This window comes from Salvelinus fontinalis, chromosome 15, assembly GCF_029448725.1.
Source record: "Salvelinus fontinalis isolate EN_2023a chromosome 15, ASM2944872v1, whole genome shotgun sequence".
Lineage (NCBI taxonomy): Eukaryota > Metazoa > Chordata > Actinopteri > Salmoniformes > Salmonidae > Salvelinus > Salvelinus fontinalis.
Window position 1 is genome coordinate 23827479 of NC_074679.1, and position 249094 is coordinate 24076572.

The window sequence follows — 249094 nt, forward strand, 5'->3', positions numbered from 1 at the left end:
TAATTATAAAGTACAGCAGTGCTACTTTGACATTTTTTATACACACAAAAAAAAAGCTCCCTGAAGGCTGTTTTAGAGAAGAACAAAATGAATGTCTCCTCAACAGAGCAATATGCTATTATTTACAGAACAATTTGTGCATCAAATCAACCAGCCATGAAGAAAACAAACGATGAGTCACTCACTTTCTGTGTACACAAGGTGTCGCTACTAAACTTCAATCCCAAGTGTGCATTGATCATTCATCAAAGAAAGACTATTCCAACCTAGATACACAAGACAAGGCTATAAAATTAACTGACAAGCTATGAGACAAGTAAGTTTCAATCTGGTTTAATCACAGCATCCTCTCACCTGTTCCTGTGAAATCTACAAATATCACCATCAACGCACAACAGGAATCAACACCACCACATGTCGACTACCGCCTTGTCATCACTCAATGTGCAAAATGAGAAAACATGACAAACACAGAAATGTCCTTAACGCCAGCCTCCCCGCCATTGGTTCACAGGCTCTGAGAGATCCACCTAATCCAAAGCATAATGAATGAGGCATTTCGTACGCATCTTTTTTGCATGAGGCATTTAGTTTGAGGAAATGTCCTAGCCTTTTGAAAGTGGCAGTTTGCTTAACGAGAAAAGTCCATGGCTTTTTAGAATGAGGCTATTGATTTGTTAAGAGTCCACTAAATAGTTTGTTTCTATCCTAAGGATCGTTTGAGGGTGGCTAGCCTCTGGAGGAGCTGCTGCTGACGCGCTTTGAGGCGTTTCCTCTCCTGGGCCTGGTGCTTCTCTCTGCTGTGCAGCTGGAGAAGGTACTCTGTTGCCTGGGTCAGGATGGCCACCTTGGGGGTCTTGGCTGACTCTACCAGGCCCGGGATCTCATCCCGCAGGGCCAGGAAGCGGGAGCGAAGGTCGTTCCGCCTCTTCCGCTCCAGGAAGTTGTGGTTCTTCCGGCGGTCAGTGTCCTCAGCGTCAGAGCTCTGGGGGCTGTCTGCAGAGGACCCTTGTGGGGAGATGGAGGCTGGGGAGTCTGGCTGCTGGTGGTGGCTGGAGTCTGGACAGAACCGTTTACTCTGTGGTTCCTCATCCTCCAGGTCGCTTTCAGGGGAAGGGGCTGCATAGTTGTGCTGCTGCTGGTGGACAGACATGTGGAAACGCTGTGGGCAAGGGTCAGCGCGGACAGTGACGGTCACAGCCTTACGGCTTCCCAGCAGTCGGGCTCGGCTCTGCTTGCTTTCCACAGTCACCACATCAATCTCATCATCATCATCATCATCATCATCTGTTACATTAAAAGAAATAACCACACATCATTACACATGCACAGAGGAGTTCCCTCATTTCCATAAAGAGGAGTCTTAAAGCATCAGACTTCTGACAGGCTGTTAGTGGAGAGAACACTGGAAAATGATCTATTGAAGGATTTGGCAGTACATGTATTAAATAGTTTGGGCGAGGTGTTCTGGGGTTGATCAACTATTAAAGGACAATCTATATTCTCATGAGCAAAGCAGAAGACCTGCTTTTGTATGACACTTTGTCATACAATTCTAGGAGAGAAGCTTGGTGCGCAAAGCTTGTAGGGAGGTGTTTTTTTTTTACTGGGCCTCCTGTGTCTGTGACCTAAGCATTAGCAGCAACCGTTTACAAATCTTGGCTGAGGAAAAGAGACATTCTTTGAAAGTGAGAGAGATTATAGTTTGTGCTGGAGATAAGGGCTTAAGTAAAGCTGAATACTTTGACTCAGCAAATGTCAACGTCTAGCCTAGTGCGGGTGTTCCCCTGGTGGCCTCAGCTTGATGCATTGAGTGGCAACATCTAGCAGAGGTGAATCTATTTACTACATGGTCAGTTTCTTACCAGAGGAATCAGAGCGAGACTCAGAGCCCGATGATGCCGGTTTCCTACAGCTGATGGCTGGGAAGGTGAGCACAGACGCTGGGTCAACGCATTCTGCCACGGTGCTTGGCAGTGGCGCATCAGGTGGGATCAGCAGGGTGCACTGTGCTTTGCTCACAGTCTCAAAGTTCTGGGGTGCTGGTGGAGAGAGACGAGCCTGGGCTGCAGCTGACAGGCGCCCGTTGACTTTCTCCAAGTGCTGACTGGCTGAGAAACTACTCCACATGCAGTCCCGGATAATAATGGAACTCATGTTCCCAAAAAGCTCCTCAGTGTCAGGTCCCTCGTACTCCTCATCCTGACCCAGGACCTTGGACAGCCAGCCGAACTTGTCTCCCGGGGTAACGTGTATGTTACCACCTAATGTCCTGGTGGGAGACATGGGAGGGGTGGGCAATAGCTCAAACTTCTTCCATATGTCCTCACTTGGTGCGGTTGACTTGTAGAAGTCCTCCTCTTTGTCAAGGTCATCTAAGAAATAGTGCTGATAGCGGTCGTACTCCATCTCCCAACTGTCACAGCGTGATACTCTGGAGTTTATTCCAAGCATAGATGATCACAATCGACTCCGATATTGGAGAAAATCTTCACACAACCTAAAGAAGCAAAGTAGTGCATCAGTACTATTCTTTGAAGATTTCTGCTACATTAATACTAATCTACACAATAAATAATCTTTACACAAGGATAATCACTTTCCCATCCAATGCTGCGCCTTTAAACATGGTTATACAATCATCAGTATCATCCAGGTCCTTTAAACATTGTAACAGTGCATTCTAAGTTTAGCCTGATGCGTCCTACAAATTAGACTAAATTAATAATTGATTTCATCCTGTAGGCGGTGATAATCTGGTTTTGTCTGGACACATTCAGTCTATTACGTAATCTAGTTTTATGCCCCGGTTTAACCTTCGAAAACAATCGAGAAAAACAAGACTCCTTACAGGTAATTGCGTAAATTGGCCAATGCCCACTATCGGCAGCCTAGGTTAGCCAATGGGTAGAAACTTCAATGTTTTGTAGGTGTGCTGCTTCGTGCCATATTAATTGCCGAAAGCGCATTGACACAAAACAAAATAGGCAAGTCTACTTCACTGAAATCGGCTATATTCGCTTTGTCTGGATGTTAAAACGGAACGGAGTAGCAGCCACTGAGTTATTCAGATAGAAAGTTCCATCTTCTGAGATGTTTGTAGGCCATCGCTTCATGAGACTAGCTAGATTAGTTGTCTAAAACACTCACCGCTTTATCTAAGGATCACACTCTGCAATTCCTGGCACGGGAGTCTCTCCGTATCAGCTGGTATACTAGTAGTTGGAACTCCTCGGAGAAAATGTGTAAAAACCGTAAGAGATCACGCCGTACGAAAACAAAGTTTTAGTTCGGTAGCTATTTCTTTGAGCAGGGTGTGTGAAAAAGTGGTTCAATTGATGCCGCCCACAGTCTGATAAATAGTACCCACACAATGCGCTTTTTCGCGCCAGTGTGAAGACGATAAAGTAGGGAGTAGATATCTGCACTGGCGCTAGATCCGGGTAAACCCCGAGGTTCATTAGCATAAACGGGTACGCCCAGTTAAAGGTACACGCAAAGCCACTACAATTCGTAGGACTTGGAGATGCAAATTCCTATGGATGATGATGAGATGATGCCTTCTTGTCGATCAAGGAAATTATATTTAGGCCATTCTGTACTGTAATGGTCATTAACTTGCTTTTGAAAAGCCTACAATTTTTCTTTGCATCCATCATTTTTTGAGTGATTTATGTGTTCTAAATCATATCGTGGAACAGCTTGAGTCAGTGCCAGGTGGGGAGTTCTGAGTGAAGAGCGGTGTGTGTCTTTACTAAGCTCCCGGTGTCCCTCCTCTTGTTTTAGAATCCCCATGATCAATAACCACTATTGGTTATCCTGGGGTGAGGACGGGTGTGGGCTAACCCTGATACCAAATTTTAGTTGGTCCTGCACTCTACCCCACACCTCCTAATCTGCCATGCCAGTACGACCCCCACCGATCTACATTTACATTACATTTAAGTCATTTAGCAGACGCTCTGGAGCGACTTACAAGTACATACATACTTTTTTGTACTGGCCCCCCGTGGGAATCGAACCCACAACCCTGGCGTTGCAAGCACCATGCTCTACCAACTGAGCTACACGGGATCACCATCTACAAACTGCAGAGGTTTCTGGTATAGTATAGAAGTAAAAAAACGACACACTTGAAGTCCTGACTTTTTAAAAATGTTATCTGATGATGGTTGAATAAAAAAATACCTCTCTTAAAAAAGAAATCTGAATCTATCAAGACACAGTACTTCATGTGTCCATACCAAATGAAGGGATTATTCAGTTGATTGCCCAAAAATGTGTGAAAAGTGATAAGGTTTGAATGTGGTGTTGATCACCCTTTTTGCATTCTACAAGACAAGCAATGGAACGACATTGGGCAGATACCACTGCACACTGCATACCACTGCTGGCTTGCTTCTGAAGCTAAGCAGGGTTGGTCCTGGTCAGTCCCTGGATGGGAGACCAGATGCTGCTGGAAGTGGTGTTGGAGGGCTAGTAGGAGGCACTCTTTCCTCTGGTCTAAAAAAATATCCCAATGCCCCAGCGCAGTGATTGGGGACACTGCCCTGTGTAGGGTGCTGTCTTTCGGATGGGACGTTAAACGGGTGTCCTGACTCTCTGAGGTCATTAAAGATCCCATGGCACTTATCGTAAGAGTAGGGGTGTTAACCCCGGTGTCCTGGCTAAATTCCCAATCTGGCCCTCAAACCATCATGGTCACCTAATAATCCCCAGTTTACAATTGGCTCATTCATCCCCCTCCTCTCCCCTGTAACTATTCCCCAGGTTGTTGCTGCAAATGAGAACGTGGTCTCAGTCAACTTACCTGGTAAAATAAAAATAAATAAAAAGATCCATCACTTGACTAAAGACAATGTAAATAGTTGTGCAGTATATGCAAGGAACATCCATTTATTTGCAAACCATTCACGCAGTGGATATTGGAGATTTCAGATGGGGGGGGAGTTGCAAATTTGTGCTGCTGACATCTGTTTGTGATTTGAGACTGTTAAAAAGTGGGTCCTTGAAACTGGAGGATGAACAGGAGCTTAGGAACACAAAAGAACCAACCAGAACACAACCAAAAACAACAGAAAGATACAAAGAATGTTTAAATCCCTTTTCCTATTTTCACTTCACAGGAGTCCTCTGCTTGGATTTCAGATTGAAATGCTCGTTACCACAGTGAAGCGATGAGGGGAAGACACAGGAGGATGTTTCTAGTTCCCATGAATTGAAAATTATAATTTTTCTCTTCTAAAAGTGAAACTTCAGAAACCTTAGGGGTTTTGTTATTTATAGAAGATAATGTTTAACCACTTCTAAAACATAATCCTCTTTTTAAACCAATTATGAAGTCTTTGAAATATTTTGGTAAAATAGATGCTGCTCTGTGAGCTGCTATGGCTGTGGTAGCAACAGACTAGCCTGGGTTCATTTGGCTTCATTGCCCCAATTAAAACACAACATTCTGTAAAAAGGACAAACGTTTGAACACAGGGTAAAGCCACTACCAGGTAATGATGAAGTAGACAGACAAGCCCATTTTATTCCAAAACTGTGCTGATGCTGGTCTGATCTGGGGTGCAGTCAGTGAAGGGGAGATAAATGTTGAGTCGGATTCTGGCTTTTCACAGGGTTTGGGTCAAAGGTCACCAACGTCTGCCAAGGAGACAAGACAAGGTCACCATCACAAAATACTGTCTTCTTCCCTCCTCCACCCCTCTCTACCCGTCATATTGATCAGATCAGACCTTGGTGTACCTCATCGTCTCCTTAATGATATATCTCTGTATTAGAGGGGAGATCCCCATGGGCACTGTCCGTCCAGGACAAGTTAATGACATTGTTTAGTGATGGACATCTGTTGTGAGAGACGAGCCTGAGGTCAAACACACATCTACCCTGTGGTGTCACCACGCCAAGCCAGAGGGAACGATGTTCCCAGTGGGATCCTCAGGTCACTGTCACAGTGTGGCTCCTGTCCACTCCTGCTGTCCAAATTAAGATCCATGGGGACCTGAGCTTCTCCTGTCAGGTCATGTGGTTCACTAGGAGTCCGCTTGTGTCCCTGAATGTATCACATGTAACACCCTTGCCTTTATGCACTAATAGGCACACTTGTCTTTTCTTACTAGCACTGAGTTTGTTGATAGCTGCTTTAATAGAGGAAAAGTTGTACTTACTTATGCCTGTGATATGTGGTTGTCTCACCTAGCTATCTTAATATGAATGCACTAACTGTCAGTTGCTTTGGATAAGAGCGTCTGCTAAGTCACTAAAATGTAAGATGTAAATGTAGTTATGAAGTCTGCATGTTGAACTGATTGTGTGGACTAGCTAATCTCTTCTGCACTGGAGCCAGGACCACAGTCTAACACAAACCCTACTCAGGCTCATCACGCTATTCAAAGAGGACCACCCTCCAATCTGTTACTTCTGGAGAAATGCATCCCCACTACTAAGAACAAAAGCCTTACGGACCCATACAATTCCAATAAGGGCCTTTGCTCCTCCTCTTCCTTCATAAGGAATGTAAATGTAGAATTTTTCCTCAGCAGGGGTATTGTTGGCGTAACAATGCTTAACACTAACAATAGCCTCATGGGGGTAGCTCCCCAAGTCAATTCCAGCTTCACTCCAAGTGTCTCCCATTGTCCCGTATGGTCAGAGTAGCATATGTGTGTGAAGAGGAGGAAGACATGGGGAGGGGGTGCTGAAGGGGGTGGGGTTGGAAACTCACCTTTGGAGAGAAGTCAAGCAGTGCACATTTAACACCCACACTCAATCACCCATAAAGAGATGGAGGGCACATTGGCAGAGACATCAGAATGCAATTCAGTGTCCCTCCGTTCTGTATCCTCCCATTCCCCATGACCCATTTGACACCCTAACCCCCCATAATCTATCAAGATACAGTACTTCATGTGTCCATACCAGATGAAGGGATTATTCAGTTGATTGCCCAAAAATGTGTGAAAAGTGATAAGGTTTGAATGTGGTGTTGATCACCCTTTTTGCATTCTGCAAGACAAGCAATGGAAGGACATTGGGCAGATCCATCACTTGACTAAAGACAATGTAAATAGTTGTGCAGTGTATGCAAGGAACATCCATCTATTTGCAAACCATTCACGCAGTGGATATATCTCCTCCCACCCCAATAGATACCATCGAACACAGATTGAAAGGTACCCTTTCACCCTCTACATAGAGAAAACCCAATAAAAAAACTAGTATTGCTCCCAAGGGAGGTATTGCACCATTTTCTGCCACACCCTTTAAGTAGGGTGTGATCTTGATCATGAGAAAGGGAAAGGGGGATACCTAGTCAGTTGTACAACTGAATGCCTTCAACTGAAATGTGTCTTCTGCATTTAACCCCCTGAATCAGAGAGGTGCGGAGGGCTGCCTTAATCGACATCCACGTCTTATGGTGCAACAATTTCTAGTGCGGTATGAATAATGAATATAAAAATCTTGAAGATTTGATTGGAATCATATGTTTGGATAGATAAATAGGTAACATCGTTTATTTTATTTTAAATCTTTCTATCCAAACTGAAAACTATTCCCTGATCCTTCTGTTGTGTTAATAGAACACTAGGTTGATCATTCATAGAGTACTGCACAAGAACACAAACATCAGTTTACATTTCCACAAGAAGAATATAAGAGCTGTATGTAGTGGTCATTCCAAAGTGTCTATAAAACATATTTTTACAAAGTTAGAAAGGCACCTTTGGAAAATGTTGCACATTAGAGAGAGATTTGTAATTGAAGTCTCAGTCAGTCAGAAGTCATTGTTTGCAGCTTACACCATGTTATAGACAATTATTGTAACACAAATAACAGAAAAGGTTCATGTATAAAGGTAGAGATGTCTTCAACTTGATGTCTGCATTGGCTGAGTTTGACTGCCATCTGGTGTTGATTATTGGTAAACGCAATTTTTTTTTAATCGCTTTGGTACTCACAAGTCTTAGCACAACACTCAAAATAGAACATCAAAAAGGCTGTTTTTCAAAAATGTAAGCACATTTTCCATTGACTAAGTAGAACACACTAAATCACACAGTAACTTTTTCACCAAACCTAATCAGTGTTTCATCTAGAAATACCTTTCGTATAAAGTAATTGCCTTTCACAATTTAATGCTCACAGTACTTTTCATATGATTCTCTTCTCATTTGTTTAAAAACGTTTGACCATCACTTAATCCAACTGCGCTTAATGGTTAATCACTTAACCGTTTGTTTAACCTATAGATTTTAACTGGTTTATCTACTAAATCAAATCAAATGTTATTGGTAACATACACATGGTTAGAAGATGTTAATGCGAGTGTAGCGAAATTGTTGTGCTTCTAGTTCCGACAGTGCAGTAATATCTAACAAGTAATCTAACAAATTCACAACAACTACCTTATACACACAAATGTAAAGGGATGAATAAGAGTATGTACATATAAATACAGTTGAAGTCGGAAGTTTACATACACATCAGCCAAATACATTTAAACTCAGTTTTTCACAATTCCTGACATTTAATCCAAGTAAGAATTCCCTGTCTTAGGTCAGTTAGGATCACCACTTTATTTTATGAATGTGAAATGTCAGAATAATAGTAGAGAGAATGATTTATTTCAACTTTTATTTCTTTCCTCATATTCCCAGTGGGTCAGAAGTTGACATACACTCAATTAGTATTTGGTAGCATTGCCTTTAAATTGTTTAACTTGGGTCAAATGTTTCAGGTAGCCTTCCACAAGCTTCCCACAATAAGTTGAGTGAATTCTGGCCCATTCCTCCTGACAGAGCTGGTGTATCTGAGTCAGGTTTGTAGGCCTCCTTGCTCGCACACACTTTTTCAGTTCTGCCCACACATTTTCTATAGGCTTGAGGTCAGGGCTTTGTGATGGCCACTCCAATACCGTGACTTTGTTGTCCTAAAGCCATTTTGCCACAACTTTGGAAGTATGCTTGGGGTCGTTGTCATTTGGAAGACCCATTTGCGACCAAGCTTTAACTTCCTGACTGATGTCTTGAGATGTTACTTCAATATATCCACATCATTTTCCTGCCTCATGATTCCATCTATTTTGTGAAGTGCACCAGTCCCTTCTGCAGCAAAGCAACCCCACAACATGATGTTGCTTCACGGTTGGGATGGTGTTCTTCGGCTTGCAAGCATCCCCCTTTTTCCTCCAAACATAACGATGATCATTATGGCCAAACAGTTCTAATTTTTTTTCATCAGACCAGAGGACATTTCTCCAAAAAGTACGATCTTTGTCCCCATGTGCAGTTGCAAACCGTAGTCTGGCTTTTTTATGGCTGTTTTGGAGCAGTGGCTTCTTCCTTGCTGAGCAGCCTTTCAGGTTATGTCGATATAGGACTAGTTTTACTATGGATATAGATACTTTTGTACCTGTTTCCTCCAGCATCTTCACAAGGTCCTTTGCTGTTGTTCTGGGATTGATTTGCACTTTTCGCACCAAAGTACGTTCATCTCTAGGAGACAGAACGCGTCTCCTTCCTGAGCGGTATGATGCTGCGTGGTCCCATGGTGTTTATACTTGTGTACTATTGTTTGTACAGATGAACGTGGTACCTTCAGGCGTTTGGAAATTGCTCCCAAGGATGAACCAGACTTGTGGAGGTCTACAATTTTTTTTCTGAGGTCTTGGCTGATTTCTTTTGATGTTCCCATGATGTCAAACAAAGAGGCACTGAGTTTGAAGGTAGGCCTTGAAATACATCCACAGGTACACCTACAATTGACTCAAATGATGTCAGTTAGCCTTTTCTGGAATAATTTTCTGGAATTTTCCAAACAGTTTAAAGGCACAGTCAGCTTAGTGTATGTAAACTTCTGACCCACTGGAATTGTGATACAGTGAATTATAAGTGAAATAATCTGTCTGTAAACAATTGTTGGAAAAATTACTTGTGTCATGCACAAAGTAGATGTCCTAACTGACTTGCCAAAACTATAGTTTGATAACAAGACATTTGTGGAGTGGTTGAAAAACGAGTTTTAATGACTCCAACCTAAGTGTATGTAAACTTCCGACTTCAACTGTATATGGATGAGCAATGGCCGCGCGGCATAGGCAACATGCAGTAGATTGTATAGAATACAGTATATACATATGAGATGAGTAATGTAGGATATGTAGACATTATTAAAGTGGCGTTATTTAAAGTGACTGGTGATACCTTTATTAAATCCATTTGTTACATTTATTAAAGTGGAAAGAGATTTGAGTCTGTATGTTGGCAGCAGCCCCTCTATGTTAGTGATGGCTGTTTAACAGTCTGATGGCCTTGAGATGGAAGCTGTTTTTCAGTCTCTCAGTCCCAGCTATGATGCACCTGTACTGACCTCGCCTTCTGGATGATAGCAGGGTGAACATGGTGGTTGTTGTCCTTGGTGATCTTTTTGGCCTTCCTGTAACATCGGGTGCTGTAGGTGTCCTGGAGGGCAGGTAGTTTGCCCCCTATATATGGATTTTGAGAACTACAGAAATAAAATGTGTGTTTGTAAAGTATAAACATCTAAATTACATGTATGATACATGATAGCCATACATAATGACTACTGGTTATTGCTAATAGATTTCAACATGATTTCAACAGGATAGACAGCAAGGGAAAGGAAGAAATCAAAGAGCTCGTGGACAAGGGGCCCGTCCGACAGGTGGGCATGGGCCCCATCAAACAGGTCAAAGAGGTGGGCATGGGCCCTGTCAAAGACATCAGAGAGAGGGAGGCAGACAGCAGGGAACTGTTGTGTCTAATGAAGTCCAGGCCATCGTCGTTGACCATGTGGTAAACTGAGGCCTTACCATGGCAGAGGCTGCCAGATTAGTTCACCCAATCTGAAAAGATCAACTGTCAATTCGATCACGAGAACATTTTGCCAAGAAAACCAGTAAGTCTGCAGGATAAGCGCTATGCTTTATCATTACATTTACAGTAAATTACATATTGTAAGGCATGTAAATTCACAAAACATGTTACAGTATTCTTACAGTATGATCTATTGACAGTATACTCTGTTCTACCCTCAGAATTGACAGAAGACCCCAAGGTGGTTCTCGTGCTGGTATGCTGACCGACCAGCAGGAGTGGGCAGTGGTGGTTAGGGCCAGAAATGACATATGGCTGTCCGAAATAAAGCAAGCCATTGAGGAGAACGATTACACCTTTGCTAATGTGGCATCCATGAGCCTAACAACAAACACCTGCCTTTTGAAGAGGCTCCAGGTATCTATGAAACACATTTACCTGGTGCCTTTTGAGAGAAACAACGACTGGGTGAAACAACTGCGGGCCGAGTATGTTCAGGTACAGCACTATATACTGTATTACTTTTACTATTAATTCACATGCTACTTCACAATATCATATTGGAACTATACTGTAAAAACAACTAACCAAAATATATTTTTAGAGGGTGATGGTTCTTGATGCTGCTGTGAACCATCACAAGTATATCTTTGTTGAAAAAGCGGGCTTCAACCTGGCCAATACTCGACGCCGTGGGAGGAACCTCATCGGCCAAGGGGCAATCGTCCAAGTGCCTGGACAACGTGGGGAAACATATCCATGTGTGCAGCTATCTCTGAAAAAGGTGTTGTAGGACATAGGCCATTACTTGGATCCTACAACGGTGCACACCTCATTGTGTTTCTCAATGAAATTTTGCAGGCCTGTCAAGGTGAAGGGGTCACCTATGTCATTGTGTGGGCAATGTCAGGTTCCACCATTCAGAGGTGGTTCAGGCATGGTTTCAGGTACATCCCCAATTTGTGACTCTATACTCTTCTTTCCTCAACCCTAGTGAGTAATTTCTTTCCAGCATGGAGGTGGAAGGTGTACGATTGCCATCCCCATGAGTGTGCCATGGATTTTTTTTTTATTTAACCTTTATTTAACTAGGCAAGTCAGTTAAGAACAAATTCTTATTTACAATGACTACCTACCCCGGACAAACCCAGACGACGCTGGGCCAATTGTGCGCCGCCCTATGGGACTCCCAATCATGGCCGGACGTGATACAGCCTGGATTCGAACCAGGGACTGTAGTGACGCCTCTTGCATTGAGATGCAGTGTCTTAGACTGCTGCGCCACTCAGGATGAGGCATGCGACGACATCATTGCAGACCAATGTCAAACTTCGATTCACCATGCCAAAAGGTTTTTCCTGTGGTGCATGAACAATGGGGACATTCACTGTGATGTGGGTAAGAATTTATGTACAAATGCTCAAGACAGGCTTTAATGCGTGCTAAACGTTATGTTTTATTTTCATTAATTTAATTTGTTTCATATAATGTTTTACATTTGATTACAGACAGTACACCTATGTTGCAATTATATCTGATTTTCTTTTGGTTGCATGAATGATTGTAGAGGATGTCTTCATTGATCACACCTTTGATTACACATTAGATAGATATTATGGAAATTATAGATTTTCTGTCTAATTTGTTGGGCAATGTAAGTGTATTGCCTAATGTGTAAACTGTAATCTACTGTTATTTACAGTACTGTAGCATATACAGTAACTTTCAGCACTTCTAAGAGCGATTTGAAACACGTATATTGCATTGTTTGCTTTTGGATTAACTGGTAGTTAAATCGATTCAATTAAAAAGATACTGTATCATTATGTTGTGATTTGGTGATTAAACCAATGTTCTTATTACATTTCACAATAAACTTATATGTTGAATCAATGGTTATGTAGTGAGAGATGTTTACAATCCAAATTAATGCACAATGACAGGTTTTGAATGAAAAACTGTCTGCGTGTGACAAGTTTGAGTTTTGTACTAAGAGTATGTACCACATACTTGTGAAAATAGTCCAAAACGATAAAGAAAATATGAATGTATGAAGAGAAAATTACATGCATAGCATCTAATTCCCTTTGTGTAGACAAGTACACCTATTAAGATGAATTAGTTGTGTTCCCCATTATTTTCTGAGGCATATTGGATTGTGTAAAGTAAAACTGCAATCACTGTGAAACTGCCCACTCTCTCAGCCAGGATGTATTTTAGAAATGCCATCAATGTCCAACAGACATTAAGACATTTTCTTCTCTAAGACTGTGGGCGTTCTTAACAGTTATTCTCAGGGTTGATTTCAGTCTGACACACTAAAACACACACACGGAGGCACACATGCAAGCTCACACACACACACACACACACACACACACACACACACACACACGGACTGCATTAAAGTCTGTTGTGTGATAACAGTCCCTCTATAACCAAATTTCAGTCCCACTGTCCACTTCCCCTCTGTCCATGTGTGGTTACCCCTGATGCTTCCCTCTCTCCCTTCTGTCCTCTAGATCAGCTGATGTCAGAAATAGAAGTGTTGCGTCGGTGGTGTGACGGGAGACAGGGGGCCGGACCTCACTCCACAATAGCAGCATGCCTCCTATCTCCATACGGAAAGACTTATCATGTGGCACATAGATCATACAGCATGCCTATCACTCACTCACTCATTCACTCACTCCCATAGTTTCCATACAGCCTGAGTTTCCTAATAAAACATGATCACAGGAGGAGGAAGTAGCATATGTGTATAGTTGACATTGGTGCTCGGAAGTCATAGGCTTTGTGTTGACAAGCACCTTACAGACTAGGCCAATGTGCATTCTAGTGTAAAAACTATAATCCGTTTTGAATAGGAGTCTGAGTCTGAGCCAGTCCAAGAAATAAAAACAAGGAGCTTTCTGCAAATAATGTTACCACGAAAACCACAGGAGCTATAGGAACACAAGATGTTCCCCTACAATGAGCCATCCTTTTCATGAAATCATGATGTACTGGACAGTATGAGGCTTTTCAGCCTCCATGGTTACAGTGGGGGTTATACCATTATATAAATATTACGGTAACATGAGTCCCGGTTTTGCGGCGTAGGGTTGTTAGGGAAAGAGGGTATATGATTTCAGGTCCCCACCCCCACCATGTGCTCCTCAGTCTCCTTGCAGAGAAGGGTTGAACAGGATGGGCAGTAAATGCCAGACTCAGGAATAGAAAGCAAACTGAGATCTACTGACCAGATCCCCTCATTGAGGTCATCTATCTAGATGGTGTGTTTGGTATTGACCAATGAGGACTGTACTATTTATTACACCTTTGAGGATCCATTTCCAGCTGTCTTAGCTGAGTATCATCATGATTTTTTCTGTGTCACAGGCAATGGCCAACGGACCAATAAAAAAAGTGACACTCAACTTCATGATAAGCAGTGACCACATGCAGTGTTCTTCTTGACCTCATATAATGGTGTTTAGGATTGATTTCAGTGTAAATTCATGCTGGCAGTGATGCTGCACTATGTACCAGGTCTACTTTTATCACAGGTGTGAACAGCTATTCTCTAGATCCTTCATCAGTGGGTCCTGGGAACACTAAAGTGGAACTAGCTGAATGGTGCTGCCTGTCACTCAGTTCTATTTACAGACACAGTCATGTGGGACAATGGTATTACATCTTTCTGCTGACACATTGACTACTGTGGAGACTTGTAAGATATACTAACACGGAAGAGGGACATGCATTGGTGTGAAATCCTCTCAGCGTGTCAGTATGTATCAACATAGGCTATAAAACTCATCCCATTAGCCAAGCTCAAACCCTTACTCAGACTTTGTGTGTAGAGAGGCTTTAACCTAACAGTGCTTTTTGACCAAAACTGGTGCCTCCGCTTGACAACACTTTGCTCCAAAAGATTGTCTGTTTCGTGGTCATTGGCGTAGGCGTGAACCTATTCAAGTAAGTGACATACATTTTGAAAATGTAAAAAATGATTATGACTTTCGACCTGTGGCTCTCACACCCCTTCTGGCCAAATACATGGAAAGGGTTGTCAGTAAGACCTTACCCTGTCCATAGCAGATCAACTGGACCCATTACAGTTTGCCTATCAGGCACAGAAGGTGACTGAGGATGCTACCCTGACCAGGGGCGCCCCAGGGGTGTGTCCTTTCACCGTTGTTGTTCTCTATCTACACTAATCAGATGATGATCCACGGAAACAATGTGAGCCTTTTCAAGTGCGCGGATGACATGGCTCTGGTGGGACTCTTTCTTAAAGATGCAACATCAGATGGGGACAGCTATTTTAAACAGGCCAACAACCTTCAAGCATGGTGCCGATCAAGTGCCCTCCACATCAATGTGGAAAAGACAAAGGAGCTGATTACCAATGGCAACAACTTGCCAATGTCCCAACCACTCTCTCTGAACGACCAACCAGTGGAGATGGTTGAGTGTTTCAAATACCTACAAATTGATGACAAGCTGACTTTTACAGAGAATGTTGAACATATTTCTTTTAAACCAAGCCAGCCCCTGTTTTTAATCAGGAAATTGAAGATCACAATTTCTCAAAAAAGAGGGGTGACGGGGATCTGTTTCTAATTTGTCTTTGCTTCTGTGTTGCTTTCTCAAATGAACATTACTTTTTTGTCCAGTTGTGAGCTCTCCAATCTGTTTTATTTGATTGTCACTGTCTCATTATATCAGCCATGTTATCATTATATCAGCCAGCTATTTTTCAGTTTATCATAATGGCATGCATCACCAATGCAGCCATAGGCCTACAGTATGGCATTAGTGGCCTTATGGGCATGTGCAATGCGTCCTTGTCACACATTGTTCGCAGATTGTTGAGCAAGCTATATGTCCTCAATTTAAAATGATACCAGTAGATCAAATCAAATCAAGTTTATTTTATATAGCCCTTCGTACATCAGCTAATATCTCGAAGTGCTGTACAGAAACCCAGCCTAAAACCCCAAACAGCAAGCAATGCAGGTGTAGAAGATAATGTATATGAGGCTAACCATAAGCCAGATTTTCTACATTACTTTTTCTGACATATACAATTGTTTAGTGCATATCCAACCCTTGTATTCATGAAAATAACAATGATGACAATTTGTAGGGTAATTGAAATGTCAAAAAGTTAAATAATGGGCATAAACACAACATGAAACAATTTCTAAGATTTTACTGAGTTACAGTTCATACAAGGAAATAAATTAGGAGCCTATCCTATGGATTTCACATGACTGGGAATACAGATATGTGTCTATTGGTCACAGATATAGTATCTTTAAAAAAAAGTAGGGGTGTGGATCAGAAAACCAGTCAGTATCTGGTGTGACCACCATTTTCCTTATGCAGCGCGACACATCTTCTTCACATAGAGTTGGTAAGGCTATTGATTGTGACCTGTGGAATGCTGTCCCACTCCTCTTCAATGGCTGTGTAAAGTTGCTGGATATTGGCAGGAACATGGTGTCATACATGTCAATCCACAGCATCCCAAACATGCTCAATGGATGACATGTCTGGTGAGTAAGAAACCCATGGAAGAATTGGGCATGTTCAGCTTCCAGGAATAGTGTACAGATCCTTGCATAATCATGCTGAAACATGAGGTGATGGCAGCAGATGAATGGCACGACAATGAGCCTCAGGATCTCATCACAGGAATTGTGTCCGTAACTTATGCCTGCCCATACCATAATCCCCCGAGACACTCTGTTCACAACGTTGACATCAGCAAACCGCTGATTTTAGCAGACGCTCTTATCCAGCACGACTTACAGTTACATTTTCATACATTTTGTAACTTGTCCCCCATGGGAATCAAACCCACAACCCTGGCGTTGCAAGCACCATGCTCTACCAACTGAGATACACGGTGGGTGCCATCTGCCCCGTACAGCTGAAACCGGGATTTATCCGTGAAGAGCACAATTCTCCAGCGTGCTAGTGGCCATCGAATGTGAGCATTTGCCCACTGAAGTCGGTTACGAAGCCGAACTGCAGTCAGGTTAAGGCCCTGTTGAGGATGATGAGCACGCAGATGAACTTCCCTGAGACGGTTTCTGACAGTTTGTGCAGAAATTCTTCGGTCGTGCAAACCCACAGCTTCATCAGCTGTCAGGATGGCTGATCTCAGACTATCCCACAGTTGAAGAAACCAGATGTGGAGATCCTGGGCTGGCGTGGTTACACGTGGACTGCGGTTGTGAGGCCGGTTGGACCTACTGCCAAATTCTCTAAAATGAAGTTGGAGGCGTGCTATGGTAGAGAAATAAAAATTAAATTATCTGGCAACAACTCTGGTGGACATTCCTGCAGTCAGCATGCCAATTGCATGCTCCCTCAAAACTTGAGACATCTGTGGCATTGTGTTGTGTGATAAAACCGCACATTTTAGAGTGGCCTTGTATTGTCCCCAGCACAAGGTGTACTTGTGTAATGATCATGCTGTTTAATCATCTTCTTGATATGCCACACCTGTCAGATGGATGGATTATAATGGCAAAGGAGAAATGTTCACTAAAATGGATGTACATTGTGTGTGTATGGAACATTTCGGGGATCTTTTATTTCATTAATCATGGGACCAACACTTTACATGTTTTGTTTATATTTGTCTTCAGTATGCATATCATTCAAGGGTTCTTCTTTATTTTTACATTGTAGAATAATAGTGAAGACATCAAAACTATGAAATAACACATATGGAATCATGTAGTAACCAAAAAAGTGTTAAAAAAAAACTTTTATATTTGAGATACTTCAAAAGCCACCTTTTGCCTTGATGACAGCTTTGCACACTCCTGGCATTCGTTTATGTCTTCACTATTATTCTACAATGTAGAAAATAGTAAAAAATAAAAACCCTTGAATGAGTAGGTGTTCTAGAACTTTTGACCGGTAGTGTACATGTAGGCCTATGTATTTTACAGGACGTGAGCTATAATCAATGTCATGACACAGGTATAATGAAAGAGCCATGAGCTATAATATATGACAATCATAATGGATAATATAGCAGCATACTATATGGGAAATTCATTCTTAGGTGTTTCATTTGCAATGTTATAATGTGTGTTACTGTTGAATTCTATCCTTTGGTGTTCACAATTCACAATTTAATTTAGTCAACACATTCACAAATGTTGGCTTTGATAACAGTTTTGAAGTTTAGGTTTAGGTTGATTGAGGTTCATAGCTAGCTAGCAGCACAAGAAAACGTTGGGAAATATCTCTTCACCCACCATCTTCACCAACAATCTCTGCAATTCTTCTCCATGCCATTGACCTTCTGATTTTGTCTCTGTATTCTAGCAAAGAAACATCATCAAATAGAATTGGAAAACCAGACACAGCGATGATTGGCTTTGCGCCATGTCTTTTGGTTTTAGTTGCCTGGAACAAATTACAGGCAGAACTATTATCCCTTTCATACAAAGACCAAAAACACGCTAATTTATATGAATGCTGTACATACTGAAAATGTTTGCTCAGTTGGGAATTTTTGAGTTTTGAGTTTGTGACAGCAACTGTGTGTCACGATAGTGTGGAGGATTGATGGACCAAAACGCAGCAGTAGGAAAATAAGCCATATTCCTTTTAATGAATACGAAGGCAAAACGAAACAAAAACACGTATACACTAAACAAAAAAAGAAAACGATCGTGAAGCTAAGAACGAAGTGCACACACAGGCTACAAACGTATAACATAGACAATTACCCACAATCAAATGAAAGCCTATGGCTACCCTAAATATGGCTCCCAATCAGAGACAACAGAAATCAGCTGTCTCTAATTGGGAACTCATTCAGGCAACCATAGACTCTCCTAGACAACTAAACCAACATAGACACAGCTAGACACATGCACTCAACACAAACCCATACACTACACCCAACACCCCCTTTACCATATAATCACCCAAAACCGACAAAACACAAACAATCCCCATGTCACACCCTGACCTAACTAAAATAAAGAAAACAAAGAATACTAAGGCCAGGGCGTGACACTGTGAGCTTACAGCATTATAGACACAGTACCTTCTAATGACTCTTGTGTAGTTTGTTACATGTGCTTGTTCATGGGAGTCTCAGCTTTTCATAGATAGCTTTTAATAGTATTTGTAGCTCTAACCATTCAGACTCTACAGGCGTTTTGTAAAAAGATCCAGCTCTGGGCCACTTCAGGATTTGCCCTTGTCTCACAATCACCGCTCTGGCTCAGCCCCCATTATTCACACAGACTACTGGTTGGTATCTACAGATGTAGAATACATAGATAAATCAAATGTTGCAACCCAGAAATAGCTCAAACACACAAAGTTTAAAATGGGTTAGAAGTCCCAAACGTGCCTGTGTTACCAGTGCGACTCACTGAGTTAATATATCTTCGATGTAAGGTTCTAGTTCTGGTACCGGGTCTGACCAACATTTTCACTTATAAATCGATCTGCAGATACCATAGATCAAAATGGCATGCATTAAGCAATAGCCCTTGTTCCCACGGACATGGTAGTATATGTTTTGCACCTGTGCGAAGTGGGATGTGAAATCTGAACCACTTGAAGCTGGGATGGATCTCTTACCATTTAATTTACTCTTCCTCTGACCGTCCATATAAAGGCAGTCATTGTTGTTCTCCCCCTTAGACGAGGAGGAGCATGGATAGGACCAAGATGCGGATTGAGGGAAATAAGCCATCTTTTAATGGAAACAGCAAAACAATACAAAACTACAAAACAACAAATGAGACTAACCTTCAACTGTCCTGTGAGGACACAGGAACAAACACCCACAAAACACCAGTGAAACCCTGGCTGCCTTTGTATGACTCTCAATTAGAGACAAACAATACACACCTGTCTCTAATTGAGAATCATACCAGGCCGAACACAAAACCCCACATAGAAATACAAACATAGACAAACCCACCCAACTCACGCCCTGACCAACTAAAATGAATACAAAACAAAGGAAAACAGGTCAGGAACGTGACAGTCCATCAACTCCTGGCTGAACCCTACATCACAGCCACTGACAAAGCAGATGCCTGCAATTATTACATTGTAGCGCAACAGGTGAGAGTGGTTTCATCATAGTAGCACATTCAGAGATTAATCTAAAATAATTCATAGATTTTAAACAAAAAAGCACTTTCTGTTTGTCATAGGCTGACAAGATTAATATGAGATGAAAGGAGAGTTCCTAAGGAGTTCAGGAAGCCAATCTAGAGCTATGTGAGAAGTTCACAGCGATGGGGGCAGAAGTTTTAATCAAGAGAGACCTTTAGAAAATATGCACATTTTCTCTAACACCAAACATACAAATATGCCTTTTACAGTCATGAGAAAGGTGAAATCTTATATTTTATTATTTGATGATGCTATATTTAGAAAGCAATTAAGTAATTCCAAGCCTTATTCATACAGTTTTGTTGAATAGGAAATACATCATAAAAAAATATTCATATTTTCATATTTTATTATATTTGTACTGTGGACTTGAGCTTGTGTCCTCAAAAGTGACTACACCTCAGTCATTTATAACAATTTGTACCAGAAAGGTGAGATTAGAACCTTTCTTTGAGTATGCAGCATTCAAGTTATTGTTTCTGTCCCTCTCATGATTGTCACACCCTGATCTGTTTCACCTGTCTTTGTGATTGTCTCCACCCCCCTCCAGGTGTCACCCATCTTCCCCATTATCCCCTGTGTATTCATTTATACCCGTGTTCTCTGTTTGTCTGTTGCCGGTTCGTCTTGTTTGTCAAGTTAACCAGCGTTTTGTCTCAGCTCCTGCTTTTCCCCAGTCTCTCTTTTTCTCGACCTAATGGTTTTGACCCTTGCCTGTCCTGTCTCTGAGCCCGACTGCCTAACCATGAGCCCGCCTGCCTGACCACTCTGCCTGCCATCCTGTACCTTTTCCCCACCTCTGGATTACTGGCCTCTGCCTGACCTGAGCCTGCTTGCCATCCTGTACCTTTGCCCCACTACTCTAGATTATTGACCCCTGCCTGCCTTGACCTGTTGTAATTACTTTTAGGGATTACATAGATTACATTTAATGACATTTAGTTGCATTTAACTGTTTAAAAAATCCATTGAATATGCACCATCACAAAGAAATCCACTATTAGTTTGTTTTAGGCAGGTTCTAAAACATTACATAAGACTAATAAAATGTATTTTTTATTATCATATTTTAATTATGTTACTTGTCTGTGCAGCCTGCGCCATGCACATGAAATCAACAGTTATTTTGTTCATTAAACAGACAAGACACACTTAGGCTGAAAAGTATTTTCAGTCAGTCAGGAGAATAAAAATATTTGACATGGGTCCTCAGATCCTCAAAAAGTTCTACAGCTGCAACATCAAGAGCATCCTGACTGGTTGCATCACCGCCTGGTATGGCAACTGCTCTGCCTACGACCGCAAGGCACTACAGAGGGTAGTGCGTATGTCCCAGGACATCACTGGGGCCAAGCCTCTTGCCATCCAGGACCTCTATACCAGGCGGTGTCAGAGGAACAGCTAATGAATTGGCTACCCAGACTATTAGCATTGTCCCCACCCCACCCCCATTTTTACGCAGGCTGCTACTCGGTTTATTATCCATACATAGTCACTTTACCTCTACCTACATGTACATAGCTCAATTACCTCAACTAACCAGTTCCCCGGCACATTGACTCTGTACCGGTACCCCCTGTATATAGCCTCGCTACTGTTTAGTTGTTGTTGCTCCTTAATTATTTTCATTTTTTATTTATACATTTTTTACTTCAGTTTATTTTAGTAAATACTTTAACCCTTTTTTTCTTCTTAAAACTGCATTGTTGGTTAAGGGCTTGTAAGTAAGCATTTCACTGTAAGGTCTACTACACCTGTTGTATTCGGTGCATGTGACAAATAAAATTTGATTTGATTTGATCACAGTCAACACATATTTTAGAGTAGGCTAAGAATATAATGAAATATAACAGAACAAAATACAAATAAGATGTTTCCCACACAACTTGCATCAGGGCAACGTGTGGAACGGTCATACAAAAAAAGTTATTTTTAAAACTTGCTTTTTCTATGCTTCCCAAGTTAACTTTTTGCATCTTTTACTTTCGGTTTTGTACACCAGATTCAAACAACTGAAAATACAACATTTTGGGTTATGGAAAATATATTTCACAGCGGTTTAGATGTTACAATGATTCTCTACAGTACACCATACTTGTTGTCACATTGTAACGGCAGATTTCCTCCTCTTCATCTGAAGAGGAGGTGTAGCAGGGATCGGACCAAGACGCAGCGTAGTTAGTGTTCATCATGATTAATAACGACAAAACCGTGAACACTACAAAATACAAAATAACAAATGTGGCAAAGCCGAAACAGTCCTATCTGGTGCATAGAACACAAAGACAGAAGACAACCACCCACAAAACCCAACACATGCTACCTAAATATGGTTCCCAATCAGAGACAATGACCAACACCTGCCTCTGATTGAGAACCATATCAGGCCAAACACAGAAATAGAAAAACATAGAAATACAAACATAGACTGCCCACCCCAACTAAAGCCCTGACCATACTAAATAAAGACAAAACAAAGGAACTAAAGGTCAGAACGTGACAGTACCCCCCCCCCCCCCCCCCCGAGGTGCGGACTCCAGCCGCAAAACCTGAACCTGGGTGGGCACCTGTCCGCGGTGGCGCTGGACGTGGACACCACTCCACCATTGTCTTTGTCCACTTTCTTAGCGTCCTTTGAGCGGCAACCCTCGCCGCCGACCTTGGCCTGGGAACCCTAATATAGGGCCCCACTGGACTGAAGAGCGCCTCTGGACTGAGGGGCGCCTCTGGACTGAAGAAACTCCTCCGGACTGAGGGGCAGCTCCGGACTGAGGGGCAGCTCAGGACTGAGGGGTAGCTCAGGACTGAGGGGCCGCTCCGGACTGAGGACAGCTCCTGACTGGCGGGTGGCTTTGGTGGCTCCTGACTGGCGGGCGGCTCTGGCGGCTCCTGACTGGCGGGCGGCTCTGGCGGCTCAGGACAGACGGGCGGCTCTGGTGGCTCAGGACAGACGGGCGGCTCTGGCGGCTCAGGGCAGACGGGCGGCTCTGGCGGCTCAGGACAGACGGGCGGCTCAGGACAGACGGGCGCCTCTAGCGGCTCAGGACAGACGGGCGCCTCTAGCGGCTCAGGATAGACGGGCGCCTCTAGCGGCTCAGGACAGACGGGCGCCTCTAGCGGCTCAGGACAGACGGGCGCCTCTAGCGGCTCAGGACAGACGGGCGCCTCTAGCGGCTCAGGACAGACGGGCGCCTCTAGCGGCTCAGGACAGACGGGCGGCTCTAGCGGCTCAGGGCAGACGGGCGGCTCTAGCGGCTCAGGGCAGACGGGCGGCTCAGACGGCGCTGGGCAGACGGAAGACTCTGGCCTGCTGACGCGCACAGTAGGCCTGGTGCGTGGTGCCGGAACTGGTGGTACCGGGCTGGGAACACGCACCACTGGGCGAGTGCGGGGAGCATGAACAGGGCGTACAGGGCTCTGGAGACGCACAGGAGGCTTGGTGCGTGGTGTTGGAACTGGTGGTACCGGGTTGGGGACACGCACCACTGGGCGAGTGCGGGGAGCAGAAACAGGGCGTACATGGCTCTGGAGATGCACAGGAAGCCTGGTGCGTGGTTTTGGCACTGGTGGTACTGGGCTGATGACACACACCTCAAGGCGAGTGCGGGGTGCTGGAACTGGAGGCATGGTACGTGGGGCCGGCACCGGAGGGCTTGTGCGTGGGGCTGCCACAGGAGAGCTGGTACGTGGGGCTGCCACAGGAGAGCTGGTGCGTGGGGCTGCCACAGGAGAGCTGGTACGTGGGGCTGCCACAGGAGAGCTGGTACGTGGGGCTGCCACAGGAGAGCTGGTGCGCTGAGCTGGCACAGGACGTGCAGGGCTAGGGAGGCGCACAGGAGGCCTGGTGCGTGGGGCTGGCACAGTCTCCACCAGACGGCTAGCACGCAGCTCAGGACGAGTATGGAGAGCTGACTCAGGTGACATCAAATCCCCGACACGCTCCGTCGGGCGGATGTCGTGCCTCATGCACCAAACCAGCACCCCCCTCATAACTCTCTCCTCCAATCTCCCCATTAACTCTTTTACTGTCTCTGCTTCGCTCACCTCCAATACCGCCCTGACCGGCTCTGGTTCCATCCTTGGCTCCTTATGGTAAGCAGGGGGAGTTGGCTCAGGTCTGACTCCTGACTCTGCCACACTCCCCGTGTATCCCCCCCCAATACATTTTTGGGGCTGCCTCTCTGGCTTCCAGCCGCGCTTCCGTGCTGCCTCCTCATACCACCGCCTCTCGGCTTTAGCTGCCTCCAGCTCTTCACGAGGGCGGTGATATTCTCCAGCTTGAACCCAGGGTCCCTTACCGTCCAGAATTTCCTTCCATGTCCAGGAGTCCTGTGTACTTTGCCGTTGCTGCTGCTGTCCTTTACCACGCTGCTTGGTCCGGTTTTGGTGGGTGGTTCTGTAACGGCAGATTTCCTCCTCTTCATCTGAAGAGAAGGTGTAGCAGGGATCGGACCAAGACGCAGCGTAGTTAGTGTTCATCATGTTTAATAACGACAAAACCGTGAACACTACAAAATACAAAATAACAAATGTGGCAAAACCGAAACAGTCTTATCTGGTGCATAGAACACAAAGACAGAAGACAACCACCCACAAAACCCAACACAAAACAGGCTACCTAAATATGGTTCCCAATCAGAGACAATGACTAACACCTGCCTCTGATTGAGAACCATATCAGGCCAAACACAGAAATAGAAAAACATAGAAATACAAACATAGACTGCCCACCCCAACTCACACCCTGACCATACTAAATAAAGACAAAACAAAGGAACTAAAGGTCAGAAAGTGACACACATAAACTGAATTTAGGTGAACTATTAGAATTTTAGCAACCAGGAATCACAAAGTGATTTCTACATAATGCATCTTTAAGCTAGATAACATGCTGGCAAAATGTTCTGATTAATACTAATAAATGAGCCAAATAGACAAGATGATCATGAGCAGCACTCACCTCAATTTAGCTAACATTTCCACAGCCTCATTGTAGCCTAACCAATATCCAAATGGAGGTTCAGTGAAAAGAATAATCTGACATTGATTGATTTATCATATGGTAGCGAAATAGTTGATCACACGTGGGTAGGCTATTGCTTCGAACGTATTAGGCTATAACGATTGGATGACTTAGGGAGTTTCAGTAAACAACAATTTCATGCCCTCAATTGCATTATCATTATTTAACTAGGCAAGTCAGTTAAGAAGAAATTCTAACTTACAATGACAGCCTACCCCGGCGGGCCAATTGTGCACCGCTCTATAGGATTCCCAATCACAGCCAGATGTCATGAGGCCTGGATTCAAACCAGATATTGCAGTGACTCCTCTTACACTGACATGCAGTGTCTTAGACCACTGCCCCACTCATTAGCCTACTTTATTACAATCACTTCATCATAGGAGTGATATTTATTCCCACAGTAATTCTTTATGGATCCATCCAGTTGTGCTTAAGAAAACACTGCATGTGGTGAGCTATGCGAAGAGATGGGTGAAGTGACATGCCTCCAAAGTTTAGAACTGCCAGGAGAACAGTAGTAACAGGTGCTGCGGAGCAATCATCAAGAGCTTATGAGCGTAGTGAGTGCCAATGCCACCTCAGCATTACAGCTACATTTCATATTTGGCAGAACTTTTCCGCAATCATGACTAGGTCGGTTGGCGGAAATGAAAGTAGAGGCTTTGTTGCTGGCAATACCTTTAATATATAAAGAAAAGTCAGCAAAAAGTTGTCGGGATGCCAAAGTTGTCTGGAAAAAGTATTGGGTTGGAAGGTGTAGCCTACTAAAGACCTAGTCATGATTTCTGCATTTTCACAGGCCCTGTAACTAAAATCCAGGTATTGGGTCTGTGTGAATGGCTTTTTTGTAGGTAAATTCATTAACACTTCGTTTGTTTAACACGTCCTTAATTTGAACAGCAAACAGCCCCCATGGTTTAACAACACCGCCCACCCATCCCTATAGAGCCACGCAGTGGTGTCATAATACCCATACAACATTGCAGTCAAACAGGGAAATGGTTCCAATCGTTTTTCCAACACTCATTTTTCCCATAGAGGATTTTAGGAACACTTCAAATAAGGGCTGTGGGTCGTGCAGGCTTACCCTGGCGTGAAGTTTGACAACTATGTAAATCTCTCTTGGACAAGGTGACTTTTATCAATATATTCGGCTCTATTTACTCTCAGATTTGAAAATGCAAATTAGCATCAAAGTAGACATGATGCAAAACTACAAATCCCTGCAAGCTCCTGCATGCCATCTCTGGCTGACACATTTGCTTACAGGTATTGAGTCAATTTAAAACTTGCACAAGACAGTTTACAGAATTGTCAATTTAAGGAAATGTAGCCGATTTATTTATTACTACATTTAGCTAACATTAGATAGTTAATCCAGAGATTTTTACCTTTGCCTTGATTCGCCAGTCTCGTCCAGAGCATCATGGCATTTGTTCTTTATGAATGCCACATTAGCAGCTAATTAGCATTTCATTTTTTGTGGGTAAAACAGGCAAATATATTAATAAAAGTCAGCTTGTCCTAGAGTGATTTACAGGGTTATCAAATAGTCACACCAGGGCAATCCTACACAAAACACAGCCTTTATTTGAAGTGTTCCTAAAATACCCTATGCTATAGAGGAAACTAAATAGTGGGAAAATGAGTGGGACCATTTCCCTGTTTGACCGCTTGGTTTTATATAAAAGGTAGCCTATACCTGCAAATAAGTGGTCAATTAAGTCTATTTGAAAGGGGGGTCATCTAAATATTTCCTTACATTTGTTTTACAGGTAACATATCACATCTTCTGTTTTGAATGGGGTATGTTTCATGAAGATTATCAAGCAACATATGCTCCTCGCCTGATTGGTTAAAGTCAGCAGTGGCCGCATCACATTTTCATGAAATTGAGCAGTGAACTTTTAAAACTCGCTCTGCTAGCAGCGGTCTTGCCGCCCATGTTCCCAGAGCTCAAACGGCTACTTGTTCCCACAATCCTCCGCACATTTCACGCGTGCAATCATTGAAAATGAATGTATCAAACGTCAAACCAAGGACACCAGCGTACCAAATTGAGTGTGGAACTCAGAGCTCAAACGGCTACTTAAGGTACTCGCGCGGTTTCAAGGTTCAGTGAGGAGAATAGAAACATCAAAGGCTTTTAAAATTGTATCGATTTTAAACGATATGGCAAAAGGAGAGGGTGCGGAGCAATATGCCGCGGCAAGTCTATTACCAACAAAACCAATAAGTCAAGATGGAATCAAAATTGCCAAGGTAAGTACGATAATTTTAGGGCTATTTATTTGTAGCATAATAAATTGTCTTTATTTAGACTATAGATATCAGCAAATTATTATTTGACCAGCAATCTATTAATTTGCATCACATTGAGGGATATGGGTAGTCTATTGTAGGCGTTATTATAATGGAGTTTTCAACGCACACAAATTCACTAAAATATTTTAACAATGAAACGGTATACAATTGAGGCGGGTTTGATATAGCTACGCTATTAACAGCGAAACTAACGGTTTTCCCAATCAGACCGCTGTCCTAATTGGCAGAAAGGCATGCGATGCCATTATAGGCTATTGCAATTACTTATATTTCAGTCCCGTTTCAAGCCCCAAATAGCCTTCATGGGATAGACATTAACAATGAGTGGCTTATAATGGTCTACCTGTGGCTAAACCATATATTACATGATTGGACATCATCACACCAAATATTCTCGAGCTTCATCGATGGGGCTTGATTTTCACCACCGTAGACCAGCTGTCTTGGTGCAGCTGTTCAGAGAAAAAAACTTTACCGGTTTTAAAGGGACATGCATTCATTAAACCTGTATTTTAGCTAGAAATAGGATTTTGTCTGAAGAATAATGATTCCAATGTCGGCTGATGTAGACAAACTGTCATATCCCTCCATGTGGCTCAGTTGGTAGAGCATAGCGTTTGCAACGCCAGCGTTGTGGATTCGGTTCCCACGGGGACCTGTACGAGAATGTAAGCACTCACTACTGTAAATCTCTATGGGTAAAGCGTCTGCTAAATTACCTAAAATAAAAAAACAGAGACACAATGCATATAATAAGAACCAAATAAGTCTGTTTTACTGATGTTCACTGACATGACGTCAGTAATATACTGTATGTCTCTATGGGGCTAACTGATGTGCTGTCATACAAACAAGATGTCTGGATTTCCTTGTACCAGGTTTATTCCCAGGGTTTCTTTGTGGCCATAGTGCAGGACTTGCTTCTTCAGGTTTAACCTCCTGGTCAGTCCCAGGTCTGCCTGAGGAGCTCAAAGGCTATTCACCCTTCATTCTGCATTTCAGGGAGGTGCCATGTGTGTTACCTCAACACCATTTTAGATGTGTCAGTGTTATATCGTATTTTCCATACATTTTGTCCTACACATGATGTCTTTAGGCCACATTCTTGAAGGCAATATGGGACATAATTCCTGTTCTATGGGGGTATATTTCACCAGGGAAAGTACCATGAAGAGGTCAGAGAAGCATGTAAAAGCAGGTGTCTGCTCTCAATACTGACAGAACGCATGGTGTCAGACTTGCTAGATGCTCTTTACATTGATTGGCTGTTGGACTGGGTGTATTTACTCATTGACCAGCAGGATGTGTTTGTGATGGGAAGGATTGGGGGGGGGGGGGGGGGGGGGGGGGGGGGGGGGGGGGGGGTTTGGGGGGGGGGGGGGGGTTGCACTCCTGATTGTCTGCTGACTGTTGGTGGCCTCAGCTCAGGCCACTGATGGAGATCTCGGAATGCCTGATCATCCCATAGCCAGAGCCAATCGCTGCCTCCGGCACCAGGGAGAGTTGTACAGTGGCTGAACTACAGTGACCTCCCAGTCTCACACCACTTTCTAAACTCGTAGTGGCCCAGACTGCATAGTCAGAGGGATTTGGTACTAATCGGACATTCAGTGGTGGGGTGAGGAGCGTTGGCCAATCTTGGGCTCACAATGAGACATGCTGTTTTACAAGCCGCTGTTGGGCCAGAAGTCTCTGAAATAAACCGGACACTCAAAGGGCCAAGTGGGTGAGATTGGCCAGATGTGTATTTACCTCGACTGAGCAATCGAGACCCAGTTCAATGATCAAATCCACTTCCTGTACAGTTAGATCCTGCACAGAGAAATTCTACATGATCAAAGAAGTGATGCTCATATACCCAAGTGATGCCTGCAACATTTTGTCAGTTTTTAATACAAAGGCCGAGTTGGATATAGACCTACAAAGATCCTGTATCACAACAGCTAAACGGTGCATCATTAGCAACCCATAAAAATCCAATGCTTTCACAATATTCAGATTTTCTTTTTAAATCTGTTTAGTCTATAACAAAACATTGTGTACTATTGTCATACTATGTGCGTCTTCTCTCCCTATTTTCCAGCGGAGGGACAACAATGGCCATCTGTCAATGTGCAGTAAGTTGTGCTATGCCATCGGAGGGGCTCCCTACCAGATCACAGGAAGCGCGTTGGGCTTCTTTCTCCAGATCTACCTGCTGGATGTGGCCCAGGTGAGTGAGATGGGATTCAGATGGAACCAATGACATCACAAAGTCACCATCCGACCAACTCCTTGAATGCCATACTCCTTGAAATTTGCAGTTGTCTAAACATGCTTAAAACATACTTTGTTTTACCCTTAAGTGTGTGTACTTTACTGTATTTATACTTGAAAAGCTTCTCAACAGGAAAAGTTCAGAAGTCACTGGAAGATGACTTTAAGGGCAATGCCAAAGATCTGGTATCATTTTAACAGACTTTGGCATGACTCATCTAGTGAAGTAAATTGATTCTGACTCCCACTGCTTTGCTTTGTCACTCAATTAGCAAGTGATAGACTGTACACTGTGCTCACTGTAGTGCTCTCACTGAATACAACTCATTCAACCAGTGAGCTAATGAGCTCATTGGAATGGACTTAAACACCACATTGTTCAGATGGTAATGTTGCCAATGTGGCCTGGCCATGTATCATTTCTTAACATGACCATGGCAACTTTTCAAATATTGTCTTAGTCATCTTGTTGCTAAGATGCAATCCAACTGAGTTATGCCTCTGTTTTATTTCTGTTTCAATAGCCACTCTTTGTTCTGTTAGGAGAGGTGATGGCTGATGTCTGTGATTGTAGTGGTCTGACAGACAATGACTCAAATTATTTATATTCTACCCCCCCCCCCCCCCACACACACCTTATTTATCTCCCTTTATCTTTGTCTCTCCATAGCTGGACCCATTATATGCCTCTATCATCTTGTTTGTGGGCCGGGCCTGGGATGCAGTGACGGACCCAACGGTGGGCTTCCTGGTTAGTCGGAGCAGATGGACCAGGTGTGGCCGGATGATGCCCTGGTAGGTGCCTCTGCCTCGGTCACCCAGCGAACATATTACAGTAGGCAGGAATGAAAGAGGAGAGGAAAATAGAACAAAAGCAAAACCTCTCGTCACGACCAGAGGGAAAACAGTAGTTGTAATTGAAATATGGGCGGTAATCGTGACAACGACGCTGAGGTGGAACAGTTTGAATAGAGAGATCCGGCTGTCACTGAATCGCAGTGATATGCCTAATTTGCTCTCTATTTTACATCAGTCGCTATCAACTTTATTACTCTATCTTTATCTGCTGTTGGCCATTGTCCGTCTTAGGTTGTTGTAGCTTTTACCTTCTCATCTGGGTGCAAACCAGGACAGACTGGAACAAGGCTGTCTTATTTAGCTCCAGAGGACCTCATTTAGTTCTGGAATGCCCAGGTGCTTTTCACTTTGTTGTTCTGTGCTGGCACTGGAAGTTTCCACCAAAGGCTCTGAGTACTTTGAAGCCTGTGCCCATAGAAATTGATTTATAATTCTTTGCTTGTGCCCCAGATGCCTTAAGCGAGACTAAGCCTAGTGGTGGGTGACATACAGTACCAGTCAAAAGTTTGGACACACCTACTCATTCAAGGGTTTTTCTTTATTTTTACTATTTTCTACATTGTAGAATAATAATGAGACATCAAAACTATGAAATAGCACATATGGAATCATGTAGTAACCAAAAGGGTGTTCAACAAATCAAAATATATTTGATCTTTTAGATTCTTCAACCGTCTTGAAGGAGTTCCCACAGATGCTGAGCACTTGTTGGCTGCTTTTCTTTCACTCTGCGGTCCAACTCATCCCAAACCATCTCAATTGGGTTGAGGTTGGGTGATTGTGGAGGCCAGGTCATCTAATGCAGCACTCCATCACTCTCCTTCTTGGTCAAATAGCCCTTACACAGCCTGGAGGTGTGTTGGGTCATTGTCCTTTTGTAAAACAAATGATAGTCTCACTAAGCACAAACCAGATGGGATGGCGTATCGCTGCAGAATGCTGTGGTAGCCATGCTGGTTAAGTGTGCCTTGAATTCTAAATATATCACCGACAGTGTCACCAGCAAAGCACCCCCACACCATCACACCTACTCCTCCATGCTTCATGGTGGGAACCACACATGCAGAGATCATCCGTTCACCTATTCTGCTTGTCACAAAGACACGGCGGTTAGAACTAAAAATCTAAAATTTGGACTCATCAGACCAAGGGACAGATTTCCACCGGTCTAATGTCCATTGCTCGTGTTTCTTGGCCCAAGCAAGTCTCTTCTTCTTATTGGTGTCCTTTAGTAGTAGTTTTTTTTCAGCAATTTGACCAAGAAGACCTGATTCACGCAGTCTCCTCTGAACAATTGATTTTGAGATGTGTCTGTTACTTGAACTCTGAAGCATTTATTTGGGCTGCAATTTCTGAGGCTGGTAACTCTAATGAACTTATCGTCTGCAGCAGAGGTCATTCTGGGTCTTTCCTGTGGCGGTCCTCATTAGAACCTGTTTCATCATAGCGCTGGATGGTTTTAGCGACTGCACTTGAAGAAACTTTCAAAGTTCTTGAAATATTCCACATTGACTGACCTTCATCTCTTAAAGTAATGATGGGCTGTCGTTTCCCTTTGCTTATTTGAGCTGTTCTTGCCATAATATGGACTTGGTCTTTTACCAAATAGGGCTGTCTTCTGTATACCACCCCTACCTTGTCACAACACAACTGATTGTCTCAAACGCATTAAGATGGAAAGCAATTCCACAAATTGACTTTTAAGAAGGCCCACCTGTTAATTTCACATACTTTGATACAAGGAGATATTGACCTTTTGTGGTTGCAATTAATATTTGGCATAATACTGTGACTTGCTAGGAATGGCATCGATAAAGGAGGTTTATTCATGGTGGTAACAACTGGATTTACTTGATATCTTAAGACCCTGGGCATGTGACGTACAATAGGCTGCCTGGTGTGCCTGAGCTGCAAGTGTAGAGGGAGAAAACCGGCTTCACCCTCTCCTATTGGTCCAGCCCTCAACACACCACTCGATTTAGGCCAATGGGGGTGTATGTGTGTGTGAGATGGCAGTTGGGGAGCGGGCTGGCTGATTCAGAGAGAGGTTACCGCAGGTCAAGTAGAGGGGAGATTATTGGCTGAATGTCAATGAGGTCATTGTTAGGAGGTTTCTGGTCTGTGTAAACCATCACAAATCCCCCAGCGAATTCTTATCAGTGCCTGAACACAGACAAGGAGATGCATCACTTAACTAAACCTTGACTAAAGCTATTTTCCCTTCTGAATGCCCCTGCCTTTTTAATTAGAGCTATTAGTGGAATATGTTTTTTCCCAGAATTGTATTCCCGAGTCATAAACAGCCTGTGGAATTCTAGACCTCTCTAGAATGTGAATATTGATGTCATACACAGTGAAAATAGACAGCCTTCCTTTTACTTCCATGTAGCTGCCTGCCAGACAGACGGATAGCTGAGTAATTAATTTATCAGATTGGATGTCACAAAAATAACATAAAAAGGATCATTGTTGTAATAGAGAAAACACAGTGTTCTCTCAATGGACTCTGATAAGTACTTTAATAGTCTCTCTCTCCCTGAAGTATTAGGAGCTTGATAAGTCAATGTTGACCTAACTTGAAGAAGCACAGTAATGTTTCTCACAGACAGGTGGTGATCAAGTCTGTTTGCCAAATAAAACCTTGAGCCTTTTCCTCTTGTCCCGCCTACGTCGTTGTGTAGCTAGGGCATCACCTCAAGGTAATTGGTGTGGGGCTGCTGTCGTGCTCTTGCTGTGAGCTTTGTATATTCAACCATAGTGACAGTGTACAAAACACAGACAATCTAGGAGATATCTGACCTCTATTTCCAGTCAGATCAGCCTATTGACTCTTATTAACCCCATTCAGTCAGCCCATGTACGCGAAGGAAGCAGACAGAGGGTGCTTATATGGGGCTTCCCCAGTTCAGTGAATGTTGGCTACAGAGGATTGCCACTCCCATTGACTGGCCATGCGTGAGTGGGGTCGACATGTGTCGTGTAACATAAACAAACACGCATTTTCAGTTCAATGAGATGATAGTCCCCCTGGGGACTGTAGGCTCAAACACCGAGGACTGATGGAAAGAAACACGACTTATTAGAAAGAGATTGTTGTTCAGTATTAATGTTGTAGTAATTAAAACACTTGGCAGATGAGCATGTAATGTTAGTGACTGCTGTTCTCAACTGTTTATTTTGCTGAGACCAGTGAGGGGCTGAGACGAACACCCACTGCACTGCTGGCATAGAAATGTCTTAGTCAGTAGATACTTGTCTCTAAAATACCATTCCATCAATGCCCCCAACGTCTATTTTTTTAGTTGACTTGTCTTCTGGAAACCCAGTAGTGGATTCATAGTTCTCTATGGTTATTCTGCTACTCTAGCTGGAATGGATTGGTCTGCTGGTCAGGTGTATTGTGTGATTGTGGCTGTAGAGTGGGGTGAGGCAGGGTCAGTATGGCGCCACCATAAGTACAGCCCACCACAGTCTCCCAGCTGGCACAGTGAACGGCCACTCTGAGCCCATTCTCCACACACAGCCCCAAATAACGGATGATTAAGGGATTATTCACAAATACCTGCTTTCAATGGAGAGAGCATCTCAACCCTGTGCAGATGATGTAAGTTAGTGACCCAAACTCGGCTACCACTACTGCCATCGCTACCAAGTGTCACTAATTTACGTCATCTGGCAGGGACTCATGGAAATCATCATTGTGAGAAGAAATATTCACTTCTTCAATACTGTAGTAAATTGTGTTTGTATAATATTTCACTATAATTTTCCAGTCACAGAGATGAAATAGACCTACTCAAACACCCACACATTTTAAATGCTCATCCATCATTACATTGTATTGATACTCTCCTGTTTTTCCCTCAGGATCCTCATCTCTACTCCGTTTGCAGTGCTCACCTACTTTCTGATCTGGTATGTCCCTCCGGTGGAGCAGGGGAAGGTCCTGTGGTACCTGGTCTTCTACTGCCTCTTCCAGTCTCTGCAGACGGTCAGTCTCGCCTCTACACAGTCTCTTGTTTTATTGATAAGAAGGGACACATGTTACAATACATTGTTACTCAATCCCTATTGATTGTTACTGTAATGTGGTTTCATGGTTATTGTGCCAGCAATGCTGATGTTTTTTTTCTGTGTGCAGTGTTTCCATGTGCCGTACTCAGCGCTCACCATGTTCATCAGCATGGACCAGAAAGAGAGGGACTCTGCCACTGCCTACCGTATGTCAACCTGGACATCTTTACGGTTATGTAGCGTAATGTCAGGTCTTCATTCTGCTCTTTCTCACTCTCCCCATCCCACTCTCTTGTTCAGGTATGACAGTGGAGGTGCTGGGAACAGTGGTTGGCACAGCAATCCAGGGGCAGATTGTGGGCGGGGCGATCGCCCCCTGTCTCCCAGGTGACCTGGATGTCCTTGACAACGGTAACTCCACACTGCTGGGGTCAGACTTCAACATCACCCACATCTCCCTGGATGAAACGGTGAGGGTGGAACCCTAGGGATGTCATGTTGTATAACATGGCATAACACTGTTATAGTAACGTTAGAAGTGGAATGTGCCCCTACCCCTGCTCCTCCTGTCCCCCTAACAGAAACAAGCCTACCTCATCGCCTCAGCAGTCATCTGTACCATGTACGTTCTCTGTGCTGCAGTCCTGTTCCTGGGTGTCAGAGAGCAGGAAGGTGGGAATTGATTAACTGATTTTATTTTACATTTTTTCTCTTATCAGAATATCTTTACAATGACGTACTTCAAACATTGTTTTTTCTCATATTTGGAGTATGAAAGATTTCTGTTATCCACAGGCAAACTTTTCCACTTTCTCTCAACCCGCAAATGTTCCAATAATTATTTTGTTATAAGTAACTAGGAGAGGGTCATATTTTGGCAGTCTCTAAATGCCATGGATGAGGGATAAGAAAGAATATCAGATAAGTCTTCAGCTGATGTTTGGCACAGTGCACCTAATCAGTTAGATTTAATCGCCATCTTTGTTTTAGAGTGTGGGCGTCTGAAGACAGAACCCATGTCGTTCTTTGAGGGCGTGAGGATGGTGATGGGATATGGGCCGTATGTCAAACTGGTCATGGGATTCCTCTTCACCTCGCTGGCTTTCATGGTGAGTCACACTCATAGATGGGCTACAGTTAAACACACACATAAACAAACAAACAAACAAACAATTCTTTATGACTAGCTATAGGGTGTGTAACCTTGGTGTTTAGTTTTCTGTATGTATATTAGACCTACTTCCTGTTCATTCAGTGTTTGAGGTGTATTGTATTGTTCTCTTCCTGGCAGCTCCTGGAGGGGAACTTTGCCCTGTTCATCACCTACACCCTGGGCTTTAGAAATGACTTCCAGAACATTCTGCTGGTCATTATGGTGAGTGTAGTCTATTATTCTGAGAAAATCCCCCCCCCCCCCCACCCACTAAAGGCATAACACACATTCTGTACATAAAGACTGAAAGGTCACCTTGTGGGGGGGTAGAGTAATGTCTATGTGTCCATGGTGTTTTCGGAACCGTTTTTGTTTTTCCTTCACGCAAGGAGACGTGTTGCCATGGGGATGAAAGGGCACATTTTTGGGGTTAGAGGTGTTGTTGTTGTGGCCCCTGGGAACCTGTCCCCCTCTCACACACTCCATCGGCGAGAGAAAGGAGCACAGAGGGGCCTTTGTTGCCCAGGCGATCTGTCAGCACCACCATGGGAACCCTCGCTTTTCTATTCTGCACAGTCGCCTCTATCTGACTGAGTAGGATCTAGAGCTGCCCTGGCCTGGCTACTGGAGCAGGAGATGTCACCAGATCTGTTTGTGTTTTAGCCAAACCCTCAAACTGCCATACATGCAAGGCTAGGTCCTTAGATGCTGCTGGTTTTGGTCAGCACTGATGAATTGTTTGATATTTCCCATAGTGCTAGTTGCTCAGCCACTCGCTAATCCTTGTGTGATCATTTGACACACCGGTTGACCACACCTCTATAAGAGTTCAAGGGTCATGTACCCCCAGCAGGGTTAAATAAAGGGCACATTGTCCTTCTCCCATGATCTTTTAGCCCATCGGTCAGTCTGACCTATTCTGTTCCCACATTGTATCCCACAAGTATTTCTATTCATTTTTATGGAAATTGTTTAAAAGTTAGATATCTTAATGCTCTTCTTTGGTGTTTTATTTCTAGCTCTCTGGGACTTTGTCCATTCCATTCTGGCAGTGGTTCCTGATCCGATTCGGGAAGAAGACTGCCGTCTACATTGGCATCACGGTGAGCAGTGTGTGTTGGTGTGGAGTTTCATCTCAAAGGTGTTGTGTTATGGAACTCTCTCTCATGCCTCATTTCATGTCTATCCTATGCGTCTCTCTCTGCAGTGGGCAGTGCCATTCATGATCCTGATCGTCTGCATAGAAAGCAGTCTCATTGTGGCCTATGTGGTCTCTGTGGCTGCAGGAGTCAGTGTGGCTGCAGCTTTCCTCCTACCTTGGTAAGCAGACTACTGAATGTACCTCAGCACACCCACCTATAGATTATCTATCTCCAGTGTCTCTTTATTTATATCCAGTCTGTGGTGCGGCTTGCCTTTTGGTATCCATTCACATCTTTCCCTGTTTCTCAGGTCAATGCTTCCAGATGTGGTGGATGATTTCAAAGTGAAGAATCCAGACTCTAGTGGCCATGAGGCCATTTTCTACTCCTTCTATGTTTTCTTCACCAAGTTTGCCTCAGGAATCTCCCTCGGCATCTCGACCCTCAGTCTAGAGTGAGTTTGTTTTTCTCTCTTGCAGGTATTGTACATGATAAACTGATGTTGTAAAAACTTAGCATGTTGACAATTTAATGAGCTTAGTTTGAAATCGAACTGTATGTTGCAGTTCCTAAAAGTTTATTGAAACACACTACATCACCAAAAGTATGTGGACACCTTCTCCTCGAACTTCTCATTCCAAAATTATGGGCATTTAAAAAAATATACTACATACACCTCAGCCAAATACATTTAAACTCCGTTTCACAATTCCTGACGTTTAATCCTAGTAAAAATTCCCTGTCTTAGGTCAGTTAGGATTCCCACTTTGTTTTAAGAATGTGAAATGTCAGAATAATAGTAGAGAATTAGTTATTTCAGCTTTTATTTCTTTCATCACATTCCCAGTGGGTCAGAAGTTGACATACACTCAATTAGTATTTGGTAGCACTGCCTTTAAATTGTTTAACTTGTGTCAAACGTTTTAGGTAGCCTTCCACAAGCTTCCAACAATAAGTTGGGTGAATGCTGGCCCATTCCTCCTGACAGAGCTTGTGTAACTGAGTCAGGTTTGTAGGCCTCCTTGCTCGCACACACTTTTTCAGTCCTGACCACAAATGTTCTATAGGCTTGAGGTCAGGGCTTTGTGATGGCCACTCCAATACCTTGACTTTGTTGTCCTTAAGCCATTTTGCCACAACTTTGGAAGTATGCTTGGGATCATTGTCCATTTGGAAGACCCATTTGCGACCAAGCTTTAACTTCCCGACTGATGTCTTGAAATGTTGCTTCAATATATCCACATAATTTTCCTGCCTCATAATACCATCTATTTTGTGAAGTGCACCAGTCCCTCCTGCAGCAAAGCACCCCCACAACATGATGCTGCCACCCCTGTGCTTCACAGTTGGGATGATGTTCTTCGGCTTGCAAGCCTCCCCCTTTATCCTCCAAACATAACGATGGTCATTATGGCCAAACAGTTCTATTTTTGTTCCATCAGACCAGAGGACATTTCTCCAAAAAGTTTGAGTTTTGTCCCCATGTGCAGTTGCAAACTGTAGTCTTCCTTGCTGAACGGCCTTTCAGGTTATGTCGATATAGGACCCAAGGATGAACCAGACTTGTGGAGGTCCCTTTTCTGAGGTCTTGGATGACTTCTATTGATTTTCCCATGATGTCAAGAAAAGAGGCACTGAGTTTGAAGGTAGGCCTTGAAATACATCCACAGGAACATCTCCAATTGACTCAAATTATGTCAATTAGCCTATTAGAGGCTTCTAAAGCTATGATATAATTTTCTGGAATTTTCCAAACTGTTTAAAGGCACAGTCAGCTTTGTGTATGTAAACTTCTGACCCACTGGAATTGTGATAGATTATTACACTGTGTCTGTAAACAATTGTTGGAAAGATTACTTGTGTCATGCACAAAGTAGATATTCTAACCGACTTGCCAAAACTATAGTTTGTTTACATGAAATGTGTGGAGTGGTTGAAAAATGAGTTTTAATGACTCCAACCAAGTGTATGTAAACTTCTGACTTCAACTGTATCTTTCAACTATGCAGTGATGTTTAACGTACAATTTGAATCTATCTAATCAAATAGAATCCACAGATTGCAAGTTGAAGATAAATCCTTTTACAAAGAGTATTAGAATAGTAATAATTGACTTACCTGTAGTCTCTCCAGATCTCCTAACAGTACTATTTCTAGGGTCAATTTTAGATCAATGTTATGCATTTTCAACCATTCCTGAACCTGAGACCAGAAACAGGCTACCTGAGTGCAATACCAAAATAAATGGTCTATTGATTTTGTATCCTCACAACAAAATCTGTTTCGACGATTTTATGCCCCAAATATTCAACATGTCGGTGGAAAGAATTCTATATAATAATTTTAGCTGAAAAGGTATATTTTCCTATTTATGCTACTTTTATTCCCCTGCAAGTTTTGATCCGTTACATTGGGCAGACAGACCAGTTCCCTACCTCCTCCCGCTGCCACCTGCTCACTTCATTTTTGTGGTAATGCTGTAATCAATTGGTTGTACTCTTGGATTGAGCAGACCTTCCCATACAATTCTGATAACGCCATGAAATACACAACTCTACCATTCCAATTTACAATTTAATTTCAGAACAAAATACCCTTTTCAAAAATCTTTCCCATAAATACAGCTATTTTTATCAACCAGCACATTTGAGTTCAGCCATAATATTTGTTCTATCTTTTCAGGGGGATGAAATTGAAATTGTAGCCAGCTGTGCAATGCTTGTATGAAAAAGAGAGACACTTTGAAAAAAAGTATAATTTTCAATTAATCGAAAATGAGACATGGCAATCTGCACTAAGACAAAGAGGCCATTTTTAAACAATGGATGAGCTTTTCTTAGTAGTCAACTTGAGAACCATTTAGGTTTCAAGTAACTTTGAAATAAGTTAAACTTTTAGAGCGGTTTAGTGCTTTTATATTTAATAATCTCAATCCACCCAATTCATTATATAGATAGGCACGCTTTACAGTGGGGCAAAAAAGTATTTAGTCAGCCACCAATTGTGCAAGTTTTCCCACTTAAAAAGATGAGGCCTGTAATTTTCATCATAGGTACACTTCAACTATGACAGACAAAATGAGAAAAATTCTAGAAAATCACATTGTAGGATTTTTTATGAATTTATTTGCAAATTATGGTGGAAAATAAGTATTTGGTCAATAACAAAAGTTTCTCAATACTTTTATATACCCTTTGTTGGCAATGACAGAGGTCAAACGTTTTCTGTAAGTCTTCACAAGGTTTTCACACACTGTTGCTGGTATTTTGGCCCATTCCTCCATGCAGATCTCCTCTAGAGCAGTGATGTTTTGGGGCTGTTGCTGGGCAACACGGACTTTCAACTCCCTCCAAAGATTTTCTATGGGGTTGAGATCTGGAGACTGGCTAGGCCACTACAGGACCTTAAAATACTTCTTACGAAGCCACTCCTTCGTTGCCCGGGCGGTGTGTTTGGGAACATTGTCATGCTGAAAGACCCAGCCACGTTTCATCTTCAATGCCCTTGCTGATGGAAGGAGGTTTTCACTTTAAATCTCACGATACATGGCCCCATTCATTCTTTCCTTTACACGGATCAGTCGTCCTGGTCCCTTTGCAGAAAAACAGCCCCAAAGCATGATGTTTCCACCCCCATGCTTCACAGTAGGTATGGTGTTCTTTGGATGCAACTCAGCATTCTTTGTCCTCCAAACAAGACGTGTTGAGTTTTTACCAAAAAGTTCTATTTTGGTTTCATCTGACCATATGACATTCTCCCAATATTCTTCTGGATCATCCAAATGCTCTCTAGCAAACTTCAGACGGGCCTGGACATGTACTGGCTTAAGCAGGGGGACACGTCTGGCACTGCAGGATTTGAGTCCCTGGCGGTGTATTGTGTTACTGATGGTAGGCTTTGTTACTTTGGTCCCAGCTCTCTGCAGGTCATTCACTAGGTCCCCCCGTGTGGTTCTGGGATTTTTGCTCGTGATCATTTTGACCCCACGGGGTGAGATCTTGCGTGGAGCCCCGGATCGAGGGAGATTATCAGTGGTCTTGTATGTCTTCCATTTCCTAATAATTGCTCCCACAGTTGATTTCTTCAAACCAAGCTGCTTACCTATTGCAGATTCAGGCTTCCCAGCCTGGTGCAGGTCTACAATTATGTTTCTGGTGTCCTTTGACAGCTCTTTGGTCTTGGCCATAGTGGAGTTTGGAGTGTGACTGTTTGAGGTTGTGGACAGGTGTCTTTTATACTGATAACAAGTTCAAACAGGTGCCATTAATACAGGTAACGAGTGGAGGACAGAGGAGCCTCTTAAAGAAGAAGTTACAGGTCTGTGAGAGCCAGAAATCTTGCTTGTTTGTAGGTGACCAAATACATAATTTGCAAATAAATTCATTAAAAATCCTACAATGTGATTTTCTGGATTTTTTTTCTCATTTTGTCTCATAGTTGAAGTGTACCTATGATGAAAAAAAGATGAGAGGCCTGTAATTAAGTGGGAGAACTTGCACAATTGGTGGCTGACTAAATACTTTTTTGCCCCACTGTATTTTGTCTGGTTTAGCATCCCAGATAAAGCAAAATATTTTTTGCTCATATGATTTGAATAACTAATCATCAGGAGTAGGCAGCGCCATAAGTAAGTGAGTAAACTGAGATATGACTAAGGAGTTAATCGGGGCAATTTTTCCATATAAAGACAGGTATTTACTTCTCCATGGTTGCAGGATCTTGTCTATTTTTACAAGTTTTCTATTGAAATTCATTGTGGAGAGCTCATATCTTTTGTGATATGAATACCAAGTATGTCTACTTCACCGTCAGCCCATTCTTTAGGTAAACTGCAGGGTAATAAAAAAGTTGTATTTTTAAAAGATCCAATATGTAATATTGTACACTTATCATAATTAGGTTTTCGTCCAGAAAAGTTATCTAGGTCTTCAATGAGACATTACAGGGATCTAGCTTGCAGACTTAATAAAACATTTTTGTTATTGCCATACATGAACACCTTTGTTTTTAAGTCTTGGATTTCTAATCCTCTAATGTTGATATTGGATCTGATTTTAATAGCTAGCATTTCAATGGCCATAACGAATAGATATGGTGACAGCGGACACCGTTGTTTAACTCCTCTTGACAATTCAAAACTCTGAGAAGTTGTCACGCCCTGACCTTAGAGAGCCTTTTTTATGTCTATTTGGTTTGGTCAGGGTGTGATTTGGGGTGGGAATTCTATATGTTGATTTTGTATTACTATGTTTTGGCCGGGTATGGTTCTCAATCAGGGACAGCTGTCTATCGTTGTCTCTGATTGGGAACCAAACCATACCATACAATATGTTTTATTCCCTTGCCTGTGAGCCAATGCCACAGATGTTAGAACATTGAGCCAAGATATGTGTGTAGTAAATCTGAGTAAGTTGATGTGTATGATATTGGATGTGATTTAGTGAGAGTGTGTACGATGTCTGTATAAGAGTAAGACTATAATGTGTGATGTCCAAATAAATAACCCTGCCAATTTGCATGGTTGAATGTCTGTGTGTAACATGTAGTGTGTATAGCCTTATATTCATGATGATAATTGTAATCCATATTGTATCACCATCATAGTTGAATCATAATTACCTTTTAACATAATTGAAAAACACCTCCCAGCATTTCCATAGCAATTGACATTTCACATGATCATGAGAGAGACCTTGCATTACTATAGAGACGGCTTCACTACAGTACAAATGTATCCCGTACAATATGTTATTACCCATTCTGATATCTCCCCCTTGCTTGTTGTAAATACAGTATATCACAAAAGTGAGTACACCCCTCACATTTTTGTAAATATTTGAGTATATCTTTTCATGTGACAACACTGAAGAAATGACACTTTGTTATACAAGCTGTACACTCACTACTTTACATTGTAGCAAAGTATCATTTCTTCAGTGTTGTCACATGAAAAGATATACTCAAATATTTACAAAAATGTGAGGGGTGTACTCACTTTTGTTGCCAGAGGTTTAGACATTAATGGCTGTGTATTGAGTTATTGAGGGGACAGCAAATTAACACTTATACAAGCTGTACACTCACTACTTTACATTGTAGCAGTGTTAATTTGCTGTCCCCTCAAAATAACTCACACAGCCATTAATGTCTAAACCGCTGGCAACAAAAGTGAGTACACCCCTAAGTGAAAATGTCCAAATTGGGCCCAAAGTGTCAAGATTTTGTGTGGCCACCATCATTTTCCAGCACTGCCTTAACCCTCTTGGGCATGAAGTTCACCAGCGCTTCACAGGTTGCCACTGGAGTCCTCTTCCACTCCTCCATGACGACATCACGGAGCTGGTGGATGTTAGAGACCTTGCACTCCTCCATCTTCCATTTGAGGATGCCCCACAGATGCTCAATAGGGTTTAGGTCTGGAGACATGCTTGGCCAGTCCCTCAGCTTCTTTAGCAAGGCAGTGGTCGTCTTGGAGGTGTGTTTGGGGTCGTTATGATGTTGGAATACTGCCCTGCGGCCCAGTCTCCGAAGGGAGGGGATCATGCTCTGCTTCAGTATGTCACAGTACATGTTGGCATTCATGGTTCCCTCAAAGAACTGTAGCTCCCCAGTGCCGGCAGCACTCATGCAGCCCCAGACCATGACACTCCCACCACCATGCTTGACTGTAGGCAAGACACACTTGTCTTAGTACTTCTCACCTGGTTGCCGCCACACAGCTTAACACCATCTGAACCAAATAAGTTTATCTTGGTCTCATCAGACCACAGGACATGGTTCCAGTAATCCATGTCCTTAGTCTGCTTGTCTTCAGCAAACTGTTTGCGGGCTTTCTTGTGCATCATCTTTAGAAGAGGCTTCCTTCTGGGACGACAGCCATGCAGACCAATTTGATGCAGTATACGGCGTATGGTCTGAGCACTGACAGGCTAACCCCCCACCCCTTCAACCTCTGCAGCAATGCTGGTAGCACTCGTACGTCTACTTCCCAAAGACAACCTCTGGATATGACGCTGAGCACGTGCGCTCAAATTCTTTGGTCGACCATGGCGAGGCCTGTTCTGAGTGGAACCTGTCCAGTTAAACCGCTGTATGGTCTTGGCCACGGTGCTGCAGCTCAGTTTCAGGGTCATGGCAATCTTCTTATAGCCCAGCCCATCTTTATGTAGAGCAACAATTATTTTTTTCAGATCCTCAGAGTTCTTTGCCATGAGGTGCCATGTTGAACTTCCAGTGACCAGTCAGTATAAGGGAGTGTGAGAGCGATGACACCAAATTTAACACACCTGCTCCCCATTCACACCTGAGACCTTGTAACACTAACGAGTCACATGACACCGGGGAGGGAAAATGGCTAATTGGGCCCAATTTGGACATTTTCACTTAGGGGTGTACTCACTTTTGTTGCCAGCGGTTTAAACATTAATGGCTGTGTGTTGAGTTATTTTGAGGGTACAGCAAATTTACACTGTTATACAAGCTGTACACTCACTACTTTACATTGTAGCAAAGTGTCATTTCTTCAGTGTTGTCACATGAAAATATATTTACAAAAATGTGAGGGGTGTACTCACTTTTGTGATATACTGTATATGTATGTGTGTATGTTGTGTATGTATGTATGTATATAAGAGAAAAACATATTAAATTATAGAACAGTTCTCGACAATAGAGAGGGAGAGAAGAAAGCGGGATCAAGTGTGTAAGTGAACATGTAATTGAGTACGTGTGTGTTAATATCCACTTCATTGTGTTTAGATATTTTTACAGTTCCCATACTTTCTTTTTTTCGTAACCTGAAATCCCTGTAGAATTTAGTACAGCTATGGTGTTATGGAGCTGTCTCAGAATAGCTGTCCCTCTATAAAGAGTTTGTCCACAATGAGAAAGGCACCCGTACCCCTCTCCTTCTGTTGCCTCTGTACAGGATACAGTCTCTTGCGACGTTTGTTTATCTCCCGGGGGATATTAGTCATTGAGACCGAATTTGGTCCCTTTGAGCTCCCTTCACCTGCTTTTGATCAGTTCCTTTTGTTGGTAGTGTTCAAATTTTGTGATGATCGGTCAGGGACCCTTGGTCTTGTCGCTCCAAGTCTGTTTACACAGTGGAAAGCCACCTTGTTTAGTCTCTAGAGGAAGTTAAGGCGGATTGCATGAATTCTCTGATCACACCCTCTGGATTATTGGATGCGTCCTCAGGAATCCCAGAAAATATTAGATTTTCATGCATGCTATGACTTTTTTCACTCTGTTTTCCCTGAGTAGACAATCCATGTTGAAATCGTGGATTTTTACCTTGACTGTGAGTGCCTTGGTTTCTCCTTGGAGCATGATCATTTCATTCTGGTTAAACTCCAAACTCCCCCTCAGGCCTGCTACCTCCTCACACAACTTTTCCAGTGTTGCATGGATTCCAGCCAGAGCACTAGCCTCTACTTCAACAGTAAATCGTCCGTGTCTGGTTTGAGTTCTTTTGAGGTAGTCGGCTCTTTCCATGATGGAGTATGTTGTTCCTCCATAGCGTTAAGCTGTTGGTACTTCTCGATTTCCCTCCGGATCTCCTTAGTATCCAGATTGGCTCTTTAATGCAACCAGTTGTTTTTCCAAAATGTTTAACAATGCGTCTTTACGCATCTGTAGTACAGCCACCTAGCACTTGTTTGGTTAGCGGTGTTTCCTAGCTGTTAAAAGCTAAACATGTTGCGGAATCTACGCAAAAACAAGTTTGGTATTCTTATTTAATTAATAGCGGTTTTGTTATAATCAAAAATAACAAACTGGGTGTTTTACAGCATACGGTGTCCAGCTGCCCCTCTCTCTAATATGGAGTTGGCCCCCCCCTTTGCTGCCACAACAGCCTCCACTCTTCTGGGAAGGCTTTCCACTAGATGTTGGAACATTGCTGAGGGGACTTGCTTCCATTCAGCCACAAGAGCATAAGTGAGGTCAGGCACTGATGTTGGGCGATTAGGCCTGGCTTGCAGTCGGCGTTCCAATTCATCTCAAAAGTATTTGATGGGTCAGGGCTCTGTGCAGGCAAGTCAAGTTTTTCCACACCGATCTCGACAAACCATTTCTGTATGGACCTCGCTTTGCACACGGGGGCATTGTCATGCTGAAACATGAAAGAGCCTTCCCCAAACTGTTGCCACAAAGTTCGAAGCACAGAATTGTCTAGAATGTCATTGTATGCGGTAGCGTTAAGATTTCCCTTCACTGGAACTAAGGGGCCTAGCCCCGAACCAGCACCAGACCATTATTCCTCCTCCACCAAACTTTACAGTTAGTACAGCATTCGGGCAGGGAGCATTCTCCTGGCATCTGCCAAACCCAGATTCGGCCGCGGACTGCCAAATGGTGAAGATGGCGCCAACGGATTGGGCTGCTGTGCTTCTAGCTCTTAGGAAACTTTGCAGTATTTTGTTTTTTTAATGTGTTATTTCTTACATTATTAGCCCAGGAAATGTTGTGTTATTACAGCCGGGAAGAACTTTTGGATATTAGAGCAGCAGTAACTCACCAGCATTACAACTAGGAATACAAGTTTTCTGAAATCGGATCCTTTTCCGATATCGGTTCCAAAACAAAGCTGTCGCGAAAGAGTTACTCGGAGTGGACTTATCGTACGACTCAGGAGGCACGCACACCACCCACCGCTTCAGAGTATATTACTCGCTAATGTTCAGTCTCTGGATAATAAAGTTAACGAGCTCAGGGCAAGGATTTCCTTCCATAGAGACATCAGGGATTGTAACATACTCTGTTATACGGAAACATGGCACTCTCGGGATATACTGTCTGAGTCCGGTCAGCCAGCTGGGTTCTCATTTCATCACGCAGACAAGAATAAATATCTCTCTGGGAAGAATTAGGGCGAGGGTGTATGTTTCATGATTAACTACTCACGGTGTAATTGTAACAACATACAGGAACGCAAGTCCATTTGTTCACCCGACGTAGAATACCTCACAATCAAATGCCGACCGTATTATCTTCGGTTATAGTCACAGCCGTGTATATTCCCCCTCAAGCCAATACCACAACGGCCCTCAAGGAACTTTACTGGGTTTTATGCAAACTGGAAAATGCATATCCTGAGGTCGCATTTATTATACCTGGAGATTTTAACAAAGCAAATTTGAGGAAAACATTACCGAAGTTCTATCAACACATTGACTGTAGTACTCGTGCTGCTAAAACACTTGACCACTGCTACTCCAACTTTTGGGATGCCTACAAGGCCCTCCCCTGCATTCCCTTCGGGAAATCTGATCACAACCTCATTTTGCTCCTCCTGTGCTAAGGACTATTCAACGCTGGTCTGACCAATCGGAATCCACACTTCAAGATAGTTTTGATCACGTGGACTGGGATATGTTCTGGGTAGCCTCCGAGAACAACAGAGGAATACACTGATACAGTGACTGAGTTTATCAGGAAGTGTATAGAAGATGTTGTATCCACTGTGACTATTAAAACCTACCCTAACCAGAAACCGTGGATAGATGGCAGCATTCACGCAAAACTGAAAGCGGCAAGGTGACTGGGAATATGGCTGAATACAAACAGTGTAGTTATTCCTCTGTAAGGCAATCAAACAGGCAAAAGGTCAGTATAGAGACAAAATGGAGATGCAATTCAACGGCTCAGACACGAGACGTATGTGGCAAGGTCTGCAGACAATCACGGACTACAAAGGGAAAACCAGCCACGGACACTGACGTGCTTCCGGACAAGCTAAACACCTTCACCCGCTTTGAGGATAATACAGTGCCACTGACGTGGCCCGCTACCAAGGACTGTGGGCTCTCCTTCTCCGTGGCCAGCATGAATAAGACATTTAAGCATGTTAACCCTCGCAAGGCTGCTGGCCCAGAGGGTGGTGCAGTCTGCCCAACGCATCACTGGGGGCAAACAACTACCTGCCCTCCAGGGCACCTACAGCACCCGATGTCACAAAGGCCAAAAATATAATCAAGGACAACAACCACCTGAGCTACTGCCTGTTCACCCCGCAGAAGGCGAGGTCAGTACAGGTGCATTAAAGCTGGGACAGAGAGACTAGAAAAACAGCTTCTATCTCAAGCCATCGGATTGTTAAATCGCCATCACTAGCACATTAGAGACTGCTGCCCCATATACATAGACTTGAAATCACTGGCCACTTTAATAATTGGAACACTAGTCACATTAATAATGTTTACATATTTTGCATTACTCATCTCATATGTATATACTGTATTCTATCCTACTGTATCTTAGTCTATGCCGCTCTGACATTGCTCGTCCAAACATTTATGTATTCTTAATTCCATTCCTTTACTTTAGATTGTGTGTATTGTTAGGTATTACTGCACTGTTGGAGCTACATCCACAATAACATCTGCTAAACACGTGTATGTGACAAATGAAATTTGATTTGAAGTGTGATTCATCACTCCAGAGAACCCGTTTCCACTGCTCAAGAGTCTAATGGCGGCGCGCTTTACACCACTCCAGACAACGCTTGGCATTGTGCATGGTGATCTTAGGCTTGTGTGCGGCTGTTCGGACATGGAAACCCATTTCATGAAGCTCCCGACGAACAGTTCTTGTGCTGACGTTGCTTCCAGAGGCTGGTTGGAACTCTGTAGTGAGTGTTGCAACTGAGGACAGGCGATTTGTACGCGCTTCAGCACTCGGCGGTCTGTGAGCTTGTGTGGCCTACCACTTCGTGCCTGAGCCGTTGTTGATCCTAGATGTTTCCGCTTCACAATAACAGCACTTACAGTTGATCGGGGCAGCTCTAGCAGGGCAGAAATTTGACAAACTGTCTTGTTGGAAAGGTGGCATGACCTTTCCATGTTGAAAGTCACTGAGCTCTTCAGTAAGGCCATTCTACTGCCAATGTTTGTCTATGGGGATTGTATGGCTGTGTCCTCGATTTTATACACCAGTCAGCGAAGGGTGTGGCTGAAATAGCCGAATCCAATAATTTGAAGGGGTGTGCATATACATTTGTGTGTATTTTTTATGAAAGGGCCTAAATTCTACTGTATGATAACTGCGTTTTTAAAGATGACCTAGCTTAATTTTCTCGATTCACCAGCGCTGTCATGTGGTGAACAATAACACAATCCACATTCATAATCAAACCAAACTGCACATTTTTTATGTCATTTTTATTTTCTTCTCTCCCTGGAAATGTTTTTGCAGCTTTGCCGGCTATGTGACCAGAGGCTGCTCACAACCCGACGCAGTGAATTTAACCCTGAAGGTGCTGGTCTCTCCTGCTCCTGTTGTTCTGATATTCCTGGGGCTGTTTATATTCAAGACCTACCCAATCGACGAGGAGAGGAGGCAAGGCAACCAGAAACTACTGCAGGAGATGCGGTGAGTTAGACCAAACACACACACACGATTAGGGCTGATTGAGGCTATCTAAGCCAGACACTCATTGTAATAGAACAGGGTTCATGCAGGACCCAAGCTATTTCCTCCTAAATTAAGTAACCGAGTGCACTGGGGAGCTAAGAGATCCAGTGACCAATCTCTTCACAGGGGGACACTAAACTTAGTTCCGTTCTGGCATCTTTCTGTATACTTCAGCTAAATGCAAAGGACACACTTTAATCCTTAGCCACTCTGCAATGAATAAGGACCCTCTTGAACAAGCTAAGTCCTTTGTTTCTAACGCTTGGCTGTGTTCCCATTCTGAAACAGGGAGAATGATCATGATTCCGAGACAGAGTCCACAGAGCTTGGGAGCGTTGTATAGGAGCCCCGGGAGAGAAGGGCGAGCAACCAAAAGGCCACCGCTGTCCCGCGTGTTTGCATTGGCAGGCTGGAGTGATGAGGTCACTGGGGAGGCTGGACAGAGTTTGTGAGTGTTGGGTTTAGCTGGACTAACGGAGGAGAAAGCACAGACCACACTACTGCTACATGAACACAATGGCCCTAGTCTCCACAGGTTACAGAGACCCCTAGTGGACATGCTGAGTCATCGCTCTCTGTAGAGTACCTACTGTACTGTACTATGTATGTGATTTGTGGTACTGGTTTATCTGTTTTTGTTTGTTTACATGAGAAACATTAGTTGGGTAAATGCATGATTAACAATCCCAATCAAATTCAAGATTTCTTTGAGATGTTTGTCTACGTGAACCAAGGATATTAGGTCAAAGGGTGGGAAAGCTTTCTCTGCACTAAAACAAGACTTTCCAATCAGCAAGATGGTCCTCATAGAGGGAAGCATTAATTTTTGGGGGGCATATCAGTAACTGCACTGGATTTATATGGTTATTTGCAACAATAAAAAATTATTTCAAGAGGATAGTACTCCTCTTTAGGGATATGGAGAGCACATAACTGTTACAATCTTATTCACTGGAATTATATTTGTGTCTCATGGGGAAAAGAAAAGGAACCTTGTAAAAAAAACTAACCTTAATGAACTCATTAACATTGCCAATAATGTGTCTGGATTTCAGACTTACTATAGCTAGGCTAGCTGAATTCCACCTTATAATTGCTGGCTTAACAGCGCGGCTTGTAGAGTTGTACTTTGTAAACCTTGTTGTCGCAATGAGATTTTCTGTACAAGTTTTAACTCAATTCTATTTGGTCAAAGTTGTTTCTCCCCCATGATACTAAGACTTTCCTTAAAAAGCAGTCTTTCTTGGTGAGTCCAAAGGCTAATGGGGAGACTAACAACTTATCTCACGCCTAACTTAATGTTTGATGCCTTCAACTGTATGTACATCTTAGAGGCCATCTTGGCCCAAAGCACAGAATCTGCACTAACTATTTAAAACTAGTTATGTTTCGATGAAAGCACACAGTACTAATTTGGTAATAATCATGGCAGATAATCAAATTCTATATACACTCGTCTGAATATGGATGTGTACATTTTGTGTGTGCACATAGTATATGACTAAACCCCCACACACACGTTGTATGATCATCAGAATGATTAGTTGACTGTCAACACATGATAGGCTTAATTTGTTTCCCATATTATTTAGAAGTCTTTTCTAAAGATAATGTGTCAGTTGAGGCTGTGTCCTGATTTTATGCTGTGTGCAATGTGACCAACAATCAGTTTTTTAATGTCTGTACTCTTGTATGAATCTTTTTGATCAGACCAAAGCCAAGAATTCTATTTATCAGACAAATCAAAATTCAAAACTCAAATGTTTTTTTACTCTTGAATGTCACAAGTACTGTAATATTGAACAACCTTGACAAATCCTAAGCAGTATCTGGATATCTAAAAACATTATTTTCTTTGGGTGGGACACTAAACTAAGCCTACAATGGGTACATACCCTCTTAGATGTAAAATGCCCTATTTAGGTGACCTGCGTGGTTCTGGGACATTTTCGCTTGTAAATTGATCTGTTGACACCGTAGATCGAAATTACTTGCATTGTTGAGCGATGGCCCTTGTTCCCAGGGACACAGTAGCCTGTGCAACATAGGATGTCAAATCTGAAACCACTAGAAGCTGGGATGTCCCTCCTACCATTTCATTTGCTCTTCTGAGTGTCTAACTCCTGCCCGAACCCTACATCACAGCCACTGACAAAGCACATACCTGCCATCCTTACATCGTAGCGCAGCAGGAGACAGTGGTTTCATCACTATTGCACATTCAGAGATCGATTTATAGCCATTCATCTAAAATAATTCATAGATTTTAAACCAGTACACTGTCATAGATGGACAAGATTAATATGAGATGAAAGGTGCTTTCCTAATGAGTTCAGGAAGTCAAGCTAGAGCTCTGTGTGATCACAGCTGTGGGGGCAGAGAGACCTTTAGAAAATATGCAGTTTCTCACGCTATACATACAAATGTGTATTTTACAGTTAACCTCTACAGAGTACCTAACCCGGATCCGGGAGCACCCCCCCCCCCCCCCCACACACTGATTAGCATCGCTAGCATAGCGTCACAATTAAATAGTAGCATCTAAATATCATTAAATCACAAGTCCAAGACACCCAATGAAAGACACAGATCTTGTGAATAAAACCACCATTTCAGATTTTTTAAATGTTTTACAGGGAAGACAAAATATGTAAATCTATTAGCTAAACACGTTAGCAAAAGACACCATTTTCTTACTCCAACAGTTTCTTACTCCATCAGGTGCTATCACCAATTCGGCTAAACTAAGATATTGATAGCCACAAACCAACAAACAAATTCATAAGATGACAGTCTGATAACATATTTATGGTATAGCATAGTTTTTTTTTTTTAAATGTGCATTTTTCAGGTATAAATCACAGTTCTACATTGCAGCTGCAATCTGATATAGTGCTGATGCAGCTAGAACAATTACAGAGACCAACGTTATATAACTAATTACTTGTCTTAAAACATTTCAGAAAAAATACACAGCGTACAGACATTGAAAGCCCAACATCTGGTGAATCCAAACAATATTTCAGATTTTTTTAAATGTTTTATAGCGAAAACAAAATGTATCGCTAAATTAGCATAACCAGGCCAGCCAGAACCGGCTGGACGCGCCCGACCAGTTCACATGCACGACAGATATATGAAATAACATCGTAAATTGGGTCTTACTATTGCTGGTCTTTCATCAGAATGTTGATCAAGGTGTCCTTAGTCCTGATGAGTCGTTCAATCCATTCACAATGGCAACCTCCCCTCTTCATTTAGCCTGGGTACTGGTCGACTGGCACGGTCCATGTCCAAAGTTAAAAAACTCAAAGAACGGAACACGGCAAAACTCCCGAAAAAATTCTAATAATCTGATTAAACTATATTGAAAAAACATACATTACGGTGATATGGTCACATGTATCAAACAAACTTCGACACGGAGATAGTTTTCATCCGTAACGTCAGCATAACAAAAGACAATGGCACCTCTGAAAACGCGCATCTCAGAAACCGGAAGTTGTCGGTCACGCTAAAGAAATAGGTCTTATTTCACGTCAGTACAAGATAAACAAAAAATTTCTCCTCTGACGTCTTCCAGACACCGAGAGGAAGAAGAAGGAAGTGTGTTTCGGGTCATAGGTCGCGTGACCATATATAGGCAGAGCTTTGAAGCGAGCATACACATCTTGCAATCTTCTTCTGGCTCAGGGAAAGTGCTGTGAAATGACCTGTGTTTGACTCAGAGACAAAATTGGAACGGTTTTAGAAACCATAGCTTGTTTTCTATCCAATGGCATATGGTTATATGCATATAGTAACAGCAATAATTGAATAAGAGGCAGTTTAATCTGTAGAGGCAATTATGCTAATGCGAAACAGCACCCCCTGTATTCTCAAGAAGTTAAGGAAGGTAAAATCTTAGTTATTGGTTTTATAATTTGATTCTACTGTATAAAGCATATGTCATTTCAAGCTTTATTCATACGGTTTTGTTGAATAGTAAATGTCATAAATTTCATATTTTCAGCCAAAATGTACTTGCGCTTGTGTCCTCAAAAGTGACTACACCTCAGCATTTAAAAAATAATTTTTGTTGTAAATTTCCAGAAAGTTGAGATTTTAACATTTTCTTGGAGTATGCAGCATTACTAGTTTTTGTTTATGGTCCTTGAATGATGAATAATTACTTTTGGGGATTGTGTAGGTTACATTTTAGATTACATTAAGAGGTTTTTAAGAGCTTTCTCCAATGTGCTCCTCACTCCAGTATGGTGCTGTTTTGGTGTACATGTTTTGTGTATATATTGTATGTAAATTGTAAATATGTTTGAAACTGGATAAAGGTTACAGCACTGACAGCTGCTAAAACATATGTACATTAATAAAATGACATTGGTGTAACTCAATAATTTCTAACAGAGTATGAAATGTAAAGACTCAGTAATTCTTGGGAAAATATTGCTTTTCTGCAAAAGTTGAAAAGCATCCTCTTGTAGGATGGGGACAAGACATGCCAATATTTCAGACATTCCTTTCTTCTCAGCTAATTGCACTCAATTAACTCTAAAAGGGCTGACCCCACATCCAATACCTAAAAGATGCTTCCTTCCTTCCATCATTCATTCCAATAATCACTGACCTCACATGACTGGATTGGTTTAATGGAACTCATACTTTCAGGAAAAATCGTGTTAGATCAGTGATTGGGCATTTATCCAGGAAGGAAGGAAGGACTCAAGCAAGGGTGTATTTCTTACATATTAGAACATGGTCCCAGTTCAGCCTACCTAATGACAAATCACCTCAAGCTGTGTTCGGTATAGAGGACACGCGTGTCTACAGAAAGGTGGAAAACGAAACATCACATTTCTTGCGATGAAAATAAAGTGGTGGCTCTGTATTTTATGGAGAGTATTTTCACTTAGTATTGCAATATCTACATCGGGTATTTATGGGTCTCCATCTGTTTCACGTCCAGTTGGCAGGAGAAAAATCCTCAAACTGGGCACATCACAAGGCGTTGGTGACTTGCTTACAGCCCACCTATCATCCACAGCAAACAGAAAATCAAGCCCGAGGATACACTCTCACAGTATCTCATTCAGAACACCCCAACTCACACAAGAACTCAAACCAGCGCCTGCAAGGATATATTCCTCTCCACCACCCCAGATCCAGCGCCCTATGCTTCTCGATAAGCCTGTACCAAAGTCTCAACGTGACTTTACTCCGCTCCCGGACGTTTCGGTTACGTGTTCCAGTGGTGACTTCGTGGTCCGGGTCAAACGGAATTTTTATGGTTTTGATGCCGACACCGATGAGTTGACGCTGGGAAGCACCTGCAAGAGTAACGGTGTTCTCATGCCTTATGGTGACTTGCTCTTCTCTTATCCATTGGTGGAGTGTGATGGCAAACGGCAGGTAAGATTGTTTAAGGTGATTAAACTAATAGTCTTGTTGGAGTTAACTTTCTGGCTTGTATGAAATTATAACGTTTGAATCTCATCACTAACAGATGCCACCGGGTTATCTCATCTATACATTTGTGCTCCATTACACGCCTCTGACCCGGTTCCCACGCAGAGCGCATCGCTTTAACGTGCAGGTCGAGTGTCGGTTTCAAAGGTTAGTCGCCTCATAATTTAATGATGCAACTATATTGTGGATATCACTATAAACCGATAAACCATCTCCTTCTACACAGGTATCATCATGTCTATCAGCTGGTGGTGCGCCCTACATGGGAAACACCCACCGTGCTTAAAAAGTTAAAGGGGCGCGTTAACTTCCGAATCCAGCTGATGGACGGTGAGGATAATGTTATGGGTGGTTCAAGATTTAATTGATTTTTATAATCACTTTTAATGGAGACCAGTTGTGACATGTTTTACATATTCAGCAATATGTGTGTTTTGTTTCATGTCTTTTAGATACATGGGCCATGCCAGCCAAGTCCCAGGTGTACATGCTGGGACAGACCATTAATATCCAGGTTTCTGCACTTCACCTACCCCATGGAGGAAAGCTTTTCATCAACTACTGCTATGCCACAACATCTAAAGACTCCAAGACATACCTCAAGTTCACTGTCATTGACAACTTTGGGTATGTACGCATAAGAACAGAGATTCCTTTTGGGTTGCACCTGATAAGGACTTGGTTAGGAGGAATATAAACCTACACATTACGCTGACCTGAGTGCAAACTCATTGTTCTCTGATCCACAGCTGCATGCTGGAGAGCCAGAAGAACCCTGGTGGCTCTCAGTTTGTCTCCCCCAGGACTGATGACACCCTCCGGTTCTTCCTCAGTGCCTTCCAGTTCACCTCTGACCCAGACAAACCGGTGAGTATGGGAGACTTGTACCCTATCACTGAATCTCAATCACTGGACTTTTCTGTTGCATGTATGCATATTATTAGGGCTGTTTATTGTAAAGAAGCAAACAAATTGCGGCCTTTGAGCAATAAAATAATTGACATACATTTTTCAATTTCCTGTATCAGAGTTCATCTTTTCATCTCCTCTAGGTCTTCCTTCACTGTAAACTGCATGTGACATCAGAGGAAACCGGCCCCATGCACAAGTCTTGCACCTACCGAGAGAACAGGTATGCTGGTACGATTAAGATGTTGCACTGTGGGAAATGTAGTCTGCTCTTGGACTTCCTTCCTCCTTGCACTCAAGACCTTTACACCCTTAACACTTGCCTTTTTGTACTGACTTTGCTGATGGCTGCTTTGAGAAAAGTTTTACTTACTATGTCTGAGATGTGGTTGTCGTCGTACCAAGGAATCTTAAGATAAATACATTAACTGCAAATCACTCTGGATAAGAGCGTTTGCTAAATTACAAATATAAGTAGTCTCTTTGATTCCCCTTCTGTAGGTGGAAAGCTGTAATGGGAGAGGATTCCATCTGTGACTGCTGTGACTCCAAATGTGTGACACCGAAACCCAGAAGATCCATGGTGGAGGGTAAGTGACTCAACCTAATAACCCATAATCACTGGTTTGGGTATACAGCACTGACATCTCCCTTGTGCTCAAATAGGCCACGGTGATGAGGCCTCCAGTAGTGATGACACTTCTAACCCTGTTGATTTCCATATCCTGTAGGGTTTGCCAGCAGCGGGGCTCTACTGCTCTTAGATCAGCCATCCGCACCAAAGGGTGGTTTCCCACCAGTCAGTCCCTCACTAGTTGAAGACGTTGTCTGGTTTGAGACCAAAATGGATGAGTTTGACAACCCAGATGATCTACTGGAAACCATTGATGTGGAGAAGTATCGTGATAAGGAAGAGCAGAGTTATACTCGTTCCACGGAGAAGGAGAAGCAACATATAGAGGAGGATGAATCAGTGCCTTTGGAGGGTGAGGAGTCAGAGGTGGTTCAGACTGTGTTTAGAAAGGGGGAGATATTTGAGGGTACACAGGGGTTAGGTGTGAGGGATTCAGAGTTGATAAGGGGAGAGGGGTCAGGGTTTAGAGCTGAGGGGACAGGGTTGCGACTAGAGTTTCCATGGGAGAGGGCAGAGTTGAGAGAGAGGAATCCATGGGAAAGTAAGGGATCAGTGTTGACCGAGGAGGAGGGCTCCATTGAAAGGCAATGGATGCATCCACAGGAGGAGTCCTCCCTGGGATTAGGGATGGGGGGAAAGTCTATATCACAGGAAGAGGTGGTTTCACAGTCCATGAAGGAATGGGGATTTGGGGTGGGTGAGGAGCAGCCACTTGTGATTCCTGAGGATGAGGGGAAGGAAGGAAGAGTGGAGTCTGGGGAAACAGATGAGGATGACAAGAAGTTTCCACTCTTCTCTGAGACTGGTGAGGAGATCATTAGTGATTATGACGGGCTGGTAGAGTCCGGGATTGATGGTGGGAAAGACTTGCCCAGGGTTTGGCATTTCAAGTGGCGATGAGGTCAGTTACTGAGACCATACAGTGATTCATTCTAATCTTAACCATAGACTTCTACTACGGTACACCACTGACACAGTTGAAATAAAAACATTGAAATAAAAAGTCAATGCAACTCTTAATTTCTTAATCACCAGATGGAATGGGAAGTCTACCTACAAGATTTGTTTTACTTTGACTTAAACATTTGAGGAAGTAAGCTTTTCAGACAAAATTACAAATCCTTTCCTTGTCTTTATCTCAAAGCAGGAAATGCACATAACGGTAGGTGAAGAATACTGATAAGGTAATGACATCAATAGGCCCACTATTTTCCCAGTCAGACATTAAATGAATAAATTGGCCCCACAATGTTTGTACATACTACATTATTTAGTAAGTGCAACCTATTTTCTGAGTCATTTTAAAATGTAAACATGGGATAACAAACCAACCACTGGTATCTAAGCAGTCCCCACAATATCTCCACTAAGTGCGTCATAAGTGTTATAAAGGAAGTTCATGTTTGTTTCCCTGTCACACTGACTGAGAAGCTTTGGTTGAAAATGTTCCAGATCACACCCACTGCATTGCCTCACCTTGATTGAGCTAATAAACTGACTGGTACAGAAAGCTATGGGTGATCTTTTTTACATTCCATTAACATGACATGGAGACAGTCTGAAAAGTGAGTAATACATTTACTGTATTCTCAGTATATCATGACCTATGTAGTGTAAATCTATTGTTCATCCACTAAGGCAGATAAACTCATAACTTAACATGATTTTGATACTTTAATATATTTTTGTGATCTTTTTTGTGTGACTTTTAGCATGATCTCAATGGCACTGTTACTGCTCTACCAGCAGTTCCAGTACAACCACAATGCTCATTATAGTCAGTGAAACTTGGCTTTTTTTCATTGTTTCAACAGCATCCATTGTTTCATGGATTAGCTGTTTTTTGTCTCTGATTAATAAACAAAACAATAAATACTGTCACATTTCGGTATCTGAGAACTTAAGTACCACCCAAACGTACATGGTAAACTATAAAGTAATATGGCAGTAACTTCCTGGGAAAATAATCTGGGCAGCATTGCAAACAGTCTTTCAAAAATCATAGACTCCATTCATGATATATTCTTACATTTATATTTTCCACTGGCCCACAGCATGTTTTTCTCAGTGCTGATATTAATAGTACAAACAGCAATACAAATGTCACTATAGGAACAAGAATCTGCCATCTTTTTCTGTTGTCTTCAGAAATTCAGCTTTTTTCCACTGACACCTCATTTGCTGGGAAGAAAATGTTTGAACATTGTGGTTATACTGTATGTCTTAACTGAACTTTATTTCTCTCTGTCTCAACATTCGTGCAGTAGAGGCAATGTCAAGGGTTTTTCAAATCCCAGGATATTGTCTATTTACCTGAGTGAAGTGTGATCGCTCTTCTGATCTCCTGTCTCAGGTCCTTGTTCTTCAGGATGAAAGTGAAGGTCTTGTTGACTGGTCCCTGTAGGGTCAGTGTACTGAAGACAGAGTATAGTCCATGTGTGTCCTCTAAAAGATGTATGACTGTTTTATTAGTGACATCTTCACCGCTGTCTTCCAGCCACTGCACCGAGGGTCGGGGGTACCCTCCCTGTGAGGTCAAGACTAGCTCCACATCGCTTGGAGATGCTGTGAAGTCCAGGTGTGGCTCTGGGTAGTATGCTGAAATAGAGGGCATGGACACAGTTTAATGGCATGAAAGAATATAAAGTATCTCAGTAAGCATTTTACATCACAAGTAACCCACATTAGTGTGACAAAGACCAGTGGTTTTCTAGGACATCAGTCATTTTCAGTCCACAAAGTGGAAAATGTTTAATACGCTATCACACCTGCTAATTTCAGGGGAAAGGTCTTCTTCTGACTGCACAGCACTGTGCTCACAGAGCAGGTATAGTGTCCTTTGTCCCCCAGGTTGGTATGGTCCAGCCTGAGAGAGGCATTACCGCTCTTCATCTCTGAGTGGTACAGGCTTGTTCTGTTGGCATAATGTCTGCTCTGTCTGTCCAGTTGGTCCTCACCGTAGTAGAAGCTGTGGATCACCTCCAGCCCTCTCTGCCACATAATCACACTGCTGGCCAAGTCCCAGACCTTTCCCACAGGAAAACTGCAGTCTAGTACCACATGTTGCCCCACGATGGAAAGCTGGGGTTCACTGGGAACCTTGATCTCAAATTCAACTATAGACAGACAGGGACACAGACAGTCTCTCTACCCCATCTAAGATATCATGATTACAGTGACACTTTTGATCAGATACACATTACTCCTTACATTTAAGTAGTTACCATTGACAGTAAAAGAAGAGTACCATAGAAATGTGTCTAACCAGAATAAGATCCCTTGAAGAAAAGAATTGAAACAGAACATAATTGAGTGACCCAGGATTTCCAACTCATGGCAGAGTTTACTGTATTCAATCAGTATTTGTCAAATTCAAGTAAGTCCTTCAAATAATTAGCTGCAGTCCAGGCACTGGTGTCTTGCAATGTATTTTGAAAATGAAAGAACTACTGATCTTCTCAATTTACTGTACTTAATCTCACTGTGACTCTGCCCATGTCTGACACTGGCTCCATGACACTCAGGCACATAGCAGGCAGTAGTTTGTATGACTTGTCTATTAAGTTATCATTGTAAATCCAGATCCATTCTGTTTTGATCATATAAAGGAATTTTGTTTTTAGCCCCCAACAGAGATTCACATGAATCCATTCCAATCCCTTATTTCTCAAGGAAGCCCTTCTGCAGATGCTCATGTCTGAGCATGTTTCCTTTTTTACAGGCTCTGATAGGAGAGTTTCGTAACAATAAACCTCTGACCTTGTTACTCAACAGAGAGCTTTAGCCCACTAAATCAGGGATGGTCAATTGGCGACCCGTGGACCACACCCCTTTCGTAGGCCCACGGACCAATAAAAAAATACATCATAGTATATACACTACCGTGAAAATGTTTGGGGTCACTTAGAAATGTCCTTGTTTTTTTTAAGAAAAGCAAAAAAATGTGTCCATTAAAATAACTTCTAATTGATCAGGAATACAGTGTAGACATTTTTTATGTTGTAAATGACTATTGTAGCTGAAAATGGCAGATTTTGAATGGAATATCTACATTGGCTTACAGAGGCCCATTATCAGCAACCATCACTCCTGTGTTTCAATGGCACGTTGTGTTAGCTAATCCAAGTTTATCATTTTAAAAGGCTAATTGATGATTAGAAAACCCTTTTGCAATTATGTTAGCACAGCTGAAAACTGTTCTGATTTAAAGAAGCAATAAAACTGGCCTTTAGACTAGTTGAGTATCTGGAGGTTCGATTACAGGTTCAAAATGGCCAGAAACAAAGAACTTCTGAAAGTCGTCAGTCTATTCAAATAAACTGAGCAAAAAAAAGAAACGTCACTTTTTCAGGACCCTGTCTTTCAGACAATTCATAAAAATTCAAATAACTTCACAGATCTTCATTGTAAAGGGTTTAAACACTGTTTCCCATTCTTGTTCAATGAACCATGAACAATTAATGAACATGCACCTGTGGAACGGTCGTTAAGACACTAGCAGCTTGCAGACGGTAGGCAATTAAGGTCACAGTTATGAGAACTAAAGAGGCCTTTCTACTGACTCTGAAAGACACAAAAAGAAAGATGCCCAGGGTCCCTGCTCATCTGTGTGAACGTGCCTTAGGCATACTGCAAGGAGGCATGAGGACTGCAGATGTGACCAGGGCAATAAATTGATATGTCCGTACTGTGAGACGCCTAAGACGGCGCTACAGGGAGACAGGACGGACAGCTGATCGTCCTCGCAGTGGCAGACCACGTGTAACAACACCTGCACAGGATCGGTACATCTGAACTTCACACCTGCGGGACAGGTACAGGATGGCAACTGTCAGGATTTGGCCAGGATTGTTCCGGTTTTGGCCACTAGATGCCCCCATTCTGCTTTTTTGACCCTTTTGTTTTCCCTTGTTTCCAGTTATTATTTGCACCTGTGCCTCGTTTCCCTTGAATATATTTAAACCCTTAGTTTTCCTCAGTTCTTTGCTCTGTGTTTGAATGTTAGCACCCAGCCCTAGCGATGCTGTGAACATTTGTTGCTCCAGTTGGACTCTCTTGTGGTACTCTGTTTTTGTTCTCGTTTATTTATTTTTGATTATCTTTTGAGGCTTTTTCCTGCTGTTCCTACCACATTGTGGATTTAGCTTTTTACTTGGAGGATTAACTTTTTCTCTTGGAATTACTTTTGACGTTGTGGATTTATATTTTTGCCTGAAGAACTTTCCTTTTTACTTTATCAAAACACCGTCTCAAGTACTGCTGAGTCTGCCTCATCTTCTGGATTCTGCCGACTATTAGTGGCTCAGTTTGCTAAGTGACTGTTTCTCACACCGGAGACCCGAGTTCGTAACCGGGTCCTGACAGGCAACAACTGCCCGAGCTACACCAGGAACGTACAATCCCTCCATCAGTGCTCAGACTGTCTGCAATAGGCTGAGAGAGGCTGGACTGAGGGCTTGTAGGCCTGTTGTAAGGCAGGTCCTCACCAGACATCACCGGCAACAACATCACCTATGGGAACAAACCTACCGTTGCTGGACCAGACAGGACTGGCAAAAAGTGCTCTTCACTGACGAGACGCGGTTTTGTCTCACCAGGGGTGATGGTCGGATTCACGTTTATTGTCGAAGGAATGAGCGTTACACCGAGGCTTGTACTCTGGAGCGAGATCGATTTGGAGGTGGAGGGTCCATCATGGTCTGGGGCGGTATGTCACAGCATCATCGGACTGAGCTTGTCATTGCAGGCAATCTCAACGCTGTGCGTTACAGGGAACATCCTCCTCCCTCATGTGGTACCCTTCCTGCAGGCTCATCTTGACATGACCCTCCAGCATGACAATGCCACCAGTCATACTGCTCGTTCTGTGCGTGATTTCCTGCAAGACATGAATGTCAGTGTTCTGCCATGGCCAGCGAGGAGCCCGGATCTCAATCCCATTTAGCATGTCTGGGACCTGTTGGATCGGAGGGTGAGGGCTAGGGCCATTCTCCCAGAAATATCCAGGAACTTACAGGTGCCTTGATGGAAGAGTGGGGTAACATCTCACAGTAACAACTGGGAAATCTGGTGCAGTCCATGAGGACGAGATGCACTGCAGTACCTAATGCAGCTGGTGGCCACACCAGATACTGACTGTTACGTCTCAGTTGTTGAATCTTGTTATGTTCATACAAATATTTACACATGCAAAGTTTGCTGAAAGTAAACGCAGTTGACAGTGAGAGGACTTTTTTTTTTTTTGCTGAGTTTAGTACCCGTAAAACACCAGTCTCAACGTCAACAGTGAAGAGGCGACTCCGGGATGCTGGCCTTCTAGGCAAAGTTCCTCTGTCCAGTGTCTGTTCTTTTGCCCATCTTAATCTTTTCTTTTTATTGGCCAGTCTGAGATATGTCTTTTTCTTTGCAACTCTGCCTAGAAGGCCAGCATCCCGGAGTCGCCTCTTCACTGTTGATGTTGAGACTGGTGTTCACTAAAGTTAAGATATCGTTGTCACCGGCAAACTTCAGTAATAAGGATGTCTTCTGAGTGCCAGATACTGTGCCCACAAAGCAGGTGTAATTTCCTGCATCTTCTAGGGTGATACTATGTTTCATCCTGAGAGGTTATTCCCCTTTTCTTTCTTAGAAAGGTACAGGCTTGTTCTGTTTGTCTTGGCTGTGGTAGAAACTGTGGACAATCTTATCGTCTATTCTCCAGTCAGTCAGGGAAGCTGCAGTCTAGGACTACATCTTCACCATGGATGGCAAGCTTGGACACACTGGGAACAGAGATCTGAAACCAGTGGAGCCTGCTGAGGGGAGGACGGCTCATAATGGCTGGAAACCATGTGTTTGATACCATTCCACTAATTCCGCTCCAGCCATTACCACAAGCTCGTGCTCCCCAATTAAGGTATCACCAACCTCCTGCAGTAAACGTATCTACAGACACGGGAACACAAACAGTTTAACTAACCACTCTGGGTAGTGGTAAATTCAGCACACACTTAATGTTTGAGAAAGACTGTGGGTTTTAACTGGTAAACAATGTATTATTTATTACCTAAAGTCATATGGTAAATCATTGGCACTACTGATGTGTTAACCCATAAAGTAACATAATACTGTATATCTCAAATTCAACGATAGCGACAGAGACACAGACAGTCTTACTCTTACATCAATGTAGTTAGTCACCATTGATAGTAAAACCAGGAGTACCATAGAAGTGAGTCTTACCAGAAAAGGAAGTCTTAAATCAGTGGTTCCCAAACGGTTTTGCAGAATGATATTTTTTGTGCATTTTTACAATGTCATTATTATATAGTATTATCAATTTTTTTGTCTCTAGAACCCATACTCAAATCTACATTCAGTAATGTTTTGAGGGTTTTATTAATACATTTTCTATACTTATTCTATGGTCTGGGTATGTTTTCACAACTCAACCATTTATGCTGGGTCACGACTCAACAGACACTTAAATTGTTGGGTCACGAAGCAAAACATTTGAGAACTACTGTCTTAAATAACTGGAGAGAAACAAAAAAATCCTTTGAGTGATTCATGATGTCCAGGTCATGACAGAGTTGACTTTATTCAACCAGCAATGCTACACAATAAAACAAGTCCTTCAGTGAATCAGCAGCAGTCCAGGCACTGGTGTTTTACAGTTTGCTGAGGAATGAATGACCTACTGATACTCTATGCACTTACTGTAACTCTTTGTTACTGACTCCGCCTAGCCCTGGCTTCCCTCTCGATGAGGTGAAAGCCTGTGACAGAAGCTAGAGTCCGCCAAATGACACACAACGTCAGTGACACAAGGACGTTGCCAAATAAACTTTGAAGTTATTCTAGTATCTTCTATGACCTGCTTATTCATTTGTCATTGTAAATCAAGATCCACCCCAATTCATATTAAGGCATTTAGTTATGCCCCAACAGAGATCCATCCGCTCACATAAATTCAATCCCTTATTCCCCATGGATTCTCTCAGACATGCCTTTTAAGAGTTTATATAGCAGCTCAGCAACCATAATACAATAAACATCTGGTTTAAAATAACAGATTATTTTGTTACATTACACAGGAGACAGACTAAACAAACATTCAAATATAAACAATATATTATGTAAAATCTAAATAACAATATTAAAATATGCATTACATATACAGTCAATCTATTTTATAATTAGTCTAAATTATGACTGTCAACAACAGATGTCTAAGATGGACACTGGAAAACCAGACGTGTGTGAATGTGAAGTTTCAACATCCTGATAAGACGGAAAAGGTACAAACCTGTTGGAAACCTGAGAGCAGGAAGTGTGTGTGTGTGTGTGTGTCACATAAATGGATCTAACTTATTGATAAAATATTGACAGAACTTTTCTCAAAATGTTTCAGAAGCAGGGTAGAAATAATGATTTGGCTAAATTCATTCATTGTGAATAAATCAATTTATTCGGTTATATTGAAATAAGTGAAACTATACTTAATCATTTATCATTGAAATCACTTTGAACAGTATTTAGTACTTCCAAAGCAGATTTCATTCAGTTGAGGAATATCCCAATTTCTGGACAATTTAGCAACATAAATGCAATGTATAATATAGCTCCTACCTGGTTGAAAGGAAATGTATCTAAATCTGAGGAACAAGTAATACCTATTTGCCCCAATACTCCTAGTGAAAGACTGAGATTTGATTTACACACAAGGTGAGCTTCCAGTACAAGTCTATGAACATTCATATCAACAACAGAGAAACAAAACATGAACATGTGAATTGGGATTCTCAGCATGAATATGATTCTCATCCTCAGAACAATTGACATCATCCAGTTCTGATGACATCATTTTAGTTGCAAGGAAGATAAGGAAATATGATGACATCAGATGACTTCATAAAATATTGACATATATTGAAACGTAGAACAAAACAAAAAAACAAATTATTTATTTAATTTAATTTATTTAATAATTACCCCCCTAATTATTTTTTCTCCCAAAATGTAATGGAAGACGTCTACAGGAAAAGGATCTTAGGTAAATAATGTTTCATGCAAAAACATGAAGGATGAAATGGGAACTTAACACAATTTAATAGTGCATGATCTTATAATGAATGATATGAATATATAAAAATACAACATTCTGGTATATAATCCAGACAAGTGGATTATAAAACTCATTGTTTTGTGTACCAAACAGCAGTAGCTGTAACATTCCATAGTTGACACTAGAGGGCAACCTAGACTTGTACCTAGACCAGCATGCTGTCCATGGCTGTCTATTGTTAATCAGACGAGTAAGAAGTCCTTCTGGCAAAGAAAAATACTCTAAAATAGAAAAATAGTATTAGAGAAATTAAAGACCAACACCATTTTCATATAAACTCAAAGGATTGTTTTTGTTGTTGTTGAGAGGGCAACATTTAGCTATGTCCTGTTGCCTTGTCTTCAGAAAGCTCTGTAGTTCTCATCCACTCACCCCTTGATCCATCTCTCTCCCTCTTGCAGATTGTGATTGACATATGCTGTTTGACACATTGGGTCTTCTCAATTTACAGGTAAAAGTCAGTCTGTCTTTGTGAATGATTAGTCCTTGCCAAGTGGCAGTGTTGCTCATGTGGATGGTGGTGACACTTCAAAACTAACTGCTGTCCCGTTTGGAGCCTCTGGAGCACCTTTGACAGGAGAGAAAGATAAGTCAGATCAGATCAACATGAATGGACAATAGCTGTAACAAAGGAGGCAAGTATGGTTGTGTCAGAATCACAGATCCCTTACCCTCAGTGTTGTTTGCTGGCTGTGCTTCCTGTCCCGCAGTTTGCACATGCTCAGTCTCCACACTGGGCTCTGCATCTGTCACCTTAAGCCTGGGTTTCCTTGCCACAGGTGGCGGCACCTTGCCTGCCACCTCCTGTGTTTCTGTGGACTTGGCTGGATTGGACATAGATGAAAGCTCAGCCACCAGGTTCTTTGTGAGATTTGCCTGGGCCTCAGGGGTTGAGAGGGTCTCTATGACAACCTTCTTTGTGCTCTTGGCGAAGATGAAACTGGCGGTAGATGAGGGGATGAAACTGGCGGTAGATGAGGGGAACTTGAGACCTGTTGGTGAAGTTGGGGAGTGCAGGCTGAGATGAGAGGGAGGCCCCTCTTTACTTCTGGTCTCTGTCCTCAAGCGAATGGCCTCCTGCATCCTCATGGTGGCTGAGGCAGGAGGGGACTTACTTGTAGGAGAGGTGACAGTAGATGACTTTGAGGGTAAATTAACAATGCTGGGCTGGAACTTGGTTGTGGTTGGGGCTGAGGTTAGGGCTGCCTCTGGGACAGTGGCTGAGGTTAGGGCTGCCTCTGGGACAGTGGCTGTGGAAAGTTGTGAGACAACAGTAGTAGGTGGGGATGTGACAGTGGGAGGGGGAGCTGTCATGATCAGAGACCTTCGAATAGGCTTCTGGGGAGCCTCCCCGTTACTGGGTTGTTTGGCCCTCAAAGTGACCTCTGTATGGTTTTGTCCCTGACTCTGGTCCTTTTTCAGACCCTGGTTACCATTATTGACAGACCTCAGCTTGACCATCTGCAGAAGGGAGGGGGTGACCACAGGAGTGGGGGCCTCCTCTGGGGGAGTGGGAGAACTCTTGCTGAGGGACTTCTCTTGGTTCTGGCACTCTGTGATCCCTGGACTGGGTTGCGGTATTCCCTGGGGTACAGATGAAACTTCTTGAGGTGCAGGTCGGGCAGGGTTTGGAGCACCCACTGTCCCCTCTGAAACAGGGGGCACAGGTTCTGTCATAACCCCCTCCTCACAACCACTGGGTGGTGGGGGAAGAGGGAGGTCAAGCTCATCGCCAAGGGTGGCCAAGTCCATGGGAGGCGGGGGAGGAGGCCAGAAGGATTCCTCAGTGGGGTAGACTAGTGGGAGCTCTGGAGCGGGTGTAGAATCTGAGGGGACCCCAAGTATGGTCACTGGCGTGGTCTGTTTGGAAGGGGGAAGGGGAGGATAGTGTGCTGGGGGAGGAGAAGGAGATGGCGAGATGCGTGCTAGAGCAGGGCTAAGCATAGACAACGTGTCCATTTTAAGTTGAGATTCAGTCCTTTTCTCTGTAGCAGGAGTCTGTATTTCTGGCTTTACTTTTCCTAGGCCCCTTCCTGGAGCGACTGAGGCGTTCACTGACTTTTCATTTACCAACCGACTTGCCTGGACCTTCTCTAGTTTACCTATCATCTGACTAACCTTGACCTTCTCTGGTTCAACCACCAACTGACTTCCTTGTACCCTCTCTTGTTCAACTTTCTGTGCCACTTCACTATTCCTTTTCATACCTTCAGAAGGCTCTATTTGAGTCGGTCCTTTATCTCCCACTTCTATAACCACTGGACTCAACCCATCTTTTTCCTGGACCTTTGGACTCTCCTGACCCCTTCCTGACACAGATGTTAGTGCTGCTGGATTACCGGTCTGCTCTTTAGACAGAGGCTCAGTGACCCTCTCTAGCACACCTCCTGCCTCCTGCTCTGGTGCAGACTCCTCACCTCTCCTCTCAGGTGACACATTCTTAACAGAAGCCTCTCTTGATGTGGAAGGAGACTGCATCTGCTGTCGTCGATCCTTTGGGTTCTTTCGCACCACCGTATCCGTGTTGTTGGGGGCCGGGGGACCTAGCAGCAGTTCAAAAGTGCGCTTGTTGTGTGCCCATACCTCCGGGGGAGGAGGAGAGGGGGCACACACTTTGGGTGGGGGAGGGATGTTGAACAGCTCTCTGAGTGCCATGACTGAAGGTGAGGCAGTGTCGACTGAAGGTGAGGCAGTGTCGACTGGAGGGGATGGACGAGGCGTCTTACTGCTGTCAGAGGCCTGTGGCTGAATAACAGGTGATGGGGATGGTGCCTTGGGGAAAATGCTTGATAATTTGGCCAGGATGCCCCTCTTGTTTCCTGGGGATGAGTTATGGGTCTGTTCGGAGGTGAGGGTGGGCATGCCACCCGGGCTGGGGTAGCCGCTGGAGGGGGAAACAGTCTTCTTCAGGATGTTTTCCTGGGGGGTCTGTTTCTGGGGAGAGAAGCCTGTGGAGCCTGGCTGCTCATTTCTCTCCTCTTCCCTGGCTGCCTGCTGTCGGGTGTTAAAGGAGTTGGTGGTCACAGAGCCCGAGGACTCATCCAGAGAGCTGGTGTCTGCTGTGTATCCAGGGCTACTTTTGTTACTGGAGGGCATGGGAGAAGAGCCGGTCTCCCCAGCACTGACAGCCTTAGCCTCCCCACCACGGACTGGGCTGCTTTGGGGAAGGGCAGCCACCCTGATGTCAGTCAGGTCCCGCGAGCGCCGCTTCATCTTGTCCTTGTGTAAGGAGTAGGAGCGGCTGGGTGGGGCCGGTGCCCTCTTGGACTTCATCACAGATAGGCTCCGGATGAAGGGCCCCTCCTGTTTGCCATCACCCCCTCTCGCTTTCCCCTTGCCTTTGATGGTTGAGGTCCTGGAGGCCTTACTGACAGAGGAGTGGATACTCTCTCTGTCCAGGGCCATTTCCCTGGATGAGCCCTCCCCATCCCCCCCCTGTCTGGTGGTGCTGTTGGAGGAGACGGTGGAGGAGTCAGACACCAGGGTCTCGGAGGACTCAGAGTGGCTCCATCCAGAGCTGTCAGAGAAGTGTGGTGGGTTGTATCGGGAGGTGGAGGACATGGCAGAGGTGCGGGAGGAGGCTCTGGAGGAGGCAGGGCTGGCCAGCAGCAGTCTGCTCTTACTGACGGTACGGACACTGCTCCGGCTGCGGTTATGGCTAATCTCCACCACGTCGATGGAGGGTGGCAGCACGGCATTGGGGATGATCTTAGACATGTAGGTGGCCTGGGGGGACATGGACATGACGGGGCTGGGGGGATGGTGCAGCAGGCCGGACGCCGTGGTCATCCAGGGGACGGCCAGGGAATTGGGCCTCTTCAGGCCGCACAGCTGGGGGCCCATGCGCTGGAGGAGAGCCAGGTCATCCGTGTGACCGGCCTGGGAGGGGAACTTCTGAACCTGGTCCTCACTGACGGGCTGCAGGCCTTTTACAGACTGGAGATATATCCTCACCCCCTCCTGGGAATCAGCTAGGTGAGGCCCATCGATGGTGTGGATGTCCAGGCTCTCCCCGTTATGGAGCCCGTCCTCGTCTATAACCTGCCGAGCTGCCCATGATGCTCTATCCAGCCCTTTAGTGAGGGACAACAGGACAAATCAGAATAAACAGCTACACAAGCAAATACAAGCACAGAAGCTTTTATTAAGGGTGAAATTATCCACAGGTATCTTCACAATGGTCTATATTGACATTTCAATTAATTTAGAGCATAAATAATGAGTAGCGTACCCAGTTCCCTCTGGATGTGTTGTGGTATCCCCATAACTGTGGTTCTCCTGTGTCTCTTCCTGGCCTTGGCCTTCTCTGGCTTCTTCTCGGACTTCAAGGGCCTGAAGGTTGATGCTGGGGGAACGAGACAAAAAGCAGGAGAAATATTAGGTCAAAATTAACAAAAACCAACAACAGCCGCTTTCACTCCAGTGTTAACTCTAAAACACATTGAAGACAAAGAAAATCAAACAATCACTGGTCGGAAAAGGTTTTATAGTGGTTCCAGTATGAATTGTTTTCTGGTTATGGTCATGTCATGTTACCTTGGCGGGTCAGTCCTGACCGTGAGGACTGTGTGGAGACAGCAGAGCGCGTTGAGACCTGGGACATGGTGTCTAGTATAGTGCTGTCTGACAAAGAGCCTCTCCTCTCTCTGTAACTGTCACTCTCAGTCTCGTCAGGCTGCCGGGTCACTGTCGACTGTAGAAATCACAGAAAATTCCAAAGTAAATGATTAGTATACACTTAATTAAAGCAGCTGTGAATGGTGAATTTATGACGGGACAATGTTTAGTGATTTGATGTAGCACCGTGGATGAAATGTAGAATGGGAAACTTACAGCGATGCTTTGGTCATCCTGGTAATCCACCCCATTATTTGTTTCTGAAATAAAGGTCAAAATATTTCAAATACAGTACCACACAGCAACTTCACCTAAAGCATTAACCTTATCAGGGGTAGGTGTTGGAGTAAGTTTGAGTATTTGGAGGGATTTGGAGGGGGCTTTAGTACCTTCTTGCTGCTGAAGTTTGAGTCCCTCCTGGGCCTCAGTATGCAGGTCCTCCAGGTACTTGGGCCGGCTGCCCTCGATGAACACATTCTCCTGGATGTGTGAAGGGACGTGAGTCCCCTCATCCTCCTGCTTTGGGACTGCTGGGAGGAGAAAGAGATAGAATGTGAGTGGATATATAATCCAAAATAAAGAAATGTGTAAACAAATGCACAATATATTTGACAAAACTACATTGCACCAAGATAATTTGATATTATATCCACAAAAAGAGGAATGTGAACTGATATAAATCTCTTCTCATCAATCCGGTTCCAAAACAAGTCATCTAATATTTATATAGATCACTATAAAATGGCTGCTATGTGCAATAAAAATCAAGAGTTGATAAATTGGCCTCAACATTCAAATGGTGTTCATCAACTACATGAACCACAAGTCCCAGCAGGCTTCATTGACACCAGCCAGTATATTTCCCAAACAGTCCTACTTTCATATAATACAGAGTAGCAGTGTCATGGGGTTATCATGAGGACAGTAGCAGAATAGTGTCCCTTGAGGACAGCAGTCCTGAACAGATCTAGGATCAGTGAGGTGATAACCAGTTAAGTAATGCAGAGAGTGTGGGGCAGCCGTGGCCATGTGGTAAGCCTGCAATCTTTAGTTAATCAAAGCTGCTGTATATTTAGCCATGTTCTGTACATGTTCTGTGGGGCTAGGAAGACCATGCTGGAATTAGTCCTGTCGACCATGTGCTCCGAGCGATCCCTGCTATAAAGCACCATCTCTGGCTGTTCACCCTGGAAATACACCCTCTTTGACCACTTTTAATTTTATCCTCCTAACAATAACAAGTTCACACAAACTGTAAATTCAGTCAGAATGATTGATGACAAGCTCTCAGTGACAGAGTCACCAAAAAACATTTAGATAACATTTTAACATCATAAGGGGAGATAGTTTAGAATGGCTCTTCAGGGCTTGCCATGCCTCTGTATCACACCAATAGCCAACAGTTTGACACATATTATGACAACAGGTATTCACTAATGAATTCACTAACTCATATCAATTGAACCAGTTAACTAACTCACCCTGCCCGTATCTCCTAAAGAAGGAACATTCGCTTGACCATAAAACTTCAAGAAAATAATTCAAGGTATGTAGCATAAATGAAAACCCTGTCTGAGAATGTCCAGGACTCAACCCATGTACTTAGCCTATACTGTAACTCACCTTTCCTCTTGAAAAGCAAAGGCACTGGCAGACAAACATTCTGAGTCAAAAGCACCACTATGGCTACTGAGATACCATGGTAATATAATCCCCCTAAATTTAGAAAAACAGATCTTATCCTTAGAAAAATGACAGGAATTCAAAACTATCCCAGTGAGTAGAACTAAAAATGCAGGGTAGATCAACATCCAATACAGACAAAATAATTCAGTGAACTGGGTAGAAAAGATCTTGCTTGATGTTGTTATTATTCCCCAATTCTAGTAGTTCCACTTCCATCACTAGACAATGAGAGCTCAGACACTAATCCCAGCAGCCTAATTCTGCCCATCCCTCACGCAAACACCCCCCTCCTCATACCCCAGGATCCCACTGCTCCTTGTTTGTGAACATGCTGACCCTGGATTGGTCAGAACGTGATTATGACACCGACCATGCTGGGATCAGACACACACAAAGGGAAAGAGGAAAAGTGGTTAGACAGTTGAAGCTCTTATCTGCTTGAAGCAGCCATTTATCATACTGACTAGCTACTGTGCCATTTCTGAAAACTACTCTGGTCTAACTGACAGAAGAGATGAGGAGATCTAGTAATCCTTGAAGAACGAGTTCCTTTTGAAGTCTGACCACAAGGTGGAGAAAAGGAGCTAGAAACATGAAGGTTTTAGTTATCAATCAAGATCAATCCTGTTGGGAGAGAATACACAATAGAATAAATGTTACACAATGAAATGATGTACCTAATTACTTCTATCTATCAACACGGTCAATGGGATCTAACTGGACTGAATTAATAAACTGAATACATCATTCCCTGCGATTTACTGCTGGCAAGAATTATGTGGAGAGGCTAATATCTCTTACTACTTTACATCCTTTAGCAAATCTGCAACTGACGCTCCTTACTTCCCATGGGGCATGTCTGAAGATGTGTATTAATGTAATGTACAAACTTCAATCTCAACCTGGGAAAATGGTCTATTTACCTCCTTGTGCAGTGAGCAAACATGACAAGGAATGTATAACATCTGAGCAAACAGAAAACATTTCCATGTTATCATCATGCTGTATGACTCAGACCTTCACACAGTGCTCCAGGTATTTCACCAGGATGAATGGAACTTTCTTAGGCAACATGAATCACGTGGACCATCAGTGGCTGTCTGTGCTCTACCAGCATATTTTGCATAGATTGGTTGTTTGATTATGATTATAGCAACAAGACATTGTCATTCATGGATAAGCGAGAAATGAGCCCTCTGTAGACCGGGACAAAATAGGAACAAGGAGGAAATGGAAAAATGTAAGTACAGCCATGATCACTAATAGATTTACAATATAAATACACCAGTGAAACACAGATAGGAAATAGTAATACCATAAACACACAGACAGACACAGCATTTGGAGGGGGTCTGATGATGTTCCACAGCCTTTTGTTTGTTCCTATTGTAATTCAGGTCATATTCAATCACAGTAGGAACCCATCTATCACTGGAGTCTAATAGAACACCAGTAGGATTTAAGAGGACGGCTGATCCTGTGAGCCCCCAAACTGATGTTTACTCCAGGGATTTCAGTGCCAATACCCAATCTAATATGTATGATACCCAACAGCTTAATGCTCTGACATCAAACATCAGCGTACAGACTCAATGAAATACAAATAACATGTGAGATTGTGTGATATTATGAATGTACACTACATTTGACACATCATTTAATGTAGAGAACAAATGCTGAGCATTTAGCTATGTCCCTTTGCATTACAGCGCTAGTCCATAATGCAAACTAATGGTACAGTGCCTTCAAAAATAATTCACACCCCTGGACTTAATCCACATTTTGTTGTGTTACAGTCTGAATTTAAAATGGATTAAATGTAGATTTTGTGTCACTGGCCTACACATAATCCCCCATAATGTAAAAGTGGAATTATGTTTTTAGAAAGATTTTGAAATGAATTACAAATTGAAAGCTGAAATGTCTTGAGTCAATAAGTATTCAACCCCTTTGGTATGCTAAGCCTAAATAAGTTCAGGAGTAAAAGTGAGCTGAAGTCAGATAATAAGTTGCTTGGACTCACTCTGTGTGCAATAAGTGTTGAACATGATTTGTGAATGACTACCTCATCTCTGTACCCCACACATACAATTATCTGTAAGGTCCCTCAGTGGAACAGAGAATTTCAAAAGACAAATTCAACCAAAGACCAGCTAGGTGTTCCAATGTCTTGCAAAAGAAGGGCCCCTTATTGGTAAATGGTTCTACAAAGTATTGACTCAGTGGTGTGAATATTTATATAAATGAGATATTTCTGTATTTCATTATTAATACATTTGCTAACATTTCTAAAAACATGTTTTCACTCATTATGGGGTATGGTAAGTAAGTATGGGGTATGGTAAGTAGGTGTATTTCATCCATTTTGAATTCAGGCAGTAACACAACAAAATGTGGAATAAGTCAACTGGTACGAATACTTTCTGAAGGCTAGGTATTAGTCTTTCAGGAATTAAGTCAATGACATGATTATTCAACCAGTAACAGAGTCTATTTAATGAGTCAGATTAGGCGAGAGGGAAATCATCAGAATGAGTTCTCGCCTGTTACCCAGGATCTAGCAGTTATCAAAGTGGCGCTGATACATTCTGACACAGGTAGACTTCATATGGTGCACACAAACACAGCTGACTCTGCCCTAACATGCCTCTCTGTGTTTTGAGAAAGCAATGGACAGACAGACAGACATTCTTTGTTGCTGTGAGTGTTCCATCTGCTGCTTTCTGCCAGATCCTACAGACTTTTAACCTCTTAAATGTAATGTCCCCATATTTGGGGACCTTAGATTGTTTTATTCAATTCAGTCTGCTATGAGAACGGTAGCACCTATCTGCAAAAGCAGGGTGTCTGCGGAAAGCTGAGTATCTTGGCTATTGATGTATGCCTTAAAACCTTTGGTGTGACTTACTACCATATTTGGCCATACGAATATATAAGAGCAGGCCGAGCCGAGGACCTAATTTCAAGATGGCTACAACCTAAATTCCGGTTAGAGTTGTGGAGAGTAAACAAAATGAAGACGGAATACGTCGATTCACACCGAAAACCGAGACTCCACAGATCATGATGATGCATAACATGCTGACCAGACCGGACACGTCGCGTGCGTCGCAAAATAAATGTAGAAATCCGTGTTATTCAATTATTGCACCCACACTGCTCGCGCACGTCAACGAGTGTCTACGTTACCAAGGGCTAAAATAGAAGTCATTCCTATTTCTGACGCAGATCGCGGTGAAAGTCCTGCCTCTCCCATCTCCTCGTTGGTTTATAGAAGCAGGTACCCACGTGCCATCTCCTCATTGGTTATACCCACGTGGGTGATTGAAAGACGAACTGTTTTGCCGGTTGTCGTGGTAATACTCTGAAAGTTTAGATGCGATCACCATATAAGTTCAACGATGAAAAAGCCTGCGAGGAGAGATGACTAGAAACGATTCGGTTGGCCGTTTTATGTGTGGATTAATTTGTCGGAGTAGAGGACCTTGTGCAGTTCAGGTAAAATAACAACTCAATGTTTATATCCCAGCAACAGCAAGCTAGCTAAATAGGACAAATTAGCTAGCAAGTGCAAGCTAACTAGCTAAATTGCCATACATGTTTAATGCTTTTCGACCTGTCCCCAAATTAATGTCATTGGTTCAGAGTTTGTTTTGATATTTTAACCTGCGTGTCTTGATCGCGTTTGGTGTAGGGGGACAAAATAAATTTATGCACAATAGCGCACGCGCGCAGCCGGTTTGGGTTCCGTGTTATTTGTCTGCCTGTGACCTACTGTTATTGATCACCAGCCCCAAGAGTCAAAATGTTTATTTTACACGTTTTCACCAAACAGCAACAAAAAAAATATTACACCTTTATTTAACCAGGTAGGCGAGGTTGAGAACAAGTTCTCATTTACAACTGCGACCTGGCCAAGGAAAAGCAAAGCAGTGCGACACAGACAACAACACAGAGTTACACATGGAATAAACAAACGTACAGTCAATAACACAACAGAAAAAGTCTATATACAGTGTGTGCAAATGGCCTGAGGAGGTAAGGCAATAAATAGGCCATAGTAGCGAAGTAATTACAATTTAGCAAATTAACACTGGAGTGATAGATGTGCAGATGATGATGTGGAAGTAGAAATACTAGTGGCAAAACAGCGAAAAAGTAAATAAAAACAATATGGGGATGAGGTAAGTTGATAGGATGGGCTATTTACAGATGGGCTGTGTACAGATGCAGCGATTGGTAAGCTGCTCAGATAGCTGATGCTTAAAGTTAGTGAGAGAGATATAAGTCTCCAACTTCAGCGATTTTTGCAATTAGTTCCAGTCATTGGCAGCAGAGAACTGGAAGGAAAGGTGGCCAAAGGGGGTGTTGGCTTTGGGGATGACCAGTGAGATATACTTGCTGAAGCGCGTGCTACGGGTGGGTGTTGTTATGGTGACCAGTGAGCTGAGATAAGGCGGAGCTTTACCTAGCAAAGACTTATAGATGACCTGGAGCCAGTGGGTCTGGCGACGAATATGTAGCGAGGACCAGCCGACGAGAGCATACAGGTCGCAGTGGTGGGTGGTATATGGGGCTTTGATGACAAAACGGATGGCACTGTGATAGACTGCATCCCGTTTTCTGAGTAGAATGTTGGAGGCTATTTTGTAAATGACATCGCCGAAGTCGAGGATCGGTAGGATAGTCAGTTTTACAAGGGTATGGTGTGCAGCGTGAGTGAAGGAGGCTTTGTTGCGATATAGGAAGCCAATTCTGGATTTAATTTTGGATTGGAGATGTTTAATGTGAGTCTGGAAGGAGAGTTCACAGTCTAACCAGACACCTAGCTATTTGTAGTTGTCCACATATTCTAAGTCAGAACAGTCCAGAGTAGTGATGCTAGTCGGGCGGGCGGGTGCGGGCAGCGATCGGTTGAAAAGCATGCATTTAGTTTTACTAGCATTTAAGGGCAGTTGGAGATCTTACAAGGTAAGCTTCAATTTGGTCTGTGTTTGAGCTATAGCTACATGTTATGAAATGAATCCTTAGGTTGGTAGGAACAAATCTAGTCTATTACCAATGTTATTTGATGATGTATGACTTAATGGCAACATCGAACGTCCCAAGTGACTATATATCTTTGCACATTAAAAATATGACGATGCCCACTTACGCGCCGTAGGCATCAATTACACAGGGGATTGGCTAATATGGCACCTTAACAGTCTTGTAGCCAATGAGATAAGCTTTCCAGGGATATGCAGTTGACTTGGGTGGGACAAAGCAAGGCCTAGAAAATTGAATGCGTAATGCGAACTATTGCTACCTGATGAGACGCACCGAGCACGCTACATTGTAAACATATTTCATTGCTTTAGCATAAAAATTGCTTCTCAAGGGGGGAAAATATTCGTAAAACTAAGAATATTGAACAGGAAGCTAAAAAAAAGGCAGCTATGAATAAGTATACCGACATAGAAGCTTTGATTAAAATACTGGTCGGATTCGGATCAGGGCAGAAATTTGGGAAAACAAGTATTTGACACGGCCGATGAAGATTGCTTTCTAGAAGGTTTGGATCCACTTTTAGATCTGTAAGTAAATTATTTTCATGACTTTATATTAGCTAATTTACTATATTAAGTTGTCTGCTTTTTGTGCTTTGGATTTAGTTTACATAGAAATGACTTGTTACGTTAGCCTATGTTATATAATTCCAAAGTAGTTTTTAATTTAAATTTTTAATTTATTTCACCTTTATTTAACCAGGTAGGCTAGTTGAGAACAAGTTCTCATTTACAACTGCGACCTGGCCAGTTATTGTCTATGTTTCATTTAGTTCATTGTTTGCTGTTCTAAGTTTCACCCTTGTACCTTTGGAGAGGCCACTAAACTCTCCTAGCCATTGTTTATTTGTGGTTCTCACCTCTGCCTTTGTTTCCAAGGTGTTACTGTTTGCATTGTGTCTGTGCTTCACACCTACGTGAGTCACTGTACAGATAAAGTTTAGGCTTGGTGTTTTTACTTTACAGTAATGTTGTTTTGTAAATTTAGTCAAACGTAATTCTGTGTGTCTTACAACAATATGTCCCTTTATTTTATTCACCACAGAGTGGAGGACGTAGAGGATTTGGATGATGACATTTGGGAGCCACCCCTCTCCAGTAAGCGCCCCCGCCGATCAAGGTCTTCACCCCCCCGCTGCTATGTCAATCACCACGTCTGATGGTCTACATCCACTTTCATAGACCTCTTGAAAATAAAAATAGGGTCTGTGGCACCATTCGTCCTAACAGAATCTGCTTTTTGTGAAATGGAAAGACACTAGTGAAGTAACCATTCTCACCACACAGCATAAGGCATTCAATAACAACCATGTCTCAAGGACGGTAAAAAAGGAAGAATGTCCTCATTCCTGTTTCTGTGAAGGACTACAATGCCAGCATGGGGGGTGTCGACCTATCTGATGCTCTGATAGGCTACTACCAGGTCCCCTCCACTTTGCGGACAGTAAAATAGTTTCTTTCCCCACAAGCAAATGGCCAAAAGCAAAAGGTCAATCCTCTCTCTACCAGTTGGCCTTCCAAGTGCAGCTGGTGTTGGAAACGGCTGAATTGGGGGCCCAAAGCAACCTCACAACCATCACAAGACCCCCCACTCAAGGTGAGCGCCACTATCCAACACACATGCCAAAAGACAAAAGGAGGAACTGCAAGCATTGCACAAAACACAGGAGGGGTGGGTGAAATGCAACGGTGTAACTTAAATCTAACCTTCTACACCTGGGATGTAAAACGAACATCATTTGTACAAAGTTCTGCTTATTTCTATTTTTGCACCTTTTTTAGTGAAGGACACGTGTGTAACCAAGTTTGTGTATAAGACATTTTATATTCTAAAAATTATGTACAGTACCAGTCAAAGGTTTGGACACCTACTCATTCAAGGGTTTTTCTTATTTTTTTCCTACATTGTAATAATAGTAAATAATAGTGAAGACATCAAAACTACACTGCTCAAAAAAATAAAGGGAACACTTAAACAACACAATGTAACTCCAAGTCAATCACACTTCTGTGAAATCAAACTGTCCACTTAGGAAGCAACACTGATTGACAATAAATTTCACATGCTGTTGTGCAAATGGAATAGACAAAAGGTGGAAATTACAGGCAATTAGCAAGACACCCCCAATAAAGGAGTGGTTCTGCAGGTGGTGACCACAGACCACTTTTCAGTTCCTATGCTTCCTGACTGATGTTTGGTCACTTTTGAATGCTGGCTGTGCTTTCACTCTAGTGTTAGCATGAGACGGAGTCTACAACCCACACAAGTGGCTCAGGTAGTGCAGCTCATCCAGGATGGCACATCAATGCAAGCTGTGGTAAGAAGGTTTGCTGTGTCTGTCAGCGTAGTGTCCAGAGCATGGAGGCGCTACCAGGAGACAGGCCAGTACATCAGGAGACGTGGAGGCCGTAGGAGGGCAACAACCCAGCAGCAGGACCGCTACCTCCGCCTTTGTGCAAGGAGGAGCACTGCCAGAGCCCTGCAAAATGACCTCCAGCAGGCCACAAATGTACATGTGTCTGCTCAAACGGTCAGAAACAGACCCCATGAGGGTGGTATGAGGGTCCGACGTCCACAGGTGGGGGTTGTGCTTACAGCCCAACACCGTGCAGGACGTTTGGCATTTGCCAGAGAACACCAAGATTGGCAAATTCGCCACTGGCGCCCTGTGCTCTTCACAGATGAAAGCAGGTTCACACTGAGCACGTGACAGACGTGACAGAGTCTGGAGACGCCGTGGAGAACGTTCTGCTGCCTGCAACATCCTCCATCATGACCGGTTTGGCGGTGGGTCAGTCATGGTGTGGCATTTCTTTGGGGGGCCGCACAGCCCTCCATGTGCTCGCCAGAGGTAGCCTGACTGCCATGAGGTACCGAGATGAGATCCTCAGACCCCTTGTGAGACCATAGGCTGGTGCGGTTGGCCCTGGGTTCCTCCTAATGCAAGACAATGCTAGACCTCATGTGGCTGGAGTGTGTCAGCAGTTCCTGCAAGAGGAAGGCATTGATGCTATGGACTGGCCCGCCCGTTCCCCAGACCTGAATCCAATTGTGCACATCTGCAACATCATGTCTCGCTCCATCCACCAACCCCACATTGCACCACAGACTGTCCAGGAGTTGGTGTATGCTTTAGTCCAGGTCTGGGAGGAGATGCCTCAGGAGACCATCCGCCACCTCATCAGGAGCAAGCCCAGGCGTTGTAGGGAGGTCATACAGGCACGTGGAGGCCACACACACTACTGAGCCTCATTTTGACTTCTTTTAAGGACATTACATCAAAGTTGGACAGCCTGTTGTGTGGTTTTCCACTTTAATTTTGAGTGTGACTCCAAATCCAGACCTCCATGGGTTGATAAATTTGATTTCCATTGATAATTTTTGTGTGATTTTGTTGTCAGCACATTCAACTATGTAAAGACAAAAGTATTTAATAAGAATATTTCATTCATTCAGATCTAGGATGTGTTATTTTAGTGTTCCCTTTATTTGTTTGAGCAGTGTATAAAATAACATGTAGTAACCAAAAAAGTGTTAAAACCAAATATATTGTATATTTGAGAATCTTCAAAGTAGTCACCTTTGCCTTGATGATAGCTTTGCACACTCTTAGCATTCTCTCAACCAGCTTCACCTTGAATGTTTTTCCAACAGTCTTGAAGGAGTTCCCACATATGCTGAACCCATCTCAATTGGGTCAGGTCGGGTGATTGTGGAGGCCAGGTCATATGATGCAGAACTCCATCACTCTCCTTCTTGGTCAAATAGCCCTTACACAGCCTGGAGGTGTGTTGGGTCATTGTCCTGTTGAAAAACAAATGATAGTCCCACTAAGCGCAAATCAGATGGGATGGCGTATCGCTGCAGAATGCTGTGGTAGCCATACTGGTTACGTGTGCCTTGAATTCTAAATAAATCACTGACAGTGTCACCAGAAAAGCACCCTCACACCACCTCCTCCATGCTTCACGGAGGGAACCACACTTGTGGAGATAATCCGTTCACCAACTCTGCATCTCACAAAGACACGGCAGTTGGAACCAAAAATCTCAAATTTGGACTCATCAGACCAAAGGACAGATTTCCACCGGTCTAATGTCTGTTGCTCAAGTTTCTTTGCTCAAGTTTCTTTGCCCAAGTTTCTTTGTCTCTTTTTATTGGTGTTCTTTAGTAGTGGTTTATTTGCAGCAACTAAACAATGAAGGACTAATTCATGTAGTCTCCTCTGAACAGTTGATTTTGAGATGTGTCTGTTACTTCAACTCTGAAGCATTTATTTGGGCTGCAATTTCTGAGGCTGGTAACTCTAATGAACTTCTCCTCTGCAGCAGAGGTAACTCTGGGTCTTCCTTTCCTGTGACAGTACTCATGAGAGCCAGCTTCATCATAGCGCTTGATGCTTTTTGCAACTGCACTTGAAGAAACTTTCAAAGTTCTTGACATTTTCCGCATTGACTGACCTTCATGTCTTAAAGTAATGACGGACCGTCTTTTCTCTTTGCTTATTTGAGCTGTTCTTGCAATAATATGGACTTGGTCTTTTACCAAATAGCCCCATCTTCTGTATACCACCCCTACCTTGTCACAACACAACTGATTGGCTCAAAAGCATTAAAGAAAGAAATTCCACAAATTGACTTTTAACAATGCACACCTGTTAATTGAATACCAAGAGTGTGCAAAGCTGTCATCAAGGCAAAGGGTGGCTACTTTGAAGAATCTCAAATATATTTTGATATGTTTAACACTTTTTTGGTTACTACATGATTTCAGATGTGTTATTTCATAGTTGATGTCTTCACTATTATTCTACAATGTAGAAAATAGTCAAAATAAAGAAAACCCTGGAATGAGTAGGTGTGTCCAAACTTTTGACTGGTACTGTATATCTGTTGCTTTTGTATTGTTTTGTAAATAGTTAATGTGTATGTAGGACCAATACATTGGATATGCCTAGGCTAAACATTCAGGCACTTTGGAAAGGTTGAAATAACACTTGGATGTCCCCCGACACCACCACAAATGTTTGAGTGAGGTTGGTGTTGTAGAAATTTAGCTTTTATAGTGAACAATAACATTTAGGCACATCCAGTGTGCAAAAACAGTGCAATTACCACATTCTGACACTTTGGAGAGGTTGAAAGGACACTTGAATGTACACTGGATACCCCAAAACACCACCACAATGTTTGAGTGAGGTTGATATGGTAGAAATTGTGTTTTTATACTGAACAAATAGCATTTAGGGATTGCAAATATGTTATAGCACTGGAATTATATAATATACAGACATATGCCACTTTGGAGAGGTTTAGGGACACTTGGAAACGTCCCGTCACCACACACTAAAACATCTACCCATTTCTAGTTGTTAGGTCTATCAATCCCATTTTTTTCTGATATTGTTCACATGTTGTGGAAGCCATCTGATGTGTGTCCAGCTCTTGGAATCCATAATTCACTTATAGCTTGTCAATGAAAGATTACTTCCAAAATACATTTTAAAAAACTTACATTTTGTGTGGGCTTAATCTTGTGTATTCTGAACTATGTAACTCCTATATTTATTCTGATCATTTTGTCACGCCCTGACCTTAGAGAGCCTTTTTTATTCTCTATTTGGTTAGGTCAGTGTGTGACTTGGGTGGGCAAATCTATGCTTCTATTTCTTTGTTGGCCTAGTATGGTTCCCAATCAGAGGCAGCTGTTTATCGTTGTCTCTGATTGGGGATCATACTTAGGCAGCCCTTTTTCCCACCTTCAGTTGTGGGATCTTGTTTTTGTACAGTTACTGTGTAGCCTGCAGAACGTTATGTTCGTTTATCCTTTTTTTTTTTTTTTGGTGTTCATCAAATAAAGAAAGATGTACGCCTACCACGCTGCACCTTGGTCTCATTTCAACAACGGACATAACACATTTCCTCATAATATCCCAGATGTCTTCTTTCCAAATATACATGAATAGCAGTTACTTTCGAGTATGTCTATTTAGGCAGAAATCTACATTTTGCCATTATATTTAAGATGTTAAAGGAGAGGAGAACAAAGCGGTATGATGACACAGTGGGAGACGGTTGTGACCTCAGAGTGACTGTGTGATAGAGGTCGACCGATTAATCGGCATGGCCAATTTCAAGTTGTCATAACAATTGGTAATCGGCATTTTTGGACGCCGATTATGGACGATTGCACTCCACGAGGAGACTGCGTGGCAGGTTGACCACCTGTTACCTTGGCTCCTTGCTGCACTCGCGTAAGTTACTAGCTAGCATTAAACTTATCTTATGAAAAACAAATCAAACATAATCACTAGTTAACTACACATGGTGTTCTGTTATAATCTCCACCCGGCACAGCCAGAAGAGGACTGGCCACCCCTCATAGCCTGGTTCCTCTCTAGGTTTCTTCCTAGGTTTTGGCCTTTCTAGGGAGTTTTTCCTAGCCACCGTGCTTCTACACCTGCATTGCTTGCTGTTTGGGGTTTTAGGCTGGGTTTCTGTACAGCACTTCGAGATATTAGCTGATGTACAAAGGGCTATATAAAATAAACTTGATTTGACATGGTTAATGATATTACTAGTTTAACTAGCTTGTCCTGCGTTGCAAATAATCAATGCGGTGCCTGTTAATTTACCATCGAATCACAGCCTACTTCGCCAAAAGGTTGATGATTTAACAAGCGCATTCGCAAAAAAAGCAATGTCGTTGCACCAATGTGTACCTAACCATAAACATCAATGCCTTTCTTAAAATCAATACACAAGTATTTTTAAAGCTGCATATTTAGTTAAAAGAAATTCATTCATGTTAGCAGGTAATATTAACTAGGGAAATTGTCACTTCTCTTGCGTTCAGCGCAAGCAGAGTCAGGGTATATGCAGCAGTTTTGGCCGCCTGGCTCGTTGCGAACTGTGTGAAGACCATTTCTTCCTAACAAAGACTGTAATTAATTTGCCAGATTTTTACATAATTATGAAATAACATTGAAGGTTGTGCAATATTTAGACTTATGGATGCCACCCGTTCGATAAAATACAGAACGGTTCAGTATTTCACTGAAAGAATAAACGTTTTGTTTTCGAAATGATAGTTTCCGGATTTGACCATATTAATGACCGAAGGCTCGTATTTCTGTGTGTTTATTATATTATAATTAAGTATATGATTTCATATTTGATAGAGCAGTCTGACTGAGCGGTGGTAGGCAGCAGCAGGCTCGTAAGCATTCCTTCATACAGCACTTCAAGAATGCTTGAAGCACAGCGCTGTTTATGATTTCAAGCCTATCAACTCCCGAGATTAAGCTGGCAATAATATAGTGCCTATAAGAACATCCAATAGTCAAAGGTATAGGAAATACAAATGGTATAGAGAGAAACAGTCCTATAATAACTACAACCTAAAACTTCTTAACTGGGAATATTGAAGACTCATGTTAAAAAGCTTTCATATGTTCTCATGTTCTGAGCAAGGAACTTAAACGTTAGCATTTTTTATATGGCACATATTGCACTTTTACTTTCTTCTCCAACAATGTGTTAATGCATTATTTAAACCAAATTGAACATGTTTCATTATTTATTTGAGACTAAATTGATTTTATTTATGTATTATATTAAGTTAAAATAAAAGTGTTCATTCAGTATTGTTGTAATTGTCATTAATACAAATATATATATATAAAAATCGGTATCTGCTTTTTTTGGTCCTCCAACAATCGGTATCGGCGTTGAAAAATCATAATCGGTCGACCTCTACTGTGTGAGAATTTATGAGTCCAGGTCTAAGCTTGTGGCCCACTGAGTTTTACGCAACACTTGGCCTCTGGTGAAACTAGGAACAAACATTCAACAGTGCCCTCTTACGATGAAGAAGACTTCTCTTACGAGGTAGGCATGTAGATGAGCCTGTGTAACAGATATACCTGCAGATGTCTGGTCTGCCTCATTCCAGTCCATTTCATCTTCAGACACTACAGGCCATGACAATCCCTCAGGTTTTAACATGTCAGCACACATGCATGCCGTGAATAAACACATTCAACTACACACACACCCCTAATGACTTGAGCTCACGCAAATTTCAGAATTAGTAGCCAGACACAGTAAATGTGATAATCACAGTAATTACATCAATTAAAGCCAGAGATCCTGTGTACAGACCAGAGTACTTCCCTGTCGTTCTCTAATTAAAAACACTTAAAGGTCAGGAGTGTTCCCCACATCCCTGCCAGGCAGCACCACAGCAAAGAGCTTAGCTAGTGATAAGCACCAGATAAAAGCCCATTAAAAAGAATGGAGAACGAAGGAGAATGTGAAAAATTCAGTCAGACTTGCTAGGGCACGCACATTTCAGCAAGGCGCAGCTATACAGGTCACACAATCACTCAGGAGCTCAACATTTACATTACTAGACCAGCAGGGAGAACTTTCCAGACTGTCAGGAGACACTATGCCCTCAAGGACAAGTGTTAAGTTTCCATGCTTTACAGATATCCTATGGCAAGCTGTTTTAGAAAAACATTCAGAAAAAAAAATACTTCATTATTAGTAATATTAAAACAAACACTGCTTGATCATAATTTAATGTAAGTTTATTGTAGGTCTATGTGTAGTACAACACAGATATGTAATACACAGTGGTAGATACCCCTAGACCTCCGTTTTAGTGTATCTAAGACAAGCAGAATAAACTGATTTGGGACCATTGCTCCACCATGCACAATGCCTGCAGTAGCCAGTATTCTCAGTAACCTGCAACGGGTGTAGAAGCAGCAGCACAGTGGGAATGCTGGGTGGCGAGGTTCCACTGGGCAGGTCTCTCTCTGTGTGCACATGTACATGCTGCTTATCACACTACCTCATGCCTTGAGGGCATGAAAAGAACTGTGCGTTCTGGGATGGAAAAACAATTACCCCAGTAACCACCTTTACTTTAAGTGACCATTTTGTCAGAGTGGGATTGACATAAACTAAAGCTGCATTGCTCTTTTTCTCTAGCATGCCATGCATGAAGTCGTGCATAAAAATGTTTATATTTTTAGATTAAAGTACCACCACAATGTCCATTGAAGACTCACAACTTCCAATAATGCAATCATCATGAATCTCGTTTGTGGACTGGAGTTTTAAATACATTTCCTGCCGTGACAGTAGTGTGTGAGAAGAAAGTGTAACGTATCTGTGTTACATTACAATAAATGCTGTATGATTTCATAAATAATAACGGTTGTTGAACGCCACGAGGCGTGGCCAGGTAATGATTAAACTAAGCATTATATTCAATGATTGATGAAATCCAACCCCAACACATCATACAGATAGGACTAGAGGGCATGCATGCTGGCACTGTATAGACACAATCTGATCTCCTCAAAATCAGGGTGTGCTGACTAATATTCCCAAATATTAAAATGTAAATGTTATTACATGCTTCTCCATACTATATTATTAGGATTCCTATTAGCTACTGCTAAAGCAGAAACTATTCTTCTTGGGGTCCACAGTCCATACAAAACATAAAACACAACATAATACAGAACATTAATAGACAAGAACAGCTCAAGGACAGAACCTACATACATTTAAAATAAGAATTAAAGCTTTCATACACTTATGCCTTAACATTCCGTGCATCATGTACTCAATCACCATCAACATTAACGGCTATACTGCAGCCATTTTTTCCCCCCACACATTTTTCCTGTACATTCTCTACTGCTACAATTGCTTTCTCTAAACTGTCCCGGAAATTATTATATCACAATTCCAGTGTTCAGTAAGTCACACGGTACAATAACAGCAACAATCCTGGTTCTTGTACCTTCAACAGTCTGAAACCAATTCTATCAACAGACATGAACGTTGAGTCTAATACCGCGTTCAAAACAACTGGGAAGTTGGAAATCTCCTGCTTCGAGCTTCAGTGCATTCAAGAAAACTGGGAACCTTGAAAAAATAAAAATAAAAAAGCTTCGACTGAGGAAATTAATTTTGAATGGTCATCCAACTCGGAATTCTAAATCGAGAACTCAAGCCTCTTTCTAGAGCTCCGACTTTCCGATCTGAAGATCACGACGTCATGATTCAATCTCGTTTTTTTCCCTGAGTTCCCAGTTGTCTTGCCAGCACCATAACATTCAAGTCTAGGATCCTCAACTTCGCACAAACAGACACTGCCAGAATCATTTATTTACCATCCGTGTCCTTGGTCCTTCCATCTGATGTCAATACTATGCATAATCATGTGATGCATAGATGCTATTGAATGTAAACACATGAAAACAAAAACAGAAATGCAATAATCACGTGGAGTTCCAAAGTTGTTAATTCAACTTTTTCCCATTCGTATATATTGTTATATTGTATATCAGGCAGGCAGAAAAATCCTACAAGCCAACCTGAACTCAGGGGTAGACGTAACATAGTAAATATAAATACGGAACACTCCAATTAGTACGGTATGTTACGTATCATATGGTATGTATTCATTTATGGATGTCCACCATCCACTTCATATATGTTACGAATTGCAATTCGTACAATATGTTCTAAATTTTGCAAAACAAATATGTTGCAAATTCCAATATGTTGTGCGCACACCATCTTCTAAGCTGAAATTGAAGATGTGGCAAACAGGAGTCACAATTTATTCCGCTACCAACCTCAGTAATCCCCTCTTCCACACCAACTTTGTGTAACTCCAAACTACAATGCTTGTCTCAATATTTGGTCCATTATGCATGAATATGAAGGCTCAGCATTTGTTGTTTGCATGTCATACCTAAGTCTGCTAATCTAGTCAACAAAAAAATTATTATAGACGTTGGCAATATCAAAAGGTTATGTTATGAACAATCCATCTGCCTCGAAGGATGGAGCCAAGTTTTCATTTTTGCCTAGAATTTTATTTAAAGTACTTCAAAACTTTTTTACTACCATTCTTTAAATAATGTATCTTTGTTCCATAGTAGAATATAGTTTCTTCTTCTTTTTGTTTAGTTACGTGATTTCTCAATTTACTATACGTTTCCCAGTCCGCGGTGTTGTCAGACTTATTTGCTATTCCCTTTGCCTCCACCCTCTCAGCCATAGTTTTTCAATTAATAATTTATCCATGGGGATTTGGCAGTTCTAACAGTCCGTTTCTTGATGGGCGCGTGCCTATCAGTAACCGGAAGAAGCAACGTCAGACCAACAAATATTTTTCACATCTTCGACATAGGAATCATTGCAAAACCTCTTGTATTATTATCTATACACAATTTTAGGGGCAGTCTTTGGAACTTTGTTCTTTCTGGATATTGCTATTATATTATGATCACTACATCCGATGGGTTTGAATAGTGTTTTAGAGCTGATTTCGGCAACATTAGTAAAGATGTGATCAATAAACATGGATGATTTAGTTCCTTTTCTGTTTTTAAATACCCTTGTAAGTTGACTGATGACTTGAACCAGATTGTAGGAATTGGTTACAGTTTGAAGCATCTTTTTTTAGTGGGCAGCTTGATGACAACCAGTTAATATTTGCAGTAGGTCACCCAGAAAATATATCTCTCTGTTGATATCACATACATTATCCAACTTTTCACACATTGTCCTAATACTGACTTTTAGGACTTGGTGGTCTATAGCAATTTCCTACGACAACAGGCTTTAGGTGAGGCAGACGAACCTGTTGCCATATTACTTCCACATTATCTGACATGAGATCCTCTCTCAGGCTAAAAGGAATACGACTCTGGACATACATGGCAACACCTCCTCCATTTGCATTTCTATCTGTCCTATATATTCTACAACCATGTATAGCCACTATTGCATCATCAAAGGAATTATCTAAGTGTGTTTCAGAGATGGCCAGAACATGAATGTTTTTTGATGTTAATAAGTTATCAATTTCATGAACCTTATTTCTCAGGCTACATATGTTAATATGGGCTAATTTAAAAAATAAAGTGTTGGTTTCTCCCACAGCAAGTCAAAATTGTCACAAAAGGAGACATTTCTGTCTTTGCCGTTCCTCTTCAGGAACTCATTTAGGGCAGCGAGGCGGCTGTACCGTTATGAACCCCTTCTATAGCACAGCAGGGGGGCATAGATGACAGTTCTCTTCCCTGTGCAAACAAGGGTGTTCAAGAGAATGTTGTAGTCCTTCAGTTCCTAAGATTTTCAAAAGCGAATGTCGTTAAATCCAACATGAGTGACAATAGTGCCAATATTAGAGTATTTGGCTAGAACTGTGGGCAGGAGAGAGTTGATGTCTTGGACACGGGCGCCTGGGTGACAGTGGACCTTGGTCGGCCCACAGACCGCAGGCAGGCCAAAGTCTCTCACTATCGAGCTGTCCACGACGGTGGTTATGATGGAATCCAATGGGGATTTTCCTTGGGCAGGAGGAGTTGTGCTTTGAATGATGCCAGCCTGACTCACCGCACATGTACCAGTAGCAGCTGATGGCGTCGGAATCTTCGGGGAGATGGAGGGCCCAAGACCTTGATTCCTTTGGTCAGCAACCGGCTGAGCTGTGGATCGTGCCGCTGGACGGCTGTTGGTGTACTCCCAGGATCAGAGCTGACTCCCAGGGCCAGTACGTCCGCTTCCAGTGGGGAAAAGCTGTTTAATAGCTGGATCTGATCTTCTAGGATATATGGAGGCCGACCAGACTACCTCCCACCCGACTTCCTTTGCCTTGCCAGTGCCCAGTCTCCCTCTGGCAACGGAGTTGAGCTTACCATCTGTCCAGTGGATTGGAGCAGGTCAGTACTGCCTGACTCATTGACCCCTCGGCTGTAGGAGGCATTCAGAACGGACATTCTGTGTGCATGGGCTGCATCAAAGTACTTAGAAAGCACATCTTGTTTTTCCCGCAGCTGAGCTAGCAGCCGGAGAATCTCCTCCCTAAGCTGCTTGATGATGATACATTTGGAACAGACAAAGAATTTAAGTTAATTTATCAGTTTTACCTTATTTTCCTCCTCTTGCGCAGATATCATCTCGCATCTAGCCTATTTGAGCCCAGACATAGACACATAACACTGGTGTTTTGACTCTAGCACTGCTAGCGTTATCTTGCTCTGGTAGCATGATGGCTAACTGCCAACTATTGTGGTTTTTTAGCAGGAATCCGGGATACAAACTTTCGGTCCCAGCCGAACAAGCTAACTGCGTTGCGGAATCCTTAGCTATCAGAACTTCTAATGGTTAAAGATGTTGTTGTTGTTATGATTAAAAACTATTTAATGAAAACTATTTCATAAAAACAACAGACTGAGTGTAAACATTGAAAGTCATAAATGAAATACTGTACAGCATTCCTCTGTAAAATTATAATACTGCAGGGCATGGCCGTGGTGTGGCGAAATCTGTGCAATCTTTAGAAGGACAAATCGCTGAGAACATTTGACCTTCCCTCTTTTTCTTAAACAAACACACACCACAGTCACACACACGTACAAAGGGACACCATTCCCTGGGCTCTAAGGAAAAGTGTGTATAGTGCTGAGGAATGCATGGAATCTCTATAAAGTCTACAGATCAAAAGTCTACAGATCAAGAATCCAGGTGACCTTCTACAGGTGCCAGGTTAACAGCAGCACCATATAACTCTGGCATCTCCTCAGTCTCCTTATGCCCCTCTCACTCAGCTTAGTGTGAGCCTGCGGATGTCCCACTATAGAGAACACAGGATATGAGAGACTACAGCAGCATTAGGCCAGCTAATAACTTGGCTTGACTAGGTTACTTACAGGATCACCTGGACCAAAAGCAATGCAGGCAAATAACACACTGTAGAAGTGCTGAGACACGCAGGTGAAGCATGCAGGGCACACAGGTAAATCACACAGCCAGCAACCACCCAAAGGGTCAGTAGCCTATGTAATTGTGTGTCCCAGGCCCATGTGAGTCATTGTCCTGGTTATCACAGGTCATCACGGGAGGATGTGTCAACACAGTTACTGGGCCAGTGTGTTTCCCCACATCACTATGGAGGGTCCAGGAGCACACCGTTATCTCTGCTAGCTACTGTGCACTCAAACATGATGTCTGGGTCAAACTCCATGGTCCATTTTTACCAATACATTCCCACCAAGAGCAAAGGTGGGGTAAACACTCTTCTGAGGAGGTTGCACTGGACGAAGGATTTGTTTAACAAAAGACGTCCTCAATTTCTCACCGAAAGTTCTGAACAAGAGGCCATATGCCCGTGACAACCTAAAAAAAATTCTAAACCAACCACCATAGATCCCCTCTCATTCCCCATCCATTGAGGATATTGTTTCAAGACACACATCAACTGTCTGTCAGACTGAGGTTTATAATATTAGCATTGTTTGGATACACCAACACGCACAATCCCCAGCCAGACACTGATCTCTGATAGAAACCTATTTCATCTCATTCATAGTAGGGTGAGGAGAGAGGGATCTATGTGAAGGGAGGTTGGGTCATAAGAAACAGAACCCCTTGTTCCTACATACTGTAACTGTTTTGGCTGGGGCTTTAATTAACTGGGTGCATACCAACAGCAGCCCTCTGCCCAGGCCAGGCTGAGGTGGGGTGGGTGATGGGCCCCATCCTCTCTGGTATCACTGTGAATCACCATCAGAATGAGCTGGCATTAATTTTAATATGGTTTACCTGCAGGAATTTAAAATTCTGGGGGGGGGGGGATTGTGAGCTTTACCAGGAGCATTTCTGTATCTGATGCCTGGTACTATGTCTCTGGATGTTCTCATAGAATCGTCAGTTGCTTTCTTATTTGAGCCAGTTACAATGTAGGTAAAAGCAAACTGCCTTTTGGAGAGACTTGCCAGCGCAAAAACAGAACATACCACGTGTTCATGGCTGAGGGCTCAATGCCTTGGCTTGCAAAATAACATCTGGAATATAATGAATATAGAATAATGAATACTTCCTAGTTTATGATGATATATATAACCTGGAGGGAAGCTTTGTGGCCTACCTCTTCATTACGGCTGCATCAGTGGGTAATCCACTCACACAACAGCAACACCCAACCATACTGAATCAATTAAGTGTTTCAAAGGTGAGTAAATGTATCAAATTCACTTCTAATTCTCCTTCACCAGATAGGTAAACATTATATCACATTTCCAGGTGTTACAGTTGTACACCACTGGAGAGCAGAATAGGCGTTATAGGCGGGCCTTAGGGGGCCTGACCAGCCCTACCATACCTCCTTGCCAGTCTAAATAAAATATTGATAATTTATTTGGCCAAGACGCACGTGGACAGAAAGACGCATCAATCTCAGTTAGAGCATCCAAGCGAGCGAAACAGCGCCACTTTGTCTCAGTATGTGTAGACCATGTATCGGATGCTGTCTGGACCAAAAGAGTATGGCATGTCATACTATTTCTGTCCAGAAAGCATCAGATACATGGACTACATGTTGAGGGGCGCTGTTTTGCTCGCTTTGATGCTTTCTCCGGTGATATAATTTCAGCAGAGAGGAAGAGGTGAAGCTAGAGGGCTCACCCTCGCCAAAATCCAATGTAAGCCCAATGCTTTTCTATTAGAATAATATGCAGACCTAAGCTTGTCGCCTGCCTTCCCGCCTTTGGGACAAAGACTCCCATTGTTAGGGAGGAGATATGAGCATCTCGTCATTATATACAGATCTCTGGTTTCAGCCTCTTGCGAATTGGAAAGGACATTTGGCAGGTTCACAGGGTACTGTTAGGATGCTGGATTGCCCTAAAGTAAATTGATGTTTTGCCAAAATTATACAATTACTCCAGTCTCAACAAAATCATTTGAAATACTTCATCAGGGAGCATGACAGCCACAGAAGATCATTAGCTTCTTTAAAAAAAATAGCTATGGTTTGTTTAAGATCACAAGTGTGTGTTTGGGAAGCCCGAGTTGCGGTTGTCAGTGAAAAGCGTCTACAATATGTGAGAAAATAATGTGTCTTGAGTATATTTTTTAAATGTTGCGTCAAGAAGGGGGAGAGGGTGTGGCGAAGATATGGTGTGTCTCTCTCCAGAATGCATGCATATGTAGGAAAGTCCACCACAAATTTTTTCTTTGCCTCACAAGTCAACAAAGTCAGTTTTTTTTTTTCATCCATTTTGAATGATAGTTCCTTAGTATTTGAAAAATCTTTCCAACACTCCCGGCCTCGACAATCCCCAAGCCTCGGTCTGAAAGAGCAAAATATCATGATCTGACGATCCCATATATCCAGTGGAAACATCACAAAAAACAGCTTTCTGTCCCGAGCTCACTGGCGCAGGAAATTTTGAGGGCCCAGAATAGGCTACAATAGGCTAGTTGATACAATGTTACAAGTTTGTTAGTGACATGTTGGGACCCTGTGATTTGATACAATGTTGAACTTCACTAGCAATAGCTCAAGTCAAGACAGAAAGGGAGGCAGACAGGTGGAGAAGAGAGATGAATGTGATTGAAAGAACCAAAATTTATCAGGATATTTTCTACTGTTTTCATTTGTCGGCTTTAGGCCCATGTATTTTACGTATAGGCCTACTGCTGCATTGGCCCATAGTTCTATGCTCTCATTTCTTTAGCCACGAACGAAATGTTCGAAAACATTATTATTGAAATTAAACTGTTCCATGAAAATGTGCATATAAAAATAATCCTAACTGGCAGGCAGATCGGTAGAAATGGTAGGATAAATTGTAAGCTTCCCCAAGCTTGAAACTCACGAGCTGCCTACGGTCTTTACTATTACACCCATTAAAAAATTATGAACGTGCAACCGCGTGCTAATTATTAGAATCAGGTGCACTAGACTAGGGTTGGAGTAAAAACCTACAGGACCGTAGCTCTCCTGGTCCTGTATCCACAAAGCAACTCAGAGTACAATTTCAACGATTCAATGGAGTTACAGTTCATATAAGGAAATCAGTCAATTGATATAAATTAATTAGGCCCTAATCTATGGATTTCACATGACCAGACAGGGGCACAACCATGGATGGGCCTGGGAGAGCATAGGCCCACCCATTGGGGAGCCAGGCCCAGACAGTCAGAATGAGTTTTACCCCACAAAAGGGCTTAATCACAGACAGAAATACTCCTCAGTTTCATCAGCTGTCCGGGTGACTGGTCAGACAATGCCCCAGGTGAAGAAACCGGATGTGGAGGTCCTGGACTGGCATGGTTGCACGTACTGCCAAATTCTCAAAAACAATGTTGGAGGCAGCTTATGGTAGAGAAATTAACATTACATTATCTGGCAACAGCTCTGGTGAACATTCTTGCAATCAGAATGCCAACTGCACCTCCCGGGTGGCGCAGTGGTCTAGGGCACTGCATCGCAGTGCTAACTGCGCCACCAGAGTCTCTGGGTTCGCGCCCAGGCTCTGTCGCAGCCGGCCGCGACCGGGAGGTCCGTGGGGCGACGCACAATTGGGCTAGCGTCGTCCGGGTTAGGGTGGGTTTGGCCGGTAGGGATATCCTTGTCTCATCGCGCTCCAGCGACTCCTGTGGCGGGCCGGGCGCAGTGCGCGCTAACCAAGGGGGACAGGTACACGGTGTTTCCTCCGACACATTGGTGCGGCTGGCTTCCGGGTTGGAGGCGCGCTGTGTTAAAGAAGCAGTGCGGCTAGGTTGGGTTGTGCTTCGGAGGACGCATGGCTTTCGACCTTCGTCTCTCCCGAGCCCATACGGGAGTTGTAGCGATGAGACAAGATAGTAATTACTAGCGATTGGATACCACGAAAATTGGGGAGAAAAGGGGGTAAAATTTATAAAAAAATAAAATAAAATAAAAAGAATGCCAACTGCACACTCCCTCAAAAATGAAGGCATCTGTGGCATTGTGTTGGTTGACAAAACTGCACATTTTAGAGTTGCCTTTTATTGCCCCCAGCACAAGGAGCACCTGTGTAATGATCATGCTGTTAAAACAACTTGATATGCCACACCTGTCAGGTGGATGGATTATCTTGGCAAGGGAGAAATGCTCACTAACATGGATGTTAACAAACGTGCACAACATTTTAGAGAAATAAGCTTTTTGAGCGTATGGAACATTTTTGGAATCTTTTATTTCAGCTCATGAAACATGGGACCAAGACTTAATATGTTGCGTTTATTTTTATGTTCAGTATAGATAAATGCAGTGGTTCCTGTGCCATATGCAATTGCTTTGGAGTAATTCAAAGAATGTTTTGATATTTCTATATAATCAATCCATAAATAATATAGACCTACATGCAACAGTATCTTTTGTGCCTTTGACATTGATTTCACAAGGCCCATTTCACATGATATGCCTAAATACTTATGGCCACTAGGCTAATAAATACATTTAATTACCTACAATATGTTATTTCAAGTTATCCCTTTCGAGCACAATATCACATTGTTAAAAAAATGCCTAAATTGGGCATGCCTATATTGGACAACAGAAGGCATCTACGGCTTATGCTAACTTTGATTGTGTTCGGTGAAAATGATAGACCTTTCAAACATTGTATGCAACATTATCGACAAGTGACTTGATGCCTACTGGGCCAAAGAGATTTAGAGTTGTTAAACAGGAGTGACGAGTATGATATAATGGTAATATTGTCAAAACTCTGATTTTAAACAACCAGCAGAATTGGTTAAAAAAAAAAGAAGGTTATGTATGTCAATATATTAGGCGATAATTAAGAGAAGGCAAAGTGATCATGTCTGGCGAAAATTATATCAAACGTTTTACCATTGCAACATTTGATGTACAGTCACATTCACTGTGGTTGTCTGAAGCGTGTTAGAGTTCACAGCTGCCGATGCCTCCTTGCGATTGGTTATTACCCATCATTTGCAACGTTAATGAGCATCATCACTATCTTTCCTTTGTGGTACCTCAAACTGTCGTGATTACCAGCTCAGATAAACTTTTATGAGTTGATTTTACTTGAAAACCATTTCATTTTTTTGTGAGCTTAACGCGACGTTTCTCTAGAGAGAAATCAAATGATTCACAATACATTTTTGGTCAAGAACTATGTGGGATGCTGGGCTGATTGGAAGTTGTAGTTGTAGGCCAGGGTGGGTACACAGACCATTTGAGTTATTTTCGACCTAAAATATATGAGACCTCATGAGAGAGGAAATGTACACAACGACGAGAGGGATAGAGACAGCTCGTGAGGTAGCTCTACCCAATTGATAGTTGTAGTAGTTGGCAATAAGTTATCCTTTTCTCAATAGGGGGTGCTGTTGGCACTTTGTAATAATTTCGTTCCCAAATTAAACTGCCTCGTACTCAATTCTTGCTCGTACAATATGCATATTATTATTACTATTGGATAGAAAACACTCTCTAGTTTCTAAAACCGTTTGAATTATATCTGTGAGTAAAACAGAACTGGAGTTAGAGCAATTTTCCTATGAGGATGTGAGAATGCTGAAATCTGCAGGCTGTTCTGAGATCCGTTTATTAATTTGCCTGTCTTCTATTGGTTGAGATGCACTGCATATGCTTTCCCCTGGATGTCAGCGAATAGTGAGAATTGAAATGGTGTTGCTAGGCAGTTTTGAGAGCTTATAAATGGGCTAGCAACGTGGGGTCCGTCCTTTCTTCTCTTCGCCATGACGCAAAAAGGACCTCTGGATGTCGTTCTAGAAAGCTCCCGTTATAGCCCTTAGATATATCCGGCTCTGTTTTTATTCGATATAGGTGTTAAAGACATCATAATGTTGTTATTTTAAACCGAGTTATATCAGTTTATATCAGTATATTGCGATTTTCTGATATTTTTTAGTGCTGCGTTTTAGTGAGTTGAGCACGTCTTTGCCACATGGCTAATGTTTACTGCCAATTCGAACGTTGAAGACGACAATCTACAACCGAGCAACGATTCTTTTGGAAAAAGGACAACTTGCCCAAGATTCTGATGGAAGCTCATCAAATAGTAAGAACTATTTATGATGTTAATTCGTTGTTCTGTTGAAAAATGTTACTCATATTCCGCCATTAATCTCGGTGCGGTCTCGCTTTAACGCACGCTGTATGTCGTAGTAACGTTAATTTTAAAAATCTAACACAGTGATTGCATTAAGAACTAATGTATCTTTCATTTGCTGTCCAACCTGTATTTTTTAGTCAAGTTTAGGATTAGTTACTGATTAGATTAGGTGCCTCTCCCAAGATTTCTCCCGACATATTGTTGGCAGCTTGGCTACTTTTCTCATTGTATAACCACGATTTGTGCCGCTAAATATGCACATTTTCGAACAAACTCTATATGTATTGTGTAATATGATGTTATAGGACTGTCATCTGAAGAAGTTTGAGAAGGTTAGTGAAAAAATTTATATCTTTTGCTGGTTTATTCGTTATCGCTATTGTTGGCCTGAATCAATGCTGTTGTGTGGTTGGCTATTGTAGTAAGCTAATATAATGCTATATTGTGTTTTTGCTGTAAAACACTTAAAAAATCTGAAATATTGGCTGGATTCACAAGATCTTTGTCTTTCATTTGCTGTACGCTGTGTATTTTTCAGAAATGTTTTATGATGAGTATTTAGGTAATACACGATGGTCTCTGTAGTTATTCTAGTTGCTTTGGTGAGAGTTGTGATGGTGGCTGCAATGGTAAACTATGATTTATACCTGAAATATGCACATTTTTCTAACAAAACATATGCTATACAATAAATATGTTATCAGACTCCTCTGATTAAGTTGTTTCTTGGTTAGTGGCTATTTATATCTTTATTTGGTCGAAATTGTGATAGCTACCTATGCAGGAAAAAAATGGTGGAAAAGTTGTGTCTTTTGCGATCGTGGTTAGCTAATAGATTTACATATTGTGTCTTCCCTGTAAAACATTTTAAAAATCAGAAATGGCTGGATTCACAAGATGTGTATCTTTCATCTGGTGTCTTGGACTTGTGATTTAATGATATTTAGAAGCTAGTATTTACTTGTGACGCTATGCTAGGCTATGCTAGTCATCTTTTTTACTGATGGGGGTGCTCCCGGATCCGGGATTGTGATGAAGTAGAAGTTATCTTGAAAGTATGCCTCATCTACTTTGAAGAACTAGAAAAATAATTGTCAGCCAGCTAGCTACTAGCTTAGCTATATAGGATGACTTGTTCAATGGGGAGCATAGAAATAACATTACATGGTTGTCTGGCTGGCTGCTACTGCATGAGCAGGAGATGATGACTAAGGAATGGACAAATAATAAAGCCATCTAATAAAAAGTAATATACACAATATAAATATTTTCTTAAAGTAAACTAAGAAATGTGAATGAATTATGGTTAATATGTGATAAGCACAGTGGTAGAAAAAGTACTCAATTGATTTAAAGTAAAGATACCTTAATTGAAAGTTACTCAAGTAAAAGTCACCCAGTAAAATACTACTTGAGTAAAAGTCTAAAAGTATTTGGTTCTAAATATACTTAAGTATCAAAAGCAAATGTAATTGCTAAAATATACAGTGGCGCAAAAAAGTATTTAGTCAGCCACCAATTGTGCAAGTTCTCCCACTTAAAAAGATGAGGCCTGTAATTTTCATCATAGGTACACTTAAACTATGACAGACAAAATGAGAAAAAAAATACAGAAAATCACATTGTAGGATTTTTTATGAATTTATTTGCAAATTATGGTGGAAAATAAGTATTTGGTCAATAACAAAAGTTTCTCAATACTTTGTTATATACCATTTGTTGGCAATGAAAGAGGTCAAACGTTTTCTCTAAGTCTTCACAAGGTTTTCACACACTGTTGCTGGTATTTTGGCCCATTCCTCCATGCAGATCTCCTCTAGAGCAGTGATGTTTTGGGGCTGTTGCTGGGCAACACGGACTTTCAACTCCCTCCAAAGATTTTCTATGGGGTTGAGATCTGGAGACTGGCTAGGCCACTCCAGGACCTTGAAATGCTTCTTACGAAGCCACTCCTTCGTTGCCCAGGCGGTGTGTTTGGGATCATTGTCATGCTGAAAGACCCAGCCACATTTCATCTTCAATGCCCTTGCTGATGGAAGGAGGTTTTCACTCAAAATCTCACGATACATGGCCCCATTCATTCTTTCCTTTACACGGATCAGTCGTCCTGGTCCCTTTGCAGAAAAACAGCCCCAAAGCATGATGTTTCCACCCCCATGCTTCACAGTAGGTATGGTGTTCTTTGGATGCAACTCAGCATTCTTTGTCCTCCAAACACGACGTGTTGAGTTTTTACCAAAAAGTTTTATTTTGGTTTCATCGGACCATATGACATTCTCCCAATCTTCTTCTGGATCATCCAAATGCTCTCTAGCAAACTTCAGACGGGCCTGGACATGTACTGGCTTAAGCAGGGGGACACGTCTGGCACTGCAGGATTTGAGTCCCTGGCGGTGTATTGTGTTACTGATGGTAGGCTTTGTTACTTTGGACCCAGCTCTCTGCAGGTCATTCACTAGGTCCCCCCGTGTGGTTCTGGGATTTTTACTCACCGTTCTTGTGATCATTTTGACCCCACGGGGTGAGATCTTGCGTGGAGCCCCAGATCGAGGGAGATTATCAGTGGTCTTGTATGTCTTCCATTTCCTAATAATTGCTCCCACAGTTGATTTCTTCAAACCAAGCTCCTTACCTATTGCAGATTCAGTCTTCCCAACCTGGTGCAGGTCTACAATTTTGTTTCTGGTGTCCTTTGACAGCTCTTTGGTCTTGGCCATAGTGGAGTTTGGAGTGTGACTGTTTGAGGTTGTGGACAGGTGTCTTTTATACTGATAACAAGTTCAAACAGGTGCCATTAATACAGGTAACGAGTGGAGGGCAGAGGAGCCTCTTAAAGAAGAAGTTGCAGGTCTGTGAGAGCCAGAAATCTTGCTTGTTTGTAGGTGACCAAATACTTATTTTACACCATAAATTGTAAATAAATTCATTAAAAATCCTACAATGTGATTTTCTGGATTTTTTTTCTCATTTTGTCTGTCATAGTTGACGTGTACCTATGATGTAAATTACAGGCCTCTCTCATCTTTTTAAGTGGGATAACTTGCACAATTGGTGGCTGAGTAAATACTTTTTTGCCCCACTGTACTTAAGTATCAAAAGTAAAGTAGAAGTATAAATCATTTCAAATTCCTTCTATTAAGCAAAGCAGACGGCACCATTCTCTTATTTTTCTCATTTTCTTAAATGTATGGATAGCCAGGGTCACACTCCCACACTCATACATCATTTACAAAAGATGCATTTGTGTTTATTGAGTCCGCCAGATCAGAGACAGAAGGGATGACCATGTGCTGTATTGATAAGTGTGTGAAATGGTAAATTTTCCTGTCCTGCTAAGCATTCAAAATGTAACGAGTACTTTTGGGTGTCAGGTAAAATGTATGGAGTAAAAAGTACATTATTTTCTTTAGGAATGTAGTGAAGTAAAAGTAAAAGTTGTCAAATATAAATAGTAAATTATAGGCTGATGATGGCTGAGGAAAGCTCATAAAGGATTTCATAAAAATAAAAAACGTTTAAATAAACACGATTTTTTTTTTCATGATCTAACCGAAGCGACCTCAAAAAGCACTAAATCACTCAGCACTATTTTGGGGCAATTAGCCAAGACTACACTAGAACCGACAGATAAACACACATAAAACAGCTCTTACTAAACCGAGCAGTGCTATTGTGCTCTTGCAAGAGCGGAAATAAATGACAATTAACAAATGGGCTCCCAAAGAAAACAAAAATGTTGGCCTGTGTGTGTTTGTGTTTCTGTGTTGTGCTGCTTACATCATTTAGATTGTAGATGTGATTTTCCAAACATTACATTTAGCAGGAATGAAAGTCAAGCTGGTACTTACAGTGACTCTTAATCATTGAAAACACCTTACCCAAAAATGTGGCAATACCATGGGATACAGTACACTGATTAAACAAGGAATTACTGATATTGTTCAACATTCTCTCATATATAGTACATATAGCTATGTAAATTTAAATCTCATCGCGGTGCCTCTGAAGAGCGTTCTATGTGAATAAGCTATTCATTTCTCTATGTCTAAATGTGTGTATATTTCTTTATGTCTTAACTTGTGTAAGTTTGTCTTTCTAAACATACATTTCTGTATGTCTTAACGTATGTAAGTGAGCCATATTTCATCCCTTCTGTGAGTCTACTTCAATGTTTGACAGTTTGGAATCTGGACCTGTGCGCAACCTGAACAATGCTGGAGGTTGGTTGGGTATCACAGAACAGGACTGACAAGAGTTCTTCACGGCAAACAATGTCTGGGGAGGTCAAAGGGTAGCTGGCGAGTCAGAAACTGTCCTCCAGAGAGCAAACATGCTTTGGTGTGCAAGACCAAGATATTGAACTGTTTCTGAACACCCAACACCACAATCCAGAGACTAGACTATAGCTACCTAGCCCCACTTGAAATGATATCAATAAACAAACAACCTGGTTCACAAACAGCAAGCTACAGTCTGAGCCATATCCTCTGAACCACATACAGTCTAGAAAGAGAGGTACCAGTAAACATATTTTGATTGCTAAACAATGTTAAAACATAGTCAATCACATAGCGGAGAGTGAGGATCCACATAGGTGGGTTAACGTTTTTCATCATGAATCTTGTTCTGGAGTGGTTACTAGCTGGCACAGCCACAATGTCATAAAAGCAATTTTAAACCTAACCTTAACCACATTGCTAACCATAATCCCTAAATTAAGACCAAAAATCTAATTTTTGTTTTCATACATTTTTACAATATAGCCAATTTTAACTTTGCAGCTGGCCCATCTAGCGGAAATCGCTCAGTTCTCCCTCAAGAACAAGACTCATCCCAATAAACGTCAACCTGCTCCACATAGTGGATAACCTGTTAGGTTGTTCTTACCATGGCTGTGGCCCTGTGGGGAGATCTTACCAGTCTTTGGACCAACTGAATGAAAGTCCTGGATCTGTCCGTTAGCATTGACCTCCTTCTTCTTCTTTCCCTTGAACCAGCTGAAGGCCCGACCCAGGGAGCCCCCACGCTTCTTCCTACGGACCCCTTTGGTTTGCCTCTCATGGGCAAACACCTCCGCCACGTCCTGGGGGATCAGGTCTCCCACAGACTCACGGCCAGACATCCCACCTCACACTGGACCTACTCCCTAAGTGAGAGAGAAGGAGAAGAGAGGGAGTCAATTAGAAACATAACCATATTTATGTAACAAAATCCTAGCTCTTCCACTAATTTAAGGAAAACATTTGCATAAATACTTTTCCATTGTCCATTCCAATTGCTACATCAATAGTACACAAGCATTGCACCATTGGTTTAAATCGACTTCAACTCTTTTGATCATGCCCCTCTCTGTGTTAGGGTGTGGGGGAGCAGAGCCCAGACCACACAACCAGCGTACTCAGATCCATCTTGCCTGCTTCTCAACCAAACTTCACTGCCTCTGCAAAGAATTGGCACTGCTCCCTTCATTCCTGACCATGTAGTCATAATGCACAGTGCCCCACCCGAAGCCACACACACAAACATCCACACACACACACACACACACCAGCACAATACCAGAGAACTAACAGCACCGATCTACAACACTAGCTCACGCTGTCTCTTATTGTCTTCCTTTGGCTCCCTCAACACCCTGACACAATGAGCTCATCGCCCTCCCTCTCTTCCATCCCTCTTCCGCCCTGCCAAACTAGTTTCCTCTAAGGCAGGTATCTTAATACAGCAAGATATGACTCCATCTAAGCTACAGTACATGCAAAGCATATCAGCCAAGTGTCAGTTCTTCAGAGATAATCTGTGTGTTTGAGACATGCAACCAACACATAAAAATCCCCAAATTACTGAGTCTTGGCAAGATGCCCCTCTACTGCCATCCATCCCTAATGCCAAAATGTCCAGGAGGAGCCTTTGGCCTCTGCAATCCCTCTCTAAAATGGGTCTCAAAATGATCATAAATGGGCTCTTCTCTAACAGAGCTCCATTATCAAAAGATCCTTTTAAACTATTGAAGGATTTAGGATGAGATGTAGTGTAGTGTACTGTAACTAAGGCCCTGGTTTGGCTCTAAAACACTAGCTAAATGATTGCAGCAGATGCAGGCTGCCAGACACCCCTCACACTGGTCATAAATTAACCGTTAATCACTCCAATCTCCTAGAGGAATGTCAGCACTCAACCACTGGAATCTCCAAATGCTCTTAAATGGAGGAATATGGGGAACATCATCTCCACCCACCCAGACAGACAGTGACCATCACTGAACTAGCACCACAGTACTGCTTGGCTCTGCTATCCCAAGCAGAGCATTTCACAAGGAATGTCAGAGACAAGCTCATATCACATGAATGTCTTAATAGGAAATGGTGGACTTTCCCATGGATGTTCAGTGAAATAATCAAAAGGATGGCTGGAGAGGAGCTCAGGAGTGTATATTTTTCTAATTTGATTGATCCATGTTTGGTTCAGTCTGGTCACAAGGAACTGACTCACATCACATCATGGTTACCTGATAATAAACCAATGACTTCCTGCTTCTCAAAATGAAGTACACACATTTTCACTAGGGTTGGGGCGGTAGCCAATGTATCCCGGGGTATTTCGAAATACCCTCAGTATGATTTTCCAATACCATCTTTTAATACATTTTAAATATACTGAACAAAAATATAAACGCAACATGTAAAATGTTGGTCCCATGTTTCATGAGCTGAAATAAAACATTACAGAAATTTCCCATATGCACAAAAAGCTTATTTCTCTCAAGTTTCGGGCACAACTTTGTTTACATCCCTGTTAGTGAGAATTTCTCCTTTGCCAAGGTAATCCATCCACCTGACAGGTGTGGCATACCAAGAAGTTGTTTTAACAGTATGATCTTTACACAGGTGCACCTTGTGCTGGGGACAATAAATGGCCACTCTAAAATGTGCAGTTTAGTCACACAACGCAATGCCACAGATGTCTCAAGTTCAGGGAGCGTGCATTTGGCATGCTAACTGCAGGAATGTCCACCAGAGCTGTTGCCAGAGAACTGAATGTTAATTTCTCTACAATAAGCTGCCTCCAACACAATTTTAGAGAACTTGGCAGTAAATCCAACTGCCCTCACAACTGCAGACCACGTGTATGGCGTCGTGTGAGCGAGCGATTTGCTGATGTCAACATTGTGAACATTGCCCCATGGTGGCGGTATGGGCAGGCATAAGCTACGGGCAACGAACACAATTGCATTTTATCGATGGCAATTTGATTGCACAGAGACAGCGTGATGCAATCCTGAGGCCCATTGTCGTGCCATTCATCCGCCGCGATCACCTCATGTTTCAGCATGGTAATGCACGGCCAGATGTCGCAAGGATCTGTACCAGTTCCCGCCAATATCCAGCAACTTCGCACCGCCATTGAGGATCAGTCCACAGGCCACAATCAACAGCCTAATAAACTCTATGCAAAAGAGATGTCGCGCTGCATGAGGCAAATGGTGATCACACCAGATACCGACTGGTTTTCTGATCCACGCCCCCTACTTAAAAATAAAAAAAATACAGTATCTGTGACAAACAGCAGCATATCTGTATTCCCAGTCATGTGAAATCCATAGATTAGGTCCTAATGAATTTATTTAAATTTACTGATTTCATTATTCGCTGTAACTCAGTAAAGTACTTGAAATTGTTGCATGTTGCTTCTACTGGCACAAACAGCCAGTCACATGTGTTTGTTTACAAAGAAGCACAATGAGCAAAACGGAAGCTTCATGAGGTGAGTCACTCCTGCAGTGCAATTTAAGTGAGGTGATCAAGTTACACTTGTATGAAATTCACTACTAATGTTTGCCAGCTAAATCTCTTATAACTATTAAATTCACTAAAAGTGGGTTTTGCTAACTTGTTACCGTTGGTAAGAGCAGAAGAGGTAATCCCCTACTGGATTAAGATCCCTGCTGTGCTGTCTATACTGAACAAAATTAGAAACGCAACATGCAACGATTTCAAAGATTTTAATGAGTTACAGTTCATATATGGAAATCAGTCAATTTAAATAAATTCATTAGGCTGTTATCTATGGATTTTACATGACTGGGCAGGGGTGCAACCATGAGCCAGGCCAGGCCAATCAGAATTATTTTTTCCCCACAGAAGAGCTTTTATACAGAGAGAAATACTCCTCCGCAAAAAATACTGCCCCTTTTGTACACTGTCGGTAATACCTTATATTACGGGACGGCACAGGCATGGTATAAAGATATGGAAATCAGGAGACCGCCCAACCCTAATTTGCACATATTACACAATATTAAGTTAGGTCCAACAATGGATCATGCATTTCAAAATGAGAAGGTGCTACAAATCAGAGCAACAATCACAACATTCATGACAACATTGTATATTCCAGTGCATCTAGCACAATGCTGTACCTGTGATTGATTTGCTCGTATTTGATGCATGGCCTTCCATAGATAAATACACTGCTCAAAAAAATAAAGGGAACACTTAAACAACACAATGTAACTCCAAGTCAATCACACTTGTGTGAAATCAAACTGTCCACTTAGGAAGCAACACTGATTGACAATAAATTTCACATGCTGTTGTGCAAATGGAATAGACATAAGGTGGAAATTATAGGCAATTAGCAAGACAGCCCCAATAAAGGAGTGGTTCTGCAGGTGGTGACCACAGACCACTTCTCAGTTCCTATGCTTCCTGGCTGATGCTTTGGTCACTTTTGAATGCTGGCGGCGCTTTCACTTTAGTGGTAGCATGAGACGGAGTCTACAACACACACAAGTGGCTCAGGTAGTGCAGCTCATCTAGGATGGCACATCAATGCGAGATGTGGCAAGAGGGTTTGCTGTGTCTGTCAGCGTAGTGTCCAGAGCATGCAGGCGCTACCAGGAGACAGGCCAGTACATCAGGAGACGTGGATGAGGTCGTAGGAGGGCAACAACCCAGCAGCAGGACCGCTACCTCCACCTTTGTGCAAGGAGGAGCAGGAGGAGCACTGCCAGAGCCCTGCAAAATGACCTCCAGCAGGCCACAAATGTGCATGTGTCTGCTCAAACGGTCAGAAAGACTCCATGAGGGTGGTATGAGGGCCCGACGTCCACAGGTGGGGGTTGTGCTTACAGCCCAACACCGTGCAGGACGTTTGGCATTTGCCAGAGAACACCAAGATTGGCAAATTCGCCACTGGCGCCCTGTGCTCTTCACAGATGAAAGCAGGTTCACACGCACATGTGACAGACGTGACAGAGTCTGGAGACGCCGTGGAGAACGTTCTGCTGCCTGCAACATCCTCCAGCATGACCGGTTTGGCGGTGGGTCAGTCATGGTGTGGCATTTCTTTGGGGGGCCGCACAGCCCTCCATGTGCTCACCAGAGGTAGCCTGACTGCCATTAGGTACCGAGATGAGATCCTCAGACCCCTTGTGAGACCATATGCTGGTGCGGTTGGCCCTGGGTTCCTCCTAATGCAAGACAATGCTAGACCTCATGTGGCTGGAGTGTGTCAGCAGTTCCTGCAAGAGGAAGGCATTGATGCTTTTGACTGGCTCGCCCGTTCCCCAGACCTGAATCAAATTGAGCACATCTGGGACATCATGTCTCGCTCCATCCACCAACGCCACGTTGCACCACAGACTGTCCAGGAGTTGGCGGATGCTTTAGTCCAGGTCTGGGAGTAGATCCCTCAGGAGACCATCCGCCACCTCATCAGGAGCATGCCCAGGCGTTGTAGGGAGGTCATACAGGCACGTGGAGGCCACACACACACTACTGAGCCTCATTTTGACTTGTTTTAAGGACATTACATCAAAGTTGGATCAGCCTGTAGTGTGGTTTTCCACTTTAATTTTGTGTGACTCCAAATCCAGACCTCCATGGGTTGATAAATTTGATTTCCATTGATAATTTGTGTGTGATTTTGTTGTCAGCACATTCAACTATGTAAATAAAAAAGTATTTAATAAGAATATTTCATTCATTCAGATCTAGGATGTGTTATTTTAGTGTTCCCTTTATTTTTTTGAGCAGTTTATTTGCCTAAAAATACAACAGAGCACTTTGGTAACTTCCCAACTAAATTTTTCAGAATATGCCTAAGAGACCCTCTTTCTCACACACACACAAATTAAGGATCAGGACAACAAAATTATCACAAAGTTGCCCCTACCAAAATTACACAGTTGCTTCATTGGCACGGTAATTATAGGACTCCTAACCACACATCTCAATGGTGGCTGGGTGTTGAAACACAAACAATACACATAATAATACCAACAAAAATAGGTTTAAGGACAAAAGTTCCTTGAAGGTATAAACATTGAGACTATTTATTTAACTGCAGCCACACACACACCATTGGCTTCCGCTGTGGTTTTCCAGCCCAATGCTGCTGAAGCAGGCCTGTGCTCTGACATGCCGTTTACATTTCCCTCACAATAGATGTGGTGCTTTTACGTCGACCAAGAGAATCATCTCCTGAACAGTACTAAACAGCAGCAAAATAACTGAATGTACATACATAAATACAGTGCCTTGCAAAAGTATTCACCCCCCTTGGCGTTTTTCCTATTTTTTTGCATTACAACCTGTAATTTGAATTGATTTTTATTTGGATTTCATGTAATGGACATACACAAAAATAGTTCAAATTGTTGAAGTGAAAAGAATTACTTATAACTAAAAAATAAAAAACAGAAAAGTGGTGCATGCATATGTATTCACCCCCTTTGCTATGAAGCCCCTAAATAAGATCTGGTGCAACCAATTACCTTCAGAAGTCACATAATTAGTTAAATAAAGTCCACCTAAGTGGAATCTAAGTGTCTAAGTGTGTGCAATCTTAGTGTCACATGATCTGTCACATGATTCCCGTATATATACACCTGTTCTGAAAGGCCCCAGAGTCTGCAACATCACTAAGGAAGGGGCACCACCAAGTAAGTGGCACAATGAAGACCAAGGAGCTCTCCAAACAGGTCAGGGACAAAGTTGTGGAAAAGTACAGATCAGGGTTGGGTTATAAAAAAATATCCAAAACTTTGACATCCCACGGAGCACCATTAAATCCATTATTAAAAAATTGAAAGAATATTTCACCACAACAAACCTGCCAAGAGAGGGCCGCCCACCAAAACTCACGGACCAGGGAAGGAGGGCATTAATCAGAGAGGCAACAAAGAGACCAAAGATAACCCCGAAGAAGCTGCAAAGCGGAGATTGGAGTATCTTGTCCATAGGACCACTTTAAGCCGTACACTCCACAGAGCTGGGCTTTACAGAAGAGTGTCCAGAAAAAAATCATCAAACATGATTGACATTCGCCAAAAGGCATGTGGGAGACTCCCCAAACATATGGAAGAAGGTACTCTGGTAAGATGAGACAAAAATGTAGCTTTTTGGCCATCAAGGAAAACGCTATGTCTGGTGCAAACCCAACACCTCTCATCACCCTGAGAACACAATCCCCAAAGTGATGCATGGTGGTGGCAGCATCATGCTGTGGTGGTGTTTTTCAAATCGGCAGGGACTGGGAAACTGGTCAGAATTTAAGGAATGATGGATGACGCTAAATACAGGAAAATTCTTGAGGGAAACCTGTTTCCATCTTCCAGAGATTTGAGACTGGGACGGAGGTTCACCTTCCAGCAGGACAATGGCCCAAAGCATACTGCTAAAGCAACACTCAAGTGGTTTAAGGGGAAACATTTAAATGTCTTGGAAGGGCCTAGTCAAAGCCCAGACCTCAATCCAATTGAGAATCTGTGGTATGACTTAAAGATTGCTTGAAGGAGCTGGAGCAGTTTTGCCTTGAAGAATGGGGGAAAAAATCCCAGTGGCTAGATGTGCCAAGCTTATAGAGACATACCCCAAGAGACTTGCAGCTGTAATTGCTGCAAAAGGTGGCTCTACAAAGTATTAACTTTGGGGGGGCTGAATAGTTATGCACGCTCAAGTTTTCAGTTTTTTTGGTCTTATTTCTTGTTTGTTTCACAATAAAAAATATTTTGCATCTTTAAAGTGGTAGGCATGTTATGTAAATCAAATGATACAAACCCCCCCAAAAAATCTATTTTAATTCCAGGTTGTAATGTAACAAAATAGGAAAAATGCCAAGGGGGTGAATACTTTCGCAAGCCACTGTACATACACTACCGTTCAAAAGTTTGGGGTCACTTAGAAATGTTCTTGTTTTTGAAAGAAAAGCACATTCTGTCCATTAAAATAACATCAAATTGGTAAGAAATACAGTGTAGATATTGGTAATGTTGTAAATGACAATTGTAGCTGGAAACAGATGATTTTTTAGACTAGTTGCGTATCTGGAGCATCAGCATTTGTGCGCTCGATTACAGGCTCAAAATGTCCAGAAACAAAGAACTTTCTTCTGAAACTCGTTCTATTCTTGTTCTGAGAAAGGCCGGCTATTCCATGCGAGAAATTGCTAAGAAACTGAAGATCTCGTACAACGCTGTATACTACTCTCTTCATAGAACAGAGCAAACTGGCTCTAACCAGAATAGAAAGAGGAGTGGGAAGCCCCGGTGCAAAACTGAGCAAGAGGACAAGTACATTAGAGTGTCTAGTTTGAGAAACAGACGCCTCACAAGTCCTTAACAGGCAGCTTCATTAAATAGTACCCGCAAAACACCAGTCTCAACGTCAACAGTGAAGAGGTGACTCCGGGATGCTGGCCTTCTAGGCAGAGTTGCAAATAAAAAGCCATATCTCAGACTGGCCAATAAAAATAAAATATTAATATGACACTGGACAGAGGAACTCTGCCTAGAAGGCCAGCATCCCGGAGTCGCCTCTTCACTGTTGACATTAATACTGGAGTTTTGCGGGTACTATTTAATGAAGCTGCCAGGCCATAAATACCATGGGATATGTAGGTCTCCAGTTTTATATGAGTAAGCCTGGGGAGTTAAGACACTGGCACCTGCGTTGCCTGAAGTAAACATCAGACCCACACAGCACTTTGTACACTCCCCTATGTATTTATTTGGAAATTGACGCAAAAACTTTTAATTTGGTTCTATACTCCAGCGTTGGATTGAAGATCAAATGCTTTATGACGCGGTAGTACAGTGTCTCCTTTTGTATAAGGGTTTTTCATATCTCTTTAACAGTTTAGAAATTCAAGCACTTGATCTAGTCCCTTGTTGTGCCCAATATAAATTAATGGTAAATAATGTATTGTGTCATTTTAGAGTTCATTTTATTTAAATAAGAATAGAATATGTTTCTGAAAACTTCATTAATGTGGATGCTACTATGATAAAATATTTATTATGATTTAAATCATGAATATTGAGTGAGAATGATAGAGGCATAAATATCATACATGGCAGCCACATCCAGACCATTGTAATGCAGCACAATCTGTATATTAATTTTATAGTATTGTGCAAGTGAGGATTGGAATAAGTTTACACTACAGGAGTTGTTGCAAAAGTGACTCAGGGTGAGGAAGCAAACCTGGCTGGTACATGCGCCCGTGGGGACAAGTCAAAGACAGGAGGGTGTGGCAGTGAAACAGACACCTTTGTTTAAAGAGTGAGTATAGCTTAGTTTAAACAAGAGCACATTCGCATTTACCTCCAAGTCTGGACTCCGGGATTTAAAGTGGCAGAGCAGTGTTCAAGGTTCTAGTCAACATTCAGTCCACCTTCAGAAATCAGTATGGGCCATAGATCCCCCTCAAACCCAATGGCTTCTTAGGGTAGCATAATGTGGGCAATTCCATGATAAGGGAATTATACTTTTACTCAGATTTTTTCACTTGAAAATGTATGGCAAACAAAAACCATTAATTTCAAAGTTCAACTAACCAAACTCTATGCACAAGGACTACTTTTAACATTTTTTTTATAAAAAATAAAAACGAATTTAGTGAAAAAACTGCAGATGCAAACTTTGGTGACAGAATTACGGTAAAATCTCCCTCAGTGTTTTATGCGACCACATTCTCCAAAAATTCTTAAAATATTTGCTCCGAATTCAAATAAAAAAGATGGGTTGTCAGCTATGACATGGCATCTTGAGTTAAAAAATATATATATTTTGGTTATTGAACTACGTTAAATTTAGTGGATTTACACACTGTAACGGAATTACTGTAACGGGACCCACATCATGGGTCCCTGATCTCTAAGACACAGAAATGCATAATTAATCTCCTCATGTTTCACAAGTTTGGACATCACAGCACAGCTCAGTAGTTCAGTACAGTAGATATACTGTACTAGTGTATTGGACTACTGTGCTCAACTCACTGTACAGTACTGTATTCTACTCGATGTACTGTACTTGTGCTATGCAGACTTGTGAAACATGTCTATGATAGGTCCAGTCCGGTCTGTCTGTGGACGTTAACATCAAGGTCAGGGTGGACTGACCAAAGTTTTACACATTTTCAACGTCAATGGAGGTCTGGTGTTAGTTGGTGCTCAGTGGGTGAGGATGTTGGTTATAGTAAATGGAAAGAGGGGACTCATGGGTAGGTGTCAGTCAGTAAGAGCTGGGAGAGGTGAAATTAACTGGAGAGAGAGAGGGAGAAGTTGTCAAGACTCAGACTGTTTTAACACTCTTGGTTTGACCACCAGACAACAGAAAGACAAAGAAAATAGTTGTGAGCTGAACATAACAGTATTCCATGGAAGGGAGGATAGGAGCAAGTGACCCAACTGTGTTTGTGACCATTGTAGCCAATTCAGTTGCAGTAATTCCGTTACATGTTTGGGGTAATTCTGTTACCAATTTGGTAACGGATTCACATGTTTTTTTTTACTTCTGTGAACTTTCGTTATCCTCTCTCCAGAGGAGGAGGGAGAGAAATTAGAAAATATCTTAAAGGTGTGGGTTTTTGGTAACGGAATTACAAGGCAAGTTCTTAAACTTAAGAAGGTAAAGAAAATGTATCCAAAGCTAAATATAAGTGTTGATATTAGTTGACAGGGGTATATACGTCAACATTGTGAATTTCTGATCTGTTTATCCAGAAATCAAAGCCTTTAGTTATGCCAAATTTCTTAGATGGAAAATGGTTGAACATTTTATCTATGCCTTCATTTCCCCAAAATATAGACTCGCAGCTTTCATTTGACACCCAATATGATATGCTGCTATGAGCTTCACATGTTGGTGCTCATGGGCCGCTTTAGATAGAACTGCCCATGTACCGTTTTGAATAGAGTGAATGTTTGTGAAATAATGGCGCGTGTTGCAGTAATAACTGATTAAGTGTCAACATTTTACTAGTGTGAAAGGTAGCTTTATTGTACTGATCTTTCATAAATCAGGGTGTGCCTCTATTCTGTGGGCATTACCAAATAAAGAAGAGCAGAACCACTCAAGTGAAGGGCATTCTACAGTGAGGCAGGTGATTAGAACACATGCCCGTTCTGAACCAGAGGTGCGGTGTACAGTTGAAGTCGGAAGTTTACATACACCTTAGCCAAATACATTTAAACTCAGTTAACAATTCCTGACATTTAATCCTAGTAAAAATTCCCTGTCTTAGGTCAGTTAGGATCACCACTATTTTAAGAATGTAAAATGTCAAAATAATAGTTGAGAGAATGATTTATTTCAGCTTTAATCTCTTTCATCACATTCCCAATGGGTCAGAAGTTTACATACACTCAATTGGTATTTGGTAGCATTGCCTTTAAATTGTTTAACTTGTGGAAGGCTAACTGAAACGTTTGACCCAAGCTTCCCACAATAAGTTGGGCCCATTCCTCCTGACAGAGCTGGTGTAACAGGGTTAAGTTTGTTGGCTTCGTTGCTTGCACACGCCTTTTCAGTTCTGCCCACAAATTTGCTATAGGATTGAGGTCAGGGCTTTGTGATGGCCACTCCAATACCTTGACTTTGTTGTCCTTAAGCCATTTTGCCACAACTTTGGAAGTATGCTTGGGGTCATTGTCCATTTGGAAGACCCATTTGCAACCAAGCTTTAACTTCCTGACTGATGTCTTGAGATGTTGCTTCAATATATATCTACATAATTTTCCATCCTCATGATGCCATCTATTTTGTGAAGTGCACCAGTCCCTCCTGCAGCAAAGCACCCCCACAACATGATGCTGCCACCCCTGTGCTTCACAGTTGGGATGATGATCTTCGGCTTGCAAGCCTCCACCTTTATCCTCCAAACATAACGATGGTCATTATGGCCAAACAGTTCTATTTTTGTTTCATCAGACCAGAGCACATTTCCCCAAAAAGTACAATGTTTGTCCCCATGTGCAGTTACAAACCGTAGTCTGGCTTTTTTATGGCAGTTTTGGAGCAGTGGCTTCTTCCTTGCTGAGCGGCCTTTCAGGTTATGTCGATATAGGACTCGTTTTACTGTGGATATAGATACTTTTGAACCTGTTTCCTCCAGCATCTTCACAAGGTCCTTTGCTGTTTTTCTGGGATTGATTTGCACTTTTCGCACAAAAGTACGTTCATCTCTAGGAGATAGAACGTGTCTCCTTCCTGAGCGGTATGATGGCTGCGTGGTCCAATTGTGTTTATACTTGCACGCTATCTTTTGTACAGATGAACGTGGTACCTTCAGGCATTTGGAAATTGCTCCCAAGGATGAACCAGACTTGTGTGGAGGTCTACAATTTTTTGGTCTTGGCTGATTTCTTTTGATTTTCCCATGATGTCAAGCAAAGAGGCACTGAGTTTGAAGGTAGGCCTTGAAATACATCCACAGGTACACGTCCAATTGACTCAAATGATGTCAATTAGCCTATCAGAAGCTTCTAAAGCCATGACATAATTTTCTGGAATTTTCCAAGCAGGTTAAAAGGCACAGTCAGCTTTGTGTATGTAAACTTCTGACCCACTGGAATTTTAATACAGTGAATAAGTTAAATAATCTGTCTGTAAACAATTGTTGGAAAATGACTTATGTCATGCACAAAATAGATGTCCTAACCGACTTGCCAAAACTATAGTTTGTTAACAAGAAATTTGTGGAGTGTTTGGAAAAACGAGTTTTAATGACTCCAACCTAAGTGTATGTAAACTTCCGACTTCAACTGTATGTACATGATGTATGTGAGTCACCACTAGGGGAAAACTGGAACAACCCAATGAAATCCATCCCCTAAAAAGGATTGTCACATTAATAAGCAATGACAGCGGGTAAGACCAAAGGAATGTGCCTATTTTCAATGTGATGATTTCACTCAGAAGTTTAAAACAATTCTGAGCTCAAAACGCATAGAGGTACGTTGTAGAAGGCAAATGTCAGAACATTGCAGTAACAAATCATATTTTTTTTTAAACATTGTATGCACATGGCTCTGGACAATTCCTGGTCTTCCCATGGACTTTTGTGAAATTAGTGGAAAAGAGGAAACATTAAAAAAACATCCGGCAAGATACAAATGGCCTTTAAAAGAGACAGTGAGTTTGAATGCCAGTATTTCAAGAATATATAGATATGCATTTTTGAGACAATACCTTACCTAAGTTTCTGTTTACTATAATAAAGGATATGTGGATCAGGATATTGATAGAAATAAATTAAACACAACAATACATGCCAATACTAAACCAATACTAAATACATAGAGTTGGATGTTAACCAACTGAAATGAGGTAAGTCAACAGTGAATCAGGGTCATTGTTGCTGTAAGGGTGAATATGTGGAGCCGTGGACATATCTGTTCAAGTCGGAGTGCTGTTGGGCCACTGTAGCCATGCAGCAGCTTGTCTAAGAGTAGAGGCTGCATTCCTGAGAGATTGATAATTACTGAGGAACTCCTCTTTCCAAATATCCTTCACCCCCTCTCTCCCTCTTGTTCTCCCCCCCCCTCTCCCTCTTGTTCTCCCCCCCCCCCCCTCTCCCTCTTGTTCTCCCCCCCCCCCCCCTCCCTCTTTCTGCCTGACAGAGAACTTACACAGTAGCCTAGGAACCAGTCATAAAAACATAATGGCAAGGGCCATAAGAGAACACCATTGTAAGATAAAGTTTTAAAACTAATTATACACAGGCTAAGGTTACCGGTACCCCTCATTACTCTCTCATATTGTTCACATGTTTCAATAGTGAGAGACTCTTGAGTTTCTCAGACTGGGCTGTTGAATCTGCCCGTTTCTAGATCTCATATTAGTGTTGCCGTGGGCCTAAGCCTGGACCTCTGTATCTATGGAGATGAAGACCCTGGTCTGAGGGAACAAAACCAGAGGAGGTGAAGTCTTTTGACAGTAGTGACTTAGTGACTGCTGGGATAAACACAGCTGTGGCTTAAAAAACATCCTCTCCTGCCACTGGCATCTCTGAAGTCTCTGTTCTCTCCAGTCAAAACAAGCCCTCTGTGCCCCAACCACAATAACACACACTCACTCAGTCACAGACTGCCATACACTAAGCACTATGTAGGGTGAGAGGACTGGGAAATCTTATGGTAAGGACTAGATGGTTTAGGGTTAGCAGACATGCAGACAGAGCAGAGCAGACTAATCCAGCAGTGGACAGATGAAAATGTTCTCTATGTAAACTGTTTTGACATTTCATAGTGCCTAAATAGGCTACTAAAAGAAGGCCTGTCCCATTTGAATACTACTACTACTGAAACACAGTCCGCCGACCTATACTTGTGCACCGTCAAAGAATGTTGGCCTGAGAACATGAGACACACGCTCACACACACATTAGCGTGGCTAACGTTTTGACTGATTGGATTTCCCATTAGTGCTGATCAATGGTTCAATGATTACAGATGAGTAAGTAAACCAATCCCACTGATTAAACATATTGTCTACCACTCTGTCTACACAAAGGAGGCTCCTCACTACACTACAGACCTGAGTCACTGCTGATTTCACCACACTCACGGGACTGTCGCCCATTCCAGACTGAGGCTAGAATGTCTACAGCCCATCATAATACTGAGATGTTATCTGTCCACACTGCTGTGAACTAAGTTCTACTGACTAGCCCTCCTCCCCACTGGTCACTGTGGTCATTTTCCCCTGAGTTCTCCCAAACACTAACCACTGTCTAGACTGAGCTATCCTTCCTCTCTTAAGATCCTCTTGATCTGTCATGCCCTCTCTTCCTAGGGCCCTGAGTTTTGCTAGGTCAAGTCCCATGCTAGAAGAAAGGTCAGGGCCCTAGTTGTGCAGAGGAATCTCCTCCTGGAACTGTGGTTACATAAGGCACCTGTTATCTCCATGGGTACAAGCCCTGGCTTGGCAGGCGGCCGAGTGAGAAGGAAGAAACACCAGTGCAGGACACACCCTTCCTAAACAAAAGTATATTGTCTCCACTCCAGAAGTCATTGTGAAGTCATCAGGGGCAGAGTTTAGAGAGGGGTGTTCTGAAATGATGAGGACAATTTTGTCAAAATAAACTATAGGCCAATGTTTATTAGCAGACTGCACTGGTAATTACTGGTAATTATCAGGTTTTAGTTGTCCACAATCAAATTAATGAGACAAAACAAGCAACTGACATATCATGTGGCAACATCTAACACGACTGAAATCTGTCCAATTTGTCTCCAAAGGGACTTTATCCATAGAAAGATGTCAATAAATTGGAGTCCTGTTTACTTTCACAATTGATCTGCAGTCAAAACAACTTTGTTTGCAGCTTTCAGTTCTAAGTCCATGGACAGGCAATGTACAGTATGTCTACAAACAGAAGAAGTCCCCTCTTGAGAACTGAGACTGTCAGGTTATCTCCAGTCAGGTTAATAAATAATCTTCACTCAAGATAAAGGAAATAGGAAATACATGTATCAGACTGCCATGTGGCCATTGACTGGGAGAGATAGTGTTATGGTGAGGTAGGTTGGCGCTATATCAGTGTCGATGAGTCCTGCTCAGAATTAATAGAAAACTAATGTCTTTCATTGTAAATATCTCTTTCGTAAAACATGTTTAAGATTGTGCATTTTTACCTGTCTGTTTGACAGTTCCAATGCAATTCAACATTGGGTCTCCAGGCTATCCACCACCCTGACCCTGCATGCCAAGTTGGCTGTACCTGTACTGTCCCACCTATTGCCAATCATGTAGCCTATGTCAAATTAGGCCTACCTCACATAGTTCTAAAAGCATGATCTTGATTTGCCTGGAAACCCTATGTTGAATTGCATTGAATTCTACAAAGGGGAGAAATAAGCATTTGAATCAGGAACGTTTCCTCTCACGACCTCTACAAGCCAAAACGTGTAATAAAAGTATATTTTAATGTACTTTACCTTTTGGCGGTAGGAATGTGAGACAATATATCCACAGGAAAGTATAATTACATCAATTTTTCGAAGCGCTGGTAGTGCATTCCGATTTCTATCAACTGAAGCATGCCCACAACATAAAAATACAGGCAGGACTTGCTGAGCTCGTGCACGTGTTTCCATGGTTCAGCACATGCTTCAGGTGATAGAAATATGACTGCACTACTAGCCCTTTGAAAAGTTTGTGTAATTATACTTTCTTGTTGATATAGCCGATTGTGCGACATTCCTACCGCCAAAAGGACTATTCACAAGGCCAACCTGTAAAGTATGTTAAAATAGAATTGTATTCAACATTCTGGCTTGTAGAGGTCGTGAGAGGAAACGTTCCTGATTCAAACGCTCATTTCAGCCCGATGTAGAATTCAATGCAATTCAACGTTGGTTGTTCAGCCAAGATATTGATCTTATTTTCCTCATTGTTTAGTAGGAAAGTTAAACTTTAGGATGAAAGTTAAGAAATATATGACACTTATCATTATTGCCACGTTCATATGCTAGTCGGAACTAGGAAATGTCCGACTTACTGATTCGTTGAACGCGGCACACGTATAACTAGGCTACAACCATGTAGAACATTTCAGAGTTTCTTAGTTCCAACAAGTATTTGAACGCGGCATATGTCAGAGTTCCTAAAAAAGTTATGACATTATGATGACACGTGAGTTCACGTTCCCCTCATCACACAACTGCCAAATTCAGCATGCTACACTACACAACACACTGACTATAAAGTATTAGACACTTGCCGTACAGAAATGGCCCGCAGACGGCAAAAAATAATTCATTCGGAATATGTTTACCTTTGTATTAAATACTTTTAGATCACGATTTGATAGGTCAAATTCTGCCTCATCTGCTTTACATTTGAAGCGTTTCCACTGCGTTCTTCTCCAAAGTGTTTCACAGTCCGAACTGAAACACCAGGTAAAGCATTTCCGCTAAATGTGCCACAGGAGGAGACTACGGTGGTATTTTCTGCTGACCGAAACACTCCAAGAATTGTTTTCCACAAACTGGCTCAATCGGTTTTTCGCACGAACGCTCCAATGGTTTCCCCCAAATTACACAATAAATGCGTCTGTGCTGTGCTATCTGTGGCTGCAGTGCGCGCACAGGTGAAGAAATAATAGGGATTATCTATGATGTTGATGTCCGCGCGCTGTGACGGCCACCTGGTGGCGGGCAAAATATCATTCGTAGCTGAACATTACAAATGATTAATGCGCACTTCTTCTTCCTTGATATCATGGCGGCCCGCAAACAAACGTTAAGGTGCATGCCGCCAGCTACTGTGCTGGAGTGTGCGAGCAATCATGGTCTGTCTAATTCTGTACTACTAAAAAAATATATATAAAGATGTATTATAATAAATTCAACCTGGCATTTCTGCTTTCCACAATACAAGTCGTGTAGATAACCTTACTAATGAAAGCTATGAAGTTAACTTTATTCACAATCAAAGTATCCTTTGACACAGCACATTCATGAGCGCAAGATTTCTGAACATGTCTCAAAACCATACCAGGGCTAGCAGCAATACCAACCCTGAAGGTCCACTTAGTACAGGAGCAGCCATGGAAGCTCCATCATTATGTAAAGTCCATGGAGAATAAGAGCACCTCCTCCCAGCTGCCCACTGCACTGAGGCTAGGAAACACTGTCACCACCAATAAATCCATGATAATTGAGAATTTCAATGAGCATTTTTCTACGGCTGGCCATGCTTTCCATCTGGCTACCCCTACCCCCGTCAACAGCCCTGCACCCCCCACAGCAAGTTGCCCAAACCTCCCCATTTCTCTTTCACCCAAACCCAGATAGCTGATGTTCTGAAAGAGCGGCAAAATCTGGACCCCTAGGGCCTCCCGGGTGGCGCAGTGGTCCACCAGAGTCTCTGGGTTCGCGCCCAGGCTCTGTCGCAGCCGGCCGCGACCGGGAGGTCCGTGGGGCGAAGCACAATTGGCATAGCGTTCCGGGTTGGAGACGCGCTGTGTTAAGAAGCAGTGGGGCTTGGTTGGGTTGGGCTTCGGAGGACGCATGGCTTTCGACCTTCGTCTCTCCCGAGCCCGTATGGGAGTTGTAGCGATGAGACAAGATAGTACTTACTAGCGATTGGATACCACGAAAATTGGGGAGAAAATGGGATAAAAATTGTAATATATATTTTTTTTAAACTACAAATCAGCCGGGCTGACAATCTGGACCCTCTCTTCCTAAAATGATCTGCCAAAATTGTTGCAACCCCTATTACTAGCCTGTTCAACCTCTCTTTCGTATCGTCTGAGATCACCAAAGATTGGAAAGCTGCCACGGTGATCCCCCTCTTCAAAGGGAGAGACATTCTAGACCCAAACTGCTACAGACCTATATATATCCTACCCTGCCTGTCTTTGAACGCCAAGATAACAAACAGATCACTGATCATTTAGAATCCCACCGTACCTTCTCCGCTATGCAATCTGGTTTCCGAGCTGGTCATGGGGGCACCTCAGCCACGCTCAAGGTCCTAAACTATATCATAACCGCCATCGATAAAATACAATACTGTACAGCTGTATTCATCGACCTGGCCAAGGCTTTCGACTCTGTCAATCCCCACATTCTTATCAGCAGACTCAACAGCCTTGGTTTCTCAAATGACTGCCTCGCCTGGTTCACCAAATACTTCTCAGACAGAGTTCAGTGTGTCAAATCAAAGGGCCTGTTGTCCGGACCTCTGGCAGTCTACGGGGGTGCCACAGGGTTCAAGTCTCAGGCTGACTCTTTTCTCTGTATACATCAATGATGTCGCTCTTGCTGCTTGAGATTCTCTGATCCAGCTCTACACAGACGACACCATTCTGTATAACTCTGGCCCTTCTCTGGACACTGTGTTAACTAACGTCCAGTCGAGCTTCAATGCCTTACAATTCTCCTTGGATGCAAAGTGGATGCAGTCTATCAGAGCCATCCGTTTTGTCACCAAAGCCCCATATACTACCCACCACTGCGACCTGTATGCTCTCGTTGGCTGGCCCTCGCTTCATATTCGTTGCCAAACCCACTGGCTCCAGTTCTTTGCTAGGTAAAGCTCCGCCTTATCTCAGCTCACTGGTCACCATAGCAGCACCCACCTGTAGCACGCGCTCCAGCAGGTATGGTCACCCCCAAAGCCAATTTCTTCTTTGGCCGCCTTTCCTTTCAGTTCTCTGCTGCCAATGACTGGAACAAACTGCAAAAATCACTAAAGCTGAAGACTCATATCTCCCTCACTAACTTTAAGCACCAACTGTCAGAGCAGCTCACAGAACACTGCACCTGTACATAGCCCATCTGTAAATAGCCCATCCAACTACCTCATCCCCCATACTCTTATTTAATTTATTTATTTTGCTCCTTTGCACCCCAGTATCTCTACATGTACACTCATCTTCTGCACATCTATCACTCCAGTGTTTAATTGCTATATTGTAATTATTTCACAACTATGACCTATTTATTGCCTTACTTCCATTATTCTACCTCATTTGCACACACTGTATATAGACTTTTTTCTATTGTATTATTGACTGCATGTTTGTTTATTCTATGTGTAACTGTGTGTTGTTTGTGTCGCACTGCTTTGCTTTATCTTGGCCAGGTCGCAGTTGTAAATGAGAACTTGTTCTCAACTAGCCTACCTGGTTAAATAAAGGTGAAATAAATTAAAATGAATGCACTGTAGTTATATCAATCTGTCTTACAACCTCTGCATATGATACATCATGCGTCGAAAACCTTACCATGTAATGCTTACTTACAAGCCCTTAACGACCAATGTAGTTCAAGAAAGAGTTAAGAAAAGATTTACTAAATAAATAAAGTAATTTTTTTAGCAAGAAGTAACACAAGGAAATTACATGACAATACACAGTGTACCGGTACCGAATCAATGTGCGGGGGTACAGGTTAGTTGAGGTAATTTGTACATGTAGGTAGGGGTAAAGTGACTGCATAGATAATAAACAGCGAGTAGCAGCAGCACTGATTCTATATCTTTGAGCCTCTCTGCAACTGCCATCCACCAAATGATGCACTATGTTCCCCCCCACAACTACAACACTCCACTTTCACATTGCTCACACATTCACAGTAATCATGTTCCCCTCCACACTTGGCACATTTTCTTTCCTTTACACTGAACAGCTACATGTCTCATTCTTTCGCATTTAAAACACAGCAATGGGGATGGGACAAATTCTCTGACATTGAAACCAACAAATCTTATCTGCACTTTTCCAGGCAAAACCTTCTCAAATCTCAGCAGCTCTGATAACCTTTCACTGCTTTGACCCTCTTTCATACTGATCAACCTTTTGGCCTCAGTCACTTTGCCTTCCTTCACATTATCTTTAACATCATCTGTGAACATAGATATTGGGACCCCAGTGATGACTCCCCTCAATCTAGCATAAGCACCAGGGACATACATGGCTTTTAATGTCCTTCCCATTAAGCGTTTCCATTTGCAGAATCTTCCCTTGCTGAGCCTGGTTACCATAAAATATTAACAATCTACCATTTCCAATTAAACAAGCTAATTTTATTTTGCCTATCTCTTTCTCTACGGCATTGGTTAGTCGGATAGGGTGTAAATGAGGCCCTGTGGTCTCAAACACCATCACCACTCCCCCCCCCCCCCCCCGACATATTATTACTCTTGTTTCCTACCCTGGCTTTCAGTATCATGATCTCGCTTCTTCCTGTCTTTCCACTACAGACCATTCCGGTCCTTGACCCTCATTCTCCAGTTCCATATAATCAGAACTGATACCCATATTGTTTGCATTCCAGCAAAGCTGTTATTTCTCCAACCGTTAATCCATTCCATCCGCACTACTCTCCGCCATTTTGGCTGTCAGACTTCCAAACTTCTCACACGTCAACAACTCATTCACCAAGTCAGAGGTCCCAAAAACTGTCGCCAAACCAAAGATTATGGATATACTGACAAGATACATGTCTCTCCTCCCTAACAATGGGAAACGTTGTCCACAAAGCTGCACGGCGGGCTGCCTATCCTTCGATTATTCCCCACTGTTCTTGGTTTCCAGGATCCATGGGATGTCCCCATTTTTTCTTCTTCTTCTTCTGTGAGGTTTAACGACAGTTGGCATCCAGTATATGTTGGGTTACTGCCACCAACTGGACTGGGGTATACAGTATATCCATTATACATTGTGATACTAAATGGGAAAAGGAAAAACTACAGTGCCAACTAACCCTACACTCATTAAAAACCCACCACCTTATTTCACTATTTAACCCTATCTGATCCTACCCCAGGCCAACGACCTGGGAGGACAGGACACCCACACTCACACCCTGTAACTCTTCTGAAGTTAAATCTCGTACACCCAAGTACTTCTCTGCCGCTGCCACCACAACATCTATTGGCCTCTCCCTGTGTTTTGGCACTGATCTACTACTCACAAGTATCCTCTCAGGATCCCTCACCCTTGACCCATCCTCCTCTACTTTCTTCACTGTCTCAGCATACACTTTCTGTACTTCTCTGACCCTGGCCACCTCAACCTGCCTCTCTAAACGGACACTTCCGATCCTCAGCAACATGGGCACCCCTATAGTTGACACACACAACTTTTTCCATGACACTACACACTCCTCTGTCCCATGCCCTCTTGTACACTTCCCACATCTTAGAATATCCCTCCTACTCACTGCTGCAGCATGACCATAAACTTGGCACCTGAAACACTGCAGTGGGTTCAACAAAAAAGCTAACAGGATAACTGATCTATCCTAACATGACTTTGTCGGGTAAAGACTCTGACTCAAAACGACTGATAGTGACTCCTTTGTTTCACCACCAGGTCTGCGTTGCACACAAACGGCAGGCGTCACACACCGGGAATCTTCAACTTTAATTGCTCCACCTCCACACTTAACACTGCCCCAGAAATCACTCCTTTCACTTTCACCATTTTCCTGAGAGCAAAGCAAGAAACAGATCTTGACCAAAGGGATGTCCCATTTAAAATGGTTAAGGTTAGAGTTAGCTACGGGTAGGGTGATAATGCAAAGATTACATTATCATTTGTTGGTGTAGATAAGACTTTTAGATTGGCACGATATACTTCTGACAAAAAATGAATAAAGTGTAACTTCTTATTTTGCCAGCTATCAGATTGATTACAATTACATTTCTCAGAATATTGCATTATTTATTCTGGATGACATACTAGCAAATTCTTTAGAGACAATTACGTTATCTCATATCATTAACACCACATTAGTATATACGTACAATGACCAGATAATTCAGAACCATTACTCTTCATCTAATGTGTGGGAATGATCAAACAGCAGTACATCCTTTTGTCCCATTGGTGCCTGATTCTTTAAGACTGCTCTGCATGGAGTCCACCATGAGATCAAGACTCTATCTTAGTTGTTTATAAATGACAGGCCATAAAAAAACTAAATATAATCTAGCTCTGCACAGGCTGGCCCAGATATGTGTCAGCAATGGCATCAATTACGTCTATGCCTCTCTCACTGACACGGTGAGTGACCTCAGTTTACCATGTGGGAGAGGAGAAAGTCTACCTCGGGGGAAGGATAGTGTTTCTCCGCTCCCTCGTATCTTATTTATGAACACAAACAGAATATATGTTTATCTGGAGACAGGCAGCTCCACAGAAAAGGTGGTCTAAAGAGGAAACTGTTTGTCTGTGTTGCTATCTACACTTCTCTGCATCGTTGTCTAGAAAGTGAGTTGAAATGCTAATCGTTTCAGATGGTTGATTTTGCAGCACTGTAATTCTAAAAACTGAACATTTTATTATTATATCCTTGGTCTGAGTTTGGTGGTCTGTGTCGTGACTGGGCAATGTCTCAATGCCTTTTACAAAAAAAAAAATGTTGGTGAGTGACACTTTTACGACCCTTGTTCAGAATAATTTTGATCTCAAATGTACTTACTAAACTCTCATTGGGGACCCCCAGACGTTTCACCATTTTGTTGTAGCCCTGAACTAGTTCACTTGATTCACATATTGAAGGGCTTGATGATTAGTTGAGAAGTTGGATCAGGTGTGCTGTGGAATAGTTCAAATACATGGAATGACTGTGGGTCCATGAAAAGAGGTTTGAAAACCCTTGTACTAAATGAATTAAACGTGATTGTAGGGGATTATGTTTTCTTTGAAAATACATATGGGTAAAATTGTGACATGCAGCTGCATGTACAATTCATGAATATTACAATGTCTGAGAATGCCACTGTCATCATATCAAGAACAGATAGCGATAAGAATAGACAGATGGCACAATCAGGAATATTCAGTGATAAGGGAGGATTAGATATGTCTATATAGAGGCTCCAAATCAAAACACAAACAAAGAAAATCTCTAACATTGACTGGGTCATCTTGCTCTTCAGTCTATTTTTGTGCAATCTTATAAATGAAGGTCAGCCTTGATAGTGTTCCTATTCCCATTAATATGTCCTGCGATTTCACTGGGCTGTGTGGATCACAAAATTATCTGGCTTATCCATAGACTGTATCCATTGACTGTAAAAAGAATGAACAAAGCCATCAATGATGTCAGCCCAATGTTTCCTATGACTCATTTGAAGATCAGGATGTGTCGTTTTAGCGTGTTGCCATCTTGTTTCATGGGCAATTTGATTCCTTGCTATTCAGAATCATTGGGATGTCCCTAACCCATTGAAGTTGACATTTAAAATGATTACAGTAAGGGTTAAGGTTAGGTAAGGGTTAAGGTGAGGGTAGAGTTTAGGGTAGGGACATCCCAAGGATCCCGGATAGCAGAATATGTTTGAGCTACTCTAGGAAGTGACATTGCAGGTTAGCTTAGTGCTGCCCCATCTCATTGAGTATCTCAACTTGAAGACCGACTGAAAAAAGTAAAGGGGTCTGAATACTTTCTGAATGTACAGTGCCTTCAGAAAGTATTCACACCCCTAGATTATTTCCACATTTGAGATGTTTTTGTCACTGGCCTACACACAATACCCCATAATGTCAAAGTGGAATTATGTTTTTAGATATTTTTACAAATTAATAAAAAATGAAAATCTGAAATGTTTTGAGTCAATAAGCATTCAACCCCTTTGTTATGGCAAGACTAAATAAGGTCAGGAGTAAACATTTGCTTAAGAAGTCACGTCACATAATAAGTTGCATGGACTCACTCTGTGGGCAATAATAGTGTTCAACATTACTTTTATGACTACCTCACACATACAATTATCTGTAAGTTCCGTCAGTCGAGGCTTGAATTTCAAACACAGATCCAACCACAAAGACCAGGGATGTTTTTCTCGTAAAGAAGGGCACCTATTAGTAGATGGGTAAAAAAACATTGAATATCCCTTTGAGCTTGGTGAAGTTATTAATTACACTTTGGATGGTGTAGCAATACACCCAGTCACTACAAAGATACAAGCGTCCCTCCTAAATCAGTTGCCGGAGAGGAAGGAAACCGCTCAGGGAATTCACCATGAGGCCAATGGTGACTTTAAAACAGTTACAGTTGAATGGCTGTGATAGTAGAAAACTGAGGATGGATCAAAAACATTGTAGTTACTCCAAAATCAAAACCTAAATCACTAAGTGAAACGAAGGAAATCTGTACAAGCATGGTGGTGGCTGTATCATGTTGTGGGTATGCTTGTCATCAGCAAGAACTAGGGAGTTTTTCCGTATATAAAATTTTTTAAACTTGGTTCAGTCTGCTTTCCAACAGACACGGGGAGAGAAGTTCACCTTTTAGCAAGACAATAAACTAAAACACAAGGCCAAATATACACTGTAGTTGCTTACCAAGATTACATTTAATGTTCCTGAGTGGCCTAGTTACAGTGTTGACTTAAATCGACTTGAAAATGTCTGTCTAGCAATGATGAACAACCAACTTGACAGGGCTTGAAGAATAAAATAAAAACAAATGTGCAAAGCTCTTAGAGACTTAGCCAGAAACACTCACAGCTGTAATCACTGCCAAAGGTGATTCTAACATGTATTGACTCAGGAGTGTGAATACTTATTTAAATTAGATATTTCTGTATTTCATTTTCAATAAATTAGCAAACATTTATCTAAACATGTTTTCAATTTATCATTAGGGGTTATTGTGTGTAGATGTGTGAGAAAATAAAATCTATCTAATACATTTTGAATTCAGGCTTTAACACAACAAAATGTGGAGGGGTATGAATACTTTCTGAAGGCACTGTATAATTTATATGTATATATATATATTTATATTCCGGTCTCTGAAATTGCTCATTCTGATATTTATTATTTTCTATTTTTCTGGATTATGTGTGTATTTAAAAAAATGTATTGCTAGGTATACTGTTATAGCTAGAAACACAAGCATTTCACTGGACCTGCGATAACATCTGCAAATCTGTGTAGGTCATCAATAAACTTTGATTTGATTGAGGATGTAAAGTTCAAAGCCGACTGGGGTACTGGAGGTAATGTTTTCAAAAAGCAGGCAGAAAATTATCCTTAACTTCTGTGTGCAATTTTTAAATAATTAGTTCAAGGACATACAGTACTTGATTGTTGAGTGTTGATCCCACACAGGTGTTCCAAAGGGATATATGCCCTAATCTGGAGCAAACCCTATTAAATAACCTTATCTCAAAACCTGAATATGAATACCTTTGCTGCAAATGTCCCATAAATCCATGCCTGTACATTTTTCCCGAAATTACACAAACCTAAAACACAACAAGGCAATTATCCAGACCAGACAGACCAGTGGTTGCAGGAATAGGCTCAGTACTAGAGCCATTGTCGACCTTCGTAGACTCATTTATTAAATCTCATGGGCAAGCATTACCATCATATATGCAAGATTCTATAAACTTCATAAACAATATCTCACCTATAACAGGATTAACAGAATACTGCAATTTGGTCACATTAGATGTCGATAGTCTATATACTAGCATTCCCCATACGGGGGCTGGCAGCTCTAACTCACTATTTGCGAGACAGAGATACTAACGAATACCTACCAACAAACTTTATTCTAGAGCCGGGAACGGGAAAAGAGCTGTCAGACTTTATGGTGAAATAGAAGCAAGTATTCATACCTTGATTGTGTTCGGAAAAAAATTGTATACCCACAAATATTGACCACGAAGATCGCCATGATTTCCCCATGATGTCAAGCAAAGAGGCACTGAGTTTGAAGGTAGGCCTTGAAACACATCCACAGGTACACCTCCAATTGACTCAAATGATGTCAATGAGCTTATCAGAAGCTTCTAAAGCCATGACATAATTTTCTGGAATTTTCCAAGCTGTTTAAAGGCACAGTCAACTTAGTTTATGTAAACGTCTGACCCACTGGAATTGTAATACAGTGAATTATAAGTGAAATAATCTGTCTGTAAACAATTGTTGGAAAATGACTTGTGTCATGCACAAAGTAGATGTCCTAACCAACTTGCCAAAACTATAGTTTTGTTAACAAGAAATTTGTGGAGTGGTTGAAAAATGAGTTTTAATGACTCCAACCTAAGTGTATGTAAACTTCCGACTTCAACTGTATATAGGATGAGCCATGACTAGAATACAGTATATACATATAAAGTGAGTGAAACAGTATGTAAACATTATTAATGTGACGAGTGTTTAATGACTCAATACAGTGCGTTCGGGAAGTATTCAGACCCCTTGAATTCTTTACATTTTGTTATGTTACAGCCTTAATCAAAAAAAAAAAAAGGTTTTAATCCTCATCCTGAATACTTTCTGAATGCACTGTAGGTCAGCAGTCTCTAAGGTGCAGGGTAGACTACTGGATGGTAGCCGGCTCGAACAATGACTAAGGTTCAGGGCCGGGTACTGGGCCGAAGCCGGCGAGTGGTGATTGTTTAACAGTCCGATGGCCTGGAGATAGAAGCTGTTTCTCAGTTTCTCGATCCCAACTTTGATGCAACAGGTGAACAGGCCGTGGTTGAGGTCCTTGAGAGGGGGAAATCATTGGGAGCAGTCGTTCCTCCCTGGACTTATCAAACTTTACCACCCTTTTTTCTCCTACTTCAACTTTTCATGCAGGTGATGGAGACACCAATGGCTGTTGAGGATCTACAGAGAGGGAGGGAAGTTGAGTCTAGAGAGAACTTGCACTCTGAAGAGGACTATATGGAGGAGGCACATTCTGCGGAGAGCAGCCTAATGGCAGCACTAACCCACCATGAGAGAAGCTTGTACGGTAACGGATTTGCGGTTCAAGCACACATCACTGAGGTAGTACACCCCGTGGAGAGGTGTGTGGAATATACCTTTGTCCAGGTGCAGGGGAACATGGACAGTGTGGGGTTGCTCTTTGAGGAGTGCATCAAGAAGGTGGGCCATCTAGAAAGTCAAAGGGATGAATTGGTACTGGAGCTGTTGCAGCTAGAGCAGCCCATGCTGCAAGCTACTGTGGCCTTGAGAGGACAGTTGTTAGAGGCACGTAGAGTTCACACCAGTGTCCAGTTGGAGTTTATTCATCTGCAAATAGAGGTGGGACAGGTGAAGAGTAAGCTGTTTGTCACAGCCAGGGACTGTATCCAGAGCCAGCTAGCGCTGGCTGCACAGCAGTATGAGGTGGCCCAGGCTGCAGTCACACAGGTAAGGTACGGTGTGGAAATCCCACAGCATTGCATATAAGCTTTTGTGAGAATACAGTTAATGTACCATTAACATACTGAGTGAGGGGAAACAGTATGAGGGGTGTTGACATTTTCCTGTGATTTGTGCTCTTTTTTTAGTGTGTGTTCTTTGTCATCCCTTTGTTGTGATGTTTCAGTGTTGACATGTTATATTGTTGATGGGTGCTACCACAGAATTGTTCTTTCTGTGTTCATGGCTGTCTGTCATCCAGAGTTAATCACACATTCTTGTGTTAGTATGAGGGCCAACTTCGCTGTCATAGCTTTTTCTGCCCCTAGGAGGAGCTCCAGGCCCATGTCCAGAATCTTACCGAGGAGGTAGTCCAGCTTCAGGAAGCCCAGCACAACCAGCTGAACACCCTAAAGGACCAGGCCAGACAACCATCCCGCCCCCGGGCAATGAGCGATGTCACCCACTGCCGACGAGCATCCCTGGACCTGCAGCAGCGCCTCAGTGGCAGCATGAGGAATCTAGAAGGCTGGTACGAGCCACGCCTGCTAGCCCTCCTCCGGAGGAGGCAGGCTGGGGAGGAAACCTTGAGGAGGAGCAGGGATGTGGGCCAGGACCTTAAGGCCAGACTGGGGCCCCTGAAGGAGCAGACCCAGAGGCTGGAGCTGCAGAGAGCTTGTCTAGAGGAGAGGATTGCTCTGATAGAGAGGGAGAGGGTGGAGAGAGTGGCGCAGTATAAGGTACAGGGGGACTAGGAACATGTGCTGTTTTGTAGCCCGTAAAGGTGTGGTGTAATTGCTCTAATTTCTTCTCATCAGGAGACTGTGGACTCGCTTGAGGAGACCATGAGGAAGCTGAAGCTGGAGCTTTGCATTCAGAAAAAGGCAAACAGACAATTGGAAGAATTGAAGAAGGGACTTTTGAGTGAGCTGAACTATGACAGGTAGGGTGTGGTATGCTACTTACAGTGCATTCGGAAAGTATTCAGACCCCATACCCTTTTCCACATTTTGTTACATTACAGCCTTATTCTAAAATTGATAAGGTCCCACAGTTGACAGTGCATATCAGAGCAAAAACCAAGCCATGAGGTCGAAGGAGTTATCTGTAGAGCTCCAAGACAGGATTGTGTCAAGGCACAGATCTGAGGAAGGATACCAAAACATTTCTGCAGCATTGAAGGTCCCCAAGAACACAGTGGCCGCCATCATTCTTAGATGGAAGAAGTTTGGAACCACCAAGACTCTTCCTAGAGCTGGCCGCCAGGCCAACCTGAGCAATCAGGGGAGAAGGGCCTTGGTCAGGGAGGTGACCAAGAACCCGATGGTCACTCTGACAGAGGGAGAACCTTCCAGAAGGACAACCATCACTGCAGCACTCCACCAATCAGGCCTTTATGGTTGAGTGGCCAGATAGAAGCCACTCCTCAGTAAAAGGCACATGAAGACAGCCCACTTGGAGTTTGCCAAAAGGCACCTAAAGGACTCAGACCATGAGAAACAAAATGCTCTGGTCTGATGAAACCAAGATTTAACTCTTTGGCCTGAATGCAAAGCATCACGTCTAGAGGAAACCTGGCACCATCCCTACGGTGAAGCAAGGTGGTGGCAGCATCATGCTGTGATGTTTTTCAGCGTCAGGAACTGGGAGACTAGTCAGGATCGAGGGAAAGATGAACGGAGCAAAGTACAGAGATCCTTGATAAAAAACTGCTCCAGAGCGCTAGGGACCTCAGACTGGGATGAAGGTTCAACTTCCAACAGGACAAAGACCATAATCCCACAGCCAAGACAACACAGGAGTGGCTTTGGGACAAGTCTCTGAATGTCCTTGAGTGGCTCAACCAGAGCCTGGACTTGAACCCGATCGAACATCTCTGGAGAGACCGTGAAAATAGCTGTGCAGCAACGCTCCCCATCCAACCTGACAGAGCTTGAGGGGATCTGCAGAGAAGAATGGGAAAAACTCCCCAAATACAGGTGTGCCAAGCTTGTAGCGTCATACCCAAGAAGACGAGGCTGTAATCGCTACCAAAGGTGCTTCAACAAATGTACAGAGTAAAAGGTCTGAGTACTTAGATAAATTGTAGTCTTTCACCTTTTTTTCATACATTTCTAAAAACCTGTTTTTGCTTTGTCATTATGGGGTATTGTGTGTAGATTGGTGAGTCGGGGGGGACAATTCAATACATTTTAGATTAAAGCTGTAAAGTAACAAAACGTGGAAAAAATCAAGGGGTCTGAATACTTTCCGAATGCACTGTATCTGGCCATGAGAAGTAGAGACCATCCATTTTGACCCTAAGGAATCTGACAGTTTTCATTGAATACATTAAATTAATATTTTATGTCTGGACTACTTACAATTGCCATTAAACACTGAACAAAAATATATACGCCACATGTAAAGTATTGATCCCATGTTTCATAAACTGAAATAAAAAATCCCAGAAATGTTCCATATGCACAAAAAGCTTATTTCTCTAAAATGTGCCCAAATTTGTTTACATCCATTAGTGAGCATTTCTCTTCGCCGAGACATTCCAACCACCTGACAGGTGTGGCATATCAAGAACCTGATTAAACAGCATGATCATTACACAGGTGCCCCTTGTGCTGGGGACAATAAAAGGTCACTTTAATATTTGCAGTTTTGTCACACAATGCCACAGAAGTTGAGGGAGCGTCCGATTGGCATGCTGACCGCAGGAATGCCCACCAGAGCTGTTGCCAGAGAATTGAATGTTAATTTCTCTACTACAAGCTAACTCCAACATCATTTGAGAGAATTTGGCAGTACATCCAACCAACCTCACAACTGCAGACCACGTGTAACCATGCCAGCCCAGGACCTCCACATCCGGCTTCTTCACCTGCGGGACTGTCTGAAGGGAGGGTCAGTGGGTGGGCCTATGCCCTCCCAAGGCCCATCCATAGCTGCACACCTGCCTAGTCATGTGAAATCAATAATTAGGGCTGAATTTGTTTAAATTGACTGATTTCCTAATATTAACGCAGTAAAATGTGAAATTGTTGCATATTGCATTTATATTTTTGTTCAGTATAGACAAACATGTACAATAAATATTTGAGGGAGTCTCAACATGTTTTTCTTTTTACAGGGGCTGTATTGAAGTGAGTGAAACAACTGCTGAAAGGGAGTCCTAACTTTTCCATAGTTATCAATGGAAGTAGAAAAATATCCAGAACCCCTCAGACCTTGATGGTGCATTTAGCCAATGTCAGTTATTGGTATACTTAATCTGCTCTTAGTGCATCAACAATCGTGTTATGACAGTTGACCTTAACTATGAGAGCAACCTGTCTTAACTGTACATTTAAGGTCTACCGTAAATACATTTTTATTATGAATACACTTACAAAACATGGGAATCCAATGCAGCATACAAAGAAAACAGACACATAGGGATGATATACATACAGCTTGAAAGCTGATTGTGGAAATCTACGATTCAGATATCATGGGAATAAAATAAATCTATGTACAATTTCTTATAAAATGAAACTGTGGAAATTAGTTTAAATGACTCATGTTTCTAAGAATATGAGCATAATTTAACCTGAAAGAAAAAATAATTGGGTGCCTACTCAACTGTGGTGCTTGTCCCCCTGGTAAAAATTTGACCAAAGAATGGCATAGCTACCATTATCGCCATATCAAACAGTAGGATCCTTTCTTATATAAATATATGCAAAACCTTGATGCCATGATAGTGAAACAACAAGCACTTAATGTTTCCCTCTACAAAACTGCAAAAGAACAACTCTTGTGCATTTAAAAAAAAGACATATGGTTGTTTTGAGGATGTGATCAAGGGAGGGGTGTTGTGTGATTGACAGATGTCACTCATGCCTGGACCTCAGTGTCTGCTGCTCCCTCTGGGTCCTCGTCATTGTAGATGTTCTCAGCCTTAAAAGATGGAAAGACATTCTTAGTACTCCTCAGAAATAATTGTGATTCTACATATTACAGTAGAACACTTCTGCCAAGCTTTCAAAACTTACTTATGCCTCATGAAATAAATAAATATGAACAGAATACATTTAACTATTCTCTATAGCCTCCCACTGTATGACAGAGCCCCATCTGTCCCGGGGTCTCACCATCTGCCAAACTTGCATGATGTTGTCCTCGGACACAGAGCAGATGACCCAGGGTTCGTTGGGGTTCCATGAGAAGTCAGAGATCTTAGCCGTGTGACCGCCGTGAATGAACAGCAGTTCAGGTGGACCATCCTCAGCATCCTCTGGTGACTGCTCCTCTCCGATTTTACTGAGGTCCCACACGTTGAGTCGCCTGTCTGTGCCACTGGAGGCCAGGATGGTTTCATTATGAGGAGACCACTGGACCTAAAGGGAGGAAAGGAGGCGAGATGGGTTTGACGAGGCCTAGTAATAGATACAAAATGTGGTTCAAAACATACAGCTTTTGCAAAACAAACTTCATAGGGAATAATTGACCGCTTATTGACTTAACATACCTGGAAGATCTCATCTTTGTGAGACTCAAACGAATGCAGCTTCAGTTTCAGGTTCCTCAGGTCCCAAAGAGCCACAGTCTGAAATGGGAGAACCAATCAATTACAACCCCCACCACAACAACCATTTAGATCAACACTACATTATGAAAGATAATATTGGAAGAATTAAGAGCAGTAAGAGATCCAGACCACCTTGTCTGCTGAGCCCGAGGCCAGGATGAACTCGCTGTAGGGGTTGAAGGACAGACAGTTGACCTCGGCAGTGTGGGCGTCCACAGCATGGCTAGGTTTGGACGTGTTGTTGGATCGCGTGTCCCAACTGCACAGTAAACAATGTTATTGTTCAATAAGCAACACCAAACAATGCGGATGGTATAACTCATTTCAGTCATACGAGCTTAGCAAATAGTTTTTCTATTCAAATCCATTATCCATTGGGGGAGTTGCTCATCTCAGGGAGCCTTACATCATGAGTTTCTGGTCATCAGCTACAGATCCAAAGAGTGACTCATGCAGTAGATGCCAGGAGACGTCCTCCACTACAGCTGTGTGTCCAGTAAAGATAGTCTTTGCGTCTACAACCTTTCCCTCCTTAGGAACGGCACTGATATCCCACATACAGATAGTCTGCAGACAGATGGGAAACAAGGGAAGGTGAGAGGAAAGACATGGAGGGAAGAAGACTGTTCAAGCACATGCTTTGGGTCAAGTGACAAGTCACTGACATGGTCATCAGAAGCGCTGAGGAGGCAGCCACTCAGGTTGGGGTTCCAGGAGAGACCGTAGCCCTCTTTCTGGTGTCCCCTCAAACGCAGATCTGGGGTACACTCTCCAGATGGATCTGTAATACAGAGGTCATAGCATGTTATTTCAAAAGAAATGAGAAAGGAGGACTGGGACTTCCTGACCAACCTCTAAATACCCACCTGGTTTGGAGGGATGTTTGGTGTAGTCAAAGACAAGCACGTCGCTGGTTGGGGTTTTGGTGGCAATGATGCAGGGGTTCTGGGGCATGTGGCGGGCTCTGTTCACCTCTCCCTCATGGTTGATCTTGATTTCAATCTCTATCTTACCACTGACTGAGCCAAAGCCTCCAAACTCTGAAGGGAGGTAGAGAAATGAGCTACAGAGAAAAGGACCAACGTATATCACCAGTTACAATATTTTGAATGATCCAAAGACTGAAAACATGCAGAAAGGTTGTAATTGATGAAAAAACATTGTCCCTCACCACCTTTCTCACTGTCGTAGTGAGAGGCATCAAACTGAGCATCGTCATTAGGCAGTTGCACGCTGGCGATGACCAGGTGATTCTGTTCATCTGAGGTGTGTGTGCCAAGAACCAACCTGTGTACGCTGAAATCCTTCCCTTCAGGTCTAAAAGGATAGAAAGAAATATGTTACAAGACAAATAGGTATATTTAAATAACACTTTTGTCATATGTAGTAGGGGGCATTAGCTAGAAACTCAATGTGGTCCATACAAGGATTATTCTTTGCAACAACACATATGGAGACTGAAAACAATCTTCCTGAAGAAACCTTCCCACGCCCAGTAATGTTGCAAAGGCAGGCTCATCTTTGATCGGCACAAGTATCTGGTATTCTAGGGAATTATAGCTAGATATGCAGGGATGCCATAAAACATTTTGGACATGTGGTGTAAAAACTAAAACGCATATAATAGTGTAATGACAAAAAAATATATACATGTGTAATGACATTCAGCATTCGTCATTAGGCACACTTGCAGCCTGATTTGATTGATGCATCCACTCATCTGTGAGCGTCACGGTCTAGTCAACTCTGCCATGGCAAAATGTTAGTGCTCAGATTAGATGAGTTTATTAGTAAAACATTTAGTGTTCATGTCGAACCACACCCTATTTTGGAGCATATACCACCCATTTTTAAGTAAATCTGTTAATGTTTTGCATGCGGTTGATAGGCAGTAATGACACATTGTGGTGTAATAGCCTACAGTTTTCTTGCCAATTTTGTTTTAATTGTGATAGGCTCATGTTTTACCCCCACCATTTATTTTGCCAGTACTACAAACTAGCTTACTTTCAACCCCTAATTTAGATATTTTTCTGCTAATAATTTCCGACATTTGTTAGACTATTTGTTTGTCAACTTGTTAATAAGTAGATACATTCAGCTTCTCTTCTGTAATTACTTGTTGACCTAGAAGACTAAATAAAGCAGAAAGCCATTAATCGATAGAATGAATGCATCAACAATAATCTAGTAGTTGACATCAGTAAAGTTCTTTAATTTCTGCTCGCAGAGCGAGGATGTGTAGAGACCGGGGAGAAAATGCAATAGCCTAAAACAGCAGACATATTTCCCCTGCAAAATGTCCAATTAACATCAGTTTCAAAGGTTAAGCAAATAAAATCTGTGAAAACAATCCAACATGATTTCAGTTTGTCTTGAATACATATTTTTTTGTGGTTAAAATATCCTACCGCGCATTCCATTCTCTCAAGAGTCTGCAATAAATAATTACTCCATTCCTGTTCCCAAGACAGGTAGCCTAGTAACCAAAAGGTTGCTGGATCAAAGACCCGAGCTGACAAGGTAAAAAAAATATGTTGTTCTGTCCCTGAAAAAGGCAGTTAACCCACTGTTCCCTGGTAGGCCATCATTGTAAATAAGAATTTGTTCTTGACTGACTTGCCAAGTTAAATAAAGGTTAAATTTAAAATGTTTAAAAGATAATTCCATTGGGTGTATACTTTTACAGCAATAAATAAATAATTCTGCAGGAATTGATATTATATAAGACTACATGTGGGAGTTACAGTCAGTCTCTAGACTTCAGTTACTATTCAATTAAACTAATTTGACCATCAAAAGGTGCACAAACCAAGGGGTGCAGCCACACCTGCCCCACCCCTACTTCCACTGCTCCTGTAGCTTTGTATTCCTATAAAGGTGCCCAGACAGTGAACCCCACCTGTTGACATCAGGCAGCCACTGTGCAGTGAGGCTGGGCCACTCTAGGGCGTGGGTCATCACCAGGTCATAGAGGAAGGGTGTGTTCTTCTTCCATATCTTGTACTCCTCATTTATCACCCTCTCCTCCACAGCATCATCAAACGCTGCTATAAAATAGTATGAAAGTCACGTGAGACAGGAGGTTTAAATGTAAAGTATATTAGAAGCAACCCATTGTAATGAAATATAGGTGTGATTGAGAAGGGGAACCATATTAACATTGAGCAAGTGTTCGGTAAAGTTAGCTATGTAGCTACGTTCGTTAATAACACTGACAGGGTTTTGCAGTTGTTGTGTTAGCATTGATCAACCGAGCTAGCTAGCTCATTACTCCCGCAAAAAGGGGTTGTCTCTGACATAAAACAAAGCTAAAGTTAGTAGCTAGCTAGCTTACATTTTGCTTACTAGCTAACGTTAGTGTGCTAGTAATACTAGCGAGCTCATTTGTATAAACTAATGAATTAATTATCTTCACAATTGATAAGCCGGGAGAACCTGTCCTTCCACCCTGGCCTACCTTGGTAGCTAGCTAGTTTTCCCAAGTGGTCTGGGCGCTATTCTTGTTGAAGTAAATTGTGACGTAACGTTTCACCAAATTACCTTCTTTATCAGCCATGGTGTTGATAATATTACGAAAGTATGTTTTCAGAAGCAGGGTTTTGTTGAGAGCAAACAAGGCAGCTGGACTACCTTGGCGGGAACTCCGTAGTGCTCAAATAGCCAATCAGCGTCAACTAAGCCGGAAAACGTCGTGGATTCTGAAGCTTTTGTCAAATTCACGTAATTTTTTTGTTGTTGCATTTTAGCTAACCTTAACCCTAAGCCTTTTCAACACCTTAACGTAATTATCCTAACCTGCTACGAAAGGCAAATCCCTTCTAGCCATCCAAAATGTGCTATCTGGGATCCTTGGGACATCACTAACCTACACTAACCTTTAACATTGAAGTTTTTAAATTATTACGGTAAGGGTTATGTAAGTCCCAAGGATCCCGGGTTGCACTGACCACAGCATAAAGTCAAAATTGGCTATATCGTAAAAATTCTAACAAAAATTGCTTTTTGGTCTCAATTGAAGGTTAGGGTTAGGAACAAGGTTAGCAGTGTGGTTAAGATTGGGATGGAAGTTAGGGGTTGGTTGAAAATAATAAATGGTAGAAATGCGTGGGGTTGATGACTGTTGCTGTGGTAACTAGTGACTACCGCAAAACGTATTTATTTATTATTATTATTGTTGTATTACTTGTATTATTATGAACAATAAAACAGAAATATACAAACAAGAGTACTTAACCCTAATATACAGTGGTATTAAATGTCGAGATAAATTGCTTTTTTGTTTTTACACTTACTGAGAATTTCAAAATAATGTTTTAACAATGTAAAGAAGAATTTGTTCTCCACCCACTTCATTTTATGGATAAAGAATCTTCCATTAAAAATAAACAAATTAACAATAAAAGTTAAATCGGGGTCCATATCATTTGGATAAAAAAAAAAAAAACATAATATCAGAGTCGTTCAAATTAACATTAATAGCAGTTTATTTTAAAATAAATCTTCTAATTCACTCCCAAATATTCTGACATAAAAACAGTCCCAAAATAAATTGTCAAGAGTCTCTGGGTCACAACATTTTTTATCAATAGCAATTTTGAATCTGTGTACAATAAAGGTCTTTACAGGGTACAGTCTAAGAATGAGTTTGTGTGATACTTCTTTCATCTTATTAGATATACAATATTTGCCAGACAACGAAACTTTCTTCCATTTCACTTGTCCTAGGGCTGCATTCTTGTATATTCTAGCAGAGGGAATAGTAACATCTTGACAGAGTTTTCTTATATATATTGTTACATTAATAGTTTAAATTGTAAATTCCTTCTAGCTGATATTGGGGCTACAAAATCCTCAACAGTTGCACTTGGAGTACTGTTATTCTCCTCAAGGAAGAATAGCACCTTAATAAGAGACAGCTCTAACAACTATTTGAAACTCCTCAGGAGAGGATGTAACATCATGTGTTCTCATGAATTCTGGATAATCATATAGTTGTCCATCATTATTCAGTAATTGTTTAACCCAGATAATGCTGTTGTCAAACCAGATCTGGAAAAATAAAGACTTGTTTTTGTATTTTATGCCTTTATTATTCCAGATTGTATATCTATATATATCCGACGATCGCAAAACGCGAGATATCTTTGTTACTTCCTGAAACGGTCAATCTTGTTTCAACAGCAAGTACAGTGGTGATTTCAATACAACTGGAATCTCGGGAAAAACTAGGTCAAATCCTGACGTCGGTGATTTTCAGGTCGGAAAGTTGGAGCTCTATAAAGATACCCCAATTTCCGACATGAAATTTCGAGAGAGTTGGATGAATGTTTAAAAGATTTTTCCCAGTCGGAGCTGTTTTTTCCAAGTTCAGTGGTCTTGAATGCCTTGAAATCTGAGTTTTCCGAGTTCCCAGTTATTGTGAATGCGGCATACCTTTCAGTAGCCTGGCTGACGCGCGACCACGTGACTACACAGCGATGTGATGTTGCTGCATTCAAGTGCTAGTCTGAACTAGTAAACTCGGAATGTCCGACCTGCTAGTTAGTTGTAGTTATACACATGCCGCTCTCAACCACTTTTAGCGACTCGGGCATGTCGAGTTTCTTAGTTCCAACTAGCACACGAACGCGGCATACGACTCAAGCCCTGAGTCAAGACAAGCACGTAACGTTATAGTGTTGGCAAGTCTAACATTTCAGTATTTTAGGGATCAAATCAACTAAAGAAGTCGACAATGGATGATCGTGAGCTTGATCTCAGAGTCACAGAAAGCTACCAAGTCACAATACCCGGCGATCAACAAGAAGTATGAATGTGAGTTGTGTAGTTAGCTAATGTTATGAACATGCATGGTGGTTAATTGAACTATACTTTAGCTAGCTAACGTTAGTCTGATTTGTTCACCAACATAAATTAGTTTCTGTTGAAACGTACAATGGAAGATCATCTTTAGCGGAGGAGACACTGCTCGATCACCAGAAATTGCTTAATTGGTGCCTGTCTGTATAACTGCAGTGCAAAAACATGTTTTAGGTTTGAAACATAATTACAACTGGAAGGTAACATGTCATTACATTTACCACAAGTGTGCATTTATCTTGTATCCCTCCTCACAGCTAATTTAATTACCCACGAGCCAGTTTGTTTCAAATATCCCCTGCTTCAAATGTAATACGCTTTAAAAAAGACATCATGGCAACTATCAATTTAATTTAGCAGTTAAAATAATAAGGTATTGCCTAACATAAATTCTGTCTTCTAGGAAGTAAGAGTTTTGCACATTGACAGGATGCACTTTAAAATCCGCTCTATTGGGTAAGTTGATCTAAAGTTACACACGTCAGGATTTAGTTTTCATTTTTTGCTCACTGGGTGGTACTCATTTATATTTGCATGTGATTGGTCCTCTTTTGAGCCACTTACATTACTCCTAGGTTAAACTGTGTGAGGGGATATGGTGGGTTGGTTTTAGGTTATTTGACTTTCTTCTACCCCTGAGAAAGACATGGGTTGCATGTTATCATTAATCCCTCCCTTAGTTCCTATGCCTGGAGTTCTGTTTCATTCTCAGCTTCCCTCCATGCCTATCATTCAGTTTTCCTCTGCTGTTGTAGGTGGGGAGAAGAGTTCAGCTTGGTCAAGCATCCACAGGTAAGCAAATGGGAGATAATCCTGATATCTTTCAACTTCTCTAGCCTGAACTGACCACACAGAGGTCTGACTATCCTGACCATAAGACATAATTACTGTTTATGCCCTGATGAAAATGGGCATCCAAAACAGTTTTTGAGATTTGTGTTCTATTACTAAAACAAGATACATGATGACTGTTTTCATTAATTGAGACGAGTCATTTCTGAATACAAATGTTTGTATTTTAGTGTTTTTGAAAGTATCACTTAACCATCTGTTTGTCTCTCTAGAGGACAGAGGTGAAGGCCATCACTTACTCAGCCATGCAGGTCCATGACATCGACAAGCCAGAGATCTTTGCCATCGTCGATATCTGAGGATTTTCTACAGAGGAACTGTCTCTGAAGGGAACAGGACTATCAGAGCATGCCTGTGTGAATGGACATTGGATTAAGGGCAACAGCACAGGTTTTGATCATGAGCTTGTGAAGTGTGATGTTTTCCCCGTCAGGAAGCAAACCTGGTCCTAATACATGCTGTTTATAGCTGCTAAGAGTAATCTGGCTGTCTGACTAGAGTTTACTGAGGAATGTCACTAATTAAGATTTGTTATAATTTTTATGTATCCCAAATTAATCTCCGAATTTTCAAGACGAGACAGAATCATCACACAAAATCCAGTTTGCCTACTACTAGGGAACTTAAACATGAACATGAAACCCCTTCTTGTTGACTAATACATATTTTTGGTATTATGTACTGTGTTTTTTACAGGGTTATATTTATTTTAAGCATTTCAATTGCCACCTCAGTGATAGAGATACTTAAAGGATTCATGCTGGGCACTACTCATTGTAAATAGTCAAATCACAAGTGATCTTTGGATACTTTAGTTAAATAAGTGTATCTGTTTGCAATTAGTTTTGTAATAAAAATATTTTCCACACTACAAGGTGCATGATTTCAGTCTGCTGGTGCTTGGGATCACCACAGTGTGGTAAACAACATCGTAAAATACCCTCGAAAGAGGTTAGTAAAACATGGGTGTTGCTTATTTTGGCATTTAACAGGCTTCTTTATGAGTGCGTTATCCAATCAATGGTATTGTGTTGCTAGATATTGAATGAACTTAACATGTTTATTTATCTGTATCTAAGCATCAGAGACACAGTAACTGTATATTGTGAATGTTTTCAATGTGTGCTTGACTTTATGTTAATCATACAGACCATTGGAAGACGAGTACTTTACGGACATGTTCAACCCCATTGGACCATCATTGAATGCTATTTTATGTCACACAGGTTTTCTGAATTTTGTTTAATCTATGACACAATAATAATGGTTCAATGGGGTTTAACATAAATTAAACACAATGCAATGAATCCAATAGAAATAGAGTGCACACATAGTAAGTGCAATAACAGCTTCCGCATTTGTACCTTTGGCCATTTTTCCGAGTGGATGAACTGTCAAACACAAATCTAATGACAGAAAAATAAACATTTGATTTGGCTGTTCCATTTCAAAATGATGAAAAACTTGAAACATCTGATGCCACTTGCTAGACTGAAGTTTCTTTCCCTAAATCCTCCCCTAAGAGAAGAACAAAGGTAGACACTTCCCCATGCAGCTCCATCCCCAGTGATGAACTCTTATCTATGGAGGGAGTGTTATTTACATATTGTTATGGGAGTGTATCAGAACATTTTAGTGAATTTGTGAATCAAACACTGGATTAGAAGACCTGTGTCTTTCTACCAGGGGAAGAATTATAAGAATATGTACAGGAAATATTACTTTTGGCAAATAAGATCTGAAATTACTATTCCAAAAGGATTGCTATTTATTCTCATACCAATGTCCTAATTGAGGAGATAGCTGAATTAAGGTGAAGGAACTGGAATAACTATGGAGATGTACTGTGGATTATGTGCAAATCTCACACATAAATTGACAAGTATGAATGTATGTTTCGGTATTAAGTTCTTTAACTTCCCTTTTTTGCTGTATTTGAGATATTTACTATTCTTTACCTTCACAACCTTAATCTAACCTACAGTACAATGCCACACAGACATCGTTGAGGTCTACATTGCGGTAGACATTTCTGTCCACTACAGGGCAGAAGAAGAATATTTCAGAGAGCTTTATGGTAGCACAACACTACTTGGTGATTGATTGGCCCCATCAAAATGAAGATCATGTATCGATGTGAGGCTTTGCTTAAGGATATTCCACTCTTTAAACTCTTAAACAGAGGAAGCGGTGGTGTACTGTGCTGCCCAATTATTGTCTTGTCTCTCCCAGAGCCCAACAGTCTTTCATTAATTCATATTCTGGGAATTAGCCTCTCTGACCATTAGAGATAAGGAGAATCCTGCTAATCAAAGTCTTGCTCTGCTTCACAATAACACATAGACAGTACAGTAGGTGCATGGAGAATAAATTAGGCCTGCACATAGGTCTAGCCAGTTACATGTGGAGGAAGTAGATTGAAAGGAGCACACCAAAATGACATTGTCCTTGCACATCACTGTACTGATGATGTGCTGCTATTTGACTGTACCATTTACATACTGTAGGATCATCTGACATCCGAATCTGTGGAGAAGAATGGATATACAAAAACAAAGATAAACGAGTCCAAGATAAACTGACTCTGAATTTTTACAGCGCCCATTCTAATGAAACTCAAAATAGCACAAAGAACTTGTCTCTTCCCTGTAAATATTTTCCATGACATGTGCTGTCTTGATTGCACTGTTATTACTGTAGTCAGGCTGATATCAATGATGAATCAAAGAACAAAAGGAATGTTTGTTCTTCCCCTTTTTTACATAAATCAGTCTCGGAATGCTCTGTTCTCTGAGATGAACAATATGACTGTTTAGTGAGCATCGAGACATTTAGTTTTGTTTAGTCCTTAAAGCTTAGAGCTGGTGCGCTGTGATATTGATTGAGCTTCTATTCCCCATTTCAATGTGAATGCTCCCTCCCCCCGAGATTCAAGATACAGTATTCCCATAATCTGGAAGATGCAGATGCCTTTCCCAGTGTGTGTCTCTGTGTGTATGTGTGCATGTGCATGTGAAAGAGAGAGAAACGTAGAAACTTTGCTGAATCAAGGGTGCAGTCACTTTACCGTCAAAGAAAAAATAGTTACCTTGTACATTGCTGCATTATACAGTAATGCGAATCATTGATTATAGCATTGATTATGTAGCTCCCTCCAGTAACCACGAGCACAACCGTTCCTTGATTTTAACTGGCGGCTTTATTCTGTAGATTTAGTCAGAATTATCACCTTCCGTGAGAACTATAAAGTAAATGAAAAATACAGTTAAGCATACTCTTACAACCTTATCTTACGAGTGACTTATTAGCTTGGTATAACTCTGAAGTGCTTACATACATAAACAGTTTAGCCGGCGCTATAACAGTATTAGATTAAACACATGAATAAAGGAAAAATACCTCATTGGCTGCTTATTACAGAAGGGAGGAAATCAAACTTCACACTTATTATTCCTGGCATGAATTCACGCTTCATCCTTAATTATTATAACGTTACCATCCTAACATCTACGTTTCAAACCTTATGAACTACACCCAATGACATGAAAACTTAGCTAACACAGCGCAGGATTGCCTTCCCTCCAAAAGTGTGTTGCTACAATACGAATCCCCGTTACAACAGTTATTAGCTACGTAGTTCCGCTTGTCTTATCATTTCCCCGCACAGCGGACACGTAAACAATTCAAACACAAAACAACGACATAACCTGTAAGTCTAACTGTCAGTTACACAATTCAAACACAAAACAACGACATAACCTGATCCTGTAAATCTAACTGTCAGTTACAGATTATACAGACTATTCCATTAGCCTCTTGTGCCATTAATTATGTATAGCTCAATTATTTATATGCCAATGATATCCCAAGCATTGATGTCAATTCCTCAACAGATAATGCACTGCAATCAATATTTACATTGCATTACCTCAAAACGTAACTTGTGTGTGCATCTTTTTTTCCCAGGGCCTCGTATTTAAACCCTTTAAAATGTCCTAACATAGGCATGCACTCTAAAAGGGCATTAGTCAAATCAATATGGAGACCAGAGGAGCTTGTTCCTGCCTGTATTAGTGGAAGAAGGAGCAGAGCACAGTGTGACAGAAAGCTTTTAATCGCCCTCTCGGTCCCGTGTGGGCCCGTGGGTTTTTGTTCATTCAAATCGAGTGACAAGATCTTTTAATAATAATGGATTTTTCTTCTTTTTTTTCACCCAGCTTTTAACCAAAATCTAATGACATGGTTAACATTTCTTGATTTCATGTCGAATTCATGTTAGTTGACAACTCAATCAAATCTAAATCAAAATCAGACGTTGCACTGACGTCTGCGCACTGTGGGATGTGTAATACAATACTGCCAATTTCCTTAATATTTATATACACATTGTGTCACGTCTACTCCAGCTCCCCTACTCCGGCGCTCAACGTCGCTCAAAGACTGGCAACCAGTCTACTAACTACCTATTTTGGCAACCCATCATTATGCACACCTGGTAACCATCATTACGCACACCTGCGCCCCATTATTAGACACCTGGACTTGATCACTCCCCTGATTACTCCCCCTTTATTTAGCCTTCCGTTGTGATCAGTCCTTAGGTGTTATTGGTTTTCTTGCACGTTCAGTACGCTTCCCATGTTTGTGCTTTTGTATCTGTAACATATTAAACGCACCTGCTTTCTGACTCCCGGTGTATACATTACACAGAACCAGCATCCAACATGTAGCTTTTAGTGTCCTCTCAATACACTCCACCTTTGTGCTTCCAGCTCCCACACAGCCTATTTAATTACGTGTATTTAGGCTTTGTCTTGTCTGCTGTTCACTTTAGATGAACATGCCACAGCCTGGGAATAAAATTATAATCTCAAGCTGGTATCACTCTATGAATAGTTAATTCAATATCTACTGTAACAACTGTCAGAAATCATTGCTGAATATAATACTGAAACAGTGGAAACATTCTAGAGTAAACTTTCTCACCATTAGGCTTCTCCTTTCAGATCAACAGCACAAATCCCTCTGATCCTCTAGTGCCTGAATCTGTTTGCGTGCCATCAATAGTGTCATTTGTTGGTTCCCTGTGACACAACTCAATCAGTCTGTCCTCAGGGCTGATCTTAAGGGCTAAAACTGTAACCCTAAGGGGAAGGTCCATCCATAGACACCATTACGTCTCACAGGGCTGAGCTGTGGTGAGATATCACTGTTTAGCCAACCTTAGGGAGACCAGACACTTCCCTTGGCATTGTTTGGTGAGAGCCACAATAGCTCACCACCACTGGCACAGTCTGTCCAGATCACAACAATTTGAGGTCAAGTTACGGCCTCTTTGTTGATACTCCGAGCAGGCATTCATCGATGTGCCATTTTCGAGAATGAAAATTATACTTTCCATCTCTATTTTACTCTGACCATTGTTGGCCTTTATGTGCTGTTTTGGTTGAGTTTGGCTTTTGAGAAATCCATCCAGCTAAAGAGGCATTCCAGGTTATTACCAGAGCTGCTGTTGAGAACACTTCTATTTTCCCATTCACTTGGCAAAGTCAGAAACAAATAATTGGTTTCAGGTTCCTTTGTATAAATTGATTAGTCATCTCCAACATGATCCATTGTGTGTAATTCTTCCAGGGACAGACTATATTAGTACTGCCGGGAGGATAATGTGAGACAGCATCCTAATAATTTACAGGAGCTGCTTCTGCAGTGATCTGAATTATCCTGGGATATTTTTAGCACTCTTGCTCTCTACAATAAGTTTGCTCTTTACTGGTGTAACGGCAGTCTAAGTCGTCCTCCTCCTCAGACGAGGAGAGGCGAGAAGGATCGGAGGACCACTGGTGGTCCGTGTGGTGAGTTTCCATGATTTAACAACAAGAAAACTAGACAAAATACAAAACAACAAACATACTAACCGTCACAGTCCCGTGTGGCACAAACACTGACACAGGAAACAGACCAACTAGACACACAACATAGAATGCCCACCCAGCTCACGTCCTGACCAACACTAAAACAAGCACCACACATAAGAACTCTGGTCAGGACGTGACAGTACCCCCCTCCTGAGGTACGGACTCCGAACGCACCCCTAAAACTCAAGGGGAGGGTCTGGGTGGGCATCTGTCCGCGGTGGCGGCTCCGGCGCAGGACGAGGACACCACTCCACCACTGTCTTTGTCCCCCTCCTTAGCGTCCTTTGAGTGGCGACCCTCGCCCCCGACCTTGGCCTAGAAATCCTCCCCAAGGCCCCCACATGATTTAGGAGACAGCTCAGGACAGAGAGGTATCTCAGGACAGAGAGGTATCTCAGGACAGAGAGGTAGCTCAGGACAGAGAGGTAGCTCAGGACAGAGGGGCAACTCCGGACTGAAGGGCAGCTCCGGACAGAGAGCCAGCTCTGGACTGAAGGGCAGCTCCGGACAAATGGCAGCTCCGGACTGAGGGGCAGCTGCGGACTGAGGGGCAGCTCCGGGCTGAGGGGCAGCTCATGACTGGAGGGCAGCTCATGACTGGAGGGCAGCTCCTGACTGGCTGGCTGCTCTGGCAGCTCCTGACTGGCTGGCGGCTCTGGCAGCTCCTGACTGGCTGGCGCGTCTGGCAGCTCCTGACTGGCTGGCGGCTCTGGCAGCTCCTGACTGGCTGGCGGCTCTGGCAGCTCCTGACTGACGGACGGCTCTGGCAGCTCCTGACTGACGGACGGCTCTAGCGGCTCCTGACTGACGGACGGCTCTAGCGGCTCGGGACAGACGGGCGGCTCAGATGGCGCTGGGCAGACAGATGGCTCAGATGGCGCTGGGCAGACGGATGGCTCAGACGGCGCAGTGCAGGCAAGCAGCTTAGATGGCGCTGGGCAGACGACCGACTCTGACCTGCTGAGGCGCACAGTAGGCCTGGTGCGTGGTGCCGGAACTGGTGGTGTGCGGGGAGCAGGAACAGTGCGTACAGAGCTCTGGAGACGCACAGGAAGCTTAGTGCGTGGTGCCGGAACTGGAGGTACTGGGCTGGAGACACGCACCACAGGGAGAGTGCATGGAGGAGGAACAGGGCTCTGGAGACGCACTGGAAGCCTGGTGCGTGGTGTAAGCACTGATGGTACTGGGCTGGGGCGGGAAGGTGGCGCCGGATATACCGGACCGTGAAGGAGGACACGAGCTTGTGAGCACCGAGCCTGCCCAACCTTACCTGGTTGAATGGTCCCCGTAGCCCTGCCAGTGCGGCGAGGTGGAATAGCCCGCACTGGGCTATGCTGGCGAACCGGGGACACCATTTGTAAGGCTGGTGCCATGTACGCCGGCCCGAGGAGACGCACTGGAGACCAGATGCGTTGGGCCGGCTTCATGACACCCGGCTCGATGCCCACTCTAGCCCTACCAGTGCGGCGAGGTGGAATAGCCCGCACTGGGCTAAGCACGCGTACTGGGGACACCGTGCGCTCCACCGCATAACACGGTGTCTGACCAGTATGATGCCCTCTCACTCCACGGTAAGCACGGGGAGTTGGCGCAGGTCTCCTACCTGACTTCGCCACACTCCCCTTTAGCCCCCCCACCCCCCAAGAAGTTTTTGACTAGACACATAACATAGAATGCCCACCCAGCTCACGTCCTGACCAACACTAAAACAAGCACAACACATAAGAACTCTGGTCAGGACGTGACAACTGGATAAGGACTTTCTTTTGGGGATTCAACAAGGACTATTAAAACCAGTTGAGCTGATAGCCATCTTTTTTACATGTATTTTTATTTAGCCTTTATTTAACTAGGCAAGTCAGTTAAAACTTCTTGAGAATACAGGGGGTGCTGTTTTCACATTAGCATAATTGCCTCTACAGATAAAACTGCCTCTTATTCAATTATTGCTGTTACTATATGCATATAACCATATACCATTGGATAGAAAACAAGCTATGGTTTCTAAAACCGTTCCAATTTTGTCTGTGAGTGAAACACAGGCCATTTCACAGCACTTTCCCTGAGCCAGAAGAAGATTGCAAGATGTGTATGCTCGCTTCAACGCTCTGCCTATATATGGTCACGCGACCTATTTTTTTTTTTTTTTTTTTTTTTTTTTTTTTTTTTTACCGTTATTTTACCAGGTAAGTTGACTGAGAACACATTCTCATTTGCAGCAACGACCTGGGGAATAGTTACAGGGGAGAGGACGGGGATGAATGAGCCAATTGTAAACTGGGGATTATTAGGTGACCATGATGGTTTGAGGGCCAGATTGGGAATTTAGCCAGGACACCGGGGTTAACACCCCTACTCTTACGATAAGTGCCCTGGGATCTTTAATGACCTCAGAGAGTCAGGACACCCGTTTAACGTCCCATCCGAAAGACGGCACCCTACACAGGGCAGTGTCCCCAATCACTGCCCTGGGGCATTGGGATATTTTTTAGACCAGAGGAAAGAGTGCCTCCTACTGACCCTCCAACACCACTTCCAGCAGCATCTGGTCTCCCATCCAGGGACTGACCAGGACCAACCCTGCTTAGCTTCAGAAGCAAGCCAGCAGTGGTATGCAGGGTGGTATGACCCGAAACACACTTCCTTCTTCTTCCTCTGGGTGTCTGGAAGACGTCAGAGGAGAAATTTTTTGTTTATCTTGTACTGACGTGAAATAAGACCTATTTCTTTAGCGTGACCGACAACTTCCGGTTTCCTGAGATGCGCGTTTTAGAGAAGCCATTGACTTTTGTTATGCTGACGTTACGGATGAAAACTATCTCCGTGTCGAAGTTTGTTTGATACATGTGACCATATCACCGTAATGTATGTTTTTTCAATATAGTTTAATCAGATTATTAGAATTTTTTCGGGAGTTTTGCCGTGTTCCGTTCTTTGAGTTTTTTAACTTTGGACAGGGGCCGTGCCAGTCGACCAGTACCCAGGCTAAATGAAGAGGGGAAGTTGCCATTGTGAATGGATTGAACGACTCATCAGGACTAAGGACACCTTGATCAACATTCTGATGAAAGACCAGCAATAGTAAGACCCAATTTACGATGTTATTTCATATATCTGTCGTGCATGTGAACTGGTCGGGCGCGTCCAGCTGGTTTTGGCTGGCCTGGTTATGCTAATTAGCTAGTTATGCTAATTTCGCTATAAAACATTTAAAAAATCTGAAATATTGTTTGGATTCACCAGATGTTGGGCTTTCAATGTCTGTACGCTGTGTATTTTTTCTGAAATGTTTTAAGACAAGTAATTAGTTATATAACGTTGGTCTCTGTAATTGTTCTAGCTGCATCAGCACTATATCAGATTGCAGCTGCAATGTAGAACTGTGATTTATACCTGAAAAATGCACATTTAAAAAAAAAAAACTATGCTATACCATAAATATGTTATCAGACTGTCATGTTATGAATTTGTTTGTTAGTTAGTGGCTATCAATATCTTAGTTTAGCCGAATTGGTGATAGCACCTGATGGAGTAAGAAACTGTTGGAGTAAGAAAATGGTGTCATTTTGCTAACGTGTTTAGCTAATAGATTTACATATTGTGTCTTCCCTGTAAAACATTTAAAAAATCTGAAATGGTGGTTTTATTCACAAGATCTGTGTCTTTCATTGGGTGTCTTGGACTTGTGATTTAATGATATTTAGATGCTACTATTTAATTGTGACGCTATGCTAGCGATGCTAATCAGTGTGGGGGGTGTGGGGGGTGCTCCCGGATCCGGGTTAGGTACTCTGTAGAGGTTTTAAGAACAAATTCTTATTTACAATGACGGCCTACCAAAGGCCTCCTGCGGGGACGGGGCCTGGGATTTAAAAAATTAAAAAATAAATACAATATAAATATAGGACAAAACACATATCACAACAAGAGAGACACAACACTACATAAAGAGAGACCTAAGACAACATAACAAGGCAGCAAAACATGACAACGCAGCATGGTAGCAACACAACATGACAACAACATTGTAGCAGCACAAAAACATGGTACAAACATTATTGGACAAAGGTCAAGAAGGTAGAGAAAACAATACATCATACAAAGCAGCCCCAACTGTCAGTAAGAGTGCCCATGATTGAGTCTGAATGAAAAGATTGAGATAAAACTGTCCAGTTTGAGAGTTTGCTGCAGCTCGTTCTAGTCGCTAGGTTCAGTGAACTGAAAAGAGGAGCGACCCAGGGATGTGTGTGCTTTGGGGACCTTTAACAGAATGTGACTGGCAGAACGAGTGTTGTATGTGGAAGATGAGGGCTGCAGTAGGTATCTCAGATAGGGGGGAGTGAGGCCTAAGAGGGTTTTATGAATAAGCATCAACCAGTGGGTCTTGCGACAGGAATACAGGGATGACCAGTTTACAGAGGAGTATAGAGTAAAGTGATGTGTCCTATAAGGAGCATTGGTGGCAAATCTGATGGCCGTATGGTAAAGCACATTTAGCAGCTTGAGAGCACCCTTACCCGCCGATCTATAAATGATGTCTCCGTAATCTAGCATGGGTAGGATGGTCATCTTAATCAGGGTTAGTTTGGCAGCTGGGGTGAAAGAGGAGCGATTACGATAGAGGAAACTAAGTCTACATTTAACTTTAGCCTGCAGCTTTGATATGTGCTAAGAGCAGTGTTTCCAACTAATTTTCAGGGGATGTTGCTAGAGGCTGGTCGATTTGTTGCTAAAAGTAGCTCAATTACATTGTGATGTCATTGCATGATGACGTCATTACGTAATAACGTAAAACTGCGTCATTACGTAGAATTGACAATAACGTTACTCAAATTGACTGGCCATCTCAGCGAAAAATATGATTTGACATTTGTTAGTTTAGATTTGTTTGTTTATTATCACATATTTTTATTTGTAAAAGTAATACAAACACAACAGATTTTATATGATCAGATATTTACATTTTTAAACACAACACATTGAATTATTGAACATTTACACATTACACATTATTGAACAATTACATTTGATTTATTTTCTTTTTAACTAATAAACCTACACATTCTGAACAATTATAGTTTGAAGCAGTGTATTGGTAGTTAGTTAACATGCTACGTAACTGATCAACAATTGTAGGTACAAGCTAATAACAAGGTATATATGCTATCTTATTGAACAAGCAACTTAACTGAAATAATGAGGCATCTCTCTCCAGCTCTCTCAAGGTTGTTGTGCTGCTTGGCTGGCTAGCTGCTCAATGGCTTCCTCCAGATATTGCCACTGTTCTCACTGACACTGCAGTGCACACTGCCACCATCAGCTGTGTGTCTCCACCAGTTCCAGAAAGTCCACTCCTTGCATACGTACTGTAAATATGATGAATCACAGATTGGCAAGGAAATTCTCTTCATCTTCACTGTCCAACTGCATTGTCACGGAGCTGGAACCAGCAGAAGAGGATGGAGCGGCCTTAAAGCTGTATGCTGCTGTGGTGCCAAACTGCTGCAGAACTTCACTTGGTAGATTATGCTGGTGACAGGCATCACCAGCGAGCTTCAGTCCATACCACACCAGGAGAATGGAGTTGAGATTGTGCAGTGACATTCTATTTCTTAACTTTGACTTGACCACACTCATTTGGCTGAACAGCCGTTCAACCTCCGCATTTGAGTGTGGCAAGGAGAGGGCAGCGAGCGCAGCTTTGCACAGTTCTTCAAATGGATTTGACCCGGAAAATACTCGACTGTATTTTCAATTGAGTCCCACCTAAACAGATGGATGTTACTCCATCGGGAAACAATTTTATCAATTGTTTGGGGCTTATACCCCAGTAGCTCAGCTACTTTAATCATTTCAGTGGTGCCCTTATTGTGCTTTAACGTTTCCTTAACACCTGAACAGGGCCATGTTTCGCAAGGCTTCTAGGTTGTCTGGTAGCCTTGCTTGCAGCTCCTTGCTTAAAGCAACAATGTAGTTACACTGTCTATGAATGACCTTTTCGTCCTCTGGCGCAAGACTGAGTTGGTACACCATGCTCTCAAAAAGGTACCCAAGGTATGGTGATGGACTGAGATGTCCATCAATGGCATCCTTCAGGACATCAATTTTTGCCATAGGGTTGACTACTCTGCTGCAAATCAATGTTAAGAGGTGTACCAGATTGTCCAAAAGCTTGACAGGATCTGTTTGCTCTCCCTCAAATGACTTCACTGCAACTTGTAAGTCGGACAGGGTTGATTTCAAGAATGTCAGGTAGATATAGTTGGTCTTGTCCATGTACATGGCGTGGAGCACATCCGCCATGTATCCGTGCTCACTGTCCTTTGTCAACTCAAAGTGGAGCTTCAGTTCTTCCCACTGGCTCAAAATATGAGTTTGTGTGGCACACACTTTGGTGATCTGCAGGAGTTTCTGGCCACAATTAATGGTGGCATACACTGCTTTGCACGCCTCGCGCCGTTTTGGGGAAATCGAAAACCAGTTGTAGGTTTCCCTGATTAAGTACTCAACACTCCTAGGGATGGTTTCTTTGGATGCTGCACTGACAGCCAATTATAAAGAATGGCACACACAGCGGATGGGTACCAAATTGGGCAATGCACATTCTTCCTTTAAAATCTTGTGCACCGGTTGTGCACCCCAGTCATCACGAACGCATTATCAGTGCCAATGCCCTGAAGATTCTCTTTTTTAAGGTTACACTTCTCAAGAAACTCAACTACCGCCTTTGCTATTGATCTGGCATTGCCCCCCTCCAATTCAACCAGCCCGAGAAATGTGGACACAACGGTAATTGTTTTAGCACTGAAATACCGAATCACCACACCCAGGTATTTCGAGACACTGACATCAATGGCCTCATCCAAAAGGAGACTGAACTTCTCATCCCCCACATCTGATGTTACCCTTTTGAGAAAATAAGGAGCCAGTATTCCTCTAATCATTTCTGTGCACTTGGTGCGGTGCATTTGGAAGTTTGTTGCTGCCACAGAATCTGAAAAGGCAGCTTTGCAAGCCATACTTTAAATGGTTGCATGCTAGCAGCGAACAATGGTCAGCAATGGCCATTGCCATAGTAGCTTCTGCGCTTTTGCAGTTATCCACTTTCTTAACCAACTGTGGCAATGTAGACTGCGTTGAGGGGTTGTACGGTTTTGATATATTTATATGCTTTGCTGTAGCACAATGTTTTTTGATGTCATACATTTTTGCAAGCATGTCTGATTTGCAGTACACAATTTCAGCCACAATTTAAATTCAGGTACAGACTCCCACTCTTTTCTGTACATCTGACTGTACAATTTTGATTGAGACATGTTAATTGATGTTGTAAGTTCCGTTCAAGATCAAACATTCGGGACCAACTATATTCATTGGGTTTGTCACGTCGAACGCATACTACTGCTGCTGCAGTCAGCCAACAATGATTTGCAATTTGCTGAAATTGTTGCTGGCCTGCTGCCTCCTGCAGTGTTGCCAACTCCCCAGTAAGGGGGAAGTCGCTAAATGACGTCATCGCCTAATTTGCATAATTGCCCATGTGCATGTAATTGTGATGGACGCTGTAGGAGAGAGGAATAATGTCGTGGGAGAGACAAAAAGTAAGTCAAAAACACCCTAAATATGTTTTGAACTACAACTGAGCAAGCTGCAGAGAGTGTCACACACAGCGAGTAAGAACCAGATATTTGAGGCCATACTCCTCCTTCAGCACTTTATGGACCCCATCGTTAATCCGTCATAACAGAGGCATTGTCAGTCCCTATCCCCAGGAGTTTCTCTTTTTTAAGACAACACTTCTCGAGGAAAGCCACAACAGCATGGGCTATAGATTTGGCATCTCATCCCTCCAACTCAACAAGTCCCAGAAATGTTGATACAATTGTCTGCTTGGTGTCACTAAAGTACCTTATCACAACCCCCAGGTACTTAGAAACACTTACATCCGTGGACTCATCGAGGAGGAGGCTGAAACGCTGGTCATCCACATCTGCGACCCACTTTTTCAGAAAGTATGGTGCTAGAACACCATTAATAATTTCTGTGCACTCTGTCCTGTGCATTTTGAAGTGGGTAGCAGCAGTGGAGTCTGAGAAAGCAGCTCTACATGCTTCTCCAATATGATCACATGCCAGTATGGAACAGTGTTCAGCGATTGCTAATGCAATGGTGGCCGCAGATTTTTTTTTCTGTAAATTTTTTTGACCATAAATGGCAGCTTGTTTTAGATGGAACTGTTATAAGGCTTTGCCTTTTGAGTATGTTTTTGAGTTGTCATGTGTTTTTTTACATCACTAAGTTTGGCGTAGAAATCAGCCTTACAATACAGGCAGTATTTCCAGCCAGCAGCATACCACCCTGCATACCACTACTGGCTTGCTTCTGAAGCTAAGCAGGGTTGGTCCTGGTCAGGCCCTGGATGGGAGACCAGATGCTGCTGGAAGTGGTGTTGGAGGGCCAGTAGGAGGCACTCTTTCCTCTGGTCTAAAAAATATCCCAATGCCCCAGGGCAGTGATTGGGGACACTGCCCTGTGTAGGGTGCCGTCTTTCGGATGGGACGTTAAATGGGTGTCCTGACTCTCTGAGGTCATGAAAGATCCCATGGCACTTATCGTAAGAGTAGGGGTGTTAACCCTGGTGTCCTGGCTAAATTCCCAATCTGGCCCTCAAACCATTATGGTCACCTAATAATCCCCAGTTTACAATTGGCTCATTCATCCCCCTCCTCTCCCGTGTAACTATTCCCCAGGTCGTTGCTGCAAATGAGAACGTGTTCTCAGTCAACTTACCTGGTAAAATAACGGTAAAAAAAAAAAAAAAAAAAAAGTATGCCCGTGTATCATCTCCAATAAACGGCTTCAACCAGCCTTTGAATTCAGCGTTTGATTCCCACTCCTTTCTGTATTTTTGAGTGTACAGTTTAGACTGAGACATGATGAGCTAGCCATCTAGATGTGTAGCTTATGTCACAGAGAGGCACACACGCAGTGGACAAGGTGACTGAGGCTGTGTGAGTCAAATGCAGTGATTTATTTTTGTGCCGTGATTTATTTTAGACAAAGAACATTTTACATTTACATCAGCCAGCGGCGGCTTCCTGCATGCTCGATTCATTTGCAGTCTGGACGCGGAGGGGTGAACATCTCCTGATCTGACTGCAGCTGGGAGGGACTGCTGCGCGAGGACTTATTTCATTATTTTCGATTGAAAGAAGTGTGTAGGACGCGTTTTTTATCGTAGAGCTATGCTATTCCCCTTTTGGGGGAAAACTCCCATAGACGTAACGTTGCAGTGAAGCGTTGGAAAGGGACGTAATTATTCAGCCGACCACCAGAGGGAGGCAAATACCCGTTCATTCGACAGAGGACGTTGACAGAGTCATAGAAAAGTCTGGGTGGCTGTCTTTTGTCTTATAAAACGGTGGGAAATCTATACAATAAGTAATGTAAACATATACATATATTTTTAAGTAATTCTAGTGCCCATTTTCGGGGACTGTCAGTTTGAGGTTTTAACTAACTAATATTCTTCCTAAGAAGATCAGGTATCAGCTAATAAACTGTTTTTTCCCTGTACAGGCCAACCACAAATTAGGTCACAAACAACAAAATAAGTAGCTTCTATTCTTGCTTTCTTGACATAAATCCTCGGCAAAAGTTGAACGACTCACTGGCCATCAACTCAAAAACACTGCCTCTTTAAATCCACTAGGCAGCCTCGTTTCCGATTTATAAAATATGTGACGTAATTTTTTTGCACAAGAAGAACATCGTCGGTTCTATCAACCTCTTTTGTTCACAGCCCGCTCTCGGTTACGGCTAAAATACGGACAACGTGTATCTAGCTAGTTACCGGGGAATAACATTCGATAACACAAAGCTAGTAAACGTCATACAGTGCGTTGTTTTGGGGTACTGCATACCGCTTTGAAACTAAGTGAATGAAAGCTTTGCAGAACGTGAGCGACATGAGTTCCGACGCTAAACCCGAGCCTAAAAAAGGCAAAATGGAGAATGAAAGCAAATATCTCCCTGAGCTTCTGGCAGAAAAAGACAGCCTGGATTCGTCATTTACTCACGCAATGAAACTGATATCTGCAGGTAATATATCACAAATATTTTGATTGAAATGCACATTCGCAGTGACTCCCGAATTTGCTTGTTAGTTATAGTAGGCTATATCTAGGGTAACGTTAGTTGAAAGAATGACGATGGCTAGCTAACGTACTGTAGCTACGTTAGCTAAATTAGTAGTCAAACCAATCTGGTTTGTAACGTTAACCCATTGATTACTACAACAAATTATTTGTGAAACGTTGACCGCTCATTCATATGTCATAAATTAAGCGGTTTTGGCTAAACTTACACCACTCTGTACTATTAAAAAAAATATATTAAAAAATCCTTTGGACAATGGTTGCTGTGGAAAGGCAAGTTTACACGAGGTTCTAAGGTAGAGGCATGGCACCAAGTGGGGAGTGTAGTGATGTAATTACGTTAAAGGGATAATCCACCCAAAACCACTGATTCCTGTGATTTACTGTGTAATGTAACAATTGAACAACATATTTTCTATTTAAGTTTGGTTGCAGCATGTGAACATCTCTATGGCAGGGGTGGGCCATAATTTTGTCTAGAGGGCCACATGGGGATTAAACAAATATCCAGAGGGCTGCACCGATGTTTTTATTCTTCCGGAACAATGTGCATTTTTGTTTTTACTTAAACCTGCCGGCCAGATTGAATGTTGCCGAGGCAGCATATAGTTGGCGCTAGATCTGCACATCTAGGATTGTGCATTCCCGGTAATACACGTGTAGACCGGCTCATATATAAAGCATCCTTCATTCGGACTGCAAGGCATACTTTCCCTCAACCATATAATGGCGAATCGCAGGGGGAAAACGGGACACGTGTATCGCCTTCATTAAACACAATTGCCACCACCTTCAGCCAAGGGTGTGCAATATTATAAATTGTCAAAATAGTGGGGAAATTGTTTTACAGTACACATCCCCGCGGTTTTTTCCGACTGCTTGCAAATTGGGCTTCCGATGCACTGCTAGAGGTGGCACTACAGACACTGGTTCGTTTCCCGGCTGTATCACAACCGGCCGTGATTGGGAAACCCATAGGGTGGCGCCCAGTGTCGTTTGTCCGGTGTAGGCCGTCATTGTAAATAAGGATTTGTTCTTATTAATTGGCTTGCATATTATTATTATTATTTTTATATATTAAAAAATCATCCCTTTGACTAGAGGTTGCTTTATGTAGGAGTCGTTCACGTGGGACACTGGTGTATTACTGGGAATGCACGTCAGTCCTAGACAGTACAGATTTAGCGCCCCCTATTGGCTGCCTAGGCTGTTGCTAGCTACACACAATATCAGCGTGTAAAGTAGCCAGTTAGTGCTGTTCATATAGGCGATTTTACATCTATCATTTTCAACCTGCAGATCATGTGGCCTGGCAGTGGAGTTTTCCATTTGCAACTGCTCTTTGGCCACACGCATTGCGTGGTGGGATTTGAAGGAAAAACTGAGTTGAATAATTAGGTCCACTGATTACTTTAAGCACATCTAAGTGAAATATATACGTTGTCATGGCGATATAGACGAGCGGATGCTTTCTAGGCAAGTATGACTATGATTTCAGAAGAATCAATTAGAAGTTAAATCATGGTGACATTGTCAATAGTCCATGTTATGAGTGGATAAAATAACTATCTTCAAATTGATGTGAGTTTAATTTACAGGGGTGGATTAGCCCTTTAACATAACATGGATGTGATGGCCACTCATGAACTTCCCAGAAGACATAGGCTTGACATAGGCTTGTTGAAGGTTGCTTGTGGATTTTTTTATTTTTCTCCGCAAGGCATTTGCCAGTCAGTGAATGGGGGTTGGCTTGCAGTTTTTCTTTGGAACAGTAGCTAGTTGGCTAACATTATATGAAATGTGGCTGCTTATTTGTTAGTGCTGTAAAAATGTGTACTTAGTGTGCACATCTGCAATTTGATGTCTGCTGCAAAGTTACTGTACAATTGTAGGCAGGAAATTGTTACGTATGTTGGGACCTCAGCCATGACATTGCTGGCAAAGTGTCAGACAAGGTTATAAACGGCTTCATCCTGCTGCAGTGCCAGTTAACTTCTCTAGGGTACGTGAGACGGTAGCGTCCCACCTCTTCAACAGCCAGTGAAACTGCAGGGCGCCCCAAAAAATTACATAGGTTTAACCTCTCTGGGGCAGGTGGGACGCAATCGTCCCACCGGCCAATAGCCAGGGAAAATACAGCGCGCCAAATTCAAATAAAATGATATCAAAATCAAACTTTCATTAAATCACACATGTAAGATACCAAATTAAAGCTACATTCGTTGTGAATCCAGCCAACATGTCAGATTTTAAAAAGGCTTTTCGGGCGAAAGCATAAGATGCTATTATCTGATGATGGCACAACAGTAAACAAAGAGTAGCATAATTCAACACTGCAAGCACGACACAAAACACAGAAATAAAATCTAAATCATGCCTTTGACATTCTTTTGTTGGGACTCCAATATGTCCCATAAACATCACAAATGGTCCTTTTGTTCGATTAATTCCGTCGATAAATATCCAAAATGTCAATTTATTTGGACTGTTTCATCCAGAAAAACACAGCTTCCAACTTTCGCCATGTCACTAAAAAATATATCAAAAGTTACATGTAAACTTTACCAAAACATTTCAAACTACTTTTGTAATACAACGTTAGGTATTTTTAAACGTTAATAATCGATCAATTTGAAGACGGGATGATCTGTGTTCAATACAAAATGAAATAAACTGACGCAACTTTTTTCGTAACGTGCCTCTCTCAAAAAATTTACTTTGTGTGACCCTCATTTACGATAGCCCTACTTCATTACACAAAGGAATAATCTCAACCGATTTCCAAGGACTGGTGACATCCAATGGAAGCGGTAGGAACTGCAAGCAAGTCCATTAGAAATCTGGTGTCTAAGAGAACTCATTGAAAAGATAGTGACATCAACAAAAAAAAAAAATCTGAATGGTTTGTCCTTAGGGTTTTGCTGGCTACATAAATTCTGTTATTCTCACAGACATGATTCAAACAGTTTTAGAAACTTCAGGGTGTTTTCTATCCAAATCTAATAATAATATGCATATCTTATATTCTGGGGATGAGTAGCAGGCAGTTGAATTTTGGCATGCTATTTATCCTAAAGTGAAAATGCTGCCCCCTGCCCACAAGAAGTTAAAGATTAACTTCTTGTGAATCCAACCACGGTGTCAGATTTTTAAAATGCTTTACGGCGAAAGCATACCTTACGATTATTTGAGAACATAGCCCAGCAGACAAATCATTACAAACAGTAACCAACCAAGTAGAAGATTTACACAAGTCAGAAATAGAGATAAAATTAATCCCTTTGATCTTCATATGGTTGCAATCAGCAGACATTCATTTACTCAAATGTTCCTTTTGTTTGATAAAGTCTCTTTATATCCAAAAACCTCGATTTTGTTCGCTTTTTCTTCAGTAATCCACAGGCTCAAACGCAGTCAAAACAGGCAGACAAAATCCAAATTGTATCCGTAAAGTTCATAGAAACATGTCAAACGATGTTTATATTCAATCTTCATGTTGTTTTTAGCCTAAATAATCGATATTTCAACCGGACAATAACGGCGTCAAAATAAAAGGTAAACAAGAAAGGTGCTCGGTCGTGCGCATGAAAAAGCTCTGACACTCTGTGCTTCCTCATTTTTCAGAATACAATCCTGAAACAATTTCTAACTGTTGACATCTAGTGGAAGGCATAGGAACTGCAATTTGAGTCCTAACCTGTCTAGGATCAGCGTGCCGCTCGCGGCACCCCCCCCCCCCCCCCACTGAAAAACCAGTGCCGCGAAATTCAAAAAAAAATATATTTTTTAAAATATTTAACTTTCACACATTAAAGTCCAATACAGCTAATGAAAGACACAGATCTTGTGAATCCAGTCAACATGTCCGATTTTTAAAATGTTTTACAGGGAAGACACAATATGTAAAGATGTACATCTATTACCTAAAAACACATTAGCATAATCCGCCATCTTTTATTTGTCCGCCAACACCAGTAGCCATCACCAATTCGGCTAAACTAAGATATTTATAGCCCCTAACCAACAAAAAAACTCATTAGATGACAGTCTGATAACATATTTATGGTATGGGATAGGTTTTGTTAGAAAAAAGTGCATATTTCAGGTAGATGGCATAGGTTACAATTGCACCCACCGTCACAAATGGAATAGAAAAACTACTTAGAGCAACGTGTTTACCTACTTACTAATCATCAAACATTTCGTAAAAATACACAGCATACACGAATCGAAAGACACAGATCCTGTGAATACAGACAATATTTCAGATTTTCTAAGTGTCTTACAGCGAAAACACAATAAATCGTTATATTAGCATAGCACATAGCACATAGCAGCCCAGCATTGATTCTAGCCAAAGTGAGCGATAAAAGTCAACATCGCCAAAAGATATTAATTTTTTCACTAACCTTCTCAGAATTCTTCCGATGACACTCCTGTAACATCATATTACACAATCCATATAGAGTTTGATCGAAAATGTTTATTTAGCCACCAAAATCATGGTTAGACAATGTGAAATGTAGCTCAGCTGGTCAGAAAATGTCCTTGCGCCACTTAGACAGTGATCTACTCTTATACATAAATACTCATAAACGTGACTAAAAAATATAGGGTGGACAGGGATTGATAGACAATTTAATTCTTAATACAATTGCGGAATTACATTTTTTAATTTATCCTTACTTTTCAATACAGTTTGCGCCAAGCGAAGCTACGTCAAAAAACATGGCGTCCTAAGCCACTAAAATGTTTCGACAGAAACACGATTTATCATAATAAAAATGTCCTACTTTGAGCTGTTCTTCCATCAGTATCTTGGGCAAAGGATCCTTTCTTGGGAGTAATCGTCTTTTGGTGGAAAGCTGTCCTCTTGCCATGTGGAAATGCCAACTGCGTTCGGGATGAACTGAAAAGCGTGCCCAGCTATTCACATCGTTTCAAAAATAAATGTCCCAAAATCGCACTAAACGGATATAAATTGCTATAAAACGCTTTAAATTAACTACCTTATGATGTTTTTAACTCCTATAACGAGTGAAAAGATGACCGGAGAAATATAACAGGCTAAACTAACGCTTGGAACAGGAGAGGGTCGGTGTCCTCCACGCGCGTTACGCAGCAAGAAAAGACTTGCTAGCTACAGGGTTTTTTAATTTATAGGGCCTGTGAACGCGCAATCGACCCCATTGGAATCGTCATCACGTAAAGGCATCCAGGGGAAGACGTAAGAAGTGTCCGTATAGTCATAGCAATAACAGTGCCCTTTTAACTGACTTCAGAACAGTGGCCAACATTTCTGAAATCTGACTCCATGTCAGGGAAATTGCTGTAGAATGGGCTCTGTTCCACTTAGAGACAAAATTTCAACTCCTATAGAAACTATAGACTGTTTTCTATCCAATAATAATAATAATATGCATATTGTACGATCAAGGATTTTGTGGGAAGTCGTTTAAAAATTACCCAATTAGCATAAATAGTCTCAACAGCGCCCCATCCTCAACAGGCTAAGTCAATGGATACTGTAATGGTATTGAATAGAAAACTACAACCCCCCCCCCCCCCCCCCCCCCCCTCAAACGGCTTCCTGAATGGATTTTTCTCATGTTTTCGCCTGCCAAATCAGTTCTGTTATACTCACAGACACTATTTTAACAGTTTTGGAAACATAAGAGGGGTTTCTATCCAAATCTACCAGTTATATGCATATCATATCTTCTGGGCCCGAGTGGCAGGCAGTTTAATTTGGGCATGCTTTTCATCCAAAATTCAGAATGCTGCCCCTTACCCTAGAGAAGTTAAGTGCGTTATCACAGCTTGCCTCTCCCCCAGCACCAATTTCTACCAAACAGTTCCCCACTCCCTGTCTGTCTCTCAAACTTAACAGGAGCGTGCATTACAAGTTGGTATTCTACAATCTGATCAGCCATTTTTTGTTAATTATGTCAAATTAATGGTGTGTCTCTGATTCTTGAGACTCACCCTAACTTCCCTATTGCACCCAATCATAACAATTACGGCATCAGGGTTGAAGACTACAGGCCAACTTGTCATTTTCAGTAGGATTTTATCAGGTCTGTTTGCCAGTGCTGAGGCTTTCATAATTATAAGGGTGTCTATCTAGTGAGCGGAGCTCAGTTTCCCCATGTTTTGTGATGTTGGCGGTTGTGCAAAGTCTCTAATGCCTGCAGCATTTCACTGTTGGGGCATCTGTGTTGTAGAGGATTAGAGACCAATTGTCACAACTGTCTGTTTTATGCCAGTTGTCTTTGTGTGAGGAAATGTGGGTGCTAAAATGTCTAGATCAGTTGGCTTTTGTCTTGACTCCAGGATGTTCTCTAGTAGGGCAATGCTCAGATGTCGCTACTTTAATTATTTATACTTGGATTTGACCAAGCTCTGCTAATTGCTTGTGAATAATGAACATGACATGAAGCACTTGCAATATGTTCGATCTTTAACAATGGTACAGTAATGATTTACTCAAACTAAAAACCCATGTTTTCCTGTCTGTAGAGATCGAAAGGATTCAGAAAGGAGAGTCAAAGAAAGAGGCAGAAAGGGAAACGTACTTGGACCTGTTTACCACAAAGAACATCAAGGTCAAAGAACGTGTGCTAATTCCCGTCAAGCAGTACCCAAGGGTGAGTAAAGTTTTCTCTTGGTCTCCATCGAAAGTCCTTAACTTGTTTTTCTCCTTCTCCCCCCCCCCCCCCCCCCCAATCTTTAGCATAACTTCTATTTATGATAGAATCATGCAGTTTGGGCCATTGTGTTTAAAATGTGATTACTTCGGGGGGGGGGGCATAATTGCACACTTGTAGATTGCAAGAAGCTCAAATGGATATAATATTGAACAAGAACATAATCTCAAAGCTTGTTTGTATATGGTCACATGCACTCAGTGACCAGTTTATTAGGTTCACCCATCTAGTACCGGGTCGGATCGCACTTTGCCTCCTAAACAGCCTGAATTCTTCAGGGCATGGAAACGTTGCTCAGTTGTGAAGGGACCTAACGTGTACCAGGAAAACATTTCTTACACCACTGCCACCAGCCTGTACTGTTGACACCAGGCAGGATGGGGCCATAGACTCATGCTCGATTGTCCACTGTTGGTGATTGCGTGCCCACTGGAGCTGCTTCTTGTTTTTAGCTGATAGGAGTGGAACCCAGTGTGGTCGTCTGCTGCAAAAGCCCATCCGAGACAAGGACCGACGAGTTGTGCGTTCTGAGATGCCGTTCTGCACACCACTTTTGTACTGTGTTCTTTGTGGCCTGCCTGTTAGCTTGTGGGATTCTTGCCATTCTCCTTCAACCTCCCATCAACAAGCTGTCTTTGCCCACAGGACTGCCGCTGACTGGTTGTTGTTTTTTCTCCTCACCATTCTCGGTAAACCCTGGACACGGTTGTACGTGAAAATACCAGGAGGCCGGACTTTTCTGAGATGCTTGAACCAGCGCAGATGGCACCGACTATTATACGACACAGTTGCTTAGGTCACTCGCTTTGCCCATTCTAACATTCAATAGAACAGTAACTGGATGCAGGTCTGCCTGCTTTATATAGCAGGCCATGTGACTCACTGTCTGTAGGAGCGAACTGTTTTCATGAATTGGGTGGTGTACCTTAACTGGTGTATTTCTCTCTATGCATGGGAATAATTTAGAACAGATTTCCAAAATTAAAATCCTTTGGCGCTGGTTTTATGCCCCCCCGGGGTTGCTCAGAACTTGAAAGGCCAAATAAAATTGTCCGCCAGTGGGGCAACCCTGCCCTACTTCGTCTGGCTCTCCTTTACTGTCAAGGGACTCGTCACTGACATGGAATGAAAACAACTTCCACCCCTCAGGGTTTTCAGTGACCAACTTTAATTGATATGACTGCATGTAGTGGAATTATGCTTTTTAATTTCAGGGGAGTGAAGTTGAAATGGCATGTCACAGTGCTCATTCAGACATGCAGAGTAAAGACATCCGCATCATTCCATTCTGGAACTTCGTGCATATATTATGACTGACACGTCTCTTTGTTGGTGATTGGTCAACAATGTGGATTGTTCAATGAAGTGTTGTCATTTGTGCAAATTCACTTGAGAAATACTGCACCAAACATCTTAGTTGGATGTAAAATTGTCTGGCTTAGATCTCTTCTGTAAAAATGTCAATAAATGACTGATTTCTTGAGTTATGGTGAATTAATCTATTTTGAGGATGTGTTTACTGGCTATGGCGTTTCAAGATGGACAAGTGGTACTATTGTCATTTTGCAGGCTCACTCGTTCGCGTCACCTAGCAGAATTTGGCTAGGGGCCTACCAAGCTGACACATGCGCAAGGCTTAAGACACCCCCCCCTGTGGCGTCTAGATATGAATTAATACAAAATGGCCCACATAAATGGGCAATTGCAGAAAGAGTGACCTTGGTTTGACCATCTGATAATTGAAATTCATTCCTCTTAGTTTCGGTGTGCCGAAACAGCTCTCATATCTACCGCCATTAAACATGGGCCGATCTCAGTCTCTTGGGCAGGCTCTCGCCCTCTCTTCCATTTGAGTAAGGAAAAATGTTTAGGAGAAACCAAATGGCCCTAGCCGTCACGTTTGAGTGCCTGAGTGACAAATGTATGTATAAATGTTACCTGCTCTGGCCTGGTTTTCACCCTGTTGCAGCAGACTGACTGTCTTGGGCAGCAGACTGACTGTCTTGGGCAGCAGACTGACTGTCTTGGGCAGCAGACTGACTGTCTTGGGCAGCAGACTGACTGTCTTGGGCAGCAGACTGACTGTCTTGGGCAGCAGACTGACTGTCTTGGGCAGCAGACTGACTGTCTTGGGCAGCAGACTGACTGTCCCTGATCTCCCTTAGCCGGGATGGGAAAGGCATGCATCACACTATATGTTGGATAGGCTGTGCTACGATATCTTCCTCAGCATAGCAACATGTTATAATATGACCCTGATGAATTAAACAATCTGCACCAACAGAGGCTATTTGTGTAATCTCTTTTCAAATTCTTTCTTCAGTTCAACTTCGTTGGTAAGATTCTGGGACCCCAGGGGAACACGATCAAGCGACTCCAGGAGGAAACAGGAGCAAAGATATCGGTGTTGGGCAAAGGTTCCATGAGAGACAAGGCGAAGGTAAGAATGTCAGGAGGAGCTGACCAGTTACATGTGTGGAGTCCCTTTGAAACAAACCATTTAGCAATCAAATGTGTATTTGGGAAATTTACGGAGTAGCATTGGACTTAATTTAAGCAATGAGGCCCGAGGGGTTGTGATATATGACCAATATACCAAGGTTAAGGGCTGTTCTTATGCACGACGCAACGCGGTGTGCCTTGACAGTCATTAGCCGTGGTATATTGGCCATAAATCACAAACCCCTGAGGTGTCTTATTGCTATTATAAACTGATTACCAATGTGATTAGAGCAGTAAAAAGGTTTTGTCATACCCATGGTATACAGCATTCAGGGCTCAAACCACCTAGTTTATGTAATTTTCACGGTGTTAATTTCAGGAGGAAGAGCTGAGAAAGGGTGGTGAGCCCAAATATTATCATCTGGGCATGGAACTGCATGTCTTCATAGAGGTGTTTGCCCCCATACCTGAGGCATACCTGCGCATGGCTCATGCCATGGACGAAGTCAAAAAGTTCCTCATCCCTGTAAGTATCCCAGAGAGCATCCTGCTTCAGCCTCAGACATTTAAAGTTGTGATCTATGGGTTGATCTATGATGGCTTAGCAATGGCTGCTGCCATGTTCTAATCACGGACCTGCCATGTTAATGTAGCTACTACTTTCTTTACTTATAAGCAGGACACCATGGATGGTATCTGCCAGGATCAGTTCATGGAGATTGGCTACCTAAATGGAGGTCAGGACTCACAGTCCAGGGGAAGGGGGGGCCCCCCAGGCAGGGGCAGGGGAGCACCCCCACCCAACTCTGCAGGAGCCAGGTAGGATTTAGTGCCTTTGGCAACCCCTTATTTTTCCAAGACCACTATCTTTCCAACTTTAAATTTACAAAAATTAATTTTATTTTTCTTCAGGGGGCGAGGAATGCCACCTCGTGGAGGAGCCCCTCGTGGTGGGGCTTCCCGAGGGCCACCCAGGGGTGGGTCCACCAGAGGTGCTCCAGCTGGTCGGGGTGGACCCCCCTCCACACCCGCTAGAGGAGGCACAGCTCAACGTTCCAGACCCCCCGCACAAGGGACGCAAAGGATGCTCCCGTCCCCAGCCCACTCCCACCAGCAGCACCAACATCAGCACCAACATGCGCCACCACCCAAGGCTGAGGCCTATGATGAATATGTATGTCAAACCACTCAATTGTTAAGTCATTGTGTTGTGTACCTAGTTTCTTTCAGGACTTAAGAGGAGCTGTCTAAGGTCGTATTTATTATAGGTCTATTTATAACGGCTGACATGTCACCTCTTCATTCATGGTATTCTGCCATTGATTTATTTCTACACTAGATCACTGATGGGGGGTGCTGTGTTGAATCAACTGTGCCTCCATCTTGGCACTAATAGCCCAATGGAAACGTTCTAGTACACTTGAGTTGTTTGTTCTGACATTACTCTAGCATTGTATGTTGTACGTGCACCTTGTCATTCTGTGGTTAATTGCTTATGTTGTCTTTTCCCCAGCCTGCCTATGAAGAAAGCTATGCTGAGCCTGCATATGAAGGTTATGACAGTTATTACAGTCAACAACCTCCACAAGCGTAAGTTTCTATCTCATAGTATAATGGCTCATTGTGAGTTTTTAAACAATGAAGTGGCCAATCCTCAGGATAGTGTAGGGGCGCAGACATTTTGCCTCACAATATTCAATGTAGTCTCAAAATGGTGGAAGACTGTTTGACCTTCTCTTCTCAGGGATACAGAGTACTATGACTATGGACATGGAGAGGCTCAGGAGGCCTTTGAACCCTATGGTAAGATGATAGTAAATTAATGGTGGTGAAAGTTGGTATAAACAACATTCCTATTTTCACATACATTCTCAGATATTGAAATGGCATAATTGGGCCAAACCGGTCTTGTGTCAATGTTTTATACTGAATGAATTGGCCACCGCTCTTTATTGCCACACTGTATGTATCCAAACATTGACCTTTGTTTGTGACTTGTGTGCATTTTCTCTCGTAGCCCAGGACGATTGGGAGGGTTCGTGGCCCACCACTGGAGGCAAAGCCCCTCCTGCAAGGCAGGATAAGCGGGGGTCCTACAGAGAGCATCCATACGGAAGATACTGAACGGCTCCGGTAGAGGGTTGCCCTGGCAACTGTCTCCTGTTGTAAATCACTTTTAACTCTGAAGTAATTTCTCTCTTTTTCTTTAATTTTTTTAAATGGTTTGAGAGCAGGATAATTGGATGAATCGCATCGAGTGGGCATAGCAAGCAAGTGCAAGGATTTTGATAATACGTTTCATTCAATGTTTGTTTCCAATGCATCTTTGAGTTAAGATCTAATGTAATGGTTGCTTGAAGATTTAAAAAAACAAAACGAAAAAACTTGATACCTTGTGTAGTTTAATGTTCAAAAATGTTATTTCAGTTTGTCTGTCGTCATGAGAGGATTCAGTTGCAGACTCATTTAGGCTGCATTTCAAAAGTATTTTTAGCTAATAAACTTGATCAATGACATCAATGTAACATCGGCAACTTAGAATGAATGGGGAAGAACCTAAATAAATTTCTGGACAATTTTTTTTGTAGAATCTAAAATCCCATAGGTTCAATTTTTTAAATTTTATTATGAGTTTTGAAATCTAGCCTTATTAGACACTGTTGAGACGGTCTGTCCTAAAATATCTCAGTCATTTCAATTTGACTTGATTGTCTAGTACATTCTGCTATAGATATCTTTTGCGATTGGCTTACTTTGGTCTACATCTTATTGGGCTGACTGATGGAAATTCTGGTGAATTACTCTATTTGTTGGTGTCCTACCAAGATTTGGACATGGTCCTCACATGGTCTTTATGTAAGGGAAAACTGCAGCCAACTCAATATTATGTACATAAACTAAGAACAATTGTATTGCTATCTAAAGTTGTGCAGTCTCCAAAATGCATAGTGCTATATGTGTACTCTTGCCTAAATAGTATACTAAATATATCCACAAATGTTTTGCTGCAGTGCGTTGTATCAATAAAGCCTAATTTGTTTTTGTTTTTTTATCCAACTAAACCTGGTATCTTCATTTTGTTGTATAGTAATGCCTTCCACTAATAAAACTGATCCTCATTTTGAGGTTCTTCACAAAACTCAAACAATCACCAGATTATTGCATGTACATAGACCAAAGCAACCAAACTGAACGTCTGCTCTATTTTGATAAAGAGCACATCCTCTTCATCTCTCTCTTTAATAGAAGATCTAGAAGAGACCCATTATGTCACGTAAAATAACGATGGTTCCTTAAGGTAATGTATTTCCAAATACTTCGTCTGACAATGATAGTGCCTGGACTTGTATTATTTGAAGTCAATTGTTACGACAGCACATTTCCTCAAGCTTCCCAATGATCCATGTATTTTTAGTCATTTGAAATAACTGATTTTCAACAGTATTTCAAGTCAAGCTTGCAGGATTCTTACTTGACTTTAATAAAACCAGCCAGCATGACTTTGCATCAAAGAAAAATATCGCAGGGGAGAGGATGCTAAAAGCCTAAAGATCACGTCAAGAAGGTAAAACGAACCCCAACTGTCATTTGTTAGAGATTTTTTTTGTCTTATGCACAAAATGCTAGAACCTGCTAGTCATCCAAAACCAGTTGTCCAAAAATACATACCTGCATAATATGCTATGATGACCTGTTCCAAACAAAATAGCTGTACAAAATTATTAGAAATGATTGTAATGCAACTCTTGCTAAAATTGAAAACAGTTTATGGTCCAATTATTTCAACTGCCCTCCCTGGCTTTTTTGTTTGGTCTTTTTAGAATAATGTTAAAATAATCTAAGTCATGGTTATAAAGACTTACAACCTCCGCTTGAGTTGCATGACATTTGCATTGAAATATTAGTCTTGCATGGATGATTGTGTTCAAGTACATGTTAGTTGTCAACAGCACTTGCACAAGGGTCTCATTGTATTTCTGTCCCCAGGTATTCCGAGTAAGTCCCTCTCTGGGTTTGAGAAAGGCATCGGACTTGAGCTGAATAAAGTCCTCGGGGTAAGTCGTCCATTACTCTTCAGCAATGTCATGGAATTTGACTAGGCTAAAGCTGCTGTAGTATTTTGGGTTTTACTTTTACTTAAATTGAGCAAACGATGAGTGAACAAGGTCTGCCATCCACCTGAGTATTCCTCATTTTGCGTGTGCTTGTTGAAGTTGGCCAGAAAGCTCCTAGTCCTCTTCACAACTAACTGCAATGTTTTGGGAATGGACCCTCAGGCTGAATTTTGTCAGGGTCTTTACCAGCTGTAGTAGAAGATCAAACCAGTGTTGTGACAAAGTACTTACTGCTAGACTGGAAGGAGGAGGGTGGAAATGTTGGTCATCTCCAATTTTTGTTCTCAGGTTTTGGGAAGTGCTCCGTTTTAGTTGCTCAACAGGGTGACTTGTGAATTTTTATCGTTTCAACAGGTATAATCCAGTGAAAGGCCTTGAAGACTGCACAGGTAATTTAAGCCTGGCAGCCCCATGTTTTGTTGGGGGTTTAACTGTCAGGATTGCCACAATGCTTTTCTTACACAAGATATGCCCATCAGTTTGCTATAAATGAGGATATGTGTGTTTGCTCCAGCACTTATCGATAATGGCACTCCCTGGAATATGGCTGCTTAATGTCTGCAAGTCTCCAGAGAAAGAACATGAGGCTTACAGTGCATTCAACTTGAGAGGATGAAGTAAATGCACTGGTTCCTGACAGCAGCTTGGAGTAAGAGGAACTGAGTTGTATTCTGGAAAATGATGCAAACAATTACATTGATAGAAGGCACAATCTTTATGCAATATCAAAACTGATCTATCCCCTAAAATTATAATTGTTACATTTCATTGACTTTTTTTTAAACCTCGTTTTAGTTGTTTTTGTGATTGTTAATTTGTAGTTGCCTCAAGGTCTTGAATGATTTCTGTGCAGAATAACTTTGATTTCTTAAATAAATCCCAATATCCTGATTATGCTATTTTTGTCGGGAATTGTTTTACATTTTAGTAATTTAGCAGACGCTTATCCAGAGCAACTTACATGAGCAATTGGGGTTCAGTGATCTGTTCATTGACAGATTTTTTTGTCTGCTCAGATTCAAACCAGCAAACTTTAGCTCACTGGCCCAATGGGCTCAACCTGCTGCTTTGAGGCTCGTATATAATGTCAACCCTTCAGCTGCCTCCCTTATTTATACTGATAGAAAATATGAACACAACCCTTTTACTGAGTTACAGGAAATCAGTCAATTGAAATATTCATTAGGCCCTAATCTATGGATTTCACATGACTGGGTAGAGGCGTAGCCATGGGAGTGCGTTGTACCACCCACTTGGGAGCCAGGCCCAGCCAATCAGAATGAGTTTTTCCCCACAAAAGGGCTTTATTACTGACAGAAATCCTTCAATTTCATTAGCTGTCTGGGTGGTTGGTCTCAGACGATCCCATAGGTGATTAAACCGGATGTGGAGGTCCTGGGCTGCCGTGGTTACATGTGTTCTGGGGTTGAGGCCGGTTGGACATACTGCCAAATTCTTTAAAACAAAGGTGGAAGCGTCTTATGGTAGAGAAATTAACATCTGGCAACAGCTCTTTTGGACATTCCTGCATTCATCATGCCAATTGCACACTCCCTCAACTTGAGACATGTGGCATTGTGTCGTGACAACTGCACATTTTAGAGATGCCAGATGCCTTTTATTGTCCCCGGTGCAAGGTGTACCGGTGTAATGATCATGCTGTTAATCAGCTTCTTGATATGCCACACCTGTCAGGTGACTGGATTATTTTGTGGTCCTGTATTTCAAATCATGAAACCAACACTTTACATGTTGCATTTTTAGTTTTGTTCAGTATGAATATAAACTTGGTTACTCAACATTGACAACACATCTCTTATATCATGCTCCCTTGCCCCATCTATTTTCTCACTCTAAATAAATAAACAGCATCTTTCTGGGGATGAGGTATCTAATGGCAGTATTGTGTGAGAGCAGCTGCGCTGGTCTGGTTTCTCTTTCAAGCTCTCACTTCCCTCCACTGTCTTATGTTGGGAGATGTCTGGCCCCATTCTGTCAGGATGGTGAGTCTGAATATTGACAAAGGCAAAGCCGTGGGAAGTAGGGGTGCTCAGAAACACAAAATATTTTTCACAAAATTAGTGCACTGGGCATTTATTAGTATTATCGGAACAATATAAACGTCTGTAGAGCGGGCAAACATTTTTTTCAACATCTCCACTTTGGCAAGAAAGGTAGTTGTATAATTAAGAACAGTATCTTGCAGGATCCAATACTTGGAGTTGTTGCCCTCTGCGGTTGTCATTCAAATTGAATCGAGAAAGAACAAAATCCTGTGCCAAGTTATGGGCAAAGACGCAACATCCATATCAAATGTAATATTTTTCTTGGCGATATAACATGGAAAACAACCACTAATTTGCAGTATTAATGCATCCTTACAAACCACTTAATTTACATTACTGTATTGTACAGAGGCTGGTCATTAGGTTTGTACCTGTATACTTTATCATCAAGAAAAACAATGTACAATACAGTAATTGAGTACATTGAAATAAGTAGTTTGTGATATCTGGCTCAGTTGGTAGCGCATGGCGCTTACAATGTTAGGGTAATGGGTTCGATTCCCACGGCAGACCAGTATGAAAATGTATACACTCCCTTCTGTATGCGTAACACGAAGGGATAAAAGGAAGCGTATTCCTTTATCGTTGGATTTTCTACAGAAATGTTTGGTAATCGACTAGGAATGCATTGAAGATCGACCGGTTGGTGACCACTGAGGACATACGCTGTAGTTTACTGGAGGATTCAAACATCAAGCGGGCACGAAATGGCGCTTGAGTCGAGAAGAAATGTGGTCGAGCGAGCAGAGGACGGGTGCCGCGAGCGCTGGTCAGCGTGGTGTGCAAAAATTTAACGAGTTTGTGAGCGAGCACAACTGCATTAGTTTATACCTTCCTTGCCTTGGATGTTCCTGTCACTAACTAAAATGGTTGATACTAAATTATTTAACTTCAAATGGAGGAATTAAACCTCATTATTTAAGAAAAGCGGTGATATGTAGCACCCAAGGTGAGTGAGGGTTGAATGTTCTGGATTTTAAAACCTCTAATTATAATATTTACGATTAAATGGATGCAAAACTATTTAAGAAATAAGGATTGCATCTGGAATATAATCCCTAATTTAATATTCCAACAAATTGGTGGTCTAGAATTCTTACTCAAATGCAACTTTGATATGGGTAAAATCCCAATTAAGCTTGGAAACTTTCATAATCGAGTACTTCTAACTTGGAACCTCATGTACAAACACAATTTTTTCCCCTCATAGGCATACAATCTGGAATAGTAAAGACATAAAATACAAAAACAAGTCTTTGTTTATCCAGAACTGGTTTGACAACATTATTTGGGTTAAACAATTATTGAATGATGGACAACTATATGATTATCCAGAATTTATTAGAACACACAATTTTACATTCACTCCCGAGGAGTATGAAATTGTTAGAGCTGTCCCTAAAGGTGCTATTCTTCTTTTAGGATAATATAACAATACTCCAAGTGCAACTGTTTAGGTTTTTGTAGCCTCAATACAATTAGAAGGAACTGACATTTTAAACTAAATGTAATAACACGTATATAAGGTAACTCAATTTTACTATTCACTCTGCTAAAATGTACCGGAATGCAGCCCTAGGACAAGTGAACTGGAACAAAGTTACGTTATCTGGTAAATATTGTATATCTAATAAGGTGAAAGGAGTATCATACAAACTCATTCATAGAATCTGCCCTGAAAAGACCTTTCATTATACACAGATATAAAATAGCTGTTGTTAACATGTGTATTTTGTGATTGTGACCAAGAGACTCTTGACCATTTATTTTGGGACTGTTCTTATGTCAGAAGATTTTGGTGTGAGATCTTATTTTAAAAGAAACAACTATTAATGTTAATTTGAAAGACTATGTTTAATTTTGAACCAAATGATATGGACCTTGATTTAACTTTCATTGTTAATTTGTTTATCTTTCATGGAATATTCTTTGTCCATAAAATGAGGTAGGCAGAGAACAAACCCCTCTTCACATTATTTAAGAGAATAAAAATATTATTTTGACATGATCAGTAAATGTAAAAACAAAAAAGCAATATAAGAGTATTTAACAAATTGAAAATGAATCTTGATATGTAATACCCCTGTCTGTTAGGTTTATGTACTCTTGTTTGTATGTTTCTGTTTTTTTTGTATTTGTGTTCCCCAAAAAATAAATATGTAATGCATTTTCGCACGCAGTAGCCTTACATTAATGCGAGAGCAGAGATGTGTTTGCCTGAAGAAAGTCTTACTACATGTTAAGACTCAGAAATGATTGCACTCACAAATAAGGAGTGTCCCCACACGAATGCATTTTCTCCACCTCACACCAATTTTTCAGTTTGCTCTCAAATCTATTTTGCGCTCGCAACTGCTTACTATAACTTTATATCGGAGGAAATGCTAGCCAATGAACATAGCATGTGGCAGTCTACTGAAACGCGATTGGTCAGTTTTTTTGGACCAATCACGACTTGGCTGCTCTCTAACCGGATTTTGGACAATGGAGATGAAAGGGGACGGTGAAAGATGGCTGAGTTATTCCTACAACTATGAAGTGGTGCCTTTTTATGTTCCCAGGAAATATCACTTATTATTTAGTGTAAAATGTGGATTCCAAAAGGCCTTAGTAATTACATATTTAAAATCTTTCATTATTTTATAGTCCTAGTTAAATTCTCATCAAATATTGTATTTATTATTTAATTTAAGATTTTCAGTGTGTCCCTAATCACTTTCCACACTGTTAGTTTGCATAGTCTGTGGATGAATAGTGCAGAATGCAAAGTCCATGGAGGAGAGGATGGTCATGGACCAGGTGGACGGTTGGTGAGGGCCACGGCACAAGAAACTGTTCAGGTGGCGGGAGGTTTTGGTCATGATTGACCTGAACTGTTTGCCAAGGAAGGGGAGGTGAAAGGGGTCGGCGGTGATCTTCCTTGCCCTGCAGTCGTGCAGAACCTCGATGGAGGGCAGGTGGCAGCCAATGACCCTCTCAGCAGTCCGGACAATCCGTTGCAGTGATGGAAGATGTGAGGATGGACTCGATGGTAATTTAGAACTGAATCAGTACACAGAATTCAAAAGAGGACTGAGGACAAAACAACACCAAACGTTGCACTGAGGAACACAGATTTTTTTTAATAGTAATTGTCTGACTGGGAACTACCGTTGTCTATAAATTACAGAATCCTGAATAATTTATTTGGCATTGGAAGTTTTATTTAATACAGTCAGTAATCACATAGGGATTAAGTGATGACTTGGCGGGCTGAATATTCTTTAAATTAGGTTTTACTTTGTGTTCACTCCAGTGTGTTGGTAAGGGCACAGATGACAGACAGGTAAGATTCCAGTTGAGGTGGTTTAATAACATTGAAAATGCACAGGCACTGAACAGCACTGCACTGCATGTAGTATGGATGGGCTAAGGCACTTAGTGGTCTGGCATCTTGCTTCAACCAAAGTAAGTGTGTGTGCGGGGTCTGCAAGTAAAGAGAAAAAAAAAGAAAAAAATACAATAGTGAATGACAGAATACAATCTCCAATTCACATCTCTTATAAACAATGTGCATGGCTATACCATGAATATGATGACTTAATGCTATACTGGACCATACAGCGCAATAAAACGTGACTGTGACTGCACTAATTTGAGATCAAAGGGGTGCCGTAGCACGTGTACCACAAAGAATAGTACCATCGTCTTCAGTAAAGGGCTACAATTGCACAATGAACTTGAAAACCTCTAAACAGTGAAATACAGGGGTGATTTTAGCATGTAAATCTTGGTGAGGCTAAGAAAATTACAACAATAAGTGGGATGCATGCCAGCAGAGCCACTAAACAATGCATTAATTGCACTATAACAGTGACAAACAGTGCCCACAAACTGTTAAGGCCTACATAAAGCTGTCCCAACATCTTACCACTGCTACACCTCGTTATCAGCGGAGCCGTGTCTGGCAACGAAACAGTTCATTTAGCCTCATTTACTGCCTTTAAAAAAAACATAGCTGATATGGCTGACTTGCTTAAACAAATGTGGTTTCTAATGACAATTGAGATGTACAAACTATGGCATAAGGGGACAACAAGCGGATAAGAGACAATCCGTAATTTCGATTAAGACTAATGAGCGAGCTAGGACGGACATAGTCAATATAATTATTTGTTTAGCACTTTTGAAATGTACAGCAACAGAATTCAGAACATGGGCTGTTCTTAAAGTGCTCTCCCTGTACACCAAGTCAGAACCGTATGTTAAATAAAGGGGGCATATAAAGCAGACAATGAAAGCTCTACAAAATTAAATGATTACATTTCTCTAAAACAGGTTATAGGCTACATGTACACCAGGTCAGAACAGTAGGTGAAATTAAGAGAGGTAAATAGACCAAATTGTTAGGGTGAGGCACATGGGATACTAACAGCTTACTACACAACATACACTTAGTAATACTTTCTTAGCTACAGTATACATATCTCCCTGGCATATTACATAATTTATGCAGTAGCGTACAATACATTTTTGGACTCACCTTGTGCTGTGCTCACTTGAACAGGAAGGTGGCACGGCTGTCCTTCGTGGTCAAATTCTGTCATCAAAGTCTGTCATTCTCTGGATTTATGGTGCTTTCAAGACAAATGGTAACTCAGAAAAAACAAGGTTGAATAATGATTACATCATTGATCTTCAGGTCGTAGCTCCAGAAAGAAGCCTGAGTTCCCGATTTTACAATTTCGAGTTGGATGACCATTCAAAATGTATTTCTCAGTTGGAGCTTGTTTTTTTCAGAATTCTCAGTTAACTTGACTTCATTGAGTTCAAGACCTTGCAGTTCTGGGTTAACAGTTGTTTTGAGTGTGGAACAAATCATGCTTCATTGACAGCATGGCCAATGTTGAATGTTTATCATTTTAAATTTGGAAAGAGACACTTAATCCCAGATTTGGGACCACATAGCCACTCCACTGAATAGCAGGCTAGTGATTGCTTTGCAATGCTTGCAGTTAGCCACTGTCACTGATTCCTTCCACACCACTCATTGTTGAATTTGCGATTTCCAATTTGTTGTGTAATGTTTATGTCCAATGGCCGGTGAGCACCGATACGTTTTATCTATAATTTCTCTTCGGTATTTCTCTTCATATGACAAGGATAAAAAAGGGTTTGCCAATAGATTGTCGATTTCATTCATGATGATGACTGCTAGCTAACACTTTGAACAATGCTTAACATTTTGCGCAGCTAGGCAATTAACATTATACTGATGCAGGTATCTTTTGCAGATGGTCGCATGCAGTTAGACACATGGAGGAATCATTTTCGCAGTATCCTCAAAACCGTGTCTTTTTTGACACAACTGCTGACAGCTACAGGGACATAAAAACAAAAAAATGCTGTTTGGAGACAAGTGTCCACGATAGTAGGATTGCCAGGTCAGTTTAGTAGTGAGCTTGTGCTAGATGTGGCTAGTTAACTTAAGCTAGCTAGCTAACCTAGCAAGTGAGATGTGTGTGTGTGAAAGAAATAGTCATATAAATTATGCTAGTTACTACCCCTGATAACTTTCCCAAATAATCATGTTTGAAAGAGTGTGAGTGTGTATGTCAGATAAATAGTAATAGAAATGGTAGATACTACTGTACCCCTGATAATTTGGTCAGATAACCGTTTGGACAGTAGGTGACATGTCCATGATTACTATCTAACAACTATAGTTATGCTAGGTAATGGTTTGGCTTATCATGTTCATGTCTATGTAGAAGAAGACTGTAGGGGGAAGTGGAGAGGACTCAGGAACAGGTATCAGAGCGAGAGAAGGGCAGAGAAAGAGAAGAGGTCTGGGTCAGCAGCTTCAGGCCAGCAGCCATGGCGCTTCTGCCACATTCTTTATTTTCTGGATCCATTTATTGTGCCTAGGGCAACGAGTGGCAATTTTACAGCCAGACCCTCTACTACGTCATCCACAAGTGTTGTCGCCACCGGTGCATCCATGACGTCCAGGGGCCATTTGTTTGTTTAGCTGTGTTATGGCTACATATTATTTTCTTTTTTTCAGAGACAGAGACACACACACACACACACACACACACACTTCAATAGTAAAAAAAAATACAAAATTAAAAAAAACATTTTTACAACACACATACCTGTCATGTTCTTTCCTGTACTTAATATCCAATTTAGACGTAATCTGCTTATTTCTTCCCTACACCTTTAGAGATCTAAGACAAGATGAAAGTAAAAACACATTATCTTCCTAATTTTTTTTTTTTACCACCTGTATTTTGTCAGGCCAGTGAACATGGTGGTAAACTGTACTATTTGTATGGACCCTAGATCACCCTTTCCCTTTGTTATCATACTAACTGTATGTCGTATAACCTTAATTAGTGCTCCTGCTCATCTGATGTACCATGCCAGGTGTGTATAATACTGACGTTAATGGGAGAGGGAAGGGGTTTTAAGGTGTGGTCTTCACTCCCAAATGTCACTTAAATATAACTTCCAAATGGAGAGAGACAATGATACATAAAGTAATCTGGGGGAAAAATACAATTTTATGGACAACGGTGGATGGTTCTTAAAAGAGCAGTTTCACTCCACGGCATACTGCCATGGGACTTCACCTGCTGGCGATGAGAAGTAGGTGGTCAGCTTCTCCCTCACCTGGAGTGCCTGTCTGGGGGCGTTGTTGGCACCTGCCCTGGTGACATCAGGTAGGTGACAATTTGGCGTGCCCATCTGCATCTGGAGTGGCTCCTGGAATGACCTCCGCAGGTAGTTGTGGAGAACACATGTGGCCTTCACGCAGCCATCGACATTTGAGGGGCTGAGACCAAGCACTCTCCGATACATTCTCCACCGGGCTGCCAGAATCCCAAAGGCGCATTCAATAACTAACTGTGCCCTGGACAGTCATTTGTTAAAGATACTTATGTAACAGGGTTATATTGGTGATGCCCCTTGTTAAGCCAATGGGTTTTTGGTTTTAGTTTTGTCTTGCCTTCACCTACTCAACATAGCATCTTATTGGCTGGTTTGCGTAGCTTGCTTACGAGGGAGGATGTTTCAGTTAGAATCGATCCAGTGAACAAGCACCAAACCAGCGGTAAGTTGTTGGTTGCAAAGCACTGTATGTCAAAAGTGATTTTTATACTCTGAAGTGATGATTTAAATGTACAATTTATATCAATTTGTTTGTAAATGTTATTCGAACATCACACGTAAGATGCAGCGTTTTTTGGTGAATATTTGTTGTGCATTTTGTTGTAGAGAATTCCCGCTAATAATAGCTAGCAACTTACTGTGTCTGGTGGGGGGGTTCGTATATTTTGTACAGTGCGTGAGTGCAGAGTTGGATGGTGAGCCGTGCATTGCATGACGTGCAATTTTGTGCTGTTTCTATCAGGTACATTGTTCAAAATATTATATTGTATATTGTAATTGTTGTATTATTTTGGTAACTACATGCCCCAGTGAACAAGCACCAAACCAGCGTGCGTGAGTGCAGAGTTGGATGGTGAGCCGTGCATTGCATGACGTGCAATTTTGTGCTGTTTCTATCAGAATAAAGCTCCATGACTGGTGATACAAGTTGGAGTTCGTGTCGATGATTGATTGTACACAACGTAAAAAGAGTACTGTTACACTTACAGGCTTTGGCAATGGCAGCTGGCGTCCAGCGTAGGGCCTCATGAGGTTGGGTCTCAAAGGGAAGGCTTCGTCGCCGACGAAGACGTGGGGAACGGGTTCCAGGTCTTCAGCCACAGGGAGTGATGCAGATGGTGGACTCTCCAGGGTGCCATCCTGAAGTGCCTGGCCGAAGGCAGAGTCCCGGAGGGTCCCGCCATCACTTCCCTTGCCGTAAGCACCAACATCGACAACACGGAAACAGTAGATGGCATCTACTACAGCCAGGAGTACAACTGAGTATGTACCCTTGTAGATGTAGAATTGCAAACCCGAGCACGGTGGAGCCTGGATTACTACATGTTTCCCGTCAATGGAGCCAAGACAGTTGGGGAAATTTTACCTCTCCAGGAACTCGGCAGCAATGGCCCTCCAGTCTTCCTCCTTGGGGACAGGCATGTATTCACCAACCAGACAGTCCCAAATGGCTTGTGCCACAGAGGGGACAATGCCTGCCACCGTGGACCGTCCAACTCGGAAGCTGAATCCGATGGTTCCCTGTCGCCAAGAATCTGAAATATAATTATCAATATTGTGTGTAACTTGAATTCCACCCACATATTATATCTACTCATATAGCTACTTCATTACTGTTTATAATGCTCTACTAATTATATTGTAACCATCATTAACAATGCCTTGAAACAGTACAATTCAGTCTATGACTATATCATTAAACTGTAGCCCAGGCCAACTCTACGCTTAGAAAGAATGGTACTATCTACTTAAAAGGGTTCTCCGGCTGTCCCCATAGGAGAACCCTTTTTGGTTCCAAGTAGAACCCTATTGGGTTCCATGTATAACCTTTTCCCCAAAGGGTTATACCTGGAACCAAAAAGGGTTATCCAATGGGGAAAGCAGAAGGACACTTTTGGAACCTTTTTCTCTAAGAGTGTATGTGAGTCCAATAAGAATGTAATGAATGACTGTAACTGTCTTGAACAACAATGGGTCCTGGAGAAGACTAGCCTACCTTCAGTGCAGAAGGCACCTTTCTTTTCATTTGGTAACATTGCATAATTAAAAAAGGATTATAGACCAACTTTGGGAAAAGTTATAGTCCTAATGAACATTCTGTAAAAGTACATCTGATGTCAACTAGGGAATATTAACTAGAGAGCCCTTTAGCCAGTAACTTCGGAATTCCTCTCCAAACAGTTGAAGCTCTTGATTGAGACGGTGGAACTCCCCTGCCTGCTTTCGGGACTTTAACCATCTCTGGACCCACACAGACCTGCGCTTTCGGTGGGGCTGGTCCCGGCCCAACAGCGCGATCAAGACCCCCTTCCTCAACGTTGGTCTCAGTGTTGAAAGAGCCTACTCTGCTATCTTGACTATTGCATTTCGCACCAAAACTAGCTCACTATTTGAGAGACAGAGATACTAACGAATACCCACCAACAACTGTTATACTAGAGCTGGCTGAATATGTTTTGACATATAACTATTTCAGGTTTGATGATGAATACTACCTCAAAGCGAATGAAACATTCGCTCTGAGCTATGCTGACCTTTATGTGGGTATTTTTAAAGAACGTTTTGTTAACAATGAAAACGAAAATCTATTTTTGAATAAAATCCTGAAGTAATATCGATACATTGACGACATTTGTTTTGCATATGGGGAGGAACGGGAGAAGAGCTGTCAATCTTTATGGCATTACTCAATGACATTGACCCCAATCTCAAATTCACTATTGAATATGACACTAAACGTGTTCATTACCTCGATATGTGGATTGAGAAATCAAATGGAATCCTGTTTACAACTCTGTATAGAAAAAAAACGGACAGAAATACTATATTACAGGGGGACAGCTTCCACCCTGACCCATTAAAAAGAGGACTTTGAAGGAGCCAGTTTTTCAGTGCGCCGTATATGCCACTCGACAGAGGACTATCTAGAAAAGCAGCGGAGATACGCAATAGAGGCTACTCCACAACGTGTGGATGAAGCTCTTCGTTTGGCATTGTGGAAAACACGAGATGAACTACTACAAAAATACCCATTAGAGCTAAAGAACACTGTAATGTTCGCCACCACATATACTTCGAACTCGCGAAAAGTGGGAGATGCTGTCAAGAAACACTGGCATGTCTTAACTTCGGACCCAGCTTTGCCAGCAGAATTTAAGAATCCACCACTTGTATATAGGAGAGGTCGCAATTTACGCGATAAATTGGTCGAAGCGAACTGCCAGGCACAAAAGAAAATCAGCCAGGCTCTTTTACGCCCTCTTCCGACTGGTAGATATAAATGCAGAGGTTGCGCACAGTGCAATGTGATGAAGTGTGAATATTTCTGCCACCCACATACAGGAAAACGGTTCCAAATAAATGGCATTATTACGTGCTCCACCACCCATGTTATCTACATTATTAAATGTCCATGTGGGCTGTGTTATGTAGATAAAACCTCTCGTTCTCTCAAACAGAGAATGTGTTAACATAAAAGTTTAGGAGAGGGACCTTTTCATTATAATGTTGGAGGAAATATGTTAGTTACCTCATACAAGTACTTGGGAATATGGCTAGATGGTACACTGTCCTTCTCTCAGCACGTATCAAAGCTGCAGCCTAAGGTTAAATCTAGGCTTGGTTTCCTCAATAGTAATCGCTCCTCTTTCCCCCCAGCTGCCAAACTAACCCTGATTCAGATCACCATCCTAGCCATGCTAGATTATGGAGACATAATTTATAGATCGGCAAGTAACGGTGCTCTCGAGCGGCTAAATGTGCATTACCATTCAGCCTTCAGATTTGTCACCAATGCTCCTTGTAGGACACACCACTGCACTCTTTACTCCTCTGTAAACTAGTCATCTCTATATTCTCGTCGCAGAACCACTAATCCCAGTCCCCATCCCCGCAGGAAGCCTTTTGGTAGGCCGTCATTGTAAATTAGACTTTGTTTTTAACTGACTTTCCTTGTTAAATAAAGGTTTAATAAAAAACGTTTTATAAAGCTCCTGTTGTCTGGAGCTAAGCAGTTCCTCAGATGCCTGAACAGTCGTCACTAGTTACCACAGCCACGAAGTCATAAAACCCGTCTATTTCTACAATGCATCTTCTTAAAAGGTGATTTTGAACCTGACCTTAACCACACTGCTAACCCTCACCTTAAATTAAGACCAAAAAGCATATATTTGTTTTCATCGATGTTTACGGTTTGCCGTTCTGACTTTGTGGCTGTGGTAACTAATGGAAACCTTCCTCAACTGGAGGGCACTTCAGCTGGATGGAAATAAATCAGAGAGGAAGTGAGAGGCTTTACTCCGCCCAAATTCTGTCCGCGTGAGATAAGCCTTTTTTGTATGATTTGTGAGAGTCCCGAATTACGTGAGGTTTATCTTATCTAATACAAGTTTCGTAATGTGTAGTCTGTTACAAATGTACTGACATAAGTGGATGCATGTGGTATTCTGGAAACTTTCAGAAAAACGACTCATGCGACTATCTTGTAAATATAATAGATCATTTTTGAATACATATAGTGGGGAATCATCTGTGACCTTTGAAAGGAATAAAAAATATGTACATATATGTTCCTCTGAGCCCAACCTGCCTCCAAATGCATATCAACAATAATGCTATATCTCTCAAAGGTTCTTATAATTTCTCACACATTATTACACCTTGTACCCTTTCCCCCTGTGACATAATCAGCCATCAAAGAAACTGCAAGCATGCACGATATCTGTCTCAGAATGGATGAAGGCATTATCAGCCATTTGATCTTCTGAGGCTCATTGTCAGAAACAATATGCTGCTTTTTCCACAGTGATGACACACCCTTTTTTCTCATCAATATGTGCCCTATTAGAAAACTGCAGGCAGTTAACTCATTACCATACTTATTACCTGCAAAGAATTGCACGTGCATGGTGAAATGCTTATTATTTAAGTTAATCAATTTGACAACCTAAAATGTGAGGTATTAGTTGGAAGGGTTCAGTAAAAGTACAAATGGCTCTAGGGACATGCTGCTGATTAGGTTAGATCTTTCAAGATTACATTTGAGGAGTCGTTTATTATGCTTCGGATCAAAAGCATATGCATCTGGAGATTCATAAAATACATCATTCAAATAAAAAAAAATGATGCCTTTCACATTAGCAAAGAAATTCCTGTTATTCAGACATGTTCCTATATATAACTTTTCCCCAGAACACAGACCAACTAAATGCGGACACCTAGTGGTAAGAAAATAATTACAATAACATAGCTTTTCACATAGTGGGTTCTTGTCCAATCATATTGATAGACGTCAAAGAACTTGACAGGCGAAAACACATTTCCAGGAGCCATCCACCCCATTGCATTCACCTGTCCTGTCCTACCAGAAATAAATGAAAGGGGATGCAGGAACGCAATGAAGCATCTTTAGGTTGATGAGAATGGGATGCACAGTAAGGTCTATGCAAAAGTACGAATTCATGCATTGAACAATATAGACTACATATTATGTTGATCTAATCATAAAAGCAAAGCAGGGTTCATACTACACTGTAAAATGTATGGACTAAATTAATATACTCTGGTACCACTTGCAAAAACACAATAAGTTCTATAAAACATATTTAGATTAAAATATAAAAGCTTTTATATCATAGCATTGTGGCAAAATTGTTAACTCCTGCATCTCCAGATGTAAATTATCAGGATGTATTACGTAAATACAGTATTATCACCGATAGAACAATGAGCTATACAAATCTTTGGTATTACATGATCTCTTTAAAGTAAAGAAACACTCCCCTCCCTCGTGATGTCCTCAATCACGTCCGCGTCCCATCTCTATCACACAGCGGTAGTATCACGTCAACACAATGATCAACCTCGTTTATTATAATGGAAAACGCGCATTTTTTTCAACAAAGGCTCAGAAAATCTGTGTTGTGTAACTTGGTACTTCATATACTGCAACCGCATCTAAGATAAAATCGCTGTCCAAACTCCGGTAAGCCTAAATGGTGTATGATTTAGGTTGCTAGCTAGCTATAAGCTAGCCTGTTTATGTGGTTACGTTAGGCCGCAGTCTTTTGTATTTCGCCGAGCATGCATTTGCCGTCTTGGCGGAAAATACACGTTTTATCGGGTACACGCTACGATAAGATGCATTACATTTTTAAATATATTTATGACCTGTCACTTCATAATGATGCAACTATCTGTTTTGTATGTCAGCTTCCGCAAAAGGTGTTGGTCTTTCCACAGTAAATGTGTTTAGTTAGTTGATGCCAATACAATTCAGTAAACTTGTTTAACTAGTTAGTTAGCTGCATTGGGGAGGAGCACATGGAATCAACTAGCTGTTTACATACAAAACCCAAAACATGCATCGCAATAGCTACCAACTACAAAAATATTTGTTTAACTAGATGTAGTTTAGCTTGTCTTCTAGGAGATGCATGGGTTAGCAGATATTTCAAGATTTGTGTACTATTTTGGTCACATTGTACTCAGGCCACGTTATTATCAGGTCAGGTTGGAGTAAATAAATTGCTAATCTACATTTCAAATGGAGATATTGTTTCTGTCACTGTGCCATTCATTCATGATCTGTCACTGTACATGTTTTGCTTAATAGTGTCATATATAAACATGATCTGTTATTTGAGCATTATAAATGACTAATAACCTTTTATGATTGAAATGTAAAGCCCCAATCTGGATTGACTACTGTCCATGTCATCACCAGTTTGCAGTATATCATACATTTAGCTGACCACATAACTTTTGAGCAGTGGCGCCTATAGAACTAAGAAAATTAACCAACTTTTCAAATCATCAGGGTGGTTTCCTTCACTGTGATCAGAGAAAGAGGAGCGCTCAGACAAACTTAAACACACAAGACAAAGAAACATTGGAGTCTCTGCGATGGCAGGCGGACGAAGAGGGGCGAACCGCACTGCTTACTGCAGGTCTCCACTGAGCAGTGAGCCAGGCTCGGTCGGCAATGGCAACCACTCTACCAGCTCCCCAGTCACAGGGGTGCGGTCTCGGACAAGGTGAGAGGACAAGGGCATAGTATGGAGTGTCTGGGTTCTGTGTAGAGCACTGTGATATGTGGTTGTAATGATATGTTGTTGTAAGAGTGATTTGTTTATGTTGCATAGGGAAAGGATAAGGGGGATACCTCGTCAGTTCTACAACTGATTGCATTTAACTAAAATGTGTTTTCCGCATTTAACCCAATCCCACTGAGTCAGATTGATGCGGAGGGTGGCCTTAATCGGCATCAATGTCTTCGGCACCCGTGGAACCGTGGGTTAACTGCCTTACTCTGGGGCAGAATGACTGATTTTTACCTTGTCAGCTCAGGAATTCGATCCAGCAACCTTTCGGTTACTGGCCCAATGCTCCTACCCGCCAGGCTACCTGCTGCCCCAGTGTGTAGGCCTATACCACAGTCATGTTGTTATGGAGGGTGATAATAGTTAAAGCCTATTAAGTATTTAGATATGAACATGTAGTAACACAAAGTATTTCTGAAAGCCCCTGATCATGTGTATGTTCTAGGAATGGCTCAGGAACAGGCATCTCTAGCCCCCCCTTGGCAGCCCACACGGTGGTTCCTCTGAAGCACTGTAAGATCCCAGAGTTATCCATGGACAGGAATGTGCTGTTTGAGCTGCACTTGTTCTTCTGCCACCTCATCGCCCTCTTTGTCCACTATGTCAACATCTACAAGACTGTCTGGTGGTACCCCCCCTCACACCCCCCCTCACACACCTCGCTGGTGAGTCCCCCCACTCTGACTGTCACTGACTGATAATGTTATCTGACTGTGTTGCTGTTTGCTGTCTGTCTGTAATCTGTCTGTTAGGGTTTGTTTGTGGCTCACTTTGGGAGGTGATTGGATTTTGTGTGAGTTTGTTTGTTTGGTTGTGTGGTGACTTCATTACCATTGTGTCAGGGTTTGATTGTATTTGACCACATTGGGCTCCCGAGTGGCGCAGTGGTCTAAGGCACTGCATCTCGGTGCTAGAGGCGTCACTACAGACCCTGGTTCGATTCCAGACTGTATCACAACCGGCCGTGATTGGGAGTCCCATAGGGTGGCGCACAATTGGCTCAGCGTCTTCCGGGTTAGGGTTTGTGGCCGAGTTAGACAGTCATTGTAAATAAGAATTTGTTCTTAACTGACTTGCCTAGTTAAATAAAAACATAATGGAGATAGTATCAGGTTTGATAATGTTCCTGCAGATTTTATAAATGATTGACAATGTCCCGTTTAGGAGAAGGTCCAGGTGTGCATATTTGCCGTGTCCATTCTTTGTACTTCGACATCTGACAAATTACATCTGAAAAGGGATTCCTTTCCAAATGTTATCACTATACTGTTATAAATGATTTCACTTCTCATGGCATGCTAACTTCATTTCCAGTAAGTAATACAACATCATAATAAAATATTTTGTTTTGTCTAATGCAGAACTTCCACCTCATCGACTATAACATGCTGGTGTTCACAGTCATCATACTGGCTCGCAGGCTGATTGCAGCGATTGTAAAAGAGGTAGGAATTCACACCGCTTGGCAAGTTTGATATTATAGATTTGTTGTAAACAATTCCACCAATGAGCATCTCTTTAATAATGCAAGTGTTATTGTGTGATATTTGTCAATGTAGGTTTTTTTCCGGCACCTCTATCTCTATCTGTTTTTCTCAAACCGCTCAGGTCTGTTTCTGTCCCTCAGGTGAATAGTACCTTCTTGGCATAACAAACATCATGTCTGTCTGACTGCCTCTCTCTCCCGGCCTCTCCAGGCATCACAGAGTGGGAAGCTCTCGTTCCCTCACTCCATCTTCCTAGTGATGGCACGGTTTGCTGTGCTCACACTGACGGGCTGGAGTCTGTGTCGCTCCCTCATATACCTATTCAGGACCTACTCTGTCCTCAGCCTGCTTTTCCTCTGTTACCCGTGAGTATGGTCAGCCGTCAGACCTCAGTATCACAACCATTCAAGCCAGACTTCACAATGACACAGAGACAGTCATACATAGCGTACTACTTGCCAAACAACCACGTCACTAGTATCAACCTTCAGCATTTGTCAAGCTCTACAATTTTTTAATGCTGTCTCCAATGTCTCAGAGCCACAGTATGTGATGTTCCCTATACAGCTCAAAGTTAGTCATCACAGTACCGACTGATTCCAGATTAGATTCCTATGATCTGAATAAACTATTATATACCACCTGTCAGTTTGGAATAGATTGGGACCTGAAACTTCTGAAATCCCCTGTTTCCATAGGTTCGGTATGTACATTCCCTTTTTCCGGTTGAACTGCGACTTCCGCCGGGTGGGTCCGCTCTCACCCATCACCAGCATCGGGTCGAAGGAGGTGGGCAGCGTGGGGCGCGGACGGGACTACCTGGCGGTGCTGAAGGAGACGTGGAAGCAGCACACCAGCCAGCTGTACGGGGTCCAGGCCATGCCCACACACGCCTGCTGCCTCTCCCCAGACCTCATCCGCAAGGAGGTGGAGTACCTGAAGATGGACTTCAACTGGAGGATGAAGGAGGTGCTGGTCAGCTCCATGCTCAGTGCCTACTACGTGGCCTTCGTACCTGTATGGTTTGTTAAGGTGAGTAACTATAACTGACTTCCACTGTTATAACTGAGGAGCCTTATGTTATGTATGTTGCAGGATGCGCTAGTCCAATTCCCTATGAAGTAGTGTGCTCTGCTGACAGAGATTTGAGAAATTATGGTCTGTCGTCAGAGCTGTTTGTTTTGCACCATAGGGCAGCGTTGTTGTATATCGCCAACGAGATCTGTCAACATCATTAGATGGAATTGTTGCATTTCTTAATGCCTGCAGTTGTAATGGGCGGCGCACAATTGGCTCAGCGTCGTCCGGGTTAGGGGAGGGTTTGGCCGGGGTGGGCCGTCATTGTAATTAAGAATTTATTCTTAATGACTTTCCTAGTTTATTAAAGGTTAAATAAATAATAATGTAATGTATGTCTGAGGTGCTGTGTTTTTCTGTCTTTGGATTCTGGTTGTGTGCTGGTCCTCTGAAGAGCACACAGTACGTGGACAAGCGCTGGTCCTGTGAGCTCTTCATCCTGGTGTCTGTCAGTACCTCAGTCATCCTCATGAGACACCTGCTGCCCCCGCGCTATTGTGACCTGCTCCACAAGGCCGCAGCACACTTGGGCTGCTGGCACAAAGTAGACCCTTCTCTCTGCTCCAACGTCCTGCAGCACATGTAAGTACCACTAATGAGGTGGCATCACGGCCTGAGGAGCACTGATGATAGGCGTTCATCAGTGTTCTGTGAGCGATTATAACACTAATTACTCTAGTTATAACATGTTAATAATTGTTGTATATTACTACAGTTATGACAGTGCTATGACACCGGTATAACAACTGAATATAAATCATTAATCTGGTATTTGAACCCTTTCTCTCCTACAGATGGACGGAAGAGTACATGTGGCCCCAGGGTGTCCTGGTCAAACACAATAAGAATGTTTACAAGGCCATGGGGCACTACAATGTGGCTGTCCCCTCAGACGTCTCCCACTATCGCTTCTATGTAAGTAACACCAACTGCAAGACGGTTCTTGTTTGAGCCTCAGGCAGCCACAGCTAAAGGACTGGTTGTACTTCCAGACATTGTTTGTTCAATAACAACATGCCTCCTTTTTTTCCCCTTCTATTTTTATCCTTTAGTTTTTCTTCAACAAGCCCTTACGAATATTGAACATCCTCATCATCTTGGAAGGTGCTATGATATTCTACCAGCTCTACTCGTTGATATGCTCAGAAAAGTGGCATCAGACGATATCCTTGGCTTTAATTCTCTTCAGCAACTACTACGCCTTCTTCAAGCTTCTCAGAGACCGAATAGTCTTAGGCAAGGCATACTCATACTCAAACAGCTCATCTGACCAGAAGATAAGTTAAAGATAAGCTATTGTTGGTCATTTATTATGGAACAAGAAAAACACGCATGAAAGCTTTGTATTTTTTCTACAACTGCATTTTGTGTCACTGTTGTTTTTGTTCTGATCTGCCATAATAAAAATAAACATATTTTTGTATTCCTTTCAAGGTTGTGCCTGTGATTATTTTATAGTTGAACTCTTGAGTTAACCGTGCTCTCTGGTGTCTCCATTGTGTTTCCCACTAGAGGGCTCTTTACAGTACCACTCACTACAACTCTATACTTCTTTTCACCAACAGATGTCAATATAATTATTTTCTCAATATAGATATTAGCAATGCAGCATTTCAATATATTCAAAGAGTGAACAATTAACAAAGAAAGTGTCTATATATAGTTAGGCTGTGTTTCTTAATAAAAACTTTTTTTTTGCCTATTCGCAGAAGACATGGCTCCCTGAAACTGCTAATAACTTAAGCGAACAATTCAAACATTTTACAATTTCTTCAGGGGCCTCAACTCTACTACAGGCTGGTGACATTTATCTCAAGAGAGTTGTATTTTTCCAAGGGTATCTTGCAAAATAATCTTAAATTCACCCCTTTTTCTTGGCAAGCAGGTCTACCTGACTGAGCCACATTGAATGCACTTGAGCATCCTCCAACAACCATCCCATGGGACCTCAAGTACCTGGCATGCACTCCATCCATGGCTTGACCACTCAGATTTGTGAGACCCTTAGAATACTATGACAATGGGTGGATTTGATTATGCTGAGCCGCAGGGCACCAGTCTATGGCCCACGACATGAACGAGCAAAAGTGGTGAGGGAGAAGCACCCTTCTCAAACTGAACAGTAATGTACGTTGCCGGACATGTCAACAAGGCATCATGTTACATTGTCCAGAAACATTCAACATCTCTTTTCCATAAAATATATGTTTTTACATTTTCAAATTAGTTTTAATGAGGAAGCCAGATAAAGCGTTTTTATCAAAAGCAATCAGTTTTGCATGTGAAAATTTAGAATCCTACTCATTAGTCCATGTGCTTAATTACGTCACTTTTGTTTTGAGACAACTTAACCATGGGCTTTGAAAGGGGCATCTGGCTCATGCCGGGAAGCAGCCTGGTTCCAAATGCAATAAACTTTCAACCGTTGCAAAACATGCCTACCTGGGCACCCGGATCAAAATGAACAGAATCCCTCAATTATAATGTATGTTGCCACTCATTGGATCCTATTCCAATGGGGAAAAAGTGGGATCGATGCACAGATCTATATCTATTTGATTTCTTGAAATTATAAAGAACCTTGGTACCAGTGAAATGTAGGCCTACAAGATGTCACACATCACTTACAGGTAATATAAACTATTCAGACCCCTTGGATTTTCCCACCTTATGTTGTTACGGCCAAATTCAAAAATGTATTAAATTCAATTAACACACAATACCCCATAATGATAAAGTGAAAACAGGTTTTTAGAAATGTTAGCAAATGTATAAAAAAAAACATTTAAAAAAATAGCTTGTTTACATAAGTATTCAGAATTGAAGGTCCCCAAGAACACAGTGGCCTCATTCATTTTAAAATGTAAGAAGTTTGGAGCCACCAAGACTCTTCCTAGAGTTGGCTGCCCGGCCAAACTGAGCAATCAGGGTAGAAGGGAATTGGTCAGGGAGGTCACCAAGAACCTGATGGTCACTCTGACGATTTCTCCAGCACTCCACCAATCAGGTCTCTATGGTAGAGTGGCCAGACGGAAGCCACTTCTCAGTGAAAGGCACAAGACAGCCCGCTTGTAGTTTGCCAAAGGCACCTAAAGGACTCTCAGACCATGATAAACAATATTATCTGGTCTGATGAAACATAGATTGAACTCTTTGGCCTGAATGCCAAGTATCACGTCTGGCTGAAATCTGGCACCATCCCTACAGTGAAGCATGGTGGTGGCAGCATCATGCTGTGGGGATGTTTTTCAGTGGCAGGGACTGGGAGACTAGTCAGGATCGAGGGAAAGATGAACGGAGAAAAGTACAGAGATATCCTTGATGAAAACCTGCTCCAGAGCGCTCAGGACTTCAGATTGCGGTGAAGGTTCACTTTCCAACAGGACAACGACCCTAAGCACACAGCCAAGATAACGCAGGAGTGTCTTCGGGACAGGTCTCTGAATGTCCTTGAGTGGCCCAGTCAGAGCCCGGACTTGAACAAAATCTCTGGAGAGACCTGAAAATAGCTGTGCAACGATGCTCCCCATCCAACCTGACAGAGCTTGAGAGGATCTATAAAGAAGAATGGGATAAACTCCCCAAATACAGGTGTGCCAAGCTTGTAGTGTCATACCCAAGAATATTGTAATCACTGCTTCAACAAAGACTGAGTAAAGAGGCTGAATACTTATTTAAATGTGATATTTCTTTTTTTTCTTTTTTTAAATAAATGAGCTAAAATTCATGAAACCTGTTTTTGCGTTGTCATAATGGGGTATTGTGTGTAGATTGATGAGGGAAAAAACTGTTCAGTCAAATTTAGAATAAGGCTGTAAAGTAACAAAATGTGGAAAAAGTCAAGGGGTCTGAATACTTTCTGAATGCACTGTATGTAAAATCATTACACCTGCATGATTGTCCACAGGTTTCCAGCTACAGAAGTTGAAAGACTTGTTTGCAATGTGTTGTCACCCCAAGGAACAAGGAAATTATGCATTCTAAAAATACCTCTTAGTGGAACTGTTTGCACAAGCCTGTTGTACAGGGACAGGCATTCTAAAATGAATCCTCCCCATTGGACGTTTTCCACACAAGCCTATATTATTGCCTGGATGCGTGAGCTTGTTCACCTTGAAAATGTACAAAGCTAGTCAAAATTCTGAATATTTGAGAATATAGCTAAAGCTCAGGTGGGGGTAATAGGTCATGTACCTTCACCCTGGCAGCCATCCAGCCATGAACCTCCTGCAGTTAACCCCTTTGTTGTTTTCCAGAGGATTGTGTGTCAGTGATACAAGAGGCTACTTTAATGTAGAAGCCTACATTGACTGGCAGAATTCAAGATACAGCAAGTATTACCTTTTAAAATTAGATAATTACATCGATTTGACATTCAGCAGGTCTACCAAGTAAAATGTCTGTTTGCTCGCTGTTCACTCATTACTTTTGGCCTCTTAAGCCTGATTTTCCATTTTCCTAGCTTACAATCCATAGAGAAACTGTTATGATTGTACTTTACATGCATTTCCTTAGCTCACACCATGTTCATCCTAGAATCTCTCTCCAATCCTGTCAGGGATGGGAAGCGCTAGATCCTGACTTCCTACCTTTGTTGTTGTTACAGGACATCCTGAAGCTTAGGCAGGGGCCACTCATCTTACCCTGAGGGCTTCACACTGACAAGCCATGGAGGACAATCGCAACAAGTGGAGCCCCAAAGTGTTTCTCCCCCAGCCCCCTCCTCCCCCGGTAAACCCCCGCAAGCTCTGTCCTCCCCTCCAGCCACATTCTCCATTAGCCTCCCCCCAACCCCCTCTCCCCAAAAAACAGAGGCAAGCTCAAGAGGTCCTTCAGAGTAGCAGGACTGTCAAATATGTGGTCATAGCAGCTACACCAAAGACAACAAGATTTGGAACAGTCAAAATGTCTAATTTTACAGGTCAGTCAAATGGAGGTTGTATAAATGTATTAGGGTACAGGTTTGACCAGCTTAATGTTTGCTATACTCCTGTTTTCTGTTGATTCTAGTTGTCTGGCTTCTTTTCACCAGGCCCAATAAGGAGAAGGCCATGGCTCCCCAGCCAGCAGGGCCCAGTAAGTTGGCCCAGTACTCTACACTGCAGCACTCCTTCCTTACGGACGTCTCTGATGTGAGAGAGATGGAGGGAGGCCTCCTCAACCTGCTCAATGACTTCCACTCCATAAAATTGCAGGCTTTTGTAAGATGACCATGGACAACCCTGTGAATACTGAGACCCAGTTATTCAGTGGAAATGTGGCCATTTGTTTTAAATTATACCATAGTGCAATGGTTACATAGGACGTTCTGTATTTTATACAGGTATGTAAAGGTGTGAATAACCTTTGCTGTGTCCTCTCAGGGAAGGTGTGCTCCTTTGAGCAACTGGAGCACATGCGTGAAATGCAAGAGAAGCTTGCAAGGCTACATTTCAGTCTGGACAGCCATGTGCAGGAGATGTTAGAGGACCAGCAGAAGTGTGCCTCCGACCACAACCTGGAGCACCTGCTCTGCAACATAAGCACCACTGTAGTACACAGCTCACCACATTTCTGTCCTTATCCAGATCATAGTCATGTTGAATCACACTGTAGTCAAGGGGACTGCTAAAAGAGAGAGAGAGTGAATAGACACTGAGAGAATGGACTCCGGAGTTCTTCTTAAAAAATATAGAATTAGAGTTGAATAAATGTAGATAAACTAGATTTTTTTTGCAATGACTTATACAGGAAACTAACCTCAATATCAAAACCTTCATTTCAATTCACAATTCCGTATCTAAAACCTTGATTTTGGACAAAATTACCTGAATGGATTATTACTACCAAGAGCTATCAAGAAAAAAAACTTCTAACAAGCCAAAATTTGCAGAAACACAGCGGAACCTGGAAATACCATCCAACACAAAATTGAGTGAGTAATGTTCAGTCTGAACCTACTTACTGAAGCCAAAAAGAAAAAGACAATAATCTCTATAATTTTGTTATATAAAGCTTAATAAATAATGCTACTAAACTACCAAACTGCTAGGAAACAATCTGACTGAAATTAGCACTGAAGTGTAAAATGAGAGGTGTGAAAACTCTTGAGCCTAACAATGGCAGGAGAGTTTCACAGCCTCCTCCATCTGTGCAGAGAATATATCCTCCACAGAATCCCCAAAATACAACAGCCACAGGACAACTGTGTTTGGATACTGAAAAGATATAGCTAGCTAACAACCTCCCTTTCCATGTGGAAAAGACAGACAGAGACTTGCTAGCTACGTTAGCTTGCTAACTGGGATTTTCTACAAGGAATCTGCCTCCTGAAAAAAGCTTCTCCCAAGTGGGTGTGACACCTACACCTGTTGCCTGCTGCACTGCTGCTTGGATTCCACCTGGCGATCTGTTCACCATCTGCCCTGGCCTGTCTCCCCTGTCTGGTATAGGTACCCCCGTCACTCTCCCTCATCTCTTCCAAGCTTTCGCTCAACTACAGCACACACGCACTGTTGAGGCGAGTGACTCTGAACTTACAACGGCTAGCTCCAAGTTGTTATATTTTTCGGTTGTGCTTTATGCTATTTGCCTCATGACTACTGAGTGCTTTGTTGACTATGAACTTGCTTGTTTACCCGACCGTGGGACAGTCTATGTTTGTTCCCACACTCGGGACTCTGACTCTCTATTGGTTACACATACTCTTGGCCTCCCATCCTATTCTAACCACCTCTCGCCGGCTTTGTATTCATGTTAACTGATGAAATTGCTGTACAATATGATCTTGATGCCATCTGATGCACATTCAGATGTCATAAATCAACACTGCAGAGCTCTCCCTGTCCTCTGTCGTGCCCTAATTGTATTACTGCTGATTATAGCTGGAAATGTGCATATACACCCTGGCCCATCTACTGTATAGCCCCAATTCTGATTTGTGCTCTGATATCTGCTTCACTGACTTCTGCCCTCGTAAAAAGCCTTGGTTTTCTCCACGTTAACACTAGAAGCTTATTACCTAAATTGGATCAATGGAAAGTGTGGGTTCACAGCTTCAATCCAGATGTGTTGGTCATTACTGAGATGTGGTTAAGAAAGAGTGTTTTGAACACTGATGTTAACCTTTCTGGTTATAACCTTTTTCGGGCAAGACAGATCTTCCAAAGGTGGTGGAGTGGCAATCTTTACCAAGGAACACCTTCAGTGCTCGGTTATCTCCACCAAGTCTGTCCCCAAACAATTTGATTATCTGGTTTTACGCATTAAACTTTCAAATAACACTTTGTTGACTGTTGCTGGGTGTTATCGGCCACCATCAGCACCGGCCTATACCCTAAATGCCCTAAGCTCTCTCCTGGCCTCTTACACTAAGTCTGAATTTGTCCTGCTAGGTGACCTAAACTGGGACATGCTTAAACCACCTGACCAAGTCCTAAAGCAATGGGACTCCCTAAATATTTCTCCGATTATTACCAATCCCGCAAGGTATGACTCCAAACACCCAGGAAAGCTACTCTCCTTGATGTTATCCTCACAAATAATCCTGATAGGTATGGTGTTTTCTGTAATGACCTTAGTGATCACTGTTTTACAGCCTGTGTTCGTAATGGCTGCGACCTGTCCTGACTTGTCATAGACGCTTGCTAAAAAACTTTAATGAGCAAGCCTTCCTTCATAATCTGGCCTCTGTAAATTGGTATAGAATCAGCTTGATCCCCTCTGTTGCTTGGACCTTCTTTTTTTATATTTTCAGTGGTATTGTTAACAAATACGCGCACATAAAGAAAATGAGTATTAAAAACAGGTTCGGCCCCTGGTTCGACCGTGATCTGGCAGAGTTACTCCACCTCAAGAATTCCATTTGGCAAATCGCTCGGCACACGCATACTCAGGCTGACTGGCTCTCGTTCAGGCAAATTAGAAATAAGTGCACTCAGGCTATCCGGAAGGCCAAAGTTACTTTAAGGAGCAGTTCTCTCTCTGTGGGTCTAAGCCCAAGAAGTTCTGGAAAACGGTTAGCGACCTGGAGAATAAACCCTCCTCCTCACAGCTGCTTATGTCCCTTAATGTTGATGATGTGGTTGTTACTTACAAGGAGCACATGGCTGAGCTCTTTAATCACCACTTCATTAAGTCAGGATTCCTATTTGACTCTGACATGCCTCCTTGTCCGTCCAACATTTCCTCATCTCCCACCCCTTCTAATGCGTCTGTCCCCGATGCTCCTCCCTCTTTTTCCCCTGCCCCGCTACAAAGTTTCTCCCTGCAGGCAGTCACTGAGTCCAAGGTGCTAAAGGAGCTCCTTAAACTTGACTCCCAAATATTATCTGGTTCAGATGGTTTAGACCCTTTCTTCTTTAAGATTGCTGCCTCTATCATCGCCAAGCCTATCTCTAACCTTTTAACCTGTCTCTCCTCTCTTGGGAGGTTTCCATTGCTTAGAAGGCATCCACGGTGTGTCCTTTATTTAAAGGGAGAGATCAAGCTGAACCTAACTGTTATAGGCCAATTTCTATTTTGCCCTGTTTATCAAAAGTGTTGAAAAAGATTGTCAAAAATCAACTGACTGGCTTTCTTGATGTCTATAGTATTCTCTCGGGTATGCAATCTGGTTTCCGCTCAGGTTATGGATGTGTCACTGCAACCTTAAAGGTCCTAAATGATGTCACCATTGCCCCAATATTGTGCTGCTATTTTTATTGACTTGGCCAAAGCTTTTGATACGGTAGACCATTCCATTCTTGTGGGCCAGCTAAGGAGTATTGGTGTCTCTGAGGGGTCTTTGGCCTGGTTTGCTAACTACCTCTCTCAGTGTATAAAGTCAGAACATCTGCTTTCTCAGCTACTGCTTGTCATCAAGGGAGTACCTCGAGGTTCGATCCTAAGCCCCACGCTCTTCTCAATTTACATCAACATCATAGCTGAAAGCAGTAGGAAGCTCTCTCATCCATTTGTATGCAGATGATACAGTCTTATACTCAGCTGACCCCTCTCCAGATGTTGTGTTAAATGCTCTACAACAAAGCTTTCTTAGTGTCCAACAAGCTTTCTCTGCCCTTAACCTTGTTCTGAACAGCTTCAAAACAAAGGTAATGTGGTTTGGTAAGAAGAATTCCCCTCTCCCCACCGGTGTAATTACTACCTCTGAGGGTTTAGAGATTGAGGTAGTCACCTCATACAAGTACTTGGGAGTATGGCTAGATGGTACACTGTCCTTCTCTCAGCACATATCAAAGCTACAGGCTAAGGTTAAATCTAGACTTGGTTTCCTCTATCACAGTGGTTCACAAACGTTTTATAGTCCCGTACCCCTTCAAACATTCAACCTCCAGCTGCATACCCCCTCTAGCACCAGGGTCAGCGCACTCTCAAATGTTGTTTTTTGTCGTCATTGTAAGCCTGCCACACAGACACTATACGATACATTTATTAAACATAAGAATGAGTGGGAGTTTTTGTCACAACCCGGTCATGGGAAGTGACAAAGAGTTCTGATAGGACCAGGGCACAAATAATAATCTAATAATAATCAATCATTTTGCTCTTTATTTAACCATCTTACATATAAAACCTTATTTGTTCATCGAAAATTGTGAATAAAATGAGAAGGGTGTGCTTGAAAGGATGCACATAACTCTGCAATGTCATAAATAATTTTCCACACACAGTCTGTGCCTGTATTTAATTTTCATGCTAGTGAGGGCCGAGAATCCACTCTCACATAGGTACGTGGTTGCAAAGGGCATCAGTGTCCTAACAGCACGATTTGCCAAGGCAGGATACTCTGACCGCAGCCCAATCCAGAAATCTGGCAGTGGGTTCTGATTAAATAAAATTTTCACAGAACCGTTTGTTGCAATTTCGATGAGAATCTCTTGTTCAGATATCGGTAAGTGGACTGGAGGCAGGGCATGAAAGGGATAACGAATCCAGTTGTTTGCGTCGTCCATTTCGGGAAAGTACCTGCGTAATTGCGCACCCAACTCACTCAGGTGCTTCACTATATCACATTTGACATTGTCCGTACACTTGAGTTAATTTGCACACAAAAAATCAGACAATGATGGAAAGACCTGTGTGTTGTCCTTGTTAATGCAGACAGAGAAGAGCACCAAACTTTTTAATCATAGCCTAAATTTTGTCCCGCACATTGAATGTAGTTGCGGAGAGTCCCTGTAATCCTAAATTCAGAACATTCAGGTGAGAAAAAACATCACCCAGATCGGTCAGTCGTGTGAGAAACTCGTCATCATGCAAGCGGTCAGACAAGTGAAAATTATGTTCAGTAAAGAAAACTTTAAGCTTGTCCCTCAATTCATTAAAACATGTCAATACTTTGCCCCTTGATAACCAGCGCACTTCTGTATGTAGTAAAAGCGTTACATGGTCGCTGCTCATATCATTGAATAGTGCAGAAAATACAGGAGAGTTCAGAGGCCTTGCTTTAACAAAGTTAAACATTTTCACTGTAGTGTCCAAAACGTCTTTCAAGCTGTCCGGGATTCTCTTGGCAGCAAGAGCCTCTCAGTGGATGCTGCAGTGTACCCAAGTGGCACCATGAGCAACTGCTTGCACGCGCGTTACCACTCCACTATGTCTCCCTGTCATGGCTTTTGGCCATCAGTGCAGATACTAACATGAGCAGCAACTACGTTTGGCAACATATGGACCGTAAGTGGAATTCCCGCAAGAAAGTAACAGTTAATGTGATTATGTTAATTATTTGACTAGGCTAACTGTATTTGACATTATTTCACTGAACACTAGATTGTTTCATTTTATTTTTGGCTGTGAAACGAGCGTACTCAGGCAAGAAAAAAATCTCACCCAAATGTATAGCCCAGTTGGAAAATATAAATGGACTGTTTGAAAATGTGAAAAAATTAAATATATTTACAGTATATACAGTGGGGAGAACAAGTATTTGATACACTGCCGATTTTGCAGGTTTTCCTACTTACAAAGCATGTAGAGGTCTGTAATTTTTATCATAGGTACACTTCAACTGTGAGAGACGGAATCTAAAACAAAAATCCAGAAAATCACATTGTATGATTTTTAAGTCATTCATTTGCATTTTATTGCATGACATAAGTATTTGATACATCAGAAAAGCAGAACTTAATATTTGGTACAGAAACCTTTGTTTGCAATTACAGAGATCATACGTTTCCTGTTGTTCTTGACCAGGTTTGCACACACTGCAGCAGGGATTTTGGCTCACTCCTCCATACAGACCTTCTCCAGATCCTTCAGGTTTCGGGGCTGTCGCTGGGCAATACGGACTTTCAGCTCCCTCCAAAGATTTTCTATTGGGTTCAGGTCTGGAGACTGGCTAGGCCACTCCAGGACCTTGAGATGCTTCTTACGGAGCCACTCCTTAGTTGCCCTGGCTGTGTGTTTCAGGTCGTTGTCATGCTGGAAGATCCAGCCACAACCCATCTTCAACGCTCTTACTGAGGGAAGGAAGTTGTTGGCCAAGATCTCGCGATACATATCCCCATCCATCCTCCCCTCAATACGGTGCAGTCGTCCTGTCCCCTTTGCAGAAAAGCATCCCCAAAGAATGATGTTTCCACCTCCATGCTTCACGGTTGGGATGGTGTTCTTGGGGTTGTACTCATCCTTCTTCTTCCTCCAAACACGGGGAGTGCAGTTTAGACCAAAAAGCTCTATTTTTGTCTCATCCGACCACATGACCTCCCATTCCTCCTCTGGATCATCCAGATGGTCATTGGCAAATTTTAGACGGGCCTGGACATGCGCTGGCTTGAGCAGGGGGACCTTGCGTGCGCTGCAGGATTTTAATCCATGACGGCGTAGTGTGTTAATAATGGTTTTCTTTGAGACTGTGGTCCCAGCTCTCTTCAGGTCATTGACCAGGTCCTGCCGTGTAGTTCTGGGCTGATCCCTCACCTTCCTCATGATCATTGATGCCCCACGAGGTGAGATCTTGAATGGAGCCCCAGACCGAGGGTGATTGACCGTCATCTTAAACTTCTTCCATTTTTTATTAATTGTTGCCTTCTCACCAAGCTGCTTGCCTATTGTCCTGTAGCCCATCCCAGCCTTGTGCAGGTCTACAATTTTATCCCTCATGACCTTACACAGCTCTCTGGTCTTGGCCATTGTGGAGAGGTTGGAGTCTGTTTGATTGAGTGTGTGGACAGGTGTCTTTTATACAGGTAACGAGTTCAAACAGGTGCAGTTAATACAGGTAATGAGTGGAGAACAGGAGGGCTTCTTAAAGAAAACCTAACAGGTCTGTGAGAGCCGGAATTCATACTGGTTGGTAGGTGTTCAAATACTTATGTCATGCAATAAAATGTAAATTAATTACTAAAAAATCATACAATGTGATTTTCTGGATTTTTGTTTTAGATTCCGTCTCTCACAGTTGAAGAGTACCTATGATAAAAAAATGACAGACCGCTACATGCTTTGTAAGTAGGAAAACCTGCAAAATCGGCAGTGTATCAAATACTTGTTCTCCCCACTGTATATACAGTATATAAAAAAGAAATGTGAATCACATTTTTATTTGTCGTACCTCCGTACCACCGTTTGGGAATACCAGCTCTATCGTAATCGCTCCTCTTTCACCCCAGCTGCCAAACTAACCCTGATTCAGTTGACCATCTTACCCATGCTAGATTACAGAGACGTAATTTATAGATCGGCAGGTAAGGGTGCTCTCGAGCAGCTAGATGTTCTTTACCATTCGGCCATCAGATTTGCCACCTATGCTCCTTATAGGACACATCACTGTACTCTATACTCCTCTGTAAACTGGTCATCTCTGTATACCTGTAATCCCACTGGTTGATGCTTATTTATAAAACCCTCTTAGGCCTCACTCCCCCCTATCTGAGATACCTACTGCAGCCCTCATCTTCCACATACAACACCCGTTCTGCCAGTCACATTCTGTTAAAGGTTCCCAAAGCACACACATCCCTGGGTCGCTCCTCTTTTCAGTTCACTGCAGCTAGCGACTGGAATGAGCTGCAAAAACACTCAAACTAGACAGTTGTATCTCCATCTTTTCATTCAAATATTCAATCATGGGCACTCTTACTGACAGTTTTGGCTGCTTCGTGCCTTTTGCCTTCTGGTAGGTCATCATTGTAAATAAGAATTTGTTCTTAACTGACTTGCCTAGTTAAATAAAGGTTAAATAAAAAAATATTTTAAAAAGGGCAATGGTTATTTTACATGCTGTCTGTAAATAAGCAGAGTGTGGTTCTTCCCACACATTCATGTTTACATCCTTAGCAGATGCTCTTGAATAAAACATATCTATCACACTGACGTCTTTTGGATAACATCCAGTCCAAAAATGTGATAATGCATGCTTTTCACATCCTATCCAGGCACGCAGTAGTTGGCTGTGGAGAGGCAGCATACACTGACAGACCAGACAGTTTGACCTCAGGCCCAAAATGTGAAATGTGTCCATTGTTAGTTTGATTTCTAGCATCCACTGCTGTGGTGTGGTATGTGTGAGTGTTCAGTATGAGTGAGTGTGAGTGTGGTGTGAAAGCCCTTCAGCTCATTAGAGATATGGGTGCCAAGAATACTCTGTAGCCATAGCAGCAAGCAATAATGTAGCAGCAAAACAGATGGGCTGTGAAATGAATTTTCTACTGTGTATATTAGCTAGTAGAATTTACTAATTTGGGCTGATCTAGGGCTTACTAACAGTGATACTGTCACGTTCCTGACCTATTTCTGTTAGTTTGTTGTATGTGTTAGTTGGTCAGGACGTGAGTTTGGGTGGGCATTCTATGTTTTCTGTTTCTATGTTGGTTTATGGGTTGCCTGGTATGGCTCTTAATTAGAGGCAGGTGTTTGGCGTTCCTCTAATTAAGAGTTATATTTAGGTAGGTTGTTTCACAGTGTTTGTTGTGGGTGGTTGTCTCCTGTGTCGGTCGCACCATACGGGACTGTTCGGTTTGTTTTGTTATTCGTCATTTTTATGTGTAGGCTATTTTCCCTGTTCGTGCGTTCTTCGTGTTTATGTGAGTTCGTCGTCCAGGTCTGTCTACACCGTTTGTTGTTTTTGTTAGTTTAGTCAAGTTCGTGTTTTCTTTAATAAATCATTTCTTCAAACTCCGCTGCATTTTGGTTCAATCCCTGTTCCTCCTCAGATACAATGATTGATGTGGTGAGATGTCATGTATTGAGCTAGCATTCTGTTGTTCTGTAAGCCTATACTTCCATCTAATTATGTTTTACTCTGATTACCCCAACATGGGACTATAAAAATGTAAATGTTGCAACAAGTTCCTAATAACACCTATATAAAGGCAAAAAAAAGTATTGAACACGTAACAAAGCCCCGGGGCTACATAATCTTAATTTCCCCCTCAGATGGAACAACTCAGCAGCTCAATGTATTCTTTTCCAAATGTTCTCTCGCAATCTCTGGGATTCACCTGATTTACCAGGGAAAACACTGACTTTGACACTGACTTCTGTTTAGCTTGAATCCTTAATGTGCCTGTGTTGGATCCTTAATGTATTTGTGTCCAGACAAAAACTACACCTGGCTAAAAACCAGGACCTTCCCAAGACGTCTGGACGTTGACGAGGAAGATTAGGATGGCAGATCGCTCATCATCCCACAACGACGAGGAAAGGTTCCCATGATATTGATCCAACTGGGCCACATAGAGCCCCTGGTTAGATAAGGATTTGTAAATGATTGATTGATTCAAACAGGTGTCAAACACTTAATTTGTGATCTCGAGACAAATACTCCACATTCATAGCACAAGTTCTGCAATTTTAGATATTGTATGGTAGCCCGTATATTTTGTGAGGGAATATTGAGTCCACCACAGGCAGAACTTTTCAAAACTAATGACACATTCATTAGTATATCATATGGAACTGGAACGAATGAATGGAACGAATTGCAAAAATCGCTGAAGTTGGAGACTTATATCTCCCTCACTAACTTTAAGCATCAGCTATCTGAGCAGCTTACCGATCGCTGCAGCTGTACATAGCCCATCTGTAAATAGCCCACCCAACTACCTACCTCATCCCCATATTGTTTTTATTTACTTTTTTGCACACCAGTATTTCTACTTGCACATCATCATCTGCACATCTAATACTTCAGTGTTAATTTGCTAAATTGTAATTACTTCGCTACTATGGCCTATTTATTGCATTACTTCCTTACTCCATTTGCACACATTGTTTATACATTTGTCTATTGTGTTATTGACTGTACTTTTGTTTATCCTATGTAACTCTGTGTTGTTTTTTGTCGCACTGCGTTGCTTTATCAGGCCAGGTCGCAGCTTTATCAGGCCAGGTCGCAGTTGTAAATGAGAACTTGTTCTCAACTGGCCTACCTGGTTAAATAAAGGTGAAATAAAAAAATATACTAATTTATAAGATAATTCATGTGTTATTAGTTTTGAAAAGTTCTGCATGTGATGTGTGAGACCAGAGACACATTTTCTTTGGTTCATCAAAAAGTGTAAGATAAGACACCTTTGTTTTACTTCAACTTGCCAAGCCTAGCTCTTTTTCCAATATGGCCTGGACCTGAGTCCCATAAGAAGACCTGTTAAATACATTCTATTAGGTACACCCATCTCGTACCTGGACGGACCCCCTGTAGCCATGAAGGGCTGCGCCTGGTCAGTAACAATGTTCAGATACACTGTTTAAATGTTGCTTAATTAGTATCAAGGACCTAATGTGTGCCAGGGAAACATTCCCCACACACTTACACCACCGCCACCAGCCTGTGCCGTTGATACAAGGCAGGATGGGGCCATGGACTCATGCTGCTTACGCCAAATCCTGATTCTGCCATCAGCATGACGCAACAGGAACCAGGATTTGTCGGACCAAGCAATGTTTTTCCACTCCTGTGATCGTCTGCCCAATGGAGTCGGCTCTTCTTGTTTTTAGCTGACAGGAGTAGAAACCGGTGTGGTCGTCCGCTGCAATAGCCCATCAGTGACAAGGACCGACGAGTTGTGCATTCAGAGATAAGGTTCTGCACACCACTGTTGTACTGCACCGTTATTTGCCTGTTTGTGGTCTGCCTGTTATTTTGCACGATTCTTGCCATTCTCCTTTGACCTCTCTCATCAACTAGCTGTTTTCGCCCACAGGACTGCAGCTGATTGGATGTTTTTTGTTTGTCGCACCATTGACGGTAAACCCTAGACCAGTGGTTACCAACCTTTCCTGAGTCAAGATCACCTTCTGAGTCCAAAAGCAAGCCGAGATCTACCGCACAGATTTGTTTTCAAATGATTTAAAAAACCTATGCAGAATTAACCTGTTAAAACAGTTCTGTAGCAATTAGGTTTGTGCAGTAGGCTATAGGCCCAATACCTTATCACTGCATATTGGCAATGCTTGAATTGCCCTGACAATGTTGTTCTTCTCAGACCATTACACTGGTAATACACTGCTCAAAGAAATAAAGGGAACACTAAAATAACACATCCTAGATCTGAATGAATGAAATATTCTTATTAAATACTTTTTTCTTTACATAGTTGAATGTGCTGAAAACAAAATCACACAAAAATTATCAATGGAAATCAAATTTATCAACCCATGGAGGTCTGGATTTGGAGTCACACTCAAAATTAAAGTGGAAAACCACACTACAGGCTTAAAACAAGTCAAAATGAGGCTCAGTAGTGTCTGTGGCCTCCACGTGCCTGTATGACCTCCCTACAACGCCTGGGCATGCTCCTGATGAGGTGGCGGATGGTCTCCTGAGGGATCTCCTCCCAGACCTGGACTAAAGCATCCGCCAACTCCTGGACAGTCTGTGGTGCAACGTGGCGTTGGTGGATGGAGCGAGACATGATGTCCCAGATGTGCTCAATTGGATTCAGGTCTGGGGAACGGGCGGGCCAGTCCATAGCATCAATGCCTTCCTCTTGCAGGAACTGCTGACACACTCCAGCCACATGAGGTCTAGCATTGTCTTGCATTAGGAGGAACCCAGGGCCAACCGCACCAGCATATGGTCTCACAAGGGGTCTGAGGATCTCATCTCGGTACCTAATGGCAGTCAGGCTACCTCTGGCGAGCACATGGAGGGCTGTGCGGCCCCCAAAGAAATGCCACCCCACACCATGACTGACCTACGGCCAAATCGGTCATGCTGGAGGATGTTGCAGGCAGCAGAACGTTCTCCATTCCAGACTCTGTCCCGTCTGTCACGTGCTCAGTGTGAACCTGCTTTCGTCTGTGAAGAGCACAGGGCGCCAGTGGCGAATTTGCCAATCTTGGTGTTCTCTGGCAAATGCCAAACGTCCTGCACGGTGTTGGGCTCTAAGCACAACCCCCACCTGTGGACGTCGGGCCCTCATGGAGTCTGTTTCTGACCGTTTGAGCAGACACATGCACATTTGTGGCCTGCTGGAGGTCATTTTGCAGGGCTCTGTCAGTGCTCCACCTGCTCCTCCTTGCACAAAGGCGGAAGTAGCGGTCCTGCTGCTGGGTTGTTGCCCTCCTACGGCCTCCTCCACGTCTCCTGATGTACTGGCCTGTCTCCTGGTAGCGCCTCCATGCTCTGGACACTACGCTGACAGACACAGCAAACCTTCTTGCCACAGCTCGCATTGATGTGCCATCCTGGATGAGCTGCACTACCTGAGCCACTTGTGTGGGTTGTAGACTCCGTCTCATGCTACCACTAGAGTGAAAGCACCGCCAGCATTCAGAAGTGACCAAAACATCAGCCAGGAAGCATAGGAACTGAGAAGTGGTCTGTGGTCACCACCTGCAGAACCACTCCTTTATTGAGGGTGTCTTGCTAATAGCCTATAATTTCCACCTTTTGTCTATTCCATTTGCACAACAGCATGTGAAATTTATTGTCAATCAGTGTTGCTTCCTAAGTGGACAGTTTGATTTCACAGAAGTGTGATTGACTTGGAGTTACATTGTGTTGTTTAAGTGTTCCCTTTATTTTTTTGAGCAGTGTATATATTTTGTTGTATTACTTGTGAGGCACAGCTGAGCAAGCATAATCATGACCTTTTTCTTTTACTGAACTGATGGCCTGGATCTGATGGTCAGACAGGGGATGGCGGGAGGGTGATAGCACTGGTGAGGCTGCCTCTCACCTGACTCACCTTCCCTCCTCTCTCCCTCCGCTGAGAAAAGAGGACACAGTCTTCCAGCTGATGGCGATTCATGTTATCACTCCGATGACCGATCAGAGACAGTGAAGTATTCCTCGATATTAAAAAGGAGAAGCCGCTAATAATAACAATGCAAGCTTTGGAAACACTTTGCTGTACTCATTCATTACAGCTGCAGTGCTGGTTGTAGAGTGAGTGGAAGTAGTGGGAACGCTAGCTTTGGGACACAAAATCGGGAACACGCATTTTATGGCTTATAGGCCTAAGTGCTAAACAAAATGTTGACAGTGCTGAATAACAATTTAACATGAACGTACTTATTAAAATAGCAGCTATTGAGGAAACTGTGCAGACACAATGATCTAATCAATATGATTGGCCAGCGGTAGGCCTATAGGTGTACTTGATTTGCTGTCTGGGCCTGCCGGGTACGCAAAGTTTTACCTTCAGACACATTAAATAGTTCAAAATTCGGACACTTTGCCTTCCCGGTGCTAGAGCTGCTGAATCAAGTTCACCTAACGCCAACAGCACAAAACGCAAGGCTTTATTGTTGTTTTTTACAGAAATGTTTGGTGATCAACTACAAATGCCTTGGTGATCACCTCCCTAGACACTGTCATGCGTGAAAAGCCCAGGAGGCTAGCTATTACTTGCGCATACTGGAATCTGCGCACCTGACTCACTGTCTGTAGGAGCGAACCATTTTTGTGAATTGGATAGTGTTCCTAATAAACTGTCCACTGGGTGTATACAGTACCAGTCAAAAGTTTGGACACACCTACTCATTCAAGGGTTTTTCTTTTGTGAAGACATCAAAACTATAAAATAACACATATGGAATCATGTAGTAAACAAAAATGTGTTAAACAAATCAAAATACACTACCGGTAAAAGGTTTAAGAACACCTCATTCAAGGGTTTTTCTTTATTTGACTATTTTCTACATTGTAGAATAAAAGTGAGACATCAAACCTATGAAAAAAACACATATGGAATCATATAGTAACCAAAAAAGAGTTAAACAAATTGGGTTGATGTCAGGTAATTGTGGAGGCCAGGTCATCTGATGCAGCACTCCATCACTCTTCTTCCTGGTCAAATAGCCTTTACACAGCCTGGAGGTGTTGGGTCATTGTCCTGTTGAAAAACAAATGACAGTCCCACTAAGCGCAAACCAGATGGGATGGCGTATCGCTGCAGAATGCTGTGGTAGCCATGCTGGTTAAGTGTGCCTTGAACTCTAAATAAATCAGTCACCAGCAAAGCACCCCCACACCATCACACCTCCTCCTCCATACTTCACGGTGGGAACTACACATGCAGAGATCATCTGTTCACCTACTCTGCGTCTCACAAAGACACAGAGGTTGGAACCAAAAATCTCAAATTTGGACTCATCAGACCAAAGGGTAGATTTCCACCGTTCAAATGTCCATTGCTAGTGTTTCTTGGCACAAGCAAGTCTCTTCTTCTTGTTGGTGTCCTTTAGTAATGGTTTCTTTGCAGCAATTCGACCATGAAGGCCTGATTCACACAGTCTCCTCTGAACAGTTGGTGTTGAGATGCGTCTGTTACTTTAACTCTGTGAAACAATTATTTGGGCTGCAATTTCTGAGGCTGGTAACTCTAATGAACTTATCCTCTGCAGCAGAGGTAACTCTGGGTCTTCCTTTCTTATGGCGGTCCTCATGAGAGCCCGTTACATCATAGCGCTTGATGGTTTTTGCGACTGCACTTGAAGAAACTTTCAAAGTTCTTGAAATGTTCCGTATTGACTGACCTTCACGTCTTAAAGTAATGATGGGCTGTTGTTTCTCTTTGCTTATTTGAGCTGTTCTTGTCATAATATGGACTTGGTCTTTTACTAAATAGGGCTATCTTCTGTATACCACCCTCACCCCTAAACTGATTGGCTCAAACGCATTAAGGCGGAAAGAAATTCCACAAATTAACTTGTAACAAGGCACACCTGTTAATTGAAATGCATTCCAGGTGACAACCTCATGAAGCTGGTTGAGAGAATGCAAGTGTGCAGCGCTGTCATCAAGGCAAAGGGTGGCTACTTTAAAGAATCTCAAATATATTTAGATTTGTTTAACACTTTTTTGGTTTCCAAATGATTCCATATGTGTTATTTCAGCTTTGATGTCTTCACAAATAGTAACATTTATGAAAAACCCTCGAATGAGTAGGTGTCCAAACATTTGACTGGTACTGTATGTCAATGAGAACTTGTTTCTCAAGGAACTTGACATTTTCTACAATCTTTTGCTTTGCTATTATTTGCCATGTAGCCCTGCAAAACAATTGTATTTATTTATTTACATGTAAATAAAAGCAAATCATGTAAATCAGTGACAGTGGTCTTGTTTTAATGACTCAGATGCTCAATCTTGCATGTCTAATCCCACTAATTGGAAATAGATCCTTACTTTACAGCCCTATCTTCCTCAAGACAGTTAAAGACCAGGAACAAACCTATCCTCTTTTCCCCCTTTAGGCGACACAAGGCAACAAGGCCAACCACACTGAGCTGAGGCATTACAATGATAGCATAGGAAAGTTCAACAAAGATGTGAAGCAACTAAGTAAATAAAAAAAAACCAAAGCATATAGTTTATAGAAATAAACACTTTAAATATCAGTCAGTCTTTCATCTCGTTAACAAACAAGTTCAATATAATTTAAACATAGAATAGTGAAAGGCTACGTTAAGACTGGCACTATACTGAAACAGAATCACAGACCTGGGCTTCACCGTCTCTGTATCAGTCGTTAGTTTAAACATAAATGGTTTCACTGTTACACTCAGCCAGTATAATTGGTTTACACCCAAAGTTGAGTTAGGCATCGGTGTACACACACATATATATATATATATATATATCCTTAACAAAAATATAAATATATTTTTTGATCACGTCGGTACATTTTGGTCATGCAAAAAGTAAAATGCTAAGACATGCCAGAACACCACTTCATCAACTAATTGTTACAATAAGACTTACAAACCATATACAATATGCAACAGCAACATCGTACAGCATACAGATTAGGCTAATACTGTGCAATCACACATTTGAGCTATACAAAATATTTGTAATCATTAATCTTCACTCTGACAAATCTTTTAAACAACCGCATAAGACATCTTAGAAATTTCACATCAAATGAAACAGCTAAAATATACATCTTTCAGGTCCCGTTTCCTTTATGTGCATTTCAAATGTACATTCTTCATAATGTTGTCTCTGATTTGCGTACCCATAAGATTCATAAAAAACAACAACAGCAACAAACATATGACGATAGATACCAAGCCATATTCATGACGACAACTATCATGATAGTGAGCGACTTCTTCAAAGTGCAAAGAGGGCAGGTTGTTGAGAGTGTAAGACCTGATGCCAACAGCTGAAGTCTCTGTCTGCCTGTGCTCCTTTATTAAAGGACACCATAGCTCGCTGAGAAGAGGGTTGATTTAAGGGCTCTCATCTTAAGGACTTTCTATACTCTGTAACGTTAAAAAAGTGCAGGCACTATCAGAAATGTAGAACATCTCTGTCTTTAAGGAAGGTCAGTGTTTCTGTTCTTCTGTCTGGGGGGGTTGATTGTGTTTTGAAGGCTGTGTTTTCTGAGTGTCCCTCAGGGGTAGGAGAGGGTCCTCATGAGCTCGTTGAGGCTCTTGTGGACGTTGGCAGACTGGGAAGCGGCAAACTCTGCCAGCCCAGGCCCCATGTGGGTGTAGAGGGCTTGGCACAGGTTGGAGGTGGCCCCCCGCACGCTGCCACCCCGGCTGTGGACAGTGCCGCTGTGGCTGGATGTGCCCAGGAGGTGCCACAGCAGGGGTAACACCTTCTGTTCCACCACCTGGGGCTTACGGGGATATAATTCTGTCACCAGATCTGAAAGACAGACCAGAGGAGGAGAGGAGGGAGGGAGGTGGGAGGATGAGGAGTCAAACACGTTGTAACAAGGAACTTATGAAATGCTGAGAGCATATGGGCCTGACATCTGTTTCTCCCTCCTTTTAAGAGGCTAAAGACTCTTTGGGTGACAGGCAGAAAGACAGTTGCCAGTGCACTGTTGCTTAGCAGCTTTTGTCAACTCAGATCCTAATCAAAATGTTAAAAGCCAAATGAAGTTTACAAAGTGTCATCTATGTAATTTAGGTACTGAAGGGAATATCTCAAGCAAACTGTTTCAGTGAACATACCTGCAACCTTCTCTATGAGATCCACCTTAGCCTTACCACTCAGGAACTGGGCCTTGGTGCAGAAGGGCTGGAGGAGGAGAGCGTTATCTGTGAACAAAGTCAAGCACAAAGTCAAGCTACGTTCAAGCCTCAAACCAGATGATGTGATGGGAAACATCATCAGACACCCACCCAGGTTTTGGATGAGTGTGTGGATGGCTCCAATAGCAGCAGTGTAGATAGCGTTGTTCTTGGAGTTGAGGTGATTGTCCACGATGGCTGGGACCAGGATGTAGATTACCTGGGCAAGGTTATCCTTCATCACAGTGACAATCTTCTGCAGAGACTCTAGAGCGTACAGGTTGACCTTACTGTTGGACTCCTGCAGTCTGGCCTTAAAGGCATCAAACACCTGCGAGAGAAGGACAGAGGAATGAGAGAAGCATTACTACAGATTCAACTATGACCTGCTTACACAGGTCATTTTATCTATGGAACTTTGCATGGTTGATTTCGTCAATAAAATTTATAGCTAGTATTTTTTGTGATAGTCAGAGGATTTCGGGCTTTAGCAGCTTAGGGTATATGAGGCAAAAAAATATCCAGTTTTGTTCAGCTGACATCAGTTACCGGAAAGATACTGCTGATGACCATGTTGGGGTTGTGCTCGCAGTCCACCATTAGCTGGTCGATGCCCTTGATGCGCTCTCTAAAGTCCTTTGAACCCAGCAGGGCTGTGAGCTGCTTGATGTACTCAATCTTGTCTGCAATGCTGTGAGCTTGAGGTCTTCCGTTGTACTGCCCAGACTCCCTGCAGATACACAAACAGTAGGTAAGACATGGAGACGGAGTTCATACTGATGGATACACACATGAACAAACTCTACATTCATTGACACAAACTGTGTTAATGCATAGACAAACAGCAAGGCTGGTTAGCCATGGCTTCAATCATAACAGTTCAGTATATAAGGGATGTTGACCTGAAGAGAGACTAAATTCAGGGATAGTATGGATAGTGCTACATGTTTCAGTTGGTGTTGCGTTTTCCCACCTGTTGACCACTTTGAGTGGTTCCCTGTTGAGAGATGAGGCCCTCACTGTCCCACTGCCAGGGTGGGAACGCCGGCCCCTGGCTGACGGGGTGTCCTGGGGCATCTCTCCCAGGCCCTGCAGAACACATTAACACATGTAACTCATAGATGACACAAATGTACAGTACCAGTCAAAAGTTTGGACACCTACTCATTTAATGTATTTTTTTATTACTATTTTCTAGAATAATAGTGAAGACATCAAAACTATGAAATAACACATATGGAATCATGTAGTAACCAAAAAGTGTTAAACAAATCAAAATATATATTTTAGATTTTAGATTCTTCAAAGTAGCCACCCTTTGCTTTGATGACAGCTTTGCACTATTGGCATTCTCTCAACCAGCTTCACCTAGAATGCCTTCCAACAGTCTTGAAGGAGTTCCCACATATGCTGAGAACTTGTTGGCTTCTTTTCCTTCACTCTGCGGTCCAACTCATCCCAAACCATCTCATTTGGGTTGAGGTCGCGGGATTGTGGAGGCCAGGTCATCTGATGCAGCACTCCATCACTCTTCTTCTTGTTCAAATAGCCTTTACACAGCCTGGAGGTGTGTTGGGTCATTGTCCTGTTGAAAAACAAATTATCGTCCCACTAAGCGCAAACCAGATGGGATGGCGTATCGCTGCAGAATGCTGTGGTAGCCATGCTGGTTAAGTGTGCCTTGAATTCGAAATAAATCACAGACAGTGTCACCAGCAAAGCACCCCCACACCATCACACCTTCTCCTCCATGCTTCACGGTGGGAACCACACATGTGGAGATCATCCATTCATTTACTCTGCGTCTCACAAAGACAAAGACAGATTTCCACTGGTCTAATGTCCATTGCTAGTGTTTCTTGGCCCAAGCAAGTCTCTTCTTCTATTGGTGTCCTTTAGTAGTGGTTCCTTTGCAGCAATTTGTCCATGAAGGCCTGATTCACGCAGTCTCCTCTGAACAGTTGATGTTGAGATGTGTCTGTTACTTGAACTCTGTGAAGCATTTAATTGGGCTGTAATCTGAAGCTGGTAACTCTAATGAACTTATCCTCTGCCACAGAGGTAACTCTGGGTCTTCCTTTCCTGTGGCAGTCCTCATGAGAGACAGTTTCATTATAGCGCTTGATGGTTTTTTGCGACTGCACTTGAAATGTTCCCCATTGACTGACCTTCATGTCTTAAAGTAATAATGGATTGTCGATTCTCTTCGCTTATTTGAGCTGTTCTTGCCATAATATGGACTTGGTATTTTACCAAATAGGGCTATCTTCTGTATACCACCCCTACCTTGTCACAACACAACTGATTGGTTCAAATGCATTAAAAAGAAATTCCACAAATTAACTTTTAACAAGGCACACCTGTTAATTGAAATGCATTCCAGCTCTTGAAGCAGGTTGACAAAATGCCAAGAGTGTGCAAAGCTGTAATTAAGGCAGCTTTAACATTAGAAGCCTCCTCCCTAAGTTTGTTTTATTCGTTGCTTTAGCACACTCCACCAACCCGGTTGTCCTAGCCGTGTCTGAATCCTTGCTTAGGAAGTCCACCAAAAATCCTGAAATTTCCATCCCTAATTATAACATTTTCCGACAAGATAGAGCTGCCAAAGGGGGTGGAGTTGCAATCTACTGCAGAGTTCTGTCATACTATCCAGGTCTGTGCCAAAACAATTCAAGCTTCTACTTTTAAAAATCCACCTTTCCCAGAAACAAGTCTCTCACCATTGCCGCTTGTTATAGACCCCCATTCAGCCCCCAGCTGTGCCGTGGACACCATATGTGGATTGATTGCCCCCCATCTATCTTCAGAGTTCGTACTGTTAGGTGACCTAAACTGGGACATGCTTAACATCCCGGCTGTCCTACAATCTAAGCTAGATGCCCTCAAACTCACACAAATTATCAAGGAACCTACTAGGTACAACCCTAAATCCGTAACCATGAGCACCCTCTTAGAATCATCCTGACCAACCTGCCCTCTAAATACACCTCTGCTGTCTTCAACCAGGATCTCACTGATCATTGCCTCATTGCCTGCGTGCGTGCGTAATGGGTCCGCGGTCAAACGACCACCCCTCATCACTGTCAAAGGCTCCCAAAAACACTTCAGCAAGCAGGACTTTCTAATCGACCTGGTCCGGGTATCCTGGAAGGATATTGACCTCATCCTGTCAGTAGAGGATGCCTGGTTGCTATTTAAAAGTGATTTCCTCACCATCTTAAATAAGCATGCTCCATTCAAAAAAGTGTAGAACTAAGAACAGATATAGCCCTTGGTTCACCACAGACTTGACTGGCCTTGACTAGCACAAAAACATCCTGTGGCGTTCTGCATTAGCAATGAATAGCCCCCGTGATTTGCAACTTTTCAGGGAAGTCAGGAACCAATATACTTTTCAAACAGAAATTTGCATCCTGTAGCACTAATTCCAAAAAGTTTTGGGACACTGTAAAGTCCATGGAGAATAAGAGCACCTCCTCCCAGATGCCCACTGCACTGAGGATAGGAAACATTGTCACCACCGATAAATCTATGATAATAATAATCTGTATTACTGTATTTATTTATTAATTTATTTTGCTCCTTTGCACCCCATTATTTCTGTCTCTACTTTGCACTTTCTTCCAATGCAAACCAACCATTCCAGTGTTTTTTTTTAGTTTTTATTTTACTTGCTGTGTTGTACTCACTTCGCCTCCATGGCCTTTTTATATTTTTATTTATTTATACATATATCTGTTTGCCTTCACCTCCCTTATCTCACCTCACTTGCTCACATTGTATATAGACTTATTTTTTTATTTTTTTCACTGTATTATTGACTATATGTTTGTTTTTACTCCATGTGTAACTATGTGTTGTTGTATGTGTCGAATTGCTTTGCTTTATCTTGGCCAGGTCGCAATTGTAAATGAGAACGTGTTCTCAATTTGCCTACCTGGTTAAATAAAGGTTAAATAAATAAATAAATAATCGATAATTTCAATAAGCATTTTTCTACGGCTATTTATTGCCTTACCTCCCTACTCTTCTACATTTGCACACACTGTACATAGATTTTTCGATTGTGTTATTGACTGTATGTTTGTTTATGTGTAACTCTGTGGTGTTGTTTTTGTCGCACTGCTTTGCTTTATCTTGGCTAGGTCGCAGTTGTAAATGAGAACTTGTTCTTAACTGGCCTACCTGGTTAACTTCTTTAGGATAGGGGGCAGCATTCGGAATTTTGGATGAAAAGCGCCCCCAAAGTAAACTGCCTGCTACTCAGGCCCAGAAGCTAGGATATGCATATAGGTAGATTTGTATAGAAAACACTCTAAAGTTTCCAAAACTGTTAAAATAATGTCAGTGAGTTTAACAGAACTGATATGGCAGGCGAAAACCCGAGGAAAATCCATCCAGGAAGTGCCAATGAAAGCTTATCCACCATTTAAAGGGATAGGACCCATATTCCGTTCCCTATGGCTTCCACTAGTTGTGAACAGTCTTTAGTCATTGTTTCAGGCTTTTATTCCGAAAAATGAGGGAGAATGACCACATTGAGTGAGTGGACCCTGGGATGTCCCCAGAGCTGGTTACTGCGCACGATCGAGAGTGCGCCTTTCTTGTTTTTCTTTTATATTGACGACGATATTGTCCGGTTGAAATATGATCAATTATTTAGGCTAAAAACAACCCGAGGATTGATTATAAACATTGTTTGACATGTTTCTATAAACTATACGGATATTATTTGGAATTTTCGTCTGCCCGTTGTGACCGCATTTGAGCCATTGGATTACTGAACTATACGCGCCAACAAAATTGAGGTTTTTGGATAAAAAGAGGGACTTTATCGAACAAAACAAACATTTATTGTGTGACTGGGAGTCTTGTGAGTGCATCCATATGAAGATCATCAAAGGTAAATGATTCATTTTATTGCTATTTCTGACTTTCGTGACTAATCTACTTGGCTGCTAACTGTTTGTAATGTTTTGTGTGCTGAGTGCTGTCCTCAGATAATCGCATGGTTTGCTTTCGCCGTAAAGCCTTTTTGAAATCTGACACGGTGTCACGTTCCTGACCTATTTCTGTTAGTTTGTTGTATGTGTTAGTTGGTCAGGACGTGAGTTTGGGTGGGCATTCTATGTTTTCTGTTTCTATGTTGGTTTATGGGTTGCCTGGTATGGCTCTTAATTAGAGGCAGGTGTTTGGCGTTCCTCTAATTGAGAGTCATATTTAGGTAGGTTGTTTCACAGTGTTCGTTGTGGGTGGTTGTCTCCTGTGTCAGTGTTTGTCGCACCATACGGGACTGTTCGGTTTGTTTGTTCATCGTTATTTATGTGCAGGCTATTTTCCCTGTTCGTGCGTTCTTCGTGTTTAATGTAAGTTCGTCGTCCAGGTCTGTCTACTCCGTTTGTTATTTTGTTTTGTTAGTTATAGTGAAGTTCGTGTTTTTTTTCGTCTTGTCTTTAAATAAATTATGTGCGCCTTGGTTCCATCACTACTCCTCCTTTTCGGTTGAAGAGGAGGAGGACTACCGTTACAGAACCACCAACCAAATCTCCAGAACCAAGCAGCGGATGTTCGAGCAGGATTATACACAGGACTACTGGACTTGGGAGGACGAGCTGGATGGAAAAGGTCCTTGGGCTCAACCAGGGGAATATCGCCGCCCCAAAGCTGAGCTGGAGGCAGCGAGAGCAGAGAGGCGGCGATATGAGGAGGCAGCAAGGAAGCAAGGCTGGAGACCGGAGAATCAAGCCCAAAACCGGCGTTATGAGGGGACGCGTCTAGCACGGAAGCCCGAAAAGCCCGTGAGTACCACCCAAAAATTTCTTGGGGGGGGGGGGGGGGGGGGGGGGGGGGGCTAAGAGGTAGTGGGCCAAGGGGAGGTAGGAGACCTGCGCCCACTTCCCAGGCTAACCGTGGAGAGCGGGAGTACGGGCAGACGCCGTGTTACGCAGTAGAGCGCACGGTGTCTCCTGTACGTGTGCATAGCCCAGTGCGGGTTATTCCACCTCCCCGCACTGGTAGGGCTAGATTGGGCATTGAGCGAAATGTCATGAAGCCGGCCCTACATATCTGGCCACCAGTACGTCTCCTTGGGCCGGCTTACATGGCACCAGCTTTACGCATGGTGTCCCCGGTTCGCCTACATAGCCCGGTGCGGGTTATTCCACCTCTCCGCACTGGGCGGGCGACGGGGAGCATTCAACCAGGTAAGGTTGGGCAGGCTCGGTGCTCAAGGGAGCCAGTACGCTTGCACGGTCCGGTATTTCCGGCACTACCTCCCCGCCCCAGCCCAGTACCACCAGTGCCTACACCACGCACCAGGCTTCCAGTGCGTTTCCAGAGCCCTGTTCCTCCTCCACGCACTCTCTCTATGGTGCGTGTCTCCAGTCCGGTGCCTCCAGTTCCGGCACTACGCACTAAGCCACCTGTGCGTCTCCAGAGCCCTATACACACTGTTCCTTCTCCCCGTACTCGTCCTGAGGTGCGTGCCCTTAGCCTGGTACCACCAGTGCCGGTACCACGCACTAGGCCTATAGTGCGCTTTGAGAAGTCAGTGTGCCCTGTCCCTGCTCCCCGCACTAGGCTTGAAGTGCGTGTCTCCAGTCTGGTGCCTCCAGTTCCGGCACCACGCACCAGGCCTACAGTGCGTCTCAGCCGGCCAGAGTCTGCCGTCTGCCCAACGGCGCATGAACTGCCTGTCTGCCATGAGCCTGCAAAGCTGCCCGTCTGCCATGAGCCTACAGAGCCTTCCGCCAGACAGGAGCAGCCAAAGCCTTCCGCCAGACAGGAGCAGTCTGAGCCATCCGTCTCCGCAGCGCCATCTGAGCCATCCGTCTCCGCAGCGCCGTCTGAGCCATCCGTCTCCCCAGCGACGTCTGAGCCATCCGTCTCCCCAGCGCCGTCTGAGCCATCCGTCTCCCCAGCGCCGTCTGAGCCATCCGTCTGTCCCGAGCCATCAGAGCCGCCCGTCTGTCCCGAGCCGTCAGAGCCGATAGTCAGTCAGGAGCCGCTAGAGCCAGTCGTCAGTCAGGATTTGCCAGAGCCGCCAACCAGACAGGATCTGCCAGAGCCGCCAACCAGACAGGATCTGCCAGAGCCGCCAACCAGACAGGATCTGCCAGAGCCGCCAACCAGACAGGATCTGCCAGAGCCGCCAACCAGACAGGATCTGCCAGAGCCGTCAGTGACCCATGAGCGTCCAGAGCCGTCAGCCAGCCATGAGCGTCCAGAGCCGTCAGCCAGCCATGAGCGTCCAGAGCCGTCAGCCAGCCATGAGCGTCCAGAGCCGTCAGCCAGCCATGAGCGTCCAGAGCCGTCAGCCAGTCATGAGCTGTCCCTCAGCCCAGAGCGGCTATTTATTCAGAACTGCCCCTCAGTCCAGAGCTGTCTCTCTGTCCGGAGCTGCCTTTCAGTCCGGAGTTGCCCCTCTATCCTGAGTTACCTCTCTATCCTGAGTTACCTCGCTGTCCTGAGCTATCCCTCTGTCCTGAGCTATCCCTCTATCCCGGTGCTGCCCCTGGTGTCGATGTTACCTAAAAGATTTAGTGGATGTAAGATGAGGGTGGTCATTTGTAGGGGGAAATGTAAGCTGGGATTGACTATGGTGGGGTGGGGACCTCGCCCTGAGCCTGAGCCACCACCGTGGTCAGATGCCCACCCAGACCCTCCCCTAGACTTTGTGCTGGTGCGCCCGGAGTTCGCACCTTATGGGGGGGGTTATGTCACGTTCCTGACCTATTTCTGTTAGTTTGTTGTATGTGTTAGTTGGTCAGGACGTGAGTTTGGGTGGGCATTCTATGTTGTCTGTTTCTATGTTGGTTTATGGGTTGCCTGGTATGGCTCTTAATTAGAGGCAGGTGTTTGGCGTTCCTCTAATTAAGAGTCATATTTAGGTAGGTTGTTTCACAGTGTTCGTTGTGGGTGGTTGTCTCCTGTGTCAGTGTTTGTCGCACCATATGGGACTGTTCGGTTTGTTTGTTCAGCGTCATTTTATGTGTAGGCTATTTTCCCTGTTCGTGCGTTCTTCGTGTTTATGTGAGTTCGTCGTCCAGGTCTGTCTACACCGTTTGTTGTTTTGTTAGTTTTATTGTAAGTTCGTGTTTTCGTGTTTTCTTTAATAAATCATGTCTTCACAATCCGCTGCATTTTGGTTCAATCCCTGCTCCTCCTCTTCGGATGAAAAGGACCACTGTTACACACGGGGGCTAGATTAACAAAAAGTTAAGCTTTATTTTGATGTATTGCACTTGTGATTTCATGAAAGTTAAATATTTATAGTCATTTAATTTGAATTTGGCGCTCTGCAATTTCACCGGAAGTTGATCCATATGAAGTTAAATAAAGGTGAAAAAAAATGTATAAATAAAAAGGCATAAGGTGGCTTCTTTGAAGAATCTCAAATATTAAATATATTTTGATTTGTTTAACACTTTTTTGGTTACAACATGATTCCATATGTGTCATTTCATAGTTTTGATGTCTTCTCTATTATTCTACAATGTAGAAAATAGTACAAATAAAGGAAAACCCTGGAATGAGTAGGTGTGTCCAAACTTTTGACCGGTACTGTAAATTAAGTGCAGCAGGTTCATACAGGAAACCCGACTGATAGCATCAGCTGATATTGCAGCAAATAGATTCATCACGCTACCTTAATATGGCGGTTTATTTAGTCGACCGAGTTCTGCACAAACATTGTGATGGCTACCGCCCAATGCCATGTGCTGGTGTTCTTGGTGACATGCCATTGCTGTAACACGTTACTCGCCATTCATTTCTGTTTTCTGCTTTCCCACCACTCTCCCCAGCCTCCACTTGTTTGGGCTCTGCTTTTGTACAGTCAGAGGCATTGGTATAGTATACCTTGGCATTGGTATAGCTACCATGAAGGAGCAGGGCCTAACGCAAAGACTAATGTACTGCATTTATTGTCGTCTTTTCTAATAAATGGTTAAATGAACGTGGCCTTTCCTGTCTAAACTGCTGCTTTCTTACAGTAACAGTGTCTTGTCTCAAAACGCAAGTCCCCAGCAAGGGGAGACTAAAATAGACAGGAATGACTCATAACAGTCCCACACACCTTCTCAGTTAGACAGTGTTCTGTACCTTAGTGTTCAGTGTGGCGACAGTGTCTCTGATGGGAGCCAGGTCTTTGGCAGGGATATATTTCTCCAACATCTTATCGAAATCACTGTGCAGTGACAGAAATAACAGCATGCGGCGCCCCTGGTACCTGAGGAGCAGAACAGCCTCAGAGTCAAACAATGTCACTCACTCTATTGATAACAGACACACCTGCTACTATTAAAACAGACAGTCATTGGTATTGAACAGAATTCCCTCCCTACCTAGCTTCCTGGGAGGAGTCTTGTGCTAGCTTGGTGACGGCAGGTAGTATTCGGTCGGTGAGGTCTTTCCCTCCAGACAGCAGGCGGGCAGCACCAATGTTCTCCATCAGGTTGGCCATGTGATGACCCGCGCACTTCCTCACCACAGAGTTCAGGTGACTGTTCACAAGAGACAATATCAGGGATGTGGTCAGTGCCTAATGGCCTATTTTAATGATAAGATACAAGCATGATAAAAATGTAATATCTACACGCAAAGCATGTAGTCCTAATTCAGGTAAAGAACTGCTAAAAGTGCTATCTTGTGACAATGAGTGTGTCTGACCCGAGGCCGCTGGTGAGCAGAGCGTTCAGGCTGCGTGTCGGGGTGCAGTGTTGCACCATGCTGTCCAACGCTGCATCCACATCCTGTCTGATGAAGGCGTTGGACTCCCCAGCTTTCTGCAGCAGAGCCTTGGAAGTGCCCTCCAGCTCCTGGTCCATGCCCTTCTGCAGCGCAGTGTACAGCTCACCCATTGCCCCAACCGCAACACGGGACACACCCGAACGAAGGTTCCTCACCTGAGGAGCAATACACTCAGATGATGATATCATTAAATCAGTTAGATAAAAAAATTATAAATCAGACATCTGAGTAAGGATGGTCAAATGAATGGTCAAATGTCCTCATCAGGACATAAGAAAATCAATCATTGAGGGCTAAAGTCTACAAGGACCACCCTGTATTGAATTGATTGAGGCTGAGATTATGATTAGAAGGGGATTGGATGAAGGTCCCCAGGACAATGGACTGCCGTTTCACATGAACATTTATAGAAGACTAAAAGAATGAGGAGTCGTGGTCGTACCTCTTGGATGAGTGCGAGACAGACGTCATGCAGCCTGTTAAGCAGTATGTCTGAATGGTACTGCGTCAGCCCACGGAGAAAGGTCAGGCCCTCAATCTTCTTCTCCCTTCAATCAAAAATAGAGAAATATAAATTTTGTAAATCCAATCCATTGCTTATATGCATAGAACAGTCATACATTGACTTTTGACATAGGGTCTGACTAGACAATGTTGAAGTATAGCATCTGGTTAAAGTAACTGTCCAGTGAAAAAATGAAAAGTCCAGTGAAAAGTTAATATTATGTTAACTCATACCCAAATAATATTGACTCGTCCTACACTCGTATTTCTGGCAAAAGCATAATTTGGAGAGAAAACACTTAAAAACTCAAACTCAAACTGCAGCGATTTGAACGAACATTTAAAAAATATATTATGAAGGCTACAAACTTCTGTCTGCTGTAACAGATATTACTGTAGCACAAGCAAGACGCAGTCTACACATTGCATTGGGGCAAATCTATCAGCGTTTTGTGTGATGACGCAATCTTTATAGTTATGCTGCCATATGGCCAGAGTTGCTGAATAAAGAACATTACGACATTGACTGCCTGTCTGCCTCCCAATAGCCAATGTTTGCACATTAAATCGATGTTGACTGCCTGTCTGTGTCTTGCCTGTTTGATATGCTGCATACATATAGCTTGCCTAAATAGTGCATATAGGCTAACTCACCTGAAAAAAGAACATGAAATCGCTACACTGCATGTTATGTTGTGCTTATGTTTGCAATAGATTACTGTTACAACAAAGAACTATGTGTGTTCAAACTGTCTTTCGTGTATAAGCAGCAGCGGAGCACTGAGCAGCAGCTGAAAGGATGAGGAAGCGGTAGCGGATCCTGCAGGGTCCTTGGGATCCTCCCGAGTGGCACAGAGGTCTAAGGCACTGTATCTCTTACAAGAGGCGTCACTACATTCCCTTGTTCAAATCCAGGCTGTATCATATCCGGCCTTGATTGGGAGTCCCATAGGGCGGCGCACAATTGGCCCAGTGTCGTCCGGTTTTGGCCAGGGTAGGCCGTCATTGTAAATAAGAATTTGTTCTTAACTGACTTGTCTAGTTAAATAAAGGTTTCATAAAAAATGTAAATTAAAAAAATGCGCAGAAATCCCTATATACACTATATAGAAAAGTATGTGGACACCCCTTCAAATTAGTGGATCCGGCTATTTCAGCCACACCCGTTGCTGACAGGTGTATAAAATCGAGCACACAGCCATGCAATCTCCAAAAACAAACATTTACAGTATAATGGCCTTACTGAAGAGCACAGTGACTTTCAACATGGCACCGTCATAGGATGCCACCTTTCCAACAAGTCAGTTCGTCAAATTTCTGCCCTGCTAGAGCTGCCCCGGTCAACTGTAAGTGCTGTTATTGTGAAGTGGAAACGTCTAGGAGCAACAACGGCTCAGCAGCGAAGTGGTAGGCCACACAAGTTTACAGAATGGGACCACCGAGTGCTGAAGCGTGTGGCGAGTAAAAATTGTATGACCTCGGTTACAACAGTTATTAACAAGTTTCAAACGCCTCTAGAAGCAACGTCAGCACAATAATTGTTCGTCGGGAGCTTCATGAAATGGGTTTCCATGGCCGAGCAGCCACAAACAAGACTAAGATCACCAACGCGCAATTGCCAAGCGTTGGCAAAAGGGGTGTAAAGTAGAGGTCGACCGATTATGATTTTTCAACGCCGATACCGATCATCGGAGGACCAAAAAAGCCAATACCGATTAATCGGCCGATTTTTAAAATGTATTTGTAATAATGACAATTACAACAATACTGAATGAACACTTATTTTAACTTAATATAATACATCATAAAAATCAATGTAGCCTCAAATAAATAATGAAACATGTTCAATTTGGTTTAAATAATGCAAAAACAAAGTGTTGGAGAAGAAAGTAAAAGTGCAATATGTGCCATGTAAAAAAGCTAACGTTTAAGTTCCTTGCTCAGAACATGAGAACATATGAAAGCTGGTGGTTCCTTTTAACATGAGTCTTAAATATTCCCAGGTAAGAAGTTTTAGGTTGTAGTTATTATAGGAATTATAGGACTATTTATCTCTATACGATTTGTATTTCATATACCTTTGACTATTGGATGTTCTTATAGGCACTTTAGTATTGCCAGTGTAACAGTACAGCTTCCATCCCTCTCCTCGCTCCTACCTGGGCTCGAACCAGGAACACATCGACAACAGCCACCCTCGAAGCAGCATTACACATGCAGAGCAAGGGGAACAACTACTCCAAGTCTCAGAGCGAGTGACGTTTGAAACGCTATTAGCGCGCACCCCGCTAACTAGCTAGCCAGTTCACATCAGTTACACCAGCCTAATCTCGGGAGTTGATAGGCTTGAATTCATAAACAGCAGAGCTGCTGGCAAAACGCACAAAAGTGCTGTTTGAATGAATGCTTACGAGCCTGCTGGTGCCCACCATCGCTCAGTCAGACTGCTCTATCAAATCATAGACTTAATTATAACATAATAACACACAGAAATACGAGCCTTAGGTCATTAATATGGTCGAATCCGGAAACTATCATCTCGAAAACAAAACATTTATTTTAACATTTATCTTTCAGTGAAATATGGGACCGTTCCGTATTTTATCTAACGGGTGGAATCCATCAGTCTAAATATTCCTGTTACATTGCACAACCTTCAATGTTATGTCATAATTACGTAAAATTCAGGCAAATTAGTTCGTAATGAGCCAGGCGGCCCAAATTGTTGCAAATACCCTGACTCTGCGTCCAATGAACGCAAGAGAAGTGACACAATTTCACCTGGTTAATATTGCCTGCTAACCTGGATTTCTTTTAGATAAATATGGAGGTTTAAAAATATATACTTCTGTGTATTGATTTTAAGAAAGGCATTGATGTTTATGGTTAGGTACACGTTGGAGCAACGACAGTCCTTTTCCGTGAATGCGCACTGCATCGATTATATGCAACGCAGGACACGCTAGATAAACTAGTAATATCATCAACCATGTGTAGTTATAACTAGTGATTATGATTGATTGACTGATTGTTTTTTATAAGATAAGTTTAATGCTAGCTAGCAACTTACCTTGGCTTCATACTGCTTTTGCGTAACAGGCGGGCTCCTCGTGAGGCAGGTGGTTAGAGCGTTTGCCTAGTTAACCGTAAGGTTACAAGATTGAATCCCTGAGCTGACAAGGTAAAAATCTGTCGTTAACCCACCGTTCCTAGGCCGTCATTGAAAATAAGAATGTGTTCTTAACTAACTTGCCTAGTTAAATAAATGTGTAAAAAAATAAAAAAATAAATCGGCATCCAAAATGAACGATTTCCGATTGTTCTGAAATCTTGAAATCAGCCCTAATTAAATCGGCCATTCCGATTAAATCGGTAGACCTCTAGTGTAAAGCTCGCCGCCATTGGACTGGACTGGAGTAGAGGAAACACATTCTCTGGAGTGATGAATCACGCTTCACCATATGGCAGTCTAACGGACGATTCTGGGTTTGGCGGATGCCCCAATGCATAGTGCCAACTGTAAAGTTTGTTGGAGGATGAATAACGGCATGGGCCTGTTTTTCATGGTTTGGGCTAGGCCCTTTAGTCCCAGTGAAGGGAAATCTTAACGCTACACCATACAATGACATACTAGACGATTCTGTGCTTCCAACTTTCTGGCAACAGTTTGGGGAAGTCCCTTTCCTGTTTCAGCATGACAATGCCCCATGCACAAAGCGAGGTCCATATAGAAATGGTTTGTTGAGATCAGTGTGAAAGTACTTGACTGGTCTGCACAGAGCCCTGACCTCAACCCCATCGAACACCTTTGGGATGAATTGGACCGCCGACTACGAGCCAGGTCTAATCGCCCAACATCATTGCCCAACCTCAGTAATGCTCTTGTGGCTGAATGGAAGCAAGTCCCCGCAGCAATGTTCCAACATCTAGTGGAAAGCCTTCCAGAAGAGTGGAGGCTGTTATAGCAGCAAAGGGGGGACCAACTCCATATTAACGCCCATGATTTTGGAATGAGATGTTCAATGAGCAGGTGTCCATATACTTTTGGTCACGTAGTGTATTTAGTAGTTAGTATATGCCTACACCATTCCAACACAGAAAAGCTGTTTTTTAAACACCCTTAATTACAATTTTTGTGAAGAAAAATTATTTGACATATTTCATAGACATCCGGAAACACTGGACAGTTACTTTAAATGCGGGAGGTGGGGTTCAGTTGGACTCCAGGAAGATTAGCAGTTGATAAAGCATCAGCTAATAGGGATCCAAATGAAGAATAAAGCTCACCAGTCGTCTGAGTTGAGGAGTTTGAAGCTCTGTGTCAGTGCTAGCTCAGGTTTGGAGAAGGGCCGTAGTTCAGGCTGCTCTGTCAGGTCTCTCTTCTGGCTGGGAATGCCTGGGGACATCTCATCTGGAGGACAACCATATCATTAAATACAACACTATAATAATGTATCTCTATGGCCACAACAACACACAGCAGAGTATTACATTACACCTCTATTGTTACATTACAGTTGTATCAGTCATTGGCTAAATGAAGCAGCGCGCGTGGGAGGAGATGTATTAATAGAATGTGTGAAAACAAAGCATTGCACTCCATTATCTACATCTCATTTACCGTTGCTAAGCTCTGCTACTGTTGGGAGCTCTGAGGGGCTAATTAGTAGTGCACTAAAACACTTTAGAGTCAGGCTATACCTAAATGCCTGAGTGAGATATGATGTGTTGACTTATTAATCTATTCACCATGTTAAAAAATCATCACATTTTGCTCAATCTATTCACCATGTTAAAAAAACATCAAATTTTGCTCAAATTAATGAGAGAAATCACAGAACAAACAGTTCTGTATTGAACGCTATAATGAAAAACAGTGTAGCGCTTTAGCTGCTATAACCCTATAACTGCAAAGATATTACATGATGACTGCCAGACTGTTACACTGACCTGAGCTGTGTGAGAGAGACAGCCGTGTCCTGCTGAGACTGGGAGCCCTCCTCAGGCGGGGCAGGGTGCTCCTGGGGTTGGCAGGGACCGTGGGGGGGCTGGGCTGGTGGGGGGGACTGAAACATTTAATAGGGCTCTGGGATCCCTGGGGGCTGGTGGGAGACTCGTCTTGGAGAGAGTCAGCCTTGGTGGACGTCACCATGTTACCATTAAAATGAAAGTCTGTTAGGGGAAGAAAAAACATTTTAGAGATGAGCCACAAGCCCACGCAGGAAGACGTACTACTGTCAGAGTAAAATTACCCAAATTATTGCAACATAACAAAAACAGTTTATTTAGATTCTAGTGCATGAAGTGAAATCTTGTGCTAGGGTAAAGGAAGAAATATTTCACCGTTGGAAATGGCTGCTGTATCCTCTGTAGCCACGTCATTTTGCACCTGTCTGAGGCGCAGACGCATCCTGTCAGCTCTCTGGCGATCCCCCAGGGCAGGCTGGCCCTCCTGCTGCTCCAATCGGTGCTGCCGCATCTTGTCCCGAGCAAACCGTGTCATTCTCACCTTCTCCTTATCCTGCACACAAACACACAACTCCCAGTTACGCACATTTCATAGACTGATAGCAGTGGTAGAGGGCCATTTTTTTCAAGCTGCAAAGCCTGATGTGAAATGTAGTATCAAAGAGGTTGTTGGTGGCGTATGTACAGTATGGTGGACCTGCTCACCCTGGCCACCTCTGAGGCTGGGATGTCTTCGGGGTCCAGATGGTTGCCGGGGACTGCATGGCCATAGATGCCAGCTGGGGGGTCACTGGGCAGCCTGGTCATACAGTCGCCCTGGTCCATCAACATGGCAACGCCTGGACGGCTGGACAAAACCACAGAGCCAAACACTCCTGCAGAGGGGGAGGTGAGGAAAATTCAAGAGTACTTAAGCTAATTTTCATTGACACCATTATTCAGCAAAGCTGAAACTTTAAGCAGCACCGTGTATTCACATAGCTAGAAAATACTGTAAGCAGTGATGACTTCCAAAATATGGCATGCTCTGTCCTCTGCATGTCTTAGCATCTGTTTATCTGCCAACAATAAGTATATTGCCAACTACAAGAGTTATTCCAAACAATTCTTTAAACTTGGCCCTGATACTGTGTGGCCCCAGGCAGGGCCTTGTGTACTGTGAGACTTGGCGATCTGTTGTTAAACACAGCCCTGAGCCAGAACATCACAACCTCAGAACACAATATTGGATATCTGAACAATGGCACAGAGTCGTAAATAAGACGGATGTGGCCCGACCTCTGCCAACCACACCTTCAGGCATGTCAGTGGCTGGTGAGTTCCTGTTGCTGTAGCTCTGGGAACCTGAGGAACAGAGAATGGAGAAACACATATACTGAACAAAAATATAAACGCAACATGCAACAATTTCAAATGTTTTACTGAGTTACAGTTCATATAAGGAAATTAGTCAGTTGAGATACATTCAGTAGCCCCTAATTTATGGATTTCACATGATTGGGAATACAGATGTGCATTGGTTGGTCACAGATCATTAAAAAGAATGTAGGGGCGTGGATCAGAAAACAAGTCAGTATCTGATGTGACCACCATTTGCCTTATGCAGCACGACACATCTCCTTCGCATAGAGTTGATCAGGCTGTTGATTGTGGCCTGTGGAATGTTTAGGGTTGCACATTTTGGGGAATATTCAGAGGTGGAAACCTTCCGTGGGAATTAACGGGAATATATGGGAATTAACGGAAATATGTGCAAATTAATATTAATACCATTTAAATGTAGATGTTTTTTGCATTGGATAGATGTACCATATCATATGGAAACAGAAACAAACATTTTACCTTATCATAAGTAGACATAATTGCAAATGACTAAATCCTTCCAGTAGAAATTAATTTTTTTTAACTTTAATTAAATGAGTTGACACTTCACATTGGATGATTTCACTGAACAACAAAATAAAGGGAATATTGAATGATCCACAATGATCCATCACATCTCCCAAAAACATTTTCAACATACATAGTCTAGAAACTAAAGCTTTGGTTGTCTTCCTCTCAGGCTTCCATGTCTTCTCCCAGGACCTACTCAATGTCCACCTCTTGAACATCAGACTCTGAGGCCTCATCTTCACTGTCACTTTCCAACCTTGTTGAGGATGGCTCGTTGTCAGGCTCAAAAAGCCTCAAATTTGCCCGGGTGGCCACCAATTTTTCAACTCTTGTATTGGTCAGCCTGTTGCGTGCTTTGGTGTGTGTTTCCAAACAAGGATCAGTTGCGCTCTGAGGCGGCTGAAGTTGGTGGGATTTGGAGGATGATGGAGGCAACAGGGGAAAGAGCCTCAGATCCACAAAGTCCATTTCCAACAGGTGGCTGATGAGATATGTTGGCACGACTGCCATATTGCATCTCCATCCCAAAGCCCTTGCTTGGAAGTGTACTTCGCCAAACTACCAAGAACCCTTCTCTCATCCAGGCCAAGGTGGCGAGACATGGTACTGATGACAACATAGGCCTTGTTGATCTCTGCACCAGACAGGATGCTCTTTCCAGCATACTTGGGGTCCAACATGTACGCTGCGACGTGCATGTGCGTCAGCCAGAAGTCTTCACGCTTTTTGATGTATTTCAGAACTGCAGTTTCCTCTTCTTGAAGCAGCAATGAAGTGGGCAGGGCAGTATGGATTTCTTCTCTTGTATCTGCAAGCAGAGTCTGAACACCAGACAGGATGGCATTGTCTCCCTCAATCCGTGAAATGGCTACTGCTATAGGTTTCAGGAGTTTCAGGCTGCTTACCACTCTCTCCCAAAATACATAATCCAAGAGGATCCTCTTGATGGGGCAGGCCATATCGGCAGACTGTGATATGGCCATTTCTTGGAGAGACTCCTTCCCCTCCAGGAGACTGTCAAACATGATGACAACACCACCCAAACGGGTGAAGCTTCAATGCGGTGCTCATTCTTCTCACTTTGCTTGGTGAGGTAGATTGCTGCTATAACTTGATGACCCTTCACATACCTAACCATTTCCTTGCCTCTCTTGTAAAGTGTATCCATTGTTTTCAGTGCCATGATGTCCTTGAGGAACAGATTCAGTGCATGAGCAGCACAGCCAATGGGTGTGATGTGAGGGTATGACTCCTCCACTTGAGACCAAGCAGCCTTCATGCTCGCAGCATTGTCTGTCACCAGTGCAAATACCTTCTGTGGTCCAAGGTCATTGATGACTGCCTTCAGCTCATCTGCATTGTAGAGACCGGTGTGTCTGTTGTCCCTTGTGTCTGTGCTCTTGTAGAATACTGGTTGAGGGGTGAAGATGATGTAGTTAATTATTCCTTTCCCACGAACATTCGACCACCCATCAGAGATGATTGTAATACAGTCTGCTTTCTCTATGATTTTCTTGACCTTCACTTGAACTCTGCATCCAGCAAATGAGTAGATAAATCATGTCTGGTTGGAGGTGTGTATGCTGGGGGAAGAACATTCAGAAATCTCTTCCAATACATATTGCCTGTGAGCATCAGAGGTGAACCAGTTGCATACACAGCTCGAGCAAGACATTTATCAGCATTTCTCTGATTACGTTACTCCATTGAGTCAAAAAAACTTCTGATTCCAGGAGGACCATGAGCTGTTGCTATCGATAAGTTGTCTAATTCATAATTTTCCACCTCGAATAGAAGTAGAGGGACTTTTGTCAGAGGTTGCTTGTTGTGAGCACTGAGGGAACTTTATGCACTTGGCCAGATGATTCTGCATCTTTGTTGCATTCTTCACATATGATTTGGCACAGTATCTGCAAATGTACACAGATTTTTATTCTACATTAGCTGCAGTGAAATGTCTCCACACATCAGATAGTGCCCGTGGCATTTTCCTCTAAAGATGAGAATTTTTTTTTTACAAAAAAAACAAAAACAATTCTATGTACAGATAAATAGTTAACCAGTTAGATTAAACAACTCCTTTGTAAGATAAATGTTTTATAGTGAAACATGTACGGAAACAGTGAATTAACACTCCGCAGTTAGCAGGCTCAAGCAAGCTAAAACCCACATGGTAGGTAGCAAAAACTAACTAGCAGAAATTGTTAACAAGTTAGAAATGATTTAAACACACTTTGCTGTAGGCTACTATTTACTAGTTAACAACAAATAATTTATGTCATATAATATATTCACCCCACCCAGTATTGTAATCAAAACTTACGAGAAAACATGTAGTCCTTGGCTCAGACAGTGTAGTAGTGTGGGCTCAATAGCATCTCATTAGTGTGCAAGATCTTGAGAATCAGCTGTACATGTGCATGCGTGAATGCACTGTGAATGCACTGTGCATGCAGAGGGTTGCAATTCCATTGAATTGGGGATAGTTTAACCAAAATATGCCACAAGACCTAGAATTGCCTTATGTGTATCCCACAAAAAGGTTCACTGTTTTAAGCTACATTTACATTTACATTTAAGTCATTTAGCAGACGCTCTTATCCAGAGCGACTTACAAATTGGTGCATTCACCTAATGACATCCAGTGGAACAGCCACTTTACAATATACAATAGCTAACCTTTTTGATGAATTTAAGCAAAATTCCCCAAATTCCAGGGCTTAACTTCCCATGGAAAATTCCTGAAATTTACCGGAAAGTTTCCGACCTTTTGCAACCCTAGGAATGTTGTCCCACTCCTCTTCACTGGCTGTGCGAAGTTGATATTGGCGGGAACTGGAACACGCTGTCGCACACGTCAATCCAGAGCATCCCAAACATGCTTAATAGGTGACATATCTGGTGAGTATGCAGGCCATGGAAGAACTGGGACATTTTCAGCTTCCAGGAATTGTGTACAGATCCTGCGCCATGGGGCCATGCATTATCATGCTGAAACATGAGGTGATGGCAGCGGATGAATGGCACGACAATGGGCCTCTGGATCTCGTCACAGTATCTCTGTGCATTCAAATTGCCATCAATAAAATGCAGTTGTGTTCATTGTCCGTAGCTTATGCTTGCCTATACCATAACCCCTCCGCCACCATGGGGCACTCTGTTCACAACGTTGACATCAACAAACCGCTCGCTCACACGACGCCATACATGCTGTCTGCCATCTGACTGGTACAGATGAAACTGGGATTCATCTCTGAAGAACACTTCTCCGGCGTGATTTTCCCACTGAAGTTGGGTACAACCGGAAACTGCAGTCAGGTCAAGACCCTGGTGAGGACGGTGAGCACGCAGATGAGCGTCCCTGAGACGGTTACTGACAGTTTGTGCAGAAATTCTTCAGTTGTGCAAACCCACAGTTTCATCAGCTGTCCGGGTGGCTGGTCTCAGACGATCCCGCAGGTGAAGAAGCCAGATGTGGAGGTCCAGCGCTGGCGTGGTTACATGTGGTCTGCAGTTGGGAGGCTGGTTGGACGTACTGCAGAATTCTCTAAAACGACATTGGAGGTGGCTTGTGGTAGAGAAAATAACATTACTTTCTCTGGCAACAGCTCTGGTGGACATTCCTGCAGTCTGCATGTTAATCGCACGCTCTCTCAAAACTTGCGACGTCTATGGCATTGTGTTGTGTGACAAAACTGCACATTTTAGAGTGGCCTTTTATTTCCCCCAGCACAAGGTGCACCTGTGTAATGATCATGCTGTTTAATCAGCTTCTTGATATGCCACACCTGTCAGGTTGATGGATTATCTTGGCAAAGGAGAAATGCTCACTAACAGGGATGTAAACAAATGTATGCACAAAATGTTAGCAAAATAAGCTTTTTGTGCATATGGAAACTTTCTGGGATCTTTTATTTCAGCTCATGAAACATGGGATCAACACTTTACATGTTCTGTTTATATTTTTGTTCCGTGTAGTACTGGACAAACAACATAATGCAAACATAATGAAAATACACTGTTTTTAGACAGCGATATGCCTCAATGGAGCAGACCTCCTTGCAGTGACTGACCTTTGGCAGGCCTCAGGGCTCTGATTGGCTCCCGGCAGGCTAGTCTACTTGGGGGTGGAGAGTATTCTGTAGTCCTGTCCTCTTCCTCAGTTTCCATTGGTCCGTTCAAGTAGGTGACTCTTTGACCAACCACACTCACTTCAGGTATGATTTTATCTCTGACTGGAAAGCCTGGTGGAGAAAACACAGAAACACCATTAGAGCTAAATAGAAACAACGACTCAGCCAGTAATAAGAGAGATCCTTTTACATGCTGAATCCTCACTGTACCTTGAAGGGCACTGAAGTCCATGGAGACGGAAGATCTCAGTTTAGCAGAAGGCACTCTAGCAATGTGAGGCTTTGTTGAAGAGGAGGCAGAATTCCCAGGGCTTTTGAAAGAGGTCAGAGGTGAGTCATCAGGAGGGATATCAGATCCATCATACCTCGGGTGTGTGTACTTGAAAGTGTGACCATCATAGCATGGCCCCTTTGCCCACGATAATTCTTGAAACAGGATCTCATTTGGTTCAACTTAGTTGAACCAAATGTTTCAACTTTGTCTACTGGTTGTCTACTTAGGTCTAAGACTCTTGTGGAATGTACCTGGTTTTGGTGCCACTGAGGGGGGTGTTTGGGGGTGAGTAGAGGCTGGAGAGGCCGCTCTCGCTAGCTGGGCTGGTGACGGTGGGGGAGTTGTGAGAGGGGGAGTCCAGAGCCAGCTCCAGTTTCATGGCTGAGTCTGGGCTATCTGGGTCAGGGTCTGAGCCACTCAGACTCACCTTGGCCTTCTTCTTAGCTGCGCTGCAGCGCAGAGAGCGCAGGGAGTTCAACATCTAAAAACAACAACACATTAGCTCATCAGTAACCTGAGAGCAAGGCAAGAGGGTGTTGTGCATACAGATAATATTTTATGCATGGGTGTTATATCCATGGCAATTTAGATGTCAAGTACAATTCCCCCAGCACTAACATTACATCAAGAATACTTAGTCCCAAATATGACCCACTGCAGTAATGAAGGGGAAACATTATCCACATTCCATATTCCTGCACTGAGTTATTCTGAGTACAGATATGAGTAAAACCCCGATGGCAAGATGGTAGCTTTAAGACAGTGTCCTAGCTAAATCCATCTGGAGACTTCACTAAGCAGAGCCTTGTGTGTAAAACATTGATCCTGACCTCCTGCCGGTCCAAGGGGTCCTCTTCCTGGTCTTGGTCCTGCAGGCTGAGGTGATCTAGGTCTAGGTGAAGGTCCCTCTCAGACAGGTGGTCCTGCAGGCTGGATGGAGATGGAGCTAGAGGACTAGACCACTGGCCATTCAGAGACAAGCCTCGCTCTGGCAGGAGAAGGCCTGGGGATGGGGAGATAGGCAGCCCGGTCCGCGTCCTGCTCAGAGCCTGTCGGAAAGACGAGGCAGATGAGGAGCTCACCAGAGAAGCACGGTGAGGCCGTGGAGAACACCTGCTGGATGAGAAGTCACCTGTGGGGACAAAGAAAGCACTCAAAAACATGCCTCAAATAAATTACATGACTATCAAGATCTACCCAACATGCAGTAAACACCAGACCCATACTTGATATGTCTTTCCAGGGGCTGGGGTCTCGTCTTTGGGGGCTGCTCTCTCTCTTGTTGGGCCAAGTGTTGGACATTGACAGTGAGGAGTCAGCGCAGCGGTGGGACAGTGTTGGGGTCAGCAGGCCCCCGGGGAGTGTAGCCAGAGGGTAGGAGGGCAGTAGGAAGGTGCCCTGGGCCGAGGGGTTGGCTAAGGTGTGCTCAAAGCCGGAGGTCCCAGAGAGGAGACGGGCCTTGTGTACCACTGCAACACAAAGATCCTTCAGTTACCTTTCAATGAAACTGTTCTGTAGAAGGCACAGACTGAGGAGAGTAAAGACTTCCTCACCTCCCTCTGCGTCAGAGAACTTGGTAGATTTAAAGATGTCAGGGTCTAAGTCAAGGCTCCCACTCCTTCTCAAGCGTCCCAGGGATTCCCTCCTAGAGGACAGGGTTTTATGCGGCTCTGCAGAACCTAGAGGACAACAAATAAGCTATTACTCTATTGTACCTCATAACTATCATATATTGTCTATCAATACAATATGATGACTGGTTGCTGGTTGCTTCAGCAACTCATGTTAAGTTTCAAAGTGATATGGTCAATAGAGTCCTCTTCATTGAGGCCAAGCTAAAGCTGGGGTCAGGCTGGCTTGTGAGCCCAGTTCCTAGCATGGGGAATGTAATCTGATCCTAGTTTGTTTCACTTGATAAATTATTCTGTCTAGGTTTAATACCTTTGGCTAAGCCAAAGCTTAGTTAAAACATCCATTGACAAACCCATTCGTTCAGTAATGTTTGAAAACAGATTTTATGAAAGAGCAGCGATGGGGGACATTTGTTCGGACACTGTTTGTTTATACTGTGCAGTAAAAGTTGTTGGCATGTTCTGTAGCCTGCTTTAAAAATATCCAAGTCCAGTCAAGCCTGCAAGCACAGGCTAATCTTGTAAACAGTGGCTACATAGAGGGTCACAAACACTCCTGACCCCGAAACAATTATAACTAACTCACACAAGTTCTACTTTTGTATTCCACGGCATGCTTTACTAGCAAAAAAACATACAGCAGAAATATTGTATTATCATTTTACATTATTTGTAGGCTACTTTAGCAAAGTCTTGTACAATATTTTGGACTAATTTCAAATTCCCAATGCACCTGATTCAATAGTGTTCACTTAGATTACTACATTCAGCATTGTGTTAGATTACATAGGTATACAGTACGGATGGGCAATACAGTACCAGTCAAAAGTTTGGACACACCTACTCATTCCAGGGTTTTTCTTTATTTTTTACTATTTTCTACATTGTAGAACAATAGTGAAGACATCAACACTAAACTCAGCAAAAAAAGAAACGTCCTCTCACTGTCAACTGCGTTTTTTCAGCAAACTCAACATGTGTAAATATTTGTATGAACATAACAAGATTCAACAACTGAGACATAAACTGAACAAGTTCCACAGACATGTGACTAACAGAAATTGAATAATGTGTCCCTGAACAAAGGGGGGGTCCAAATCAAAAGTAACAGTCAGTATCTGGTGTGGCCACCAGCTGCATTAAGTACTGCAGCGCATCTCCTCATGGACTGCACCATATTTGCTAGTTCTTGCTGTGAGATGTTACCCCACTCTTCCACTCTTCCACCAAGGCACCTGCAAGTTCCCGGACATTTCTGGGGGGAATGGCCCTACCCTCCGATCCAACAGGTCCCAGATGTGCACAATGGGATTGAGATCCGGGCTCTTCGCTAGCCATGGCAGAACATTGACATTCATGTCTTGCAGGAAATCACGCACAGAACGAGCAGTATGGCTGGTGGCATTGTCATGCTGGAGGGTCATGTCAGGATGAGCATGCAGGAAGGGTACCACATGAGGGAGGAGGATGTCTTCCCTGTAACGCAGTGTTGAGATTGCTTGCAATGACAACAAGCTCAGTCCGTTGATGCTGTGACACACCGCCCCAGACCATGACGGACCCTTCACCTCCAAATCGATCCCGCTCTAGAGTACAGGCCTCGGTGTAACGCTCATTCCTTCAACGATAAACGCGAATCCAACCATCACCCCTGGTGAGACAAAACCGCGTCTCGTCAGTGAAGAGCACTTTTTGCCAGTCCTGTCTGGTCCAGCAACGGTAGGTTTGTTCCCATAGGTGATGTTGTTGCCGGTGATGTCTGGTGAGGACCTGCCTTACAACAGGCCTACAAGCCCTCAGTCCAGCCTCTCTCAGCCTATTGCAGACAGTCTGAGCACTGATGGAGGGATTGTGCGTTCCTGGTGTAACTCGGGCAGTTGTTGTTGCCATCCTGTACCTGTCCTGCAGGTGTGATGTTCGGATGTACCTATCCTGTGCAGGTGTTGTTACACGTGGTCTGCCATTGCGAGGACGATCAGCTGTCCGTCCTGTCTCCCTGTAGCGCTGTCTTAGGCGTCTCACAGTACAAACATTGCAATTTATTGCCCTGGCCACATCTGCAGTCCTCATGCCCCCTTGCAGCAAGCCTAAGGCACATTCACGCAGATGAGCAGGGACCCTGGGCATCTTTCTCTTGGTGTTTTTCAGTCAGTAGAAAGGCCTCTTTAGTGTCCTAAGTTTTCATAACTGTGACCTTAATTGCCTACTGTCTGTAAGCTGTTAGTGTCTTAACGACCGTTCCACAGGTGCATGTTCATTAATTGTTTATGGTTCATTGAACAAGCATGGGAAACAGTGTTTCCCTTTACAATGAAGATCTGTGAAGTTATTACGATTTTTACGAATTATCTTTGAAAGACAGGGTCCTGAAAAAGGGATGTTTCTTTTTTCGCTGAGTTTATGAAATAACACATATGAAATCATGTAGTAACCAAACATGTGTAAACAAATCAAAATATATTTTATATTTGAGATTCTTCAAAGTACCAACCCTTTGCCTTGATGACAGATTTGCACACTAATTGCATTTGAGGTTTGTTCCAACAGAATCGGTAATTTGGACACCAACAGACATTGAGACATTATTTTACTGTAATAGAAGAGTAGTTAACCTTTCCAACGATACCCTTTTTATGTATCAACTCCTCAAAGTGTGTGCAGAGTAGACGCTACTAAAACAGGAGTATCAGTGAACATTGATTCTGGAAAATGAATGCTCAGTTTGTCACGTGCAGAATTAAGCCAGCATTTTAGCCAGACTGTTATACTAGCTGTCTAGTCTGTTTATAAATGTGCAATAAGCATAAAACAATTATACACTGAGTGTACAAAGCATTAAGAACACCTTCCTAATATTGAGTTGCGCAGGGATGCTGGCCCATGTTGACCCAATGCTTCCCACATTTGTGCCAAGTTGGCTGGATGTCCTTTGAGAGGTGGACCATTCTTGATACATACGGGAAACTGTTGACCATGAAAAACACAGCAGTCTTGCTAAGGGTTAGGGTTAACATACACAATCCATGTCTCAAATGCCTCAAAGCTTAAAAATTCTTCTTTAACCTGTCCCCTCCCCTTCATCTACACTAATTGGAATGGATTTAACAAGTGACAACAATAAGGGATCCTAGCTTTCACCTGGATTCACCTGGTCAGTCTGTCACTGAAAAAGCAGGAGTTCATAATGTTTTGTACACTCAGTGTATAAGGACTTGGCAATTCGTTCTCATTCTGAGAAATAAGTAAGTTTACTTGATTTCAACATCTGAACAAAGTGGACAGACTAGCATGCTGTTCAAATGGAGTGTGCAAAGCTGTCATCAAGGCAAAGGGTGGCTACTTTAAAGAATCTCAAATATAAATATATTTTGATTTAACACTTTTTTTTGGTTACTACTTGATTCCATGTGTTATTTCATAGTTTTGATGTATGCACTATTATTCTACAATGTAGAAAATAGTACAAATAAAGAAAAACCCTTGAATGAGTAGGTGTCCAAACTTTTGGCTGGTACTGTATATCGTGATTCGCCCATAAGCAAAAAAATAATAATTGAGATGATTTTTAGGGCATATCGCCCAGCTCTAGTATACCAGAAGGTACTAAAAGTAGTCGAGGTACTAGTTTCTAAGTCCTATAACAGAACAATACTTATTATGTCCAAATCAACCAACCAACCATACAAACCACATCAGGAGTGTGGCATGCATCATATCCTCCTGTCACTACTAGGCTGCTTCACTGTAAGGTATCTTGACGAGAGGTCAAGTTGCACAAAAATACCCTGGCAATTGAATACCTAAGTACTATCGCTAGCATTCCCGCTTGAGATGATACCACGTTTATGACACAGTATCTGCTGTATACTCTCTATTGGCTTCCCCACCTAGTCTGGTCCTTTCCTTCCTTTGAGAGCTTTTCTCCTGACCACTCTGGCTGTCTGACTGGGTCTTTTCAGAGTGAGCCAATTCAACCGTGGGCTAGTTGACTGCAATGGGAAGGAAGCCTCTGACAGGGTGGTAGCCGTGATCACAAACCAACTGTGACTGCAAAGTGGAGGAACTCTGATAAATCACTGAAGCTAACTATTGCTTTCATCAACTTTAGTCATTACTGGCCTTCCTACCTAAAAATCAATACCTCATATAATCTCCTTTGTCAACAGAGAACACAAAATTAATGTATTTGATCACACTGTTTTCATAGTGAGAACCAGATCAAGGTTTAGTACTAACTTATTGCATTCTCAACAACTCATTCTCAATGCCAGCCTCCATGCCTCATATTAAGTGTCTATTTATTGAATGCCTACGAACGGCATTGGCGCTAAACAGCAGGAACATGAAGAGGAGTGACTGACTGACTCCCACATCAACCATGTTTAGAGAAAGCACCACCCCCTCACTTCAAGGACACCTCCATATATTGTCACAATACATTACACAACTCTCCATCTACCGATGCATTCTTGTAGACATTTTTACACCGGTTCAAGATGGAGAGCAGAACAGTGGTAAGGATTTCAAGGGTGAAGCATGCTAATGTCCATACTGGCCTTGCTTGGTACTTGTCTTGTGTACTCAATGTCTTCCCAACAATGGCAGCAAAATATAGGCAATTACACCATGGCATTGTTAAATACTAGTTTCTGATTGGCTTAAAAGGCGTTCTAGTGGGCATTATTTCTCTAGAATGTACAGCAATAACCAACGGCTATGAATTTGTTTAATCCTTGTTGCGCGAGACCTGCATGGCACTCTTCTTTCTACTCAGTCATGTCAGTGCTCTGAATGGCGTGCAATGGTGTGGATCCATTGACTCTGTGTGATAATGCTATTCAAAACTGGTTTAATCTATAGCCTGGCTAACTTCGGCACTGACAGCAACTGAACTGCATCTCGTCAGCTTGTGCGGTAGCTCTTGATGCATGCAAGAGACAGAAGTGGGCACTTACCAAAACTGGGGACATATGTCTCCGGACTCAGCTTCCGGGAATGGGACAGGCAGTCTTCACTGATGACCTGAGGAGATAAAATCAAGGGGTAACAATGGTGACAATTATCCATCACTGAGAGCTACAATACTGGGTCAAGTTCACATGTCAAACATAAACGATTATTTGAAAACATAGAGAGCCTACCATGGATCAACTGTAATTTCATCCATTGGTCTCAACAAAGCAATGTTTTGCTCAAAGTAACTGTGTGCTCTGGGACTGTCAGTGTATAGAAACAAGCTCAAATTGGCGTCTGCCTACGCCAATGACATGTACCACTCTTATTAAACGTTTAAAGGTGTTGCCATGGCACATTTGTAAGCCTCACAGTAAAATAGATCTCTGAGGTAAGGAGAGTGATGAGCAGTTTTCACCTCAAACACCAAAGTTTCCCTCAGACAGGGTGTTGAGATCCATCTCACGGCTATCTGGTTAAAAGCAACTCACGTTGCCTTCAGACAAACCCACTGGGATCTTAATCAACATCAGGGACGTAAGTGGTTGATGTTCCACATTTGCATCGGGCCCTATGATCTTCACATGCATTGCGAATTAAGTTTCAAACCCTCTCTGAATACAAGTGTGTTGTGTGGCAAAGATGTTGCTGGGAGATTGGGACTACTGTGAACATAAGGTTTCACTGGAAGGCTCCAAAATTACTTTGGGGCACAGAGCAAACAAAATGCCTCTGAACAAGTAGCTCTAGTTTTCAACTATTGTGATCAATGAAGGTCATTCTTGCAAATTACAATGCTTTGCCTTTGATAGTACCTGAATGCTCACTGAAACTTGTTGCAGTGTATTCTTTCCAAGACATTTTGGTGGCAAACTGCTCCAAGGGAAGGAGATCATCTGTGAGAGGGGTTTCACTTTCAAAATCATAGAAATTAATAAGTTTAAAAACATCATTCAATCGAGTTGTTTTTTAACTTCAAGTTCACGTTTCATTACAACATCAAGACCGCTGAGACAGACATCAGCGATTGTTTCTGCAATCCACATGACATAGTCACGTGAATGAAGAGATTAATAAAATATGCCAGCCAGCCCCTCCCACCTAGTCTACAGTCAGCGTCGTGTGGGGGGTGAAACCAGACCTTTAATCTGTTATCCCCACCAGTCTCTGTGACAGTGCTGGGATTTCTCCCCCGCAGATCTTCATTTGAGCGCATTGCCTATACTTTTGTTGCATCTTTGCAACTACAGTTCAGTAGTCTAAGTAGGCTACTCTCTATTATGCGAAACAGGGAAGATGGCCAGTGTTTCCCCACTACGAACCTATGCCACTGTCTGACACTGACACAGTGAAACGAGCAGATTAGCAAATTGACTTCCCTGATGAGAGGATCTTGGAGTAAACCCATTGTAGCCTGGGGTTCCCCCCCAGCTACATAGATAAAGCTCTTTGGATTATCACTCATCGAGGAACAGGTGCCCTGTAATATTAGGTACTTGTCTCCCCCAAGCAGTCAAATCTGTAGTCTCACCTTTTCTGTCTAATGTGGATCATGCAATAGATATGTATCCACACCCTCTATCGACATACAGTAGACCTATATTATTATCCTACGTATTCTTCAGATATACTACACATTCTATCCATGTCTATACATCCCATCACTCACACACACATATATTTTATACAACGGACTCCGACATTACTCATCCTAATATTTCGGGCTCATGAGTGGCACAGTGGTCTAAGGCACTGCATCTCAGTGCTAGAGGCATCACTACAGACTCCCTGGTTCAAATCCAGGTTGTATCACAATCGGTTGTGATTGGGAGTCCCATAGGGCAGTGCACATTTGGCCCAGCGTCGTACTGGTTTGGCCGGTGTAGGCCGTCATTGTAAATGAGAATTTGTTATTGACTGACTTACCTAGTTAAAAAAAACTATATACAGTGGGGAGAACAAGTATTTGATACACTGCCGAATTTGCAGGATTTCCTACTTACAATGCATGTAGAGGTCTGTAATTTTTTATCATAGGTACACTTCAACTGTGAGAGACGGAATCTAAAACAAAAGTGGCACAGCTGTCCAGAAAATCACATTGTATGATTTTTAAGTCATTCATTTGCATTTTATTGCATGACATAAGTATTTGATACATCAGAAAAGCAGAACTTAATATTTGGTACAGAAACCTTTGTTTGCAATTACAGAGATCATACGTTTCCTGTAGTTCTTGACCAGGTTTGCGCACACTGCAGCAGGGATTTTGGACCACTCCTCCATACAGACCTTCTCCAGATGCTTCAGGTTTCGGGGCTGTCGCTGGGCAATACGGACTTTCAGCTCCCTCCAAAGATTTTCTATTGGGTTCAGGTCTGGAGACTGGCTAGGCCACTCCAGGACCTTGAGATGCTTCTTACGGAGCCACTCCTTAGTTGCCCTGGCTGTGTGTTTCGGGTCGTTGTCATGCTGGAAGATCCAGCCACGACCCATCTTCAATGCTCTTACTGAGGGAAGGAGGTTGTTGGCCAAGATCTCGCGATACATGGCCCCATCCATCCTCCCCTCAATACGGTGCAGTCGTCCTGTCCCCTTTGCAGAAAAGCATCCACAAAGAATGATGTTTCCAACTCCATGCTTCACGGTTGGGATGGTGTTCTTGGGGTTGTACTCATCCTTCTTCTTCCTCCAAACACGGCGAGTGGAGTTTAGACCAAAAAGCTCTATTTTTGTCTCATCAGACCACATGACCTTCTCCCATTCCTCCTCTGGATCATCCAGATGGTCATTGGCAAACGGGCCTGGACATGCGCTGGCTTGAGCAGGGGGACCTTGCGTGCGCTGCAGGATTTTAATCCATGACAGCGTAGTGTGTTACTAATGGTTTTCTTTGAGACTGTGGTCCCAGCTCTCTTCAGGTCATTGACCAGGTCCTGCCGTGTAGTTCTGGGCTGATCCCTCACCTTCCTCATGATCATTGATGCCCCACGAGGTGAGATCTTGCATGGAGCCCCAGACCGAGGGTGATTGACCGTCATCTTGAACTTCTTCCATTTTCTAATAATTGCGCCAACAGTTGTTGCCTTCTCACCAAGCTGATTGCCTATTGTCCTGTAGCCCATCCCAGCCTTGTGCAGGTCTACAATTTTATCCCTGATGTCCTTACACAGCTCTCTGGTCTTGGCCATTGTGGAGAGGTTGGGGTCTGTTTGATTGAGTGTGTGGACAGGTGTCTTTTATACAGGTAACAAGTTCAAACAGGTGCAGTTAATACAGGTAATGAGTGGAGAACAGGAGGGCTTCTTAAAGAAAAACTAACAGGTCTGTGAGAGCCGGAATTCTTATTGGTTGGTAGGTGATCAAATACTTATGTCATGCAATAAAATGCAAATTATTTACTTACAAATCATACAATGTGATTTTCTGGATTTATGTTTTAGATTCCGTCTCACAGTTGAAGGGTACCTATGATAAAATGACAGACCTCTACATGCTTTGTAAGTAGGAAAACCTGCAAAATCGGCAGTGTATCAAATACTTATTCTCCCCACTGTATATATTTCTTAATTCCATTCAACTTTTTTTAGATGTGTGTATTGTTAGATATTACTGCACTGTTGGAGCTAGCAACACAAGCATTTCGTTTCACCCACAATCAATGTGCCCTGTAAGCTGCGCTGGTGTGCAGCTCCCTCTCAAACTGCCATGCAAAAGAAATTTCAGCCCGCGCAGAGAAGCACAAGGTTGAACTTCACTCAACTTTCCAGAGATTTCCACTTCAGTCAACACTATCAATGTTTCACTCTACTGCAGGAAATGTGCTTGAATCAACGCAATATTAGCCACTTTCAATGTAACACACCGAAACAAAACAAACTATGCAAGACTTAGTATGCAAAACTGTGCAAGAGATTTTCCTGTAGGCAAAGCGCATTGGAGTAGGATTCTATTGCATTGACAGTCAATACTCAGGCTCGTACTCTACACAGACCCGTGCGTCATTAACCAATCAGAGCTGCAGTAGGCCCATATACAAATAGTAATTGCCATATACGGATCTGTGCTATTCACTTTGAACTGGACTGTGTTCATAGCATGAGCGGTCGCGAGTTGATGGACTTGTTTTGATATCAAAGCAAGTGCTGCATGTAGACACCTGTGCACATTTGTTCATATTCTTTGCTAGTTAATAAGTTATTAGCCCAGTTATCACTCATTTCTAGTCAACAATGGGTGAGTGGTTGCTTCCTATAAGAGCACAAAATGTGTGCATTTCTAGCCATCTTTGAAAAGAGAGTCAGGTAAAGAGTTTTTTTTATATCTTAAAGGAGCAGTGTTGTATTTTGAGACGGTTTTGAATAAGCTAAGTAACCAATGGGCAGAGGATAGCATAATTTGTCTGTTTCTCTAACAATGGTATGGGAATAATAATACATTTTATTTTGTAAAGTGGTTTCTTACATCAAACAACATTTTTAGTCACAAACTTGTATGAAGGACAAGTGGATAAACAGGTTAATGTCAAGCCCTGTATGTTTTTTCAAAAGTCTCATGGAATGAAGGCCTACATTGAACACCACACATTTGCTGCTACTGACAGAACAGCTATTTCCATTTAAAAATGTTATGGGATGCATTTTTCTCCATTGTTTTTGATGGTAGGCCACCCTGGTAGACCTACATTATGATCAAATAGCCACAGAAGCCTACTTGGCCACTGTTAAAACTGTAACTTAAAGTGGGTACAGCCTCAGTATTGACATGCCAGCAGCATACCACCCTGCATACCATTGCAGGCTTGCTTCTGAAGCTAAGCAGGGTTGGTCCTGGTCAGTCTCTGGATGGGAGACCAGATGCTGCTGGAAGTGGTGTTGGAGGGCCAGTAGGAGGCACTCTTTCCTCTGGTCTAAAAAATATCCCAATGCCCCAGGGCAGTGATTGGGGACACTGCCCTGTGTAGGGTGCAGTCTTTCGGATGGGACGTTAAACGGGTGTCCTGACTCTCTGAGGTCATTAAAGATCCCATGGCACTTATCGTAAGAGTAGGGTTGTTAACCCCGGTGTCCTGGCTAAATTCCCAATCTGGCCCTCAAACCATCATGGTCACCTAATAATCCCCAATTTACAATTGGCTCATTCATCCCCCTCCTCTCCCCTGTAACTATTCCCCAGGTCGTTGCTGCAAATGAGAATGTGTTCTCAGTCAATTTACCTGGTAAAATAATGGTAAAATAAATAAAATAAAACAGTGAACGCGCCCCGGTAGATGCACAGAATTTTCACAATGTTCTAGTTTGTGCTCAGCAAACCTGAAATTTCCTCAGTGCCTGATTATTTTTTGAGGGAACATTGTTTGCAATAACATCTGCTAAATATGTGTATGCGATCAATAAAATTATTTGATTTTCCATGACTGACCACAACTTGAAATGCCTGAGAATGCATCTCTGAAATGACAAACACATGAATAGCCTTATGTTCAATGTCACATCAGGCATCAAACAAATAGTTTGCTTGCCTTCAGAATATGGTAGAACCCCCCCTTTTCTTATCTCAAATTTAGACTAAGTTGATTGATAAACACTGACATGGTAGCTGTCATCTCTCTCCTCCTAATTGGCCACAAGGCAACTGACTGCTCACCAAATTATTGTCATGGCAACAAAACAAACAAACTAGCAGCCCTTGCAGACAGGTGACAGTCCTTTTCAGGCCCTTTGCAATCAGTGCACTAGGACTTTGATTGTGGAGACAAACAAATCAACTAAAACACAGCACCTGAGGTGGACGTGAAGTCAATAGGAAAGATGCTACTCCAAGAGCACAGTCAATCAGTGACTGATTGAAAGGCAACTTATTCCATTGGATCTGTATTAATATTTTTAGAAGCCCTTTATACCATTAAACATGTGAACTTTGATTGCTGAGTCAATAATTCCTCCATTAAATGCCAATCAATGTCACCTAAAGGGAATCATTTGCATCATCTCTGCATACATAACTACACTGAACAAAAACATAAAACACAACAGTTAAGTGCTGGTCCCATGTTTCATGAGCTGAAATAAAAGATCCCAGAAATGTTCATTATGCACACAAATATTATTTCTCTCAAATTTTGGGCACAAATTTGTTTATATCCCTGTTCGTGAGAATTGTATCCTTTGTCAAGATAATCCATCCACCTGACAGGTGTGGCATATCAAGAAGCTGTTTAAATAGCATGATCATTACACAGGTGCACCTCGTGCTGGGGACAATAAAAGGCCGCTAAAATGTGCAGTTTTGTCACACAACACAATGCTACAGATGTCTCATGTTTTGGGGGAGGGTGCAATTGGCATGCTGACTGCAGGAATGTCCACCAGAGCTGTTGCCAGAGAATTGAACATTCATTGCTCTACCATAAGCCACCTCCAATGTCATTTTAGAGAATTTGGCAGTATGTTCAACCAGTCTCACAACTGCAGACCACGTGTATGGCATCATGTGGGCGAGCGGTTTGCTGATGTCAACATTGTGAACAGAGTGCCCCATGGTGGCGGTGCGGTTATGGTATGGGCTTAAGCTACAGACAAAGAAAACAATTACATTTTCAATGGCAATTTGAATGCACAGAACTACCGTGACGAGATCCTGAGGCCCATTGTGATGACAATTTTTTTTTTTTTTTTAAAGGTATCTGTGACTAACAGATGCATGTCTGTATTTCCAATCATGTGAAATCCATAGATTAGGGCCTAATGAATTTATTTAAATTGACTGATTCTCAAATTAATTGTAACTCAGTAAAATCTTTGAAATTATTGCATGTTGCGTTTATATTTTTGTTCAGTATACATTAGGCCTACCATTTTCACAGTATGCAGTGAGCCAATTAATATAAATTGTGTCCTGGATTTTTGCACGTACAACTCCATATAGTCCTAACACAAGCATTTGTCAGTATCTAGTATACTGCGTGTTGTATACTGATGTATACTGATGTAGTATACAGCGTATTATTGATTCAGTGTAGACATACTTGGGGTCGTTTTCATCAGGTTCCTGAAAACTAATATTTGATAGATTTGTATTTGAGTGGTCGCAAACCTCATTCTATTTGCACCGTATTCAATGGAATTATGGTGTCTCTATGGAAATAAGATTATTATACCTATATAGCCTAGAGAGGATGTCTTGATATTTCTTTCTCTAATGGGACTTTGCTAAATCAAAACAGCTAGATAGACCAGTGTCGTCATCATACTTTTGCTTGATGTAACCTTGTCGTCATCGATGACCAACCTGATCAGAGGATTTCCCCTTAGGAGCACTGCGTGGCTGGGTGTTCACTGTGGAAGGGAGGCTTGACCTCTCCCAGGGCAGTTTGTTCTTCCCTTTGCCTGCACTGACAATTCTCCTCTGCAGTGGAAGGTCATCAACGAGGGAGCCCAAGCTTCCATAACCATGATACAGCCTGTCAGAGTCTGGTTCTGTCCTGATGTTCCTGGCACTGCTGATCCGCCCACCATTGAGCACCCACTCCAGGTCAGCTCCCGACCCAAACTGAGGTGAGCATCGTTGTCCTGGTTTAGGGATTACAAGGGCATACTCCACCATTCCATCTGAGGACAGTCTGGGAAGTATGTGCCTGGCTCTTCTTGCTTGCACAGCTGCCATAAGACCCTCCTCATCCCCATTGAGCTCAACTCTGTCTACAGCCTTCATTAGGGGCTGTTTTTTCCCTGTGTCAAGGCAATGGTCAAAAACAGCAAATAGTTCTAGGGCTGCATGGCGAACCTTCTTCTTGCTGTCTGCCAGGTATGGGGCAACTTCAAAGCAGAGGCTGGGGATGTTGAAGTCCTTCCTGGGGTGGGTGAGCATAGCTGCTGTGATGATGTTGATGACATCCTCTCTGACCCGGGAGTTCTTGTGTCTCAGGTGTCCAATGACAAGGTCCAACACTTTCTGTGGCCCTACAATTCTAGTCAACTGCCTGAACACATTCATATACTCATTCCTGGTGACAGCGCGGGTGTCCCCAAGGGTTTTCAGAGCCACACACGCTAATTGTTTGAAATATTTGTCTACATTGTAATCCAATTTCTGAATGAGTAGGTTTATCACCTGTAAAGTGCCGTACAAGACTTTGAAGTTGCTGTCATCTAGAAGTCTGCGGAGAAAATTGATAAACTCCACAATACTGTCTGAGGGGACTGGCTTCAAGTCCAATCCAAAGAGGATATTTTTCAGCTGTTCCACACCATTTGTTCGATTTTGGTAGTTTTTGAGGTCTAGGAGCTTTTCGTGTAACTCTTGGGGTATCAATCCAAAAATCATCATTGATGGTCCTTTGGATGTGGTCAAAGGGGAAAATCTAAAGAAGCATTCACTTTTCTGTGAGGACAGCAATATTGTCCTTTACTTTGAATCGTCATGTTGGTGGGTAGATTTAGCCTCTTCGATGCTGTATTTCAGAGTGGCAATACTGTGGTTGCCGTCCAGTAAAATTGCACTCAGATATGTCTTTATATGGTAATAGTCAGTTCAACAATACGTTTTACACCTGTAGGCAGCTGGTATTGGGAAAGACATTTGAACATGTCCAAGCATAATCAATGCATTACATTAAAATACTTCTTATGAATAAATGTTCTTTGTTTTGTTCTACGAGACAACTGGAACGTGAACAGTGAAAGCAACGTTGAGTGAAAATAAAACCACTTGTAGGTTGGTGTGCTTTCCCTACATAGCCACGACGAAAAAAAAGCACAGTGGAATGTTATATTTGAAAACCCCTGTTGTATTTCAGCTAACTGCATTGGTAACTAGGTAGCCCACTAGATGTTTCCATTGCTTCTAACATCATTCATTGTTCAGAAATGGAGTGTCAGGGCGACGTCGCTGCCAGTACCTCTTCTGATTGATGTTTTCCATATAATTCAATATCATAGATAGCTTTTAGCTACGTCTTCAATGATTGCGGCTGAGTAGCAACCTGGTGGTGGCTAGCTTGGCTAACTACTTAACCTTAACTGGCGAAGTTAGAAAACAGACAAATTATGACTTCGCATTCCGATTATTCGTTCAAATTTGACGTCCGGGGTACGAAAACGTTTCCCAAGTCTTCATGACCTCATCGGTTAAATGTCCGATTAATAATACTCATAGAAATCCCCTTGTAACTGTATGAGATTCTATGTTGAATGTTTGTAGCTAATCTAGCTAGCTGCGCTGTAGTAGAGACATTCATCGCCGTAGCCCACGCCAAGAAGCATCAAAATGGCGAATACAACATGACACAAACGGACCGCTTCCATGGTGACGCGAGTGGTAGGTTGAGAATCAGATGGAATTTGATGTATTCCATTCCAGGGTTTCTTTATTTGTACTATTTTCTACATTGTAGAATAATAGTGATGACATCGAAACTAGTACCTCCACTACTTTTAGTACCTTCTGGTATACTAGAGCTGGGCGATATAACGTAAAAATCATCTCAATTATTATTTATTTTGCTTATGGGCGAATCACGATATACAGTACCAGTCAAAAGTTTGGACACACCTACTCATTCAAGGGTTTTTCTTTATTTGTACAATTTTTACATTGTAGAATAATAGTGAAGACATCAAAACTATGAAATAACACTTATGGAATCATGTAATAACCAAAAAAAGTGTTAAACAAATCATATATTTTATATTTGAGATCCTTCGAAGTAGCCACCCTTTGCCTTGATGACAGCTTTGCACACTCTTGGCATTCTCTCAACCAGTTTCAGCTGGAATGCTTTTCCAACAGTCTTGCAGGAGTTCCCACATATGCTGAGAACTTGTTGGCTGCTTTTCCTTCACTCTGCGGTCCAACTCATCCCAAACCATCTGAATTGGGTTGAGGTCGGGTGATTGTGGAGGCTAGGTCATCTGATGCAGCACTCCATCACTCTCCTTCTTGGTCAAATAGCCCTTACACAGCCTGGAGGTGTGTTGGGTCATTGTCCTGTTGAAAAACAAATGATAGTCCAAATAAGCGCAAACCAGATGGGATGGTGTATCACTGCAGAATGCTGTGGTAGCCATGCTGGTTATGTATGCCTTGAATTCTAAATAAATCACTGACAGTGTCACCAGCAGAGCACCATCACACCTCCTCCTCCATGCTTCATGGTGGGAACCACACATGTAGAGATCATTCGTTCACCTACTCTGCGTCTCACAAAGGCACGGTGGTTGGAACCAAAAATCTTACATTTGGACTCATCAGACCAAAGGACAAATTTCTACTGGTCTAATGTCCATTGCTCTTGTTTCTTGGCCCAAGCAAGTCTCTTCTTATTATTGGTGTACTTTAGTAGTGGTTTATTTGCAGCAATTCGACCATGATGGCCTGATTCACGCAATCTCCTCTGAATAGTTGATGTTGAGTTGTGTCTGTTACTTGAACTTTGTGAAGCATTTATTTGGGCTGCAATTTCTGAGGCTAGTAACTCTAATTAACTTATTCTCTGTAGCAGGGTCTTCTTTTCCTGTGGCACTCCTCACGAGAGCCAGTTTCATCGTAGTGCTTGATGGTTTTTGCGACTGCACTTGAAGAAACTTTCAAAGTTCTTGAAATGTTCTGCATTGACTGACCTTCATGTCTTAAAGTAATGATGGATGCTCTGGATAAGAGCGTCTGCTAAATGACTTAAATGTAAATGTAATGGTTTGTCGTTTCTCTTTGCTTATTTGAGCTGTTCTTGCCATAATATGGACTTGGTATTTTATCAAATAGGGCTATCTTCTGTATACCATCATTGTAGGCCGTCATTGTAAATACGAATTTGTTCTTAACTGACTTGCCTAGTTAAATAAAGGTTAAATAAAAATAAAATAAAAATATACCACCCCTACCTCGTCACAACACTGATTGGCTCAAACGCATTAAGAGGGAAAGAAATTCTACAAATGAACTTTTAAGAAGGCACACCTGTTAATTGAAATTAATTCCAGGTGACTACTGGTTGAGAGAATGCCAAGCGTGTGCAAATATGTCATGAAGGCAAAGGGTGGCTACTTTGAAGAATCTCAAGTATAAAATATATTTTGATT

At 42.5% G+C, this 249094-nt stretch overlaps 10 protein-coding genes, 1 long non-coding RNA gene and 1 pseudogene across 20 annotated transcripts in view; 7 read left to right on the plus strand and 5 right to left on the minus strand.

The window, feature by feature from the left end:
- Positions 1 to 3436, minus strand: part of LOC129811580 (protein L-Myc-1b-like) — a 3517-nt gene extending 81 nt beyond the window's left edge. Inside the window, exons 1-3 of the mRNA XM_055863006.1 lie at positions 3151 to 3436; positions 1866 to 2500; positions 1 to 1287 (exon numbers count right to left, since the gene is read on the minus strand). The exon at positions 1 to 1287 is cut by the window's left edge and continues 81 nt beyond it. Of these exons, the coding sequence (XP_055718981.1) occupies positions 704 to 1287; positions 1866 to 2454 (1173 nt within the window). The 5' untranslated portion in view covers positions 2455 to 2500; positions 3151 to 3436 and the 3' untranslated portion in view covers positions 1 to 703. The remainder of the gene's footprint in view (positions 1288 to 1865; positions 2501 to 3150) is intronic.
- A 23475-nt stretch (positions 3437 to 26911) lies between these two features.
- Positions 26912 to 50327, plus strand: LOC129811579 (sodium-dependent lysophosphatidylcholine symporter 1-B-like). The gene is made up of 14 exons (XM_055863005.1): positions 26912 to 27285; positions 29432 to 29560; positions 30275 to 30399; positions 34330 to 34453; positions 34604 to 34682; positions 34777 to 34946; positions 35058 to 35148; positions 35467 to 35585; positions 35768 to 35851; positions 36649 to 36732; positions 36837 to 36949; positions 37082 to 37225; positions 48967 to 49143; positions 49474 to 50327. Exons 1-14 carry the CDS (start codon positions 27196 to 27198, stop codon positions 49526 to 49528), a joined length of 1584 nt encoding a protein of 527 aa, XP_055718980.1. The 5' UTR covers positions 26912 to 27195; the 3' UTR covers positions 49529 to 50327.
- Positions 50328 to 51665: 1338 nt separating this feature from the next.
- On the plus strand, positions 51666 to 58012 carry LOC129811578 (uncharacterized). The gene is made up of 8 exons (XM_055863004.1): positions 51666 to 54591; positions 54686 to 54795; positions 54875 to 54978; positions 55101 to 55275; positions 55398 to 55515; positions 55701 to 55780; positions 56059 to 56147; positions 56289 to 58012. The coding sequence occupies exons 1-8, from the start codon at positions 54046 to 54048 to the stop codon at positions 57089 to 57091; spliced, it is 2025 nt and encodes a 674-aa protein (XP_055718979.1). The 5' UTR covers positions 51666 to 54045; the 3' UTR covers positions 57092 to 58012.
- Positions 58013 to 58190: 178 nt separating this feature from the next.
- LOC129812093 (CD276 antigen-like) lies at positions 58191 to 59526 on the minus strand (annotated as a pseudogene).
- Positions 59527 to 64617: 5091 nt separating this feature from the next.
- Positions 64618 to 117958, minus strand: LOC129811577 (uncharacterized protein KIAA1522 homolog). Of its 5 annotated transcripts, XM_055862999.1 has the most exons (9): positions 117673 to 117958; positions 115789 to 115945; positions 101494 to 101752; positions 70304 to 70444; positions 70131 to 70174; positions 69834 to 69990; positions 69529 to 69642; positions 65969 to 69370; positions 64618 to 65865 (listed from the first exon to the last, which is right to left on the minus strand). In XM_055862999.1, the coding sequence occupies exons 3-9, from the start codon at positions 101726 to 101728 to the stop codon at positions 65804 to 65806; spliced, it is 4155 nt and encodes a 1384-aa protein (XP_055718974.1). In that variant the 5' UTR covers positions 101729 to 101752; positions 115789 to 115945; positions 117673 to 117958; the 3' UTR covers positions 64618 to 65803. The 5 variants fall into 5 exon arrangements, with proteins under 5 accessions (XP_055718974.1, XP_055718978.1, XP_055718976.1 ...); XM_055863003.1 differs by lacking the exon at positions 115789 to 115945 and having other exon boundaries at positions 101524 to 101752; XM_055863001.1 differs by lacking the exon at positions 115789 to 115945 and having other exon boundaries at positions 70304 to 70441.
- A 9764-nt stretch (positions 117959 to 127722) lies between these two features.
- On the plus strand, positions 127723 to 129709 carry LOC129812094 (syncoilin-like). Its single transcript, XM_055864043.1, has 3 exons — positions 127723 to 127743; positions 127960 to 128517; positions 128838 to 129709. The coding sequence occupies exons 1-3, from the start codon at positions 127723 to 127725 to the stop codon at positions 129261 to 129263; spliced, it is 1005 nt and encodes a 334-aa protein (XP_055720018.1). The 3' UTR covers positions 129264 to 129709.
- A 2144-nt stretch (positions 129710 to 131853) lies between these two features.
- Positions 131854 to 143583, minus strand: LOC129811583 (histone-binding protein RBBP4-like). Of its 2 annotated transcripts, XM_055863011.1 has the most exons (11): positions 143183 to 143583; positions 142872 to 143024; positions 135972 to 136119; positions 134241 to 134386; positions 133936 to 134109; positions 133735 to 133850; positions 133476 to 133636; positions 133202 to 133328; positions 133010 to 133087; positions 132633 to 132878; positions 131854 to 132438 (listed from the first exon to the last, which is right to left on the minus strand). In XM_055863011.1, exons 3-11 carry the CDS (start codon positions 136028 to 136030, stop codon positions 132376 to 132378), a joined length of 1170 nt encoding a protein of 389 aa, XP_055718986.1. In that variant the 5' UTR covers positions 136031 to 136119; positions 142872 to 143024; positions 143183 to 143583; the 3' UTR covers positions 131854 to 132375. The 2 variants fall into 2 exon arrangements, with proteins under 2 accessions (XP_055718986.1, XP_055718985.1); XM_055863010.1 differs by lacking the exons at positions 142872 to 143024; positions 143183 to 143583 and adding an exon at positions 136613 to 136882.
- Positions 138404 to 140657, plus strand: LOC129811584 (uncharacterized). The gene is made up of 4 exons (XR_008752907.1): positions 138404 to 138886; positions 139335 to 139387; positions 139687 to 139723; positions 139996 to 140657. It is a non-coding gene; the product is annotated as an uncharacterized LOC129811584 (long non-coding RNA).
- An 11859-nt stretch (positions 143584 to 155442) lies between the features above and the next one.
- Positions 155443 to 170013, plus strand: LOC129811585 (KH domain-containing, RNA-binding, signal transduction-associated protein 1-like). 3 transcript variants are annotated; one of them, XM_055863013.1, is made up of 12 exons: positions 155443 to 155802; positions 162378 to 162505; positions 164889 to 165005; positions 165387 to 165533; positions 165684 to 165826; positions 165920 to 166181; positions 166521 to 166597; positions 166752 to 166810; positions 167025 to 167194; positions 168995 to 169062; positions 169477 to 169511; positions 169637 to 170013. In XM_055863013.1, exons 1-9 carry the CDS (start codon positions 155643 to 155645, stop codon positions 167129 to 167131), a joined length of 1200 nt encoding a protein of 399 aa, XP_055718988.1. In that variant the 5' UTR covers positions 155443 to 155642; the 3' UTR covers positions 167132 to 167194; positions 168995 to 169062; positions 169477 to 169511; positions 169637 to 170013. The 3 variants fall into 3 exon arrangements, with proteins under 3 accessions (XP_055718988.1, XP_055718987.1, XP_055718989.1); XM_055863012.1 differs by having other exon boundaries at positions 167025 to 169062; XM_055863014.1 differs by having other exon boundaries at positions 165687 to 165826; positions 167025 to 169062.
- A 13623-nt stretch (positions 170014 to 183636) lies between these two features.
- tmem39b (transmembrane protein 39B) lies at positions 183637 to 188942 on the plus strand. The gene is made up of 9 exons (XM_055863015.1): positions 183637 to 183828; positions 184663 to 184879; positions 185391 to 185610; positions 186307 to 186390; positions 186643 to 186797; positions 187131 to 187464; positions 187904 to 188091; positions 188304 to 188424; positions 188562 to 188942. The coding sequence occupies exons 2-9, from the start codon at positions 184749 to 184751 to the stop codon at positions 188793 to 188795; spliced, it is 1467 nt and encodes a 488-aa protein (XP_055718990.1). The 5' UTR covers positions 183637 to 183828; positions 184663 to 184748; the 3' UTR covers positions 188796 to 188942.
- A 3235-nt stretch (positions 188943 to 192177) lies between these two features.
- Positions 192178 to 202081, plus strand: LOC129812095 (coiled-coil domain-containing protein 28B-like). The gene is made up of 5 exons (XM_055864044.1): positions 192178 to 192416; positions 192542 to 192710; positions 192872 to 193039; positions 201865 to 201887; positions 202027 to 202081. The coding sequence occupies exons 1-5, from the start codon at positions 192178 to 192180 to the stop codon at positions 202079 to 202081; spliced, it is 654 nt and encodes a 217-aa protein (XP_055720019.1).
- A 5900-nt stretch (positions 202082 to 207981) lies between these two features.
- On the minus strand, positions 207982 to 247492 carry LOC129811587 (TOG array regulator of axonemal microtubules protein 1-like). 3 transcript variants are annotated; one of them, XM_055863017.1, is made up of 22 exons: positions 245307 to 247492; positions 238019 to 238085; positions 232986 to 233111; positions 232659 to 232901; positions 232263 to 232564; positions 231684 to 231913; positions 231369 to 231469; positions 231099 to 231269; positions 226426 to 226476; positions 225838 to 226007; positions 225508 to 225685; positions 225115 to 225336; positions 224452 to 224575; positions 220103 to 220208; positions 219580 to 219815; positions 219255 to 219413; positions 219013 to 219139; positions 210884 to 210999; positions 210460 to 210640; positions 210022 to 210241; positions 209851 to 209937; positions 207982 to 209539 (listed from the first exon to the last, which is right to left on the minus strand). In XM_055863017.1, exons 1-22 carry the CDS (start codon positions 246342 to 246344, stop codon positions 209280 to 209282), a joined length of 4515 nt encoding a protein of 1504 aa, XP_055718992.1. In that variant the 5' UTR covers positions 246345 to 247492; the 3' UTR covers positions 207982 to 209279. The 3 variants fall into 3 exon arrangements, with proteins under 3 accessions (XP_055718992.1, XP_055718991.1, XP_055718994.1); XM_055863016.1 differs by having other exon boundaries at positions 226411 to 226476; XM_055863019.1 differs by lacking the exon at positions 226426 to 226476.
- Between the last annotated feature and the right edge of the window lie 1602 nt (positions 247493 to 249094).

Excerpts from the sequence above, each read along its gene's own strand:
- LOC129811579 (XM_055863005.1), top strand. The coding sequence starts at position 27,196 with ATGGCAAAAGGAGAGGGTGCGGAGCAATATGCCGCGGCAAGTCTATTA. Across the intron at positions 34,454-34,603 it reads TCTTCCAGTCTCTGCAGACG|TGTTTCCATGTGCCGTACTC; the intron begins GTCAGTCTCGCC and ends TTCTGTGTGCAG. Across the intron at positions 36,733-36,836 it reads CCGTCTACATTGGCATCACG|TGGGCAGTGCCATTCATGAT; the intron begins GTGAGCAGTGTG and ends CTCTCTCTGCAG.
- LOC129811578 (XM_055863004.1), top strand. The coding sequence starts at position 54,046 with ATGAAAATAAAGTGGTGGCTCTGTATTTTATGGAGAGTATTTTCACTT. Across the intron at positions 55,781-56,058 it reads TGCACCTACCGAGAGAACAG|GTGGAAAGCTGTAATGGGAG; the intron begins GTATGCTGGTAC and ends CCCCTTCTGTAG. Across the intron at positions 56,148-56,288 it reads CAGAAGATCCATGGTGGAGG|GGTTTGCCAGCAGCGGGGCT; the intron begins GTAAGTGACTCA and ends CATATCCTGTAG.
- LOC129811577 (XM_055862998.1), bottom strand. The coding sequence starts at position 101,728 with ATGTCTGGCCGTGAGTCTGTGGGAGACCTGATCCCCCAGGACGTGGCG. Across the intron at positions 69,643-69,833 it reads GTCAGGACTGACCCGCCAAG|CATCAACCTTCAGGCCCTTG; the intron begins GTAACATGACAT and ends TCGTTCCCCCAG. Across the intron at positions 65,866-65,968 it reads GCCAGCAAACAACACTGAGG|GTGCTCCAGAGGCTCCAAAC; the intron begins GTAAGGGATCTG and ends CTCCTGTCAAAG.
- LOC129812094 (XM_055864043.1), top strand. The coding sequence starts at position 127,723 with ATGACTAAGGTTCAGGGCCGG. Across the intron at positions 127,744-127,959 it reads TGACTAAGGTTCAGGGCCGG|GTGATGGAGACACCAATGGC; the intron begins GTACTGGGCCGA and ends CTTTTCATGCAG. Across the intron at positions 128,518-128,837 it reads CCCAGGCTGCAGTCACACAG|GAGGAGCTCCAGGCCCATGT; the intron begins GTAAGGTACGGT and ends TTCTGCCCCTAG.
- LOC129811583 (XM_055863010.1), bottom strand. Across the intron at positions 133,851-133,935 it reads CAAACATCCCTCCAAACCAG|ATCCATCTGGAGAGTGTACC; the intron begins GTGGGTATTTAG and ends TCTGTATTACAG. Across the intron at positions 132,879-133,009 it reads ACAAAGATGAGATCTTCCAG|GTCCAGTGGTCTCCTCATAA; the intron begins GTATGTTAAGTC and ends TCCTCCCTTTAG.
- LOC129811585 (XM_055863012.1), top strand. The coding sequence starts at position 155,643 with ATGAAAGCTTTGCAGAACGTGAGCGACATGAGTTCCGACGCTAAACCC. Across the intron at positions 162,506-164,888 it reads CCGTCAAGCAGTACCCAAGG|TTCAACTTCGTTGGTAAGAT; the intron begins GTGAGTAAAGTT and ends TTCTTTCTTCAG. Across the intron at positions 166,182-166,520 it reads CTGAGGCCTATGATGAATAT|CCTGCCTATGAAGAAAGCTA; the intron begins GTATGTCAAACC and ends TCTTTTCCCCAG.
- tmem39b (XM_055863015.1), top strand. The coding sequence starts at position 184,749 with ATGGCAGGCGGACGAAGAGGGGCGAACCGCACTGCTTACTGCAGGTCT. Across the intron at positions 185,611-186,306 it reads CCCCCTCACACACCTCGCTG|AACTTCCACCTCATCGACTA; the intron begins GTGAGTCCCCCC and ends TGTCTAATGCAG. Across the intron at positions 186,391-186,642 it reads TTGCAGCGATTGTAAAAGAG|GCATCACAGAGTGGGAAGCT; the intron begins GTAGGAATTCAC and ends CGGCCTCTCCAG.
- LOC129812095 (XM_055864044.1), top strand. The coding sequence starts at position 192,178 with ATGGAGGACAATCGCAACAAGTGGAGCCCCAAAGTGTTTCTCCCCCAG. Across the intron at positions 192,417-192,541 it reads AGATTTGGAACAGTCAAAAT|GCCCAATAAGGAGAAGGCCA; the intron begins GTCTAATTTTAC and ends TCTTTTCACCAG. Across the intron at positions 201,888-202,026 it reads GAACAACTCAGCAGCTCAAT|ACAAAAACTACACCTGGCTA; the intron begins GTATTCTTTTCC and ends ATTTGTGTCCAG.
- LOC129811587 (XM_055863016.1), bottom strand. The coding sequence starts at position 246,344 with ATGATGATTTTTGGATTGATACCCCAAGAGTTACACGAAAAGCTCCTA. Across the intron at positions 232,565-232,658 it reads CCCCTGGAAAGACATATCAA|GTGACTTCTCATCCAGCAGG; the intron begins GTATGGGTCTGG and ends TTGTCCCCACAG. Across the intron at positions 226,008-226,410 it reads TGAAGGTGTGGTTGGCAGAG|GAGTGTTTGGCTCTGTGGTT; the intron begins GTCGGGCCACAT and ends CCCCCTCTGCAG.